The sequence below is a fragment of the Dasypus novemcinctus genome, chromosome 21, assembly GCF_030445035.2.
Source record: "Dasypus novemcinctus isolate mDasNov1 chromosome 21, mDasNov1.1.hap2, whole genome shotgun sequence".
In the NCBI taxonomy this organism is placed as follows: domain Eukaryota; kingdom Metazoa; phylum Chordata; class Mammalia; order Cingulata; family Dasypodidae; genus Dasypus; species Dasypus novemcinctus.
In genome coordinates, this window is record NC_080693.1 from 20,811,387 (window position 1) to 21,055,179 (window position 243,793).

Below are 243,793 nucleotides of genomic sequence, written 5' to 3' on the forward strand. Positions count from 1 at the left end.
TGAATCTGGACTCAGATGGGATCTCCCTTCATAAGACTTTCATGCTAATGTGCTGGAGGTGCAGTTAATGTTGGGGTTTAAGATATATTTAGGGGATTTGAATCTCTGGACTGACAATGTGATAGCCAGGTCCTGAGCCTCAACAGACTCCAGCACCTACAATCTGATCTATTGGACTTACCACACTCAGCTAAGATGGAGTTGAAGAAGGACAACCACCACACCATGGAGCCTAGAGTGATTACAACTGAAAATGGGAGGATTGCATCCAGCATCCATGTGGAATCTGAGCCTCCTCTTGACATAGAGGTGCAATGGACACAACCAATCCAATGTCCACATAGAAGAGGTGGCATTGGATTGGGAAAAGTGGACATGGTGGACGATGGGTATGGGGAAAGGCAGGAAGAGATGAGAGGTGGAGGCGTCTTTGGGACATGGAGCTGCCCTGGATGGTGCTTCAGAGGTAATCACTGGACATTGTAAATCCTCACAGGGCCCACTGGATGGAATGGAGGAGAGTATGGGCCATGATGTGAACCATTGTCTATAAGGTGCAGAGGTGCCCAAAGATGTACTTACCAAATCCAATGGATGTGTCATGATGATGGGAACGAGTGTTGTTGGGGGGGGGAGGGGGGGGGCGGGGGGGTGGGGTTGAATGGGACCTCACATATATATTTTTAATGTAATATTATTACAAAGTCAATAAAAAAAAAGAAAAAAAAAAGAATATTTGAAGAAATAATAGTTGAAAACTTTCCAAAATTGATGAAAGACAGGAATAAACACATTCCAGAAGCTCAATGAACTATAATCAGTGTAAACCCAAATAGACCTACTATGAAACATAATCAAAATGTCAAATGTCAAAGATAAAGACAGAATTCTGAAAGCAGGAAGAGAAAAGCAAATTGTCATGTACAAGAGAGCCTCAATAAGCTTAAGTGCTGATTTCTCATCAGAAACTATAGAATTTAGAAGGTAATAGGACAACAAATTTAAAGTAGTGAAAAAGAAAAATTGCAAGCCAAAAATTCTATATCCAGCAAAATTATCCTTCAAAAATGAAAGTTTAAGACATCCCCAGATAAACAAAATATGACAGAAATGGTTCACAAACCACCATTTCCACCCTATAAGTAATGCTAAAATGGAGTTCCTCAGGTTGAAAGGAAAAAACAGTAGGTTATAGCTCAGAGTCATATGAAGAAAGAGAGATCTCTGGTAAAGTTAGCTACCTGGGTAAATACAAATGCCAGAATTATTTTATTCTTGGTATGTAACTCCACTAAGGGAGACCGCCAGCTCAGTCTGGGTTACCCCACCCATGCATGACAACCCTCTCCAAGCAGTGAGCCGGGGCAATCGCAGGGTTTCTCATTGGTCCCCCTCTCTCACAATCCCTGTCCTCTGCCACCTGGTGTTCAATGTCTGAAAACCATTGTTTCTTATATTTTGTCCCAGTTTTAGCTGTTGCTAATGGAAGGGTAAAATCTGGTCCCTATTACTCTATCTTGGCCAGAAGAAGGCATCCCTAGACTTAATTTTAACCATGAGGAATGCCCAGAAAATCATAGTATCTTCTCAAGATTCATTAAGAAAGACAAAAGTGAGACTGGACAAAGAAGGATCAAAGGCATCATGTAAGGCAAAAACAATAAACCTGTTTCTCTGTAACACTCATATTTTACCAATAAATTTACTAATGCTAATTCATGCTTAACATTTCTAAAAAGTTGCCTGTTTGCTCCTTATAGAGGTATGCCCATGTGGACAAATCTGTCTTAGATTGTAAACAAAGAGTAAAAATGAGGAGAAGTTCTCCAAGTTATTCCAAATTTGCTTCCTCTACTAAAAAGGAACTGACATGCTTTTTTGGGGGCTATAATAGACAAATACAGTAAGCATCTATTTTTCCAAATGGACATTTCATTAAGTAGGAAGGATTTAGGAGAGAATAGCTTTACAAATCAGTATAAAAAGTATGATCCTAAGAGGTTTCACCAATAATCATTCTCAAAGATGTTACCTTTTCTGTATCGGCAGACACTGCAAAAGAATGTGAATATCCATTAAAGTACAGTTCATGGCAGATGCATGCAGCAGCCCTGATAATTATCTGTCCTTAGCAACTCAGAGCAACTCATTAAAGCCTTCTCTACTCTCCCACACATTCAGATGTAAGCAATACTTACCAAGAACCTACTGTGTGCCAGGTACTGTCTAGTACTTATATAGATATTATCTAACTGAATCTTTGACATGGATATATGCCCATTTTACAAATGAGAAAACTAAGCCTTACAGAGCCTGTACTGACCATTGACTTTCTACTCAGAAGTTGGGAATAAATGACATATAGACATAAATCCTCTGATCTGATGCATCAAGACTAATAATTGGTCAGGAGATCAATGACAGGAAAATTATTTTTTTAAAAAACACACGTGCCTTAAACATTTTATTTAACCTTAAAATATACAAATATATCATTCCATCACCAACCTTTTGATATAAGGCCATGTCTTCCAGCTGGGAGTTCTACCTCTCCTTTTCTCATGAGCAATACCCACAATGCATCATCAATAATCCCTGGTTTCAATTTCTTTACAATAGAGGGAGAACCTACAGATACTGTAGAAATCTGAATTCAAAGTTCTCAGGTGTTTTTCCAGAGGTTTGCTGTGGTAGTTTGAGGCTTCTATGGACCTCAGAAAAATCTTGTCCCAATGTTAATCCATTCCTGCGGATATGAACCCTATTGTAGGTGAGACCTTTGGATTAGGGCAGGACCCAGAGTGGGTTTTAATCCTCTTACTAGGGTCCTCTGTAAACAGAATGAATACAGAAAGATACAGAATCTGAGAGAGAAAGCTGGAAGCAAGAAGCTGAAGCGACAAAACCCAAAGAGAAGGGAGAAACCAGCAGACGCCACCATGCGCCTTGCCATATGACAGAGGAGTCTAGGATCTGCAGAAGCTGGTGCTCAAGGAGAAAGCATTGCCTGGCAAAGCCTTGATGTGGACACTTTCACAGCCTCAGAACTGTAAGCTTGCAAGTTAATAAACCCCCACTGTAAAAGCCAACCCATTTCTGGTATATTGCATTTCAACAGCCTAGCAAACTAAAACATTTTCCTTTTTAAAAAATACCTAAATCTTTTATAAAACCCACCTCTAAATCAGTAACATGTTTTAAGTGAATGGACTTTATCAGATTCTTTACAAAGCTTCCAGCATGGTTTTCAGAGAACTAGGAATTCTTCCCATTCAAATTTCTTTATTTTATGTGACATGTATCCCCAGCATAGCCAAGGGTGGGAATGAGCACACAGGGGTGGGAGCAGAAGGGTGCAGGGAGTGCCAGCTAGCCCCAGTGTTGTGCTAGCATTGTCGGTGTGACTTACAGAGAGTGCAGGGGCCACTGGTTCATCCTAGGAGATGGTGATTGAGGGTGGGGGAGGGTCCATCCTCCAGTGATAAAGTCATGTTCTGCATGTTCTGTTTGAATCACCTGAAAAACATCCTATGGAAAAGCCCAGTTTTAAATTCAAGAGAGAAGTCTGGGATGGAGATGGATTTGATAGTCCTCAGTACACAGGAGGGAGTTGAAACTGAAGGTGAGGGCAATATAGACTATGGAGAGTGTGGGAAATGAGAAGGAAAATAAGAAAAGAGCACTAAACGAGAGCCCATGGGGTCTTGTTAAGAAACAGACAAAAATGGCCACTTTGGAAGGGATGAACCAGCACTCAGGTCCCCTAGTTCAGAGGCACAGCAGCTAAAAGAGTGGACAAGGCATGGAACAGTTCAGGGAAAATCAGTATTAATCAGTTTCTCGAAACTACCAAGAGGTGGAAACATGCCAACCCCACAGCTTACAGGCTCTAGGCATGCTAATGAAAGTTGGTTCCCAATGCCGAAGGCAGTGTTTGAACAAACACCCATGCTATGCCTGGCAAAGGTCACCATCTCTCTTCATTTTAAACACAGTAATTAAAAAAAAAAAACAAAAAAAAACCAAAGTAAAATCACTAAATATATGAACAATCTAGCAGTTCAACAGGAGGGATCTGATATATTAAAATTGTTACTACTTGAAATAAAAGAAAAATGTGGGAAATATCTTTATTTTATAGTTTCAATAAGATTGCAGAATATATTGCATCTATAAAACTGGAAGAGAAACAGAAATAGAATCTGAAATCAGAGAAAAATATTTGAAGATAAAAAATAAAAACATCAAATTTTAAAACACAATGGAGGTAATGAGCAACAGATTGCATACTGAAGAAAACTAATCAGGGAATTAAAACCAGCTCAAGAAATTCCCGTAGGACTTAACGAAAAGGACAATGAGAATTTCTATCTAATGTATGAAGAAAAATAAAGCATAAACATTGGAAAGGAGTAGTAAAAATTATCATAATTTGAAGGCTACACAATTTGCTGAGAAAATGTAAAAGAAACAACTAAAAATGATTCCAGTAGTAAGATGATTCAGTAAGTTGACTATTTACAAAGTCGCTTTTTAAAAATTAAAATTACTGAGCTCCTTGGCACTGAGGGATTACTACCAATCACTAGCTGGTGATGCAACTAGAAAGAGACTTTGAATAAAAGAGTCACCTCAGAGCAGCGGAATATCTCAGCCTACATGTAAGATCATGTGTTAAAACTGCTTTTGGACCTTGAATAAAAGGGGGAAATGGCAAAGACAAAAGAGTTTATATGGCTAACAGTCTTCAAAAAAGAGTCGGGAGGTCATCAGAGGGGTCGTGCTTATGCACGCCTCAGCAGGATCCCAGAAAAATCCAAAGTAGATACAACCCCAGGTGCTGGTTCTCCTGAGGGCTATGAAGACCCACAAGGTATATGGTCATGACAGATGGATTTGGAGTTCTGTGCCATGGCAGAGGTCCCTACTTCGGAATTTGTGCTCCTGAGTGTGATGGAGCTGGACTCAGATGTGACTTTCCACACATGCCTCTTCTGTCACTTTTACTGAACCTGTGGTTGGCACTAGGGATGGTGTATGCTCAGGGGACTTGAATCTCTGGACTGCCCATGTGCCAGCTGGGCTCTGAGTCTCAGCAGAATTGCAACTCCTACTCTTTGGTTCATTGGACTTACCCAGGTCAGCTAATGGAGGTGAAGATGGTCAAACACCACACAAGGGAATCAAGAGTGCCTACAACTGTAAGCAGAAGAATTGCATCCATCATCCATGTGGAATCTAAGCCCCCTCTTGATCTAGAGGTGGAGAGGGCATCACCGTCCCAGGGTCCACAGAATGGAGGAATAAAATATGGATTAGAGTAGACTTACTGATATTCTACTATAAAAATATTGTGACTAGTAATAAAAGAAATTGTAGCACTGAGGTGGAGAAAGTGACCACAGTAGTTGCTGAGGGGAGGGAGAGGGAAGAAGAGATGTGATGTGGGGGCATTTTTAGGACTTCCTTTTAGTTGTCCTAAATAATATTGCAGGGTCAGATGCATAACCCACTGAATGTACTAGGGGAGAGTGTGAACTACAGGGTAAACTATTATCCATGTGGGGCAGCAGTGCTCCAAAATGTGTTCACTGAGGGCAATGAGTGTGCCACAATGATGGGGGAGGTTGTTAGTGCAGGAGGAGTGGGGGCGGGAGTGGGGTATATGGGAACCTCATGTTTTTTAAAGTAACATTTTGTGTGATCTATGTATCTTTTTTTAAAAAAGACCAAAAAAATGCTAAAAAAGACATTGAAATGTAGTTTAAAAACAAAAAGTTAAATTAACAGTAAATATAAGAAAAAAAGATTTATTATCATTATTTACCAAATAGATGCTTATTAAACCAATGCTGCAGGACTTATTACTTATCAAATGAGCAAAAAAGTAAATAATATTATCAATTTCTATCAAGATAGAGGGAAATCTGCCCTCTCACAGACTGGTGTTAAGAAGGTAAATTTGGGAAGCAGATGTGGCTCAACAGATAGAGCTTCCACCTACCATATGGAGGGTCCACAGTTCAATCCCCAGGGCCTCCTGACCCATGTGGTAAGCTGGCCCATGCGCAGTGCTGCCAGGTGCAAGGACTGCTGTGCCTTACAGCGGTGCTCCCATGTAGGGGAGCCCCGTGTGCAAGGAGTGCGCCCCACAAGGAGAGCTGTCCCATGTGAAAAAAGCACAGCCTGCCCAGGAGTGGCACCATACACACAGAGAGCTGACGCAGCAAGATGACACAACAAAAAAGAGACGCAGTTTCCCAGTGCCACCAGATAATGCAAGCGGAAGCAGAAGAACACACAGAGAATGGACACAGAGAGCAGACAATGGATAGGGGTGGGGAAGGGGAGAGATATAAATAAAATAAAAAGAAAATTTATGCAATTTCAGGTTGACAATTTGGCAATACATTTATGTTTTTAAATGTTTGCATACATTTTACGATAGGAGCCCTCCTTCTAGGAGTTTATCTTATGGAAATCGGTATGATTGCTTACAGAAATATAGCTACAATGGTGATCTCATAAAACCAGTAAGATAGTAAATTATTGGAAAAAAAATTAATTTCCAACAATAGGAAATTAATTAATTTATGGCAAATGTAAATGATGAGATAATATTTATCCATTAAAACAATATGGTATTCAAAAATAACTAGTGTTGGTGAGGATGTGGAACAACTGGAATCCTTGTGCAGCCACTGCAGAAAATTTTGGTGGCTCCTGAAACAGTAAAACAGAACTACCATAAGACCCAGAAATGCAGGTGTATACACCAACGAATTGAAAGCAGGGACTTGAACAGATACTTGTACACCCATGGTCATAGTGGGCATTTCACAAGAGCCAAAAGGTGGAAGCAACAACACAAGTGTCCATCAGCAGATGAATGGATAAACAAATTGTGATATATACATACAATGGAATATTATTCCACCACAAAAAAGGAACGAAGTCCTGATGTTTGCTTTAACATGGATGAACTCTGGAAACATGATTGACTTTTAATTTCTTAATTTCTCTCTTTTGCACTTCCTAAAACTTGTAAAATTGCTATTAAATAACTTTTGTAAAAATAAATAAATAAAAACTATTTTAATGATCTCCCCTGAAGTCTCTCTCACAGTTGCATTTTTTTCCTACATTGAGATTGCAGATATGAAAGAATTCTTGGACACAGGAAAGAACCTGGCTTGTCATCGCTAATTTGAAACATTTTGCACCCCTTTGTATATTATATATGCACAATCACTAAAGATAAAGGAATCTCAAAAATGATAACATGAAAAGATTTGCCCCTAGGTAGATCTGAACTTCTGTGCTTTTAAAAAAGTATACAAAATGACTACAGATAAGAGTTTATTAGAGTCAAGGGGAAAAAACTTATAAACCTTGTTGATTTTTTTCTGTTTAAATATTGTTTGAATACATAAGCTGCTAGATAAAGTCCCTGAGCAGGAGACATTTCCAGGACTGTTTCTGGAGGTTGAAAATATTAGCAGAGCTAGGCTGAATCTAGGCTTGGGAAAGACCCTAACTTCTCTACATTCTCTCTACATTCCCTTCCTACTCTGTCCCAGCCTCATGCCTATTTCTCCTGGACACCATAAAGCTTTGAATAGTCACTTGTCATGAACATATAACTCCTGGGCATTGGAGCCAAATGGTTTGGTACAGCCAGTCCTGAATTATACTGAATGCAATGGGAACATCTGTTTAACCACGTGCCTGCCTTTCCCTTCCCCCATCCTACCTGCCCACAAGATCTGTCTCTGTGTGGGATCTGAGGGTCTCCCAATCTCTGCATCTACTTTGCTAAAGGAGTGGATGTAGCCATTGCAAATCATTTGCACTTCTGGGGCCCAGCAGCACACCTCATCAGTGTTAGACAGGTCTGAAGGAGGCAATGGGGCATCATTTCAGAAAGTCACCCATCAAGTGATGACCAGGAATAGCTTCTGCAAAGCGCAGGACATGTTTTCATGGAACTGTACCTTTATTTATTTTTGTTTCTTCAGGGTTTACATCCATATTAACTAGATGATACCACTCAAAGACAGTTGACTTACCACGAGAAGAGAAATTTAAGGTAACTCTAAAATTGCCATCAGAAATCAGTAGAGCAGTAGGTGCTAGAAGGAAACTCAGGCCAAGTTTGGTCTTAATGAAAGGAGTTCAGAGTTTGAGTTCAAGAACCTGCTGCATTATAATGTGATCCCATGGACAGAGAGAAGGTTTAAAATAAAATGAGTATGCCAATAAGAAACTTGCCCTTCAAGAAATACTAAAGGGAGTTCTGCAGGTTGCAAGGAAAAAACAGGACAGAAAGAGCTGGAAGAGAGTGGAAGAACAACTAAAACAACAAAAAGAGAAATAAAAACAATATGTGACATACATAAACCGAAAGAAAACATGACTAATATAACTAATTCCTTGAAAGTAATAACACTGAACGTTAATGGATTAAACTCATCAGTCAAGAGATACAGATTGGCAGAATGGATAAGGAAATATGACATTGTCTACAAGGGACCCACCTTAGACTCAGGGATTCAAGGAGGCTGAAAGGGAATGGCTGGAAAACAATCTTACAGGCAAAAAATAACCAAAAAAGGGCAGGAATAGTTATATTAATATTGGACAAAATAGATTTTAAATGCAAAACTATTGTGAGATACAAAGATGAAAACTAAATATTAGTGAAAGGGGTACACTTCAAAGAAGAAAGAACAATCATAAACATTTATGCACCTAACCAGGGAGGCTCAAAATACTTGAGACCAACACTGGAAAAACTAAGTGGAGAAATAGATGCCTCTACAATTATAGTGGGGGACTTGAATAAACCATTATCACCATTAGACAGAACATCTTGACAGAGAATCAATAAAGAAACAGACTCTGAATAGTACATTAAAGGATTAGGACCTAATAGACATATATAGAACACCACACCCAAATACAGCAGGATATACATTCTTCTCAAGTGCACATGGGTCATTCTCCAGGAGACACCACATGCTAGGCCACAGAAACATTCTCAATGAACTCAGAAAGATTGAAATTATTCACAGTAATTTCTCTGACCACAATGGAATGAAACTGGATATCAGTAAGGGCCAAAGAACCAGATTAGGCACCAAGATATGGAAGTTAAACAACATACTCTTAGACAAACAGTGGGTCAAGGAGGAAATTGCAAATCAGTAACTACCTTGAAATAAATGAAAATGACAACACAACATACCAAAACCTATGTGATGCAGCAAAAGCTGTACTGAGAGGGAAATTCATAGCCATAAATGCATATATCAAAAAAGAAGAAAGAGCTAAAACTGAAGACCTAACCGCACACCTGGAGGAATTAGAAAAAGAAAAACAAACTAATCCTGAAGGAAATCACAAAGATTAGATGAAAACTAAATGATATGGAAAATAAGAAAGCACTAGAAAAAATAAACAAAACCAAAAGCTTGTTCTTTGAGAAGATCAATAAAATTGACAAACCCTTAGCTAGACTAACAAAAAAAAAAAAAGAAAGAAAATGCAAATACACAAAATAAGAAATGAGGAAGGGGATATCACCCCCACAGAAATAAAGAGTATCATAAGAGGATACTTTGAAAAATTATATGCCAACAAGAAGGACAATTTAGAGAAAATGGCCAAATCTCTAGAAACACACAAGCAACCTACAATGACAAAAGAAGAAATTGATGAACTCAATAAACTAATCACAAGAAAAGAGATAGAATCAGTCATCAAAAACCTCCCAACTAAGAAGAACCCAGGATCAGATGGCTTCACAGGTGAATTCTACCAAACATTCTGGAAAGAACTAACACCAATTCTGCTTAAACTCTTCCAAGAAATAGAATTAGAAGGAACATTGCCTCATTCTATAATGCCAACATTACCCTAATACCAAAGCCAAACAAAGACAACACAAGAAAGGAAAATTACAGACCAATCTCTCTAATGAACCTAGATGCTAAAATCCTCAACAAAGTACTTGCTAATTGTATTCAATAACACATCAAATGAATTATACACTATGACCAAGGGGGTTTCATCCCAGATATGCAAGGATGGTTCAACATAAGAAAATCAATCAATGTAATACACCACATAAACAGATCGAAAGAAAAAAATCACATGATCATCTCTATAGATGGAGAAAAAGCACTTGACAAAATACAGCATCCTTTCCTGATAAAAACACTGCAAAAGATAGGAAAAGAAGGAAACTTTCTATACATGATAAAGGGTATATATGAAAAACCCACAGCTAACATCATATACAATGGTGAAATCCTAAAAGCTTTCCCTCTGAGATCAGGGAAAAGACAAAGATGGCTACTATCACTGCTTCTCTTTAACATTGTGTTAGAAGTACTTGTTCAAGCACTGATGCAAGAAAAAGATATCAAAGGCATCCAAATTGGAAAGGAAGAAGTCAAAATTTCACTATTTGCAGATGACATGATCCTATACATTGAAAACCCTGAAAAATCTACAAAACTTCTAGAACTTATAAACAAGTTCAGTAAAGTTGCAGGTTATAAGATCAATACACAAAAATCAGTGGCATTTCTATACACCAATAATGAGCAATCTGAGAAGAAAAGTAAGAAAAAAATACCATTTACAATAGTAATTTAAAAAATCAAACACATAGGAATAAATTTAACTAAAGACATAAATGACTTATACACAGAAAACTACACAACACTCTTAAATGAAATCAAGGAAGACTTAAATAAATGGAAGAATATTCCCTGTTCATGGATAGAAAGACTAAATATCATCAAGACGTCTATCCTACCCAAACTAATCTACAGATTAAAGCAATCCCAATAAAAATCAACACATTTTTTACTGAATTGGAAAAACTATGAAATTTGTTTGAAAGGGCAAGAGGCCCCAAATAGCCAAAGATATATTGAAAAAGAAAATTGAAATCAGAGGAATCATGCTACCTGACTTTAGAACATAATACAAAGCTACAGTAGTAAAAACTGCATGGTATTGGCACAAGGATAGACATACTAACCAATGGAACGAATTGAGAATTCTAATAGAGATCCTCACATATGCAGTCATCTGATATTTGACTAGGTCATCAATCCCAGTCAACTGGGAGAGAATGGTGTCTTCAGCAAATGGTGCTTGGAAAATTGGATATCCTTATCAAAAAGAGTGAGAGAGGAACACCATCTCACACCTTAAACAAAAGTCAGCTCAAGATGAATCAAAGATATAAATATAAGAGCCAAGACCATAAAGATCTTGGAAAATAATGTAGAGAAGCATTTACAGGAATAGGAAATGAGTTCATAAACTTCACACCCAAAGCACAAGCAGCAAAAGAATAAAATAGATAAATGGGACCTCCTCAAAATGAAAACATTTTGAACCTCAAAGGAGTTTTTCAAAAAAGTAAAGAGAGCCTACCCAATGGGAAAAAACATTTGGTAACCATATATCTGATAGGAGCCTAATATCCAGCATATATAAAGAAATCCTATATCTCACAATTAAAAACACAAAACAAAGCATTTAAAAATGGGCAAGTGATTTGGACACTTCTCCAAAGAAGAAATACAAATGGCTAAAACACACATGAAAAGATGTTCAATATCACCAGCTATTAAGGAAATGCAATTCAAAACTACAGTGAGATACCATCTTACACCCATTACACTGGAGGCCATTAAAAAATCAGAGGACTACAAGTTTTGGAGAGGATGTGGAGGAATGGGAGCCCTCACCCACTGCTGGTGGAAATGCAAAATGGTCTAGCCATTGTGGAGGACAGTTTGGCAGTTCCTCAAAAAGCCTAACTATAGACCTGCCATATGACCCAGCAATTCCACTGCTGGGTATATAACCAGAAGAATTCAAAGCAAAAACACAAACAGATATATGCACACCAATATTCATAGCAGCATTATTCACTATTGCCAAAAGTTGAAATCAACCCAAATGCCCATCAACCAATGAATGGATAAACAAAATGTGGTATATACATACAATGGAATATTACTCAGCTGTAAGAAGGAATACAGTACTAAAACACAAGGTAACATAAATAAATCTTGAGGACCTTATGTTGAGTGAATTAATATGAATTAAGCAAATCAAGCCAACCCAGAAAGCTAAAGTCTGAAAGATAGTTTACAGGAAATAGAAAGGGAGGAAGATAGTTGTGAGCCAACGCCCACACAGGAAAAATCTATAAGGTAGAAATTAGTTGTGCAGTGAAGGGATATGACAAGGGTGTAGTGATACATTGGGTTGGACAGCGCAAGCTTGATGGGGGTAGGGTTAGTAGGGTGGGTTAGAAGATCCATGGAACTGGGGTGAGGGCTGGGGGAGAGAGCAGATGAACACTGGGGATTGGTGGGTACGTGGTTGAAACTACAATGTTGGGAAAGCTCTCTTGGCAATATAACAGGGAAGGGTTACTGGTTTGGGGTGTTGGATAGGGGCACATTTGGAATGAGACATCCCTGAGGCAGTCTTCTAGAGAATGTGCAAGTGATTATTTTGTCATAGTATGTTGTATCAGTGGGTGGAGACCCACATGGTGAGCGGGGATCGGGGGAGTGGGACTCCCATCCCGGGAGGCTTGAAATGTTCTCAAACAGTGGGGCGGTGTCTCTTGAGAGCATGGGTAGTTCCTAATGTGGGAGGACAGACTAATGTGTCGAGCCCTCAGTATTGTTGCAGGTATCTATGAATCTTGTTCAAGGAGTAAAACTTGGTGGTCACCATGGGCCCCAGGAAAAGACAGAGGCAGAAATGGAATAGATGGAAGAGGGGGTATATAGAGGGCAATGTAGGTGTTCTGCATGATCCTGCAATGATGGATACAGGACATGTTAAATTTTATCAAAAATTTTATAAAAGTGTATGGTCTAAAGTATAAACCATAATGTGAACCATTGACCATGGTTGGTAGCTATGTATCAATATTTGTGCACCAATTGTGGCAAGTGTACCATCCACATATGAAAAGGTCATTGATTCAAGAGCAGGGAAAAGGGAGAGGATGTTGGGTATATGGGAGTCTCCTATATTCTGTATGTGACTTTACTGTGACCTAAAACTTCTTTGAAGACAAAATGAAAAAAAAAAAAAAGTAGGACACTGGGGAAGAAATGGAAGAAAACCCCATTGTACATACAGGACAACAGATATTATAGTGATGAAAAGCAAAATGTCAAAAAAAGTTTTTAATATTTTTTGTTATTATTTTAATATCCCAATTTTTTTACTGTATTTTATTTTCAGTTTTTCTAAATTATTACATATTTTGTTTCTTATGTTTGGTCTTGGCATTGTTGTTTCATTTTCCTAATAAATGTATTTGGCCATATTCTGAGATTCATTTTTTAGGAGATTTTGGATCACAGAGGAGTTGCAGCTGTGGCAGGGGAGGATCACTGGTGTGGGGTGTTGGTGATGGAGATGCATGGGAGGAGGTTCACCTGGGCAAACTTAAAGGATATATGAATGTGTTCAGGTGTTGGTGGGGCATTGCCACAGTGGGTAGAGATTCACACAACAATTGAAATAATATTGAATTTCCATCCTGGGGAGCTCTACCACATCCTCTAATGGAACATAACAATCACTCAAATACAGGGGTAATGACTAGTGTCCATTGATGGGCCTTTGATACTCACAACTATCCTTATGAGCCTTTGACCTTGCAGTTGTAACATAGTCTAGTATTATAGGGTGCCTAAGCATTGCCTCTTGGGAGCCTCCCTTTTGTTCAAATGTGGCCTCTCTCTGAGCCAAACTCAATATATAAATGCATTACCTTCCCCCCAGCATGGGACATGACTCCCAGGGATGAGCCTCCCTGGCACTGAGGGATTACCACCAAACACCAATGAGCAATGCAACCGGAAAATGACCTTGAATAAAAGGGGGAAAGACAAATGAGTTTATAGGGCTAGGAGAATTCAAAATGAGTCAGGTGGTCTTCCCAGAGGTAAGGCTTTTACACATTTTAGCAGGATCTCAGAGAGCCAAAGCAGATACTACCCCCAAATAGTGGGGCTCCTAAGAGCTCTAGAGTCACCCAGGTTCTATGGTCATGGCAGATAGCTCTGGTGGTTGATGCCTCACCAGTGGGCTCTACTTTGGAGTTTATGCTCCCTTGTGTGACAGAGTTGGACTCAGGTATGACTTCTCTACATGCATCACTTTTGTCCCCCTTATTTGAACCTATAGTTGGTGTTGGAGTTGGTAGGTGTATATCCAAGAGACTTGACTCTCTGAGCAGTCCAAGTGCCAGCTGGGCCCTGAGCCTCAGCAGAGTTGCAAAAACCTACTCTACAGTTCATTGGACTACCCAGGACAACTAACAAGGAGATGAGAATGGACAACCACCACATCAAGAACCAACAGAGTCTACAACTGCAAGCAGGAGAGTCCCATCCATCAGTTGTATGGGACTGAAACCCCCTCAATTGGAGGTGGAGTGGGCATCACCATCCCAGAATCCTCAGGATTGGGGGACAAAATATGGACTAAAGTGGACTTACTGGTATTCTACTGTAATACTGACTTATTGTGTTTCTAGCAATGAAGAAATTATATCATTGATGTGGAGACAGTGGCCACTGGAGATGCTGCAGTCAAGGAGAAGGACAAAGAGGTGTAATACAGGGGCAATTTCAGGACTCAGAATTGTCCTGCGTGACATTGCAATGGCAGATACGGGTCATGATATACATGGTCATAACCTACAGAATTGATTGGGAGAGAGTGTAAACTATAGTTCATGATTGGTGGCATTGTTCTAAAATGTGCTCATCAATTGCAATGAATGTACCACACTAATAAAGTTGTTGTTGAGGTAGGGAAGGGCGGGAGGTGTGGGGAATGGGGCATATGGGAATCCCTTATTTTTTTATGTAACATTTTATGTTACATAAGTATCATTTTAAAATAAATAAAAAACATTTTTAAAAAAGAGCAAAAAAGAAAATAGAAGACAGAGAGATGATAGATGATGGATGATGACAGAAGATAGATAGATAGATAGATAGATAGATAGATAGATAGATAGATAGATAGATAGATAGACAGATAGATAGATAGAGAGATAGATAGATAGAGGATAGAAAGGTGAAAGAGAATGATGTAACTAAAGTGGCAAAATGCTAAAATTTGGTAAATCTGAGTATTTGGGTAGAGGGTTTATTGGTGTTTACTGTATTGGTTTTATATTACTTTTTGCAACTGTCCTGTAAGTTTGAAACCATCTGAAAATAAGTTTAAAAAAATAATAAACAAGCCCTTGGTTCACAGAGGTAGAGAAGAGAACAAATAATTTTCCCATCATTAAATTCTTGTCATTCCACAACATCACAACATAACCTTAATTTGCTAATCAGCTTCCCCTAAGAACTCTGCTTGTGAACAGGGAATCGGAATGGGCATTCAGCATACCCATTTTACCCCATCGGTAGATTTTAACATGATCTACACAAAGTAGAGGAAAGGGACCTTCCTGAACCCAGGGTCAGCCTACCCTGTTCCATCACTGTCAAAAACAGAGCCAAAGAGACCTCAAGGAATTGGCATCTGCAAAAGGCATGTGCTCAAGCCTGCTCCTGATGAGTACAGACAGACACAAGCAGCAAGTCTCCTGCATCCCGGCACGGGCCTTTTCCACCAACGTCAAACATGTTGTAGAGCTGACCTGCCAAGAATGTGGATCCTGCTTTAAGATACACAGTCTGGGACAGCACGTGGCGGCCAAAAGAGGGAATCTCCATTTAGCATGCATTCTAGTGTATCCCTACAAATGGACACTGTGTATATGGACTGGCAACACTCCCAGCCCTTGCACATGCACTAGAAGTTCAGATTACTTCAGAAGTAGATTGAAGAGATAAGGCATCTCCTCCAAACACGCCTTTCGTTTCCCTGAGCTTAGTAAAGTGCAATTTAAGGAGATCTGCAGGTCAATCCCTTTATGAGCAACTTAGCCAGGGCAGGTCCCATGGCAACAACATTTCCAGGACAGACAGTACAGAGGCACCCAGGCTGTGAAAATTCCCATGGGTTTAGTGTGTTTACACCCCATCCCATAGCTCACTGCCCTTTCCCTGACTGTCTGAACAGCCTCTAGTTCTGCTCGTGTGAAAAGTAAGGCGGCATGGCGTATTGAAAGAGCATTACATTAGCCGTAAGGAAAGGTGGGTACAAGTCACTGTTTGACCATGGATTTTTCTCTGTGGCCTTGGAAAACTCATTTCACCTTGCATAGCCTGTTTTCATACCCTTAAAATGAGGAGAAAGGGGAACCAGAGGTCCCACAGGCTTGATGTTCTATGGTTTTTTTTCCTCATCCAAAGCTCCCCCACTCCCATCAGTACAGCACTACAAGCTGGTTGTAATTCTCAAGCTTGACGGAAGACCCTTGTGGCAGGCATAACCAAATCTTGTGCAGTCATTAGCAGAAAATAGGTTTGGGGGGAAGAGGGAGGGAAGCAGATTCTGTCACTTCTACTAGGCTTCCCCCCTTCTAACCTCAGTTTAGAATCCCGCCATGAAGAGCTCCTAAGAGAAGCAAGGACAAGCTTAGTCTGAAATGTTAATGGAACAGATAAATGGGTAAACAAAATGTGGTATATCCATTCAATGGAATATTATTCAGCCATAATAAGGAATTAAATTGTGATACATACAACAACATGGATAAACCCTGGAGACAGTGCATCAAATGGCAGAAGCCAGGTACAAAAAGGCAAACACTGTATGAGTTCCCTGATATCAAATAACTAGAACATGAAAATTCATAGAAACCAAAAAATAGAGTACAAGTTACAGGGTGGGGGCAACTCTACAGCATGGAGAGTTAATGCTTATTGGGTGCAGAGTTTCTGTTTGGGTGATGGAGAAATTTTTGTAATTGGTGACAGTGATGGTAGCACAAAATTGTGAATGTAATTAACACCACTGAGTTGTATACGTGGAAGTGGTTAAAGTGGGAAACATTGTATTGTATGTATGTTACCACAATAAAAAATTTTTTTGAAAATGTTAATGGCCTGCCATCATCTAGACCTACTGTTTAATCTGCCCATAGGCTCCAGTGTCCTATGCTGCAGAAAGGCACCTGGCTTACTCTTTTAAGATATATACCTTACTAATTCCTATCTTTGAGCTTTCATGCATTACTGATTTATACAACCAGAGTGCTCTCGCATTTCAACACAAAAGAAACAAAACAGTGTGCCTTCTCATGAAAAGTAAAATACACACCCATATTAGAAATTAGGAGGATAAAAAAGATAGCAAATATACAAGAAAATAAAATGCTGGAAAAACATTTTGTGATAAATTTCAAAATCACATTGAAGTGGATCATTTTTTTAATTACCAAAAAAATTGACATTAGAAGATATAAATGACCTTAATAAAGAAGTAAATGGGGGGGAAATTTTTTTAAGAAGTTCAAAAAGAGAAATTAGCTCCAAAAAGACAAGGCAGACTGAAAACCAGAGGGGCGTGGTCAATACTCCACTCTGTGTAAGGCCTCTGGAACCTTTAGAAGGCCTTGGGGTAGTGGCAGGGGAGATGAGGGAGTCTCTAGTCTGTCTGAGATGGAATTGCTTGCCACTCAGATGGGAGGAGGCTTGGTGTTGGGTTCTATTTTAATTGGTGGAATAGTATTCACATTTGCTACATTGACTGACCTTGGGAAGTGGGAAAGATCCATGATGATGGTCAATTTACAGCATTGGAACATGCTCCTGGTTAAAGGTTGGGGTCTTTTGAGCCTGTCTCTGTGTTGGCAGCCCCAATACCACCTTGCACCAAGCAAGGTGCTCTGGACCTTCTCATCATCTGATTTTTTGTTCTTGAGAGTTAATGATAGAATCTGCACACAGTTTAGCAGATTGGATTTCAGGTGAAGCTGTTTGTTTCATTAATAACCTTTCACAACCTTTTGCCAACTCTTTGCCCTCAATAACTGTGGACTACCAGCTCGGGCTTGATAAACAATGACTTCGAGGCCCTTTAACTGAAGTCTAACTTGAAGCACAGTGCCCTTCATTGTAGGCATACAATTTGATATTTCACTCTAAAGAAATTACAAATTGGATGCTCTCTACAATTGTTTATTCTTATTTTGTTTGTACTTCTTTTCCTAAAAAAGATTAGTTCTATATCACAATGTAATCCTGTGGGTTTCCTCTTATAGGTGGTATAGCATGATGCTACAGAAGGCCTGTCTTGGCACCATGCCCCAAAGTTCCTTACAATGACTACAATGAGCCATTCCCTTATCTCTCAGAAAACAAGCCTATGTTGACTCTAAAAACTTCAAAGATTATTTGAATGTCAAGTTAGATATTTATAACTTTAACTCTTTTGAAGATGATTTACATCCACAGGCAAAAAGCTTAAGCGTTGATTAGATTTCACTGTGCCTTTTTATAGTTTTAGAAGACCCTAACCAGTGTCACATGATATCCTTTTGGGTTTTGCTTTTCCCCCAGTTGTTGGGCTCTTTAAGGGTGGAGAGCTGGTTCTTCAGTACAGGCCCCATCAGCATCTTAGGGCAGAAGTCACTTTCGCAGGGCTCTAACTACCCCGCAAGGATCCACAGGCCACTTCCCGCTAACCGGGCACCTGCTGTCCTTAAACTGGACGTGAGTAATAGTGGGATGGGCTGCGTGCACATTTTTCCATTAGTGGTCCACTGAGTCCCTGGGCAGCATCCAGACTTTGAAGTGAGTACCCTGTGCTCCAGGGACTGAGTCATACCCTTTGGCTACTTGACTTAAGAAAAAAAAAATGAGAGGTCACATAACGTGGAGGCTTAGGTCACAGACTCTGGCATGGATTCAAATGCTTTCTCTGGCATGGATCTGCCTAACCTCTCTGAGCCTTAGTTTCCTCAGCTTCAAAATGGAATAATAACAACGCCTACTGCATAGAGTTTCGCAGAGGATATTATGAGTTAACATACATAAGGTTTTTAAATCAGTGAGTGACACATAGTTTACTTTTTAGGTGCTTACTACATAAAAGATTTTTTAAATTCTCACATGTACTACTGTACAATCTAACACCTCTAACTTTTTCATTTGACATCATGTTTTCCTAGTCAAGAGAGGCCATTATAACAAGGGGAAATCTTATCATAGGCTATGTCTCTAAGATACAGAAACCACTTCTCAAATGAGGGCAAAACATTAAGTGTGTGGCAAAAACATTACCTGATTTTACTTTTCAATTAGTTGTTTTCAGCAATCCACAGTACCTTAAAGCAAAAGCTTAGCAATGAGTTCTGTTAGCAAGGCTTACGTTGAAGAGGGCAAATGAAGCCCCAGCCTCAAAACCCATAGCGTCCATCTCCAACATAAAGTGGCCGATGATGCCCCTGAAATTTTTTAAGATTCTTTTTTAAGACTACACATATTTGAACTGATTTTCTTCAGTCTGTATTATTTCAAAGTAGCCTATCCACAGCTGCCAAAAGACTCTTCTCAATCATTATATTCCTCTTTTAGAAACTCAGTGGTGCCCTGCTGCCAGTCCCACTACTCCTGACATCTCTGCTAACTTTCAGAGCCCTTGCTCCTGTAGCTGAGCTTTCTATAGCTCACCCAATGCATCTCTCATTCCCCCTCTTTTCAGCTTATCCTCATTGACCAACTTCTCTGCTCATTCCTGCTGCTAGGGTGCTTGTAGCACCCAAACTGCCCCTCTCCTCTCTAATGCTTTTGCCCTTCACCTTTGACCCAAACCAAACTCAGACCATTTCCCGACAAGGGCAGGGGGTTGGAGGAACAGAGGATCAGTGGGTCAGGATGTAGAGTGAGGAGTCCAAGTTAAAGCAGCCAGAGCCCGGCCACGTGGAGAGGGTCAGCATTCCAAGCCCTGAGGCAAGAGGGAGAGTCTGGTTGAGAATCAGATGATGGGTGACTGCACTATCCATCAGGATCTGGAGTTATAGTTTAGAGGGGAAGAGCAGTGTCTTTATAACCCACTAAGATACTCCCATCATCCTTTTTTTTTTTTCTGTGCACACAAATATGTTTACTTTGCTAGTTGATTTTATTCTGTGATACGTTATATTTTTTTCTCCATTTGGTTATGATTTCTGTGACAAAAGCACCCACCTTTATGTTTATATGACTATTATCAACGGAAAATCCATTTAGTTGCCAGTAATAGAAAATATGATTACAGTAGCTTGAAAAATAGACGTTAGTTTTTCAAGCTACTGTAAGTGACTATTAATTTTTCTCACTTAAATAAGAAGACAGGAGGTAGACAAGCCAGATCCAATGGAGTTACTTGACCTGGTTCCTTACTATCTTTCTTTATCACCAATCGTAGATTTAACTCTTTGTACCCACGCATGTTGCCTCAGTATTACAAAATGGTTGCTGTGTCACAAACCATTGTAACTGTGTTCTAGTCTGGACAGTCTTTTTTTAATCAGGAAAGTGAAAAGTTTTCAAGAAATACCAGCCAAAGGTAAGCCCTTGTATCTCATTAGCCAGAACTAGGAAACAGGGTCATGCCTAGACCAGTTGTCAGCCAAGGGGAATCAGGATCATAACTCCTTTTGTGATCCATGACAAGGCTCCTCAGTTGTAACTCTGAACTAGTCCTGCCAAATCATCTTCACTCTGAATATTACTTTTTGGGACAGAAGACTGTCCTTTCCAAAAACCAAAGGATGTCCACAGCCGTGTGTCCACCCCCAAAACAAACACAGTTTAAGTACTTACCAAATGCCACTTGTCTTAGGCAGTTATATGAATTTTCATTTAATCTTCACAACAACCTACAAGGGAGGTATTGTCATTAATTCTATTTTACAGATGAGGAAACAGAGATATAGAGATATGAATTACTTGCCAAGGTCATATAACCAATTAATGGGCAACAGAACCAAGAAAAAAACTCAGGCTATCTGCCTCCAGGGTTGTACCTTTAACTCCTGCACTCTCCTGCCTCTTTTCTGTACCACAGACAGGTCAATAAATTTGGGGGAATGAATAACTGAATCAACGAATGTGCCATATATTTGGGACTTGAGAATCATCCTGAATGACATTACAACAACTGATACAGGCCATTATATATCTTGCCATAACCTACAGAACTGAGAGTAAACTACAATGTAAACTATAACCCATGCTTAGTGGCAATGATCCAAAATGTGTTTATCAATTGCAATGAACATACCACACTAATGAAAGATTTTGCAAATGTGGGAGGTATGGGGAGAAGGACATATAGGAATCCCCTATATATTCTCTGTAATATTTATGTAATCTAAGTATCTTTTAAAATATGAAAAAATGAGAAGGGAAAAAAAAAAAGATTGTACCATCCTCCAGAAAAAGCCCTGAGCTGCTGTGATGTGGCAGTGCTGTTTGAAATCACTATTCTCCATCCATTTTCTTAATGGGGCTAGGGTGTTACGTGAACAAGGATTTATTTCAGTTCATTGTGCTCTGAGAGGGAAAAAAAAAGTCTGGTTTTCTTGCTGGGTTTCCTGTACAGCAGAAACTAAGAAAAAGAAGTCTGCAGAAATCTAAACTTTATCAGCAGACTGAAGTAAAACAATGTACATACATGTGAGTCTTCAGCCAAAAAATGAGAACAATGCAAAGCATGCCCGGACTTTGCCTGAATCCTTGAAAATTCCAGTAGCTTGTCCTGGGCCCCATTGGAAAAACAGGGGAGAGGGGACACGGGTGTTGTCAAAGATCAGAGAACTGAGCTGTACGTCCTGTCCCAGCATGGGACAAACGACAAGCCTGTGGCTGCCGGATGCCAGACATCCTGAGGCCCATTGACCGATTCTGCCAAATATCTCGGAGTTTTGTCTACCTGCTGCAAACATCTAGACTGTGAAGAAGTGAAGGGATTGTTCTGTTTTCATATCGAGATTTGGCAGATGTAGCCACAGCTCTCCTAAGAACTCACAGAAAAGGACTTGGGCTCTGCCTCTAAGTGAAGACCCAGGACAAGTCTCCTCAGCTATATTCTGATTTGCTAAATAGTTTTACTATAAATTTCACCTTCTGGAGGGTTGGCAATTAGCAAAAAAAAAAAATACAGGAAGCCCAGTTAACTCTGAGTTTCAGATAAACAAACAATTTGTCAGCATAAGTATGTCCCAACAGTCTATTTGGGATATACTTACACTAAGCATGTATTCATTGTTTATCAGAAATTCAAATGTATCTGGCAGCCCTAATCTTTTGGGCACATAAGCCCAGTGATTTGTGTCACTGTTCTCTGTCCCTAGCAGTGAAGGTGGGAAAGCGACTCTCTTTTCCTTGTGTTCTAGGGCAATGACAAATGAGAAGAGCACAGAGTGGCTACCAGGGGACCAGAACCTTCATCTCAGCCCTGCCACTAGCCAGCTGGATGTTCTTGGGCAAATCCCTTCCTCCACTGGGCCACCATTGCCTCATCTGTAAAAGAGAGGCAGAACGAAGTATTGCTAAAACTCTGACAGCACTGGATTCTACTATCTCCTCTCTCTGAATCACCTAATTCATATCTAATCCTCACAACAGCCCTGACACAGCTGCCACCTTTAACAGGTGAGGAGCCTAAAAAGTCAGTGAGAGAGCCAGAATCCAGGGCCACTGTCAACTGCAATGCAGTAATTTGCCCTTATTTTTCAAGCACAAAGAAATCCAGATACGCGAAGCTAACATGGTCTAAATTCCACTAGAGGGTGACTGATTTCCTAAATGGGGATCAAAACCTCAAGGCAATTAGGGGAGAGGGCTGGCTCCCTTCTCCGAGAAACCTCAGGGCCTAACAGGGCGCCTGGCCCTGGGCCGTGGAGAAGCAGCTCTTCCTGAAGCTAGCAAAAACGGGGGCAAGGCTGGTGCCAAGCTGGCGATGGGGCCAGACCACACAGCAGGCGCCTTTGGCCAGGAAACGTTGCAAGGGCCTGTTAGCTTCTCCTCACTGTCCTCACAGCCTCGTGAGCTGTTGCCTTCTGCCCAGCCCCTTCCGCCAGCACCCCTTCACGGTCCCCTTTTCTCTCCCCGGCTCCAAGGAGCTGCCAGAGCCAAGCGTTACAAACACCGTCTCCCTGTAGATGCCCATGGGGCTCAGCCACCCTGCTGGCAGCCAGGCACACCCTGAGTTCTATGAAGTTGCCTGGGAACCCCTGGTACTCTCCGGGCACTTAGGGATTGCAAAACTGAATTTCAATCCTTACAGCTGTCCAGTTGGTTCACTTATGCCAGTAGTTGGTTCCTTTCCTCATTTCAAAGATAGAGAAAGGGACATAGAAAGTGGCCAAGCCAGTACCCCAAGTCAGGAGCGCAGGTTCTGTGTTCAGGCCTCTATCCACAACACATTACTTCTGTTAAATTGTCTGTGTGACTCAAGTGCATGGCCACACTCAGTGGCTGACATCTATGTAAGCAAATAACCCCGTAACATCAGAGCAGAGGAGTAAACACAAAGCCGTTACCTGGATTCCACCTTAGCAGCAGACCTATTGAGAAGCTGTCGAATGCAGGATTTTTACAAGGACTCCGGCTGGGAGCAGAGCCGACTGTGGTTTGGCTCACTTTCATGTTCAAACATAGTGAGAAACAGCTGAAACGGACGGTGGGCAAAGTCAGTGCTGTTAGGATTACAACTGCTTCACTAAAAAATAATGTTAACATTTTGCGGTCCAACTGGAGGCGGGAAAACACCCAATTATTCAAGTCGCACAATGTTTGTTGGGAAAGGAGGGTGCATAAGAAGACTTATTAACTCCAGGAAGCAGAATGCAAAATGCAGCACAGAACCCAGTTATCTGTTAAATAAAAACCACACGAGTCACCTCCTCAGATCTTCCAGTTAAAACTGCAGCCCAATCCCTCATTTAGGGTGACAGCCTCAGAGGTTGGCCAACAGGGCTGAGAAATGCTTTGTCCTCTGATAAGGAAGAGCTCTGATGTGGGAGGCCGACCTCTAGGGGGTTCTGAGATTAACTGTAAGAGTTAAGCCAGGGAGGAGCTGGCTATTCTGGGAGCCAGATAACGACAGCATTTTCCACTTTTTTTTCCTGTCTGAGCAGCAGCCGTTCCTCCAGTTTGAAATGCACCATAGTTACTTGTTATTTCTCAGTTAGAATCCATTGAGACTTTGAGTTCTGTTTCTTTAGTTCAAAACCATCAGAGATGGGAAAGTCTCTTTTCTGTCCTTCCCTCACACCATTGCACGGGGAGTGTCTTAAGTTTGCCAGGGATGCTATGACAAATACAATTCAATGTGTTAGCTTAACAACAGGAATTTATTGGCTTACAGGTTCGGAGGCTAGAAGTCCAAAATCAAAGTATCAGTAAGGCAATGCTTTCTCGCCAAAGTCTGTAGCATTCTGGCTTGCCACAATCCTGGGGTTCCTTGGCTTGCATCTCTGCCTCTGTCATATGGCGAAGTCCCTGATCTTCCCTGTGGCTTCTGCTGACTTCTGGCCTCTCTGGCTGCAACCACATTTCTTCTCTCTATAAGGCCTTTGATCATAAGGATTAAGACCCACCCTGATATATTTTGACCACAACTTAACTAATAATACCTTCTTCAAAAACACTATTTACAAATGGATTCATACAGATGCTGATTAAGATTAAGAACATGCCTTTTTCATGGCAGATAGCTTCAGTTGTTGGTGCCTCACCAGTAGGGCCTACTTTGGAGTTTGTGCTCGCTGGTGTAACAGAGTTGGACTCAGATATAACTTCTCTACACGTGCCTCTTCTGTACCTTTATTTGAACCTATAGTTGGTCCTGGAGTTGGTAGATGTACTTTCAAGAAACTTGAATCCCTGGGCTGTCCATGTGCCAGCTGGGCCCTGAGCCTTAGCAGAGTTGCAAGACCTACTCTCCAGTTCATTTGACTCACCCAGGACAACTAACAAGGAGGTGAGGATAGACAACCACCACACCAAGGAAGTGAGAGTCTACAACTGCAAGCAGGAGAGTCTCATCCATCAGCCATATAGGACTGACTCCCCCTCCCAATTAGAGGTGGAATGGGCATCACCATCCCAGTATCCTCAGGATTGGGGAATAAAATATGGACTAGAATGAGCTTACTGGCATTCTACTACAGACTTATTATGATTCTAGCAATGGAAGAAATTGTATCATTGATGTGGAGACAGTGGCCACTGCAGGTGCTGCAGTCAGGGAGAGGGACAAAGAGGTATAATATGGGGGCAATTTCAGGACTTGGAATTGTCCTGAGTGACATTGCAACAACAGATATGGGTCATTATATATACAGCCATAACCTACAGAATTGAGCAAGAGAGAGTGTAAACTATAATGTAAACTATAATGCCCACTTAGTGGCAATGTTCTAAAATGTGTTCATCAATTGCAATGAATGTACCACACTAATGAAAGAAGTTGTTCAGGTGGGGAAGGATGGGAGATGTGGGGAGTGGGGCATATGGGAATCCCTTATTTTTTTTATGTAACTTGTTATGTAATCTAAGTATCTTTTAAAAGTAAATTAAAAATATATTCAAAAACAAAAACAAAAAAAGTGCCTTTTGTGGGATGCATGATTCGATCCCCAAGAGGGAGGAATGGAAACTAACACTGAGCATGTTCCAGCACCACTATCAATTTGTGATGCAATAATTTGCCCTTATTTTCTATGAACAAGAAAATCCAGATACACCCAGCTAAGATAAGGCTCTGAAATGAGCTCAGGGAGGCTTGGGGCAGCAGCTGCACATACATACAATATTTCTTCCTTACAACATTCTCATAGAGAGCCTGAGGCCTAGAAAGTGTAAGTAGCTTGCTGAGAACACACAGCTAGCAAGTGCTGGACCAGGATACAGTCAGACTTGAAGGTCCACGTTTGTGCCAAAGGAAGAGAAGACATCAGCCTCTTGAGGCCACAGGTACAGCAGGTTGGAGGGCACTGCTAAAGCAACATGCCCCCCACCCAGATGTGACCCCAGTAGGCCCCAAAAACAGAAGGAAAGTGTGATAGGACACGAGAGGACCGAGCTTGCAGTCCTGGCTGCCTTAGGATGTACTGTTAGGTGAATATTGCACACAGGACGCCTGTTTTAACCTTGAGCAAATTACTGCTATGAAAAGTCATTTTCCACCTGCAAGCCTGAAGCATAAGGCTCATAATCTACTTCTGTCTGTACTTCTATAACTATGGCTTGGTTTTCCGCAGTCAGTTTATTATTCCAGGCAAAAGAGCCTTTCTATTACTGTTGTTGCTGAAATACATGAAGCCAGTTACTGCTCTGGGGCAAATGAATTCACAGTTTTTCAGACTTGAACACTCTGCTCCCAGATATTTCATGATGGGTCAGCTCTAGTCCTTCAAATATCAGCTCATTGTCACTTCCCTGACCAACCATATTAAATTAGCAACACACCCCCGACTTTTGGTCATAGCATATTTCCCTCTCTAAAATTAATCTATTTATTTTATTGCATATTTACTGTCTGACCCTGACCCTACAATGAGAATGCAGCCTCCCCTGAAATGGGGAACTAGCTTTTTTTTTTTACAGCACTATGTCCATAGGCCCTAGAACAGTATAGGGTAAAAAGATGGTGCTCAATAGATAACTCTTGGTTAAATGTTGATTAATGAATGATTGAATGCATCCCAGTACCCACTTCCAAAAACAACAACAAATTGGCCTACTCATACTGAGATGGGAGCCTGCACATTAGCAATTTTTCAAATTCTCTCAGGTGATTCTTCTCCACAGCCTGCCCTGAGCACTCCTGCTCTGAGGCATGGAGCACTCACTTAAATATCTAGCTCTTTGGGGCAAGTGCTGTGGCATATGCCTACCTGCTCTGGCAAGAAGAAATGAAGCTGTTCCTATGAAATCAGCCATCAACATAAGCACCCACAATGCTAGAATGAATTAAACAGATGCCCTAGTTGTCATTTTGGTAGGCAAAGGGCATCCTTTCACCATCAAAGCATTAAGAGAAGGCAGGCAAATTGTTCTTAGGGTTATAAGGTGAGAAACATTAATAGCTGGGGCAGGGAGTATATCTTAGTTTGCCAGAGATGCTATGACCAACACCGCACATGCTGGTTGGCTTACGCAAAAAGAGTTTATTGCCTCAAAGTTTTAGAGGCTGGAAGGCCAACACCAAGGTCTCGACGGGCCACACTTTCCCCTGGCACCTGTAGCGTGCTGGAGCCGGCTTGCAGCAACCCTTGGGGTTCGTTAGCATGCATCTCTGCCTCCATCACATGAACATCTCCTTCGTTCTCTGGCTTCCTCTCATTTCTGACTTCTACTGTGTGCGTCTGCGTTTCCCTTTGCTTACAAGAACTGCAGTCCTTTGGATTAAGGCCTTCCCTCGTTCAATTTGGCCTCATATAATAGGATTTTCAAAGGTCCTATTCACAAATGAGTCCGCACCTTAATTAATAATGGCATCTTCAAGGGTACTGTTTACAAATGGGCTCACATCCACATCCACGGGACCGGGAATTAGGACTTGAACATGTATTTATGGGTGACAGGATTCACCCCCTATTAGCATGCCATCCTGGAAGGCAGGGTCCCAGAGAGGAACTGAAGTAAAGGGCAGCCAGCGAGAGCCAGCCCAACCCACCATAACAACCACAGGCCCAGGAGAGAAAACTGATCCCCTGAGCACAAGTCCAAGTAAAAGGTAAAAGCAAGCACTCGGGGTGCAGTCTGCATGGGAAAATTGGGTTTGCCCTCACACGACTGCTTGAAAATATGTCAAAATCCAAAATCTGTCACATCCCTGCCAATGTATTCTTCCTCTGCTATTCTCTCCAGTCCTGGCCAAAATGACCTGTTGCTCTGTGCTCTGATGCCACAGGCTAATTGTGAGTGCTCTTTTCTGTTTTACACACTGTAGGAACATAGATGCTATTAAAAGGAAAGAGGGCCACTGTGACCAGGAATGCCATTTTTGCAGCATAAAAGCATCCTGCCCCACATGTTCCTCTCTATAGCTCTATCTGACAAAATCTGCATCCTTCTCCATTTACTCCATCATCAGATTTATATCCCCGTAGGCAATCAAAATGGGAAAAAAAGTCGTTAAAACACTATCCCATTGGGCTTTTTCAGGGATTGTCTCTCTACTCCTATTACTATTCTTGGCATAGAGTAAGCACTTAAGTGCACTTAAAAAGAAAAGAAAATGTGGGAAATTTCAATTCAGAACCTCAAAACTACCACATGAGCTATACTTGGCCTAAGTCTAAATAAGTGAGGTTATGCTGTGGTAACAAATTAATCTCAAACTCTGAGTGGTTTTAGAGTCAGAAACTAGAATGCAAGTTACCAGGGGCTGGGGTAAGAGTGAGGAATGAGGAATGAATGCTTAATTGGTACAGAATTTCTGCTTGGGGTGATGGGAGGTTATTTGGGCATGATGGTAGGATAACATTGTGAATCTGATTGACACCAATGAGTTATAAATTTGAATGTGGTTAAAGGGAAGTTTCAGGTTTTAAATGTGTTACTAGAATTAAAAATGTTTTTAAATTAGGACTGCATAACATAAACCCTAATGTAAACCATGGGCTATAGTTAATAGTATAATTATAATAATATTGTTTCCTCAACTGTAGCAAAGGTATCATGCTAATGCAAAGTGTATACAATAGGGGGTACAAAAACAGAGTATCTACAACTGCAGGCAAGACAGTTTCATCCATCTCCTCATGGGATCTAGGTTCCCTCTCAATCAGAAGCAGAGTGGACATCACTACCCCAAAATCCTTAAGACTGAGGAACAAACAAAAGGGGGGAATGAACTATGGGTCAAAGTATACATTATTGTTCTAGTAATGGAAGAATTTTAACATTGATATAAAAACAGTGGTCACCAGAGGTTCTGAGGGGAGAGAGAAGGAAGAATAGGTGTAACTTGGGGCATTTGAGGGACACTGGAATTGTTCTGCATGATATTGCAATGACAGATACAGGCCATTATACATTTTGCCAAAACCTATAAAACTGTGTGGTGCAAAGTATAAACCATAACATAAACTATAGACCACAGATAGTAGTAATGCTTCAATATGTGTTCATCAGTTGTAACAAATATACTACTACACTAATGAAAGATATTGTTAATAGGGAAAGGGCAGGAGGGGAAAGGGATGGGGTATATGGGAATCCCCCTATATTTTCAATATAACATTTATATAATGTAAAGCTTCTTTAAAAATAAAGAAAAAATAATAAATGGGGGGGGGGTATATTGGAACTCTATTTTCTGCTTGATTTTTGTGTTTACCTACAACTTCTAGGGGCACTAGAACAAGGGAAGAGAAAGTCTGGAGACCTCATATCCACTTCCCTGGAAGTGACACACATCACTTTGTCTTCAGTCCATTGGCCAGAATGAATCACATGATGCCAAGCCAACTGCAAAGAAGGCTGGGAGTACAGTCTTCCCATGTGCCCAGTGAAAGGAAAATACAAAGCAATTGAATAGATGGCACTGTCTCAGCCACAATAGGATAAAAGATCAGGGAGCCATGAAATGTCAGCAACTTGAGTCTAGAACAGCTTTAAATGGAAACTGTGAGGGGAACTACTTTCTGAGAACCCTGATTCACCTCCTTTAGGGGGCTTTAAAATGATGACCACCTGGTGTTGGTTTCTTGAGGTGGGGCACATTCTAGATTTACTTATGTGTGGATAGAATGAGGCTGCATGGAGATACCTGTAGTCCCTTTCATCTCAGAACATTTGTCTCTTCCCCTACCCTTTTCTCTAACTGGTCACCAGAATGTATGAAACACAGCATTTCCTCAGGCTACTGATGTTAGCTCTAACCTGGTAACAAGAGAAAATCACAGAGGAGTCTGGGCAAGATCCTTATGGCTGAGTAGTTGGAAGTGTGCACACACCCATCTAGGGGCTTTCCTAGTACACACATTAATAAAAAATAAATTTTAAAAAAAGCCAAGAGTCCACAAAGACAAGAGTCATAGCTCAACAAGAGCCACCGCTGTCACTCAAGTCCCCCATCGCTCCAGTGAGTTCCTAGCACTGATCTTGGGTGTTGTCTGCTAAGTGGATAGAAGTCAGCAGGACATGGCCTGGAATGAAAGTATAAAAATTACCACGATGGTGAGAAGGGGCAGGGAGTAAAACCCAGGCCTGGATTTGGAATATTCTTAGGGTTGTTCCAATAATGCCAGTGAGCACAATGAGGTCTACAGAATTCCCTGATGGTCTGTAGATTGGTTCCTGTTCTTCCCGAAACAAGCAACCCAGGAAGGGTATGTATAGGAGGAGGTGTAGGAGAGCAGGTGAGGATTCGGATGGTGGTGACACTGAACAGTAGAGCCCCCAGCACAGCAGCTGCCACCAAAGCTCCCAGGCAAAACAAAACTTCAGACAAGTCTACACAGGTTGCCCTCCTCCTCGCAGGACCCTCTCTATTTCTTAAATTTTTTTCCTGCTTTCTCGTCTCCCCATGCACCACGATCAGCCCAGGTCAGAGTTTTCCCCTTTGCTCTTGCCCTCAACACTCAGATAATCAGAGTGGATGGCAATGTGCATATTCAATGGAAATAACTGTCATAAAACTGTGAGCTACATAGTGAAAGAGCAGCATGTTGGCACAAATGAGTCCAGTGAGTGGAGAATATATGTACGCTGTGCCTGAGCCAACAGTCAGTCACCTGGATCACATAGCCTCATGCTGGCTCCCCTCTTTCCCTGTCTCATCCCCCTTTCTCCCACTCCTCATCCCTCACCCCAAACCACTCACACGTGAGCCTTTGTCTCGGGCTCTTCTTTGGGGAATGCAGGTTGAGACAACTAGGAAGGAGGCCTTGTTTGTGCAGCACACACTCGGGATCCCTTCTGGCTCTCCTTGGGGGTCACCATCCTCTTTGGGGACTCTTGGCCCCTGTGAATGCAGAGCAGCATCCCAGTCACAAAGTACCCACCAACATCCCTTCCCTGCACAAGCCCAGCTCAGTTCTTCCTAATTCCTCCTTATCATGAACCCCTTGTTATATTTCTTAAGTTTGGCTTTTATTTCCAGATCAGTTCCTTCTGCATTCTCTCTGTATTCATTTCCTACTGCTGCTGAAACCAATTACCATGAATTCAGTGACTTAAAACAATATGAATGTATTAGTTTATAGTTCTGGAGGCCAGAAATCTGACACAGTGTCACTAGGCTAAAATCAAGGGCTGCATTCCCTTTGTGGGCTTCTCTGCCTTTTCTAGTCTCCAGAGGCCACCTGGATTCTTGGTTTTGTGGCCCCTTCCAGCATTGCTTTGCTCCAAACTCAGTTTCTGTCTCAGGTCTCCTTCTCTGACTCTCCTGCCTCTCTCGTCCATCTCATCCAGCTGTGATTACCTTGGGCCCACAGATAATCCAGGAGCATCTCCCCATCTCAAGGTCCTCAATTTAATCACATCTGCAAAATCCCTTTACCTATGTAAAGTAACATATTCATGGGTTTCTGGGATTAAGACCTGGACATCTTTGGGAGGGGGCATTATTCTACTTACCAGACTCTAGAAATTTAGAGCACTTTGTAGTAAGAAACCAACCAGTTCTCTCACATTTTCTCTTTGCCTATCTCAGCATCATAAACCCCACTTGCTCAGCTTTGAAAGTATCTCCTCATTACCCAGAGTCTTCATATTGCTAGGCTGCTATCACAAATACCACAAGCTGGTTTGGGCTTAAACCACAGAATTTGTCAGCTTAAGTCTTGCTTCCTCCTGGGGTCACCAGCATTTGGACAAGCTGGCACTCCTTGGGGTTCCTTGGCTTGTATTCCTGCCTCACATCACCTGGGATGCCCTCCCATATCTCTTCCAGGGTCCACTGACTTCTGGCTTCTCCCTGGGACTTCCTCTGTCCCTTTTAGTCCAAGCTGGCAGTACTTCTGTTCACACAACTTTGCAAAAACTGTGACAGCTTTATGCACAGTTCAAGGGGGACCAAACTGTCAAGCAAAAGAACTTTCCAGATTCTCCCAGATATTTGCATTGCCAACCCTGCCTTCCTCTGACATGGCTGCTTGGACTCCTGTTCAGCCACACACTCTTTAGCAAAGGGTTCTCCACTGAAACCCCTGCTGTCTGGATACCACCTTCCTGGAGCTCAGGGGAGTCCCTGATAGAGCTGCTTCTGGCTCTCTTGGCATACCCTACCTGGGGTTAGGCAGAGAATTTTCCAAATCATTAATTCTGTCCCCTTCATGCTTCAGAGTTTAATTCTCAGCTTATTCCTTTCCTCTGGTATTTTACCTTAAGCTGCAAGGAAAAATCAGTCTGCGACTTCCACACGTAGCTTGGAAATCTCTTCAGCTAAATATCCAAGGCCATTGCTTACAAGTTCTGCCTCCCATCTGACATTAAAACAATTTCTTCAAGTTCCTTGCCACTCTAGAACAAACATTATCTTTCTTGCACTTCCTGTTCATCACTTCCTTCTAAGGCCTCACCAGAAGCACCTTTAACAGCCCTATCTCTTCAAAGGCTTTTTCTGTTGAGTGTCTCAAAATTTTTCCAACCTGTACCCATCCCCCAATTCCAAAGCCATTTCCACATTTTTAGGTATTTGAAATAGCAGAGCCCCACGTTCTAGTACCTGAATCTGTGTTAGAATTCTCCAGAGAAAAAGAACTAACAAGATAGATAGGTAGACAGATACATAAATATTAAAAGATTTATTATAAGAATTGGCTCTCATGATGGTGGGGACGGGCGAGTTCAAATCCCATAGGGATTCCGGTAGAAGTTTCTGCCCCACCTGTCAGGGGTGAGCTTTGACGGGTGCCAAGAGAGGCCCCTGCCTGGGCTCCCATTGTCCAGGGCTCCTCCTCTGCCTGCCCACCTGTCCTGGGGACAGCAATTCCATCTTCATCAGTTGCCAGCTTGGGGCCTGCCCTACAGAGCTTGTGAAGGTGCCAGGTTTCAGAATATCTTTTTTGAAGTTTCCAGCTTCAGGCCTGCCCTACGGAATTCAGACTTGCCAATTCGCCAGTCACTTGAGCCAATTTTATTTTACGTATATATGTGCCAGTCAGTTCTGTTTTTCTGGAAAATCCTGACCAATACACCAGGGATATGTAGCTGAAAATAGATAGCCAACATGTTAAAGGAAGTCGCCTTGGGTCTCTTGTCAGTGTGCAAGAATTTAAAAAAAAAAAAGAAAGAAAGAAACTTAGATCTTTGTATTCACATTTTAACTTCTTAACCTTCATGGACTTCAAAATCACATTTTTAAATAGTAGATTCTTTTGCCTATTCCACTCCAGAAACATAACACTGGATTATTTCCTTATAAATTTCAAGAAACCAGGACTTTATAACCTCCGTTATTTTCTCCTTGGGTAGAAACAGTTCTCAAGGTCAAGAAATTGTCACTTGGATCTAATATTTTCTTCTTTTGATGCAGTGGAGTTGGAAAACAGCTGCCACCTTATGCAGAAAAAATCTTTCACACCCATAAAATTTCTCTTAGAAACACAAGGTTTAGGGCTGAAAGTAACCGTAGGGACCATAGGATTCCTCTGCTTTATCTTCCAGATGAGCAAAATGAGGCCTAGAAGAGGAACGGTCTTGCTCAAAATCGAACTACTATGTGAACTGTACCTTTTTAGACTCCTCTTTTCAAGGAGAAATAGTCCCAATTCTTTACATATTTCTCGCACCATTCTTGCCTTCATCCCTTTCACCATGTTTTTCTAGATTCCCTTGACCTTCTTGCAAGGGCCAGATCTTCCACATGGCTGAAAACACCGCCATCCCTGCATCTGTGGACATTCTTCCGCCCAAGAGCACATTCCTTGGCAAGCCCGTGAGGAAGGAAAGCTTCAAGGTGAATGTCTCCTTCCCTCTCTTCCAGCAGACAAGAGTCTCAAGAGTGAGTCGGGGAGACATTTAATTCTTTTTATTCCTATGTCCCTTTGCAGTAAACTGCAAAAGCCAAACTTTGGGCTCCTTAAGTGAGCAAGACGCTGCCCTGGGTCTGTAATACCTGAGCCCAGAGAGGAGCAAAGGGCCCTGACCCACAGGTACACCGAGAGGCGCGCAGTACACGCAACCGGAAGTCTACTGCAAAGTGCATGGACATTGCCATCCGGTGTGAAACGGATCCTGCTCAGTTCCCGGGCTTCCGTTCCGCGTGGGGTTTTGCACCGGCTTTCCCCGCCATCCCATCGGAAAGGGGCTCCCGTTCTCTCTTCGCCGCACATCATATGGCCGTATTGAATTTCCTTGCGTGTTTACTTCGTTTGTTTGTTTATATGCTTAATATCTGTCTCTTCCTAGCTTCCACTCCTCCCCAAATCCACCCCCAGACCCCCATGTTTCTCTGCAATTAGGTACTTTTTTTGCCTTCGTTTTTTTCCCTGTATCAGCTTCATCCTCATTATTGTTTCCCTCACGATAGTAAAATAGCTACCGGCGGCAACAGGGGCTTTCTGCTTCTTCATTCACATCCACAGAGAGGCCGTTCCTACAAAAGTAGTGATTTCCATCTAGATGGGCACCCGAACCAATTCCTGCGGCCAGAGGAAAGGCACGGGCTGCTGGATGGCGACTAGGGAGGTAGAGTTTCTCAGACTTGTTATTCCTACCAGGGCTCACTCCCGGAGCTGGGAGAGGGGTCAACTCCCAACAAAATGTGGGGCAGCTACACAATGCAGACAGGATGGTCCCCACAGGAGAAAAATGGTTGCTCACAGCTACAGCGGACCCCATGTGCTTCAACCCCTGCTCCCTGAGTCCCAGAATGGCCTTACAGTTTCCTGGCCAAATTGTTTTATTTATATATATTTAGCATCTGAAATAATGTAACTTTTTTCAAAAGTAAAGAACTGATTTTATGAGGCCTCTGTGATGTACTGAAAATACTGATAAAAATTTTTAGTTTGAATGGTACCATCTTTACATACCTAATGTTGTACAGGATCTCAAAAGGACTTTTACCATACTTTGAACCCCCCTCATTAGGGCAATTGAGAGGCTCAATCTCATGTTTGAACGGCTTTTTGCAGCATCCAAAATGTTTGAATCATTAAAAAGTTGGTTTTGATTTAGAGAATTGCTTTACAAGGAGGAAAAAACTTTTGGCTGTATTCCTTCACAAGAGGAATGGATCAAGATGTATCTGGACAATGTGTTCAGATGAAAAGAAATTTTTAGACTGGCTTGTGAGTTTAGGAAAAAAACAATATGTGAATTTTATAAAGCTTAATCGAGGTTTTTAAGTTTTTGTGGTTTATACAGTTTCTTAATTTTCTTAACTAATATGTAGGTTTGTTTCTTCCCTAAATTTTGATAGAGTGTTTTTACAGAACTAAGAATAAATGTATAAATGTATTGAATCAGGATAAAGATATTTAACAGATTTAATGTATTTAATAACTTTGCCATTTTTTTACCTATTTTTTAAAATATATAATTGAGATGTTAAGGCTGAAAGAAATTTGTTCACTAGCTCAGCCTTTCTTTAAGGACACTGAAATGCAGGAAGATTTAAATGGCTTGCCTGGATTTCCTTTCAGTCCAAAGCTCACTCCATCAGACCTTACTGTATGGCCTCACTCTTCTATGAGATATTTTCTCAGGAAAATACCATCTTGAATAAATTAATTGGCGATCCTGGGTTTACCTGAGTTAAAGGCTTAACATACTGTTTTCTAATACACTGGGCTCACATTTCACTAGTGACTTTGTAGAACACAAAGGATTCATCAGGGGAGGAAGTTTGAGTGCTGGTCCTGAATTTAATTTCGTACACTTCACACAAAAATTTTCTAATATTAAATGTTCTCCAATAGCTATGTCTTTGCCCCTTCCAAGCCCTGACCCCCATGCTTTGACAAATGTAAATAATTGTCATACTAGTCCTGGAGGAAAAATATTGAAGATCCCAAGGTCCAAAGTGAGAATTTTCCTCCCCAGTAGTCTACTCTGGGGTTGCCATCTCTGGGACCCAGAGGCAGCCCTCAAGCAGCTGGTCAGAGCTTGGGTGTCCAGCAGATAGCCTGATGGGGGAGGTCAGAAAGGAAGGGGATTCTAAGGCAAGCCTTCTCTGAGGCTCATTGTGTGCTGGGCAGGAAGTCAAAGAGGCAAGAAATGTATCCTGTTGGCAGATGAAAAAAAGATCAGAGCTGTGACCTGCTCTTCTGTCAACTGGTGCACTGACCTCGTCTTACGCCAAGTCGAAGTATACGGGCCCAAGAGGAAGGGTGAGCAGGAATGGTTATAGGGGACAAGGGCTTAAAGAGGGTGTGTGGCAGGGGATGAGCACAGAATCAGGTAGCAGGGTTTGGGCATCAAGGATCTTTGAAGGAGAAAGTTTAAAATAAAAATTTCTCGATAGAATCTAGAAAAGAGAAGCAGAGCCTGAGAAGACAGACTTATTCTTTTTGTGATGTCCTTTGTGACTCTCCCTCCCCTTCTTTCTCTCTCAACTTTTTTTGAATTTTAAATCTCAGACAATTAAAGGCAAGAAAAACAAATTAAAGATAGTTAAACTAGTCTTTAATTAATTGGCCAAAGTCTACCCAGAGAGTCACTGCCCCCATGGGTAGGTTCTGCTTTTTTTTGCCCCACACCAACTTTGACGCAGGACCTTCTTTGGAGTGAGAAGAAGTTGCCATATCAAGTTGCCTAAAGAGATCCTTCTTACAAAAATATTTTCTCATCCTCTCTCAATTCTTTTATGTTTTCAAAGTGGTTGAGGAGACTAAGTGTTGCAGAAAAAAATGTCAGAAATGTCTCATGGTGAATATCTGCATATGGTGATTTGTCACTTCATTATGAACGTTCATATCTGTTGCATTTTGGTGCTTAAACAAGACTTTATTTTAGCAAATTATGTAAGATTAAAAAACAGCAAGCAAACATGATCAAGGAACAAGAATCTATTTTTTAAAAAACAACAACCAAAGAGACTTGAAAAAGAATCAAATTCAATTCTAGAAGTGTATATGAGTTAGAATTAAAAAGGTGATGACTCTGTAACTGACATTATACCTATTTTCATTCAGTTGTGAGAGAACCCAGAGGATCAGAATCCTATTTATATTTTTGTTCCACTGCCTCTCCAGGGACTTTATATGGCCCAGGAGGTATTTCAAGAGACACCTTGAAACATCTTGTCTTTTCTCCTCATCCATTTCTATCATTTCTTCCTACACAAACCAGATTACTTTTATAGCTCAGATATTCAAGACTACTTTTCCTATTACTACATCCCAGACAGATAAAAACATAGTACCATCTTCCCAGGTCCCACTTTATCTCTGCTTCCCACTGTGGTTCCTCTCTATATGCATGACCGTAGCCTAACCGGAAGAGGACAGGTCTTCTAGAACTACCTCCCTTACTAGGATGCTGTGTGCCCTTGAGCAACTCATTCTACCTCACTGAGCTTCAGTCTCCTCATTAGTAAGCTTGATTTATATCAGAAGGCTTTGGGCCTTTTCCAGGCTCTAATCTTTTTTCTTTAAAGCCCACAATGAAAATCATTTCTGCAAAACCAAAAAGAAAATTAAGCTGCTATAGCAGAATCAGAGAAGGGAAGGTGAGAGCCCTGCCCACAAGACCTTCTCAGTCCATCGGCTTGTATTCCTCGGATTCCTCAGCACAGCTGGAAAACTACAGGTTTCCAGGATTTCTGACGTCTTTTCCAGGTCGAACAGCTGATGGGTCTGTCTTGAGCCAGACAACTAAATACGGGACTCTATCCTATTCATCGGAAAAGAAGTGTTCACAGAAGAAGGGGGGAGAGGAGAGGAAGCGGACAGAAGAGAAGGAGGGGAGAGGAAGGGATGGAGGAGGAAGAGGAGGAAGAAGAGGGGGAAAGAGAGGAGGAAGAAGAGAACTAAGCATTCAAGCAAGTTCTTTTCAGGCTTGAGCCCAAACAAAATCTGACAACTGTCTTTGCCTAGTGATTAATTAACATGAGGTAACTAAACAAGACATTTATTAACAAGAATTATGTAGCCAGTTCCCTTTTATGCCCCATCCTATTAAAATGTCTTGCTAGGAAAGAGCCATTTGTGGTCCACAGATCTCACCTGGGGAGCAGGCCCCGGTGAAGCCAAGAGCCCCATCTCTCCAAACTCTGCAGGTTGGTGGTGACAGCTCTGGCTTAAGCCAAATAAACATGTCAGCATCTAGTTTCTTCCACCTGAAAATTTATATCAGCGCTCTATGTAAGCAAATCTGAAAAGTACCAGCAAACTGAAAACATGGAACAAGAACAAAAAGCCTCTTTTGCCTTGAGAGCAACAAAATTAAAAGGGTTTCTTTTTAAGACCATAAGAAAAGAATTACTCACTTTAAGCTCTCAGGCTGACATTTTCATGAGAAAACAAATTTGGACAATTTCATTTACTGCTTGCAAATACTGAATGACCTGGAGAGCTAAACAGTGTTTCCACAGACATCTCCCATCCTTTCCCCAGTCCACAGATCTTAGCTCACCCGTGCCTTTTTCTCTTCCCTATATATCCCTAGGAGAGCCTATACCATTCTGCTATTTATTTATTTGGGGTAATTTAGAGAGTGAATATTGTATCTATCTGCCATGTGTTTTTTCTCAGTGTCAGTAGCAAAGTAATTCTTACACTTAAACTATACTGAAGGCTATTAAGATGACATTGCGTTGATGTTGCAGAAAACAACCAATTATTTCAATCTCGAAGAAGTTATCCCTTCCCAGAGTGCACCATGCTATAGGTCTGCTCAGTCTCGCCCTCTGCTGAAAGTCCCTCTCCACTCCCGGTGCCCTGTCCACTGGCCCATGGCACCTAATACTGCCCCTGCCAAAGCATTTGTCGCACTGTATTTTAACTGCTCAGTGCTTATGTGACTATTCCACTAGAGCATAAACTCCTGGAAGACAGGAGCTGCAACGTATTCATTGTTGTATTCCCAAAAACTGTTAGTCTATAGGAAACACTTAACACATGTATTCTGAATAAGTGAATAGATCAACAGCATCAGAATTTGAAACCAGCATGGTATAAGGGAAGCCCAATTCAAGTTAGAGACCATACATTTGAAGCGGTATCTATTTTCCCCGGTTATCTTTCTCCTGTAGTCCCCAGCAGCCCAGAGTCAAGATTAGAGGAAGTGGATGTTGGAGCTGGTGACTCTCACAAGTTTTTACTAAGTGGGTTCAATGTACGTAGACGGTGCACGGAAGTTGAAAGTTCTAGCAGAAGCCGCCTGGAAGTTCTGGCCCACCGTGAACTCTGGGTGGTGTAGATCTGGTGGACATGATGATGTCGAGGGATGAGGAGGAAATGCAAAGATCCAAGGGATGGGAAGTAAGCACAAGGAGAGCAACTGAGTGAGTCAACTGAATGTATAGGGAGTTGATGAGACGTGTGTGACTGATGAGCTCTGTGGTGGGGCGATTCCTTGCTGAAGGAGTGAAGGGCCAAAAAGGAGTGGATAGGAAGCACAAATTTGAATGTGTCACCCTCCTGCCTTCTACAAAATCCTTCAACTACTTCCCATTACACTCAGGATCAACATGGAAACGCCAAACCTCGCCTACCTCTACACAGCCTTATTCCTCGCATAGTCCTCCCAGCCCTGGGTCCCGCAGCCCCTGCTCCCCGCTCCCCGCCACACACACTGCTCTCCTCTCCGATCTTCAAACTCACTTTACTTCATCAAATCCAAGATCTCACTGAATTTCCAATGTACCATTCTTGTATATAACTCTAAGCAAGTAAAATCACACCAATTAAATTTTGACATCATGCTTTCTTAACATTCAGAATTACTGCTTTATACTTATTGAAAGAATTGTTTGACTTATTTAGACACAGAACTGAATCATTTATTGCTCATGTGCATAAATGAAAAGGAAAAAATATGCTAAAATGTCTTCACTTCGAGAGTCTGGTGCTTCTGCAACACTTTTCAGTGGAGTCCTCTGTGCCCATGGTCTTTCACATATCATCATCTCAAGAATATCAGGACTGCTAGATTTTCCTTCAAGCTACAGATAGGCATTTTGCAATTTTTTATGTGGGCACTTCCTTGATGCCAATGAAAGATTTTCAGATGACAGCCAAGGCTTATGTTCCTTTCTCAGATGGTTCCTAAATTGTCCAGCCATGCCATCCTAAATAACAGGACAATTCTCATTTACACAGGCAAGGAAATATGTCATGACTGCCACTGGGCCAAAAGTCATCATGACATGCTATTGACTCTAAGACATATCACAACCCAAGAAATGTTAAAATGTGAAGGAAAAAAATATGTTGCACAATGTGTGGAACTATGGTATATATACTGTTTCTTCTGAAGTGTTCTCCCCCTACCCTTCACCCAGTCAACTCATCTTACTCTTTAGTTACCATGTCATAAATTCCTTTTCCTGGGATGCGTTCTTCTCATGGGTCTCTACTGCTTTCCTGCAAAGCTTGTATCTGAGCCATAATTACACATTCAAAAGGTGTAGTTACAACACAACAGAAGAAATAATGTATTTAATGAACCACTGTGTGAATTCCAGATGGAGTTTGCATACAAATGTACAGCCATCATTACAGTCAAGGGAGGACAGTGGGGTCACCTCTTTTTTTCTCCATGCATCTGCATCCCTCCCTCACCACCTGATGCAGCTGTGACTTCAGCAGGCTCAGAGAAGAGGAAAGAAGAAGAATAAGGAGGGAAGGAATTGCTGACCCCAATCTGGCCTTGGTTCTCTGGTGGTGACATATTTCAAGAAGCCTCTTGTTACAGATTGTATTGGGTCCCCAAAAAGATATATTCACATCCTAATCCCTGATCTCATGAATGTGGTCCCATTTGCAAATAGGGTCTTTGAAGACAGATTAGTTAAAATGAGATCAAGCTGGATTAGGGTAGGCTCTAATGCAACAAAACAGGTGTCCTGGTGAGGAGGGGGAATTGGACACAGAGAAAGAGAGAGAAGAAAGCCATGTGATAGAGGCAGAGATTGAGTTATGCCACAAAACGCCATGGATTGCTGGCAAGCCACCACCAGGACCCTATAGACTTCAGAGGAAGCATGGCCCTGTTGACACCTTTACGTTGGACTTCTAGCCTCCAGAACTGTAAGACAATAAATCTGTTTTTTAAGCCACCCAGTTTGTTACAGCAACACCAGGAAAGTAAGTTATTTCTGATGTGCCGTCTCCATGATGTGAGGGAATGAAAATCATCTGTCTGGTCGCATATGTTTCCTCCCTTGACCCACAGACCAGCCAGTCTCTTTGTGCTAGAATCTTCTCCTTCCTTCAAACCAACCCTCTTGAGCAGGATCCAAGACAAGCATACGTTAGCTCTCCCGTGTGGTCCAGCAGAAGTTCACGGGAAACACACCATTGGCCTACCTTAGTGGAAGTGTGGTAACTTCCCAAGTGCTGCCCCTTACTCTGCATTACAAGCTGCTTCTCACCCGTCCTCAATCCATTGGACTTCTCTGACATACAACGGTGTCTGCCAAATCTTTCTAGCTAAGTTCTTAGCAATTTGCTTATATAGCCTAGAGGTGCCTGATAAGCCAGGGCTAAAAAAGAAAAGAATGGCTTTTTAAAAAAACATTTTTATTATCTTTTTTAAAAAGATATATAGATCACACAAAATGTTACATGAAAAATACGAGTTTCCCATATACCCCGTGCCCCACATCCCCCACTCCTCCCACATCGACAACTTCTTTCTTAGTGTGGTGCATTCATTTTGGAGCATTGCTACACAGCATGGATTATAGTTTACATTGTAGTTTACCCTCTCTCCCAGTCCATTCAATGGTTTATGGCAGGATAAATAATGTCCTGCACCTGTCCCTGCAAAATCATTGAGGACAAATCCATATCCCCCAAATGCCCCGATATCATACCTCTCCTGCCTTCAGTGACTCCCATGGCCACTGTCTCCACATCAATGATATAATTTCTTCCATTGCTAAAGTCACAATAATTCTATAGTAGAGAACCAGTAAGTCCACTCTAATCCATATTTTATTCCTCCATCCTGAGAACCAGGGTTCTCAACACGCAAAGATTCAAATGTTCAAATGTTCCATCTGCAAATGTCACATCTACATATTTAGTACAATTCCTCTTAGTATGAGGATCTTGAAAACATGGCTACCTCTCTCACATCCTCCTACCCATTACTCCCTTGTAATTACTGCAATGATTTCAGATTAAGATGTTAAAGTCCAAAATGTCTGTGAAAAAAATTGGCAGGCTGTCACCTCTGAATACCCAACTGAATTGCTGAGAACCAGGGTTCTCAGGATGGAAAAGAATAGCTTTTGAACCTATCTTTCACAAGGCTTGCACCTAACATTGACAATGGGCACCTATGTTTTTATGGCCTCTGCTGAAAGTGGGCAGGAAGAATTCCATTTTAATATCCCATTACCCCCCAATCAACCAATATGTTTTGACATCTGATAGGTACAAACCTAATATTAGGAAATATAGAGAAGAGTAGCTGACAAGGAGAAAGAGGCTATATTAACAATATCACCCCAAAAGTTAGTGGCTTAAAACAAGACTGCTTTATTCTTTCTTATGATTCTGTGGGCTGGCTGGGCTCTGCTAGGTGGTTCTTCTGCTCCGCATGGTGTTGGCTAGGCTAGAGTCAGTCATGTGGTAGATTCAGCTGGGAGCTTGGATGGGACTGGAACATCCAGAAGGCCTTCCTCATTTGACCGGCAACTGGTGCTGACTGTGAACCGAGGTGCCTTGTTTCTCCTACATGTGACTGCTCATCCTCCGGGACCTCCCTCCACATGGCCTCTCCATCAGGAGAGCCCAGACTTCTTTACTGGTGGCTGGCTCCCAAAAAGGTAAACATGGAAGCTACAAGGCTTTCTAAGGCCCGAGTGCAGAAGTCACATTGTATTACTTACACTGCCTTCTATTGATAAAGCAAGTCACACGGCCTGCCAAGAGTCAAGAAGAGTGGAAAGAGACTCCACATTTTAATGGGAGGACTGGGAAACGACATGTTGTAAAAGAACATCAGGGACAGGAGGGACTTCTGTGGCCATTTTTGAAAGCAATCTGCCGTAGTATCAGTCATGATTCTACAGAGAAACAGAAGCAGCAAATGTGTGTGTGTATATATACACACATATATATTTATTTATATTATATATATACATATATATATGGAATTTGGACTTGTTACCATGGGGATTGGCAAGTCCAGTTTCAATAGGGCACATCACAAACTGGAAACTCCAATGAAGATAAAATTGAATTCCCCAGAAGAAGCTGACTGGCTGAAGTAGAAGAAGAAATTCTTCTTTCTGACATCTTAACTCCTTGGTTCTGGCTGTTAAGACCTCCATCTGATAGAATGACCAGACTCCCCACAATGCTAAAGGCCATCTCCTTTGTTGGTTGTAGATGCAATCAGGCATAGACGCAATCTACTGACTACAGATGGAAATCCATCTATGAAATACCCTCATAGTAACAAGCAGGCCAGTGTTTGCTTGACCAAACAACTGTGCACCACAACCTAGTCAAGTTGACACACAAACATGACCATCACAGTGGTCTTATAGTAAACCTCTGGGGAAAGCAAGAGGAATCTGTTTCCAGCCCAGACTACTCTGAAAGGCTGCTCTGACTTTCACACATGGAGACCTGTCCAAATTTCCATGGAGAATCTGGAAGCAGAGTTGGAGGTATAGGACAGACCCAAGTACAAGGTGATCAGGGAGGCCACAGGGCTATGCCTTTGGAATATACTACCCCGTCTGCATCCTGGCTTATGTGCTCTTTCAGCTTCCAAATCGTTCTAAACAAACCCAAATTTATGTTTCTATATTTAGCAGTCTCTAGTTTGATTCTGATCCTGTCTGGAGACTGCATGGCCTTCTGCCAATGATTAAATTCATCTGTGGGATATCTATTGCCCTGAGCTAACCAATGCTCATGTGATATTTGTAGCAATGGTAATATAACATTGGAATAATTGTGCATTTCTATGACTTTTTAAAGTAATCTCTAAGATAGTTTAAAAGTTGTGTCCCTTCTTAACCCCATAGGGGCCACAGAGCTCTGAATAGGAATGAAACAGACTGGATCACTCGTGAGACCAGGGTGCATCTGCATAGCATGTCTCTCTGATAAACACCACACTCAGGCAGGGTTGGGCAGTGTCTCTTCTCTCCCTGATAAACCACTTGCTTGGTCATGCCAGAAAAAGAGATGAGGAAGAAGTCAGGAAAGTGGAGGGGAGCGAGCCCTTTCTAAAATAGCCCTGCCTGCGTACCCTGAGGCGCCCTCACTACCCCTAACTCTTCGCTCCTACTGGACTAATGGTCATTTCCTGACCACACCCAGCACCTTCACTGCTTGATGGCTTGGGCCACGCAATCTCTTCTGTCTAGAGGAATTTTGCACCCCTTCACAGCCTACCAAGCCCTTCACGAGGGCTCAGCTCTAACACTATGTTCCCCAAGAAGCCTTCTCATGACTCCCCAGGCAGAATTCATCTAAGTCTGTCTCAGTATGGTTTATTGAAAAAAAAGAAATATTCTCTCTTAAAATGTTGTAGGAGAGTCTGAGAAATGGTCACAGTCAAGAGGAGCCTAAGGAGACAGGACCCTAAAAGCAATACGGGGGAAGCAGATTTGGCTCAATGGATAGAGCGTCCGCCTACCATATGGGAGATCCAGGGTTCAAACCCAGTGCCTCCTTGACCCATGTGGAGCACAGTGCTGACGCACGCAAGGAGTGCCCTGCCATGCAGGGGTGTCCCCCGCATAGGGGAGCGCTAGGCGCAAGAAGTGCGCCCCATGCAAAAAAAGTGCAGCCTGCCCAGGAGTGGTGCCACACACACAGGAGAGCTGATGCAGCAAGATGACGCAACAAAAGGAAACACAGATTCCAGGTGCCGCTGATAAGGATAGAAGCAGTCACAGAAGAACACACAGTGAGTGGACACAGAGAGCAGACAACCAGGGGGCGTGGGTGGAAGGGGAGAGAGAGAAATAAAAAACATATCTTAAAAAAAAATAAAAAATAAAAATAAATAAAAGTAATATGGGATCCTGGAACAGAAGAAAGGTCATTAGGTAAAAACTAAGGGAATCTGAATAAATCATGGACTTCAGTTAATAGCAATGAATCAATATTGATTCATTACTTGCAATAAATTGAATTAGTCTCCTGGGGCTGCTTTAACAAATTACCACAAGCTGGGTGACTTCAAACAACAGACATTATTTTCTCACTGTTGTGCAGGCCAGAAGTCTGAAATCACAGAGCAGGGTCATGCTCCCTCTGCAACCTCGAGGAGAGGCTCCTTCCTTGCCACTTCCAGCTTTTGGTAGCCTCTGGGTGTACCTTGGTATTTTAATTTGCAAAGGTTTCCAATGCAATATACCAGAAGGGTTGACTTTTATAATGGGAATTCATTAGCATAGAAGTTTACAGTGCTGAGGCTGGGAAAATGTCAAAACAAGGCGTCCTCAGAGATGCCGTCTCACCGAAGGGCAGCTGCTGGTGATCCTGGACTCCTGCTGCACAGTGAGGCATAATGGTAGCTCTGTTGAGGTCCCTGCCTTCCCCTCCAGGCTCACTTTCTCCCCACGCTCAGCTGTGGGTGACCAAGCACATGGCTCTCCTCTCCCCTCTCCTCCTCTCTCTCAGCCTCTCAGTAGCCTTTCCCAAGCCTCTGTGCTCCACTGATTCCAGCCTCCGGCTCCTCTCTCTCAGCCTCCTGGAGTTTCTCGGTCCCTGACATTTTTTCTCTGTGTGCCTCTGCTTCCATTCCTCCATTTATAAAGGACTCCAGCAAGAGGATCACAACCCACCCTGGGCCACACCTCAGTGAGGCAACCAATCAGAGGCCTCCAGTGGAATCCAAGCCAAGCAAAGGGTCCCACCCCCACAGGAATGGATCAGCTCCAAGAACGTGACCTTTTCTGGGATCCACAAACAGCTTCAGTCACCCCTGGCTTGCAGACACATGCCACCAATCTCTGCCTCTATCGTCACAAGGCCATCTCCCTGTGTGTCTATGTCTCTGTATCCAATTTCCCTCTTCTTATCAGGATACCAGTCACGTTGGATTAAGGGCATGCCCTCTTCCAGTAGAACCTCATCTCAACTAATTCCCCCTGCCAAGTCTGTTTCCAAATAAGGTCACATTCACAGGTCCTGAGGGTTAGGACTTTAACCCATCTTCTGGCAGACACGATTCAACCCACAACACAAAGGTATTATACTAGTGTAAGGTGCTGGGGAGAGGAGACATGGCGCAGGGTGCGTGGGAAATCTCTGTGCTGTCTTCCCAAGTTTTCTGTAAAATTTAAAAATTATTTTAAAAAATAAAACCTACCAGCCTGCTGTTTCATGTGCTACTGAAGAACAGAAAGGACCTCCACAAGGTCCTGATAAAGATGAGATGCCCAGGAAATGGTCCCCAATGCCAACCGCATCTGCCTCCGGAGAGTATGGAGAAAGGCACAGAGCACAGCCGACAGGCCACCCTCCCTGTCCATCCTGATCCCAAGTGGTTCAGGGCCCAGAGCTACTCAAACGTGAAAATGACGATCGCATCTGAGACGGAGACCCAACGGGTGTGACACTAGATACACAGTGCGCAATATCCTTACAAACAGATATTAAAATCATGGATTTTAGTTAAGAGTAACGTATCAATATTGATTCATTACTTACAACCAGTTGAATTAGCCTCCTAGGGCTACTCTAACACATTATCAAAATGCCAAAAGAAAATACTATGAAGCTTTTTTGCCAATGTCTGTTAAGCTAAAGAACACATGTATCCTCTGACAAAGAAGTTTCACTTCAGGACTTGGCCCTTTAAAAATCACAGCAGCAGTACATGAAAATATGTGAACAAGGATCCCATCGGCACTCTTTGAAGGGACACAAACAACTGAATGTCCATCAGTAGGGAAATGGTTAATAAGTGCAATCCAGGCATATTAAGAAATAATATTGTAGCTATTTTTAAAAATGAAGACTTTGAACCAGAGGATGACCCTGATGTCTGGTTAAATATTCAGAATATATAAAGAGCTCCCACAACTCAGTTAAGACAACTTGTTTACAACATGGGCAAAAGATTTTAAAAGACACTTTACAAAAGAAATTGCTCAGCCTCATTGTTCGTTGGGGAAATGCAAATGATAACCGCAGCCCATTAGGACTAAAATTTAAAAGACTGACAATGCAAGGCATTAATGAGAAGGTGGAGCAAGCAGACTCATAGATTGCTGGTGGGAAAACAAAATTGTACAACCACTTTGGGTAACAGTTTGGCAGTTTCTTATAAAGTTAAACATTCATCTACTCTATGAGCAGGTACTCACCCCAATGAAGAGAAAATATATGTCCACCCAAGGACCATCCTTAAATGTTCATAGCAGCTTTACTGATAATTGTCAAAAACTATAAATCTAAGTGTTCATCCACACATGAATGAATAAAGAAATTATAGTATATCCATGCCATGAAGTACTACTCAGCAATAAAAAAAAGAGCAAACCTGTTAAACATGAAAAAATTTGGGTGACTCTCAAAATAGCATTTCTAAAGAAAAGAAGTCAGACTAAATAGACAAAACACTAAATGTTATGTGATTCAGTTTTATATGGCATTCAAAATAGAGCATAACTATGGTGACAAAAAAAAATCATATCAGTACCATTTTTTTTAAGATTTATTTTTTATTTGTTTCTCCCCCCCACACCCCAGTTGTCTGTTCTCTGTGTCCATTTGCTGCATGTTCTTCTTTTGTCCACTTCTGTTTTTGTCAGCGGCACAGGAATCTGTGTTTCTTTTTTTGTTGCGTCATCTTGCTGCATCAGCTCTCCGTGTGTGCGGCACCATTCTTGGGCAGGCTGTACTTTCTTTTGTGCTGGGCGGCTTTCCTTACAGGGCACACATGTGGGGCTCCCCTACGCGGGGGCACCCCTGCATGGCAGGGCACTCCTTGCATGTATCAGCACCACAAATGGGCCAGCTCCACATGAGTCAAGGATGCCCAGAGCTTGAACTGCGGACCTCCCATGTGGTAGGCAGATGCCCTGTCCACTGGGCCAAGTCTGCTTCCCTCAGTACCATTTTTTGATGAAAGTAATTGTTCCATATTTTGATCATGCTGGTGATAACATTACCATATACAAATCTACGAAAAACTCACCTGATATTGGCAAATTTCACTGTATAGAAATTATACCTCAATAAAGGTAGTTGAAGAAAAAATAATTCTAAGTGAGAAAAGTGCTATGATGAAGAATTGCCAAATGCGATAATGTAAAACAGAGGCCATAGCAAAAGTATGGGAGTAAAAAGAGAAGGCTTCTCTTAGAAAGGCCTGGATTTAAAAGGAGAACCAAAGGAAGAGTAGGAGTTTTGAGAGCCCTGACATGGGACAATCAGGACACAAAGGCTAAAGTGAAAGGAGTCTCGGTGGGCTGACCTGATGAGAGAGGGAGCACGAGATGGAACAAGAGGGTTGGGCAGAACTCATCCCATGCAGAGATCTTTCTAGGATTAGGTCATTGCCTTAGAGTACAGACTGTTAAGACAAAACCACAGAGTGGGTGTAGCTCAGTGGTCGAGTGACTGCTTCACATGAACCAGCTCCTGGGTTCAATTCGTAGTACATCCTCGAAAAACAAAAAAGACAAAACCATACAATGGGTTGGCTTAAACAATAGGAATTTATTAGTTCATGGTTTTGAGGCTAGGAGAGGTCCAAAATTGAGGTGTCAGCAAGGCAATGCTTTCTCCCCGAAGACTGAGTTGTTGTGGTACTGGCTACCAGTGGTCCTTGGCCCCTTGGCTTTCCCTGTCCTGTGGCAATGCCTTTCTTTCTCTTCTGGGTACCACTGACCTCTGTCTTCTGGCTCCTCTCCCTGGCTTTCCCTCCATAAGACCTCCAAATAACAGGATTAAGGCTCATCCTACCCTAACTAAAAAAAAAATCCTCAAAAGGCCCTATTTACAAATGCGTTCACACCCCCCAGGATGGGATTTAGATTAAGCGCATGATTTTTCTGGGGTACATAACTCAATCTATCACAGCCATGGTAAGCTCTGGGACTTTAAGAGTAAGTGGAAGCCACTACACAGTTTTAAGCACACCTATGAGTTTCTTGATATTTGTATTTTTTAATATCACTGTGGTTACAAAGTGAAAAATGGATTAAAAGGGCTGAGAATTGATAAGTGAAAAAGAGAGTTGATAGAGATACCAACAGAGAGGCCATGGGCACAGTAAAGATGGAAGATCTTGACATAAAGGAATTTAGGTAGTAAAAGTAGGACAACTTCAACAGATATTTAAGAATGGAATTGATAAGACTTATGAGATTTGAGGAAGGGTGGGATGGTGAGAAGAAGTAGTATGCTGTGGCCTCCAGGTTTCTGAATGGAGTCACTACATGGTTTCATTTCCAAGAGAGGGGACAACTATGGCTGAGCAGAATCAGTCCGTAACAGACAGGACAAAATTGCAATGCTTGTGAATTTTTCAAGTGGGAGTGAATGGTAGGCAGTGGAAGATGTGGATCTGGAGCTCAAGAGAAAGATGTTTACTAGAAGGCAAATTTAAGAAACCTCAGCTCCCTGACGGTAATTGGGTTATGAGAATATGTAGGAGGAGGTGACTGAGGACTGAGCCCTAAGAACTCCAACATAAAGAAGGCAGGGACAGCCCAGAGATTGAAAAGGAGTATTCAAGTTGTAGGAAAGAGAGTGTGGCCCTACTGGGAGCAGTGGAAGCATGCTTTAGGAAGGAGGAAATACCCAACTGTTTTGAATTGCTGAGAAATCTAGTACAATAAGGACCACAAATATTCCTTGGAAATAGAGATATGGACTAAGCAAGAGAAATTTCAGGGGAACAATTGCGGCTAAGCCAGAAGCGTGGCTGTTGGGTGAAGCAGAGTCAGGGACCCTGAACAACTTTTTCAAGAAGTATCATTGCAGAAAGCAGGAAAGAGGTCAAAGGCTAGAGGAGCACTTTGAGCTGAAGGCAGCATTTTGTTTTGCTTGTTTTGTAGGAGGAGGGGTAAGAATCTTTTAAAGAGACTTGATTTAGCCATGTTTAAAAGCTGATGAGGCTCAAACAATTAGGCTCCCATCTACCATATAGGAGGTCCAGGGTTCGATACCCAGAGCCTCCTAGTGAAGACAACCTGGCCTGTGTAGTGAGCTAGCCATGCTGAGTGCTGGCCCATGCTGAGTGCTGGCCCATGCTGAGTGCTGCCCCACGCAGGAGTGCTGCCCCACGCAGGAGTGCTGCCCCACGTAGGAGTGCTGCCCCATGCAGGAGTGCTGCCCCACGCAGGAGTGCTGCCCCACGCAGGAGTGCTGCCCCACGCAGGAGTGTTGGGCCACAGAAAGCTGGTGCAGCAATATGATGCAACAAAAAGAGACACAGAGGAGAGATAATAAGAGACACAGCAGACCAGAGAGCCAAGGTGGCACAAGAGAATGATCACCTCTCTCCCACTCTGGAAGATCCCAGGATCGGTTCCTGGAGCCACCTAATGAGATTACAAGCAGACACAGAAGAATGGACATAGAGAACAGACAATGGAGGGAGGGGGGAGAAATAAATAAAATCTTTAAATAAATAAACAAATAAATAAATAAAAGCTGATGAGAAGGATCCAGGAGAGGAGGAAAGTGGTAGATACAGAAGGGATGAATAGAAAACAGAATAAGGTACCCACAGGTAATGGAACCTAAACCAGAGTTAAAGAGAGTAACTTAAAGGGGAAGGGCATTCCTCCATGTAACAGGAAAAGAATGGGCGGGGATGTAGGAGGCTTAGCGATCCAATGGCTAGAGTGTAAGGGCACTCATGTTTTATGTTTCCTAGGGAGGTGAGGTCAGCAACTGAGAGCGAGGTAGATGGAGTGGGGTAAGAGGTTTAGGAGAGTCAAGGACAAAAATAATTATTGCAATATGTAGAGACAGAAAGTATATTGGAAGTTTCCAGAGATTGGAAAGAGAGGGCTCTGGGGGGAGTTGTCACTTAGTGGACATAGTGTTTGTGAATTTTGAAAATTTATAAATCCAAAAATAATTATTATTGCAAGGGATGAAAGAAGCTGTCCAGCAGAGACAAATTCTATAGTCAGTGGGGGGTGCTGAAACCCTTCTATCATGACCACATTATGACCTTCTCCAGCAGCCCTCTGGAGGCAAGGAGAAGGAAGCACAGAGAGGAGTGGTAGCCCCATTCATCCAGCTTGGAGATTCTTCCAAAATGAGGAGAACATCGGGATTGTTCAGGCAGTGGGGCTTGGTAGCACAGAGATGGAAGTGATGGACCACTGTCTCTAAACCTAACTGGGAGGAAAGTGAGCACAAGAGCGACCTCAGAGCTGGCCTCAGGACTTCTGAGCAAAAGAACCATCTTTCCTCCTAAGACAGGACCTTCAGAAGACAGAGGCAAGATTGAAATTCAGAGCTAACCTAGTATCCACCGTCCTAGACCAAACCGGAGGCAGAGCGTCGTGTTGGCATAATCTCAAAACATCTTAAAGGCAAGAGAAGACTATTTTCTTACTCTCCGAGCTCACATTCTTCACTCATGTGTTCACCCGCTGGCATACAGAGATGCAAATATTTAGGAAACGAGAGGATGGGGAACTATTCTATATACAGACCAAGGGCCCTTCTCCTGAATTGTTTCCATTTTATGTGAGTAGTTGATTCATATTTGCCCCATTTGTTTAAATGCATCAGATGGGCACTGCAGTCACAATGAAATCTAATCGTTCTTTTAAAATACTAGAAGAACATAACTCAGGTGGAGCAGAGAGATTCATTCTGTAGAACTGCCGGCCAGTAATTCTTCCCTAGCTACATCAGCCATGAGTCCACACAGAACCAGGCATGAGGGGTTCGTGAAAAACAGTAAGTCTGACGGTCTGGTTTGCTGCTTCTCATGGTTCTAGACTTTCGGGCCACTGTTAGCAGGCATCTGCCCGGCCAGAGTTTAGAAGAAGCTCCCAAAGGCTGGGGCAGAGGTATTCAAACTACATGCTGCAGAGCCTCAAAGCTCCCCAGAGTGGACAAGAGGGGTTTTGGGGGGCTCCAGGCGACCCCTCCCCTCCTTCTACCACATCAGCGCTGCTTCTAAGTGTTTTATATATTCAGAGTTGGCATAAATTTTTGTTTAAAAAAAAAAACATTTTCTTGCTGAAAACACTTTGAAAATGACTAGTTCAGAGCCAAAATCAAATCTCTACAGGGGCAGGCAGGCGACAGAAACAAGTGAAGCAAGATGAGGGGTGTGTAAATGGGAGCCATGGAGACTGTGGCAAACTGGGGAGAACAGGCACTTTCTGAGAGGCAGCTACCACTCACCTCCAGCAGGTTGTTGCTCTGGGGCAATGAGGACTCAGTATTACAAGATCTGCTGATTTTCAAGAGAAACCAGAAAAACAGATTTTCACGTAGAATTTCTCAGTGATTAAAGTTTGTCAAAATATTGGATGGCACAAAATGCATATCCGTGACCTGGATTTGGCCTCTAGGCCACCAATTAGCTCTGGTCTAAAAAAACATACTAGAAATGATAGCAGGTTTCTACTATTTGGGGGGAGAGGGGTTCACACCTTCCATGAAGCTAGGAGCTTTGTCTGTCTTTTTTTTTCTTTTCTTTTCTTTTAAATCTTTGTCCCCAGTATTTAGCCCATGGTCTGGCACATTTGGCTTGGTGCCCAAATATTTCTCAAATGATTAACCAGATCGCTTTAATCTGGCTATCTCTGCTTGTACCAAGATAAACCTTGAATCCCAAACAAATCTCCAGCTTCACTCTGATATTCCAGGGCTGTAACGCTATCCGTCAGAGATGCCAGGGGCTTGGAAGCCCAAATGGTGGAAGGCAGGAGCCCGCCCTGGCGCGGCATGTTTGACACATCTGCATTTTTCTGGGCATTTGGTGAATACTTCTGAAAAGGCAGGTGCAGCTCAGTAGGTCAGAGGTACCACTCTGCAGTTCCCAGGCCCTTCCAAGGAGCAAGTAACTTCTGGTTCCCGCCAGGACACCCCTCCACCACCACTACACTATCATTTCCACTTGAGGATGGGAAGGATCCTAAAGGGGACACTTTAGCAAACTCTTGAATGAGAATGTAAATGGATATCGAAACAACCGTCTCCATCTCAGCAGATGCCCCAAGTGAACACGGAGCAAGGATGCCCAATCTCCAACATGAGGCATTCGATGAACTCCGCAGAACCCGTAAAGGAGCTACATGAAGGATGCTGTGATCCGTAGCCCACCCTGACCCACCTAAAAGCTAAAAAGAGTTCAAGCTGGCAATCAGAGAGTACTCGATGGGCTGTGAGGCCCCTTCTAAGCCCCGTGTTGGAAGGGGCATGTCCTCATCTCAAGCCTAGTGAGCAAAGCATTGAGGAGACCACCTGGAGTGCTTCCTCTGCACCCTTTGGCATTTGCATGGCACAGTGGATGGTCCTCAGGGCACTTCACCCTATCCAAATAAGAGAGGCTGTGACTGCCAGCCCGAAAAGGGAGACATGCCACCAATGTCAAGGCAAAGATGCACGAGTGTTTCTCAGGGATTAGCTGTGGGCCATGGGAGAGAGGACTGTCCTAGAGCCTGGAGAGACCCGGTGACACCATGGCGGTGGGAGAGATAGATCTGGATTCCTAGAAGCACGTGGAGGAAAACTAAGTGGCCACTGGAGGTAAAGGAGTTGAAGAGTCCTAGGGCAGATCCCAAAGAACTCACAAATGCATGCCCAAAATGGAGTCAGCTTTGCTCATCTACTGTTTTCCCAAAATCAGAGTAGCCAACACTGACTCGGTCAAGCCAACCTTTCCTATTCTTCACCTGTCCTCCCTCTCCCACTCCGCTAGCAACCTGGGGCTAGGCAGGAAGGAGAGCAGGGTGGGAAGGAGAAAAGGGGCTTCCCGTCACTCTCCACTCTCTCCTCACCCCCGGCCCCCCCCCCCTAGCACTTGTGCACACACGCACCCCATAACTTCCAGAGGAAGCACAGGTGGGATGAGAGACGGTGCAGGAAATTTTACCTGAATCAAGTTGGAGTTTTTTCCCTTAAACATCTCACTGGGCTGGATATACTAACTACTAAAATGAGAATATTCTTGGGGCTAAAACTAACCAAAGGAAGGAAGCAGATGTGGCTCAACTGATAGAGCATCCGCCTACCATATTGGAGGCCCACAGTTCAAACCCAGGGCCTCCTGACCCGTGTGGTGAGCTGGCCCACGCACAGTGCTGCTGCCATGTGCAAGAAGTGCCGTGCCATGCAGGGGGTGTCCCTATGTAGGGGTCACCCACGTACAAGGAGTGTGCCCCACAAGGAGAGCCACCCCACGTGAAAGAAGCACAGCCTGCCCAGGAGTGGCGCAACACATATGGAGAGCTGGTGCAGCAAGATGACACAACAAAACAAAAAGAGACGCAGTTTCCCAGTGCTGTCAGATAATGCAAGTGGACGCAGAAGAACACACAGCAAATGGACACAGCAGACAACGGGGGGATGGGAGAGGAATAAATAAAATAAATCTTTGAAAAAATATAAGTAACCAAAGGACTTTTCGATATGTCAGAATGAGCTGACAGGCTCTGTTGCCTGCCCAAGATTTTACCCAGGGCCAGAGAAGACACTATCCCCACAGAGCTGAAGCAGGAAAGGAGAAAACTGTTCAAGTTGCAGGGTTTTTGATATGCAAGGAAGGCTGAAGGCATTCTGGACCTTCGGAATAGGATGCTTGTTAGATTTAATTGTGTCTCCCAAAAAGACATGTTCAAGTCCAGACCCCTGGTCCTGTGAATGCCAAATATTTGAAAATAGGATCTTTGAAGCTGCTATTAGTCAAGGCGAGGCCGTAGTGGATTAAGATAGGCTCTAATCCAACAAGACGGCTGTCCTTATAAGGCGGGGAAATGTGGACACATCGAGACAGAGAGAGACGGCCATGTGACAGAGGCCAAGATTAAGTTATGCTACAAATATGTCCAAGGAACATCACGGATTTCCAGCAAGCCCGCGTCAGAACCCTACCGACTTCAAAGGAAGCATGGCCCAGCCCACGCCTCCAGATTTTGAGCCTCCAGAACTGTCAGACGTAACCCTCTGCTGTATAAGTCAATGGTCTGTGGTACTTTGCTACTAAAGCCCTGGCAAACCATGAGCATATTAAAGGTATAAGTGTGGGTGACGCAGAGAGTATGTGGAGGCACGGTGGTGGGGAAGAGGAGAAGGTAGCCCAAGGCAGTTCCACCACTGGGAAACGTGTCCTTCATTTTGCCTGGAGAGACTCTGTTGGACCCTTAAAGAAAAACCTGTTGACAACGTGGCAGTGGATTCAAGAGGACAAAGACTGGAGGCCACTTGGAGGTCGTTACCATCACCCAAATGCACTTGGATTTAGGACACTGCACTTGGAATGGAAAGAGAATGGATCCGAGATACTCTCTGGAAGCAGGAGGGACAGGAACCGTCACTCTTTGCATGGGAGGATTGGAGGAATGGGAGAAGTCAGGGATGGCAGTGCTTCTTGGAGCCAGAGCAACAGTGAACTGAGTGGTGCTACTACCCTAGATATGAAATAGAGCAGGGGGGGAGCAGACTTGGCCCAGTGGTTAGGGCGTCCGTCTACCACAAGGGAGGTCTGCGGTTCAAACCCCGGGCCTCCTTGACCCGTGTGGAACTGGCCCATGTGCAGTGCGGATGCCCGCGAGGAGTGCCGTGCCATGCAGGGGTGACCCCGCATAGGGGAGCCCCACGCGCAAGGAGTGCACCCTGGAAGGAGAGCCACCCAGCATGAAAGAAAGTGCAGCCTGCCCGGGAATGGTGCCGCACACATGGAGAGCTGACGCAACAAAAAGAAGCACAGATTTCCGTGCCGCTGACAACGGAAGCGGACAAAGAAGAAAAGATGCAGCAAAATGGACACATAGAACAGACAACTGGTGGGGGGGAGGGAGAGAAATAAATAAAAATAAATCTTAAAAAAAAGAGCAGGGGGAGGAATTCAGAAGGAAAACAATGAGTTCAGTTTTAGACATGCTACGTGTGATGTGCTATTGGGAAGATGTGCTATTGGGAAGACCTCTGAGAAGCAGCTGGAAATTCTGGCCTTGGAACTCTAGAAAAGTTAGGGCTGATGAGATGAAGGTCATTTCTCCAAGCTCAGCATCCTCCTCAAAGGGACAATTCCAGCATAAGACATTCATCCACACTTGGAAAATTCTCCCAATTATTTTTAGCACAACCTAGAGGTAGAGGGGGAAAATGGATCTCCTTTAACATTCTCATTAGGTTCATTCTAAAATTATACTCTCCTGATCTCCAAGGACTTCCAGTGCCTGGTGTTGATATATAACCACATAACTTCGTCCTCTGTATATAACGCTGAATTACTTACACCTCTTCCAGGACTCACTCCTGACACGAGATGTCAAACAGAAACAGAACATGCATCTCCTGCATCTGAGGGTGAAACCTTACAGAGAATTCTACGGGCTACAATAAATAATTCCTGATGTTCCTGGAAAGGAGCTCTGTGCTCAGACAAGGTAGGGTCACTGCAGATTTATGACCATATCTTTGAGGCAGCAGGCTGCACCCAGCCCAGGGCAGGGGTGTACCAATAAGTGGGAGGTCCAAGGGAGTGATACTCCAGAAGGACAGCTGGTCCTAGGGCTGTGACACCTGGGCATGCAACAGCCACATAACAGATGTTTCTGCTTTCTAGCCTTTGTTACTGCTACTCTTACTGCCAGAAAAAGAACTTGAGTTTATGGAAATCTGCGTGTTTCCTAGCAGCCATTCAAGTCTGATCCTAAGGATACTGGTGCAAAACTCTGTTGTGAATAAAATGCCTTTTAGCTAATCCAGCCTAGAGATTGACCTTGGATGAGCTGCCCTGCCTCCCCAGCGCCCTTCTCCCTGGTCATTCTCCCCACAGCTTCCCACTGCCTTCATCCATTTGCTGGGCCTCCCACTCACTCTCAAACTATTTTCCCTATGAAAACCTCCTTCTTGTACATAGCCTTGGGTAAATTATTTTACCTCTCAGACCCATAGTTTTCTCACCTGCAAAATGAAGGTCCTAGACTTTTTCAAACTTTAATGTCTAAATGAATCACCTGAGGATGCTGATAAGATGCAGATCCTTATTCAATAGGTCTGGGGTGAGGCCCAAGGGTCTGCATTTCTAACAAGCTCCCAGGTGATTTTCCTGCTGTTGGTCGGTGAGCCACACTTTACATAGGAAAAAGAATCTTCATCTGCAGGGCTGCCTCCAGTTATTCTAACCCTGCATTGTTAAAGGCTGCTAAGAGAACTGTATTGAGGGGATGCATCCTGACTCAGTGATGGAAAAATGTATGTGGAAAATTGGTTCAAAATAAGCATGTCAAATATTTCCTTTCACTGGAATAGATAACCTTTAAGTACTCTTACAGTTTCGGTGTTCTAAAGCCTCTGTAGTTCTCTTTAACAGGAAGGATATCTCAAAAGCTGTTGTGCATGAAAGTGTCTAATGAACTAATTGCCTGGAGGGCAGATGATAAATTATGGGTGGGAAACATAAAGAAACAAGGAGGAGAAAACAATAAAGATAAGGGTAGAGCAGGTGCTACAACATGGATGAGGCTTGAAAGCATCATGCTTAGTGAAATAAACTAGACACAAAAGGACAAATGTTGTATGAGTCTACTTACATAAAATAGCTCATGTAAGCAAATCAACAGAGACAGAAAGTAGATTCAAGGTTACCACGGGCCATGGGAAGGGGAGAATGGAGATTCACTGCTTAGTAGTTACAGAGTCTCTGTTTGGAGTCATGATAAAGTGTTGGCAATGGATGATAGCAATGGTAACACAACATTGTGATTATAGTTGATTCCACTGAAATGTACACTTAAGAGTGGTTACAATGGGAAATTTTGCATTATATACATAACCATAATTTTTTAAAAGAGTGGATATAAAGGACCATTGACCATGAGGTGGAGCGGTGCTCAGAGATGTATTCACCAAATGCAATAAATGTCTCATGATGATGGAGGAGGTTGTTGTTATGGGCGGAGGAGTGGGGTGAGGGGGGTGGGGGGTATATGGGGACCTCATGTTTTTTTAATGTAACATTAAAAAAATAAAAAGAGGGGAAAAAAAAGAAAGCATAGTTTCAAAAATAATAAAGATAATTATATAAAACAAAAAGTTGGTTCATAGAAAAACTTAAGATAGAAACTTGAAAGAATGGCCAAGGGAAGAAAACAGGAGAGAAGATATAGAGAATGGAAAAGGGGAAATAATTACAGAATGGCAGTTATTTTAATAATTATAATGGAATATTATGAACAACTAAATGCCAGTACAATTCAAAACCCAGAAGAAATGAATTAATTGTGGAAAATGCAAAACACTTGAATAAAAAATAATGGAAAACTTATTTAGAACAATAATGCTTAAGAAATCAAGAAAATAACAAATAGCTTTTACCCCCAATTATCACAACCAAACACAAAAGTCAGGCCAACATGATTTTATAGGTGAATGCTACAAAATTTTCAAGTAACAAATGAACTTTGAGGTATACAAGTTGTTCTAAAACAGTATAAAAATAGGGGAAACAGTCTTAATTCATATGAAAAAGAATAACCTTGATAACAAAATTAAAGAGATAACACAAGGAAATAATATATAGACCAGTTTTACTTATGAACATAAATGAAAATCCTAAATAAGATATTGACTAATAAAATCCAATATGTATAAAAACAACTCACCAAAAAAGAAATGAAAATAAAATAATTCACCATAATCAAATAGAATTTGTCCCAGATATTAGAGTTTAAAGACTCAACATTAAAAACCTGGAAATCTAATTCACAACATAAACTGACACAGAAAACTCAGATGATTATTTTAATAGAAAATGGAAAAGCATTTTATATAAGTTAATACATTCCTAACAAAAACTCTCAGAAAGCTGGGATATGAAGCAGGTTCTTTTTTTTTTTTTAAAGATTTATTTTTATTTATTTAATTCCCCTCCCCTCCCCCGGTTGTGTGTTTTCTGTGTCTTTTTGCTGCGTCTTGTTTCTTTTTTCTTTTTTTTTTTATTTTATTTACTTTGTAATAATATTACATTAAAAATATATATATATGAGGTCCCATTGAACCCTACCTCCCCCACCCCACCTCTCCCCTCCCTCAGCAACACTCCCTCCCATCATCATGACACAGCCATTGCATTTGGCAAGTATATCTCTGGGCACCCCCACACCCCATGGTCAACGGTTCACACCATGGCCACACTCTCCCCCATTCCATCCAGTGGGCCCTGTGAGGATTTACAATGTCCGGTGATTGCCCCTGAAGCACCATCCAGGGCAGCTCCATGTCCCAAAGACGCCTCCACCTCTCATCTCATCCTGCCTTTCCCCATACCCATCAGCCATCATGTCCACTTTTCTCAATCCAATGCCACCTTTTCTATGTGGACATTGGATTGGTTGTGTCCATTGCACCTCTATGTCAAGAGGAGGCTCAGATTCCACCTGGATGCTGGATACAATCCTCCCACTTTCAGTTGTAATCACTCTAGGCTCCATGGTGTGGTGGTTGTCCTTCTTCAACTCCATCTTAGCTGAGTGTGGTGAGCCCAATAAGTCAGATTGTAGGTGCTGGAGTCTGTTGAGGCTCAGGACCTGGCTATCACATTGTCAGTCCAGAGATTCAAATCCTCTAAATATATCTTAAACCCCGACACTAACTGCACCTCCAGCACATTAGCATGAAAGTCTTATGAAGAGAGATCCCATCTGAGTCCAGATTTGTCACACATAAACACCAGTTCCAAAGAGGGGTCATCTGACCTGGTAGTTAACCCCATCGGCCATGACCATAACTCCCATGGGTCTCTTTAGCCCTCGAAGGAACCGATATCTGGGGGTTGTATCTGCTTTATCTGTCTCTCTGACTCTGCTCAGTTGTGCATAAGGGCAATCCTTCTGACAGCCTCCAGACTCTTTTTTAGAGACTCGTAGCCATATAAACTCATTTCTCCTTTCGATTTCCCCCTTACATTAGGTCAAACAGCATTTTAAAGTCATGTTATTTTATGTAGACAGGGATATTCCGCTGATCCGCGTTGAACCTTCCGTATGAGGTCATTTTCCAGTTGCATCATCAGTTGGTAGTTGATAGTGGTCCCTCGGTGCCAGGGAGACTCGTCCCCGGGTGTCATGTCCCACGCTGGGGGGAAGGCATTGCATTTACATGCTGAGTTTGGCTTCGAGACTGGCCACATTTGAGTAACATGAAGGCTGACGGGAGGAAATTCCCAGGCACAATGTTGCTCTAGGCCTTGTTCTTATTTTAGGCTTATCAGCTCCCAAGCATAGTCATTAGCGTTATGGGCTCACTGTTGAACCCTCACTCCCTCCCGGTCCCCGCCGCTGCACCAGGGAGACTGTCGCTGCTCCCCTAGGGACCACGACAGAGCACCACTGGCCAGGAACCCAGTACCCCCCCTGCTGTGGTTTTTAATTGTTGCCACTATGAGTATATCCAAACATTGCCATGCACCCTGGACATATGTTCTGTACAGCTCCCTGTCAGCCATATATCCCCTGTCAATGGTATACCATACCAGTATTCCTCCATTGCCTTTGTTGAACCACTCTGTGGTCCAGAACTCCCTGAAATTTGAAGCCCAATATAATGTCAGGGTCCCTTACTAGGAAATGGCATATAGCTATGGGTTTAAAGGTTATATAAAGAATACGTGTTGACTTGGAAAAAATTCTACATCCTATCTTTCCCCCCCCCTAATTATTGAGCTTCTCTTCACAGGAGCCCTAGACCACATCAATGCATATATATAGTATACAGCACTCCCATACATCCACCACAAAACCTTTCCCTTCCACAGCGATACTCTTACACCCTATTCACATCATATTTACTTAACGTAATGTACAGAGTCTGAGACAATAGCTTTCAAACAAGGTGACATTTGTGCTTACATTGTGGTGCATACTTTAGGATACACAGTTTTTTACATTCTTAGTTATCCTATGTTTTACATTATGGTTTACATTATCAGTCTGTCATCTCCTATATGTTATGGTGTAATATTACATGTTTTATACCCATCCTTGTGTACTCTCACGAAACTCCTCTCTTATCCCCCATTTACCTTGGTTACACACATTTAACGTCCATTTTCCCTTCCACCTTGGTGCCCACAGTGACAGCCAGCCTCCGTTTCCCGAGGAGCCACTTCCAGATATAGATGGAATAGTGTTCAGGGTCTAACTTGCTCAACTGCCCCAATGCCCTGGGAGCCACCCTTTCTCTCGAGGGATACAGTTCCCTCTATTTGATGGCATTAGTCCTCCCCAGGATGTGGGTCCACCCCCACTCTCACTACTTGGGTTTCTACCCCATGGTGTCACCCACTCTGGCAGAATGAGCATTTAGACATTCCCCAGGAGCCCGTCCTGCATCAGACCCTCCCCTCCGAGCATTCTAAACAGGTAACCCTCTTTATTATATTTTGATATGATTTTCTCGGCATTTTACTCTCCACCAACACCTGACCCTCTCCTGTGTTCGTATGCTACCCCTCCCTCCCCCCACTTTTGGGCAATGTTACCCATCCGTCCCTCCCCAGCCACCCTCAAACCCGCAAAGCCCCAAGCAAAGGCAACCCCTTGCCCCCCTTTTATCTCTTCTTTGTGTTCATACTTACCACCATCTCATCTTAAGTTCCACCCCTGTAGACATCGGCTCACATCCTTCCTCCACCCTCCGATTTCCTGTAAGCCTATCGTTCAGTCTCTTGCTATCTAGGGCAGCTTGGTTATTTCAAATCATTGAAGTCATGTAGTATTTGTCCTTTAATGTCTGGGTTGCTTCACTCAACATAAGGTTCTCAAGATTCATCCATGTTATCACATGTGTTTGTAGTGTGTTTGTTCTTACAGCCGAGTAGTATTCCATTGTGTGTATATACCACATTTTATTGATCCACTCATCTGTTGATGGACATTTGGGTTGATTCCAACTTTTGGCAATAGTGAACAATGCTGCTATGAACATTGGTGTACATATATCGGTTTGCGTCCTTGTTTTCAGTTCTGCTGGGTATATACCCAGCAGTGGTATTGCTGGGTCATATGGCAAATCTACGGCTAGTTTTTTGAGAAACCGCCATACTGTCCTCCAGAATGGTTGGATCCTTCTGCATTCCCACCAGCAGTGGATGAGTGTTCCCCTTTCTTCACATCCTTTCCAGCACTTGTATTCTGTTTTTTTCATAGCTGCCAATCTTATGGGTGTAAGATGGTATCTCATTGTGGTTTTGATTTGCATTTCCCTGATAGCTAGAGATTTGGAACATTTTTTCATGTGCTTTTTTGCCATTTGTATTTCTTCTTTGGAGAAGTGTCTATTTAAGTCTTTTTCCCATTTTTTAAATGGGTTGTTTATCTTTTTATTTTCAAGATATAGGAGTTCTTTATATATGCAAGTTATAAGTTTCTTATCAGATATATGGTTGCCAAATATTTTCTCCCACTGTGTGGGCTCCCTTTTTACTTTCTTGACAAATTCCTTTGAGGTGCAAAAGGCTTTAATTTTGAGGAAGTCCCATTTATCTATCAGTTCTTTTGCTGCTGGTGCTTTTGGTGAGATATTCATAAATCCATTTCCTTGCTATTACAAGGTCCTGTAGATGTTTCCCTACACTGCTTTCTAAGGTTTTTATGGTCTTGGCTCTTTTTTTTTTTTTTTTTTTTTAAAGATTTATTTATTTATTTAATTTCCCCCCCCCCCTCCCCTGGTTGTCTGTTCTTGGTGTCTATTTGCTGCGTCTTGTTTCTTTGTCTGCTTTTGTTTCTTTGTCCGCTTCCGTTGTCGTCAGCGGCACGGGAAGTGTGGGCGGCGCCATTCCTGGGCAGGCTGCTCTTTCTTTTCACGCTGGGCGGCTTTCCTCACAGGCGCACTCTTTGCGCGTGGGGCTCCCCCACGCGGGGGACACCCTTGCGTGGCACGGCACTCCTTGCGCGCATCAGCACTGCGCATCGGCCAGCTCCACACGGGTCAAGGAGGTCCGGGGTTTGAACCGCGGGCCTCCCATGTGGTAGACGGACGCCCTAACCACTGGGCCAAAGTCCGTTTCCCAGTCTTGGCTCTTATATTTAGGTCTTTGATCCATCTTGAGTTGATCTTTGTATAAGGTGTGAGATGGTAATCCTCTTTCATTCTTCTACATATGGCTATCCAGTTCTCCAGACACCATTTGTTGAATAGGCCACTCTCTCCCAGTTGAGAGGGTTTTGTGTCTTTTTGCTGCGTCTTGTTTCTTTGTCCTCTTCTGTTGTCGTCAGCGGCACAGGAAGTGTGGGCGGTGCCATTCCTCGGCAGGCTGCTTCCTCCTTCTCGCTGGGCGGCTCTCCTTATGGATGCACTCCTTGCGCGTGGGGCTCCCCTATGCGGGGGACACCCTTGCGTGGCACGGCACTCCTTGCGTGCATCAGCACTGCGCATGGGCCAGCTCCACATGGGTCAAGGAGGCCTGGGGCTTGAACCGCGGACCTCCCATGTGGTAGACGGACGCCCTAACCACTGGGCCAAAGTCCGTTTCCCATGAAGCAGGTTCTTTTAACCTGATAATGTTCACCTACCTAAAGCTTACAGCAAATAAAATAAGTAATGGAGACTCTTTAGAACAGAGGGTCTGAATTTCTTTGTTCCATGGACCCCTTTGCCAGTCAGGTGAAAACCATGGACCCCTTCTCAGATTGTAGCAGATAGTTTTATGACACTCAACATTGGAGTTCAGAGAAAAGAAAGATAATAAGTTGATTTTTTCAATTCAAGCTCATGGACCCCCTGAAATCTTCCCACAGTCTGTGGACCTTTGGTTAAGAACCGCTGCTTCAGAAAGTAGAAAACAAAGCAAAGAAACCTGCTTGAATCGTTACTGTTTGCCATAGTATGGGAGATCCTGTCTAATTCACTAAGGTAAAAAAGGAGTGAAAGGATTGAAAAGTGGCAAAATTGCAATTGAAAAGGTTGTGCTCATTTATATAGAAAGCTCAAAATAGTGCTCACTTTGGCAGCAAATATCCAGAGAAGATTAGCATGGCCTCTGCACAGCGGTGACACACAAATTCGTGAAGCATTCCATATTTCTCTTCAAAAAAAAAAGGAAAGCTCAAAATAATCAAACTAATAAATATTTATTGAATTGGTGCGTGCATAAATTAATGCGTGAATGAGATAGCTCAGCAAGATTCCCAGACACAAGACGAAAACATGAAAGCAACAGCATTCAAAAAGAACTTCTGGAATGATAATTTGAGGAATTCTGCACACTCTCTCCCTAGAAAATCAACTGTAACTGTGAAAGTTACTTTAAAAAAATTTTATCCAAATTCTCTTTAAATTGTCCTAAAGGCACTCATCAAACAGAGAAAGATTTATTCAAGGACACCTACTAAATCTAGGTAAGAGCAGGAAAGTCTGAGGCATTTGAACCCCAACTCACTCCTTACCCCCCTGCACCCACAAGTTCAGTGTGACAGAGGCTCTGCTCTGGGCCAAAGTAATGATGTTGCAGGATGTCCTCTAGGTTCTTGGCTGTGTTACATAAAATAATTTATGAACATGCCGGTTTAGTTCGGCCAGTAGTGTTTTAAGGAACTGAGAGAAGAGAGCAGAAATGAGAGAAAGTAACAGATTACGGGGCCCAGGTATATTTGTGGGCCGGTCCAGGAAGAGAGAGTGCATGTGATTGCTTTTTAAACAATTAACTGCCCCTCCCCTTGTTAATATGCAAGGAAGGAGTCCCAGCTCTTTGTGGTTTTGATTGATTACCCCCACCCATCAATTTCCCCAGGGGAGGAGGGGGGCCCAATCATAAGGCCTCTTGAGAATATCGAGGGCTTTTCCTTGATCCCAGATGAAATCCCATTCCAAATGGGGAATTCTCATGAGGTTCTTCTAGCCACCTTTAGGTGGGGTTCTTTCCTTCAGGGGGCTTCTAGGTGGGTTCCACCGCCACATGTTTCACAGCCATGGTTTTCTGCCAGGTCCCAGATTCGTCTCCTCATTCCTTAAATTACCCTGCCTCAATGGAGCTCCCTCTCTGTCTCCCATTCCCAATCTAGGTTACACTTCCCCTCTGGGAGAGGCAGTCTACCAGCAATTCTTATTCCTTCTGTTACTGGATTTTGTCCAGGTTCTTGACTATGCTGCAGAAATGAATTTCAAGAACACGTTGGGTTAGTTAGGCCAGTAATTTATTCTGGTAGAGAGGGAAGCGAAATTGGAAAAAATAACAGACCATGTGTCCCAGGTAGAGAGGAAGGGGCTGAAAAGTGATAAAGAGGGCTGATTTACACACTACAATTCCCCATTACAGATTATAAATCCCCAGGTTTACTTGCTTAGTGATCCAAGTGGGGGAGAAGGCAGCCAGAATCAGGGTCCAAAGGCGAGAGAGAAAATTTAGCCTTTGTGCCTGCTTTTTGAACCATTAATTATTCCACCCCTTTGCTAATGGCATTAGAGGAGTCTCAGCTGTTTGCTGTTTTGATTGATTACCCCACTCATCAATCTTCCAGGAGGGTCCAGTGATAAAGTCCTTGGGGAATATTGGGCTCTCCTGGCTCTGGGAGGACATCTTGTTCTGAATGGCAGAATCTTATGTGTGTGTGTGGGGGGGGGGGGAGATATCTTCTATTAGCCATCTTTGGGGTATCAATATCCACATGGACTTCTTGCCAGGTTCCAGATACATCTATTGATTCCCTATCTTACTAGCTTGCTTCACTTCAGATCCATGCTCTATGCCAGAGAGGTACAACCCAGAGGTCTGGGCTCTCTTCCTCTGCCCAGCCCACACTCAGGGGCCATATCACCCTCATCCCAGCTGACTCATTAAGTATAGGATCTGTGGGGGGAGAGGCAAGGCACAAAAACAAGGGTTTACAATCCATGCCCAGAGCAGAGATATCACTCCAAGAGAAGCAGATCACTGTCCCCACCCTCAGCTCCAGAAGAGTGGTGCAGAGGTTCTGCCAAGGGAAAAAGGCATACTGCAAGAACAGAAGACTGAGTGCTGCATCATTCCCTAAAGAGACTGACTTTATTTGCAACATAGAGTGTGGAATTTCAGGCCTAAGGTACTGTTTTAAATAATAGATATTTTGAGCAATTAGAGAAAGCTAGGAGCTCTAGGTATACCAGTTAGAAATTTAATAGAAAGACCCAGGGAAGGAGACAGCTAAGAAGAACCATCATGGGGCTGGATGAAGCCACAAAGACTACCCCTGCAAAGAGCTCAACTTTAACTGGATCAGACTGTGGTATGATATATACTCAAGGGAATTTGACAATAGAGCAATCAGCTTGCAATTAGGGCTGAAAAAATGTCAATCAAGTATATTACATCCTGAATGGGTTCAGCTCAGTGGTTGGGTGCCTGCTTTGCAAGTACAAGGTCATAGGTTCAATCCCCCAGTACCTCCTAAAAAAAAAAATTACATCCTGAAAAATTGTTTCAAAAATAAAGGAGAGTGATGTCACAGAGGCTGACAGATAAAGAAGCTTAAGAAATCAGTCCTTCCACAGAAACAACTATTGAGTTGGCAAGAATCATTACATTCAATTATTTTGGAACTCTGGAGTCTAGCTGAACACTTGCAGCATCCAGAGGATGGTGAAGAAAGCAGCGAGGAAATTCCAGTGATTTTCAGCATTTTGTATGGAAACTACCACCTGCCATCCACTACTTGTGCCACGGCAGCTGTGGGGATGGTGAACAGTGTTCCTGGTACAGCTTGCTGATGCCAGGTTGGGCAATAAACCTTGTCCACCAAAGATCAGGGTTGTGTGTTTTGATCTGCCTAGATATTCACTGAGGGACTAGAACTGGGCTAGCAACCATGGACAAAGAAGTAAAAGAAAAAAAGAAGTAAAGGAAATCAGATTAAGTATGAACAAGTGATGGATATCAATAAAAAGAGGGAAAGTATAAAAAGGAACCAAAGAGAAAGTCTAGAGCATAAAAGTACAATAACTGGAATGAAAGATACACTGGACATATTCAACAGCAGATTGGAGCTGGCAGAAGAAAGAAGCAGTAAACTTGAAGATAGGACAATTGAAATTATCCAGTCTGAGGAGCAGAAAGAAAAAATAATGAAGAAAAGTGAACATAGCCTAAAGGATTGGTGTAACACCATCAACCAGACCAACATAGATATCAAGGGAGTCACAGAAGGAGGAGAGAGATAGAGAAGGGGACAGAAAGAATATGTGAAGAAATATTGACCAAAAACTTCCCAAAAATGATGAAAGACATGAATATACCCATCCAAGATTGCAATGAAATCCAAGCAAGATTAACTCAAAGAGATCCACAATTATAGGCACATTATAATCAAACAGTCAAAGCTACACCAATCAAGACAGCATACTCCTGGCTGTCTATTGGTAGACATATAGATCTATGGAATAGAAATGAAAGTCTAAAGATAAGACCTTACATTAATGGTTCATTAATTTTTTACAATAATATGGGGGAAAGACTAATTGTTTCAATAAATGGTGCTGGGACTAGATAATATGCAAAAGAACGAAATTGGACCCCTCCCTCACACCATGCACAAAAAATAAGATAGATCATAGACCTAAATGTACAACTATAAAACTCTTGGAAGAAAACATCAGAGTAAATCATCATGCCCTTAGGTTTTAGGCAATAGTTTCTTAAATATGGCACCAAAAGCATGAACAAGAAACAAAAGAAAATAAATGAATAAATTAAAACTTTTGTGCTTTAAATGATGCCATCAGAAAGTGAAAAGACAACCAACAGAATGGGGAAATTTTGCAAATTGTATCCTTAATAAGGACCTTGTATCAAGATGATATTTATATAAATTATTTTAAAATGGCAAAGGATCAGAATGACATTTTTCCAAGAAAGATATAAAAGTGGCCAATAAGTCACATGAGAAGATGCTTAACATCATTCAGGGAAATGTAAATCAAAACCACAATATCTACCACTTCACATGCACTGGAGTGGCTAGAATCAAAAAGTCAGATATTAAAAGCATTGACAAGGATGTGGAGAACTTGAAACTTTCATACACTGTTGACAGGAATGTAAAATGGTGCAGCCACTTTAGAAAACAGTTTGGTAGTTCTCAAAATATTAAACATGTGATCCAAAGGTTCTATTCTTGGGGTATATACCCAAGTATAATGAAAACATATGTACACACAAAAACTTGTACATAAATGTTCATAGCAGCATATTCACCATAGGCAAAAAAAAAAAAAAGGAAAAAATCCAAATGCTCAAAAAGTGGTGAGTGGATACACAAAACATGATATAAACATGAATTAGAATGTTATTTGAAAATCAAAAAGAATTAAGTTCTGAAACACGCTACAACACAGAAGACCCTTGGAAATATCATGCTAAGTAAAAGAAATCAGTCACAAAAGACCACATATTTTATGATTCTGTTTCTATTCATGACATGACAAGAATAAGCCAATCCATAGAGACAGAAAGTAGATTAGTGATTTCTTAGGGTTTAGAGGATGGAAGAAAGGGGAATAATAGGGAGAGAGAGCTAAGTGGTATAGGATTTCTTTGGGGGGTAATAAAAATGTTCTAAAATCAGATTGTGGAGATGTGTGCACAACTTTATGACTATGCTAGAAATCATTGAATTGTGTACTTGTATGGTATATGAATTATATCTCAAAGTAGTTTTTAAAGAACAATAGTATTCTTCCACATCAGCAATAACAAATTAGAAAATGCAGTAGACATAAAAAGACCTCAAATAGTCCTATTTCCATGTTAATGGATATGATGACAATATTTTAAAGGTTTAATTAGTCCACAAATTGATGTATAAATTAAACGCAATTCTTATGAAATTCCCAACAGGATGGGGTGGGAAACAGAACTTAACAAACTGATTCTAAAGGGTTAGGAAAATTTTTCTCCTCTCTTTTCTTCTAGAGGTTCTATAGTTTTATATCTTTTAGATTTATACCTGTGATCCATTAATTTTTGTATGTGGCATGTCAGAGTTCATTTTTTTTTCCACATAGGCAGGCAGTTATTTAACAACTTTTGTAGAAAAGACTATTTTTCCTCATTTTGAATTGCACTAGCACCTTTGTCAAAAATCATTTGTCATTAAGAGTAGATTTGTTTCTGAACTTCCTATTCCATTGTAGTTTATATATCTACCCCAATACATTTTCTTGATTACTATAACTTTACAATGATCTTGCTGTCAGGTCATGTAACTTTGGTCTTCTTTTTCAACATTGTTTTGTCTTTGGTGATCATTTTCCTTTCAATATAAATTTTAAAATCAACTCATCAATTGCCACAAAATATGCCTCCCAGGATTTTATTTGATCTATAGATCAATTGGGAGAATTGACATTTTAACGATATCAAACCTTCCAATTTAGCTCTCCTTTAATTTATCTCAACAGTATTTTATTGTTTTTATTGTACAGGTCATGCATGAATTTGATTAAATTTAGCCTTAAATATGTTATGCTATTGTTTTGTATGTTATTGTAAATGTCTTTAATGTTATTTTTAATTTTTTAATTTCCAATTATTTGTTGCTACTACTATAAATATGATGGATTTTTATATGTTGACCTTGTAACTGTGATCTTGCTAAACTCACATTAGTTCTAATAGCTTTTTTCAAATTTCTAATAATTTTCTACATACATGACCATGTTTTCTGCTGTTGAAAACAGTTTTGTTTGATCATTTCCAATCTGTAGGCATTTTGTTTTCTTTACTTACATTATTGCATTGGTCAGGCCTTCCAGTAAAATGTTGACATTGTTGCCTTATTCCTATTCTAGAAGGGAACCATTCAGTCTTTTATCAAGTATGATGTTGGCTGTAATATGACATTCATGTCTTTTATCAAGTTGAGGAAGTTCTGTTCCAAGTTTGCTAAGAGTTTTAGTCATGCGTGACTATTGAATTTTATCAGTTTTTTTCTGTATTTATTGAGATGATCATATGACTTCTTTTCTTGTGTTAATATACTTAACTGTATTGATGAAATTCAAAACTTAACCTTGCATTAGTGATAAACCCCAATGCTCATGGCATATTACCATTTTAAAATATTGCTATATTTAATTTACCAACATTTTACCCACAAATTTTATCTATGTTCATGAGTGGTATTGATCTATAATTTCCTCTTTTTATAATGCCTTTGTCTAATTTGGGTATTAGGGCAATGTTGTCCTCATAATTGGGAAGTATTAACACTTTTTAAATTTTTTGGAACAAAATGTGTAAACTGGGTATTAGTTCTTCATTAAATGCTTTATAAATACAGCTACAAAGCCATCTGGGACTGGAGTTTTCTTTGTAGAAATTTTTTAAATGATTAATTCAATTTCCTTAACACATAAAAGACTATTCAGATTTCTAGTTCTCCTTGAAACAGTTTTGGTGATTTGTGCCTTCCAAGGAACTTTCCATTTCCTCTAAGTTTTCAGAATTATTGGCACAAAGTTGTTCATACTACTCGTATATTATCCTAACTTTTAATATCTATAGGATCTGTAATGATGTCCCCTCTTTAATTCCTGATATTAGAAATTTGTATCTTCATTCTTAATTAGTGCAGTTAGAGATATATCAATATAGTTTTTTTCCCTAAGAGTCAAATTTAGTTTCATTAATTTTCTATATACTTTTCTATTTCACTAACATATCTTATTATGATTTTCTACTCTGTACATTGTTTTGGTTTAATTTGTACTTTTCTGGCTTTTTAAGGGGGAATTTAGATTATTGTTATAAACCTTCTTTTCTAACATCAACATTTAAAGCTATAAATTTCCTTCTAAACACTGCTTAACTGCATATTGCAAATTTTGATGTGTTGATATTGATATTCAGTCCAAAATATTTTCTAATTTCCCTTGTGATTGCTTCTTTGACCCTGGAGTTATTTTGAAGTTATTGCTTCATTTCCAAATATTTAAGAATTCTCCAACTAAAATATAGGTTATTAGAGGCTGGAATGGGAGTAGGGAATGGGGAGTTAATGCTTAAATTACACAGTTTCTGTCTGGGATAATGGAAAAGTTTGGTAATGGATGGTGGTGGTGGTAGCACAACATTGGGAACATAATTAACAGCACTGAATTATATATTTAACTGTGGTTAACAGGAGAAAATTTAGGTAATATATATGTGACTAGAACAATTTTTTATAAACATAGGACTGTACAAAACAAAAAGTGAATCCTAATGTAAACCATGTACTATCATTAATAGTACAACTGAATAATATTCTATTATAAATTATAGCAAAAATACCACACTTATGCAAGGTGTTAATAATAAGGGGGGGTACATGAGAACTCTATATTTTCTGCCTGATTTTCCTGTAATCTTGAAACATCTCTAATAAAAAAGAATAAGAAGAGTTTTCTGGGCATCTTCTGTTATTTATTTCTAATTTAATCTATTGTGATATGGTCAAGGGACATATTATACATTGTTACAATATTTTTAAAGTTATTGAACCTTGTATTATAGGCCCAACATATGGTCTTTCTTGGTGAATCTTCCATGTTCACTCAGAAAGAATGTGTATCCTGCTGTTGCTGGGTGAAATATTCTACAAACAAAGTAGGTCCAGTCTTTTGTGGATTTGTCAATTTGCACTTCATTTCTATCACATTTTCTACATGTATTTTGAATCTCTCTTATTAGGTGGATGACATTTAGAATTATTATATCTCTTAGATTAATTTACCCCTTCTGTCATTTATAAAATATCCCATTTAGGTAATATTCCTAATTTTGAAGTGTACTTTGATAGTAATGTACCCACTCCAGCTTGTGCATTCCTGTGGGGTTTTTTTTATTCTATAACATATAAAACTAAATTTTCTTCCCTCTAGCCACATTCATATATATATATTTCAGTTGTATTAATTACAATCAAAATTATGTGCTACCATCACCACTACCCATTACCAAAACTTTCCCGTAACCGCAAACAGAAACTCTATACCAATTAAGCATTAATTGCCCATTCCCTACCCCCAATCCAGCCCCTGGTCATGTATATTCTAGTTTTTAACCCTATGAGTTTGCTTACTTTAATAACTTCATGTCAGTAACTATTTGTCCTTTTGTGTTTGGTTTGTATCACTCAACAGGATATTGTCAAGGTTCATTCATGATATCACAGGTATCAGAACTTCATTCCATTGTACGGCTAAATAATACTCATTAAATGTATACACATTTTCTTCATCCATTCATATATATGTTGATGAATACTTGGGTTACTTTTGGTTACTATTTGCACAGTATATTTTTCTACCCTTTCACTTTCAATGTGTTTGTGTCTTTGAAATTTACAGTGAGTCTCTTGTATATAGTGTATATTTAGGTTATGCTTTTTAATCCATTCTGTCAGTCTCTGACTTTTGACTAGAGTTTAATCCATTTACATTTGTGGTAACTACTGATAATGCAGTACTTTCTTCTGCCATCTCACCATTTTGTGTTAAGTCATTTCTCTTGTGCAGCAATTCTTCCATTAACACCTACTTTCATATTTACTTGAATTTTTGGAGTGTCCTGCTTTGAGTCCCTTCTCATTCCCTTATTTTTGTTCAGATATTTTCTTTGTGATTACCATGAGGCTTAAATTTAACATCCTAAATCTATAACAATCATGTTCATTTGATATCAGTTTAACTTCAGCAGCACACACATACATTTTTCCTATATCCCTTTGACCCACCTTTTCATTGTAATTGGTACAGATTATATCTTTATACATTGTATTTCCCAAACCATAAATTTATCATTGGTTTTTATGCATTTTTCATTTAGAATCTGTAGGAAGTAAAAAGTTGGGATACATACCAAAAAAATACAGTACAATGGTACTGGCATTTATAATTACTCATATGTTTAACTTTACTGGCGATCTTTATGTCTTTATGCCACTCTGATCCACTGTCTAGTGTTCTTTTCTTTCAAGTCTGAAAAATCCCCTTTAGTATTGCTTGTGGGATAGATCTAGTGGTGACAAACTCCTTCAGCATTTGTTTATCTGAGATTATCTTAATCTCTTCCTCATCTTTGAAAAGACATTCTCACTGGTATAAAATACTTGATTGGCAATTATTTTCTTTCAGCATTGTAAATATTTCTACCACTGCCTTCTAGTCTCCATGATTTCTGATAAGAAATCAGCACTTAATCTTATTGAGACTCCTTTGTATATAATATGTTGCTTTTCTCTTTCAACTTTCAGAACACTCTCCTTGCCCTTGGCATTCGACAGTTTGACTACTCTGTCTGGTTGTGGTTCTCTTTGAGTTTATCCTTTTTTGTAGTTCATTGGGCATCTTGAATGCATATATATAGTCATGTCTTTCATTAAAACTGAGAAGTTTTCTGCCATTATTTCTTTGAATATTACTTTTGTTCCTTTCTCTTTCTCTTCTCCTTCTGGGACTCCCATAATGTGTATATTAGTATGCTTGATGGTGTCCCACAGGTCTCTTAGGCTCTGTTTGCTTTTCTTTTTGAGGTACCAGGGTAGGGAATTGAACCTGGGACCTCATATGTGGGAAGCCGATGCTCAACCACTGAGCTACACAGGCTTCCTGAGATATTGTTGTCGTTGTTTAATTTATTTGTTTGGTTTTTGTTTTTAGGAGGTACTGGGGTTCAAACCCAGGTCTTTGTCCAGTATGTCCAAAATCTGGTATTCTTCATTGATGGCCTCTGAATTTTTATCTTGTCGCTTTGGATGCGCCATCATTTCCTGTTTTTTTGCTTGTCTTTTAATCTTTTGTTGCACACTGTATATTTTAATGTAATATTGTAATGTGTTGACTCTGGTGTTTAGTGTCTGAACTGTCTGTTCCATAAATTTGTACCCACCTAATGATATGACAGAGAGTTCCTTGAATGCCAAGCGCCCACAAAAACAAACTAACAAAAAACCTCCTTTGATAGTCTCTGCAAATTGACTCTGCTTTGGCTAGTGCTCTCCTTCAGAGTTTAGCCTTCATATCAAGAAGATAAGCCTGAGGCAAACATGAAGCACAGGGTCCTCTCCATCTCTTCTGAGTTTGCCTCTTGTCCTGGGCAGGTGCTTGCTTGTGGCCTAAGGAATTCCACGGTTTACCGGAATCCAAATGTGCTCCCCCTGCCTCCTTCCCAGCCTTGCCAGCATGTATCTTAAAGTCAGTAATCCTTCGCCCCAGGCCACTTGAATTTAATTATTTCTAATACTGCTTTAGCAAATCTGCAAGGTGCTTCTGCATGCAGGACAGGTTCTAGGTGGTGAGCCAGAGATGCACATCCTGCTTCAGTCTTTCACACTGTTGTGCTGGTACTGACATACAGGCAACAGGCTCCAAAGGGCGTGCGTAGGCATTCCTCTGCTCCCTCTGGAACAGGGCCAGGGACCCATAATGGGAGCACAGGCTGGCTTCACCACTGCACAGGGGTGGGGGAGGAGGGACTAACGGTGCTACAAGCTTCTCCAACCTTTTTTTTTTTTAGGTACCAGGGCCAGGGATTGAACCCCACACCTCCCATGTGGGAAGCAAGTGCTCAACCACTGACCCACATCAGCTCCCCTGAGTTGTTTTTTTCGTTTGCTTGTCGTTTGTTTTTTTGTTTTTAGGAGGTACCAGGAACCAAACCCAGGACCTCCCATGTGCGAAGCCGGAGCTCAACTGCTTGAGCCACATCCACTCCCTCCAACCGTTTTTTAAAGCTGCTTTTTCTTGATTCAGCACTCACCCAGTTACTGCAAACCTTCAACTGTTTTCCTGAGTTTTGAGGAAGATGGCTTTGTCAGATTTTCTAGGTGTTCAAAGATTCTGTGGAGCTACGGCACCCTGAGGAATCGTATGCTGCCATCTTGGTTGACTAAATGTCATCAGTCAGCTTTTGAACTTTCTTTCATTCCTACAATGTACCAGCCTTTTTTCTATACATTGGTGATATAGCAATGAACAAAAAATATTGGTGATATAACAAGAACAAAACAGAAATCCCTGTCCTCTTGGAGCTAACACTTTAGAAGAGCAAGATAAACATATAAAAACTAATAAAATACATAGAATGTTAGGTGATAAGTGCTATGGAGAAAAATTAAACCATGGAAGGGGGGCAGAAGTATAGTTGGAAGAGGGTTGCAATTTTAAAAGAAGGGTGAGGGAAAAACCTCACTGGATAAGTGACAAGTGGGTAAAGACTAGAAGGAAGGAGGAGAAGGAGGAAACTGCAGGTGTCTGGGATGAGAATTGCAGGTAGAAGGCAAAGGCACTGTGTGAAAGCCTTCCTGGAATGTTCAGGCAACAGTGAGGAAGTCAGTGTGGCTGAAGCTAAGGGACCAAGTGAGGAAGGAGAAAGGTCACACACATTTGGAGACAAGATTGGGAAGGACTTGGTAGAGGGCTTTTATAAGGGCCTGGGTTTAGCTTGGACAAGACGGGAAGTCTTTGGAGGTTTTTGAGCAGAAGACTGACTGATATTCCTGAGATTGTTAACAGAGAGCAGGCCACAGAAGACAAGACTGAACCAGGAAGACAAATTAATAGCCAAGTAGGAGAGGATGATGACTTGAACATTGGTGGTAAGAAGTGGTTAGAATCTGTATTTACTTTGAAGATAAGGTCAATGTGTTTGCTGATTATTTCAAGGTGGAGTATAAGAGTAAAAGTGGTTAAGGGCAACTCAAGGGTTTTGACTGAGCAAATAGAAAGATGGAACTGCTAGTCACAGAAATTAGAAAGTCTGTTGGAAGAACAAGTATGGGAGATAAGGAGCTCAGTTTTAAATAATGGTAATAATGAGATGTCTAATAGGTTTCCAAGTGGGAATGTTGTAAAAAACTAGATACACATGCCGGAAGTTCAGGGGAAGGTCTGGGATGGAGATATAAATTTGAGACTTATCTGCTTATAGGTGGTACTTAAAGGTTTGAAGTTGAAAGAGATCAAGGGAGGGTATGTGTGCGCAGGTGGGTAAGTGCATGCGTGTTTTCTGCATGTATGACCTTATTCCTGTGTATAAGTAAGTTTCCTGATATGTCTTAATCTCTGTTAAATTGCCACGTGTTAAGCACAAACTCAACAAAACATAAAGTACAACACAAATTCATGAGAAAGAATTTGAGAAAGATAGTGATATTTTAAACTCCACACAGACACACAGTGAGGAGGAATAAATTTAGCAGTGCCTGGAACATAGTAGGATCTTAACTAAAGTTGATTTTTTATCAATTATTTGTTAAAGAATTGGGAAATAAAGACAAATGCTAGTCTTCACACTACCACTTACTTTCATGACTATGAAGAAAATCATTTCTCCTCTCTGAGTCTGTTTTCTCGTATGCAAACTGACGGAGTGCAACTAGATGACTCTCAAATCTTAACAGTAGAGACTAAATAACAAATCTTCCTTAAACTTGTTTTATAAATATATGGCTCCCCCAAGTGGCCAGAACTATAAATGCAAGTGGAAAATCAGCCTTGTGGTTTTATGTTGATTATTAATAGTTCCATTACTGATCATTCACCATGTGTCAGATGAAATTCCTCATGAAGAACTCACCAAAACACTACTAGGATATTATCACTTTTATACCTGTCTTACAGATGAGAAAATTGAGACACCAGAAAGTGATGAACCAGGTCTCAAATCCAGGCCACCTGGACTTCAAGAGTCTGAACTCTTAACCGCTTTGCTCGTCAGTGTGAGTCACTGTACGTAAGAATGGATAAAGAGCCAAAGCTGGAAAAGCTCTCAAGGCGTGGGCACTTAACTTGGAAAGGTGATGAATGACACCTGCATGTGGAAGAAGAGACGTGGGAGTTGGCTGCAGAGTGAAAAACCTCCCCTGTCACCTCCTCAGGTCAGAAACAGTGTTTCAGGAGCCATCGAGGCCCCTGAGACCAGGGTCTCTCCCCAGACCTCAGACTCCTGATGCTATAGACAGTGGAGGCCAGAAAGGAGGAGGATAACATACTCGAAGTCCTGAAGATGGAGTAAAAAAAGCTGTCAACCAAGAAACCTATTTCAGGAAAGTTAGCTTTCAAAAACAAGGTCTAACAGTTAGTGGTAATAGTCTGATGATATTCTCTCATAATCTGTAGCGAATGTCCCACAACAATGTAAGGTGGTGCTGGAGGGGTAGCGTATGGGAATTCCACACATTGTGCATGATTGTTTTGTGAGTTCACAACTTCTCTAATAATATTTATAGATATATATTTATGTAAAACAAAGGTTAATTAATACCATCCCAGATTTTTTTTTTAAAGAGACAGAGGGAAACGGATGTGGCTCAACCATTTGTGCTCCTGCCTACCATATAGGAGGGCCAGGGGTCGATGCCCAGGGCCTCCTGGTGAGGGCGAGCTGGCTCACACAGCGAGCTGGCCCATGTGGTGTGCCGGCCCATGTAGGAATGCGGCCCTGTGCAGGAGTGCCACTCTGAGTGGGAATGCCGCCTCGCACAGGAAAAGCCGCCCCGCGCAGGAGTGCTGGCCGACACAGAGAGCTGGTGCAGCAAGATGACACAACAAGAGACACAGGGGAGAGAAAATAAGAAGACATAGCAAAGCAGGGGAGCTGAGGTGGTGCGAGAGAGTAATCGCCTCTCGCCCACTCTGGAAGTTCCCAGGACTGGTTCCTGGTGCCGCCTAAAGAGAAGACAAGCAGACACAGAAGAACACACAGCAAATGGGCACAGAGAGCAGACAATGGGGGAATATGGGGGGCAGGGAGAGAAATAAATAAAATAAACCTTTAAGGAAAAAAAAAGAGACAGAGACAGAGAGAACTGATTACTAGCATATCTGCCTTACAAGAAATACAAGGCATTTCTTCAGGCTACAAGCCCCCAGGGTAGATTGTAGGAAGATGGCAGAGCAGGAAGGTTGAAGAATCAGTCCCTTTACCAAAACAACCATTGAACTGGCAGGAACTGTCTGAATCAACTACTTTGAAACTTCCAAGTCTCGTAGAACACTGTGCAGCATCCAACAAAGAGCTGGAGGAAAAGGCTGTCAAATTGCAGTAAACACATTTGAACTTCACCGTCTTGCAGCAGCTTCTTCCCCACCCACCCGCCTCGTGGCAGGTAGCAGCATGGTACACAGCCTCAGCTTCCACTGCCAAGGTGGGATATAATGACCTAGTTCTCCAAAATCCAGGGTATGTGGACTCACCACAGATCACTGCTTTTGATCAGCTACTTCAGATCTCTGGAGGCCAGCTCTGAGAGTGGCTATTGTTCCAAACCCCGCTCTGGCAAGTGACAGGAGTCTAAAGTCAGTCCCTTTCCTCAAAACTAAGGCAAACAACTGAAAGGCTGCACTAACTGTGGAAGTGCCAAATCAAGAACACACAGACGTGGCTCAATCAGTTGGGTGCCCACCGACCACATGGGAGGTCCCAGTGTAGTTCCCAGTGCCTCCTAAAAAGACGAGCAAGACAGGAGGTGACACAATGGGCTGGTGCCATGAGCTGATGCAACAAAGAGACACAATGAGGAAACACAAGGAGATACGCAACAAGCAGGAAGTGGGGTGGCTCAAGCCAATGGGCACCTCCCTCCCATGAGAGGTCCTGGGTTTGGTTCTCGGTGCCTCCTGAAAAAAGAAGACGAGCACACAACGAATGGACACAGAGAGCAGATGGCGGGCACAAACAACAATGCGGGCGGGAGTTAAAATTTTTTTAAATCTCAAAAAAAAAAAAAAAAAGCACACACACAGCTTCAACACTTGTAGGAGAAGCTCCCCGCACCCTTACTGGCCCCTCGTCAGCATGGTGTGGTGCCAGCCTCTGCTGCCATCGTGGGCCCAGGCCGGGTTCCTGCAGGAGTAGAACGACCCCTGGGGGCACTCTGGGGACCTGGATGTCACTGTTCATCAATCCTGGAGGACTGACCAAGGACACTCCTCTCAAGCTCGTCCCCCCATAATATGCCCTACAGGCAAAAGCAGCTCGGACCCCTGAGCAGTGTAGGAAACAAGTTGAAGCAGCCTGGGGCGAAGGCTTGCCTGCTTTAAATTAGACAACAGAGCACCCAGCAGAGGGAGGAAGGCTTTGTTTTTTCCCCTCATCTGTGGGTTCTTCTTTATTAGAAAAGAAATTAACCATTCACAGTAGATCCCTCAAATGGAAAGGAACATAATCTTTGTAATATTAGAACATGAAATTAAACTTTATGGTAAGGGAGGAAAAGAAAAAACCATCGAGACTCATTTAGGACAGTGTCTCTCAAATGTAGCTCCTTCCACAGACATATTCTTGGGTGAAAGAACTGCAAGATTTCTGAGTTTTTTATTTAATTTTGCATTTCAACTTGGGTCCTCAGGTGTTTCATGGAATTGTTGGACATTTCCCATGAGAACTTTAAGTATACAGATGGCGAACACTGGCTTTGACAAACCACGTGTATTAAGATAGAGTAACAAGTACAAAAACATGGGAGAAGGAGTAGTATGGGAACAGCTCATGTGTATGCTATTAAGTTGGTATCAAACCAAATGTGATTGTGATAGATTTCGGTTGTTAGATTGTAGCCCCATGGCAACCAAAAAGAAAATATGTAAACGTGTACACAGAAGGAAATGGGAAGGATAATGTTTGCGTTTTCTTGGTGGCTAGAGCAAATACAATGCAATGGGTTGGCTTAAACGATGGGAATTTACTGGCTCATGGCTTTAAGACTAGGAGAAGTCTAAGTCAAGTCGTCACCAAGGCAATGCTTTCTTCCCAAGGACTGGCGTTCTGGGGCCGCAGCTGGTGATCCTTGGTCCTGGGCTCCTCTGCCACCTGGCAGTGCACGTGGCGGCCTCTCCTGACCTGTCCCTTCTCTTCCAGGTTCCAGTGACCTTCAGCTCCTGGCTGCTCCCTCTGTGGCTTTCTGTCCGTCTGAATTTCACTGTTTATGAAGGACACCAGCAGTAGGAGTAAGTCCCATCCTGGCTGAGGCGGGCCACACCCTAACTAAGGAAACCCCATGGAAAGGTCCTCATCACGATGGGTTCACACCCATAGGAATGGATTAAGTTAAGAACATGTTTTTCAGGGGTACAGAGCTCCAAACCGCCACAGGTACAATACCAAAAAAATCAAATAAATATGAAAGCACGTATTAACAGAAGAATTGGGGAAGAAAAAAGGTATAAAACTTACAAAAGCTAGGTAGCAAAAGGAAAGAATAAACGACTGTGTTTCAGTAGTTAACTTTAAATGTAAATGGATTGAACTATCCAGTCAAAGGGCAGAAATTGGCAGAATGGATAAAAAAGCCTGACCCAACTACAGGCTGCTTAAAACTTCTACATTGATGTGGAGGCAGTGGCCACTGGAGGTTCTGAGGAGAGGGGAGGGGAAAACAGGGGTAATATGGGGCCGTTTTCAGAACTTGGGAATTGTCCTAAATGGCGTTGCAATGACAGGTAGAAGCCATTATATATCTTTTCATAACTTTCAAAATTGTGCTGGACTGTAAACTATAATACACACTTAGTAGCAATGCTCCAAAATGTGTTCATGAATTGTAACAAATGTACCACACTAATAAAGGATATTGTCAATGTGGGAAAGTGTGGGAGGGGTTGGGAACAGGGCATATGGGAATCTCCTGTGTTTTTTACGTAGCATTTATGTAATCTAAGTCTAACCAGACTTTGTCTAGATTCTTGGCCTTGCTGCAGAAATGAATTTCAAGAGCACAGTCTGGTGAGGCCAGTAATTTATTCAGGTAGGGAGGGAAGGCAAATGGAAGAAAATAACAGATCATGGGTCCCAGGTAGAGAGGAAGGGGCTGAAAAGTGATAAAGAGGGCTGATTTACAGACTACAATTCCCCGTTATAGATTATCAATGCCCAGGTTTTACTTGCGTGTTGATCCACGCAGGGGGACATGGAGAGAGCAGGGCACAGAAGGCAGGAACAGGGCAGGCCCAGCACTGGGACTGGCACTGGGACAGGGTGAAAGCAAGAGAGCAAGATGTTGTCATGCCTGCTTTTGAAACCATTAATTATCCCGCCCCTTTGCCAATGGCAGGAGTCCCAGCTGTTGGCTGTTTTGATTGACTACCCCACCCACCAATCCCCCAGGAGAGCCCAATGATAAAGTCCTTGGGGAATGTCTGGGGGTTCTCCTGGCTTCCAGAGGAAGTCTTGTTCTGAGTGGCAGAATCTTGGGGAGGGTCTTCCAGCCGCCATCTTGGAAGTTGCTGATGTCCACGTGGACTTCCTGCCAGGTTCCAGATCCATCTATTGCTTCTGTACCTTACTAGCCAGCTTCATAAGTATCTTTTTAGAAAGTTAAAAAAAAACATATTAAAAATAAAAGAGAGACTCACCTTAAATTCAAAGACACAAGTAAGCTGAAAGAGAAAGGATGGGAAAAAAATATATATGATGCAAAGAGTAACCAAAAGAGCACCAGGAGCAGCTGGTTCAGGATGGAGTAGGTTCTCCGTTGACCCCTCACCTCTCCTTCCTCCCTCCCTTTCCCTCCCTCGGCTGCTGTCCCAATTCCCTGACCCTTCCCCTAACCCCTCCTGACTTTGGTGCCACAGGATGGCCTCCTTTTCCTGTTTCCTGGCCCAGCCTCAGTGTCAGGGTAGGGGGCTTTGAGGAGGGAAGACGACGCTCGGCTCTGCAGCCATATGGCGGGTTCCCCACGACCGTGGCCACGAGGCAGGCGTGGCTCACCCACTGCAGCCACCAGGCCTGCAGCTGACTTGGCCTTCAGCAGCGTGAAACCTTATGGCTACTTCTCAGTCAGCGTTTGCAAAGACGGTAAACCAATCCTTCGCCAGGGAGATACAGGACGCTGGACTGGAACATTTTTGGGTCATAAGGGTGCTGTTTGGGGTACAACATTGAATAAGCAGCTACGGCAGCTGCAGATTTCACAGCCGAAGTGGATGCTGTCTCAGGAGACGAACTGATGACCCTGCCTCAAAAACACATTGTCAAATCTGTGGATTTCACGCAGGAGAGTAATTATTTGTTAACTGGGGAACAGGATAAACTCTTATGCATATATGACTTGAAACGAACCTGACACAGACCCTAAGGCAGTGAGTGGTCACACCTCTGGTATTAAAAAGGCTCAATGGTGTAGTGGTTATAAACAGGTTCTATCAGCTGATGATAAAACTGTCCACCTTTGTGATCGGGCTACTACGACAGAAGTGAAATCCTACATTTTAACATGTCGGTTAGTAGTATGGAATATATTCCTGAGGGAGAGATTTTAGTAATAACTTATGGACTATCTATTGCCTTTCATAGTGCAGTAAGTTTGGAGCCCGTTAAATCCTTTGAAGCTCTTGCAACCATCAGTTCTGCATCTCTTCATCCTGAGAAAGAATTTCTTGTTGCAGGTGGTGAAGATTTTAAACTTCATAAATATGCTTATAATAGTGGAGAAGAATTAGAGTCCTACAAAGGACACTTTGGTCCTATCTACTGTGAGATTTAGTCCCAATGGAGAACTCTAGGCTAGTGGTTCTCCAGATGGAACAATGAGACTACGGCAAATTGTGGTAGGAACACATATGGACTTTGGAAATGTGTGCTTCCTGAAGAAGAGAGTGGTGAACTGGCAAAGCCAAAGATCAGTTTTCCAGAGACAACAGGAGCTAGAAGAAACTGCTTCAGAGAATTCAGATTCCATCCATAACTCAACTCCTGAAGTTAAGGCCTGAGTATCAGGCATATACCACAGATAGCATAAACTTACACACTGAAATAAGCAAGCAGTGAAAAGCATCATCCTTCCAGAATCACTCCCCGCTTAAGGCAAACATGGGCAGTAAATAATGGGGAGTGTGAATTAGCTCCAGTGTTGGAATGAACTAGCTTGTTGTTATCTATAAGCGAAAACTCAAGAGTGTCAGAAGGCAGGTGAAGTAATACTCTTGTACTAATGACCAGACTACCGTTTTTTTTTTGAGTATATGGAAACCAACACCCAATTCCTCTTATTACAGTTAGATATCTTGTAGCTGTTATATTACTATGGAGAAAAAAATATAATGGCTCTTTTTCTGACATTTCCCTTAAAGCAGTCCTGTTTTGCTTTAGTCATAAAGAGGGAATATATGGTAAAGTAACTGGCTTGATTTCTCTTTCATTGTATACTGCTTCTGAACATATAATTGTTTTTAATTATCTAAATAAAATGCCTCTAAAACAAGAATGTTTTGTTTTTTTTAAAAAAATTGAGATTTGAATTTTATGAATGGAAATTGCCAGAAAGTTTTTTCTACATCATAACTATATCAAACTGAATGAACATTAACATACACACTTCTGTGTCTATATATAGACATTTTTATAAAAGTGGGATAAATGCCGCGGTGGACTTGGCCCAGTGGTTAGGGCGTCCGTCTACCACATGGGAGGTCTGCGGTTCAAACCCCGGGCCTCCTTGACTCCGTGTGGAGCTGGCCCATGCACAGTGCTGATGAGTGCAAGGAATGCCGTGCCATGCAGGGGTGTCCCCCGCGTAGGGAAGCCCCACGTGCAAGGAGTGCACCCCGTAAGGAGAGCTGCCCAGGAACGGCGCTGCACACACAGAGAGCTGACACAACAAGATGACGCAACAACAAGAAACACAGATTCCCGTGCCATTGACAACAACAGAAGCAGACAAAGAAGATGCAGCAAATAGACACAGAGAACAGACAACCAGGGTGAGGGGGGCAAGGGGAGAGAAATAAATAAATAAATAAATCTTTTTTTTAAAAAAGATCTGAATTTTTTTTAAAAAGTGGGATAAATGTAAACCTGCATCGTCTCAAGTATTGAATTTTATTTTCCTTTATCCTTTTAAGTTGAAGTAGTTTTAAGAAATCTGTTTTGCCAGACATTTAATAAATTGGATCAACTCTAAAAAAAAAAAAAAAGAGCGAACTAGGGTAGCATAGCAGTTTGATATAATTGATGAATTCCAAAAAGAAATATTGGATTATGCTTGTAATCTGATCTATACCTGGGAATGATTGAGTTATGATTAGGGCTTTGATTGGGCCATGTCATTAGTGCCAGCTATGCCTATCCCTAAAACTAACCCTATCTCTAGGAATAAATTTAACTAAGGATGTAAAAGACTTATACAAGGAAAAGTACAAAACATTGCTAAAAGAAATCAAAGAAGACCTAAATAAATGGACGGACATCCTATGTTCATGAATTGGAAGACTAATTATTGTCAAGATGTCAATTCTACCTAAATTGATTTACAGATTCAACACAATCCCAATCAAAATTCCAAGAGCCTTCTTTGTAGAAATGAGAAAGCCAATCATCAAATTCATATGGAGATAAGCTGGAGGTGTTTGTACAGGGAAGGGATAAAATAAGGGCACAGGAATACCTTTGGGTAGGGCTTTGCAGGCTTGAGGGGGGCTAGGGATGGGAGGATGGGCCAGATGGCCCAAGAAATTGGGGGAGGATGGGGAAAACATTTGAACATAGGAGATTGTCAGGTATGTGGTTGAAACTATAATGTTGAGAAAACTCTTTAGAAAATACAAGAAAGGTAACCTGTTTAAGATGCTTAAGGGGAGGGCATCTGACACAGGGCAGGCTTCTAGGAAGTGTGTGAGGGCTCATTTTGTCATAGTGGATTATATCATTGGGTGGAGACCCATACAATGAGAGTGAAGGTATATGCACATCCTGGGGAGGACTGATGTTCTCAAACAGAGAGAATTGTATCTCTCGAGAGAATTGGTGGCTCCCAATAGTTAGGGCAGTCAAGTATGTCAAACCCTCAACATTTTTGCAACTATTTCTGAATATGGTCCTTCTAGTAATGAAGATTGATTGTCTCTGTGGGCCCTGAGGGGAGGAGGAAAGAGGTATTGAATAGATGGAATCATTGTAAGTGCGGGGCAATGGAAGTGTTCCACAAGATCAAGCAGTGATGGATATAGGACATGTTAAATTACACCAAAAATGTATAAAAGTCTATAGGATAAAAGTAAACCATAATGTAAAACATAAGGTAACTAAAAATTTAGAAAATTGTATAGTTTAAAATATAAACCATAATGTAAACCAAAATTGAACCATGTTTGAAAGCTATTGTTTCAATATCTGTACATCAGCTGCGGCAAATACAATATGAACATGTAAAAAGATCATTGCTGGAGAAGGGACAAAGGGTTTGATGTTGGGTATGTGTGAGTGCCATATATTGTATATGTGAATTACTGTGATCTAAAACTTTTGTGAAGAAAAACTTAATAATTAGAAAAAAAAAAAGAAAAGAAAGGATGTAGTAGACAATGAGGAGGAAATGGTAGAAATTGCCTTGCCATTATACATACAGGGCAACACCTATTGCAGTGATGAAAGGCAAGTCAACAAAACCTTTTTCATTTTTTCATTTTTTGATACCCCAATTTATTTTTACTTTATTTAATTTTTGTAAATTAGTATGTATTCTATATCTAACCTTTATTCCATTTTACTATTAATGGAACCTGGCAATATATTAAGCTTCATTTTTTAAGAAGTTTTGGGCCACAGAGAGGTTTAACTATGGCAGGGGAGGAACACTAGTGTGGAGTGTTGATAGGGGGCTCATGGTTGGGAGGGAGTTCTCCAGGGCATGTATATAGGGTACATAAAAATGTTTGGATATTTTCATAGTGGTTACAGTTAAAAACAACAACTGAGGGAGTGCTGAGTTTCTAGCCAGGGGAGCTCTATCATAATCCTCAATGGAACAGCAACAATCCCCCAAGTGCAATGGCAAAGCCCAATAAAGAAGGATGGTCCAAAATGAGCCCTTGATACTGATGATTATGCTTATGAGCCTGTGTGTCTGAAATATGAACTAGGCCTAGAGCTGCAAGGTGCCTAAGTTACCTTTTGAGAGCCTCCATGTTGCTCAAATGTGGCCACTCTCTAAACCAAACCCAGCATGTAAATGCATTACCTTCCCCCCAGCATGGGACATGACTCACGGGGATGAGCCTTACTGGTGCCAAGGGATTACTACCAAGCACAAGCTGATGATGTAACTAGATTACTACCAAGCACCAGCTGATGATGTAACTAGAAAAAGACGTTGAATAAAAGGGTCAACTCAGACCAGCAGAATGTCACAGCCTACATGTAATATCAGGTGTTAAAAACTGCTTTTTGACCTTGAATAAAAGGGGGAAATGGAAAGGACAAATGAGTTTATATAGCTATGAGTCTCCAAAAAAGAGTCAGGAGGTCATCAGAGGGGTCATGCTTACACATGCCTCAGCAGGGTCCCAGAGACAGCCAAAGTAGATACAAGCCCAGATACTGGTTCTCCTGAGGGCTGCATAGACCCACATGTTCTATGGTCATGGCAGATGGCTCTGGAGTTCAGTGCCATGTCAGTTGGCCCTACTTTGGAGTTTGTGTTCCTGAGTGTGATGGAGTTGGACTCAAATGTGACCTTTCTCCACCTGCCTCTTCTGTTACTTTTACCAGACCTGTAGTTGGCGCTGGGGTTGGTATACACTCAGGAAACCTGAATCTCTGGACTGTCCATGTGACAGCCAGGTCCTGACCCTCAGCAGACTTGCAATTCCTAACCTCTGATTTATTGGACTTACCCTGGCCAGCTAGCAGGGAGGTGAATAAAGTCAATCACCACACCAGGGAGCCAAGAGTGCCTGCGACTGCAAGCAGGAGAGTTGCATCCATCATCCATGTGGAATCTAAGCTCCCTCTTGATATAGAGGTGGAGTGGACATAACCATCCCAGGGTCCATAGGATGAAGGAATAGAGTATGGATTACAGTGGACTTACTGATATTCTACTATGGAACTATTGTGATTAGTAATGGAAGATATTGTAGCATTTGTGTGGAGTAAGTAGCCATGGTAGTTGCTGAGGGTAGGGAGAAGGAAGAAGAGATATGATGTGGGGGCATTTTCAGGACTTGGAGTTGTCCTGGGTGGTACTGTAGGGACAGATGCTGGACATTGTATGTCCTGCCATGGCCCACTGGATGATCTGGGGAAAGTATAAACTACAAAGTAAACCACTATCCATTTGGAGCAGCAGTGCTCCAAAATGTATTCATCAAATGCAATGAATGTCCCACAATAATGAAAAAGGTTGTTGATGTGGGAGGAGTGGGGTGAGGGGGGTGGGGGGATATATGGGGACCTCATATTTTTTTAATGTAACATTTTAGGCAAAAACATCTTTAAAAAGAATGAAACTGGAGGATTCACACTTCCTGATTTTAAAACATTATAAAGCCTCAGAGTTCAAAACAACATGGCACTAGCACACGGACAGACGTAGAGACTAAATCAAATTGAGATTTCAAAAATAGCACATCTACGGCCAATTGATTTTTGACAAGGGTGCCAAGCCCACTCGATTAGGACAGAATTGTCTCTTCAACAAATGTGCTGGGAAAACTGGATATTCTTATGCAAAAAATGAAGGAGGACCCTATTCTCACACCATATACAAAAAGTAATTTCAAGTGGTTCAACAACCTAAATGTAATAATAACCAAGACTATAAAAATCCTAGAAGAAAATGTAGAGAGTCATCTTCAGGGCCTTGTGTTAGCCAATAGATTTTTATACTTTATATCCAAAGCACAATCAAAAGAAAAAAAAACAACAGATAAATGGCACTTCACTTTTGTGCATCAGAGGATTTCATCATGCAAATAAAAAGAAACCTACAGAATGGGGAAAAATATTTGGAAGACTATGTATCTGATAAAGGATTAATACCTAGAATTTACAAAGAAATCTTACAACTCAAAACAAAAAGATAACCCGATTTAAAAATAGGCAAAAGACTTGAAGTGACTTCTCCAAAAAAAAGTACATGAGAATATACTCAACATTATTAGTGTTTAGGGAAATGCAAATCAAAACCAAAAAGAAAATACACACTAAGATACAATTTCACACTGACAAGAATGGCTACTATTTTGAAAAATGAAAAGCAACAAGTGTTGGAGAGGTTTTGGAGAAATAGGAAGAGTTTTTCATTGTTGGTGGGAATGTAAAATGGTGCAGCTGCTTGGAAAACAGTTTAGAAGTTCCTCAAATGATCAAGCATAGTTATCATATTACCCAGCAATTCCAGTCATAAATAACAGCCTAGAGAAATGAAAATGTATGTCCACACAGAAACTTGCACGAATATTTATCAGCCCCATTAATCATAATAGCCAAAAGGTGGAAACTATCCAAACATACGTCAACAGATGAATGGATAAACATCTGGTATATCCACATGAGATATTATTCAGTAATAAAAAGAAATGACATACTGATACATACAGCAACTGGATGAAATTTTTTTAACTTCTTCAATTGGAAAGAAATTTAAAGTATGAAATATCAAATGATGAGGAAAATGTGGAGAGTAAATTAACAAGATCACTTGGGAAATAGTTTGGTATTATTTTTTTTTTAACTTATTTTTTGGTATTAAAAAGTATGTGACATAAGGGCAGCTCAGTAATATTAATTGCTGATTTCTCCTCTGAAACCATGGAGGCAAGAAGGCAGTAGTATGGCATAGTCAAGGTACTAAAAGAAAGAATTTCCAACCAAGAACACACTATCCAGCAAAGTAGCATTCAAAAATGTTGGAGACTTCAAAATAATCACAAACTGAGAGAGTATGCCAACAGGAAACCTGCCCTTTAAGAAATACTAAAGGGAGTTCTGTGGGAGAAAAGGAAAAAACAGGAGAGAGAGAGTTGAAGGAGAATTTAAGAAGAACTAAAAAGACAAAAAGAGAAAAAAAAAAACCATGACAATCTCAAATCCAAGAAAATATGGCTAATATAAGTAATTCCTTGAAAGTAATAATACAGAATGTCAATGGATTAAACTCACCTGTTAAGAGACACAGATTGGAAGAATGGATAAGGAAATATGACCCTTCTACATGCTGTCTACAAGAAACACATCTTAGACCCAGGGATTCAAGGAGGTTGAAAGTGAACAGCTAGGGCGGTGGACTTGGCCCAGTGGTTAGGGCGTCCATCTACCACATGGGAGGTCCACGGTTCAAATCCCGGGCCTCCTTGACCCATGTGGAGCTGGCCCATGCGCAGTGGTGATGTGCGCGGGGAGTGCCCTGCCACGCAGGGGTGTCCCCTACGTAGGGAAGCCCCATGCACACGGAGTGTGCCCCATAAGGAGAGCTGCCCAGTACGAAAGAAAGTGCAGCCTGCCCAGGAATAGCACCGCACACACGGAGAGCTGACACAACAAGATGATGCAACAAAAGAAACCCAGATTCCCATGCTGCTGACAACAACAGAAGCGGACAAAGAAGACGCAGCAAATAGACACAGAGAACAAACAACAGGGGTGGGGGGGGAGGGGAGAGAAATAAATAAACAAATAAATCTTTAAAAAAAAAAAAAGAAAGTGAACAGCTAGAAAACAATAACCAAAAAAGGGCAGGAGTAGCTATATTAATATCAGACAAAATAGACTTTAAATGCAAAACTATTGTGAGAGACAATGATAGACACTACATATATTTTCTTTTTTTATATTATTTATTTCTCTCCCCTTTCCCCCCCACCCCGGTTGTCTGTTCTTTGTGTCTATTTGCTGCATCTTCTTTGTCCGTTTCTGTTGTTGTCAGTGACACAGGAATCTGTATTTCTTTTTGTTGTGTCATCTTGTCGTGTCAGCTCTCCATGTGTGTGGCACCATTCCTGGGCAGGCTGCACTTTCTTTTTTTTTTCTTTTTTTTTTTTAAATATTTATTTATTATTATTATTTTTTAATTACATTAAAAAAAAATATATGAGGTCCCATTCAACCCCACCGCCCCCGCCCCCCACTCCCCCCACAGCAACACTCTCTCCCATCATCGTGATACATCCATTGCACCTGGTAAGTTCATCTCTGAGCATCACTGCACCCATAGTCAATGGTCCACATCATAGCCCAGACTCTCTCACGTTCCATCCAGTGGGCCCTGGGGGGATCTACAGTGTCCCGTAATTGTCCGTGAAGCACTATCCAGGACAACTCCACGTCCCGAAAACGCCTCCACATCTCATCTCTTCCTCCCGTTCCCCACACCCAGCAGCCCCCATGGCTACCGTTCCCACACCCATTTCACATTTCCTCTGTGGACATTGGATTGGTTGTGTCCATTGCACACCTATGTCAAGTGAGGGCTTAGATTCCACATGGGTACTGGATGCACTCTTCCCGCTTCTAGTTGTAGACACTCTAGGCTCCATGTTGTGGTGGTTGACCTTCTTCAACTCCATGTTAGCTGAGTGGAGTAAGTCCAATAAGTCAAAGTGTAGGAGCTGAAGTCTGTTGAGGCTCTGGGCCTGGGTGTCATATTATCAGTCCAGAGATTCAAATCCCCTACATATATCTTAAACTCAGCACCGACTACAGTTCCAATAAAGTAGCATGCAAGTCTTGTGAAAAGAGATCCCCTCTGAGTCCATTTCCATCACGCAGAAACACCAGCTCCAAAGAAGGGCCATCTGTCATGGCAGTGAACCCCTTCTGCCATGACCATAGAACCCGTGGGTGTCTTTATCCCTCAAAAGAACCAATACCTGGGGTTGTATCTACCTTATCTGTCTCTTAGACTCTGTTCAGTTGTACATAGGGGTATTCCTTCTGACAACCTCCAGACTCTTTTTTAGAGACTCACAGCCTTATAATCTCATTTCTCCTTTCCATTTCCCCCTTACATTAGGTCAAACCGCTTCCCAAAGTCATGTTATTATATGTAGACAGGTATATTCTGCTGTTCCGCATTGAATCTTTAATTCAAGGTCATTTTCTAGTTGCTTCTTCAGCTGGTATGTGGTAGTGATCCCTCGGTGCCAGGGAGGCTCATCCCCGGGTGTCGTGTCCCACGCTGGGGGGAATGCATCACATCTACACGCTGAGTTTGGCTGTGAGAGTGGCCACATTTGAGTAACATGAAGGCTGTCAGGAGGAAACCCCCAGGCACAATGCTACTCTAGGCCTTGTTCTTATTGCAGGTGCATAGGCTCAAAAGTGTAGCCATTAGTATCAAGAGCCCACTGTTGGGCCCTCCTTCCTTCCTGGTTCTTGCCGTTGCACCTGGAGGATTGCCGCTGCTCTCCCAGGGCCCACAACAGTAACCCCCCGGCCAGGAGCCCAGTACCCCCCAGCTGTTGTTTTTAATTGTTTCCACTATGAGTATATATAGACATTACCATATACCCTGGGCATATGCCCTGTATAACTCCCTGTCAACCATATATATCCTGTCAATAACATCCCATATCAGTATTCCTCCGCTGCCATTGTTGAACCACTCTGTGATCCAAAACTTCCCGTTAAGTGAATCCCAACTTAATGTCAGCTTCAGAAGAGTCTTAGATCACCAAAATTCATATATACAATATACAGTATTTCCCCAGATCCACCATAAAACCTTTTCCCTTCCACAGCAATAATCTTTTAACTTATTCATATCATATTTCCTGAAACTGATGTACAGATTCTGAAACTATAGTTTTCAAACAAGGTAACATTTGTGCTTACTATGTGGTCCATACTTTAGGTTGTACAGTTTTCTAAATTTTTTAGTTATCCTATGTTTTGTCTTATGGTTTTCATTATTAGTCTGTCGTCCCCTATATGTTTTTGGTGTAATATTAGCTGTTTTATATTCATCCTCGTGTACTCTCACATAACTCCTCTTTTGCCCCCTTATTTACCTTTGTTCTATCCATTGCACGTCCATTTTCCCCTCCCCTTAGGGCCCACAACGCCTGCCAATCTAATGCCCTGGGAGCCGTCCTTTCTCACGAGAGATACAGTTCTCTCTATTCGACGGCATTCAGGCTGCACTTTCTTTCACGCTGGGCAGCTCTCTTTGTGGGGTGCACTCCTTGCGCGTGGGGCTCCCCTACGTAGGGGACACCCCTGCATGGCACGGCACTATTTGCGTGCATCAGCACTGCACATGGGCCAGCTCCACACGGGTCAAGGAGGCCCGGGGTTTGAACCGCGGACCTCCCATGTGGTAGACGGATGCCCTATCCACTGGGCCAAGTCCGCTTCCCTGAATTTCTTTTTAATTGACTTAATAGTCCTCATATTTTGGCTCCTGATTTAAAGCTTCTTTTGTGTTTCTTTTAACATATTAAACATTTATTTTGTATATCTGATAATTCAGATAACTGTTAACTGCTGTTATATCTGCTGGTTCTCTCTCAAAGTATCTTTTTTCTTTGTGATTGTTTTATTGTAAACTGTTCGTTTTGCTTTAAACTTTATCCGTGGTAATTCTCTGAGACCTGAGTTAAAAGAGAGTTCCTCCAAAGCCGATTTTCACTTGATTCTGTCAGTTGCTGGGGACACTAACAACCTGTGATCATTGAAACTCTCTGCTCAAGGATTTTAGACCACAGAGGTACGTGAATCTGGACCTGAACCCGGACCTGAACCCACGTGAAAGCTTCTGCATCCCTGAACTCTGCATACTTTTAAATATAAAAGTACAAAGTTTCCAGTGGTCAGCAGAAACTGAGCACAAAAGACATATTTGTTGGCACTTGGTTAGGCAAGTTTCAAAAAAAGAGCCTGACATCTTCAAGTGCAAAAGTTGATCCCCGGAAGTTCTTAATGCTTTTTTGTTTGTTTGTTTGCCCTCAACTGAAGCAACTCCCTTCATGCTTTGAAAATTGATTTAATTTCCAGAAACAGTCAGGCTGGGATCAAGAGTTCCTGCTTTTAATTATTTGGGGACTTGGAAGATTCCCTATTTTATGCCAGCCCAGAAAAGCATTTAAAAAGAAATATTTTTATATTGTGATTACCAATGTAGCTATTCCAATTAGGAGTGCCATTAATGGTATCTAACATTTGTCAGAAACAGAAATCCCTATTCTTAATGGCTATTAACAGACTTGACTGTTTTGTTTACACAGTACCTATAATTTTTGTTGCTAACTATCAACTGTGTGATGGGGCAGCCCCAACTATAAGCCACATTTACTTCCTTTGTTTTTAACAGTAATACACCATGGGTATATAATTCCAATTTACTTTGCATTCTTTTAGGGGGAAATCATCCAAGCTCAATAAAATGAAATGCTATCTTTAACAATTGTGAAAAAAATCAGGCTGATATCATTATATGACATTATGAGAGCCTAAGCTGACTCGAGCACTGTGTCATACAGATGACTGACTTCAAAGAACTCACCACCAAGTAAGGAAAGACATGATCTTAATGCAGCATGTTTAAATGCTGCATAGAGATATACAGAAAGTGTGACTACAGCTCAGAGAACAGAATTGGGAAAGGTTTCCCAGAGGTGTGACATTTCACTTAGGTCCTATAGGAATTTCAGTTAAAAAAAAGAATTTTAGGGAAACAGATGTGGCTCAAGTGATTGGGCTCCCATCTACCATATAGAAGGTTCAGGGTTCAATTCCTGGGGCCTCCTGGTGAAGGCAAGCTGGCCTGTGCAGGAGAGCCGGCCCACGTGGAGTGCTGGCCCACATGGAGTGCTGGCCCATGCAGATAGCTGGCACAGCAAGATGACACAACAAAAAGAGACACAGAAGATAGACAATAGGAGATGCAGCAGACCAGGGGACTGAGGTGACACAAGAGATTAGCACATATCTCCCACTCCAGAAGGTCCAAGGATCAGTTCCCAGTGTCACCTAAAGAGAAGACAAGCAGACACAGAAGAACACAGAGAGAGCAGACAGTAAGTGCAAAAACAAGGTGGGCAGGGTTGGGGGGATAAGTAATAAAATAAATCTTAAAAAAAAAAAAAAGGAATTCCAAACAAAGGAACTAGTAGGCAACAAGAAGGCATAAAGAACACAGCAGGTTTGATAAACCATGAAAGGTTGCGAATGGCACAACTAATTGTGTGAAACAACTTAAAATCACCCGAGCCAGAAAACACTACAGATGTCTTCTCTGCTCTTCTTTACTCCACACATTCAATGTGAAACCAATGTAGTTAATTTCATTCCAAAGTCTCTCGAGTCTTCTCTCCATCCTTGTCTCTATTTTGACTCTCCCAAAACACCTCAACTATTGCCTAGAAGATTGCAAGTTTCCCGATGGTTCTTCAAATCTCCCCTTATCCATTTTGGCATACATAGTCTCCGAAATGGTTTTTCCAAAGTACAAATAAGATCAAGCCATTTCTTTGCCTAAAATCCTGTATGGTTTTCTAGCACATAGGAGATAAAGGTCAACATCCTTGGCATGACATGTAATTCCCCACAGGATGATGACCCTGTCTACCTTTGCAGACTCGTTCTACTCCTTACCCTTCCAAATTCCTCGTCAACTAGCCATGTAATAAGCAAATTACTAACCTCAGTAAGCCATTTCTTCATCTTAAAAATGGAGATGATAGTTCTTACCCATGTGTTAAGGATTAAATAAAACTATACATCTAAAAGCATAAGAGTTTTACCTTTATTATGCAGATCTCAGGGACTCATGAAATAATTTTAAACAGAAAAATCACATGATTTGAAAGATTAAGAAGAGTAGTGGGGATGGAAAGGAGAGGAACAAAATCAGAAAAAGGAATTTCTAGAAATAGGCAAAAGTAGCTGGGATCAAGTCTTCAGAACAAAGTAAGAAATTAAGCTGTGAAATACCATTTGGGATTGAAGGTGCTAAAGGCAAGTTTACAAATGAATCAAAAAGTGTCCTCATCAATGGTTCCATGGACTGGAAATAATATAGTCTATGAAACAAGTAGGAATCACGTATATGTAACAAGATTTTGCTTTAAAAAACAAAACAAACTAGCCTTTTTATAATCAAACCTTGCAATTCATTGCATTGTCAAACAGGATGTGTAAGGTTTCATGAGAAGAATCCCAACAAAGCATCAAGAGAAATGAGGTCTATTTGCCCTATTCATGTATTTATTACCTTATGCAAATTACCTATTTGGAACTGTTATACTTTGTGTAGAAACAAGATCATCCCTATCTACCTCAAAGAGCTGAGCTCACATTAAATCTGTAAGTGCTACGAAAAATTTAAAATATTTTGTGCTACCAAAAAAAAACAGTATTTCTACAAAATACGTATGTAGATAGAAATTCGATTCATTAAACAATTACTCAGTTGTGATTATACCCTATGCTATATGTATTTACAATTTTAAATAGCAGGGTATTTTATATTTTAGTAGTATAAATGCATATTGGCCTATCATTTGAAAAACAGAAAACGTCATCACAAAAAGAAATTGAACCAGACAACCAGCAAGATGGTAGCAGATTAAGGAGCTCCTAGAGTCAGTGCATCCTACAGGGCAGTTAGTAATGACCCAGGGCTATCTAAAGCACCTGTTTTGGAGCTCCAGGAGATCAGAAGAGCATCCTGAAACATCCTTGAAAGAATGGAAGGAGGAGACTGCCCATCTGCAGAGAACACTCATAAGTAGAGCTCTCCATGCTGTGGAGGCCAGTGCCATTCTCCACTGGAGGCACAAGATACCTCGGGAGCTGTTCCACAGCTAGAATTGGAAGCTCCACTTCTCAAAAACAGAGGAGGAAGAGACAGTTAGGCAGCAACCTCAGCTACTGATTAGTAAATATGACGGGCTAAAGTATAATCCTAAGAACAGCTAAAGTTTGAGCCTGTCTGAGTAAGAAAGAGGCTGGTAGCCACCATTTTACCACCAACAACAACAACCCCGCCCCCGCCTGGCATGAGAGGAAGTGGGATGGATTGAAAATCACAGTGCTGATAGGGACCAGCTTCTTTCCACCCACATAGGATTGCAGCTCTAGCCTAAGCCACAGCTCCACCTCTGGCAGGGAGCGAGCTGGGCGGACCTGTGCCAGTCTCTCCAGGAAAATACAAGCCGTATCACGGAGACCGGTGATCATCCTACTTTGGCAGCACAAGCCGTCTCAGGAATTATTCTTTGGAGTTGGAAGCTCTATTTCCCAAAAACAGGGGAGTAAGAGATGGTTGGCCACTGACTTCAGCTACTGATTAATAAATTCGGCTGGCTAAAGAAAGCCCTAAAAACAGCTAAAGATTGAACCTGCCCAAGTTGGAAAGAGCCACCATTTTGACTCCGCCCCCAGCATGAGTGGAAGCTGGGGTGCATGAAAATCACAGTAACAGTGTGGACCCGCTTCTTTCCACCCAGACAGTGCTGCAGCCTTAGGCTAGCCTTCAGCCCTACCTCTGGCAGGGAGGAGGCTGTCGGGACCTGCATCAGCCTCTCTAGGTAACTGCAGATACATTCCACTAGCACAGACTGACTAGTCGGAAGCCTACCGGGGCAACTGCAGTCATTTTGGACCTGCATGGCAAGATTGCTGCCCACACCTGCAGCTCCATCCCCACCCCAGGCAGGGAAGGAAGAGGCATGAAGTTTCATCAGTCTCTCAGGGCAACTAAAGACTAATCCTGCACAACTTGGATTATTACACATGGTTGTGGCTCTTTCCCTACTCCTAGAAAAGGAGAAAGGTGGGAGAAGCTTTATCAGTCCCTGGGGCAATGCGGGCAGCTTGAGCTTCCACAGCTTCAGCACCAACTACATCCTCAGCTCCTATTACACAGTCAGCAAGGAGAAAGGGCAAGAAAGCCCTAAACTAAAGAAACTGCACTCAGAATAAATACATCTAGTAAGCCAGATGCCGCGTCACCAACAAAAAATTACAATCCACACCAAGAAACAGGAAGATATGGCCCAGTTAAAGAAACAAGATAAGCCTCCAGATAACATAAAGGAGCTGAGACAACTAAACATAGATGTTCAAACAAATCTCCTTAGTAAATTCAGTGAGATGGCTAAAGAACTTAAGGATATTAAGACATTGGATGAGCACAAAGGAGAATTTGAAAGCATAAATAGAAAAACAGATCTTATAGGAATGAAAGACACAATAAATGATATTTAAAATTCACTGGAAGCAGATAACAGCAGCTTTGAGAAGGCAGAAGCAAGGAGTGGTGAGCTTGAAGAAATGGTCTCTGAAAGTGAACATACAAAAGAACATGAAGAACAGAAAAAATTGAACAAGGTCTCAGGGAACTAAACAACAGCAAGAGATGTGCAAGGTGTCAAGGGGTCCCAGAAGGAGAAGAGATAAGGGGCAGAAGGAATATTTGAAGAAATAATGGTAGAAAATCCCCAATCCTGTTGAAGGACATAGATATCCATGTCTAAGAAGTACAACATACTCCCATCTGAATAAATCTGAATAGACCAACTCTGATACACATACTAATCAGAATGTCAAATACCAAAGACAAAGAGAGAGATCTGAGAGCAGCAAGAGAAAAGCGATGCATAACGTAAGGGATACGCAATAAGATTAAGTGCCGATTTCTCATCAGAAACCATGTAGGCAAGAAGGCAGTGGAATGATAACTTTAAGATACTGCAAGGGAAAAAACTCCCAGTCAGGAATCTTAAATCTGTCAAGACTATCTTTCAAAAATGAGGGTAAGTTTAGAATAGTCACAGATAAAAAGAAACTAAGAGAGTTTGTAACCAAGATAACCTTTGCAGGAAATACTAAAGGGTGTGCTACAGTCTGAAAAGAAAAGACAGGAGAGAAAGGCTTGGAAGAGAGTTTAGAAATGAAGATTATATTAGTAAAAGTAACTAAAAGTGTCAAAGGGTGATGAAAATAAAATATGACAGATAAAACCTAAAGGTCAAAATGGGTGTAATAAGACCTGCCTTTACAATAACAACGTTAATGGATTAAACTCCCCAATCAAAAGATACAGACTAGTAGAATGGATAAGAAAATATGAGCACCTATATGCTGTCTGCAAGAGACTCACGTAAGACCCAAGGGTACCAAGAGACTTAAAGCAAAAGGTCAAAAAAAGATATTCTAGGCATGCAGTAAAAAACAAACAAACCCAAGATAGCTACACTTCTATCAGATGAAATAGAATATAGAAGACACTAGTAATGCATAATCTGAGGAGGAAGTAAAAAATATTCCATTTACAAAAGCAACTAAAAGAATCAAATATTTTGGAGTAAACTTAACAAATGATATAAAGTCCTTTATTCAGAAAACCACAAAGCATTGTTAAAAGAAAGCCAAAAAGACCTAAATAATTGAAAGACCATTCCATGCTCACAGGTTAAAAATCATTAAGATGTAAATTCTACCTAAATTGATATACAGATTCAATGCAATCCCAATAAAAATTCTACCAGCATTTTAAAAAACTAAATGGGAACACAATTATCAAATTTATTTGGAAGGGTAAGTGGTCCCAAATGGCCAGAAATATCTTAAACCTAAATATAAAAGAACCATAAAACTTTCAGAAGAAAATGTAAGAAAACATCTTCAAGACCTGTTGTTAAGTGGTGGGTTCTTAAAGGAAATGAGGACTGAGAGGACTCTGATGTTTAATGTATGTAGAAGTTTTAATTAACTTTACTGTGAAAGTGTGGAAATGTTTAGAGTTGATGGTAACATATTATAATGAACAACAGTTGGTTTATAAATGGGAATGTGGCTGGAAAGGTTAGTTTAGGGGTGTAAATTTCAATAGAAAGCTAGAGAATAATCTAGGAACTCAATAACACAGTAAACCCAGAGGTGGATGAGAATTGTGGTTGATGGTACAGATCGAGTGTCCTTTGTGAGTGAGAGGAGATGTACATCACTATTGCACGGTGGTGGGAACATGGAGAAGCATGGGACAAATACAACTGGAGTGACCTATGGACTGTAGTTAACAGCAATACTATAATAGTCATGCATCTATCCCAAAGATATACTGTGTTGATAATTGGGGAGTATGGAAATAGTGTGCCAGTGTTTGCTGTGGACTATGGTTAGTGGTAATAGTCTGATGATATTATCTCATAATGTTACAAATGTTCCACCACAGTGTGATGTGCTGATGGAGGGTTGTTGTATGGGAATTCTGCATATGTGCATGATTGTTTTTTAAGTTCACAACTTCTGTAATAAAAATATTTTTTAAAAAATAATAGGATGGGTTGGGGAAGAAATACACCAAATATAAGATACTTAGGTTAGTAAAATTATTTTGAGGATGCTCTTTCATCATTAAAAATGTTTCACAACAATGCAAGGTATTGGTAGTAAGGTGAGGCTATGAGAGCCCTGTATGATGTTTTGTATGTTTAAGTTCACAACTATTACTATACACTCATTGTTTATGTATGTTTATATATGAGTGATATACTTCAATAAATTTTAAAAACACATACATAAAAAAAAACAGAATCAATGACCTCTAATGATTTTAAGGTTTGAGATGAGAATTCCTCAATATTCATTTTTATCTACCCTAAAGACGTGTAGGACCAAGAAATGTATCACTTCAGTCTGTAGTAAATTCCCAGAGTCGGACAGAAGCCGGTATTTCACATAGTAAGTCTTCCTTATACAACATATTTTCAACTTTTCATCACACATCGTTCTTACAGTACATCCTTAAGACAGTTAACTATTTCTGACTAGATTTTTCCTTAGCCATATGAGGATTTTTAGGGAGCCAGCAAGTTCAAGGACAACTGTTTTTAGGTTCTCTGTGCCTTATATCCTAAGTAATAAGCAGAGTTTGTGGATATGACTGGAGCACACAGCCCTGGCTAAGAGGTGAAGATCAAAACATCCCCAGACCTCAGATACAGGGCAGCCAGTATGCCAGGACAGCTTTCAAGACCTTGGATGCACTTTCTTTATCCTCCTGCAGGGAAGATAAATGGACGAAATCAACGGCAACACGGAGTGCTTTATGGTAAGAACCCAGAAATTCCCTACCTGCTAAAATTCCCATTTACAGTGATAGACCGTAATGTTTTCAAGGTCTCTATACTGAATTCATGTTTCCCTAAGAATTAGGACCTGGAGCTTCTCTATTAGTTCCAAGGTAACCACTTTCTACACAGCTGTCTTAGATGGCCCACGAGGCCACATTGTAGACTCTAGAACCTCTGCCCTCATTTCCTAGACAACCAGTAAGGCTTATGAACAGAATGTCCCCAACCTCTCAAGTGCACACATCTTTAATGGTAGTTTTAATTAATGTTATTTTATATGGAGGTGAATCTCAGCTCTGCCCACTACTATAGGAGTTATCTGAGCTAGTACTGCACTTCTCTATGCCTTGTTTTTTTCTAACTACATTTTCTTTGGTAGGTTGTACTTGGGATCATGAGATGAAGAAATATAAGGTACTACAAAGCACTTGGCAGTCTACCTGTCTCTTACCACCTGCCTTGCATCCGGATGGTGCTTAGCTGGGATCTGGAAACTGTGGGAGATCATTTCCTTAGTAGAAAAAGGCTTAGCAAGAGAGGCCAGGATTCCTATTGCTACATACTTCTTTGGAGAATGCAGATACTTACCACCTCTGGTTCTGTAATGGCATCTCCTGCATCTCAGACCAGGTGAGGAGTAGCGACAGGAAAATGGTCAGGGGCTGAATTAGCATTTGAACTATGAGTGAGAATTTGATCAATGAGGAGGTGATAGAATAACCATCAAGGTAATCCCCAATCGCTCTCAAGTTTCCATGACTTTTTGTTCACCTCCATTGTCTTTCCATCCACAAACAGACCAGCTCTGAAACCTACAGGACTTTTACCGAAAACCTCCCCCCTATCCCTCTATCAGGTGGCAGTGAGTGATCACAACCTGAGCTGACATCTAATGCTTACTTGGCAGCCTTGGGACACAGCATCAGGAGGAGAAAGCATGGGTGGCAGCCGTACATGAGGTCTACGGTAGCCTGCGTTCCTAAAAGCGGTCTCCCGCCGCGACTGAGGTTGAAGAAGAGGACCCTCCTCCTTTTCCACTAAGTAAGCCAGGCAGGTCCAGGCAACCAACTAGGAAACAAACATGAAGGAACTCTGCATCTCACCTGACCAAACAGAAAGCAAAGCTGACACTTCACAGATAGGTCTGCTGTTTCAAGAGGAATAAGTAGAGAAATATGGCAACCACAAGAAGGAAAGAGAAAAAGAAGCCATAAACACTTGTGAAAGGATATAATTTTCCCAATGTGAAATGCACAGATAATTTAATGGAATTTACTTGATTTCACCTTCATAGGGTCTGACCTCAGAAAATCAAATTACAAAGTCATCATCACATCCTAGATTTATTACAACTGACCTGCAGGCAAAAGGATAGAACTATTACATAAACACTTCGATTCCATGTATATATCTTAAATAGAGGAGGAATTCAAACAAGAATACAGGATAAAATATTCCAAAGCTCCAAGAAGCAGTTATGTTACTGAGCTCCATTTTTACAGACAAATAAGGCAATATCCCTGCACATTAGCTTTTTGATAATTTTTATACATTTTTTATGGTACAAGAGAAAAATAACCAGAGCTCACAATGTACAGTTCTTACACTATTTTCACAGTTTGTGAACACTATACACCCTTTTGTATAATAAAGATACATTGTAATAAACTCCTTGCCCTTAAATTTATAGTTTATAATAATCTATGATTAATACACTAAAATTGCCTTTTTATGTGGTCGTCCACACAACAGAACGATCAGAGTAGCTCCTGGACAGTCAGAATTGCTTTTATCTCCATTTGCATAATGGCAAAGTGACCCTGTGCTGAGCCAGACGGGGAGCTAACAACAGAGAAACAAACTCCTCTTGAGTCCTCGGGAGCAACGGAGGATGGCGGCTTGGTGTGGCCGAAGGAAGACATAGAATAACGCCTCCTTTCAGAACACTGGGAAGTCTAAGGTTTAGGATGCCATGGGGGAGGAGACAGGAAAACTAGGCAAGTGGACCAAAGAGAAAAATCACTTTTGAATTCTGAAATTTACAGGGGTGTAACTTTAAACAGCACCATTCTCTCTGTATTGATTTATAGTATTTATGACTGTCTCTCTGGGAGAAGACACAGCAATACACGCCACAATTTGGTTCTGTAATGGCATCACCTGCACCTCAGACCAGGGCTGTTTTATATTCCAGTGTGCTTGAACCCTTCACAGTGCTGCTGAACCATTAAACAAAGCCTAATGTTCAGGGCCGGGGAGCCAGAGCGAAGCCTAAGGAGAACCTGGCTATGAGGCGAGTGAAGAAGTGGAGGAAAGATGACAGATTTAAATGGGCTCTTACAACTGTTATGGGTTTTATTTGTGTAGCTGTAAGAAGTCCAATTCCAAGAAAAGGTGACCTTGCTAGAGATTCTAGAAGGTAATGGGCTTATCTAAAAGAAAATGTCATTTCAGATGCTCATCCGATCAAGTGTGTCTCTAGAAAAAACAACTCTTCATCACCCATGCATCAGTTGGGCCCCACTTTTCTCAGCCTTTTCAACATTAGAGCATAGGAGATAGCTGGGGCTAAAAATCCTTGGTAAGGAATATCCCTGGTAATTATAAAGGCTTTTTATATAGTTTGAAAAAGGGGGAAATATTGGATTAAGCAAAAGCCACATAGCAGCAACAGACCACATGGGAAGGAAAAGAGATTCAAAAACTAAAGACCTGGACCAGTGATGACAAGAAGCAAACAACTGAGATTTGGTCTTTTGCTGCCTATAAGAATCTTTACCTATCAATCAAGGCACATTGCTACTAGCTACTTCTCCCTGTTAGTGAGTAATGATGGCTAAAGTATCACGCTTAGGATCAAGGGGAAATATATAGCTGCTACAAGTTGTTCAGGATAAGATATTAGAATTAAAAACATCTGTAAACTTTGCCCTCTGCACTTTTTCTTCTTTCAGTCCTGGTAGTCTGTGGCAGGTGGAACATCAAGTTGGCAGCACACTGAATTCTGAGAATGAGAAATTCTTAGGATCAGCACCTTCTTTGACAAGTGGCAGACTCCTGAGTCTTCCCAATGAAGAGTAGAAGGACTGGTAAAGGAGAAAACACATTCTGTCCTGTCTCAACATTTTAATGTTCACCTCTTCGAATGCAACATGGTTTTTGGTAAAGATAAATTCATTCTAATTTAACATGATATTTCAAACAGGAAATTTGGCTGAGCACATCGATCCCCAAACATCGACTGTGACTGTAAAGCAACAGAATATCAAATCAGTAAATCTATTGCACTTGGTGAAGAAAGTAAATTCCTCCTTTGTCTCCCAGCTCCAAAAGGCAACGTGTCTCACTGGCTGCGAAAGCTCTTCTCGCTCAAGCCCGGGTCTCTATGTTCAGACACAGTACCTACATCAACCGCGTTCTTCTAGTATTCGCAAGTCTTACAGAACACCATTCTGGTAGCTGCGTCTCCAGGTTTGGAGTCTAGAAGTGAATTTAAGATGTGATCTAATCACAGTCAACAAATTGATCGTACTGACTTCCACATTTCATGAACTTGTTCATCACGAAAGAGTAGGATGAGGTCTCTCTGACCAGCACTAACACTGTGTGATCAATCAGGTATTACAAAGGGATGCACATTCTATGTGACAGGAGTATACAGACATGATGGAAACGAACACCAATCTTATTGCACATGGTGTCTGGGCGAGCAATAAAAACACTGTGATACAGGATGAAAATTCTTGATGTCTTGCTTCCTCTCAGCCCTTTTTTCTAGAGTCTGATGTAGCAGCGCTATCAATCGACATACATGGGAGAGCTGGGAGTCGCTGGCATTTGATCCAGGATTTTACAAACATAGTATGCGACCTCTACGGTACGTTCTTCATACATCAAAATAAAGGGATGTTTCTGCAAGAAAAAGGAAATATATATATATATATATATCATTTTTAGTATCAGAACCCACCCTGAGCTTCTCCCAATTTTTATACAATATAAACGGAAAGCTCCCAACAACACGTGGTTGTAAAAAAAAAAAAAAAATGGTACCACCACAAGTACAGATCAAATAGACAGCCTTTATTTCATTCAGATACATTGGGAGAGGTGTGTGTATGTGCTTAGATAGGATACACAGGGTTATGGTTTGAAGGTGCTGCCCTGGCAGTAAGGTCTGGAAACTTATCTGTTTAATCAGGAAGGATTTGTGAAGGCAAATGACACAGTTGTTTCTCAGCACAAAACCTAACTGGAGCCTCTACCACCATCTAGGAGCCAAGAACTATCTGAATACCAGTTGCTACTCTTCTCAGGACTCCCTCATCTGCAGTAGGAGAAAGTTCTTACAAAATGGTTTTCAGTTCTAACCCTTCTGTCTCCTACCCTAAAAGGCATCTGATAGAAACTTACGCTAGGAACTTACTGTACAAATACCCTGTACTCTCCAGAACTGTAGCCATATATCTGCTTTGCAAACCATCCTTTTCATATGCCAACTCTAATGACAGTTTTCTTTCAAAGCTTCTCTAGTTTTGCTGACTGACTAGCTTTAGTCATTGCTAGGGTTGACCATAAGTTTGGCTTAATACCCTTAGAGCGCGAGAAGCTAGGCATCGCAAGCGGTTTTTCTTAAAATATTCCCATGTTACTGATTATAGTACTTTCTTCACTGCCTGGATCAATGCCACATCCAATGAATGCTTAAAACATTCAAGTTCCATGGAATGGGTGAGAACTTTTGAAGAAATGGAAATTGTCCATATGATACATGAATTTGGGTAAAAGCTTTTATAAAGACAATGGGTGCAATAAACAAGCTTTTCACTAACTTTCTTTTATGGATGTATTACATGTATATGAACTGTGCAGTGGAAAATAGGCTTTGTAAAGTTAATTTTTGTAACATATCAAGGCCAAATTTTCCCATAAGAATTTAGCTGGTTACTTAGAAAATTACTACTACAAATTTTCACTTTCTAAATACCTTTGTTTAAAACATTTAAAAATATATATCAATTAAGTCAAGGTATTTGTCTCTGACAGAGAGGTGTGCTGCTTGCTCAGTGACCCAGCATGCTAAGAGGATTAGGGGGCAAGGAACTATCCAAATTTCCCAAAGTCCTATACTCACCAGAAGTTCTTTATACTTTGGCCTTTTGGATTCATCCTTCGTAAGGCTAAAATATCATAAAAATAAGATTATTAAAATGGAGACATATTTACCCAAGTATTTTTCTTTTCTCAGATGAAATATTACAAAGAATCAAGTAGTTGTTTCTTTCAGTTACAAAATAACCAAAGAAAATCTGTCAAACATAGAAATGCATGGCAAAAAATTAATGCATAACCTTAGGATATTCATTGTAGAATCATTAGTGAAAAATTAGAAATAAGGTTATTGTTTAGCACTATGGTAGTAAATTATAGTAAAGCTACATGGTAGAATACTATGTAAATATATGAATGTATATGTACATACTTAAATATATTATATATAAAATATATGTGTAATCAAATACCATTGATTGTACTCTTTGGATGGAGTTATGCTTTTTTAATATGCATCAATAAAACTGAAATATATATATACATGTGTGTTTATGTTTTTCTAAATATATACACATATATTTATATAGAGACTCCCTCTAAAAGAAACCAGGAACCCTAGAAAGTAAATTTTAAATGAATCTTATCAATTTATCTTTACATCTGTAAAACTTTTGCACTCTGTATTTCAATTCTGTGTAATTTGATTCAAAAGCTTACCAATAGTACAGTTTCACTAAGGACTGCATTTTATCATTATATCAAAAATCTTTGCCCTACTGATATTTTCCCCTTGAATTCTACCTTGTCTAATAAAAGGTGCTAGATATTTTCATTTTGTTTGCATGCACCTGATCTATCCTGGCCCAAATCTTAATCACCATTCACTTCCAACCTTAAATATTTCACTATCAAAAGTTAATTAATATTGGCAACATATTTCATCTGTTTCTGAACTCAGTGCTGTTTTGATATCCCTTGCCTTTTGTAGTAGACGCTGCCATAGTCTACACAGGTCAACCCTTTGGAATTGCCTCTTCAGCCTGATACTCAGGGCAGCCTGTACCCAACGACTGAAAAACAAAGGGATATGAAGATCCAGGACACTCATTCCCAGAAAGTCAACCCTCATGGCCCATTCTAGATTCTGAATACTAAGTGGTGAACCCAATTCCTGCTGGCCCCCTGGTCCAGAAAAGATCCCACAGGAAGTAATGTCTCAACGGCCACTGACTGCTTGTGGACTGGGACCATGGTTTGCTCTACATACCATTTTATAAGTATTTCTACTGCATTTTTGTTGCACAAAGATGTTTCTTTACTTTGTAAATCTGCTATGCCCTTCTGGTTTTATGTTTTTCTATTTCATTAACCTTCACCACGTAGAGCAGAAAACTATGTTCATATATAAATTCACTATGCCATTTGAGCCAAAAATCTCAAACCAATATCATTATTAATGTCGACCAGCTTCTGTTTCAGAATTATTGCTGGCTGTTATCACTAATTATATCAATCCCAATTAGACCTGTGCTGTCCAATAAGGTAGCACCAGCCAAATTTATTACAATTAAAACAAAAAATTTATTTCCTTAGTCACACTAGCTATACTGCAAATGATCAATAGACCACATAGCTAATGGCTACCACAATGGACAAAAAAAGAGTATAGAACATTTTCATTATTTCTCAAAGTTCTATTAGCACTTTAGATCACTGGTCTCTTTTCAGTTGTATCTAACCTGCTGTTTTATCCAGCTATTGAGTACTTAACGTTTGTGTCTTATTTCTAGAAGTTCTACTGTGTTCTTTATAAATCCCTGTTCCCTACTTATACTTCTAAGCATCTTCTTTAATTCAAACTTATAATAAATTATTTGTTTCTGATGATGCTAATATGTGAATTCCTGCTGTCAGTTGCTTCTGCTAATTCTCACTGCCTATGTGAGTATTGCAATTTTTTAAGTATGATCTATTCATATTCTTTTTAACTTTTTTCTAGGAATTCTTTGAATCCTAAGGAATGAAGTTTATCTTCCAGAAAGGATTTGTGTTTGTTTCTGCCAGTCATCTCTAGGATCTTGCCAGCCTGCTTTAGGTATTTTGGACCACACATTTACAAGTTTATCATATCTACAAATCCACATTAGGATGGGTTTATAATTTTGGATTTGTGTCACACTCAGTGCCAGGATCAAGACAGGTATGTTTCTTTTATATTCTTTTTCATACACCAAGCATTCTCATTAACCTTTACAATGTGGCTATAATCCTTAAGGATCTCAACTTTATGCAAGATTGTTAGATTCTCCATGTTAGGTGGGGTCTGGGTTTTATTTGTTATCCCCTATATCCCTTATAGTCATTAAAGCAGAAGTCTAAGGTCTCCAGGGCCATAGAAACTCTCAAGGAAAGAAACAGCTCTGACACTGCCCTACTTCTCATAATTTCTGATTTCACTTCATTTTAGAGCTGTGTGGATTCCTTAGTTTTATGGTAACTTGTGATACCTTTAAAAAGACATGTTGAGGGAGTGGATGTAGCTCAAGCAGTTGAGCACCTCTTTCCCATGTACAACGTTCCAGATTCAATCCCCAGTACTTCCTAACAACTAAACAAACAAAAAATCAACTCTCATTGGGGAGTGGATGTAGCTCAGTGGTTGAATGCCTGCTTGCCATACTCGAGGTCCTGGGTTCAATCCCCAGCACCTCCTAAAAAAAAGAAAAAGACATGTTGAAATAGTTTATCCAGTAATTTAGGTGTTCCAATGCAAGTATCATCCAAGCTATCTCATCTACTAAACTAATGGGAAGTAGTAGGCTGTTTCTCTGCTCTCCAGTTATTGCTCTGATTTTGTATCATCCTACATTGTGTGTACATTTGTGTGCAGGTGTTTTAATTAAAAGTTTCTCAAGTTTCATCTTTGAAATGTGTAACAAACAAAAACAAATAAACACCAAAATAAAAACCATGCCAAAAAAAACTAACAATATACCTGCACATTGACTTTTGGTCAATTTAGTGTGGTATATTTTAGTCTTCAGGTAAAAGGAATTTTTGCTTTAATATCTTGTTTACCCACTATCGGTTAAATGGAATCTCCTGGATTTTTCCTTTATGTATCATTATTTGCCTCATTTTCATCTCTTTATCCCTTTCTTCTGGAAGATTAATCCAAAATGTTACCTACTTTTCAGGTTTAGTTAACCTGCAATACCCAATCTGATATGTACCAGCATTTTCCCCCATTCAATTCAGAAATCATTTGTCCTATTTGAAAACAACCTTCGCTGAATTCAAATTATTCCCTTTTCACATTTTCCCCCTGATTTTTTCAGTGACAATTTCACAAGGGAATATATGTTCAGATTTCTCAGATTGGTACAATCTCTGAACAGCACCAGGTGTTTTCATTTGCTAGTGATTTTTTCTTAATTCTTCATCCCTAAAAGGGCATCAGTATTTATTAACTATCACAAGTTAATCACAAAGGTCTTGGTGACTAAAAGAAATAGGTAGAGAACTATCACTAGGTAGTCACCACCAGAGATCAAGGATGTATTGTTTATATACTGTGACCCTTTGGGGGGCAACGAACCACTGTAACATCCAAGAATATTTTGGCCCCTAAACAACCAATATACACCTCCCTGGAAGCAATATCATTCTTCTGTTAAGAATGAATGTTCTAGACAGTTTTTTTTTAGGCAGCACCAGGAATTGAACTCAGGAACTCGTACATGGGAAGCAGGCACTCAACCACTTCAGCTATTTCTGTTCCATTTTGCAGTTTTAAATATGGAAACAACCTGATCAATTCCTTCAAAAGGAAGGAGAATCGTGTGGAACTGGGCAACACTGCATGCGAGGAAACCAATTAGCAATCTGAATGATGCAGGTTAGACTTGGATAGTGGCAAGAAGAATAGACAAACTGGAGAGTTGATGAGTATGTCCTAAAAACAGATGCACTTCAACTGTAGACCCTAATGATTTGGAATGAGATGGACTTGATGTCCATAACTTTTATCTATGGAAGAGACCTGGCACCAGAGGAAACAGACAAAAAGTACACAAGCACTACATTATATAAAACAAAATCAATAAAGAGATGAAGGAATAAGGAAAAAGCAAGCATGCTGGGAGGTTCACAGATGATCATTACAGATATTATGGTCTATGACATATATATTCTTTTAATCACATATTTCATAAAAATAGAATATATGAAATGATCACATGTAGGCAATTATGTAAACTCTATGCATGTGTGCAAATATGGTAGAAATACATTGTTGATAAAAAGGAAAAACAGGTCAGTTTGAGTCACCCTTAAGATTTTCTAACCAGAAAAGTCTGAGGCATTACTCTCCCTTGTAAAAAAACAACAAAACATAGAATTTAGCTAAAACAAATGAAACGGACTTGAAAACTAGAGCCAAGTCAATGTTTTCTAGTTACTCAAAAAACAGGAAAATACTAGACCCTGAAATAATATAAGAGAGTCTAAAAAAGAACAGAGGGAAACAGCATTTCTGGCAGGAAAAAAATATAAGAAAAAGAAAAGTATTTTTAAGAATCATTAAGGAGATATTCTCTATGCTTTTTTGCTTATAAACATTTCTTATTCTTAAATCATGTGGATAAAGAGAATAATTTTCAAAAAAAGTTTAGTATAAACTAAAACAGTATAAACCATGACTGTCATTGCCACATCTGCATATATTCATTGTTATGTGCTATACACATATACACACTCCTTAAAAGTTGGACAAACATCATCAATAGGTGGGAATCCATGTTCTCTGGGATAAGGTTTCAGAGAGCCATCACATGCCTCTACCTATTGCGCTTTAGGCCTGACTCTACTACATATACCCAGCTTTGTTATATGTTAAGTTAGAGCACTGATCAATCCACCCAGGAGAGTCAGATGTGGTAAGGTCTTGGCTTGGTAAAAGTTTCCAGGTGATTCTGGTACAATCTCAATGTGAGAACCACATCAGAGTAAGATGAATAGTCTCACCTATAGGTTTAACCTGGTATTTCTTGTACAAGGTACTGGAAGTCTGGAGGCAGCAGCTTCTCCACCACCCAATTCTGTTTTTCACCAATACCTGAATAGTAGAATAAGAAGGTGATGCCTTGCAAGGCAACCTGGAACCTTCCATATAGCAAGAGTGTTCCAGAGCCCCAACTTAGACGGCCAGGTGACGTGACAAAGGCTCCCCATCCCCAGTGCGGACTACCAGTGCTGCTAGGATTAAGTAAACCTCACTGTTCTCACCATGTGTGACTGAGTGTAAATTAAGTACTCACCACAAGTTGACAAAGTTGATGAAACTTGGGGAGAATTCCCTTTCCTCTGAATTACTCAGCTGTGGAGGATCTCCTTTCACGACTTGTGTTAGTTGATCAAATACACTATTCCACTTTGGATAAGGAAATCGGCCTGTGGCCAACTCATACTAAAGAGAACATACAAGAAAAAAGCAAAATACTCGAGAAATTATTTACTATTTGCATTGTAGTGGCCACATTGAAAATCTGAACTCCTAACCAAAATTAGAAGTCTTAAAACCAGATCAAGCTAGAGCAGAGTCTCCAGAATTATTAAGGCTAAAGAGAGGGTATGTTTAGAAACCAAGATAATAAAAAGAACTCTGCATCAACCAAATCCAAGGACTTGGACGAAAGAGAAACACAAACCATAAGCCTAGACAAGGTCCCTACAATGCATGCTCCAGAGCTTCTGGTTCTGACAACTTTGTGTTGGTTTTAGAACATTTTAGGACAAATTCTTCTTCAGCTTAGATTATGCAGATATAGTTAAATATTAAATTACTAGTTTATACAGTGAAAAGGAGGTTATCGTAAAGCAATCCTCAAATAGAAGGCTGGCAAGGGAAGGCCTTCCTGCCTAAAAAGATGCCTCCTCTAGCTCACTGCCATCTCCAATTATGCACACATGTGTGCAGGTAACCAGATGGGCAGATTGTATGCATGTATACACACATGCAGAAATTCATTCTTTGGCTGAAGTTTCTTTTTGATAAATCTGCAAAATACTTTGGAAGAGGTAAACCTTATTAATGAAGAGAAGGAAAAAGTGGGGTGCACATCATAAGGACAGGGACTGAGGCATCACTGTGTTAATTACAGCTAGGCAATTCTGGGAAGTATCCCTTAAAATGCAGTGGGCTGCCTCAACTGGAGCTACAAGTCTTGCAGCAACCTTGGAACCAGTCATCAGACTTAAAAGATGATGCCCAAGATCCATGCTCCCTCCCCTCTCACTACCTTAGACTGGTCCTATTCTTGACTATCTTTTGCCACCAGAATCTCAAGAATCTCTGCTCAGGTTACTTGAGGCTTCAATAATGGGAGGTGTGATCTCACAGAAATGAGGTGGAATTTGAGATATTCCAGAAAAAAATTTAACAACTGATGAGTCAATTCTACATTATCAGTGATACTATGTAATTCACGGTGACATGATGGTTTACAGGATTTCCTAAACCATCAGCAATTTCTCTTTTCTTTTAGTAAAAAACTGATTTTTAAGTTTCAAATAACTAACTAAAATCAAGCATTTGTGGAAAAGATCATTTGTGAATTAGGGGAAGCCTGTATGCAGAAAGAGTCCTACGGTCAAGTAGGAAACAAGGCATACATCATCACCCACTTGGAAATTCATAATACAGATAAGCATGTTAAAGCCTCAAAGAAAGTCTGTAGTACATCAGTTTTACTTCAACTTGTTGTTGCCTAGTTGACCATGCATACTTCTATTAATGACTTACCAGCATTATAAATAAGTCTGAAAAACACCTGAAGAATAAAGATGTGTAAAGAAAATAGGAAAATTTTTAAAAGTACTCAGAATTTGAGCATAAAAGAGAGTGTTCTGATGTCATTACTAACTTAATTCAGGCTTTTAAAGAAAATAATATAATAAGCCAATTTAGAAGAAATCTCTCTCACATTCACATGCAATCATGATTTTAAAAATGAGTACACAAGAAAAGCAAAGCAAAGGATAGTACCAATATCAATTTTAGAATATGTTTATACAACAAGTGATTAAATTTTATGGTTTTAATTAGAAAGTGTTTCTTTTCAACATTCTATAAAACTATGTCAGGTTGAAATACATTTTTATGATTGCATCTCAGAATCCAACATTTTTCTTTGTAAAGCCATGTATATTTTTACCTATTGAGCTAGAGTAGAAGTTAAATTTTTCTGAAATGTTAATATAAAATACTAAAGGGCTCAATTATCTGGAACAGGATTCTTAATTTCAGGGAGATGGTAATCCTTAATGCTTCTTGTTAAAGTTATTTCCCTATTATGAGTGATACAGGAAGCAGTGAGCCAACAGGTATTAAATGTTAGAATCACACAGCATTATATCACTATAGCTCTTTAAAGTAATCAAGGTCTTCTGGCTCTAAATGATTCCCCAAACAGTATCCTAGAGTTACACTTTCCTCATTTGCTACCTGACTGCAAATCAGGGCTCAAGATGAATGAGATTAAGGTTAAGAATTCCTTCTTCTTTAGGGTCAGTTGGCTTAACAATGAAATACGTCTCTAGGGGGCATCTCCCACATTTGGTGACAAGGGAAACTAGACAGAGTCCAATACAGAAGTAAACTACTAGATTTCAACTCTATACAGGGAAGAACTCATTAGGAACCTGGCAATTGACTTATCAAGGATAACTACAGATTAAAAAAAAATAAAAGCAAGGGGGTGTGGTTCTGATCTGTAAGAATAGGAACCTAGAACCATGTAATGCCAATGAAGAAACAGAGGTTATTTAATAAGCTACAAAAAAGTCACTGAACTTGTACACCTCCAGGCTGTGGGATCTAACACAAAGTGAAAACAGGAAGAAAATGGAGGAAAGAGTTTTAGGCTGCCTACCTAATGGGATAGCCCAGTCTAGGGATGGAAAATTCACATCCCTATGTAGAAGAAGCTGTAAAAGCTGTCCATAATCAGGAAAGCCTCACTGAGTCCTGGTAGAACAGCAAGCAAAAGAAAATATATCTAAAATTTAAAAACAAAATTTGATAAAAAGGAAATAAGCATGTAGATAATTTTTAATGGAATCAAAATTTCATTGGAATCCATAAGTATAAAGAAGAGTTCATTTAATTTTAAGTTACAAAGAGGGAACAACTTTACTAACTTTCTTAGTTGTGTTGTTCCAAGGTAGAATTTTCATTTAGAATTATCCTCTAGGTATTACTTTGTCCCTTGATACTTGAATTATTTTTAGGGCATTCATTTGCGACTTTTCTATTGAGTGAAAGACAACTTCAAGTAGAAAACACCATATATTATATAAAGGTTTTCATAATATGCACACTAGATGCTGTACTACTAGGCATACTCTCTTGCTTGAGATGGAAACAGCCTATCTGCCCTCACAGCTGCATTTCTTGTGGGTGGGCTGCTCCTCCTTTCCCCATTCTTTGTGTAGTTGCTGACTCCTATTACCTGAAGTTAAGAGACCCAGAGCTGCAGCACTAAAGAGCCCGCGGCACTTCACAAACCTTGAGGGAAATACCAAACTCTAATCTGGTCTTTAAGGTAGAAAATGTACATTATTTTTCAATAGTTAGAAAAATATAAACTACGTGACTATAGCCAGGGGAATGGGGGAACAGGTAATTAAAATCAAAGGCTAGAGGAGAAAATAAACAACTTTTACATGGGATGGAATTCTGATCAAGTTTTCTTTTCAGTTCTACATCTCTCACTCTTGCATTACGATGACAAAGTTGAGTCAACATAACATACCAATGTGATCCCCAAACTCCAGACATCAGAGCGGACATCATACCCTTGTCGTGATGCACTTGGGTCTATTCTTTCAGGCTGGAATACAAAAAGAAGTAACAGCCATTAATTATGCTTACCCTCCAGGAGCAGGCAAATGGAAGCAAGAGTTAAGGCACCAAAATAATCACACATTCTTAGAGGAATCCATGTCAAGGGTCAAACTGAGAGTTTTCCAAAGTCATCATCACATTAGAAACAAAATCAATAGCTCAATGGCTATTTCCATTAAGGGGAAACAAAGCGCCTCTTCTAATTTTTTCTCCTAAGGCCCCACAAACATTTATAAAGCTGAAGATGAGCACAGAGGAAGAGAAGAGGGAGAACTAGAAAAATGGAAAAAAGGAAATAATCACAGATCAGATTAGTAGCAAACGTGAAAAAATATGATTATGTCCCCTGATTTTACTGGAGTTTTATTTCAGTGCATAAGGTCATACTGCAATATAGTTGAGATAAAAACAGAAAATATAATCTAAATTTGTTACAATCATTTTTCCCATTCTTCACTGTAAAGCAAAATTTCTTACTACGCCTATTTTTAAAGATATTTACCTATTTACAAATTTAGCCAAATTGAAGCAAAGCCAATAGAGTAACATATTAAATCATATAAAGAGCAAAATGATTTTTAGTACTTTCTACAAAGAAAGCATCTTTACATTTCCGTGAAATTGGGAATCATTGTTTCCATATGGTATGCCTGGGTTATGGATAAGGAAAGGAGGGCAAAGGGATATCTGAGGCAGAGTTGACGATGGACTCTTTTTTTTTTTAAGATTTTTATTTATTTATTTCTCTCCCCTTCCCTCCTCTCTTCTCCTTTCCCCCCCAGTTGTCTGCTCTCTGTGTCCATTAACAACAGTTCTTCTGTGTCCGCTTATATTCTTGTCAGCAGCACCAAGAATCTGTGCCTCTTTTTGTTGCATCATCTTGCTGCATCAGCTCTGTGTGTGTGCAGCGCCATTCCTGGGCAGGCTGTACTTTTTCCGCGCTGGGCAGCTGTCCTTGAGGGGCACACTCCTTGCGCGTGGGGCTCACCTACGCGGGGGATGCCCCTGCATGGCACAGCACTCCTTGCACACATCAGCACTGTATGTGGGCCAGCTCACCACACAGGTCAGAAGGCCCTGGGTTTGAACCCTGGACCTCCCATGTGGTAGGCAGATGCTCTACAGTTGAGCCAAATCCGCTTCCCGACAATAGACTCTTAACTGAGGCTGACAGTAACTTCTGTAGTTAGAAATGTCCAGAAGAATATAACAATTGACTATATTCCAATCCTTGCCTGTCAGCAGCACCTGGTTTTGGGGTTTAAGTATTTTATTTTGAACATGAGTAGTGTGTTACATGACTCTTCATTGGAAATTATTTACTTTGTTTCTAATGGTAGAAAATATAAGGTAATGTAAATATTCTAATGTGAGTAGATACACATTACATGAATATCACAGATTTTCAACCAAGAGAGAAAAACCATTATTCTTTTCAAGTAATTTCCTATTGACTATTGGGTTAAGTACACATGGATGTCCTGAAGGTACATAAAGACAAAAGCTGCCAAAAAGAAATTATCTTCTCCTACAATTTGGTCTTCGTAACATCCTGTTTGTTCATATTTAGTCTTAGAATCACCTTATCTCACATTTCTCTCACATCTCTGATCAAGCAGTTATAAAAGATTACTAAGCCTACTTTTACAAAGTCACCATACCCACTCATTTCCAGTTCTGTGATTCAAAACTGCAAAAATTTAACAGATCTCTCTGCTTTACATTAATTCCGGTGTTGAGTGACGTTTTTAAAATACCTATCATGCCCCATATTCAAGAAGGAATAAGATGGTACCTATCCTAGTGGCACTCACAGTCTAGTGAGTTCAACTCAGAGTTTTAAAGAGATTAATGAATAAAGAGCTACAGGAGCACAAAGGAGAACCAACCTCCTAGGGAAGACAGAAGTAAATTTGAACATTCTAAGCAAGGAAAGTAGCACATATAAATAAGGTCTGAACCACCGGGGCACCTGGAGAGAAGTTTATAATACCAAAACAAACAATAATGTAGAGAAATAAAGATTGGTAGGCGTGATTTAAAAGGTGTGATGGGGTTAAGTCACAAAGAAGTCTGTGATGGCGAGGCTCATATGTCAATTGGCCAGGTAATGGTGCACAGTTGTCTGGTCAAGCAAGCACTGGACTAAATGCACCGTGGGGACATTTCATGGACTTAAAATCAGTGAGTTGACCACATCCATGGCTGATTACATTGACAATCAACTAAGACTGCCTTCAGCAATAGGAGATGTCTCATCCGATCAGTTAAAGGCCTTAAAAAAGAAGTGATTTCAGCAGTCAGAAGGGAGAATTCCCATCTCTACTTCAGAAAGACAGCATCTCCTGAGGAACTCATCAAGGTTCTTTATCAGAGTTCAGTAAGAAAAGACTTTCATTGAAAACAAACAAACAAAAAATTTGAAGACCAACACATTGTTTAAGCATCTAATAAGCCAAAGACAATTAGGTTTATGGTAGATGGCAGGAAGAAAAAATGATGTGAGCTCACTGGATAAATAATGGCTCTAGGAAGAAGGAGGTCATGAACCTCCTCAAATGTGTCCTCATCGGTTGCTGCCATAAATTGGAGTAGGACATAAATTTGGAGTAAGACAAACAACTTTAAACAGGGAAGACAAAGCACTCCTAGAAAGGATATATTTTAACACAACAGGCTTAATACAGTGTCCATCAAAATTAATCCCAGAGATTGTTGTTGATGTGGGAAAGTGCGTGGGGGAGGGGGGGAGGGAAGGGAGTAGGGCATACAGGAATCCCTTATATTTTTTATGTAACATTTATGTAATCTAAAGCTTCTTTAAAAATAGAATTAATTAAAAGAGAATTAATCCCCGAGAAAAAAGGGAGAAATGCTCTGACTCTATGATTCTTACCCACCACCTTCCCCACATATACTAAGAAAGAAGGTGATGCTTCCTGGTTTTCAACAAAGTCATTTAAAATGTAAGCAGTTCAGAACTTTCACACAGTACATAACCAGGGCTAAGTGGGGTAGACTGGCTAGAGGCAAAGGGCCCAGGCCAAAATGGAAGAAACAGCTGATATAAAAGCTGGGACAGAGAAAGCATAAGACAAGTATGGAATGCCTTGTGCAAGAAAGTAAGGGAAGTTTAAAGAGCTCAGTAGAGATTTCTTACTGCTGTCCATAACACGGGAAATAAAGTTTGGAATTTAAATTTTGCAGAGTTAAAGGAGCATTTCACCCAACCAAAAAAACAAAATTGGTAATCAAAACTATGTCAAAGGATTGGGGATTCTCCAATAAATAATAAAAACTGAAAATTCCAATCCTAAAAAAAGCATTCAACCAAGCCTTCACAAACTCAAGGTAATCAGCCAGTAACTGAATTTCCTCTCACAGAACAAAAAGCAGCACTCAAAGGAAGATAAGAAAATCCAAAGTCTCTAGAAGAGGTGATCCACAATGTCCAATATGCATTCAAAACCATCTGGGAAAACGTCACTAACAGTCAAGAGAAAAAGTCTTCCATGGAAATAGACCCTAAAAAGACTAAGATGTTAGAATTTAGTGTAAGAACTTACCAATGACTAAAAATCAATTCCAGGACTTAAAAGAAATAGAAAGTCATAAGTGACATAAGAGAAAGCTCAGCAACAACAGAGAAGCAAGCCAAAAAGAAAAAGTAAAAAAAAATGACCCAAATGGAAATTTTAGGAATGAAAATTCTAATAAATGAAATAAAAAGTTAGGAGGATGGGCTTAAGAGCAGACTGTGAATGGGAAAGGAAAGAATTAGAAGAGGAGAAGGGAAGCAGATTTGGCCCAACGGTTAGGGCATCTGCTTACCACATGGGAGGTCCAAGGTTCAAACCCAGGGCCTTCCGACCCATGTATGAGCTGGCCCTCACGCAGTGCTGATGTGCGCAAGGAATGCTGTGACACGCAGGGGTGTCCTCTGTGTAGGGAAGCCCCACAAGCAAGGAGTGCACCCCACAAGGAGAGCCACCCAGCACAAAAAAAGCACAGCCCACCCAGGAGTGGTGCCCCACACACAGAGAGCTGACATAGCAAGATTATGCAACAAAATGAAACACAGATTCCAGGTGCCGCTGACACAAGCAGACACAGAAGAACACACAGCGAATGAACACAAAAAGCAGACAACTGGGGGGAGGGGGGGAAAGGGGAGGAAAAGAAAAGAGAAGGAAAAGAGGAAGTAAAATGAATACAGAACGAGTGAACTGTCAGAATCAAATGCTTTACCACATATGAAATTGCAGTTCTGGAAAAAGAAAGGAGATTGATCCAGAATAAATATTTGAAGACATAATGGCCAAAAAATAAAAACACATTTGGTGAAATACATCAACTTAGACATTAAAAAACTTAGCAAAACCCAAGACAGAGAAATAAAAATAAAACTATACCTAAACACATCACAGTCAAACTGGTTAAAACTGAAGATAAAAAAAGCAGCCAGAGGAAAAAAGCACATAGACACACAGAGGTAAGATAATACTAAAAATGGCTGATTTCATCATAAACAATGGATGGCAGAAAACAATGAAATGACACATTCAAAATGTTGAAAAACTAAAACTGTCAATCCACAAGTCTATATTCAGAAAATCATAATTCAGATAAGGAAAGTGGAATAAAGACATTTTAGCAATTGGAAGTTGACAGACTTGTAACCAGTAAGCTTGCACTATAAAAAATGCAAAAAATGTCTCAGGCTCAAGAAAAATGAGACCAAATCAACAGAAGGAAAAGTACAGCAATGGAACTGAAAAACATGAGTAAACATTAAATCATTTTTTAAAATCTTAAAATTGTTTAAAGGAAATATTATAACACTATATTAAGAAGTTTCTATGCATATAGATGTATAATATATTCCAAAAGTAACCCAGACAAGTGCAAATATGTTAATAATCATAATGTTGTAAAGTGTTTATATTTTACATGAAGTGATACAGTATCAATATGTGCAGGCTATGATAAATTAAGAGCACATATCTCAATCCTGGCCATCACTGAAAAATATGAACCTAGAAAACAGAGGATTTAAAATGAAATAATAAAAGCTACTATTCTAGAACTCAAAAAGAGGCAAGAAAGGAAAAATAGAGAATAAGAACTGATGGGAAAAATAGACTATTAATAATTATTAATTATAAATAGACTATAAACTTCAATTTAAAGAGTAGATGAAAGGGCAAGACTCAAATAAATATATTCTATCTACCAAAGATTCAACATAAACATGAAAATACAAATAGACTGAAAATAAAAGGAAAGAAGATACATAATGCAAAGAGCAAATAAAAGAAAGTTGGTTTGGCTATATTATTACCAGACAGAATAATCCTGAACAGAAAGAATATTACTGAAGATAAAGAGAGACATATTGAAATGATATTAGGGTCAATTCATCAGAAAGACATAACAATCCATGTGTACGCAACTAATAAGTGATGTATAGAATACATGCAGCAAAAACTAAGAGAACAAAAGGGAAAAACAGATAAACCTGCAATTATAGCTGGAGATTTTAACAGAACTCTTGCTGAGTAATTGACTAAATGGACCAAAAAAAAAAAAAAAAGGCAAGAATAAATAAGATTTGAATGAATGAAGTACGAGTAGTCAGGAAACTAGGGAACCAAATATTTGGAAATTAACAACACATTTCTAAATAAAACATGGCTCAAAGAAAAATAATCACAAGAGAAATTACAAAATATTTCAATATAAAAGATAATGAAAACATAACATAAAAAATGTAGGCTGCTGCTAAAAAAAAATGCTTTAAACTTAAACCAGAAAAGAACAAAGTCCAAAACAATGATCTAAGTTTTTACCTTAAGGAGGTAGAAAGTAAAGAGCAAACTAAGACCAAAGCAAGTTTAAAAAAAAAAGAATATAAGAATAAAAACAGAAATCAATGAAAAAGGACAGAGACATGCAAAAAGAGAGAAAATTAACAAGCACAAAAACTGTTTACTTAAAAAGATTTTTAAGTTAAGTTCCAAGCAAAACCAGCCAAGAAAAAAAAATTAAACAAAATTTACTAACATTAAAAATAGAACGGAATTACAAGTCCTGTACACATTAAAGGAATAAGGGGATACTGTGGTAACTGTATGCCCCAACACACACACAGGCCCTAGGTAAAGACAGTGATCCTTTTTAGTACCACGTGCTTATAGAGCAATCATGGTCCAATCATTACCTGACAGCTAAGTAAACTGAGTAAAGACTTCAATAGCCACACACAACAAAGAACAGTTTTAAAGGTCTTTAAGACCTTAAAGAATTCGTTCAGAAACTCACTAAACAAATAATATCTACAACAAGCAGCAACAATAACAAGCCCTGGGGAGGGGAAAAATCTGATTTCCAGAGTTGCCACATTATATTATTTAAAATATGCAGTTTTCAACAAAAAATTACAAGACATGCAAAAAAATAAGAAAATATGGCCCCCACCCAAGAACAAAAGAAATACATATAAACTGAAGAATATACATACAATGCACACAATAAATACACACCAAGGAAGCCCAGATGTTATATATATTATTAGACAACGGCTTTAACTCAGCTTTTTTAAATATGTTCAAAGAGCTAGAGCCATGCCTAAAGAGAACTAAAGCAAGGTAAGAGAAAGGATGCCTCATACAATAGAAAATATCAACAGAAGATAGATTTTTAAAAAGAACCAAATGAAAATTCTGGCATTGAACAATAACTGAATGAAACATTCACCAGAAGGCTCAACAGCAGAGTTGAACAGGTGGAAGAAAGAATCAGTACTTGAAGTTAGATCAATTTAGATTATCCAATCTGAGGAACAAAACAGAATCCTGCTTCCTAAGGATTTAGTTTTCAGTGTGATGGTTCAGTCACCTTGCCCCCTGCCATGCCTACATAATCTTTCAAAATTCTATTTTCAAACATTAAATAAATTGTGATGATTATCTTTCTTCAAATATCCTATTCTATAGGGAGGCTGGAGACACGACCATTTTTTAGGCAAGTGGGGAGAGAAGGGAATGGGGTGAAGTCACCAAGTTGAAAATGAACTGGTCATTTTTAAAAATGGCTATCATAGCATCAGTTCACAGATAGTGACAGCTTCCTTGCTAAGAATAATTTGACCTACAAAAGGAAGAGTTGTGAATCAAGAGAAAAGTTGAGAGTAGGAGTTGAACTGGAATTTTGCAAGCCTGAATTTAAGAAGAAACATAGAGCTCTCGTTCTTTTTTCTTTATGCTGTTTTATTTGTTATTATTTAGTATAAATAAAATACTCAGATGTAGCTGTTGTTTAGGCATGTATTTTATCCAGTCACTTTTATTTATTTACATTTTTGATGGCTATTATCAGGCATTATTTTATATTTAATATAGGCACAATACATAATCTAAAGACACAAAAGCATATGAGCAAAAATTTAATCATCTTCCCACCATGATCCCCTAGCCACCCAGAGACAACTACCATTTCCTACCCTGTGTGTGTCCTTATGTAAGTATGTGTGTGTGTAATAGCACTATGCAATATACACAGTTCTGCACCTTGTTCTAAAAGGTATACCTCTGGCTGCTCTGTTGAAAATAAGACTGCAGTGGAAAAAAAGGCATACACAGGAAGACCAGTAGTCTGAACCCTTGAGCACTGGAAATTTTAAGAAACGATGAGTTCTGGGTATATCTTAAAAGTTAAGCTGATAGTACTTGTTAATGGGCCAGAAGTGGTACACAGAAAATAGAAAGGACTGAAAGATGACTCCAAGGTTTTTGTTCTGAGCAACTGGAAGGCAGGAATTGCTTTTTACTGAAATATACTGGTATTTACTGAACTAAGAGGAGGCAGCTCACAGATTTTGTAGAGAGCAGAGAGATGGCAGGAGATCACCTGTCTGTATTAGACTTGTTAATCTGCAATTTCTAATTGAATCTTGAAGGTGAAATAAAAGAGGAAGCTAGATATATGATTTTGGAATTCACAGATGTGCAAAAGATAAAATACATTACAGAGCATCTACTAAGTGCAAGGCACAGCACATAACTGATCAAAATAAAAGATGGTCTTTACATTCTTAAGACTAGATGAACTCACCAAGGGAATTTGGGTCATTAAGAGAAGGAAAGATATTGAATATTCAAGTCATGGGGCTCACTACCATATAGAGATGAGAAATCTGAGGATCCAGCTAACCAAGGTAGAAGAACAAGCCAGTGAGGGAGCCAAGAAAAGGTAATATTTTGGACACCAAATGATGAAAGTGTTTCAAGAATACAGTATTTTAAACATTGCAGGGAAGGTCAAGGAATATTATGACTATGAATTGACCATTACAGATATGGCAACATAGATAGGGTAGGATGAATTATGTACCCCAGAAAAATATATATTCTTAATCTTAACCCCATTCCTGTGTGTGTGAATCCATTGTAAATAGAACCTTTGAAGATGCTATCTTTAGGTAAAGTATGGCCAACCAAATCAGGATGGATGTTCATCCTATTACTGGAAGCCTAATAAAAACAGAGCCTCCTCGGAAGTGGACTTGGCCCAGTGGTTAGGGCATCCGTCTACCACATGGGAGGTCCACAGTTCAAACCCCGGGCCTCCTTGACCCATGTGGAGCTGGCCCATGCGCACTGCTGATGCGCACAAGGAGGGACCTGCCACGCAGGGGTGTCCCCGCGTAGGGGAGCCCCACGCACAAGGAGTGCGCCTCGTAAGGAGAGCCGCCCAGCACGAAAGAAAGTGCAGCCTGCCCAAGAATGGTGCCGTACACACGGAGAGCTGACACAACAAGATGACGCAACAACAAAAAAAGAAACACAGATTCTCATGCCGCTGACAACAACAGAAGCAGACAAAGAAGACGACGCAGCAAATAGACACAGAGAACAGACAACCGGGGCGGGGTGGGGGGAAGGGGAGAGAAATAAATAAATAAATAAATCTTAAAAAAAAACAAACAAAACAGAGCCTCCAGGAGGAGCCAGAAGTCAAAGGAACCCAAAAGAGAAAGTAGCCATCACATGTGATGGAAAGGCCAAAAAATCCCAAGGGTTATGAGCCAGCCAGAATGAAACTGACCTGGGAGGAAGCAAGCCTTCTAGCCTCTGAAACAATAAGCCAATAAATTCCTGTTGTTAAGAAAAGCCATTGCAAGGCATTTGTCTTAGCAGCCAGGAAACTAAGACAATAGAAAATATTCTTCACTCTGACAACAGCAGTTTAAGTAGAGTGATAGGCATAAAAGAACCCACTGAATGAGATCAAGAGAAAATGAAAGAAGAGAAAACACTAGAGTTTATAGTCGACAATAAACTTCATGGAAAGAAGAATATATATGGCCGATCTGAAAGAAAAATATTAGGAAGGAGTATTAAGACATCTTGAATAAATGGAGATTAGGGAGGAGGAGTTGCCAAAGGTGGCAAAGTGCTAATAACAGGTTTATGGAAAAATTTATGTTTTTATTGTATATTAACTATTTGTTAAATGGCCTAATAAGTATTCATAATTCCTGTAGACTGAAGAAAAAGTATAAATCTCAACAAAGACAATATACATTTCTATCTCTCAAAAATGGTACCACAGGGAGAATTTCCTGGGAAGATGGTGGAGTAGGGAGCTCCATGACTCACTCCTCCCACAAAAACAGCTAGTAGACAGGTAGACACTGTCAAAAACAACTGTTCTGGGGCTCTAGAAGCCAATGGAGCACTGTGCAGCATCTGGTGAAGAGCTCAATGAAGAAACTGAGAAACTGGATTTTCAAAAATGTGAGTAACTCACTCGGCCGAGGTGGCCAGTGCCCAGCCCCAACTCTCAAGAAGAGGAGCCTTGGGTCCAGTCCCTGGCTGGTGGCTGTGGATGGAGAGGGATGTGGAAACCCTCCTCCCCAAGAACTGAGTGGGACACAGCCAAGCACTTATCACAGCTTTTGATTGGCAGATTTAGATCTCTGTGTCCCAGCTCTGATCTCCCATTGTTTCCCCACTACTCCCAACAGAGATGGCGCCAGTGGAGGTTTAAAGACACACTGCCTCCTTGGGGAGCTGCAGGGAACAGTCTGCTGAAGACTGCCATCTGCTGAGCAGGACAGGAAAGTACACCTTCGGGGACCCAACAAAAAAAGCTTTATTATGGCATCTTTCCTGACAGATCCTCTCCCCAAGGCCCTTTGGAACTGACCTGAACCCTTTTTGTGGGTCTCTGTCTCTATTTTATTTGGGAAATACTGACTTGAGAAAGTACTCTCTGGGTGACTCCAGGAAAAAGCAGCTAGAGGCAGTGAAAGGAGAGGTAAAAAACAAAAACAAAAACCAAACAAAAACGAAAAACTACAGAGATAAAATAAAAACAAACAAAACAGATCAAGATTCCCAAAGAAGAAATACTCTTCTGGCCATGGAACAACTGTACAGAGTAATTTTAAAAGTTGTACCACAGGGAAGCAGAATGTGGCTCCACTGACAGAGGGTCCACCTATCACATGGGAGGTCCAAGGTTCAAACCCAGGGCCTCCTGACCCATGTGGTGAGCTGGCCCATGCACAGTGCTAATGTGCACAAGGAGTGCCATACCACCCAGGGGTGTCCCCTGCGTAGGGGAGCCCCACACGCAAGGACTACGCCCCTCAAGGAGAGCCACCCTGCGCAAAAAAAGCATAGCCTGCCCAGGAGTGGCGTTGCACACATGGAGAGCTGATGCGGCAAGATGATGCAACAAAAAAGAGACACAGATTCCCGTTGCTGCTGACAAGATTACAAACGGACACAGAAGAACACACAGTGAATGGACACAGAAGCAGACAATACAGGAGGAAGGGGAAATAAACAAAATAAATAAATAAAATCTTTAAAAAAAAAATTTATACCACATACCCAGGGCAAAAATCAGATAAAGTAGAGCTGAATAAATCTGATCAACTAAGTGGGCTTAGACTTATTCTAGACTTCTAAAAGTCTAGAATAAGTTGGATAAAAATGTCAAAGAGTCTGTTATTCAACACTGTGCTAGAAAACTAGGAGTTCTAGCTAGAACAATTAGGCAAGGAAAAGGCATCCAAATTGGAAAGGAAGAAGTAAAACTTTCACTATTTGCAGATGACATGATTTTTACATTAAGTCCTGAAAAAAAACTACTGGAACTAATGAGTTCAGCAGAGGCAAAATACAAGATGAACTTGCGAAAATTAGGAGTGTTTCTATATACTAGTAATGAGCAATTTGAGGAGGAAATCAAGAAAAAAACTTCCAAGTACAATAGAAACTAAAAGAATCAAATATCTAGGAATAAATTTAAGCAAGGATGTAAAGGATCTGTACACAGACAACCCCAAAACGTTGCTTAACAAAACCAAAGAAGACCTAAATGAATGGAAAGATATTCAGTGTTCATGGATTTTAAGACTAAAAAGCACTAAGATGTCAATTCTACACGAATTGGTTTATAGGTTCAATGCAAATCTCTATCAAAATTCGAACTACCTACTTTGCAGAAATGGAAAAGCCAATTATTAAATTTATTTGAAAGGGTAAGGAGCTCCAAATAGCCAAAAATATCTTGAAAAAGAAGAATGATGTTGGAAGACTCACACTTTCTGACTTCAAAGCTACAATCATCAAAATAGCATGGTACTAGCATAAAGAAAGATATAGTGACCAAAGGAATTGAACTCTGAGTTCAGAAGCAGACTCTCACATCTATGGCCAATTAATATATATACTGGGGATAAAACCCAAGACCTCATACATGGGACGCAGGCACACAACTACTGAGCTACATCCACTCCCCACTGACAATTGCTTTTTGTTTTTTTTTCCATTTCTTTGGGAAGCAGGCACTCAACCAGTGAGCTACACTCTCTCCCCAATGAGAGTGGGTTTTCTCATTTGTTTTCTTTTGTTTGTTTGTTTGTTTTTAGGAGGTACCAGGGATCAAACCAGGAACCTTGTACACAGGAAGAAGGCACTCAACCACTTGAGCTACATCTGCTCCCCCCAACAGATATTTGACAAGGCTGCTAAGTTCACTCAGGGATAGAACAGTTTCTTCAAAAAACAGTACTGGAAGAACTGGATATCCTTCTATAAAAATAAACTCAAAGTGGATCAAAGACCTAAATATAAGGGCAAGGACCTTAAAACCCCTAGAAGAAAATACAAGAAAGCATCTTCAAGATTTTGTGATAGACAACAGTTTCTTAGATATTACACCCAAAGCACAATGAGGGAAGTGGATGTGGCTCAAGAGATAGAGCATCCGCCTACCATATAGGAGGTCCAAAGTTCAATACCCAGGGCCTCCTGACCTGTACGATGAGTTGGCCAATGCACAGTGCTGATGTGCGCAAGGAGTGCCGGCCCACACAGGGATGCCCCCACGTAAGGGTGTCCCTCACGCAAGGAGTGGCCCCTGTGCAAGGAGAGCTGCCCTGCGTGAAACCACAGCCTGCCCAGAAGTGGTGCCACACACACGGAAAGCTGATGCAGCAAGATGACTCAACAAAAAGAGACAGATCCCCAGTGCCACCTGATGAGAATACAAGTGGACACAGAAGAACACACAGTGAATGGACACAGAGAGCAAACAATGGGGGGGGGGGCGGGGAGAAATAAAAATAAATAAATAAATCTTTAAAAAAAGAAGCACAAGTAATGACATAAAAATTAGATGGATGGAACTTTCTCAAAATTAAAAAATTTGGGGCCTCAAAGGACTTTGTCAAGAAAAAGGCCACCTACTAATCGGAGAAAATACTTGGAAACCACATATCCTATAAGGGTTTAATATCCAGAATATATAAAGAAATCCTACAAATCAATAATACAAAGACAAACAACCCAATTACAAAGTGGGGGAAAGACTTAAATAGTCATTTTTCCGAAGAGGAAATACAAATGGCTAAAAAACACATGAAAAGATGCTTAACATCACTAGCTGTTAGGGAAATGCAAATCAAAACCACAATGAGATATCATTTCATACCTACTAAAATGGCCGCTTTAAAAAAAAAGCAACAGAAAACTAAAAGTGTTAGGATGTGGAGATACAGGAACACTTATTCACTGTTGGTGGGAAGACTGTTTGGTGGTTCCTCAGGAGGCTAAGTGCAGAATTACCATATGATCTGGCAATCCTGCTGCTAAGTATATACCCAGAAGAACTGAAAGCAGGGATGCAAACAGACATTTGCACACTGATGTTGCATTATACATAATTGCCAAAGATGGAAACAACGGAAATGTCCATCAACCGATAGAATACCTATGATAGAATATTATTCAGCTGAAAGAAGGAATGAAGTCCTGAGATATGGATGAACCTTGAGGACATTATGTTGGCTGAAACAAGCCTGACACAAAAGAACAAATGTATGATCTTCCTAATATGAACTAATTATAATAAGCAAACAGAATTTAGAATATAGCTCACTAGAGGTAGAATGGGAAGAGAGAATGGGGAGCTGATGCTTAATTTGTGCAGAATTTCTAATGAGCTTGATTTTTAAGTGTTTGGAAATAGAGGTGTTGGTAGTACATTATTGTGAGTGTAATTACATCACTGAATTATGTGTGTGAATGTGGTTGAGGGACAATTTCGTATATTACTAAAAAGAAAGCTAGAGGATAAAACATGGGACTGTACAACACAGTGAACCCTACTGTGGACAATGAGTGTGGTTAATACAAATATATTAATAAAAACGTTCTTTCATTAACTATAATAAAAGTACATCATTATTACAAGGTGTTAATAATAGGGCAGTATATGAGAAAAAATATACCTCATGCAAACTAGAGACCATAGTTAACAGTAATACTTTAATATTCTTTCATCAATTTTAACAAAGGTACCACATCAATGCAAAGTGTCAATAACAGGGGTATATGGAAGTGTAATTTTTACATGACTTTTACGTAAACCTACAACTTTTCTAACTAAAAAAAAATGCTGCCATATTCACAGATCATAAAAGACCTCAAGGGAAGCAGATGTGGCTCAACCAGTTGGGTGCTTGCCCACCACATGGGAGGTCCCAGGTTCGAGTTCCAGTGCCTTCTAAAGATGAGCAGACACCACTCCAGCTGCCATGAGCTAGACGTCGCACCCACCACAATGACCAGATGCCTGAAAACAAGCAGATGCTACAAACCAGCAGACACCACAGCCTGCAGGGAGCAGATGTGGCTCAGGCCACTGGGCACTTGTCTCCTATGTGGGAAATCCTGGGTTTAGTTCCTGATGCCTCCTTTAGAAGACGAGCAAACAATGAGCAGGCAGAAAAGAGAACCATCTGGGGGAGAGGGAGGAATTTAAAAAAATAAAGTAAATAAATAAATCTTAAAAAAAAAAGACCTCAAGCCACTTGGAGGCTTTTGAAAATCAGTGCTGATTACATTCTTGTTCATCTACATAGTCCTTGAAAGGGAATATTTCATTTAGTACAATAAAGATTAGAGGCAGAGAGTTTATTATCAGCTTGCTTACTCCAAAGCTGAAAAAAGGTTAGCAGGGGAAAATCCCTACATCTCCTGGACCTGTAAACCTATTTCTACACTAAAACTGAAAGCCTGCTTCTTCCTTTAACACTTACCCAAATTCAAAACATTTTACTCTATTTGGGCTGCAATTCCTTTTTTTTTTTTAAAGATTCATTTTTTTTTATTTATTTCTCTCCCCTTCCCCTCGTTGCCTGCTTTCTGTGTCGATTCGCTGTGTTTTTCTGTGTCCACTTGCATTCTTGTCAGCGGCACCGGGAATCTGTGCTTCTTTTTGTTGTGTCATCTTGTTGCATCAGTTCTCCACGTGTGCAGTGCCACTCCTGGGAATAGCTGAGCTTTTCTTGCACAGGGAGGCTCTTATGGGGTATGTGGGGCTCCCGTAAGTGGGGGACACCCCTGCATGGCATAGCACTCCTTACGCGCATTAGCGCTATACATGGGCCAGCTCATTACACGGGTCAGGAGGCCCTGGGTTTGAACCCTGGAACTCCCATGTGGTAGGTGGATGCTCTATCAGTTGAGCCAAATCCACTTCCCTGCAATTCCATTTTTTGAGGCATTTTAAAATTTTATTTCTTTCTAATTTTAGCCAATCATTCGCAGCAGAATCACTTTCCTAACCTTGGTATGCAGACAAGCCCTAGGACAAAAGTTTATGTTTAATTCTCAGGGCATTATTATTAAATATGTAAATTATATGATTTCCCACACGTTCCTTGTCTAAATTTTTTGTAAATTTCTTGGTGTTTGACTTCGTAATAAATGCAAGAGCTTCTGAATTCCTACAAGAATCTGCCTGGTTGGCCAAAATCCACAAATTCCTTAAATGAAAACACTCACACACATATACCTCTTAGGTTTTAATTTGTAGAAAAGATGACATGTAAAAATAGAAAACAGAACAATAAAGGCTAATGAAAAATTCAATAATTCTAATATATTGTCAATAAAGGAAAATTTGCAAATATAAATGACCAAAATATAAACAGGCAACGGAACATATACAAATAATATATGTAATACTGTTTCTTGTTTTATTTACAGATGGACAGATAAATAAATGAAGAACTGTTGATGTAAAATTTACTTTCAAATGATCTCAAAAATAAAATTTATTCGATGAACAGATAAATGGATTAAGAACTGTTGATGTAAAATTTACTTTCAAATGATCTCAAAAATAAAATTTATTCAAGTCTTTAAAATAACTGAGAAGTTTGGGGTAGCACTACACCTAATTATCTTTAAACAAGTCACAGAAACTGTAATAGATAGCCTATAATTTTTCTAACTTTTCTATTTGTTTATAGCACTGGTTTCACACACGAGAGAAAAACTGTATTCAATTCTAAGCTAAATTTTTTTTAAGAGTTGTTTTAAAGGAGGCTATGAAGACTGAAGAGACTGCTGACAGGAATGAGAAATCTTATCTATTACCATTTATAGTAGTGTGCTAGTCCTTCAAGAACCATGAACACATTAAAGAAAGACACCAAACCTAGGAAAATGCTTAAAAATAGATAATAAACTTCAAATTCAAATATACATAAAATCCAGACTGTAGTATAAAAAAAAATGGTGTAAGATGAGTTTATGTGTGTGAGGCCAGTGTAGTTTTTCTCCCTGGCTGGAACAAGGCTTCAGGTTAGGAAATGTTGGGGATTTCTATCCTTGTAATTGTTAGTGTCGTTCATCCAGAAGGAACTAACAAGAGTCAAACACTACTTCGGATTCTATAAGATATAATGAGTTCTGCTAGGAACTGAAGCCTTCTCCCATTTTCTTAACTGGAAATAACATCATTTAGTGGTTTAGGACACACTATCAACATGTACTGATTATCTGCTTCAGTCAAGGCATACTAGATGCTAGATATACACAGAAAACTTCTGAGAACTTATGATTGGGTTACTTAGATGAATTGAAGATAATACAAAAATATCACCAGAGAAGACCACAAATGCTAAGTGCCAAAAAAGAGGAATAGGGTAAAACAATTAATGCCATAGAGTTTTCACTAGGATAATTTTGTGAAGCTTTATGGAGAAGATGGAACTTGCTCTTGGTCTTTAGGGGAGAGTAAAATAATCCAGGACATGAAACTGCATAACCAATGACAGGTTCCTCAGAAGTATAACAACAAAGGTCACAGGTTCTCTATGCAATGACTACTAAGCAAGAAAACTTGGACTTTTCACTTACTGCCATGTATGGCCTACACCCAGCATCTCTTGTCTTGGCAATGGAATCCACAAGCTGTCCACTGATGCCAAAGTCACAGAGTTTAATATTTCCACTTCTGTCCAGAAGAATATTGGAAGGTTTGATATCTGCAAGAGAGACAAGTCATTCAGTATAAGAGTAATCAATCAAATGAACTAGATTCTAAAACAATGAAAAACCAGACTACAATAAGTCCTTCAACTTGGATATCTAAGAAGCAGCAAAACGTCTTCGTTTATCACATGCAATCATTACTCCTGTTTTAACAGGTAACTTTAACGACTAGAATCATCAAAGCAAAGTCATTTTTACCAGCAACAACTTAACAATCCATAAGGTATAGATGGAGGTTTTCTCTTAATATCGTCATGTTTATAAAACAGATTTGTTATGTTTTTCTCTACTGAAAATGAGAAATTGTGTTTCATCAAGATGCTTGTATTCATTTACTTGTTTCAAATTCAGTAGAGTTAATACAAAAGACTTAATTTAAGAAATATGAAATTATCAGTTTGCTGAGCTATTTTAAAATACGTGACAAAGGCTACAATATTAAGGTATACAAATGATAAACTCACAATTTAGTTAAAGACTTATCTAGCTTAAAAATATCCAGTACAAAACAACAAATAAAAAACAAAAACAAAAAAACAGAAAAAAGCATCCAGTACAGGGCCTTTGAGCAACAGCTACGGTCAGGCGGCAGTCAGCACAGGTTACAGACTTAAAATAGAATGTGGGGGAACAGATGTGGTTAAGCACTTGAGCGCCTGCTTCCCACATGAGAGGCCCTGGGTTCAATTCCCCAGTGCCTCCTAAAAACAAACAATAAGCAAACAAATGAAAAAACACAACTCAGTGGCTCAAAGGTTACGTGTCAGCTTCCTGTATACAAGGTCCAGGGTTCAATCCCTGGTTCCAGTACCTCAAAAAAATAAATAATAAACAAACAAACAAATAATAGAATGTGGACCTAAAGATCCAGAAACACCCCCTTCCTTTGAAGATTTTTAACAAATTAATAAGAGTGAAATTAATAGTTCTAATGGAGTGGACTGAAGAATCATATTAGTGCTAACAAAATGGCAGAACTCCTAAAGCATCCAAGTTGTCCCGTTAGTTAGGCTTTGGCATTTGATGATGTCTAAAGAAAATATGCAACTCCCTCAGCTGCCTGACGGACAGTGTTACAGCAACTAATCAAGAAGAAAAACCACACGCCCTCCCCCCACCCATTCAATTTAAGCAGTTTTCATTTTTCACAGTAGTAAATTTTTTAGATACATCTTGTGGACCTCAAAGTACTGGAAAGGAAGTTCCCATTCAAAGGTATTTTATCTTAAGAAAATGTAAATGGTACTAAATTTTTGTTCATTTGAAATATATAAGTTGTGCTATAACAAGAAAACTTGGAATCAGAAAAGCAAAGGTTCAAAATCTGGGCTTGAAAATTACAATATGACCTTGGTAAGCTACTTGACTTCTTTTAGCAACCACAGTTTTCTCACTACTAAATGGAAATAATAATTCCTACTTTATAGGGTTGTAAAGATTAAAACACTTAATGCAGTACATGAACATTATTTATAATAAATGCAGCCATATAATTATCTCACACTGAGAGATTTTGCTGGTCTTAGATGGCTTCATTCAGTTTTTCCCAACCAAACCATTCCTCAATTCCTTGAGAAGTCAGATTAAGCTGGTGTACTTTCCCTCTAAATTGAAAAAGTCAAATGCCTTAATTTGGTTCTCCAGGTCTTATACTCACACTGCAACCAAGCTGCCCCCTAGGTTATCACTCCTAACAGCTCTTCCTTACTAATAATCAACCAAATACCAGAACATGCCAACCCACTATCTGGTCAATTCTTCCCCTTTGCCCACTAATTCTCTATTAATCCTTCTAATCATTTCATTGTCACTCTCATGGCTCAAAGAATAAAAAGATATATAAGCATAAGATACAGAAAACATCTGTAGGTAACTCAAAAGATGACCTACAAAAAACCCAGAAAAAAAGCCCTAACCATTGCTGGCAGAGCTGATTGCTTATCAAACATCCATTCCTAACCACCTCTCCTTTCGAAAGTAACCAGGATTTTGTTGAGGTACCACTCTCCTTTCTGTAGCTCTATCCACACCTCGAAAAAATGGTTCCTATTGGTATAGGCTGATCAGGGTGGTCTCATACTCCCTGCCAGTGACTATTTTAGGTAAGGGCATACAGGCAATTCTAGTGAATGAGACAAGAGAAAATATTAGAGACATATCAGGGAAGTTTCCCTGATCCTAAGACAGCCACACAGGAAAAGACAGCCTCTTCTTTAGGAGGCTGACATGTCTAGATGTAATATTCAAAACTGCTATAGTTGTTACTACCCTGAAAATGAAGCCAATATATTAATGAAGGCAAAGCCAAGAGATGAGCACTTGAGTTCTAATCATATTGTGCTTGAAGTAGCCCTGTCTTTGGACTTAAGATTATGACAGATAACGAATTTCCTTAATGTTCAAGCCAGTCAGGATTTTCTGTTACTTATTATCAAAAGAACTCTTAATTGCAGCAAAAAAAAGAAAAGGGGGGTGGAGGTAGGGCAAAAAAAAAACCCTAACAAATCCTAATTATAAATTTATCATTTTCTGTAGTAACAAAAAACCAAAGTTACTCTTTAGGCCTTTTTCTTATATACAACTACTCCCTGGGAAGTATCTTAGTGCTTTACTATGATTAGTGGGTATCCCTAAGCTAATTCTCAAATGCTCTAAAGGTGACACTTGCATAATGTCAAAATACAGCTGAAGAGGAGGGGGAAAAAACAAGACAAAAACAAGATGATTCAAGAAAAACAAAAGAATTTTGGTGAGGGACCTAATCTTATATGATTTTAGGCAAAAAGAGAAAAACAATCAAGCTTACTAAGGTTATTTTTAACAACCATTAAGTCAGGCTTCCATACAAAAAGAAAAGAGCAAAAGTAAATGAAATATTTCAATAACATTTAAGTTAATTTCAGTGGACCAATCTCAACCATAAACTAAAATTACTTAGGTAAATGCTCCACTTGCTAATTTTTTCAACCACTAGAGACCATGTTTCTTAGAATTTAAGTGTTCTCAATTCTCTGAATTTGAGTTTTTACTTTCCATCCCATTTACTGTCAGGATGAATCATTCACACACTGTCACAAATTATCTTCAGTTTGTCCATTACAAATATACAAGGGTAGTGAAACTGTGCACTTCAAAGCCATTCCCTCACTACTCCGAGTCTAACAATGATAAAGCATTTGCCAAATTAAATTCAAGATTCCCAAGGTGTTTAACAACAAAAACACAACCCAATTTAAAGGAACAAAGCAGTTGAAGAGACATTTCTCCAAAGATGATACACAAATGGCCAATAAACCATTAAAAGGTATCAGTGCTATTAGACATGAGGAAAATGTAAATCAGATCACAATGAGCTATCACTTCGCGTCCACTATAATGCCTATTATTAAAAAGAAAAAACAGGGAGTGGGTGTAGCTCAGTTAGTTGAGCACCTGTTTCCCATGTACAAGATCCCAGGTTCAATCCCCAGTACCTCACTAAAAAAAAAAAAAAAAAAAAAGAGAAAAAGAAATTAACAAGTTCTGGTGAGAATGCAGAGAAACAGAAAACCTCATACACTGTTGGTAGGAATGTAAAATTATGTGGCCACTGTGGAAGGAGTCCAGCAATTACTCAAAAGGCTAAGCACAGAACTACCACATGATCCAACAATCTCACTATTAGGTTTATACCCCAAAGAACTGAAAGCAATTGAAATTCATAGAAGCATTATGATGTTCATAATGCATTATTCATAATAGCCAATAGATAGAAGCCAACCAAGTGTCTAGCAGAAGAAGACTGGATAAGCAAAATGAGGTATATCCATAAAATGGAATATTAGGGAAGTGGACTTGGCCCAGTGGTTAGGGCGTCCGTCTACCACATGGGAGGTCTGCGGTTCAAACCCCGGGCCTCCTTGACCCGTGTGCAGCTGGCCCATGTGCACTGCTGATGCGCACAGGAGTGCCGTGCCACACAGGGATGTCCCCCACGTAGGGAAGCCCCATGCACAAGGAGTGCACCCCATAAGGAGAGCTGCCCAGCACAAAAGAAAGTGCAGCCTGCCCAAGAATGGTGCCACACACATGGAGAGCTGACACAAGATGACGCAACAAAAAGAAACACAGATTCCTGGTGCCGCAGATATGGATAGAAGCAGTCACAGAAGAACACGCAGTGAATGGACACAGAGAGCAGACAACTGGGGGGGTGGGAAGGGGTGGAGAGAAATAAATAAAATAAAATTTTTAAAAAAGAGCTAGTTTTTAAAAAAAAGGAATATTAGCATTCAAAAGTACTGACGTTCTGGCCCTACCCTGAATAAGATGGTAGAGTGAGACACTTGGGCTCTGTCCCCCACACAGAAACTTTGAACAATCAGGAAGAACTAGCAGAATCATCTTCTTCAGGGCTCCAGAAAACCATTAAAGTACTACTGTAACAAGATGAGCAAGGAATCAAGAACAAGACAACTTAAAAGTGGTAGGATCTCATGGTGCACTGTCTGGCCCCTCTCTGTTTCTGGACACAGAGCCAGCGCACACACCCAGTGTGGATCCCGGATCTCATTTCAGAGGGAGCAGAAAAATGCTCCTGTACATACTAGGAGCATATATGTCTGCCCAATCCGTCTGGTGATGGCCTGAGGGACTCACCATCCCAGAAATTGGCCTACATTCAGAAGGCAGCTCAGAGAGCTCCCGTACAGAATGCTGTGGGAAAGCAGTCAGGTCATGCTGCTTGAAACAAGGAATTGCTGGCTGTAGAACATACAGTGCAGTGCACAGACGGTAGGGAAACTGACTCTAAGAGAAGAGGAGACATTTGCAAGTGCATAAATGGGGGAGTTTCTAGGCCATAAACACATGCCCAGACAACACTCTGCACAGGAAGGATCAAGGAGGTTCCAAGGCTTTGGCCTAGAGTTACCCCATGCAACCCGATATATGGAAGAACTCTGCAAGAGAGCAGTCGCACAGGTCAATCTCCAAATACTGGGAAAGGTGTCTTCTTTTTAGGTTTGATAAAGGATTACAAAAAATACAATGAAAGAGGACGTGATGGCCCTCGCAAAGGAGAAAATTAAAGCATTAGAAAGCATCAATGAGTGAGACAAGACCAGGGACATTCTAAAAAAGGGCTTTTAAGAAATGGTCCTAATATGCACAAAGAGAAACTAAAGGAAACATGGACAAGAGCTAAAGGTAATTAAGAGAATGGCAGATGAACACAAAAAGAATATTTAAATATAGAGATGGATATTATGAAAAGGAACCAAACAGGGCTGAAAACCACAATAACAGAAATTTTAAATTCCCTAGAGGGAGAGGTATTCGATAGCATATTAGAGCTGACAAAAGAATAAATCAGTGAACTTGAAGATAAGACCATTGAAAGTATCCACTCTGAGGAACAGAAAGAGGAAAGAATGAAGAAACGTGAACAGAGCCTGCGTAACCTGTGAGACACCATCAAAGCATACTAATATACACATTGTGGTAGTCCTAGAAAGAGAAGAAAGAGAAGGGGGAGAGAGTACTCAAGGAAATAATGGCTGAAAACATCACAAATTTAACACAACATGAATGCACACATTCAAGATGCTCAACAAACTCCAGAAAGGATAAACTCAAGTAGACCTATGCCATGGCATATTATAATCAGACTACTAAATGCCAAATACAAAAAGAGAATTCTGAAAGCTGCAAGAAAGAAGCAACAGACCATGTATGAAAGAGGCTCAATAAGATTAACTGTTGATTTCTCCCTGGAACCACAGAAGCAAGAAGGTAGTGGGATGATATATTTAAAGTGCTGGAAACAAAAAGGTACCACCCAAGAATTCTATAGCCAGCAAAACTGTCTTTCAAAAAAGAGGAAAAGATTGAGACACTCCCAGGTAAGCAGAAGCTGGCCCTACAAGAGATGTTAAAGAGAGTTCTGCAGGTTCAAAAGAAAAGGTAATAGATAATAAATCGAAACTGCAAGAAAAAATAAAGATCTCCAGTGACAGTCTGACACAGGTAAATATAAATGTCAATATTATTTGTATTTTGAGTTCATTTTTGCTTCCTATATTATCTAAAAGGCAAATACACAAAATGTAATGAAAAATTAGTGGTTTTGAACCCATGAGGTATAATAATGTAAGCTGTAACAAGACCTACATAAAGGTGGGGCAATGGAGGTATTAGGAGCGTAATTTGTATATCCTATTGAAATTAAGTTATATATATAAAAGCAAATGAGACCATACAGAATTAGGATATTGAATTTAAGTTACAACAAAGGAAATACTGGAGAATACAAAAGCTTAGAGACAGAAAATAGAGTACAAAAGTTGCTGGAGGGATGGAGTGGGGGTCATACATAATGGGTGTAGGGTTTCTATCCAGGGACATGGGAAAGTTTCAGCAATATTTTGAGAGTACCACAATATTGCAAATGTAATTAAATCCCACTGAAGGGTATCACTTGGGAATAAGTGAGATGAGAAAGTGTATATGTATACATGTTCACACATTTAAAAGAAGAAAAGAAAGAACTAAATAGACAATGAAGATTAAATGCAATATGTGATCCTGGATGGGATATAGCAAAGGAAGAGAAAAGGCTCAAAGGGACATTATGGGGACATATGAAAAAACTGGAAACTGGAAAGTAGACTATAATCTTCCCATCAATGTTAATGTTAATTTTTTTAAGTTGATTCCTGTACTTAAAGTGTTTATATAAGCGAATATCCTTGTTATTAGGAAAATGTTCGGGAATATACTATGTTCTCAAGGAGCAAGATGTATACAACCTACTCTCAAATGTTCAGTATATAGACAGACAAGATGGAATGATGTGACAAATGTCAAAACTGGAAGATCTGGACACAGGGATGAGGATAGGCTGAGCTCTCTGTGTGGATTCTATATTATTTTTACAACTGTCCTATAAATTTGAAATTATTTTAAAATTAAAACTTTAAGGGGGAAAAATGACTAATTAGTGCCTTCCTAAATTTGGTGGTCAATAGATCTACATCAAATGTTTGAATCTGGAACTGTGTATAAGAAGGTCAAGATCCCTATTTTCATAACTGGAGGATGCTTTAAAGGAATTTCAATGTACAACACGAAAGGATCTCCTTCAATTTACAGAAAATATCCGCTTAAAAATAAATGCCTTTAAAATGCTCATGGAAACTATGGCTTAGATTCTTTTTTGAATATCCATAGGAACATTTCAGTGCCTTATTTATATACACAGAGAACACTAATTATCAGGCAAATGAATAATTATTTTTTCATCTAAGAGTAACAAAATTTGCAGCAAACTAAAGTTTTGGGGTACACAAAGTATTTTTTAAATGGTAATATGATTTTCGGAAAGCATATACTCTGACATTGTGATTTTTAATCAGTTTTTTTCCTATTGGGGAAAAAAAGTTAATTTCCTTTCCACAAAAAATAATTCATACCCACCTCTGTGAATGATTTTCAAGTTTTCTTTTAAGTGGTTTAGTGCTTTCACAGTCTAGCGAGAATAAAGAGAAATGGGATAAACAATCAGTTTCTTTTTAATCAAATAGCACACACAACCGTTTATCATAAATCTATTCCACTTAGCCTTTGGTGGTATTTTAAGGCTACTATTGCATATTTTGTCCATCTTTTTTTATGTTAACTAAAGGTGCTGACTAATGATTTTAGATCAAAAAAACTTAGTTTCCTTTACCTGCTGCTTCTTGACAGCTAAAAAATGTGATTTATAATTTGTTTAATATCATTAAGTAGAACAATGTTTCTTATACCTCTAACTTTTTCAAATAAAAATATTTAGTACAAGGTAGAATAAATGGGCAGGCTACATGATCAACAATAATCTAGTATACTTTCCAAAGACTGAGCTCCTCATAATCATTCACCCTCATTGGGTGCTGGGACTTTAAAGTAATTTTTGCAGAGCCAGAGTATCTGCTAAGCCACTGTGACAATATGAGGGGTCAATCCAGAATTTATCCTATTGCTTTGATCATATTCATGATGAGAAAACTGGAGCTTTCTTCAGAAAGGTAGGGAATAGAGGCTTGAATTAAATTTTCACAGCCTCAAACTAAACAAAAACTAAACAGGCCAACCATTTGCTATAAAAGAATCTCTGCTGTCTTCAAGCTGTTGGGTATCAGGAATGTGAAACACACAAAATTATAACAGCAAATGACTCATAGAAATCCAGCTATACTCATGTCTATGCTTGTGCCTTCACTGGGTTATTAAATTGCAGAAATGAGAAGGTGGTAGAGAGAGAGAAAAGAGATTATTAGATGTAACACTAAGAAATTTTGAATTCTCTGGTTAATATACAGGGTCATCACCAAGACTGGAAACACAGACAAATATGTACTAAATAACTTATTGATAAATATATTGTTCAATATAAATAGATTCTTAGGAGTTTCTGAGAACCTTGCTAATTTTGTGCTTTTAAAAAGAAATGTGAAGCGAATGAGGCTCAAGCAGTTGAGCGCCTGCCTCCCACATGGGAGGTCCCAGGTTTGGTTCCCAGCACCTCCTAAAGAAACAAAGACAAACAAGCAAAATGAAAGAAAGCCAATTTGGGGGAGCTGATGTGGCTCAGTGGTTGAGTGCCTGCTTCCCACACACGAGGTCCTGGGTTCAATACCCGGCCCCAGTACCTAAGAAAAAGAAAAGAAATGGCCTTTTATTCTTTATGGAAAAAAAAAGTTTATAAGCAATCTTTGTCAAATGAAAGATTTATAGCAAGCAAGAAAGTGATCATGGATTCACTTTTAAATAGCAAACACACATGCAAGCAGAATGGCTCTTTTCTTTTTGGTACTGTGGTGAAAGTAATTTGACCAAATTAGTAGCAACCCTGATTCCTGAAATTGCTAGTCAATAATTTAAATAATTTAGACTGAATAGCCCAACTCTTAAGCCACAGGAAATATACTTTGTCTAAAAGCCTCAGTTAAGGTGAATTAAAGGACTGCTTTTTTAAAAAATTAACATAGGGATAATGGATTAATGTAACCTAGTAAAAAATAGTTAAAGCAGCAGGGAAAAATAAACAAAAAGTTGCTTTTTCAAGTCTATTTATAGGATAGTCTGTTAAGATTCATTGTGATTTAAAATGAAAAGAACAGTTAAGTGTCAGTATTTATCTAGACTATATTTCAAAAAGTACTGTTCTAACTTATGTTAACTACCCCAGAGAAGTGACTATCTCTCTTTACCTACTACAAATGATTTTCCTATAAGTTCAATAACATTCTGTGAAGGAGATTCAGATATGTGAATTTAAAATCCTAGCTGTATCTATCTATACATAATTATATACAGAATGAACAAGTTAGCATAATTTTGAAACACAAATAAGAAAAAAAACAGGTACTTACTGCTAAAGTGATTTTGCCTAAAATTTCTTCTGGAATAACATCATCTAATACACTATATACATATTTGTAAAACTTATCAAACGAGGTAGACATGAGTTCCATACAGATCCAACAGTCACCCTACAAAATAACAAACATCTGTTATACATCTTCATTAATCACTACTTGCCTTTACATAAAATCAAAATAAATTAGAGGGGACGCAATCTTACTCTTCCCCCCCCCCCCCGAAACTGGTGATAATCTTTCATCCTTCCTTCATTAAAACAGAAAATTCTCCCATATTTACCAAAATATTTATGTGACTAAAGCCAATCTTCCCCACTCTTAATCGTAAGGAAAGGGACTTATGTATTACTTTTTTAAAACAAATTTCAAATGTTGACACAACTGAGCAAACAATATGAAATATGTGGAAAACTGTTCATTCTCACTAACACAGAAAACTGACTATAGTAATCTTGAGATACAACACAATCTTCTTAAATTAGCAAAAAAGAAAAAATATATACATAGCAAGCCCAATACCACAAGTCCTTGCTCCACTGCCACCTTCTCAATAAGGTCCACTCTAACCTGAGTTCAACTCACCACATGCATCCCACTCTTACCACTCCCTTTCCCTGCTCCGCAGTCTTCTAATATAAAATATAATTTACTTATTCATTATGTTTGTCATCTCTCTTCTCTATGTAAGTGTCACAAGATCAGGGCCTCAATAAATATTTCTTAAATGAATAAATGCTGGCTGTAATCAAACTGAATCAAACACTGCTAGCTGTGTTATAGATTCTTGAAAGCCTATTTGAAGGCAATCTGACAATAAAATTACAGAAATAAATGCATTTATACCCTTTGATAGTCATCCATGAGTGAAAATCTAATAAATATTCCATAAATTACAAAAAGAAAAACAAAACAGTTTATGTGTGATGAATCTGGACTCAGATGGGATCTCCCTTCATAAGACTTTCATGCTAATGTGCTGGAGGTGCAGTTAATGTTGGGGTTTAAGATATATTTAGGGGATTTGAATCTCTGGACTGACAATGTGATAACCAGATCCTGAGCCTCAACAGACTCCAGCACCTACAATCTGATTTATTGGACTTACCACACTCAGCTAAGATGGAGGTGAAGAAGGACAACCACCACACCATGGAGCCTAGAGTGATTACAACTGAAAATGGGAGGATTGCATCCAGCATCCAGGTGGAATCTGAGCCTCCTCTTGACATAAAGGTGCAATGGACACAACCAATCCAGTGTCCACATAGAAGAGGTGGCATTGGATTGGGAAAAGTGGACATAATGGACAAAGGGTATGGGGAAAGGCAGGAAGAGATGAGAGGTGGAGGCGTCTTCGGGACATGGAGCTGCCCTGGATGGTGCTTCAGAGGTAATCACCGGACATTGTAAATCCTCACAGGGCCTACATGATGGAATAGAGGAGAGTATGGGCCATGATGTGAACCAATGTATATGAGGTGCAGAGGTGCCCAAAGATGTACTTACCAAATCCAATGGATGTGTCATGATGATGGGAACGAGTGTTGTTGGGGGGGGGGGAGAGGGGGGGTGGGGGGGTGGGGTTGAATGGGACCTCACATATATATTTTTAATGTAATATTATTACAAAGTCAATAAAAAATAAAAAAAATTAATAAAAAAAAAAAAAAAAAGAAAAACAAAACAAGCAACGACAACAACAAAACTAGAAACCACTGAAATATCTCACAAAAGGGAATGATACATTATTGAATGGATTATCTAAAATTAAATTATTAGGAAAACTATGCAGTTCATGGGAGGTATTCATATATTAAGTGGAAAAGCTAAATATAAGCAGATACCAGGGCTATAATTCTGTAAAGTATGTACAAACATGAACAAATACTACAAGGTACTTTACAAAAGTAAAATAGCTAAGCTATGCTTTTTTATGGTGATCAAAATTAGCTTAAAAGATATGTTGTTACTAATTTATGGATCTGAAGATTTTCTCTTCACTAATCTCCTGCCCCTCATTCCTGATCTAGAGCATTTATATAATCTTATAAATGATATATAATATATATAATCTTATAAATGTTAAGGTAAAATGGCTTGCCGGGAAAAACACAGCTTATCGGTTACAGAGCAAATAATACAATGCAATTTCCCTAATTCTTTTTTCCTATCAAATCCAACAATGCAAGCATATTTAAATTATAGAGAGAAAACATTGTGATGAATATTGAGATGAGAAAAAGGACTCATAAAATAGGACTATCTGCTGGAACATTCAAAAGTTTCACGTAGCTACATGGATTCAGACTGCTTATTTAGAAAGCACATTTAACAGTGAAATTTTACTTATATTTTCTTTAGGTCTTTCTTTTATCTTAATGTCTCTCTTTTTTTCCTTAGAGAACTGTTAAAGAATGGTCCTTACAAAAGACTGAAGTTAACACCCATCCCCATCCAAAACACACACAGGAAATTTTTTTAAAAATCTAAAGACACCACCTTAATAGATTTACTAGAAGTTTCTCTTAGAAAACAATACAACACGTTTAACTCATCTTTTTAGAAAAACAGTAAGGAAGGAACTTAATCGGTGTTATATGAAAGTAGAAATATCACTGACTTTAGAATCTGAAAGGCCTCACTTGTTATATGCTTTCCTACTTACTATTTATGCAAGCTTGAGCTTCTCGATTCCTCATCTGTGAAATGAGAATGGCCCACCATTCTCAATGAACCAAGACAAAGATCAATAGAGTTAAGATATGAAAAGTACAAAATAAAAGGCATGGCACAAGCTAAAATTATAGTTAAAAACTAAGAGGACAACTAATGGAAAAACAGGAAGGCAACCAAAAATGAAAAGCATACACGGGAACAAGGAGAATAAAGGTAAGACTAGAACTGAGAACTGAGGATAGGGAGGTAGAAAGGAGCAATTAGCTCTCAAGAGGGAAGTCTTTGTAGTTTCTAAGGCAAATAATCTGATATGAAGTTTATATCACCTCTGGCAGTTCTTTTTGGCCATAACTGATGACAATGGCGATGAGCTGCATAAACAATGGAATGGTTTGAACTGCCTCAAAGGACAGGAGGACCACACATCTAAAATATGAAAAAAGAAATTACTGAATATGGATATACTGGGGGTAAAAAAAGGTAGGAGATGAAAAGATGAACTATGAAGCTCAACATAAAGGGGAGGTTCCTAGATACAAAATTCAGATTTTGTATCAATAACATTTTTGCATACTGATTAGAAAACGAATGTTTAAAAGGAAATCATTCCCAATAAAAATAAAAACTATAAAGTACCTAGGAATATTTTTAGCAAAATGTGCAAAATCTTTATGAAACAAGTATAAAATGTAACTAAAGAACTAACAACAACCTGACCAAATGGAGAGGCAGGCCATGTTTATGAATATGAAGACTCAACATCATCAAGGTGAATAATTCCCCCAAATTAACCTATGAAGTCAATTAAATGCTAATCAAAATTTTCATGGACCAGGACAAAGTGATACTGAGAATTATATAGAAAAGGAAAGCCAAAACTAACCAAGACAATTGTAAAGAAGAGGGGCTGACCTACTACATAAAGACTTTTATAAAGCTGTTCCAATTAAAACGGTGGTAATGATACAGACAAAAATAAATACATGAATGGAACAGCTTCAAGAGGCAATGCACATTTGAAAAGCTGATATATGATACCTGTAGCAAAGCAAATTAGGAGGAAAAAGGGTGGAATACTCAATGAATGCTGCTGGGACCACTGGCCTTCCACATAGAAAAAAGTTAAATTAGATCCTTACCTCAAATCATTTACAAATAAAAATAAATAAATAAATTCCAAATGGGTTAAAGCTTTAACTATGAAAAGCAAAAGTTTAAAACTTGCACAAGAGTTCTTTATAACTTAAGGGAAAGAAAAAAATTTCTTCACCCAAAAAAGACATGAAAACAACAAAAAACAAAAAAATTTTTAACTGAATTATAATGAAAACTTGTGAATGGTAAAGGACATCATACCAAAAATTTAAAAATAAGACAAAATATATTCTCGAATGTAGAAAAACAAAGGATGAATACCTTGAATTATAAAGTATATGCTGAATTAACTAGGAAAAGCCAAAACTGAATGTAATAGGGGGAAAGGGACAGGAATAGGCAAATCACAGTAAACCTGAACACCTGAGTAAAAAATTTTGTATCTCACCAGGAATTTGGGAAATGCAGTTTTAAAAGTGAGATATCACTTCAAACCCATCTGACAGCCAAAAACGAAAAGTTTAGTCAAACCAAATGTTAGTGACAACAAGAAAAATGAGATATGTGGTATAAATCCTTACAGTCTATACAATAAACACCCCTTTTTCATATGTACAACATGACAGGCTAAAAACTACATTTTCCCATCTTCTAAGTAGAGAAGGAGAGCCAACAACATGTCAGCACAATTTCAGGAAAGCCCTTTTAGTTCTTCCCTCTTCCTTCCTATGGACAGAGGAAGTTGAGCTCTAGGAGCCATATTGGACCATGAGACAATCTTAAAAACAGAAGCTACAAGCTAAGCAATCCACTAACAGTCTCCATAACGGGCATCTGAATAAAATTCCCAATACAGGAAATCTCATGTTACCGGCAGGAATTTAAGTTAGTACCACCACTATGGAGAGAAATATGAAAATACCCACTAAAGTTTAAGACATTCATATTGTATAATCTAGCATTTATATTTCTAGGTCTATACTCTAAAGACTGCCTCACCTAGGTAGTCAAGGAAACATACAAAAGGTATTTCATTATTACACTGTTTATAACTACAAAAAATTAGAAACTATGTGATTATTGAAGAAACATAAAAAACTAAAGTATATTTAATCACTATTATAAAATATATTTAAAATAAATTAACCAAATCTATACTGCATTAGAGCTATATTTATTTGGACAAATCTTGCAAATGATATTGAATAAAAAATGCTGTAGGAAGAGTCACATAGGATTTGAAAACAACAAAGCAATATTATGTGTTGTGTATGGAGAAACACATATATGGAAAGCCTAAATAAATAATCTGAAGGAAACATTAACTTCAAGGTACTGTTTAGATCTGGAGAACAGAAAGCAGAAAGGGATAGGGCCCCATCTGTAATTCTAGTATTTAAAGATAAAGAGTAAATATGCTGAAACGTGAATATATTAAATCTGTGGTGTGGATACACTGTTATTCCTCTGTAATTTTCTGTATGTTTGAAATATTTCATTGTCTTAAAAAAGTAGAAGGAACCAACTTATTAAACTAGAAAAAGATCAAATTAAACCTATAGTAAACAGAAGAAAGGAAATAAGAGCAACTGGAATTAAAATCAAAGAAACAGAAATAATGATAAGGTAGAAGGGTATAGTTGTGCAGTGGATGGGCATGACAGTGGTGCAGTGATACTACTGGGGTGGGCGGTGCTGGTTTGTGAGGGGGGTTGGAAGGGTGGGTTGGGCTGTCCATTGAACTGGGAAGAGAGTTGGGAGAGGGAACAGGTGAACACTGGGGATTTGCAGGTATGTGGGTGAAACTACAACACTGGGAATGTTCTTTTGGCAATATGGCAGGGGAGGGTTACTGATTTAGGGTGTTGGATGTGGGGGGCATTTGGGACACGGCACACCTGGGGCAAGCTTCTAGGGAGTAAGTGTTCATCTTGTCATAGTATGCTGTATCAGTGGGTAGAGATCCACATAATGAGCAGGAAGGTGTTGGACACCCATCCTGGGGAGTCCTGCTATTTTCTCAAATAAAGGGGTGGGAGTCTCTCCAGAGCATAGGCAGTGCCTAATAAGGGAGGACAGGCCAGTATGTCAAGACCTCAATGTTGTTGCAAGTAACTATGAATCTTGTTGTTCAAGGAGTGAAGCTTGGTGACTGTCATGGGTCCTGAGGGAAGGGAGAGGGAGGAATAGAATAGACGCAACATGGGACATTTTGGGGACAATGGAGGTGTTCTACATAATCTTGCATTGATGGATTCTGGCTGTAGCAGTTTGATATAACTGAAGAATTCCAAAAAGAAATATTGCATTATGTTTGTAATCTGATCTGTACCTGGGCACGACTGAGTTATGATTAGGATGTTGAATCCCCACCCAGTCACCACCCCTTGGTGGGTGGGGATCCAGACAAAAGGCATGACAAAGAACAGAGTTGGGGGTTTCTGATGTTGAAGTTTTGATGTTGGAGTTTGATGCTGAAGACTTAAGCTGGAACTCCAGGAAGTAAACTCCCAGAGGAAAGAGAAGCCAGCCCCTGGAAGGAAGGAACCTTGAACCCAGAGAAAAGCAAGCCCCAAGAACGTAGGAACCCAGGAAGCCTGAACCCTCGCAGACGTCAGCAGCCATCCTGCTCCAAAAAGACTTTGGTGAGGGAAGTATCTTATGCTTTAGGGCCTGGTATCTATAAACTCCTACCCCAAATAAATACTCTTTGTAAAAACCAACCAATTTCTGGTATTTTACATCAGCACCCCTTTGGCTGACTAATATAATGGCCATGTCAAAATTTCATGACAATTTATAAAAGTGGTCCAAAATGTAAACCATAATGTAAATCATTGGCCATGGTTAGTAGCAATGGTTCAATATTTGTACATAAACTGTAACCTTTACTTTGGAACCTTATGAATCATTACTTTTGAAACTGAAACTTAGCCTAGTATTACAGGGTGCCTAAGAATTATCTCCTGAGAGCCTCCTTGTTGCTCAAATGTGGCCTCTCTCTAAGTCAAACTCAAGCATATAAATGTATTACCTTCCTCCCAGTGTGGGACATGACTCCTGGGGATGAGCATCCCTGGCACTGAGGGATTACTACCAAGCACCAACTAGCAATGCAACTGGAAAAAGACCTTGACCAAAAAGGAGAAAAGGTGAAGACAAAGGAGTTTATATGGCTAAGAGACTTCAAAGTGAATCAGGAGTCATTCCAGAGGTTATATTAATGCACATTTCAGCAGGATCTCATTGACTGCCACAGTAAATATTGCCTCAAATAGTGGAGACATTCAGACACTATAGGCAGGGCTGACAGCTCAGGAGTTTGGTGCTTTGCAGTGGGCCCTACTTTGGAATTTATGTTCCTTGGTGTGACAGAGTTGGACTCTTTTGTTTTCCCTACACGTGGCTCTTCTGCCCGTTCTATCTGAACCTATAGTTAGTGCTAAAGTTGATAGGTGTATGTCCAAGAGACTTAAATCTTTGGGCTGCCCATGTGCCAGTTGGGCCCTGAATCTCATCAGATTGCAACATCTACTCTCCAGTTCACTGGACTCACCCAGGACAACTAACAAAGAGATGATGATGGACAAAAACCATCCCAAGGAACAGAGAGTCTGCAACTACAAGCAAGATAGTCCCATCCATCTGCCTCATGAGATCTAAGCCCCCTCTCACTTAAGAGGTGGAGTGGGCATCACCATCCCAGAATCCTCAGGATTAGAGAATGAATGATGGACTAGAATAGGCTTACTGGTATTCTAGTATAGACTTATTGTGATTCTAGCAATGGAAGAACTGTTTATATTGATGTGGAGGCAGTGGGCCCTGGAGGTTCTGAGTGGGCAAGAGGGAAAAACAGGTATAATACGGGGACATTTTCGGGACTTGTGAATTGTCCTGAATGATGTTGCAATGACAGATACAAGCTATTATATATCATAACTTACAAAATTGTGCGGAAGAGAGTGTAAACTGCAATGTAAACTACAGGCCACACTTAGTGGCAATGCTCCAAAATATGTCATCAATTATAACCAACTTATCACACTAATGAAGGATGTCATTAATGTGGGAAAATGTGGGAGGGGTTGGGAGCAGGGCATATAGAAATCCCCCTATATTTTTTATTTAACATTTATGTAATCTAAGTATCTTTTTTAAAAAATTATAAACATACTTTTAAAAAAACACAAATAATACAAACAATGAAACAAAAAGTTGGTTCACTGAGACGATCCATAAATAGATAAACCTCTAGGCAGACCTATCAAGAAAAATAGGGAGAAGACACAATCATCACTATCAGGAATGAGAGAGGTGACATCAACACAGAATCTACAGACATTAACATAATAAGAGAAATACTATCAATAATTCTATGCCCAAAAAATTGACAATTTAAATGAAAGGGAGAAATTCCTTCAAAGAAGCGAACTACCAAAGATCACTAAAGAATACTCTGGGGAAGCCGACTTGGCCCAATGGATAGGGCGTCCGTCTACCACATGGGAGGTCCGCGGTCCAAACCCCAGGTCTCCTTGACCCATGTGGAGCTGGCCCTTGCACAGTGCTGGTGCACGCAAGGAGTGTCCTGCCACGTAGGGGTGTCCCCTGCTTAGGGGAGCCCCACACGCAAGGAGTGAGCCCAGAAGGAGAGTCGCCCAGCGTGAAATAAAGTGCAGCCTGCCCAAGAATGGCACTGCACACATGGAGAGCTGACACACCAAGATGATGCAACAAAAAGAAACACAGACTCCCAGTGCCGCTGATAAGGATAGAAGCGGTCACAGACGAACACACAGCAAATGGACAAAGAGAGCAGACAACTGTGTGTGGGGGGGAGGGGGGAGAAATAAATAAAAACAAAAAACAAAAAAATAACACTCAAGGGAAATTTTCTACCCGAAAAATAATACTCGGGACTGGGTGAAAACTGTTTCCACAGAGAGACACATGTGTCTGTATAAACAGGAGAATTTCTAGGCCCACACGTGCATGCACAAGACAAGAGGCATGCATAAAAAGGAATAGAGAGGGCCCTACACTTTGTCTTAGAGCTATTCTCTAAACTCATTACATGGATAAGCCTTGAAGGAGAGTACTTGAAGAAATCAATCTGCAAAGACTGGGGAAGGTTTCTCCTCCTCTTCCTCCTCCTTACTGTTAGCTCCTGGCATTAAAGGAAAGCTTTGTCATAACACTAGCTGGATACAAGCCTAAGGAACAGATGCCTCAGAGCATAAATTGCAGCAATAGCACACTACAATTCAAAATGCCAGGTGTCAACAAAAGATTACAAAACATGGGGAGCAGATGTAATTCAATGGTTGAGTACCTGCCTCCCATGTATGAGGTCCCAGGTTCAATCCCCAATACCTCCTGGGAAAAAAAAAATTACAAAACATGCAAAGACACAAGAAGTGATGGCCTAGGCAAAGAAGAAAATTAACACATTAGAAACCATCAGTGAGGACCATACCTGGGAAAAGCCAAAGATCCCCTCCCCCACCAAAAAATGGTCTTTAACATTCTCAAAATGATAAAGGAAAACACAGACCAAAAAAAAAAGAAATCAGGAAAGCAGTAGATGAACAAAAAGAGTATCATTAAGGAGATGGAAATTATGCAAAGGAACCAAACAGAGCTGAAGGCCACAGTAACAAGTTTAAAATTCCCTATATGGGTAGAGGTTCAACAGCACATTGGAGCTGACAGAAGAAAAAAAAAAAATCAGTGAAGGGAAATGGATGTGGCTCAATTAATATTGGGCTCTCATCTACCATATAGGAGGTCCAGGGTTCAATACCCAGGCTTCCTGGTAAAGGCAAGCTGGCTCATGTAGCTAGCCGATGTGGAGAGCTGGCACAGCAAGATGATGTAACAAAAAGAGACACAGAGGAGAGACAATAAGAGATGCAGCAGTCCAGAGAGCTGAGGTGGCGCAAGAGAATGATCGCCTCTCCCCCACTCCGGAAGATCCCAGGATCAGTTCCCAGAGTTGCCTAATGAGAATACAAACCAGACAAAGGAGAACACACAGAGCATGGACACAGAGAGCAGACAATGGAAGGAGGGGAGAGAAATAAATAAACAAATCTTTGGAAAAAGAGATCAGTGAACTTGAAGGCAAGACAATTAAAATCATTCAGTCTGAAGAGGAGAAGGAAGAAAAAATAAACAAAAGCAAACAGAGCCTAAGGAATCTGTGGAACAACATCAATATACACAATGTAGGAATCCTACAAGGAGAAGAAAGAAAGGGGTAGAGAGAATATCCAAAGAAATAATGCCTTGTTTCAATAAAATTGATTTTTAAAAAACCCGAATAGACCCATACCACAGCATTATATAATCAAATTGTCAAATGCCAAAGAATTTCAAAAGTTGCAAGAGGATCTTAAAAAAAAAAAAAAAAAAAAGTTGCAAGAGGGAAGTGGATTTGGTTCAATGGATAGAGTGGCCGCCTACCACATGGGAGGTCCAGGGTTCAAACCCAGGGCCTCCTGACCCTTGTGATGAGCTGGCCCATGCACAGAGCTGATGTGCGCAAGAAGTGCCATGCCATGCAGGGGTGTCCCCTGTGTAGGGGAGCCCCACGCACAAGAAATGTGCCCTGTAAGAAGAGCTGCACCATGTGACAAAAGCACACAGCCTGCCTGGGAGTGGCACTGCACACACAGAGAGCTGACACAACAAGAAGAGACACATATTCCCTGTGCTGCTGACACAAATACATGCGGACACAGAAAAACACACAGCAAATGGACAAGGAGAGCAGACAACTGGGGTGGTGGGGAAGGGGAGGGGGAGTGAGGGGGAGGAAGAGGGTCAGGGGATGAGGGAGGCAGGAGGGAGGGAGGGAGGGATGGAGGGAGGGAGGGAGGAATGAAGGAAGGAAGGAAGGGTCACGAGAGATATGCAATGTGTCACATACAAGGAAGCCTCAGTAAGATAAAGTGCTTATTTCTCAAAGAAAACAAGAAAGCGAGAAGGCAATGAGATGATGCCAGAAGCAAAACGCTGCCCACTAAGAGTTTTATATTCAGCAAAACTTACCTTTCAAAAACAAAGGAGATATTAAAACATTACCAGATAATCAAAATATGAGGGAGCTCATCACCAATAGACTGACCCTACAGAAGATGCTAAAAAAGTTCTGTAGAATGAAAGGAAAAGACAGTAGACAATAGATCACAAAGCCACATGGAGAATAAAAATCTCTGGTAAGGGTAATGACAGAGGTAAACATAAATGTCAGTGCGATTGTATTTTTGGTTCGTAACCCCTTTTTTTATTTCCTACAGGATCTAAAAGGCAAATGAATAAAATGTAAAGAGAAATCAGTGGTTTTGGATTCATAATATATACACATGCCATTTGTGACAACGAAGACAAAGGTGAGGATAGGGGCATAGGGACATCATTTGTATATACTACTGAAGTTAAACTGTTGTCAAAGTGAAACAAGATTGTTACAAATTTAGGATATTAAATTGAAGGCCAGGGGTGGGGAGCAGGTTGAAGGAGAGTTAACATAAAATGGATGAAGGGTTTCTGTTTGGATGAATGGGAAAGTTTTAGTAATGGAAAGTGGTGAAAGTACCATGACATTGTGAATGCAATTAATCCCAATGAATGGTACGCTTGGGAGTAGCTGATATGGGAAATCTTATGTTTTACAAATGTACCCAGAATTTAAAAATAAAGAACTAAAGAGACAATGACAATTCAGTGCAAATAATGATCCTGGATGAGCTCTCTAACAAGGGAGGAGAGAATGCTTAAAAGGACATTTTAAAACATATGAAAAAAACTGGAATATAGTCTATAAACTTTAATGTTATATTTCTTGAACTTGATATATTAAATGAATTTTACATTTTACATAGATATATAAATGAATATCCTTGTTCTTAGGAAATTTACATGGCAATATTCAGTGTCCAAGGAGAGCGATGTATAGAACCTACTACATTCAGGTGTTCAGAAAATGGACTGATAAATAGATAGGCAGATAGAGGAATGGATAGATGGATTTACAGATTGATGGAGAGAGAGACTGAATTTGTGAAAAAATTAGAATTGGTGGATCTGGGTATCTGGCGAGGCTGGTAGTGGTGGTGGAGTTCTCTATTTAGGGTTTGTATTATTTCTTGAACTATCCTGCAAGTTTTGAAAGTATTTCAAAATAAAAAGTTTAAGATTTAAAAAATAATCCACACCTTTCATCATATACAAAGCTAACTTAAAATGGATTATATACACAAAGTCCAATCTAAAACTGTAAAACTGCTAGAAAAAATCATAATAGAAAATGTCAGTGACCCAGGGTTAGGCAAAGATTTCTTTGATAAAACACCATAAGTATTATCCATAAAAGGAAAAGCTGATAAACTGTCCTATATCAAAATTAAAACCTTTTTTCTTTATTTAAAAAAAAAAAAAGACACTTTCAAGGGTATAAAAAGACATTCCAGGAGCAAATGTGGCTCCAAGTGGTTGAGCACCTGCTTCCCACATGGTTCGGTTCCTGGTGCCTCTTAAAAAAAGATATAAAAAACAAGCAAACAAACAAAAAACCCAATTCGGGAACAAATGTGGCTCAGTGGCTGAGCATCAGCTTCTCACATGAGGTCCCAGGTTCAATTCCCAGCCCTAGTACCTCAAAAAAATAAATGCATAAATAAAATAAATAAATAAAAAGACATTCCACAGGCTGAGAGAAAACAGTTGAAAATCAAATATCTGATAATCTAGACTATGTCTTAAAAATTTCTAAAACTCAAAAAGAAAATAAAGGAAAAAAAAAACAATTTCTATAAAATACACATAAATGAACAGAAACTTCATCAAAGATGATAAAGGGGAGTGACTGAAGCTCAGTGGTTGAGTGCCTGCTTCCCATTCACAAGGTTCTGGGTCCAATGCTTGGTACCTCCTTAAAAAAAAAAAAAAAAAAAAAAAGACACATGGCTGACAAATAAGCACATAAAAAGTGCTCAACATCATTAGTGATTACAGAAAGTCAAATTAAAACCACAACGAGATCTCAGTAATCACCATTTAGATTGGCTAAAATAATAGACCATACCAAGTGTTGACGAAGGTGTGGAAGAAATAGAATTCTTGCATACTGCTAGGGGGAGTCTAAAGTGGTAAAACCATTTGGCAATATTTCTTATGTGTTTTCTTAAAAAGTTAAGCATACAACTACCACATGATGCAGTCATTCCATTCCTAAGTATTTACCCAAAAGAAACGAAAGTGTATGTCCATACAAAGACTTGTACACAAATATTCATAGCACCTTTATTTGTAACAGCCAAAAACTGGAAACAACACAAATGGTCATCAACAGGTGAATGAGTAAATGAACTGTGGTTTATCTACACAATGTAACACCACTCAGCAACAAAAAGGAATAAATTATGATACATGCTACAACATGGATGAATCACAAAATAGGCTGAGTCAAAGAAGACAGGCCAAACTTGAAGTTTAGGATTAAACTTTGACTCAGTGTTTCCCAACAGCAAGATTAATTTCTACATAGTAGCTGCAAGAATAGGAAAAAGAACACTTCCCTAAGGTCCCTGACTGATAGCTGACCAACCTAAATCTGCAGTCTTGGGTCAGTCTACAGGTTTGAAGGCCTGTGGTCTTCTTCGATTATGTGAAATGCAATATCTAGGAGTGTCATTCACAATGACAGGAATTAAAGACACTGTTTCCCTCACAGTGATGATAAGGTAAAATGCCCTAACCGTGTATATCCACATTCGTAAGTGCAGAATTTTGCATCTATTATTGGTATTGAAGATCATGCCACCAAAAGCCATGCTTTTATGTTACCAATTTCAAAAGAAAAATGTTTCTCTAATCCCTTATTAAATCTGTTGCACATGTTTAACCTATATATCTTCAGGAAATATACCTTATTCGTGAAAGTGAATGTTCTGCTCTTCCATAACTTCATGTTTTATTATTCAAAATCTACCTATTATGTCTTCCCTTCTAAGGTTTTGGAGGTAAATCCATGTTTGTCTACCCATGCACTTAATGACTTTACATATAACTTAACTGTGTAGCTTTTTTTTTTTAGATTTTTTTTTTGAATTATTTCTTTCCCCTGCCCCCCGCCCCCCCCCCCCCCCCCCAGTTGTCTGCTGTGTGTTCTTCTGCTTGTATTCTTGTCAGCAGCACCAGCAATCTGTTTCTTTTTGTTGTGTCATCTTGCTGCATCAGCTCTCCGTGTGTGTGGCGCCACTCCTGGGCAGGCTGGACTTTCTTTTGCACTCGGTGGCTCTCCTTACGGGGTGAAATCCTTGCATGTGGGGCTCCCCTACGCAGGGGATACTCCTACGTGGCAGGGCACTCCCTGCACACATCAGCATTGCGCATGGGCCAGCTCCACACGGGTCAAGGAGGCCCTGGGTTTGAACCGCAGACCTCCCATGTGGTAGGCGGACGCCCTATCCATTGGGCCAAGTCCACTTCCCAACTGTGTAGCTCTTAAGCCTAATTTTATCATACCCAAAATTCCTACTGTTTAAAAAGTAGATTTTTTTTAACGAAGCTGAAAGCTCTTTATCCCTGGACCACTTGTGGTATAACAGAAAGTACAGTGGGATTTTTGTCTTTAGAGTCCTGTCTCCAAACCAATAACAACAAAACCACTAGGTCCACTCTCTGTGATCTAGTGCCAAAAAGAAGCAAGGGGTGAGAGTTTGGTTTTGTGTTTTGTTTTCCTAACAATTCCTAACAACCTGCTCATTTGAACATTTCAAAATGAGAATGGTATTTTTAAACAGTAATTAAAATGTTTAACAGTTCAAAGTCCTAACATCTAACTAAATACCACAAGTGTTTGATGATAGTCCAATATACTATACAAGTATCTGATCCACTTACAGCTCCAGCTTTACTCCCTGGCCCTAACTCACTACCCCGGCTGTAGGTAGTTGGATGACTGAAAATGATCAAGTGGGCTGTCAGATGGGAGCAGAAGTGATAACACAAGTAAGGACAGAGAATAACCAGAAGCCAAAAGAAGAAAGAGGATGATGATACAAGAAACTAGACTTACAGTCTCTACATAAAATACTCTGGATAATAGAATTAGATCAAAGAATTTCTATTGTAGTTGATAATTTCCATGCCTGGTGGGTTTTATTGTGGACTGTGGGTAGGTAAGTACCAATAAATGCTTATATTAAATGCAGATAGATGTGATGAAAACACATGCAAATGAAGAAAGGAATTAGACAAATGACAACCACAAATATTTTTTAAAAAGGAAAAAAAAGTATGAGATTGTCCCCTTAAACAAAGGAAAAGGAAAATAGCTATATATTAAAATATTGAGACATAAACTTACTCCTAATGTGTGGCATTTAACTGAAGATTAGACTCTAATCCTGCCATCTACACAGACTTCAGCTGAAACCAAGTAGTTTATTCCTACCTCTCTGAAGAGTGCACCATAAAACTGAACAATGTATGGGCAATCACTACTCCGCATTACTACATCCAAATCCATAAGAAGTTGTTTTTGCTCTTTTTCATCCACTGTTGACCGAATTCTCTGGAAAAGAATGACAAAAGACGTCATAAAAACATAAAAAAGCTTTACAGACCTGAGTAAAACATCTAACTACAAGACTGAAAATTACCAAGCAAACTTCATAAGCACTAACCAGACAGGAAAATTATCATCGTTACACAGACCTTACAGGACAATTTTTGTCACAGAAAATTTAACAAATTTGCACTTAGGAATTCTTCAAATGGCATAGGGCTTTTTTAACAAGCACCCACTATGGTGTTGAGAGTTACAACAAAGTTCTTGGGCAGTGATAATTAACCCCACATACAAATATAAAACCAAGTTTAAAAAAAAACATAATGAATTATACTTTGAACAGTTTTTATGCAAACCATTATGCATAGCTTCTTATATACTTTCAGTCACCATTTCAGAATTTTATGGAATCTCAGCATTCACTGCTAGAATCACCCTCTTCACCTTGGCATCCTCATTCATTAGAAATGGAAAGCAGTCCAGAGCAGATGAAAATGATAACCAGTGTAGGAGCAGCACACAGACTAGAATCCAGGTCTCCCAAATGCTACACTGGGACTCTCTCCCTTCACTGCACTTTCTATACACTAAAAACAAAAAGTTCTACCTGACTTTCTAACCCAGAGGTCAGAATGCAGGGCAGCATAATCCTGTGGAAGAAACTTAAAATAATGAAGTAGAGGGCTGTTTGTCCACTCCTAGGCTGCTGAGGCCCTCCTCTGTGCACTGAAGACCTGGGGTACATCCCTACACACCCTGCGCAATTTCTGTACATTTCTAAGAGACTGGCAGAAAACATTAGTATCCCTGCCTCCCACCCAGAAACTGTGATGAACATGGGGGAGAGGGTTCAGAGGGAAAGTTCCCACTCAGAGGGACAGGAAGGACTGAAGCAGACATTGTAAAACATTAACAAGGGAATTACAGGGCAACATCAAAGCATGCAAGCAACTTTTGTTCTCATAAAAAGTCCACAATCTCACACCAAGCCACTGTGTATAATACATAGCATACTTACAAGGCAAGTTAGTATCAAAAAATATATAAGGTGGCATTTTTGTCTTCCAAAGACTTCAAGGTATCTGTCCTCAATGTTCTTGAAAGGGATGAAGGCAGTCAATTAAATTCTTGAGCCCGTTTTACAGAGGAGAAACCAGAGGCACAGAGAGATACAAAAGATGTATTCCATGTAACATGAGAATAAGCAGTTGTTTAAGGAATAGAAGTATCCTCTGTTTTTTTACACTAAACGAATTCTGTATGTTCTAAATTAACAAATTAAATTTGCTACTTAAAATTTAAAATCACTAATGATTGAAGTGATAAATGTACAACTATGTGATAATACCAAATACCACTGATTGTGAACTTTGGATGAACTGTATGTTTTATTAATATGTATCAATAAAATTGATTTGTTAAAAAAACAATGTGTATCCTGCTACTACAGTATTTCACACCAAATGAAAAGTATTAACTGACATTTATTTTGTACACAGATTTATTTTAAACTTTTACATTGACTATTACTACCCAGAAAAACAAGGAGAAATAAAGGATAAGAAAAAAATAGAAAAATAAGACTAGTACTTTTAAAGTGAAGGAATTGCCCTTCTTTTTCTCATTTCTATAGTTTCATAGTTTAGAGATTAATAGTCTTGCTTTTAAATCAACATCAGCATGAAATCTTTTGGTCAAAAAGAATATTTTTTAAAAGTCAAAACAGCCCAGGAATGTAATCTGCATTTTTTCAAAACATGACATTGATAGTTTTTGTAAATATTTCAATTACACTTATTCCTGATTTTAAAATATACCTTTAAAATTGTGGCAGTCACAATTCTAATACAAGAGGGTGACTATTTTAAAAGGATCTTAATAATCCCATTTAAAACTAAATTGGTAATTAGAGACAACCAGAATAAAACTTAAATGGCCCTACCGTTGGAGAATATTTCCACCTACTATTTATGGAACTCTCACCATTAAAAGGTTAAAAAAAAAAGTACTCTTTTTTTTTCTATTTTTACTTGTATATTGGCAAGTATGCACATACTAGTACACAGACATAAAACACTATTCTCAAAGATGTCCTCTGTGCTAATTTATTTTGTTTCCTAAAGTGGTTATGTGGTTTTCTAAATTTACATTTGTATAAAGGCTCATAGTTCAACTACTAGAAGGCATGTTACAGTCAAAACCTCAGGCAACATCATCAACAGCTGACTCTAAGGGTCAATTTCCAAAAACACTCAATCTACTGAGAGGATACATGATGCTATGCCAACTAGATGATTAATTAAAACCCAGTATTTGATTGACATCTAATACCAAAACAATCCCTGACAGGACTGTGATTAGTCAGAATGTTGAGATGGTTCCTGACACAGCTCTAACCTTTGAGGTCATCAGCATGGAAGGAAAGTCTCTTCATTTGCAAAATACTCTTTAACGCCACTTCTAGTACAAATTAGAACATGGGGTTGCTGGATAGTCTACTGGTCTAACATGAAATTGGCTCCTGGATGTGTGTCAACAGATTAATACCTCCTCACACTCTCTAAATATCTTGTCCAAGCATCAGGCTGTGGGTAGAACACTAGTTCCTGGTATTGCATTTGAATTGTTTGGGTATGAGCCAAGGCCAGATATAGCTAACTCTTAATTATACTAAACTTTCAGGGTTGGAGTGTTACATGTATCCTATGTGAGCACTTAATAAACTAAACATATTTAAAAACCCTAAATGACCCCCCAAAAAAAGGATTAACTACAAGCACACACCTACAAAACAGTGGCTTCTATTTTTAAATTACTGCATTAATAAGTTAGAGAAGACTAATGATAAAGCTTCAAATTAGAGAATACTTAGTAAGAGAAATTACTACTATGAACATTTTTCTAAAGGAACATCAAAACGACGGTCTCTCAAAAGATTTCTACCATTTGAAATAAGTGAGGTCATAGTTCTAATATTAAGGGAACATAATCACCTAAAATTGAACACATCAACGAGAACAAATTCTCCTTCCTCTTATAGAGTTGGTCCTTAATCTAGGGCACTAGAAAGCGGAAGTACAAGGACAAAGCTAATTAGACTATCAAAAATTCTCTTGTAACTTTAATATTAGGAAATCAAATCGGATTGGTAAACACCTTGAATAACAGGAAAATCTCATTTAAACTATAGGGAAATCTCATTTATTTATATTATAAATTTAAAAGTTTGGCAATATCAAATAGGCTGATGTTTATTTAGGCTCAGCAAAACTTTTTTTTTTTTTTTTTAATAAAGAGTCAGGATGAAAAGCCCACATAAAACCTCAAAATGCTTGAGATAGTCATTTTAAGAACTTTAAGTTTTAAAAACATTTCACATTTATCAGAAGTCATCAAACTCATACTTGTTTCTTCTTTATGGGGATGTTGAGCTCTTTTACTTTTTACTTTAGGGAGCAAATGACACTGTATTTCTTCAAAATTAATCCATGTCTTTCTTCCAATAAGTATATTCAAATTATTACAAGTTTTACTTTATTTGGAACATACATAGAAAGTCAACACAGGTGTTACTACTCTACACATATAAGTAGTTTTTCACAATAAAGAAATTTATTTGCTCAAAGTTAAAAAAATTAAAAAAGATGCTGTCCAGACCTGGTTCATGGTTGTTGATAGACTCCTTCCTAATAAAGCTTGTAAACACCAATAAAAATAGCTTGTAATAGCTACCGGTTGGCAACACCAAAATGACTACAATTAAGAGTCACTTACGGGGTGGGAGGGTAAGGAGTGGGGTATATGGGAACCTCTTATGTTTTTTTAACATAACATTTTGTGTGATCTATTTATCTTTTTAAAAAAGACAATAATTTAAAAAAAGAAATAATTTTAAAAAATATATTACAAATTCTAAAAAAAAAAAAAAAGAGCCGCTTGGAGACACAGGGAAAAAAAGGGCAAATTAAATTCCCAGTTCTCTGGTTTTAGGACAATTTGTGTTATACATGTTCCTTGTCCAAATCAAGGAGGAAAAAAAATCCAAATAGTTTCACTTTTCTTAAACAGCTAATCCAGCTCATGCCATTGACCAGAGAAGCCACAAGTTCAGTTAACTGGGAGTTCTTGTATGGATTAAGGGGTAGTGATACAAAATTAGGAGGAACCACAGGACAAGCTAAAATAAACTAAGAAATTACCTTCTTGTCCTCTTCTACCTCATACTTAAGACAGGAATATTTCCTTTAAGAAAAATGGCAATCATATAGAAATGAGCCAAATCCCAAGAAGTTTTTGAAAGATTGCTTTCCTTCTTTCATGCAATGCAGCATCTAGAAACCATTGGTTAATTTAAATATTGACAGCTTATACTTGGCCTCACCTGGAGTTTCTCAAATTTTACAACACATAAATATTCCTTTACTGATACTGAACAAGTACATAAATGTGGTATAGTTCTAGACGTTCTCTAAGTTTACACTGGAATCCACAGAGCAGCTCAGTCTCTGTACCCACACCCTTCTCTAGCTTTACCTCCAAACCCCATCATCCCAACTTTGCAGTTGCAATTTGTAGCTAGTCATCAAGGATGAATAGCTAGTGATAAAACTAGGACAGTAAGTATGAAGACTTTCAAGTTAACTAAGACATACTGTTATTTTGAAAAGGGATTGGGGAAACTAGTAAAACTAAATTTACTGAAGATTTAGGGGAGCACAGAATAGAGAGAAAGATGTGAATAGGAGGATGGATAGAAATAGGCAGTACATACTTCCAAGGAAAAGTGATTTGACCCCTTCATACTGAGACATTATGGCTGGATTATATATGGACCTTTTGTTGTTTCCCCTCCTTTTCTAATTGATTTTCAGAGTGAGGAAGGACTGGGAGAGTTAAGAGGGCAAGAGAATGATGATCAATCACTATTATGGGATAAGGTTAAGATTGGCTTCAATGTGGCCAAAAGAAAAGCAAGAAAAGCTGATAAAATGGCTAAGAGACAAATCTGGAATTACAGAGGAAATAAAATAAGTAGGGCTCACAGGGTATGTCCTGAGAAGTAGGTCATCAGGTGCCTTTTGCCTAGGTGCTAAATTTATACAGGATTCTGATAGTAGTCTTTGCCACTTACCCTGATTCACCCTTACATCTCCACATCAGGGTTCTCAAAGATATGTCACTTGCTAAAGAGGTCAGGCACTTGCCAAATACTGAACCATCAGGGCCTGCCTTGAAATGGTCCTAATCTATGACTGCCTGTGTCCTGATGTGATAACTCCTAACCCTCACCAGAACAACCCAGAACTTTTCTTCCTACCAACTCAAGCTGTAAAAGGTTGACAGATGACAAGTTCTACCTCCTGGACAATGTGTGTGTGCAAAGATGTGGCACCCTGGATTAAACGATCCCATCTCTGCTTGGAGAAGAGGAAAGAAAGCAGGTCATCATATACTCAAAAGACTCAGAATAAAGAAACATCACAAGTCCTATGTGTTCTTGACTAAAAACAGTAGATCCTCAGAGTGATGACAGATGTCAGTTCCTAGGATCTGAGCATTCCAGGCAAAAAGGATATGAGCTTCCAGCAAACACACTAGGAAACAAAACCTGAAGAGAGTCCAGGAACTGACTTTAGAAAGGAGAGATACAGACAGGCTGGAAAGTAGCAATACACACAAATGAACTTAAACTATGGAAATCAATTCTAATACTCTTCAAGATTTTGTCTTAAGATGGGAGAGATGTATGAGGGTATGAAATGTGGGGAGCTGAAGAAGTGGGAAAACTGATGTAGAAGGGTATGACCATCAAACCCAGCAGATAAGATCTCCAAATTCTCACATGACAAATTCTTGTCAGGTTTCTATGTGGCTCAGTGCAAGGTCCAGATGGCAATGTGCCAAGGAATAAGGTAGCAGTGGCATTCAAAAGTGAAAGAGGGATGAGCATAACAGAATGGATTAAAGGCCACTGGATTTTTCACATTAAAATCATTAATTTCATGCTCTGTGAATTTCACCTCAATAAAAATAAAAACCATTTTTAAAAAATAAAGAAATTAGGGCATGGGCAAGGTGAAACTCAACAAAGCAATGGATTCAGTAACTACAAAGAAAATCTGTGTAGGACTGAAGTTCAGACACAAAACAATCTGAAACAGGATAAAACGATGCAAAAGCTATTCATATTTTGGCCAGTAGCAAGGCAAAGTGAAATTTTCAATTTATCACCAACCACAATCAGAACACCAGAAGGTATTTTCTCTTCAGCAAAGCTGTATAGGAGCTGTCATCACTCCCAGTTAGCTGAAGCTCCTATCTCAGTGCATGTGGCTCATTCCCCTGCACAGCACTTAAACTGCCATCTGAGGTTTCCAAGAGTATAGTTATCTCTTCTACACCATGAGGGCTAGGGGTTGGGCACCCCGACAATTTAAAGAATCTGTGCAAAATTTTTTGGCCCACCCTTAAAACCAGAAGTAGTCTGAATTTTTTCTTTTTTCTTTTATGGGGTGTTTACATACCATATTGTAAAATTTGGTTAAGTATTTGGCCACAGATGATACCATACAATACTATACATATATTTTATTCATTTCTGAGTTTCTAAACTTTTTCTGTTCACATGCCGTCTGCAGCTTCCACAAAACTCCCCAAAATCCCATTTAATTTCTTATGCCGCCCATGATATATTGAAACCGTGATGGAGAACGTCACAATATAGAAGGGATAACTACTTGTATTCCATATCTCAACTAAGACTCAAATGTCTTACCAAAATGGTATCGCTGGGAGAACTCACGGGACAAGAACAAAACCAAAAACTCCCTGTGATGACAGCTGTCTATTTTTTGTACTAAGGGGACACTGGCAAGTATCTTATCACTCACATGGAAATCCGAGAACTGGTACGTGAGCAAACATATCACATGGAGCCTTAGGTGGAACTTCTCCACAGGAGAAAGTGTGATATAGTGAAGGACAGACAATATTAAATTTAAAATTAAAAAATGGAAAGGATTCTCTTTATTGTTATAATTGTGATAATGACATTTTGAAAATGTATACAGTTTATGTGATCTATAAACACTAATATGGCAATGCCATAAACATCTTTGTTCATTATATGTACCTTGCTAAAGATTCCGTCTAAAGTTAGTGTCTCTGAATAAAACATCAAGGGAGACCACTGCAAATTAGTGGTTGTGATATAGGGGACAGGAGAGCAAAAATCACAACAGATCCTCAAAGACTCCCCCTGTTTCAACCTTTACAGACAAATATGCTGCTTAGGCAGCAGAACCATCCAGAATCTAGTTTGAATACAAAGGTGGAAAATCCCAGACACCGCTGCAGCACAAGATATGGTATTACCTTCCTCTGGGCCACAGGAAATCTAAGGCATTCTTACTTTCCTAATTTGCAAAACTAATATACTATATCCCACAAAAGACTCATATGCCTCCTGCACAGGTTCATCTTTAGCCGCTAAAGAGTCTTCTAACTCACTCACACCAGAAGAAAAGTCCACGATATCTCAAAATGCCATCATTAATAAGGTCATAACAGATGACAACATCAAATGGAACAGGTGTAGCTCAGTGATTAAGTGTGTGCTTCATATGTACAAAGTCCCAGGTTCAACAAGGGTCTTGAAATCAGACAGATCTGAGTTAAAATCCCAGCTCCTGCATTGCACCCCTGAGTTTATACTTAACGTACCACGTAGGTGACAACTACAGCATTTACTTGTTAAGATTGTTGAGAGAATTAAATGAAGTAACTCACATAATGCTTAACACAGTTCATAGAATATGGTAAAAAACAAAAAGGAGCTATTACCACAGATGTTTTTAAGCAACACAGAATGAAAGAAAGGGTGATGGTTCTAATTCCATGAAAGAAACAATCTCCCATTTCTCATAATTGCACAACACCATGGCATCCTGTACATTTCTTTTGTACATTGCAGTATAATTTATATTTACATTTTTCATGATTTCTTGATATGTTTACGCCACTGGGCTGTAATCCTATGAGGAATGGACCATGTCTGTCCACAATTATATTCACTGTGTCTGGTATGATGTAGGTGCTCAGCAAATAATTTTGAGTAAATGAATGGGCCTAGAATGAGAAAGCATGGGTTAAAATTAAAATTCTATCATGTATGGCTGCCTGACTATGGGGGAAAAAAAAGTCCCAGGTTCAATCCCTGGTACCTCCTTTAAAAAAATTTTTTTTAAAGGTAACAGCCAAAACAAATAATAAAAAATAGCAAGGTATTTGGAATGCTAACCATGGATGCAAAAACTTATATGTCAAAGAGTAACAACAGTAAATGTCTGATAAACAAATTGTTTTAAATTATGAAAGCACATGCTTTTACTAAGGTCAGGAGAACGTATACCATTTCCTAACAACAAAATCATCCAAGTCTTCGAAGTCAATTTAATGAACTCTCCTAAGGAGAGGGGGGAAAAAAAACCCACAGTGCCTCCCATTCTTCTCACTGGGGATACTAAGGTCCAGTTAATTCCCTTTGCAAGTCTTTTGCGCTGATGAGAGAACTTGAAAGACTGGCTTCAAAAGTATATGCTGTAGCACAGCTGTGGCTCGAGCGGTTGAGCACCTGCTTCCCACATAGGAGGTCCTGGGTTTGGTTCCCAGTACATCCTAAAAACAAACAAACAAACCAAAAAAAAAACAAGTCAGGGGAGCTGATGTGGCTCAGTGATTGAGCACCGGCTTCCCACATACAAGGTCCCAGGTTCAATCCCTGGCCCCCCTACCTCAAAAAAAAAAACAAAGGATACATTATATGACTGAGATGATGACAGCACAACTCTGTGATGAAAATAGAGCCACCAAGTGGACACTTTGAATGGACTGTACATGTTGTGGGCCTAATATAACACAATGAATCCTGTGGTGGAAGTTAGACTGTGGTTAACAGAACAAATATAAGAACATATATATACTACTATATATATATGTGTGTGTGTGTGTGAACTATAACAAATATATAATACTAATAGAGAGTGTTAATAATTGGGTGAGTTTGGGTAAAAATATACCAAATGTAAGATATGAGCTGTAGTTAGTAGTAATATTTTGACACTGCTCTGTCACAGTTTATAACAAATATTTCACAACAATGCAAAATATCTATATTAATATGTCGGTGGTGGGGTGATGTATGTGAACCCCGTATGGTGATAAGCTTGTTTGTTTTATAAGCACGACTTTTACTATACACTTATTGTTTATGTATGTTCGTGTATGAATGATACACTTCAATAAAAATTTTAATGAGAATAAAAAAGGATATATCACATCACAGGAAAAGATACCCTCAGGACAAAGTTAATGGGACAAGCTTGTTAATGCCTTGAAAAGGATGTTATCAACTGCATTCATTTTACTAATAATTATGTCACCCACATTAAAATAGCATAATGCTAATCATAAATGACTATTCATCACTTTGATACCCATGACAATAAGTGGGATAAGAATAGTAACCTGATGTATAATCAAATTCAGAGTCATGGCTATAAAATAACAAAGAATGACAGCAAATGTGCAGGCAGTATTATCAAATACTGGTTCAGATGATCCCCATTTAGAGTGAGGTGCAGAAAGACAGTTTTCCTACAAAAATATTAAAAGCTGGGATATAGCCATATGTCACATTTCAGTCAGGTCAAACAAGTGATGGTAGGTTTCAGAAACAAGACATCCAGAATGTCCAGAAATACATAATGGCTGATTAAAAGTTCACCAAGAGCAGCGATTTCCAAATTCACCTAGTTGGACCTTCAAAGCTGGTGGGCTTCTAATTGAGTGGGCAGGGCTCCCATTCCCTACATCAATCCAGAAAAACACTGATTTTGCCTATTTTATTTATTGGGGTCCACATACAATTTTGGCCAAAGAAAAGAACTCCACAGTCTGAAAATCATGAACTTGGAGCAACATCAAAGGAAGCACATGTATATACGGGGTGTTCCAGCTGCCTCAAAGTAACTCTGGAGTTCTGTGGGTTCACCTCAAGGTGATCTTTCCTGACAAATCCCTGTAAGCCCTGCCACTTGGACCAACCCTGCTACACAAAGGGCTGGAGTTCAACACCTGAGGGCATGACTGCCACACCCTGGAATCCACTCCACTCCTGGAAGCACTCCATCCACCCTTTTCATGGCACCCCCACATTTATGCAATAAAAGCATAAAACAACTGTGAGTCAATCATAAGACCTGGCCAATCAAATGAGAGCAAAAGATAATTCCTGCCTTAATTCAAACCATAGTCTGGCAGGTGATCTGAGTAATTTAGTAACTATCAGTGTTGCCTTTTGAAATTCAACAAAATTGTCTAACAAAGCCCTCTAAACGATCAGAAAACGGGCTCTTCCAAATTAAGGCCACTCCCGACAAATATCCTAGTGCTTTCAGAACAATGTGCAAGACCAAGTCTTAAAGTCTAAAATGAACCTCCTTCAATAATGCTCAGAGTCCTCACCAAAATTATTTTCAAAAGGAACTTTTGACAGAAGTGGCAAAATCTCTGTGGCAGCAGGAAAAACACGTCAAGCCGTTCCTTCTGATCCATGGGTTCACATACTTGTACTACCAGCTGTACCAAGGGGGCCTACCTGGTCAGCAGACGAAAGCTCCATGCTGCTCAGGGAAGGGCTGAGCTATGAGCTGCTGCTACTATCAGAAGGACTGTGATACTTCCCACCAAGCCTCAAGTGTAACCAGCCTCTTAGTTCCACATCAGGGACACTGAAGTCAAGATCCAAATACCAAGGAGAAGCAATGCAGCTATCAAGATCAGGTTACCAGGCCAGGATCAGAAACATTTCCATCAACCTAAAACCTTACTGGCAGCTTAGGGAGGCTGTCCTCAACCCAACAGTCAAGAAACTGCTGTTAAGTGTAACTCTGAACTATACTGTATGTTCCTTCAAGGAATGTGATTTACTGTATCTTAACTGATTAAGTCTAGGAGATAATTATTTCTGGTATCTAAGAATTCATCTTTTCAAACACTTCTTATATGTGGCAAAATAAATGTGGGGAAGTATGCCTCTAAAACTAAAAATGAGGACATAAATAAATAAAATAATACCACAATTCAGTAAAGATACTGAATCTTAAGATATCGTAAGGATAATTTCTGGGGTAGGCTTACCATTTAACAAAGTAATTCCTCTGTATTTCCAAAGTGGCACAGAGCTACTCCAAACATGTTTCTCATTTCACCAACAGTAGTGCTAAGTACTCAGGAGTCCAAGCCACTTCTCTTATTTCCTTTAAATCCCTACACTGCTCTCAAAACTACACACAGTGGGCACTCAGTAAGCACACCCTGATGGAGTTGTCTGCATTTAAAATGTCAACTCTAACTCCTCAGTTATACATTGCCTCTGCACATTTATGCTTGTCAGTTCTATGTGTCTAAGTGATGATGGAATAGACTCTCGGGTGTACTGAAAGACTTTTTCAAAGAGACCAACTCCGAATAAGTTTTAAAATTTGCGTTTGATGGCATATTTCAGTAATCAAATTAGTATCAATTTTTAATATATATTAATACAAAACTACTTTTTCTCCCAGTATTAATGATGTCATGGATTCCAACAAGACTCCCCATCCATATGTTTATTTACATAGGTCAGACTGCTAGTGGCTCATATCCCATTTAAGCTTGCTCAAGAATTCAAGGTGTTAAAGGCAGACTGTACCACCTGATGCACCCAGATTTAAGTCACCACCAATCTGTAGGTCCCAGGGCCATTTTGGTAGCACTTCTTAAGACCTGGAAGTTTTAACAATACTTTAGCCAAGGCTTTTGCAGTTTACATTTATAAAGGCAGTGTTTGTAATTTTACAAACACTGGACAATTTCCTATTTGCATTATTAAATTCCTTCAAAACTTGAGTAGATATTAAAAGGTTCCATATGTTGTAACATCAAATTAATCAAGAAAAATTTTTTACACCAAAATGAACTTTATTTACCTTCAAGACCTATTAACAGTGTACATGTTATTAAAACAGATTAGATGGAAATCAACATAATGAAGCATACATAGCACAGTCTAAAAAAAAGCAGGAAATAATTTTTTAAATTTCCCTAGCACCTGGAAGAAAAGTTTAGAACTCTAGCTATATATGAAAGTTGTCCCTTAAGAATCAGCCAGCTAAAACTGGATGGATGTAAGGCATGCATAGTACATAAGGGCAAGGCAGCAGTAATCCAGAAGATTCTAAATGACTTCCCTTGTGCAATGGCACAAAATAAAAAAGAAATAATTCAATCCATATTTAAAGGAAAACCCTTTGTTCTCTCCAGAATAGAGTTCCTTAGCCTGTTCATCTTCAGAGACCTAAGGATTATATGCAAAATTTTGTGTGTGTAAGCATTTTCCTAAGAAAAATTCAGTCCACAGTTCTCATCACATTGAAAAAGAAATGACCAAAAACAAGGCTAAGAACCCATAGAGAAAATCATAAAATTCTTCACCACTAATTTATTAATTTTATATGACCTAGCATATAGGAAAGCTCAACAATTAAGGAAGCTAAAAAATTAGTTAGATTTTGCTCATGACAGACTTCTACACAGTATTTTATATTAGGATGACACAAATTTACTCCCCAAAGTCAAGCAAGAAACTGAAGCCTTTTTCCCATTGACGCAAATGAACAAACTCTCAAAACGGAGGTTTAACAGGAAGATGATGAACTTAGGACTGTCTTTGCAAACCCACTCTCAATTCCTGCAAACTGGGACATTATCTGTTCCCAAAGGAATTCTGCATTCACTGAGGACATGGCCATATCTAGCGTTTTTTACCCCTTTGTTTTGTTTTTTTTGTTTTGCCTTTTTCTTTTTAAATTGCCACCCCCTACTTCCCAGTTTTCCAAGAAAATCTTACAGAGCAAACAAATCAAATGTCTGCACAAGCAAATGAACAGTTTACAACTCCATGGGCCCGTCATGGGTGGAAATTACCAGTTCATTACAGGTACCACTTAAGCCTGCCAGTTACAGTCTATAGGCCAATCTCCATTGTTGGCCATTCTTGATTTTTTTTTAAAGGAACATCTTAAGTGGCACAATACTCACAAGAAGGACAGATGTGACAAGATTATCACAAGGTATACATTTCAATACAACTTTAAAACCAGGGAACAGGGCAGTACTGAGTTGAGATGAAATAAACAAACAGAAGCCGAGCCGGTCAGGACCGAGTAAGGTTGAGGTTAGTGGCAACAGCATGTGTGTGGTTTCCAGGAAACCTTCAGTAAGACTGCTGTTAGCCCTAGCCCCGCACCTTGCCCAACCCAGTGTGCTGCCTCCTCTTCCAGCTCCCCGCCTGGCTCAGGGCAGCACTGCCCTGCTCCCAGGACTGCAGCCACCTGGCCTGAACTCACCTTGGCAGTGGAAAAGCCTGAAGTGTAAAACACGTTAATGCATCATGCCAAAAGTGCAATGGGCAAGCACACTTCACACACTCATGTCTCTAGAGAGAGAGAAAACGTGCCACCAACAAGACAACCTCCACATAAAACACCCTAAAAAAATCCTGGGAAGCAATTTTTTAAGCACCCATATTTACCACAAAAGTTAAGAACAGAACAATATAGTGGTATTTATCTCACCACCAAATTTCACCTAATGGTTTAAAGTACCAAAAATAATTAGGGGCATCACCTACTTTAACTGCCATTATTTGCCCACTTGGTTTGTGGACCATTTTGTTGACAGAACCATAAGCTCCTCGTCCAATTTCTCCAAGGTCTTTCAAGTCCTCTGCAGTGAAATCCCAGTGTTGCTCAGGGGAGATCTTCAGCTTTCCTGATGATTCAATGCTGTGTGTTCTCAGTCTCTCTCTGTCAAAATATTGGGAAGCAATTTTTCCACATTTTAAATACGTTTTAACTTTTTTTACTTAGCACTGAGTAATGTGTGGGGAAATTTGTTTTCTCTTATGTGACTAAAACAATCTGAATTCCAGGTTTTGGAAGTTTTTCAGATTCTTTCTTTCAGTTTGATTTTTGCATATTTAACCACAAAAGACTGAAATTTACTTATACGCTACTTATAGGCCAGCAGACAGCACTTTAATGGTACATAAAGCTAAATTTCCATTTATTGATTAAACCAATTCTGCAGGCCCATTTTCATTTCGAAATGTAAGATTTTTTCAAACTTTATAAAACTCCACTATCAAATGCAGAATCCCAGGAGTTGAAAACCTCATTTCCAAAAAGTCCTTATCCTACCTTACCCAACATTAATTACTGTAGGACTTCAGCCCGTTAGGTCAGTGATTCCCAAATGCTGCTATATATCTAGGGAGATTTTTAAAATACAGATACCAAGGTATTACCCCATAGCAACTAAGTCAGAATATTCGGGGATGGGAGCCAGGATTCAGTATTTTGAAAGATTTCCAGGTGATTCCATTGTGCAGCAAAGTTCGGTAACTATTGCCCTAAAAGCCCTAGTATAATGCCAGGTTGAAGTGGGGAGACAGTTGAATGAACAGCCAGCTGGCTCTAGGAGAGCCATGTTAGTTAAACTTGAACCTTTTAGACCTTGTTCAACAGAGAAAGCAATGGGATGAAAAATTAGTGATTTGTGGGCAAAAGAGCTCACTCATTACAATTTTCCATTAAATAAAAAAAATCACCCCCCAAATCCCAACCTGGATATCAAAGTATTAACTTCTAACCATGTTTTGTATAAAAGAAAATCCAATGAAAAATATAGAATCAATCTCTCCCTCCCTCTCACACATACACCCTCCGATGTGAGGGAATAAACTGTATCAAACAAGAGTGCAGCATACATGAAGAGAAAAGAATCCACTGAATATCAACTACATTTTTCGATTTTATATTCAAATGATAAGACTCTCTTAAAATCTGATCTGTGATACAAACAAGAAAACTTTAAGTGCCCGGTTATTTTTATTCCTCCAAATTTGGGAATGTTTGCTTAGATTAAAAGAATTGGAGTTTGTAGCTATTTTTAAAGGTGTCAAAATATTTAGAATTACAAAATCTCTACCCCAGAATATGTACAAATATTAATATTAATTATAACCAAGATTCAGAGATTTCTATAATTTATCTAAATAACAATTTAGTGAAACAGCATTCCAAAAGCCTGATTCTCAAATCATAACATTAATAAATCTAAAAACTAGCTTTCATTCATAGAAGTGCTTTTCAGTTTACAAAAGTTTCACCCATGTTATTTTTAACTCTAATATCCAGAATCACAAGGATCTCAGAAAACAGTGGCATAAGTAATGACTCATAAAAGCGCATCTGGGTACACAGGTAAAGCCTGAACTGATCTTTTAAGATGGAAATTCTACCTAGACAAGTCGATCAACTCCAGTGACTAATTTTCTCAGTAATCTTTTCCCCAAAGTAGACAGATAAAGCTAAGAAAGATCCTACCATAAAGAAGTTCCATATATAATGAAATTGTTCTATGATCAGTGGCAATTAAATATTTTTGCTATGGTTCAGTTTATTCACTGGTGAAACATACTCCAGTTTACCACTGAGGCCACCTGAAAAAAGTTCATGAAAATTATTTGGAAAGGCTGTGGCAGACTAGCACTAAGGTGGTCCCCACCATCCCACCTTCCTGGGATTCACTCCTTTGTGTAATCTCCTCTCACAAAGTATGGGTGGCACCTGTGACTTACTTCTAACCAACAGAATATGGCAAAAGTAATGAGTTATCACTCCAGGATTATGTTGTATTATATTATATGTTAGCACTCTTGAGAAATAAAATCAAAGAAATGATCAAACAGCTGCAATATTCTATCACTTTAAAGCTGGGTTTTAGCATTATAGAACGTCTCTACTAATAGCTAGCCTAGTTTAGCCTATTGGGTTGTTTCTCAATAAGGTCCTGCTGTTCCTTTTGTACATGAAAAGATATGGAGGCTAAGAGATGTGAGGTATCTGTTTGTGCTAATGGAAAGTTCTAAAATTTTGTTTTAATGTACAACTCTGAATATACTATAAGCCACTGAATTGTATATTTTAAATGGGTGAATTGGATGGCTTATGAATTATATCATAATGAAGCTGTTTAAAAGCAAAAGTGAACAGGAGAATGAGATTACCACCCAGAATTCCTCATTTAGCTAGAAAAAGAGTTAGAAAAACATAGGAAGATGTGCTAATATTATGACATCACCAAGGCATGCTCATACAGTCTTCGTTCACACTGAGTTGGCAATTTTTCAGTAAAAATGAATCAATTCAGCTATAGCTTTAACAGTCCAACCAAGTTGGCTTCTAAAAATGGACCGTCCATAGCTACAGCACTATACTGTACTGAAAGCCTGACCTGAACCTTTCTTTACCACTCAACTCCAGCAATCAGTCACTGAGGCAACTGTCCCAGTGGCCAGCACCTTAATTATAGCTTCTGTCTTGAGGCAAATTTGTTAACCAAGATATGTTTTACTTCTGCTATACATTTTATTATTAATCTATTACCTGAAAATTAGTTCAACTTGACTAATGTAACAGTTATTCCAATGCCCCTGCCCTGTTGGTAAATAAGTTCAGCCTACGAACTATACTGTACTCTTATAATCCTTCCAAACTTTATGTTAAGTGCTCTATATTATGGGCAATACTTAACCAAGCTACCCCACCATTTTCTTCTTTGTGTCCACCTAAGAAACAAATATTGAGTCTCCAAAATATTAACTCAAGTTCCCAGACAGGAAACAATTCTGGCAGCATACCTAACTACGTTTACATAGAGAAGTCCCATTAGTAGCATTTTCCATTAATAGGATCCATTAAAAATTTAAAGAGGGATCCCATTCCAATAAATTTTAAAGGACTGCACAAGTCATTTTGTTTAACCAGCAAGTCAATTCAGATATTGTTTGTAAATCTATTTATAGCTTTGGATTTCAAGATCTTTATTATGAAGTTAAGTTTTAGCAGTTTTTATTGTAATAGGACTTGTAATTAAACTCTCAAGTAATACACAGATCAAAAAATCAGCTACAAGCTTAATTATTAAACCTCTACAGTTCACAAATCTGAATTCAACAGTGTATCTCTTTAAAAATTTTTCTTTTCTTTATTAGAGAAGTTGTGGATTTACAGAAAAATCATAGATAAAATATAGGATTCCCATATACCACCTTATTATTAGAACCTTTCTTTGGTGTGGAATATTTGTTATAATTGAGGGTGGTGAGGGTACTGTAACACTGAAAATGATTAATTCCAATGACTGGTATCCTTGGGAAAGATTGGGATGGGAAGATTTATGTTGTATATATGTTTCCACATTTAAAAAAGAGAGAGAAACTAAAGAGATATGGACAACTAAATGCAATACATGATACTGGATGGGATCTAAGAACGGAGAAGAAAAAGCTCAAAAAGATAATATTGGGACATAAGAAAAAATTGGAATACGGAATGTAAACTTTATAGCAACGTAAATTTCTTGTACTTGATAATGCATTTACGGTGATTACATAAGTGAATTATCTTATTTTATTATGTGTTCAAGGAATATGGTTCTCTCAACTGTCCAAAAGTAGAATATATGGCAAAGGTGGAAAAATGTTGAAATTGGTAGATCTGGGTGTTTGGGAGGATGGAGATATGTTGGCGTTCTCTATATAGGATTTGTATTATTTTTGAAACTGTCCTGTCAATTTGAAAATCATTTCAAAATAAAAGTTACAAAAGAGGGGTAGATGGGGGGCTGGAATCTCATTCAGCCAAAAAGGACGTCCTTTTTTTTTTCCTCCCTCCCTCCCTGCTACCTGGAATGCTGGCAACCACTAGAGGTCCACCTTAAGGACCTTGAGTTGGAAACCTAGTACTGAGACTAATGGAACAGAAAATAAAAGAATTCTGGACCCTGATAATAAAGAAGCCACCTCCATCAACCTTAGGCTGCCTACTTCCAGATTTAATCTAAGGAAAAAAGAAAGACACTATCTTGGTTAAACTGCTATTTGTTGTTGTTTATATGCAAACAAACTTACTTTTATTTAATATAGCCTCTAACCCAATTTTATTTCCCAGTGATTCTCAAGGGAAGAGGAACTGTCCTACACCCACAACATCTGGAAAATGTAGGAGGGGAGACAAGGATGTCTACTGGCACTTAATGACTGGAGACAAGGACGCCCCCAGGGCAGTTCAAGTAACGTGCCAAAAGGACTGCCTGGAAAAACCTGCTGTAACTATAAAAACCCTTAACTCATTTTTTACAGATTAATTTCCATTAGTAATACTACTTGGTTCCCAGAGATTCAACAATTCTATATTCTATATTCTACATTCTATATTCTATATTCTAGGGAAAACTACACATACACACACACACACACAGAAAAACTGACCCAAAAGTTATAGGTTTCCAATACAAGTGAAATGTATGCTCACAAATGTGCTAACTAGGAACTTTTGGAGTTCAAACAGGAATGAACTCCATACAATACAGACCCTATTAATGTATAATTCAATAGAAAGAAATTTGAAATCAAGGAATTAGTATGTAAATGAACATCTGGGGAAGCAGGTTTGGCTCAACTGATAGAGTGTCCGCCTACCACATAGGAGGTCCAGGGTTCACACCCAGGGCAGGCCTCCTGGTCCGTGTGGTGAGATGACCCACGCGCAGTGCTGATGCACTCAAGGAGTGCCGTGCCACACAGGGATGTCCCCGGAGTAGGGGAGCCCCATGCGCAAGGAGTGCACCCCATAAAGAGAGCCGCCCCGTGCAAAAAAAGCGCAACCTGACCAGGAGTGGCACTGCACACACAGACAGCTGACGCGGCAAGATGATGCAACAAAGAGAGACACAGATTCCCAGTGCTGGTGACAAGAATGTAGGCAGACACAGAAGAACACACAGTGAATGGATACAGAGAGAAGACCGGGGCGGGGGGGATAAATTATGAAAAAAGAAAAGAAAATCTGGGAAACAGATATTTTGAGCCCATGTTTGCTTTCTCTGAATAACATCTTCTGGATAAAAGTAGCTAATTTATTCCTTCACTATTTAATATTTAGTCACTTCAATTGTTGTCTTTTCATTGACCAAGACTAATCTATAAATTTCTGAAATCCCACAGATTCCCAAAACAAAAAAAAAAGATGTGGCCCAAAGAACTGTGATGTAATATTGCAGCTCATTACTTAGATGGGACACTGAGAAAGGCTGTGTTTCATTCCAATATGTCTTATAGACCTGCCTGGGGCTTTGTGTATAGATGGGTCAACCTGGTTTTTTTTCCCTTCCTCTTTACAAAAGCAAAATAGTGGCATAGCTTGGGGTATCTCCAGGTATCCCCTACTCCCATTCCCACAGCCTATTAACCACAACTGATAATTTAATATATATCCTCTACACTTTTTCTATACTATATGTATAGGTTACAACAATGGAAAATCATACATACTGCTTTATAGGTTTCACTCAATATAGTTGTTAGCATATCAGGCATTAAATAATATCATTTTAATGGCTAAATGGTGAATCTGGACTGATAATATCAGCATTAGCAGGGAAAGAGTGCCCACTGTGCTTGGTCAACAGCATCCTTTTTCCTCATGCCAACTTAGAAGGTGATTAGAATCAAAAAACATTTTTTGAATTGTGTTTTGTTTTCTTACTCTTCAAGTAGAACGCTCTAATGTGATTAGATGAACAAGTATTTCTTCTTTGGTTAACCAACCAAGATAACACCCCCAGCCACTCTTCCCCAGGGTATTTCTTTGTTTTGTTGTTGCTTCTGCTAAAAGTTCTTTTCTATTAATACCATCAACCCTGTGGTCACACTGGCCTTTTTTTGCCCAGCTTGTTTTTGTTTTGTTTTGTTTTTAAGATTTATTTTTTATTTATTTCTCTCCCCTTCCCCCCATGTCTGCTCTGTGTCCATTTGCTGTGTGTTCGTCAACATCCGCTTGCACTATCCGACAGCACTAGGAAATTGTGTCTCTTTTTTCTTGCATCATCTTGCTGAGTCAGGTCTCCATTGCTGCATCAGCTCTCTGTGTGTGTGGTGCCACTCCTGGGTGGCTGCACTTTTTTCACACAAGACGGCTCTCCTTGAAGGGTGCACTCCTTGCGCGTGGGACTCCCCTACGTGGGGACGCCCCTGTGTGGCAGGGCACTCCTTGTGTGCCGCAGCACTGCACATGGGCCAGCTCACCACATGGTTCAGGAGGCCCTGGGGATCGAACCCTGGACCTCCTATATGGTAGACGGACACTCCATCAGTTGAGCCACATCCACTTTCCCCCAGTTTGTTTTTTACCTTTCCATTATATTTATGAACTTGGATGCAAAGCATTCAGTAATCTGCCTGCTTCCAAAACAACCATTCCCTTACATTCTATGTAGAATCATTTCTGCTCACTACTGCAGGCAACATGGATTTCATTCTGCCGTTGCATTTTTAGTGCCTTAGTCGTGTCTCTCTCTCTCATCGATCTCCCTTGTCAGTAATACTGCTGGTCTACTCATGCCAATCATTTTTGTAAAAACTATTTTGAATCCTGGAAACATCTTATTGAGAGAAATGCTCTTTCTTAAAGTCATCAAGACATTGTTCCTTAGTTCCAAAACTCCTTCCATTTCCACCCTATGGAATAACAAAAGCAGATTTACTACCCTCACAATGGAAACAACTAAAGGGAAAAAAAGGACAAATTAAATGCAATGATGGTTTTGAAGACACTGAACATCAGGCAACAAAAGGTGGTAATCCCTGAGACAGGAAACATACAAGGTGAGCCCTACAATTGGCCCAGTTTAGCCCTACAATTGGCCCAGCTTACTGCCTGGAAGGAGCCCACAAGCTGCAATGCAGGGACAGGTCCTGGCACTACCCCTATATTGAAGAGATAGATCGGGGAGTCTGGAAAGATCAGGGCCGCTAGATTCCCAAGGCAGAGTATAAGATAAGAGAAAGCTGCAGAAAAGTCCACACATAGGCCCTACTTAATCGGTGCATGCCTGTAAGGATCCTACTCAAGTCCAAGAGAAGAACCACCCAAAAGGAAGAGCAGGAACAAGGCCAGGCTCACATAAGGCAGATTTCTATTCCTACTGGCTAGGGTGGAAAACTTTTTAATTCATGGGGAATCCAGGAGAACACTCAGAAGGAATTTCCTTTTCTAATAGGACAAAATTAGCTTTCAACTAAAGCTGTTCTGGTCCCACCTACCAAAGCTAAAAAAGCAAGATCAAAAAGGATAAAATAAACCTACTTCCAAGTAACTTAACCCAAGAACAAGGCTCTTTTATACGAGTATAAAAACATCCAATATACCCTATAATATTTGGCATGCAATCTAAAATTACCCAATATGCAAAGAGGGAAAATATGATCCATAATAAGAAAAACCAATCAATTAAAACTGACCCAGAAAATGACAAGAAATGCTAGAACTAGTAGACAAGAACATAAAACAGCATTTACAACCGTCCTCAGGATGTTCAAGAAACTAAAGGAAGGACAGAATATGCTAAACAGAGACAGGAAAGATACTTTAAAAAGAACAAATTCCATATCTAGATATAAAAACTACAAATGGGCAAAAGGGAATGACTGGGGATGGTGGGTATGTTCACTACCCTGACTGATGATAATTTCATGTTTATATGTCAAAATTTATCACCAAATTGTACACTTTAAATATGTGCAGCTTGTAGATCAATTAGACCTCAATAAAATTTTTGAAAGGAACAGTGAGAGAGTGTGAAGTCTGTCCTTGGGCCCCTCTCACCTACGTGGCAGGAATTTGCCTATCACATGTCCATAGTTTAAAAGCAGATGTGAGATGTATTATTAGCACTCCGTGTATTACCAATCACTGCTCCAATGGCTAGTTCTCCTAGCCTAGGTTTCCTTGTCCTCTAACACTGTACTCTGACAGCAGCAAATATGCAAACACAGTTCTCAGTCTGTATTGCCCCATGGTCCTTCCCTACTCCCTCCTATGGCACATCACTCCCAATGGCCACACTTTCCAGATACAATGGGTAAGCATCCATTTCTCCTCCTTCTCTATAGCTATTTTGTGCTGGTTGTACTTTCTAACTGGATGAAGTGAAGGGTGATGGGACAGGAAAGGGGTTGTAGCTATTCAGGTCTTTGAGTCTGGTGGCTCAGAGGCAGCCGCTTTTCCTCAGGATAAGTTATTTTCTTTATTCTGGCTTCCTTATTATTAGTAGAGACCTATACAGTTTTGTATTAACTTGTCTTAATTTTTGTGTTGTGCATTTTCGTCTGTGTTTCTCAGTACATATTTTAGCAGGACATGCTACCCATACTACATTTAGCATTACAAATCTGAAATTGCTTTTACAAAGTCAAAAGTTTAGTGTCTGAAGCAAGTAAAAGGCAATAGTTTTAACTACTTTTCATTTATAACCTGCAGCTAATTTTTAATACTATTACTATGTGAAACTTTTAAACACATAACTATGAAACATTTCCAAGATTTTGTTTTTCCTTTGGGACATTTATTAAAATTTAGAAATCAACGAGAAAAGGATTAAAAAGAAACGAATTTTATCTACAGTGTATCTTTTATGATACACATACTTGAAATCCAGGATATTTTTTAACTCTGTAGGCTGCTTAAATTTTAGCTCATAAGTATAAACTATGATCAACCAGTTTAATTCCTTACTAATCCTTACCACACTCTACTTCCTTATGTATACTCTAGATATCAATGGAAAAATAAAAAGGTAAAGTCTAAAATAATTACAAGGTGTTAATAATAGGGTGGTATATGGGAAAACACACCTAAAGCAAGTGATGGACTACTGTTAGCAGTGATATTTTAATATTCTTTCATCAATTGTAACAAAGGTACCGTACTAATGCAAAGTATCAACAAAAAGAGAGTATATAAGAATGCTATATTTTTTGCATGACTTTTCTTTAAACCTACACCTTTTCTAATTAAAAAAAAATAGTCAAATAGTAGTCAGATTTTAGAGAGTTTGAATCTTTCTTTGAAGTTATTTAGGGTTCAGCATATAATGCAACATAAGTGCAAAACTGTATCTCAAGTACATGTAATTTTGTTAAAGAAAGGAAAGAAGAAAACTACCATTCCCACAGGTTCCTAACGCCTCAATTTGGTATTCTGGATATACATAATCACAAACTAACAGAATTCAATTAGAAGGGAAACACAGACTTCATTTAGTCTTATTCTTCTGGGAAACCTTCCCTGAAAATCCTGGATTAGGTTTACTGTTCCTCCTCTGAGCCCATGTACATTGAAATCAAGATAAACCCAGTCCACACCATATTCCTAATCTACAACCCTGGTAGCATTTTCCAAAAAAGTACATTAGGCAAGTTTTGGAACTGCTTATTCTTAGTGATACCTAATTTGGATGCAAAGGTCCAGCCCATTCTTTCCTTAATGTTAACAAACCATTTAAAAATAGATTCTACCAAAAAAAAAAGTAGATTCTACAATATTCTGGGGCGTCAACTGTTACTATTCTAAAACTCTTAAGATGCAGCTCCACCACCTCCCCCTACGCAATTCTCTTAGCTATTAGTGCCACCGTACTGCTTAATTTCTTCAAGATCTTCAATTCAGTCCAAATCTCAAAATATACTTCATGAAGGGCAAGTGACCAAAACTTAAGATTCTAGTGACATTACTGTCTCTTCATCCAAACGCAATTTCCCTTAATACTATTTCTAAGCCTTCCTTGAGAAATGAGACTTTTCAATGGAAAAACATCTAAAATGGGAACCTTTCTATCTTGTGTAATCAACATTCTACTATCTCTGTTCCACCAACCCATATAGTGGATATAGCCCTTCAAAGTGGCTTTCTTACTCTATGTACAATAAGATCATTTCATTTTTAACATTTGGGGAAATGCATGAGCCCTTTAAAATCTCTGATACTAATCCAGAGGCTTTTGCTATGGTCCAAAATTCATCCTTTGTTATAAATCACATTTTATATAGTTTCTTCTGAACTCTAATTCTCAATGCCAAGAGATGGGTGCCAGATGAATTCCAATGTATGTTAATAAGAAGTAGGTTTCATAACCAGATCAGCCCTTTCCTATGTGATGAAGCTTGCTGGATATAAAAGGTTTCTTATAAGCACTGGGCAATGTCTAAATGATGAATCAAGTCTCTATTTAAAATTAACTCCAAAAAACTCTTTCCCTTACTTCTAATTTCTAAGACAAATTATAAGCAACTGAATTTCCAGGCTTCAGGAACACCTCCTCAACGCCTCAAGCCTAACCTTGGTACTCTCCCTAGCTCTTCTGCCTAAAAGGCTAAGATGCATGCAGTTAAGTGGAAATTTTAAATGTTTGTATAATGTTTCTAGCTAAAGACAAAATTCTGAGCACTCTAGTTTACCTGTTAAACAAATTTTTGAATGACAGGTGGCAAAAAGGAACTGAAAAGTGAGATTCCAGATTTGGAGTCAACAGGTATAGAGGCAGGTGTGAAACACAGGACTAAAAATGGGGATTAACTGAAAGTCCACCTAGGTAACAACAGCCCCCCCCCCCCCACCTCAGTATGGAAAATGCTGGCACTGTTTATTCAAACATAAAATGCCGGCAGGATTTTCTCTAAGGAAAATCTGAGGAAATGGAGTGATTCTATTTGTGGATGATGGAGCTGCAGAGAAAACACTCCTCATTCTGTAATTTGGAGACCCTGGTCTAATGTCTGTAAATTGAGAGACCATGGTCTAATGCCTCAATCTGTAATTTGAGAGACCCTGGTCTAATACTTGTTCATATTAAACTGAAACCCCTTATATAGACTTTATGGAGATAATCATCAGAATTAAACAGAAGTGGTAAGAAGTGTTTACCTCAAAGGAATGGGACTGGGGAGAAGCAGAAGCCTTTGCTTTTTATATCAGCCTTTCTCTTTATTGATTTTTCACCAGGTATATGTATTACTTTTTAAACATTTAAGAATATACCCAAATATGCTAAACAAGACTCTCAGGAAATAAGGACTGATAATACCTACTCTAATTACTATGGCTTAAAGAACAGATAATATCTCTCCTACCTAGCCCAACAGTTTGTATACTCCCACAATACTATCACTGATCCTCACCCAACCACTTTCCAACAGGAATCAAGTCTCATACTCACAGACACATACACTAATGTGTACAATCTTCATTGCCCTTGCATTAAATCTACTTTTTGAACCATATTTTCCCACTGTCATAGTCTAGCCATAAGCCACATCCCTCAAAATTCTTATTCTTGTTACAACTATCTTTCATTAAAATTCCAAAATCACTTTGTTCTCAGTGCCCTGTGAATTTTTAGTGCTTTATCTACTGTGAATATGTTAGTACTACCTTTACTCTGCTGCTTATGCTTGTGTCACAGAGGCTGTCTTCTATGGTTTTAACTAGACCTGTATCACCCTGCCTTGAAAACAGAGCCTTACTATCAACGTCAACTTCTCTCCAAAAGAGTACATTCTTCACAGATTTCAAAAGGATACTTGCCAAGTACAAGAGTTGGCTATTCTTAACAGAATATTGTATGAGAAACCAAACTCAGTTCTTCAATAACATCTATAATAGGCTGAACTATAGTCCCCAAGAAAAGGTATGTCCACATGGAAGCTCAGACTATGACCTTATTTGGAATAAGGGTCTTTGTAGATGTAATTAAGGTAAGGATCTCAAGGAAGAGATCATCCTGAATTAATCCAATGGCAAGTGTCTTTATAAAAGGTAAAAAAAAAAGGAGCAGACAGAAACACAGGGAAAAGGCAGGGCTTGGAATGATGCAGCCACAAGCAAAGGCGTGCAGAAGCTGGAAGAAGAAAGGAAGGAAGGAATCTTCCCTAGAGCCTTCAAAGGCAGCAGGGACCTGACAAGACCTTGATTTTAGATCTTGGTCTCTAGAACTGAGAAAGAATTATTAAAAATTTCTGTTGTTTTAAGCCAGGAAGTTTGTGGTATTTGTTACAGCAGCTCTAGGAATCTAATATGCCGCCTAAACCAGGAATCACCAAATTTTTAGAAAAGGGGCAGATATTTTATGCTCTCCAGGCCATACAGTCTTTGTGATAATTAGTCAATCCTGCCATTGGGGAATGAAAGCAACCCAGACAATATGCAATCAAATGAGCGTGGCTATGTTCCAATAAAACTTTATTTACAAAAACAAGCAGCGGGCCAGATTTAGGCCATGGACTGTATTTCACAGGCTACATGATTTAAATGATATCCATGCATCTAAATGATATCTACCATTTAAATAATCTAAATGACATCTATTCATTTTCATAACCTTTTCTCTTTCAAATCTACAATTTATATTCAGGAAGATAAGAAACTTTACCCATGTCTTACAGTTTAATTTCCAGAATTTAATCTTGAGATACATTTCTGACTTCTTCCTTAAAATACTCCACAAATCAACAGGGAGTGCGATTGGGGTCTGATGATCCTTTCCTGGTTCTTTTATCCTTTAAGTAAGGACACTAAGAAGGCAACAAACCCCATCCTCTAACAGCTTGGGCATCTCCCATGGTTGACGTATCTTTCGGCAAGTAATAACTAATTACCTTAACATTTTTTTCTCCCTCGACATAGGAACTTGATTCCTCAAACTTGCTAATGCCAACTAATTTCTCCCTTGGTTAAATACTCTCTTGTGCCAAGAACTACCATCCATAAGACCCTTCTATTTTCTGATTTTTTGAAGCATTTTCTCCTCATTTCATTATCACATTCTACCTCACTTATTTTGATCTTGATTTCCTCCCAATGCCATCAAACACATCTTCCTTTCCAGATTCTTTCTTCCTTCTTTTTCCCTAAACCTAAGCCTTGATTTTATAAAGACAGCATAGACTAAAATGTCTCACGTTTTAGTCTCTCCTCAGCATTCATCCATCCATTTACCAAATAACTCGAAATCCTCCTTAAACAGGAAAATAAACATAACACATACCCTGCACACCACTGCAACTGTTCTTCTGAGTCCACACTGTTAGGATCTCTAGATGAATACTGCTTTATGCATCATTCTGCAATGCAGCTCTGTTAATTCCGGAAATTTCCACAGTAAACTGGGTCTGTCAGTTGCCAGGGAAACCGCCTGCTTCCTGGCACTACCAACAAAATGAGTATTTTTGCTTAGCTCTAAAATGAGGCAAAAGAGGAAACTGAAAAAAGAAAGACGTCCACAAGAATTGTTCAAACACACCAAATATAAAATCTTCAAATTCTGATATTCATTTTCAGTGAACAGAAGGTATTAGAAAAATCTGCAGAATTTTGAAGCAGTATTTCTGAGGTAGAAAGAAATGTTTTATCACCAGGAAAGGAAGACTATGGTGAACAAGACAAACATTCATGTTTGCATCTTACTGCTACAGACTGCCTACTTCTTCAGGGCTAACCTGTGTCAGCTGTACACAAACCTAACCACAGAACAGTTTTTCTGGGTTCTACTTCCTATGGAAAAGATTAGGAAAGCTGCCTTAAACCAACAGGTGTTTTCTTAAGATCCTTTCCCGATGGACTCCAATCTCCGATGGTAGCTAAAACCATTGGAGAAGGAAGGAAGGAATTTTTTGGATTGGAATTAGAGGTATCAGTATGTATTTATATTTTTTCGGTAAAAAATATAGTTTTCCTAGTTCTAAAAAGATCTTGAAATAATAGCATCTCATAGGGCTCAGATCATAGTTTCAAATATCATAAAGTGAACTTAGAGAAATGGCTGATTCAAGGACTGGAGAGAAGTATGTCTTCTGCCATAAAGTAAAAATGTTCTCAAAAACTGATGTAGCACAACATTGTGAATGCAATTAACATCACTGAATTATATATCTGAATGTGGCAAAGGGGGAAATTTTAGGTTGTATATATGCTGATAGATCCATCAATCGATAGATAAATCTGACAGGGACATAGAGGAGTCAGGAGAGGCTTCACTGACCAATTATGGGACAATCTGAACATTAAAATGAATAATTACAAGAATGGATTATAATAGCACATTGCATAAAATAAAAACCCATGAGACCACAGTGATACTTAAATTTTTTTAAAGGAGAAAAAGGAAGTTTTTCTTTAGAGATAAAATCTAATTAGCAACTGTAAAAGGAAGGATAGAAACAGAAAATTTACCAATTTACAATGTCACAGCAATAATTGGTACAGATAAGAATCACCATTGGATGTTAAAGCCATTGAGTAAAAAGCCTTTGCGAAAACACATTATTTTTCACAGTCTCCAAGTAATACAATCACACCCTGCTTATAAATTTGAAAGGGAAAGTTTACCTTTACAACTGAGAAATCTGACAAATCAATCAAGTGATTAAATTTAACAGCACTAATGATAAGACAAAAGACAGGTAGAGAAAGTAAAAATGGACTACATGTTAGAAAAAAGTATAGTATCACTGTTAAATTTTCTGTGAGTGACGTTTGTACTGTGGTTATGCAGGAGAATGTTCTTGTTCTATGGCAGGGGTTTTTAAAAAGGGGTCCAGGAGCTTGAAGTGAAATCCAAAATAACACATTATTCTTGTGGGGATGGATCGGTGCGAGTGTGACGTATTTTATTAAATAATACACAGTACAGTGTGGCCTTAGTAAGGGGTCTGTGGTTTTCACCTGACTGGCAAAGGGGTCCATGGAAGGTTAAAGAACCCCTGTTTTAAGGAAATACATGGGGAAGTCTTTAGAGCAAAAGCACCCCAACACCAGCAACTAGTTCTCAAATGATTAAATGGAAAAAATACATACATACTACAAATATACAAGAAAAAAAAGGAAGCAAATATGGCAAAACATTAGCACTTGGTGAATCTAGGTAGTATACAGATGTTCACTGTACTATTTATGAACTTTTCTTTGAGTTTGAAATTTTTCAAGTTAAAAGAGTTGGGGGGAACAAAAAAGAAAAGTAGGATATGCAAAAAGTTAAGTGATCATGAATGGGAAAATGATTGGTGAATGTTACTTTTTAATTTTTTCCCTGTGATTTTATAAATGTTCAATAACATATATGTACGAGATCTGTAATACAGAAAAAAGATGGCTTAAAAAACAAAAGTTGCTGTAGCCAAAATAACTCATTTAAAAGGGACAACAATGGAAGAAAAGGGGAAAAAAAACACCCTTTCACCTCAAGCATATAAGAAATCACAGTAGTTAAAACTCTACCTCAGGAGTTTTTACCAACAAATAAAATAAGCCTTCCTACCAGCCTTAGACCATTAGTCATAGCAGACCACAATCCCCACCTTCACCTGCTCTTTGAAACAATGCTTATTTTCTTTTCTCAACTTAACATATCCAAGGCTGCAATCGTCATTTATGTAAGATCTATACAATGTATGGTAAATATACAATACAATTGGTTAAGAAAAATAGGGCATGTGTTAATTTTGAAGTATCTGCAAGAACTACTAAGTGGGAAAAAAAAATCAAGGTACAGAGCCTTACCCCAAATAAGATGACATAGTGAGATGCTTCTGGACTGTGTCCTCCTACAGAAGCTTTGAACAACCAGTAAGTAGTGGCAAAAACATCTTTCTCAAAAGCTCCAGAAAACAGTTAAAAGAACTACGGTATTAGGGAGAGCACCAAATCAAGAAAAAGGCACATAAAATGGGAAGAAAGATCTCACAGTGCCCTGTGTGGCCCCTCCCCACCCCTCACCAGCTCAGGGCACAGCCACGGAGCACTCCGGTGCACATGCCTGGTCCTGGTTCCAGGAGCATATATGTCTTGCCCAATCTGTCTGGTGATGGCCTGAGGGGCACACCATCCCTTAAGTGTAGAGGACAGCTCACCAAGCTCTTCTACAGAACTCTGGGGGCCAGAAGTCAAGTCGTGCAGCCTGGGGCAAAGGATTGTTGAGTGTAGGACATAAAATGCAGCAGCCAGGGATTGTGAGGAAATTCTTTACTAGGGAAGAGGAGGTATTTGAAACCAAGCAAATAGAGGAATTTCTAGGATCTTTACAAGACATGCCCGGAGAGGATCAAGGAGGCACATTCATTTTGTCCTAGAGCTATTCTCTAAACTCATGCTAGAGATAAGCCCTAATGCAGAGCACTCACATAGGTCAGTTTGGGGAATGTGTTTCCTTTTTGTCCCTTCTTTATTTGTTGTTGCTAGCTCCTGGCATTCGAGAAAAGCTCTGTCAAAACACTAGGTGAAACGGCTTAAGGAACAGCTGCTGCAGAGTTCAAATTCATGTGATACACTAAAATATTAAAATGTCCAGATTTCAACAAGATTACAAAACATACAAAGACACAGGAAGTGAAAATTAAAGCATTAGAAATCATCAATGAGGAATATTAAACCCGGGACATTGCAGAAAAAGATTTTAAGAAAATGGTCCTAAATATGCTCAAAGAGCTAAAGGAAATCAGGATAATGATAGATAAACACAAAGAGGATGTCAATAGAGAGATGGACATTATGGAATGGAAGCAAACAGAGCTAAATACCACAGTAACCAAGTTAAAAATTCCCTTGAAGTGTTCAACAGCAGACTGGAGCTGGCAGAAGAAAGAATAAGTCAATCTGAAAACAGGTGAAATCATTCAGTCTGGGGAGCAGAAAGAAGAATGAAGAAAAGACACAGTCTGAAGAACCTCTGGGATACCATCAAGCAAACCAATCATGCATAGTGGGAGTCCCAGAAATAGAAGAAAGATATAAATGGGTAGAGAGAACATTCAAAGAAATAATGGCTGAAAACTTTTCACATTTAATGAAGGAGAAGAATATACACATTGAGCAAAGTTCATTTGCTCAATCAACTGCAAACTGGTTAAACCCAGAGAGACCCACAGCACATCATGTTATAACCAAATGCCAAAGAAAAAGAGAGAAATCTGCAAGTGGCAAGAGAAAAGCAACGTGTCATGCATAAAGGAGTCTCAATAAGAGTAAGTGCTGATTTCTTATTGGAGAAACCAAGGGAGGCAAAAAGGCAATAAGAAGACATATTTAAAGTACTGAAAGTTGAAAACTGCCAAATGAGAATTCTGTATCTAGCAAGCGTGTCCTTCAAAAATAATGAAAGATTAAGACATTCCTAGATAAACAAAAGCTGAAGGAATTTGTCGCCACTAAACTGGCCCTACAAAAAATCTAAAGAGAGTTCTGCATGTTGAAAGGACACTAAGCAACTGACTGAAATGACATGAAAAAATAAATATATTGGAAAATATGAATACCAGTATTATTATATTTTTAGACTATAATTTCACTTCTTACTTCCTACAGGATCTAAAAGGCAAATGCATAAAGTATAATGATAAATCAATGGTTTTGACTCATAATGTGTAATTAAGTACTAATAATTCATGACAAGAACTAAAGAAGGGGGGATGGAGAGTTATACGAATAGTTTATGTATGCTATTGAAGTTGTTAAATTGGTTATCAACACAAACAAAAGTGTTATAAATTTAGGTTAAGTATAAGCTCCATGATAATCACAAAGAAAATATCAGAGAATATGTAAACTCATGGGAGACAGAAAGTAGAGTACAGGTAACCAGGGGTGGATAGCAGGGGTACTGGAGGAATTCATACAAAATAGGTGTAGCAATTCTGTTCTGGATGAAGGGGAAGTTATAGTAATGGCCAGTGGTCAGGGTACTGCAACATTATAAATCTGATTAATCCCACTGAATGGAATGCTTGGGAGAGGTTGGAATGGAAAGATTTATGTTGTATATATGTTTCCACAATTAAACAAAAAAAAAGTAAACTAAAGAGGTGATAATTAAATGCAATACATGATCCTGGAAGGGATTTAAGAATGGAGAACAGGCTCAAAATAACATTATTGGGATATAAGAAAAAACTGGAATATAGAATGTAAGCTATTAACATTAAGCTTCCTGAATTTGATAACCACACTAACATAAGAATCACAGGAAATGTACATGAAGTCTGTGTTCATGGAGTATGGTGTGTGCAACCAGCTCTCAAATGTTCAATAGATAAAAGGACAGATACACAGCAAGAGTAGCAGTATGTTGAAACTTGTGGCTCTGGGTATCTGAGAAGGTAGGGTTATGTTCAAGTGCTCTGTATAAAGTTTTGTATTATTTGTATTGTCCTGTAAGTTTAAAATTAATTCAAAATAATTCAAAATAAACGTTTTTTAAAAACCCAGGTACAAAGCAGTGTACAATAAGACTGATTTTGTGTAGATTATCATATTTTCTGATACATGAAAAACTTCTGCAGGAACATATCTTCCCTTAATAGGGTTATTTCTGGAGGAAATATGAAGACATGAAGGCTACTTTTGATATTACAATTTTCTACATCAATTGAACTATATAACCAGAAGCATGTATTACTTATTTTTTAAAGACAGTATGAACTATCTGAATGGTAAGATTATGGGCCATATTTGTTTTCCTCTTTTTTTTTTTTTGAAAGAAAGAAAAAACACTAGTATGTGTTTTACTTTTTAAAAAGCACAGTAAAGACTATCCTCACACTTTTTTAGAGGAATCTAAGTACTTAGGGGTTACACTCTACCTGATGTGACTCAATCAATGTTCTAGAGCAATCCTCAAAAGATAACTGATATAGGGAAAAGGATGTGGCTCAAGTGACTGAGCTCCCGCCTACCACACTGAGGTCAATGGTTCAGTTCCCAATGCCTCCTAAAGAAGACAGCAAGCTGGCACAACAGACAGGCATGGCAAACTGACACAACAAGATGATACAACAAGAGACACAAGATGAAAAACATGATAAGAGACACAATAAAGCAGGGAACAGAGGTTCCCAGTGCCTTCTAAAGAATACGGGCAAGACAGTGAGCTGGGCGACAGGGAAGCGCAGCAAGCTGGCACAGTAAGATAACTTAACAAGAGTCACAGGAGGAATAACATAATAAGAAACACAACAAAGCAGGGGACGGAGGTGGCTTAAGCAATTAGGCGCCTCCCTCCCACATGGGAGGTGCTAGGTTCAGTTCCCAGTGCCTCCTAAAAGAAACGAAAAAGATGAACAGACACAGCAAAAGGAAACAACAAGGGGGTGGGGAGAAATAAATACAATAAATCTTTTTAAAAAAAGATAATTGATAGTTTTTAAAAATTTCACTCTAGTTGTCTTTCAAACATCATGACAAGGGAAACCAAACAGACAAAAACATAATGCCACAATATTGTTCCACAGGCATAAGAGTTAAAGTCAATAAAAAACTATTCATATCCTTAACATCAGAGACTGTTTAAAACAAGCACAGGAAACCAGGAATACTGCTCAACCATATTTTTATTGTTATTTTTCTGGCTTTTTTTTTAACTGGATTATCATTTACACATAGTGAAATGCAGTTTGATGGATTTTGACAAATGCATACACCTTTCTATCGCACAACCCTAAAAAGATACAGAACATTCCATTACCCTAGTAGGTTTCCTTGTGCGATCCCTATCAATCCAAGCCCATTCCCAGCCCCTACTAGAGGACAAGTATTGCTCTGATTTCTATCACTACAGATTAGTTTTGCCTATTTTAGAATCTCAGAGAGATGGAATCGGTGTTTTCTCTTTTGTATATGACTTCCTCCGCTCAGCATAAGGTTTTGAAGAGTTAATGTGGTTGTGGATCAATAGTATGCTATTTTTTATTGTTGAGGAGTGTCCCATTGAAAAATACACCATAATTTGGACATCTATTCTCACTTTATTGGGCATCTGAGGTGTTTCTACTTTGGGAGCTATTAGAATAGTTTCTATGAAATATGTATATACAAGTTTTTCAGGACAGGCATTTATCATGGGCAAATAACAAGGGATAGAATTACTACATCATGGGATAGGTGTATGTTTAACTTTAAAGGAAACAATTCAAAAGTTTTCTAAAGTGGTGATATCATTTTATTTTCCCCCAAGAATGTATGAGAATTCTGGTACCACCATCTCCTTGTCAATACACAGTGTGGTCACTCTTAAATCTCACTCATTTTGGTGGGTGTACAGTGGTATCTCCTTGTGGTTTTAATGTGCATTTCATTGAATACTAATGTTGTTAAGTACTTTTTCATGTACTTATTATTCATTCCCATATCTCCTTTATGAAGAATCTGCTCAAGTCTGTTTACCTAGGTTCTTTGTGTGTTGAGTTGTAAGAGTTCATTACATATACTAGATAAAATCTTTTGTCAGATATACACTATGAATATTTTTCTCCTAGCCAATGGCTTGCCTCTTTATTTTCTTAAGTATCTCCTAATGAGCAAAAAAATTTATTTTAATGAAATCTAATTTGTCATGTTTAGTGGTTCTTAGTCCTGTTAAAAATATCTTTGCCTACACCAGGTTACAAATATATTAAGAGTCTTTTAGAGTTTTTGCTTTTATATTTAGGTCTATGATCCACCTAAAACAAATTTTTGCATATAGTATGAAGTAGATGTCAAGATTTGTTCTTTTCCATATCTTCCTCCAATTGTTCCTTCACCATGAAATCTATCCCATCCCCCTTCCCCCCGCCCACTAACTGTACAGGCATCTCCGTCAAAAATCCATTAACTGTAAAAAAATAAAGACAAAAAAAATTCATTAACTGTATGAGGCAGTCTTTTTCTAGATTTTTTAATTCTATTCCACTGATCTTTGTCTATTTCTCCACAAATCCTTAATTACTGTAGCTTTATAACAAACCTTTGAATCAGGAGTTTAAGCTCTCCAAACTTCGTTATTCTTTCACAAAGCTTTTTTTTTTTGGCTATCCTATCTCCTTTACATTTTCACACAAAATTATAGATTGAAAATCTCAATTTATATTAAAAAAAAAGTTTGCTGAGATTTCATTCGGATTACAGAAATCAATAGATCACAGTAGAAAGAAGAGACATACTGATAATAACGTACCTTCTAATTCATGGACATGGCATCTTCCCATACATTCGGTTCTTTAATTTCACTCAGCAATGTTTTGCAATTTTCAGTATAGAAATCATATACATTTTCTTCTGATTTTCCTTATATATTTTATGCTTTTTGATACTACTAGTCATTTCATCAATTTCATTTTCCAAGGTTTTGTTGCCAGCAAATAAAAAAACCACCGATTTTGGTATAATGATCATGTATCCTGTGACCTCAATAAAGTCACTTAATTCTAACAACTACATAAATTAGGATTTTCTACATGTACAATTATATCATCTGCAAAAGATAAAAACGACTGGATTGCTTCTTTCTTTACAAACTTTAGAACTTTTATTTATATTTCTTTTTCTTGCCTTAGGTGCACTGGCTAGGACCTCCAGTACCATGTAAAATTTAAATAAAACTGGTGAATACAAACATCTTGTGCTGTTGACAGTCTTACGGAGAAAGCATTAAATCTTTTATTATTAAGTATAATATTAGCTGTAGTTTTTCATAGATGTCCTTTAATAGGCTGAGGAAGTTCCCCTCTATTACTAACTGATAAGAATTTTTGTCATAAATATTAAATTTTGTCAAATGCTTTACTGGCATCTACTGAAATGATTACACATTTTTCTCCCTTGTTTTATTATATTAATGCAGCAAATAACACTGGTGATTTTCAAATGTCCAACTAAGATAAATTCCATTTGGTTTCACTGCTGATGTATTATCCTTTTTATATATTACTAGATATAATTTACTGATATTTTGCTGAGGATTTCTGGGTGCTTCTGAGTGCACGTCCATGAGGTATAGTGGTCTGTAGTGTGTGTATGTGTGTGTGTGTATTCAGGGTTTTGCTGACCTCAGAAAATGAGCTGGGAAGTTCCTTCCTCCTCTACTTTCTGGAAGAGTTTATGTTAGTTTAGTCTTATTTCTTCCTTTAATGTTTGATAAAATACACAAGGAAAACCATCTGGGCTCCACATTTCCTTTGTGAAAAGTTTTTAAAGATAAATTCAATATTTTAACAAATAATGGGTATTAAGATCTTCTATTTCTTTTTTAGTCAGTTTTGATTTTCTTTTTTTTCTTTTTTAAGATTTACTTTTTATTTATTCCACCCCCCTGCCCCCGTTGTCTGCTCTCTGTGTCCATTTGCTGTGTGTTCTTCTGTGTCCGCCTACATTCTTGTCAGCAGCACCGGGAAATCTGTGTCTCTTTTTGTTGCATCATCTTGCTGCGTCAGCTCTCTGCGTGTGCAGCATCAGTCCTGGGTAGACTGCACTTCTATCGCACGGGGCAGCTCTCCTTATGGGGCACACTCCTTGTGCATGGGACTCCCCTATGTGGAGGACACCCCTGCATGGCATGGCACTCATTGCACGCATCAGCACTGTGCATGGGCCAGCTCACCACATGGGTCAAGAAGCCCTAGGTTTGAACCCTGGACCTCCCATGTGGTAGGCGGACGCTCTATCCGTTGAGCCAAATCTGCTTCCCTGTTTTGATTATCTTTCAAGAAATTCTGACTATATCATTCAAATTGATGAATTTATTGGATGAAGTTAGTCACTATATTCCCTCATTATGCTTTTAATGCCCATAAAATAGTGCTGATTTAGGCTTCCACTTTTCTTTGCTCTTCCTGATAGGTGTTTTATCATTTTTAAACTGATCTTTCCAAAACCCAACTTTTGAATTCACTAAGTTTCTCTATTATATGCCCATTTTCCATTTCATCAACTTCTGCTTTTATGTTTATCATTTCTTTTCTTCAATTTAATTTGGATTTACTCTGTCCTTTCCCCAGCTTTTTAGGGTTATCCGTGACTCTTTCTAATAACTGTGTTAGTGCTTTGCCTACACATTTAAATATTCAAGAACAAGACCATACTTTCTATTTCTTTCTGAATCATTCAGAATTCATCATTATTCCCTCAGTTGAGTTTAACTAGTTATACCTGTTTCTTAAAAAAAAAAAAAAATCTCTGAATTGAAAAGCACAGATTCATATAATCAGTTATAAAGGAATCATAATTGTTTTAGCCAAGAAGCTTAATTTTAAAAGCCCACTTAAAGAAACTTCCAGATAAACATGCATTCAGCTAACCTCCCTCTCAAAATTCTAATGAAACAAACTTTTGCTATGGTATGAAAATAGTCACAAAGTCAAAGAGACTAGGTAAAAAGACCACACTAGATAAGAAATGAATTAATTATCAGAAGCTCAAAAATAAATGAACAAGTATTAACAGATTCAGCAAGAAAGAGTTCAAACTAAAAATTGCTGGCAACAGGGGATACCAAAAAAAAGGTAAACTGATTTGCACTACAAAAACCGAGAAAAGCTCAAGCATTGGAAGTATCTATAGAGGATGAGGGGTGAGATCAAAATTAAGGACAATACTGAAATTCTAGATAAGGAGCAATTAGATCCCAGATCCCAGCAACCCCTTTCTCTGCCTCAGCAGAGACCCAAGATTGTAAATTCTGGAAAAACTACACTAGAGAGACACCAGGCACAGAGAAGAAATGGAGAAAGGCAGACTAAACAAAGTATCTACAATGTATAATGAAAACATCCATAGCTTCCTTTGACTAGATTGACATATATTCCTTTCCCTAGTAATGCAATCTAACCCCCTGTCAACCCTTAATGGTGAAGTTTTTTCGTCCTTTGGGGGAGGGAAAAAAAAAGATTAGTTCAAGAGAAAAGACCTCCAGATACTGATATTTGGGAATCATTCAAAAGAAAACTTCAGATGTCTCTCCTTCACCTCACTGTAAGTCACATCAGTCAAAGCCTCATATATATCAAACAACCAAGGTTCAACCAAAAACAAGAAAAAATAGATTGCATGGAAAGTTAAAGGGGAAAAAAGATAAGAAAATAAGAAAAATGGGGATTCCAAATAAGCAGTCCAAAAAAGAGTTCCAGTAAGAGAGCTAATAGACAGGAGAAAATCTAAAGAATGAAAGAATAATACTTCTTTCTCTAGAATGAAAGACAAGATTAAAAGGGCTCATCAAAAGGAAGGGAGGAGGAGGGAAAGGACTGTAGGGAGGAAGGAAGGATAGGAGGAGAATGAGGAGAAAAGGAAAAAACCAGTGTAGATCACAGTGAGATTTCAGATACTGGGGAGAAAGAAAATACCCTACAATCATCCACAAACACAGAGAGGTCACATTCCAAGAACCAGGAATCAGAATTGCATCCGACTTTTTGACCATAACCCTGTATGACAGGAAACAATGAAGCAATGCTTTCAGAATTCTGACGAAAAAAATTCTACCCCAGAATTCGTTACCTATTAAAATCTATTATGAGAGCTACATAAAGACATCTTCAGACATACGAAGATTCAAAAAGCTAACTTATTAAGAAAGAACTCTCTTCTCAGGAAGCTATTAGAAGATATATTCCAACAAAATGAGGGTGGAAACAGAAAAAAGAAACCACAAAAATCCCCAAAATAGGGACTCAAAATCAGGAAGAGTGTAAGCAATTTTTAAAAAATGATAAAGGCAAGCCCCAAGGAACTGCTATGAACAGGCCTAGAATGCAACCACTCCAAAGCAAGAGTACGGATCAATAGATGACTGTCAGAAAAGGAAAAATGAATGATTACCTGATATATTTAATCACATTGAGAGCAGATCCATGGTGAACCATTAACTCCACAGAAAAAAAAAATTTAATTTCCTTAATACTCCAAAATTAACACTCAACACATCTCAGTTATAAAGGGCCAGTTTGAAAAGAACTACACTACTGAGTTTCAAGGAGAGAGAGGCATAGGGAATCAGTTCAAGGGCTCCTATTACCACTCCCACCTGGCTAGAGATTCACTTCCACAGTGGAGCACTATGACTTAAGGAATGCACAAAAACCATTAAATGCACTAAGGTAGGACAGAATTGGGGGGGCTGAGATTGAATACCCCTGAACTATAACTTTAAGACCTACAAGAATCTAAGCTTTAAGACATTATCTTGCAGGATTCAACACATGTGGGGTTTTAAATTATCAACTACTAATTTTTATCTATAAATATTTCTATTTTCCCTGCCATTTTTGTGAAAGTGCTCTACCATAGAAAATGCAGAGATTACTACCACCACTTCAAAAAATTTCAGAGACAAGAAAAAGCCTTCGAGTTCATGTAGACTTCTGTTTTTCACAATGCTGGTTTGTCTTTTGTGGACAAAATAATTTATGGAAGAAAATTATCTTCTTGAGCTAACCCACTCTTGTGCCTAGAAACGCAGTGCAGATGGGGCTTTTTGATTAGATACAGTTAGGGACCTTGGCTAGAGCACTTGATTAGATGGCTTTTGATTGGACAATGTCAGTGAGGCATGACACAGGTCTCCACCATCTTGCTGGGTCTCATATAAACCGAGAAAACAGAGACACCATTTTGACCCCGCCACATAAGAGAGGACTCCAGGATCACTAGCAGCAAAAGCTGAAGCACAAAGTCCCCAAGGGACTGGGCCCATGGAGCAGCTCGAGGATGAAGAGATCAGCCATATGTCTAACGGCTCCCTGCTGGGCTCGGGAAGAAGGCAGAACAGCCAGGTGGAGAGAGAAGGTCCAGAAAGAGACAAGCCATAAGCCTGATCACCCACAGCTGAGCTCTGGGAGACAGTGAGCCTTGAGGGGAATTCTGTGGCTATCTTGCCACATGGCAGGATGCCAGGATCACCAGTAGCTGACTTTGGTGAAAAAGCATCTCTGATGATGCCTTGATTTGGACATTTTCACAACCTCAGAACTATAAGCTAATAAATTTCCCATTAAAAATGTGGTTCAGCCAGCAACCAAGGTAAGAGAAATGGACTAAGTTCAATATAGAATTCATTTTGTACAAGCTGTCACAAAAAATTCTAAGAAATGAAAAAGGAATTCTTAAAAAATATTTCCACACTGCTAGAGTTTGTACTAGTTAAGAAGTACTGAGAGTTTTCTTCCTCAGTGTCAGTCCCACTATCTTCACAGAAAGTAAAAAGAGGCTGGGATTCCAGGCTGAGATCTGACAAGAACTCTAACTATAAATCCCAATCTAATACAAATTGACAGAGAGCACTCCTAGAAAGTAAACTGTTACTCCAGAGTTCCTTTAAAATATCTCTCAATCTTTCTAAGGTTATAGGTCAAAGTACAAGAGTATATACTCACACATACACATCTTCTAGACACTGCTGTTTTAAAAATTATAAAATATTCCGTATTGTAAGACATTCTGCCTTCTACCAGTTTGTTACTGTTTGCAATCCAACATTAAAAGAAAGGAAAATAGCCTCTTCTTGAAGAATATATCCCTACTCTACAAGATTTGAAGGCAAAATTGTTGAGGAATTATTAAATACCAGAACTAACTAAAAATTATTTCTACCGGCATTAATATAAATATAAACCCACTTGCTTTGATCCTTCAAGTTCATGACAGTTTGGGGGGGGGGGAGAAGGAATTATTATTTAATGTATCACTTCATTTCAATTTAATCAAATATTTCTATAAACTATATTCTTAAGGTATTTTAAATTAACTGACATGTTTCTAATATTTTCAGTGGCATGCTGTAACATCTTTACTTAATAAAAAATAATCAATGAATAAATTTTTAAAGTAGTCACTAACACTTATACATTGACATGTACCCAAATCCTTCCATTAACAGTGACATGGAAACCATATAGGAAATAAGTTTATTAAGAATGGGAATCACCAAGTGGTGGTGATTTCTGCAGATCTATCAGGGACAGTTAAATTTCCTAAATTCAACTTGCAATTTAAGTGGAAATCCTTTCTTCTGGTAAGAAGAGGTAAACAATCTTCTCAGAGAGTTCAAGAAGAGAGAAAGTGAAAGAATAAAAATGTATCTGGATCTCTGGCAATTATTTCCCTTCAAGTTGTTTCTCTACTTCAGACTACAGAACCAAAAGCTTTCTATTGCAATTCAAATGATCACACTTCAAATGATCCATACAATAATGAAAATTGACTTTTAGGTTTGAAAAACTTATAAAATACAGTATCTTTAAAACTTTTGCTTGAGTTGAATCTTGAATTTGGTTACCAAGAATACTCACATGTGTGGGTTTTGAACTCCTGTAGGATTGGGATTCAGAGTAAACCTTGCTGTAGATTTGAAAGGTGGATTTGCAAAGTTCAACTTCAGTGCTTTGCGTTTACCTGAGAAATAACAAATAAAAAGTAAAAGTTTCAAGTACTATAAAATAGGTACTATTCTGAGGGCATAAGAAACTCATACCAAAAGGGAGAACAGCAACTTGTTTTAATGTATAGCTAAGATAAGATATTTTAAGAGGCAACAAAGAATTTCTCAGAATTAAGAACAAGTAAATAAAATTACCTAAAGTTGTCACTAACCACAAGTTACAGTGCTGCGATACAAGTAACAATGCTCAGTGCTTCAAGAAGTTTCTGGTATTCAGAGGTTTAATACTCTTATAAATGAAAATACCAATATAAAAATCATTTATCTTAGCAATATATTAAGATATACTAAAATAGTACTACCTTTCCAGTTGGTTGTACTTTGATGCTTTCAAGTTAATAAAAATTATTTTCCCTCATATTTAATATAAACAACTAAGTGAAGACTCTGAAGCACTCTACAACCAGAATGGACTTAGAATGTCATGGCATAGTCAACTTCCACTTAATAACATTGGTAATTAAAAATCATTTATCTGAAGTAGTTTCTTTGGGGGAGGAGGGGAGGCAGACAGGCCATATCTACATTTTTATTGCACAGGTAAAGCACATTCATTATGGAAAAGTCAGAAAATTCAGCAAAGATAAGGAAAACAACAATCACCTATAAAACTGACTACCCCAAAATAATGTGTACTTTCTCCTGCAGAAGTCTTTCTATAGATAGATAGACATGTATTTTTTTCCTCCTTAAAAATAAAATTGAACCATTGACACTGTTCTGTAAAATGCTTAATTCACTAAACATATTTCTTTCAATATCATAAATCTTCTCACAAGATCATCTCTTTAGGATTCTAATATATGGATACTCTATAACAGAATTTAATCTTTAAACATTTGCAACAAAACTTGGTTTCACTGTTCATATTAAGGATACTTTTAGCAACACTACTCCTTACAGTTTATTATACATATATCTACCTACTCCAAGAACACCTGTGCAATCCAAACACTTACCCACTGCAGTGGATTCAGGACACTTATTAGGGGGCTCAAGCTATTCAGGCTGGTGTTTTCCATGAGTTTCAAAGGTTTGAGTGAGGAACACCAGGAAAAGAGGACTGCAAAGGCACAGAGTCCAGAGCTCCTTGCCAGGGCTCCTAGAGCAGGCTTCTGGGATGGGCCTTTCTCCCATATAATATGAACTCCCAAGAAAACCAGACATGTGCATTTTCAGAAATGAAGATGGTACAAGAATTTGTAACAGAATTGATGTTTGCCCTTTCACATTTATCTAACAGTAAGGAGAGGTAGAACATTTAAACTATACATACAAAAGATACTCCATGAAAAAAAGATTTAACTATATAAAAATACAATTTCTCTAAATTACCAAAAAAAAACTTAAAAATTTAAATGAAAACCTGAAAAAAACCCTTACTGAGAAATACAGAGAAATGGGCAAAGATATGAACAGAAAAGCAAAAGTAAGGGGAAAAAATATGAAAAAGTATTTACTAACACCAAAAATACATAAAACAGGGAAGCAGCTGTGGCTCAATTGATTGGGCTCCCATCTACCATTTGGGAGGCCCTGGGTTTGCATACCAGGGCCTCCTTGTGAAGGCAAAACTGGCCTGCACCCACGGAGAGCTGACAGCCCACGTCCACAGAGAGCTGGCGCAGCAAGATGATGCAACAAAGGGAGATAAGCAGACATAAAAGAACGCACAGCGAATGGACACAGAGAGCAGACAGCAAGTAAGTCGCGGGGGGGGGGGGGCGGGAATAAATATTTAATATGTATATATTAAAAAAACATTTGTTTGTATGACATTGGCAAATTCAGTTTTTACTTATTTAATGATAGCATGTTGATGTAAGGCAGGAAAAGAACCACTAACACATTCTGGTGTAAAAACAAATGAACATTTCCGGTGTGAGGGCCATGGATACATATGAAAAAAAAATTTTTTTAAGGAGGTACCAGGAATTTTAACTGGGACCTCATATATGGGAGGCAGGTACTCAACCACTGAGCTACACCTGCTCCCTGAGCATGTCCTTTTATTGTTTGGAAATTTGTCTTTAGGAAATATTTAAAGATCGAGGATTGTGTCCTATCCTTGAAACCTAAAGGAATTTGCCTTGCTGGATTTTGAAATTGTTTGGTGACTTCTTCCTTCCATTCATTTTTCCCTTTTGGAATAGGAATATCTGTAACTCTTATCCTATGCCTGTCTAACCACAGTATTTTGGAAGCTGATAACCAGTTTTCCAGGGCCACAGATGGTAAGGAATTTTGTCCCAGGACAGATCATACCAGAGTCTTACCCATACCTGATCTAGATGATTTTGATAATGAGGTTTGGGACTTTTGAGATGACTCTACTTAAATGAAATTTTGGATTTGAGTTGATGCTGTCATAGGTTAAGAGCTTGGGAGATGTTGGGATAGGCTACATGTATTTTTCATGGCACAGATGTGACTCTGGGGACCAGGGGGCAGAATGTACTGGGCTGAATGGTGGCCCCCAAAGATAGCAGGTCCTAATCCCTGGAACGTGAATCACCTTATATGGTAAAGTTTTTGCACACATGATAATGTGAAAGATCATGATTAGGAGATGGTCCTGCATTTTCTGGGTAGGCTGTAAATGCCATCACAAATGTACTCAAAAGGCAGAGGGAGATAAGTCACACAGAGGAGAAGATAATGTGAAGACAGGAGACTGGAGTGATGCAGCTACAACCAAGGACTGCTCACAGCCACCAGAGGCTAGAAAAGGCAGCAAGGAACAGATTCTCCCAAGAACGGCCCAGTGAGGCTAGACCTCTAGCCTCCAGAACTGTGACAGAATATATTTCTGTTGTTTTAAGCCATCAAGTTTGTGCTACTTTGTTCCAGCAGCCATAGAAAACTAACACACTGCATAAAGATTTGTTTACAAGGATGCCTAATGCCACTGTAGTTGTAATAGTGGGCAAAAAACTAACCACCAAACTCAGACAATATATAGGTGTAATTGGATAGACAGAATAGCCATACAGTGGAGAAAACTGCAGCCATGTTCAAAATGATGGTATAAGAGTAGTGGGTCCAAAACTGTAACACGAAATACATGGGTGTGGTATGCAAGGGTGAGGGTTCAGTACCTATACTGATTTAGTTTAGCATAGCATGGCAGTTCTCCCAGTGTGATCCAGGGATCCCTGAGAACCTTTCAGAGAGTCCATAAGGTCAAAATTATTTTCCTATAAAAACATTATTTGTCTTTTCCACTCTCTGAGTGTACAGTGAATTTCCAGGTACTTTATGATGAGTGATATCCCAGTCATCAAATGCAGAAGCAAATATGAAAATCTAGCGTCCTACTATTAAGCCAGACATTAAAGAGACTATTTTGTTTTGAAAGTTATTTTTCAATCAGAAAAAAACAAAAACAAACACATTACTGGCGATCAGATGTAGCTCAAGTGGTTGAGTACCTGCCTGCTATGTATGAGGTCCTGGGTTCGATCCCAGATACAAACAAACAAAATGAAAAACCCAACTCTCATTAGTGAGCAGATATAGCTTAGCAGTTGAGGGTCTGCTTCCCATTTACAAGGTCCTGGATTCAATCCCTGGTACCTCCTTTAAAAAAAAAATTAAGTAATCAAATTTGTGAAGATAAAAAGTTTTTAATCAGCTCATCCCACATAATAGCTAATTGCACTGCTCTGTCTTGTAGATTTTACTCTTTTATTTTTTCCCTTTCCTTGGGAGCTTTGAGAGTGTTTACAGTAGGATAATGAAATGAGATACTGAACTGGTAATAGGTAGGCAGACAGGGAGGCAGGCAGGCTCACTCCAGATGAGAGCCTTAAGAGATTCTGAATGCATGAAATATAATTAAGAAAAAAACTCTTAAGCTCTTCTGGCTGTTCTAAGTATTTTCTTTTAAAATTTTTCATAATAATTTATTTGCTCTGTTCCTGTCCTGTATTTAATCTTAGTCTTTAACCTGTTTTTCACCATATGGGGATCATGGGTAAGTTACCAAGTGGTTTCACACACACATCACATGACAGGCTGTGTTAAGCTTTTGATTTGGGGCATTTGTCAAAATTGTGCTCATTCATATTTATGATTGCAAAGTTCTTTGGAATTACTGATACAGAACTCTTTGGCTAAAAGGAAGAGTACTGTTATTATTCTGAACCAGAAAAAATCTTGGAACTAGTCACTTCTAAATTTCAATTTATGTTCCTACTATTTTTAAAAAGTTATTAACCCTTAGAATTTAATTTTCTCAAACCATCACTTCCTCTAAAATTAGTCCCAGTTTTCAAGATTGGATCCCAATCCAAGTTTTCATTGGCAAATACTTCTGAACTTTTCATAGGCCTTTTCTATTATCATATAACTGATCTAATAAAAGGAATACTGTATTGTCTGTGGTCAAATGCTACTTTAAGATCAGCATGTGCCTGTGTAAAATGTGCTCCAAAAGATGATTACTATATAAGGTTTGATTCTTAACAGGTGATGAATTGCCTAAGCAACTGAGTTATAAATACATTTAGGCATAAATTTCCATTCACTGTTTGCCTTTCTTAGTTTAGCATAGGTTGTTGAGAGTTCCGTTTGTGTGCCTTTTACACATTTAGGCTATTTAGGTTACTTATGTGATTTATTTCTTCAGAAGAATTTTTAAGTCTTCTCAATAATTCCCAAATCAACCACAGGGAATGTTGGTGCCATAGAAATGAGGAAACAATACTGAATCATGGCAACAATAAGAATATTTGTAATTAATAAAGGTCTTCAGTGTAGTTTAAAGATTACTTCTGATTTCTGTACTATTGTGAGGGACCAGATCTCTGACAGCCTAACACTGCTGATAATTTTTTAAATTATTCTTGTTGGAACACTATGTGGTATGGCAACAGAAGGGAAGCAATGCAAAGAAAGATGCCATACTATACATGGCTTGTAGAGATTTTTAAAGCTAATAGGGATTAAAATATTTGTACAACAGGGTTTAAAAATAAAAAATAAAAATAAAAAAATAGATGAAAAACAGAGATTATAAATGTGTGAGTCCCTTGTGATGGGACTGTGATACTGTAAACAAGAGTTAAGAATTAACAATTATGATTATTGAATTACTACAGATTCTTTTTTCTTACTTTTCCAGTATATTATAGAATAGTCAAAAGTTAACGAAATTATTGAAACTCACTGGTCTCACCCTTGTTTATACTTGATATTATAATGGTAACCACCCCACCCTCCCTTATTTTAATCTATAAAAACCCTAAATTCCTCAAACTCTGGGAGACAAGATTTTAGGCCCTTAGGGCATCTGAGCTCCTTGCTATGCCTTGGGAATAAATTATTTTCTCTCTTCGAAATCCAGATGTCTCAGGAATTAGTTGTTTGAAGCCCATCAGGCAAAGAATACTGCCTTTGCTCAATAACAATACAACCAAATCCTAACCAGTCAACAGAGATAAATAGAGCCTCCCCTTTATCTACTGCAGGACAGAAACCAAGCATAATCAAATATTTAGTACCTTATATAGAAAAGGATTTCAAATGCTTTTTGATCTGGGAAAATATTTGACATGGACAGCCCCAGGCAAGTCTAGTGGATTCATTACCATAGCTGAGCATCCTATCTGTACTTACTGTGACCAAAATGGCAGGCGGGCAGTTTCTGCAGACTGCCAACACCACCCAACCACAAGCACACCACTGCCACTCCCCCTCCATCTTCCCAACCCCTACCCCCTTTGTCTTTATGCCAAAGACAGAATGCTCACTACATCCCACTCTCAGCTGTAATCAACATTTTGGTCACCCAGCTTCGCAACTGCCTTTCTTACTTGAGGAGGGAGAACAAGAAACGGACTTTGGCCCAGTGGTTAGGGCGTCCGTCTACCATATGGGAGGTCCGCGGTTCAAACCCCGGGCCTCCCTGACCGGTGTGGAGCTGGCCATGCGCAGTGCTGATGCGCGCAAGGAGTGCCGTGCCACGCAAGGGTGTCCCCCCACGTAGGGGAGCCCCACGCGCAAGGAGTGCGCCCCGTAAGGAGAGCCGCCCAGCGTGAAAAGAAAGAGCAGCCTGCCCAGGAATGGCGCCGCCCACACTTCCCGTGCCGCTGACATCAACAGAAGTGGACAAAGAAACAAGACGCAGCAAATAGACACCAAGAACAGACAACCAGGGGAGGGGGGGAAATTAAATAAATAAATAAACCTTTAAAAAAAAAAAAAAAGAGGCAACTCCTTTGTAATGTGTATTACCAGGGTGAGACATAGTGTACCACCACCCCTCTCCAATTTGAAAGACAAGGGAGTTCTTCTACCTCTTCCCTTCTGCTTAACCAGGAAGTGGTCATGTGAGCCAGGCTCAGCCAATCAGCTGCTCCCAACAACCACTCAGAGGGAAGGCCAAAAGTTATTCCCAGTGGCAACAGCAGTGGAGTGACATATGGTGCCACCCTGGCCACAATTGCTACTGCCCCATTTTGCTAGGTTCATGTGCATTTCAGAGTTCAATTCTTTAGTCTGCCACTGATTCTGTAAACTGCCAAACTATGTTCCAATTGCTATTAAATCAGCTGGAGTCAGTTTCTGTTGTTTGCAACCAAGAACCAGCCATCCCAGCTTGAGCTTAGCCCCCAAAAGAATGCAGCCACTTGAGTGAACCCAGCAGAACTACCAATCAATTTGCAAACAGAATCATGGAAATTAGAGAGCTGCTCTTTTAAGTACTAGGAAAAGTCAAAATGTGATCAGAATCACTCTTAAGGAACTCCCATTGCCACCATAGGGGGATTCCCTAAAACTAAGTATAGGAAAAAGTGAGAACTGGAACTACAAAACACAAGCTCTCATTGAATATCTCTAAGAATATTTGTGATTGACCTATGAGTATTCAGAGCACCAAACCAGGGGGGAGGGGGGAGACTGCCTTAAATTCTCATTTCTCCCTTGCCTCTAATTCTTAGTACCTCATTTTCAAAACAGGAAGATTACCCAGAATAACTACTTTTTTAGTTATCTGTAATCACTGGTTATGAAATGAGTAACACAATTCCAATTATGCAATTTTACATTCAACACAATTTCAGAAATGAGGCTATTTTTCTGTTTCAGATTGTGTACACTAAGTATTTACTGTTTCCAGCATTAGAGGGAAAAAAAACAGTATGTTTTTCATTACAACTTCCTTGCCACTTCATACAAGAGGTTCAAAAAGAAAACCATCTGTTCTCTAAACCCAGTCTTGCTGAGGCCTACAGCCTAGTAAAAGAATAGCCTTGATGATACACTTTCAAGAACCTGCTAATACAATTTGGACATTTCTATACCCCTATCATCTTTAAACACGTAACAGAAAACATCTTGAGATTTTTGAAGATATATCCATCCCCTCACAGCTCAATGCTCCAATGATTTTGTAAGCATAGAACGTGTAAATCAAAAACTCCAGTTACTCGACCACCCTAAGGACTCCAAATGGATACCCAAAAGGCAAAAGGTGGTAGTCATTACTGTTAGTAAACTGCCACCCTAGTTTAAGGGAGAAGAGAGGCAATGTGCTAATCACTGGCCAAGTTCTTAAGTGGAGTTCTAGTTGAAAGAGAGTTATCTTTTATACCAGCACCTCCTAATTCAAATTTAAAAAGGCTTAACATACTACATAGGGTCAGTAATTCCAGCCACAGAAGCACCATCACTATACAGGATGATTTGAGTTTTTATCCATGAAGGGGGAGCATAGCAAGACTCCATACATACTCAACACTTTGTCCAGGTGCTCAGAGCACTTTAAATCAGGTAATGCCTAAAATGCTGCCAAATCCACCAGACATTTATGTTAACACTCAAATTTGTGAACATATCAACAGAGGCTCCATAGATACAAGTAAGACGCAACCCCCACGTTGATCAGCCCCAACGAAACTTTCTACACAAAAGGTAATCTTTTCCTCTGCAATGTGCAGCCATGGTGGTGACCTCTGTCTTCCAATACAACCACTCCATGATCACACTAAATACCTCATCACTTTTCCAAAGTTTTATTTTTTCATCATATACCAATAGCAAGATTTCTAGAAATCCATCCACATAATTTTCTTCTAGTGAGACAAGGAAAAGAACACGCAAACTTATGAAAGCAAACTTGTGAAAGCCACAAAGCTTGTTCCAATTTCCATCAATACCCCAGAGTCCATGGAGTAACATCGAGCTTGCCCCCCAGCCTAGAGGCACACATTACACAGCAGACATTCTCAGAAGAACAGCTTACCTGAACTCCAGCAAAGAACCAAAAGTGCCCTCTGTCTTAGATTACATTTATTTTTCCTACTTTATAAGCCCCACAACATTGTATCACCATCATGTTTTACGCTCCACAATCCATGAACAAAACAAGCACGAACCATACTTTTTAACTAAACTATCAGTATTTCTTCAATCAGGGCTTCCAACCCTTTTTAATAGATAACATAACATGAAGAAAAGAACACTTACACAACAAGTGAAGGAAAAACAAAGCTATTCTTTGCTGAAGGCCCCTGATCTGGAGCTCTAGTGAGTGGGCTAAAGGATTTGTATTTCAGCAAATGGGTCATGCATTTGCAGCAGCACACAAAACAACCAGATCTGACTTCTCTTCCTTGAAGAATGTACTTAGAATAACATTATTAGCCAAACAGCAAAGTCAGATCTTTGTTAAACTTGAATTTGATTCATTCTTGTCTACCAAAAATACCGATAAGGATCTCCACCAGTCATAAGTAATTAACTCGTCTGGGCTCAATCCTATATGAATTTCAGTAGCAAGCGGACTAGGATAAAGAATGGACCACTGTACATGTGGTGCAGCAGTGCTCCAAAATGTATTCACCAGGTGCAGTGGATGTGCTGTAATGATGGAAGAGGTTGTTGATGTGGGAGGGATGGGGTGGAGGGGGTGGGGGGGTATATGGGGACCTCATATTTTTTAATGTAACATTTAAAAGAAAATAAAGAAGAAAACAAACAAAAACAAACAAAAAAGATACAATTCAGCAAGATAGCAACGGGTCGGTCGCCTTTGGGCCACAGACAAAGAATGTTGATCTTTTTTTTTGTAACAGAAAATCAGTCACCAACCAGCTAAAATGATATTGGGCTCCCAGTCCTGGTAACTGTGGGGTAGTATTCCTGGAGAACTCATGATTCAAAGTTCTGAGTTTGAACTTTGAGGGCTTACTATGTACAAGGTGGTTCTGCTAGACTGTGAAAATCTGATACATCAAAAAGTGAGGAGGGGCGGTGGACTTGGCCCAGTGGTTAGGGTGTCCATCTACCACATGGGAGGTCCACGGTTCAAACCCCGGGCCTCCTTGACCCGTGTGGAGCTGGCCCATGCGCAGTGCTGATGTGTGCAAGGAGTGCCGTGCCACGCAGGGTGTCCCCATATAGGGGAGCCCCACGCGCAAGGAGCTCACCCCATAAGGAGAGCCGCCCAGCGCGAAAGAAAGTGCAGCCTGCCCAGGAAAGGCGCCGCACACACGGAGAACTGACACAACAAGATGACGCAACAAAAAGAAACACTGATTCCCATGCCGCTTAGAACAACAGAAGCAGACAAAGACGACGACAACGACGACAACACAGCAAATAGACACAGAGAACAGACAACCGGGGTGGGGGGGGAAGGGGAGAGAAATAAAATCTTAAAAAAAAAAAAAATAAGGAGAACTTAGATTTCCTAAAGACAAGTCAGTTACAAGAAATAAATACCTGTCCTTTTCTCATTAACATTTGTAATTAATTTTTTTTATGCTATCCACATCTCTAAGCCTAAACAGAACTGAAAAATTTTTCAACAGAATTAGAAATAAAGTAGGAAGACAGGGTTTTTAAATATATTTTTCTCTATCATATATCAATAGCTAATTTATAAACTGATATAGCATATTATCAAGTATTATTAAGCCGAATGTCCTTCAAATATCAGGGAGTTTCATGAAGATCGTCTCAAAGTAAAGAATAAACATACTTGTCCACATTATATTAGCTCAGGAAAATCAAGAGGACCTTATTTCCTTCCTTTCCTTTCTTCTTGGCTTCCTAATGGATCACAGTTTTTCGTTCCAAGCTGACTTCTCTCCATTCTCCAGAGCACATTTGACTCCCTTACGCAATTGCCCAATTAGCTTATCCCCAAAGCAAAAATGAACATCACCATATAAAATTTTACCTGTAATAACCCTGCTTTTCACCATTATATTTCCTTAGGAATCCAGAGACAAAAGAATTGTATTCATATACATAATTTTGTATACATTTTAATTCAAGTAAGATAATTAGGAAAACCTTCAGGTAACCTTTGACAACTAGATGGCACTCAAAATGACAGTTTTAATTTTACCATTCATATTGACAGTTGGAGACACGTTTAAATTAAGCATGTAAAATATTGAGAGCTTTGAAGCAGTGAAATGTAAATATTTTTCAGGTAGCCTGCACTAACCAAAGCAGAAAAGGTATCAATACTGTTTAAACCATTCCCACAATATTGGATACTCAAGTTCTCAAAATTTAGTTATTTTATGCAATGCTATATTGGGGGTGCTTCCACACACAACTTCTACTTCTGCTGAATTATTTCCTAAAAATAATTCTTAAAGAGTACAATTAGTCAAAGCATATCGTTCTAATTAGCATTTATATTCCTTTTTGAAAAGATTTGTAAAGATAATTTATTTGAAAAACATGTGTAATATAAAAAGACAAGACTGTTATAAACATTCTTGTACAGTCTTTTGGTGGATTCTTTTTTAAAAAGTCTCTTGGGTGACAGGACTTAATAAGAAACTGCCAGTTTTCCAGACTGGCTCGACCATTTTGCTCTCCTACCAGCAATGTATGAGGACTTTCAGTTGGTCCACATCCTCAGCCAGCCACTCTTGGTATTGTCAGCCTTTTTAGCTTAACCTACTCCAGTTAGTGTGAATTAGTACTGTGTTGTGTTTTAATTTCCATTTCCTTTATGACTAATGATGTCAGGCATCTTCTCATGTGCCTATTAGATGTAGGCTTGTCTTCTTTGGTTAAGTGTCTGTTGCTGATTTCTAATTGATTTATCTTGTTGATTTATATAAGTTCTTAATATATTCCAGACACAAGTGCCTCACCACTATGTTTTGTTTCTTAATTATACATAACTTAAAATTTACCATTTTAACCATTCTAAAGTATACTACTCAGTAGCATTTCATGCACTCACAATGTTATGTATTGCCATTATTTCCAAAACCTTTTCATCATCCCAAAAAGAAACTTGTACCCATTCAGTAATATATTATAATAACGCCCCAGTCTCCTCCACCCCTTAGTAACCTCTATTCTACTTGTTTCTATGAATTTTCTTATTCTAGTTACTTCATATGTGGTTTCTTACAATATTTGTCCTTTTGTGTCCACCTTATTTAATTTAGCATTATGTTTTCAAAGTTCACCCATGTTGTAGCATGCATCATTTATTTCTGGACTCCCAATTCTATTTCATTGATCTGTGTCTATCCTAGGACCAGTACCATACTCTCTTGATTACAATTACTTCATAGTAAGTTTTGAAATCAGGACGTGTGAATCCCCCAACTTTGTTCTTCTCTTTCAGGATTGTTTTGGCTATTCTGGGTCCCTTTCAATTCCATATGAATTTTATAATCGCCATGTCAATCCTACAAAGAAGTCTACTGGGATTCTGACAGTGATTGCACTGACCCTGCAGATTAATATGGGGGATGTTTTCTTTTTTTTTTTAATTAGAAAAATTATTAGCAGATGTGGCTCAAGTGATAAGGCCCCCTACCATATAGAAGGACCCGGGTTCAATCCCTGGGGCCTCCTGGTGAAAAAGAACAAGAGAAAGCATGCCTGCATGGTGAGCTGAAAGCCCGCGCAGTGAGCTGAGTGCCCGTATGAACGCCCGCGTGGTGAGCCAGTGCCTGCACAGCAAGCCGAGTGTCCGCACGGTGAGCCAGTGCCCATGCAAGTGAGTCACACGGCATGATGATGACACAGCAAAAGAGAGACGAAGGGGAGAGTCAAGGTGCAGCACAGCAGAGACCAGGAAACTGAGGTGGCACAATTTACAGAGAACCTCTCTCTACATCAGAGGTCCCCAGGATCGAATCCCAGTGAATCCTAGAGGAGAAAGATGAGAAAAGACGACAAATAGAGAAATAAAGGGAGGGTGGGGGAACCTATGAACATAGGAGATTGAGCTTTTAATGAATAAAGAATTAAAAAAAAGAGAGAGAAACAGATATAGAAGACCACACAGCAAATGGACACAGGCAGCAAAAACAGCAGTGGGGGGGAGGGGAGAAAAATAAATTAAAAATTCATCAAAAAAAAAAAAGAAAGAAAAGTTGTAGGTCTACAGAACAATCATGCATAAAATATAGGGTTCCCATAAACCACCCTATTATTAACACCTTGGTGTGGTACATTTGTTACAATTGATGAAAGCACATTTAATAACTACTATTAACTATAGTCCATGGTTTAACTTAGGAGCGCTGTGCAGTTCCATGGATTTTTTTTTTCTTCATTTTTATTCTGGTAACATATATACAACCTAAAATTTCCCATTTTAACCACTTTCAAATATATATTTCAGTGCTATTAATTACATTCACAATGATGTGCTACCATCACTACCTCCCACCAACACTGGTTTTAAAGTAAAGGTTTGTTTCAAACACTATTTTAAAATACCATCAAGTGTTCAGTAAAAATTTAATAACTGGGGGATGAGGGGATGGAAGGGAGGGGGCAAAAACATTACACTAACTGTACATAATTTTTAACCAGTAATCAACAGCACACTATATCTATATAATAATAATCACTTTCTTCTTCAGGAACACAATCAACAGTTGAGCATAAACAGAAACTCATTTGTCGGGATGACCTCTGACAACTGGATATTAAGTGTCACACCACAGGAACTCAGTACTTTTCATGACAACACCTGCCACATCATAGAAATGCAAATATTTCTTGAAAAATGAATAATCTCATACTTCTGACTTAACACTTTTAGGACAAATAGTTTCATTGGGACATCTCAATGGGGAGTTTCATCTGTATTTCCTGATGGGTCCAGTTTGTTTCATTTTTTTCCCCCCAATAATCAAGATATATATGTAACTAGAAGTTAAGTAGTTTCTCTGAAAAAGTTAACCAGAAGTTTTTACTAAAGAAATTGTCATTAATGAAAGAATGAACTTCATGACTCATGAAGTAGCCAACTTCTGGCTTCAAAGTGTCTTTGTTCCAAGATTTCTGGCGTTTTTAACTACCTTGAGTTGCATGGCCTGTGGCAATCTTTTGTATATTCAATTGACTTTCCATTTAAATACTTCACAACGCTATAAAATCTCTAAAGAAATTTTAAATTACAAGTCACAATCCAAATTTAAACTCAACTGTGTTATTACCAAAGCAAATAAAAGAGGTGGAAAATAGCTGAATAGAAATCTTCTACACAAAGATAATACTGTATATTATATAAGCAATCTTTAGCACATTTATACTCCTCTCATCAGCATCCTAAATAACACTGTGTTGGTTTTTTTTTACCTCAATTTAATGATACCTCCCAATTTCAAAAACATTAAGATGTGAATAAGGCATTCATTTCTTAGTGGATACAATTAAGAACTATTTGCTGCCCATATATTCTGTAGATTGAGGTTTTTTAAAAGGTTAGCATCAATTCATTCTTAACGCAGTTTGCCCAGTTTGTCCTTACACAGCTCATGGCTTTGTCACAGTCTCCTGAATTAAATCTTGTTCAGCTGTCCCAAGGTACACAAGTCATTTGAGAATCCTACATCTGTCTAGGCTGGAAGAGTTTTGTATTTTACAATCAATTATTTGTCCCCTAGTAGTAGACTCCCTATGTTCCCAGCTTCAGAGTCACAAGAAGGAATCTCTCCACTTAATGTTTAGTAAGGTTTAGTAGGCAGTGTATTAGCCAGCCAAATGGGTGTTGATATAAAATACCAGAAATCTGTTGGCTTTTATAAAGCGTATTTATTTGGAATAGAAGCTTACAGTTACTAGGCCCTAAAGAGTCCAACTCAAGGTACCATAGGAGGTACTTTCTCACCCAAAAAGTCTGCTGCCACGTGCTGATGCAAGATGGTGGGTGATGGCTGGGAAGGTTCAGCCTTCCTCCCTCTTCTTAAGGATCTGTGGTTCCAGCTTGTTCCGATCTTAGCTGTAGGCTAGCATAAGGCTCATCTCTCTTTTCCCGGGCTCATCTCTTTCTGGGCTCAGCTGCTTTGCTCTCTCCACAAGGCCAGCTGGCAAACGGCTTGGCTCTCTCCCAGGGGCTCCAGCGTCAAAAACTTAACTCTCTGTGTTGTTCTCCGTGCGTTTACTTCCATGTGAGAGTCTGTTTTATCCCCACCAAGGGGGTGGGGACTAAACTCTGCATACCCTAATGACATGGTCAAATAAAAGCCCCAATCTTGATTTAATAAAGTAAAAGTAAAACCTCGGAATCTAATACAATCTAATACACCCAGAGGAACAGAAAAGTTTACAAACATAATCCATTATCTATTTTTGGAATTCATATGAACAGTATCATCAAATGGTATAGGCAGTATTAAAAACTTCTCCAGGACCAGAACCAGAAATAATAGGTAGGTCCAGAACTCATGACTATTTGTAAGACCTCTCAAAAGCCATTTGATTTAGAAAATCATTCCTATGAGTACCCAATGCTCTCTTTTAAGAATCAGTAAAACATTACGTTCTATAGCACATAATCTATATTCAGACCAAGGTCACCAGCTCTGCCTCTCATCAGTTGCACGGCTTTGGGAAATTTACTTAACCTCTCTGGGGAGCAGGTTCCTCATCTATAAAATGATAATAATCACACCTACTTTATAGGGTTATGAGGATTAATGGAGTTAGTATAATGTGCTTAACAACAGGGTTGGGCACACAAAACCTAAGAGTTATCCTACCACACAACACAAACTTCTTCAGAATAGGCTCCATGTTTGATTCACCTTTAAAGTTCCCAATGCCTCCGGATACAGTGTATATTTCCTAAAGGGAAGTAAATATGCTTGTACACATGTGCTTTTCATTTCCGATTAATGTTCACCCTGCAGTCCTACCCAGTGAGAAAATGTACACCAAGATGGGACTCATCCTTTTCTCCTAGTACATATTCTCATGTAGACACCTGTGCCTAGATTTGGAAAGCACTAATAAAACGATGTAGTGAGAACTCAAGTATTTTCTCCCTCTCTTTGAAAACCATCCTAAATTTACAACTCAAATTCAAAATCACTTTGACTAACTGGGGATTCGACTGGGAATACTCTCTGGAAACGTCACATCATTTCTGTTCTGCATTTGTTCAACTATGAAAGTTTTGTCAAACATCTCTTCTTTGCTGATAGTAAAGCTCAACTGGTATGTAAAGGAAAACTTTCAGCAATGTGAAACAATCACTATTTTCATTTTTTAATTTATTTTAAGTTACATACCTATTAGAAATATTCCTTCAAGCAACAAAAATCACTTTTCAGGAAAGAGTGATGTTCCTACCACTTCTCAGGTCAAAGATGATTACATAACATTCCCCTTGGAATTGTATAAGGGGAGTATAAGATCTAAAGGAAACAGATTAACCATCAACTCTGCCTATACACAACTATCACTTTGGGTTTTGATTTGCATAAGAAACGTTTCTTGAAGCAGATGGAATTTCCATTTGCCAGTTTATTATGGTCCACACAGGTAGTGATGATATACTCATCGCTAGTCTGGTATAGGGTTAATCCTACAAGACTCTCATTTTTCAACTAACTTCAGCATCTGCAGAAATTTAAATAAACCTTGTTAACCTCTAAAAGCAGCAACTATGGTCTTTTCTTTTTCCCCTTAGAATTGTTGGAAAACTCAGCTGAGTTTAATAATTTCTAAATAAGAAAATTTTAGTCATTGCAGACTTTTTGCTACATAAAGTAAGAAATTAGAAATTTAATCCACCGAATTTTCTAAATTCTCAGTTTTAAATGTAAGAGAGGTTGACCCATCTTCCTCTTCACCATTCTACCTGGGTTTCTACATTCCACATTCAATACAACCTTATACTCTCTTGAGCAAAATATTATCATTTACATTTGCTTATCAGTTCAGTAAACTTATTAATATCTTCCCCAAATCTCTGGGAAGATTCACAAAGCATCCATCCTCTTCCTCTTCACTTTTTTCTTTTTTCTTTTTTTAATAGCAAATTCTGGAAAACGGACTTTGGCCCAGTGGTTAGGGCGTCCTACCATATGGGAGGTCCTCGGTTCAAACCCCGGGCCTCCTTGACTCCGTGTGAAGCTGGCCATGCGCAGTGCTGATGCGCGCAAGGAGTGCCGTGCCACGCAAGGGTGTCCCCCGCGTGGCGCAAGGAGTGCGCCCGTGAGGAAAGCCGCCCAGCGTGAAAAGCAGCCTGCCCAGGAATGGCGCCGCCCACACTTCCCGTGCCGCTGATGACAACAGAAGCGGACAAAGAAACAAGACGCAGCAAAATAGACACCGAGAACAGACAACCAGGGGAGGAGGGGAAATTAAATAAATAAATAAATCTTTAAAAAAAAAAAAATAGCAAATTCTGTTTTCTTTTTATTATTACCAATTAAAAGAAAAAATAGGGGAAATTTTTAAAAGAATAGCTTCATAAAGAAATGAGAATCTGTAATTAGGATTCCTTCATTTTTTTCTCCAAATACACTGTGTCACCAAACACAAGCACTCCCTATAGACCAGTTTCTATAAGTAATGTCAAAGATGTCAGCTCTGGAGAATATTATTTTACAAATAAAAAGCCTGTTGAAATGCAAACTTTCCCCAGTAAAACAATTTTTAAAAGTCACAAATTTTTAATGCAACTGGAAGTATAAAAGGTAAAGTTACAGAAACTCAACACTACCCAAACCTTTCTTTACTATCTGAGAACTCTTCAACCATGAGCTGATAATACACTGCAGAACAGAAAATAGAAAACAAAAAGTCTAAAAGTACCCTGTAGAGAAACATGTCACAGGCAAGAGAACCTCAATAAGATTAAGTGCCAATTTCTCACTGCATCCATGGAAGCAAGAAAGCAGAGGGGTGACATTTAAAGTGCTGAAAGCAAAAAACTTCCAACCAATAATTCTACATCTAGTAAAAATGTCTTTCAAAAACAAAGAGAGAAAAGCTGACGTAGTTCAATCACCACCAGACTGGCCCTATAGTCCTCAGGTTGAAGATAACAGACAACAGACCAAAGCCACATAAAGAAATAAAGATCTTCAGTGAGGGTAACAACATGGGGAAGTGTATTTTTGGTTTTTAACTCCATTTTTTTACTTCCTACAGGATCTAAGAGGCAAATGCATAAAATGTAATGATAAATCAGTGGTTTTGGACTCAATGTGTATGTATATATATATATACACATATATATAATGTCTTTTGTGATAAGAACTACATAAAGGTGGGGGGATGCAGGGTATAGGAGCACAGGCTGTAAATACTATTGAACTTAAGTTGGTATCAAAACAAATGAGATTGTTATAGATTTAGGATGTTAAGTTTAAGCCCCATGGTTACTACAAAACAAATATTGAGGACTATTCAAGCTCATAGTGACAGAAAGTTGAGTATAGGCTGCCAGAAGCAAGGGGAATAGGGAATTAATGCATAATTAACATAATTAATAAGGTTTCTGTTTGAGAAGATGGGAAAGTTTTAGGTGGTTGTGAGGATACTGGAACATTGTTAATGTGATTAAGCCCACCAAATGGAATGCTTGGGAATGGATGGGATGGGAGAGTTTATGTTGTATTTATGCTTGTACAGAAAAAGAGAGAGAGAGAGAGAGAGAGAAGGAAGGAAAACAACTAAAAAGGACAATTACAATTAAATGCAATATGTGATCCTGGACAAGGTCTAATAAGGGCTGAGAAAAGGCTCAAAAGGACATTTGTGAGACATGAAAAAAATGGAACATTGACTATAAGCTTTTTATCAATGTTAAATTTCTTGAACCTGGTAACTGCATTTAAGGTGATTACATAAGTAAATGTTTTTGTTCTTAGGAACTGTACATGGCTATATTAAGTGGTCAAGGAACCATGATTTCTACAACCTACAAATATTCAGAAAATAGACAAATAGATACACAGAAGGATAGATAATTGGACTGATAGAATAATGGGTAGGTAGGTAGCTAGAATGATACAGCAAATGTGGCAAAATGCTAAAATTCATGGATCTGGGTATACAGGGGATGGAGGAAATGTTGAGGAAATGTTGGAGTTCTCTGTAATGGGGTTCATATTATTTTTGTGACTGCCCCGTAAGCTTGAGATTATTGCAAAATAAACTTTTTTTTAAAATGCCCTTATGAAAAGGGTATTTGCCAAACTTAAAGCCACTGTCACTGAAATTAGCAGAGGATTCTGTTAGACATTTTTGGAGGAAAATTCCTAAGCCCAGGGATCTTTAATGGGTCATAATTCTCATCCAGATAAAAATTAGAATGCTGATACACCAAGGTAAACTTATAAGTTATGCTTCTAGGTAAATGGCCCCCCACCACCAAAAAAAAATTGTGATGTTATAAAGCAAAGCAAATCATATTGTAAAGAATTGTGTTTATAAGTTAGCTCATTAAAGCCATTGAAATATGATAATTCAAGCATGGTCACAAATCACATAAACATCTTTATATCTACAAAAAGCATTATCTCCAAATGATAACTGACAAATGAAATAATCAACTTTTTAAGTACAGGAGTGCTATAAGAGAAAGACTTCTTTCTCTAAAGTATGCTTGCATTTTTACAGTGAGATGACAAAAAAACTCAACAACCTAATAGTGTTAAAAGGAATGTAACACTATAGTCTAAATGAATATAACTTTATTAACTTAAATATAAATTATCCTAAATAAACATATATATTTATAAAACCAAAGACCAAATATATATACAAACTATATTTAAAAAAAAAAAAACAATAAGGAGCAAAGTGGATTTTTATTGAACATCTACAGAAATCTAGTTCCCAAATTAAATATCATCTCATACTATTTGTGTGTGTATATACATACATACACACACATCTCCAATAAAACTCCACTAACTTATAAGAGGCAATTGTAGTAAACTGATTGGAGTAGAGTGATGTAGCAATATAAAGAACAAAAACAATGTGAAAGTCAAACAATGGAAAAAATTAATTCTTCAGAGCTTCCATTAGTCATCAGAATCATCTTACAATAAATCGTTTTGATTTGCAATAGACAATTGAGTACATGAAGCAGCAGTGCTCAATTTAATTGGGCAGTTTACAATATCTAATTCTGTGGAACTATTCTATCCCCTCCTACAACTACTGTAAGACTTTTTTTTTTTTTTAAGGAGGTACCAGGGATTGAACCCAGGACCACATACATGGGAAGCAGGCACACAACCACTGAGCTACACTGGCTCCCCTATAAGAGTTGGCTTTTTTGTTTATTTTTGTTTTTAGGAGGTACCAGAGATCAAGCGCAGGACCTCATATGCAGGAAGCAGGCACTCAACCACTTGGGCTACATCCGCTCCCTGACATAGAAATATTTTTAATGAATTAAGTGTATTTTAAGTTTCTTTGATAAATACCCAAAGAATAAAACTGGGCATTCTGGCACTAGAGTGTGGCCCAATAGGGGTGAAATCACTGCTTTGGTGATTTCAAGTCCTGTATTTTTGTGACCACTTTTAACATAATCATGAAGCTAATGTCTGTATTCTCCATCAAGCCACAAATTGACTGCAACATGACAGAAAACTGCACTTTTTAATTTTTAAGTCATCCAAGTCACAGGACCAGATCTTGAAAAAAGTGTTACTGTGTGCAAGCAACTGAAAATTTATCCTTTTTTAAATGTAGGTACTAGTAGTAGAAAGATAAACACCGTAACTTACAGCTAGCCATCGTTCCAACTCCCCAGCTCTCCTCCTTCATCCTCTTCTTCTGCCCTCAAGCTACAGGGATGGATGACAAGTGTGCTCCCTTCCCCCACGTCTTGTGCTGAGGCCAGAGCCAACACAGGCAGCTCTGCTTAACTAAGAGTAGGGCGGGCCCATTGCTGGATCCCTGAGCCATGGGTTCTAAGCAGGAAAGCAGCAATCATGAGGCCAGAGCACCCTGTCTAAGGTTTGTCCTCTTGTGACAGCACAGCAGGTGCAAAGGTGCAAGGTCACAGGGTCTCACACACCACCCTCAGGGGTTCAGTGCCTACTCAACCTGCAGCATCAAGAGCTGAACACTTAAAATCAATACAGGCTCAATCTAGTGCCTGCTGTGAGCTTGCTGTGGGCCAGGACCTACTCTATTCATTCCTGTGTCAAGACTCTTGCTTACTGCATGGTACTTGGGTGCCCAATGTGTACTGTATGAACGAATGCCTAAAAACGTGTTGAATCCCCAAAGCTGCAACTAAAAAGTAGGCACCTCCCAAAGGGGAGAGAGACTTGGGAAAGGTGGGGGGGGGCGGGGGGAGAAGAAGGGGTAGAGGGAGAGGGACAGAGAGGTGAGAAGCCAACTGTGAGGACTGAGGCCAACCAAAAGGTGGAAGGGCATACGTCCTGCCCACCACACAATGCAGCTCCAGTAGGTTCTGCCTTCCCAAGCCTCCCTGGTTAGGATCTTTCAAGTAAATTAAAGGAGGCAGCATTGCCAACTGCCATTTCCATAGCAAAAGGAAAGTGATAGGGACCGTTTAAAAGCTTTAAAGGCACTTTTCATCTACCTATAGATACTTCATATATAATTTTCAACCTAATATAATCAGTACATTTCTCTTGTTTTATGTCCACAATAGGAGTAAGTTAGAGAAAAGAGTCACAATGTGAGTAGAGTTTTAAATTTTAAAAATCAGTCTTTTTTCTCAGATTTTATGCCAGAATACAAATAAAAGTTTAAAATTGTTATATTAACTATTAAAAAGGAACAGTTTATGTTAAAATAGAAAAGAGAGCTAAAAATGATCACATTCAATGTGGTAAAATTTTTAAATGGTATAAAACAGAAGTTATAACTTCATTACATAGAGATATATATCATATATTTAGATTCATTATGGGCAGGAAATCCTATACTATTTTCAGTTTATTATTTAAGGCAAGGGAAGGGGTAATAATAACAGGCCAATTTTAGAAATTCTTATCCTAGGGTCTAGCTATTTTATTTCTATTACTTCTTACATATTTAAATCATGTGTGAACTATTCAAGAAATAAATTTTTGCTAACTACATTTCAAACAAAGTCACCATGGTCAACTAATGGAAATCAAGTATTCTGATTCCATCAAATTTTAAAAAATAATAACAGGAATGTATTCTCCGGGTTAATTTTTTTTCCTTTGAACTAATTTATTTAAGAATAATATGTATCAAAAGGTGGTCATCAATCATCCCAGTCTAAGAATAAATGAGAAGCACAAGATGAAACCAGTCACATTATATTTGGGGAAGTTTATGTAAACTGAAAAGGAGTATCCTTAAGTTTGTTGCTGTTCTTTTTTTAACTGCATTTTATACAAATGATTTTTAAGTTTAATATTCATGTATTTTAATTTTATAAACTTTGCTTTCTGTAGAAAATATTTTCTGTATTGTAATGAAGACTAGTGTCCTAATGCAGAATGGTTGGAGGAGGAGAAACAGTTTTGTTTTTAAAGAAAAAAATTGCTTTAAAATGAATCAATTTTAAAGCACGAGATCTTTAAGTACAATTACATACTTTTTTTTGGAGGTACCAGGGCCAGGGATTGAACCCGGGACCTGTTATGTGGGAAGCCGGCGCACAACCACTTGAGTCACATGGGCTCCCAAGTTGGCTGTTTCATTTATTTGCTTTGCTTTTATTCTTAGGAGGCACAGGGATAGAATCCCAGATCTCCCATGTACGAAGCAAGTGCTCAATTGCTTGAGCCACATCCACTCCCTACAAATATATACTTTTACACTAAAATTTTAAAAATGAACTTTCTTCCATTTGTGATTTAAATGATGATTAAGTCTGAATACCTATATACATGTTTTTCCTATTTCAATTGTTGGTTTTTAAGGGAAAACGAGAAAAATTTACAATCAAGAATATAATAGTAATGTTTTTTGTATTTAGAAAAAGAATGAAAAATGGAAGCTCTTTTAATGTAAAATTGCCATGGCTGGTTAGTTGAAACAATAGTGGACACATTCCCAATACCAAGATGAATATGAAAAAAATAAATAAGTAGCATAATATCATAAAATTTGTAGCTTACTTTGTGCCTTTTCACAGAAGTTTATCTGAAAGCCTAAAGTAAAAGAGATAAGTTCCAGTTCATTTACTGTAAATCAAGCAAACCAAAATTAGAACAAGACATTGTGTTTTTTTAATATTACATTTTGAATAAAACTAACTCAAGAACAGTTCAAATCAAATTATTCGCACCATATTACGGACACGACTATAACACACAGGGTTTTATTTTTTTTTAAAAACTCTTTAAGATGCATATATACTTTACTGTATGGAACTGAAATCCAGTTAAAGTATAAGTTCTATTTTCTTAAACTTTATTTTTCACATCTATTCAATAAAAGGAATATTTATTAGGAGGAATAATTTTGGAAGAGTAACTTTTAACATGGTTCTGCCGATATTTTCAATGTTTTCAACCTACACATTCAGAACATAATATAATCTATTTTAGCAGCTCAAATTACTGACTACCCATGATTCAAAAGTTCAGTAGTTCATTAACTGTGAAACTTAAACACACACAAAGTAACATTCTCTAGTCAACTAGTAACTTTAAGAACTTTCCAAATCCAGTTCAATATGCTTACACCTTATGTATTCATCACTGCATATAGGTATCAATTTTTTGTCAAATGCACCCAGTAAAATAGCTGCTTAAACCAAAGCCTTATCAAAATATTCTTTCATCTCTTAGTTCACTACATGAATACCTGATTTCCTTAGTCCACTATGTATGCTTGTGTTTATTACCACTTTGGGAATGACAATGGGGAAAGTAAATCTAGAATGAGTAACACCCAAGGCTGTGCTTGCACAAAACCAATCAAAACTTATAAGGGGCCAGAAATGAAGGAAGGGTATAGTCAAGTAATTTTTCTTCTGTCCAGTTATTAAAATTCTTAGAGTTTTAAGAGAATAAAGATATCTCCTGGGAAGCGGACTTGGTCCAGTGGTTAGGGCATCCGTCTACCACGGTTCAAACCCCGGGCCTCCTTGACCGTGTGGAGCTGGCCCATGCACAGCGCTGATGCGCACAGGAGTGCCGTGCCACACAGGGGTGTCCCCCACGTAGAGGAGCCCCACGCGCAAGGAGTGCACCCCATAAGGAGAGCCGCCCAGTGCGAAAGAAAGTGCAGCCTGCCCAGGAATGGCGCCGCCCACACGGAGAGCTGACACAACAAGATGACGCAAAAAGAGAAACACAGATTTCCGTGCCGCTGACAACAACAGAAGCGGACAAAGAAGATGCAGCAAATAGACAAAAAGAACAGACAACTGGGGTGGGGGGGAAGGGGAGAGAAATAAATAAATAAATCTTTTTTTAAAAAAAAGATTTCACCTATGATGTACTAAAACTGAAAAATGCTTGTACCTACTTTGACACAAAGGCATCTTTTCCCTTCATGCTTTCAGCACTAGCCCACTGATAACTGTAACACAAAGAAGACGATACTGGGGGGGAAGTGGGAATGGAGAGACTTCACAGGAAAGAAGTATCTAAAGGAGATATAAAAGACTGGAGGTAGAGAGCATTGGCACTAGTCCCTCTACCACTGTAGCTCAATATGTTGTCCCACCAAATACCCAGAGGGAACAGAATTCAGAAAGAAAAATAAAAAATCCATGGGTCTCAAAAGCCTAAGCTCCTAAAAGCCAGTAGCCTTCTACAAGGCAAAATGAACCAAACACAAGTCAGGAGAAAAGGAAAAAGAACTGTAGCACTGGGAGGAGGGAGGGTAAAATTCACCTAGTACCAGAGTTGTAAAGAAAGGTGTTGAAAAACTGAAACAATTTTAAGACAATAGTTAATCTTCTCTTTTTAGCTCTAACTGACCTGACTGCTGCTAGGTAGCAGAATGAAAAGGTGGGAAAAGAGGTGAACAAAATAACAATACAAAAGAGGAAAGGAGTGAGAAAAATAAATTTAGAAGGTATACACTGAGTATGGTAGAATGCCACCAGTTATTGCTCTAACACATTAAAAGCGGAGCCTAGTTTAAATGTTAAAAATTTCTCAAAACCTGAAGTTCTGCAATCAGTGTAGAATCAATGCAACCGTGGCTAAAAAGCAGAGTGCTGGTGGGGGCAATGAAATTCTCAAAATTCTCGAATAAGTGATGAAGTGATGACGTGAATGGATTCGGACTCCCTCACACAAAATCCCTTTCTCTGTATTTATTTCTCATTCAGAAAAGACCTGGTAACTGGTCCAGAATCCAACGGTAAGCAGGGTTAAATGAATGGGAACATAAATGGCTCACTTTTTCTTTGGCAATTTCATGACTTTTTAATATTATCAACGATATCAGGTAAAAAGCTATTTTAGCTAAGTAGTTCTATACCCCCAAAAGACAAAAAAAAAAAAGTAAAAAGAGATCTGCGGGGGAAAAAACTAATAAAACAACAAAAATTTAAAAGTCTGGAAAGCTGAGAAATTCGTGCAAACACTTGAGATTTTGTTTTCTTTTAAACAACAGATTCGAGAAAGTACCAAACAGCTCCACTAGCTCATTGAACTTGTACGGCAGGGAGTGGACCTGGACAGGAAGAGCAAGGTGGTGGGAAAGCAATAGTGAAGAAACTTAAAATACCCTCAGTTTTTCGAAAAGCAAGTTTGTGACTATGCTTTAGTGCCCAGTGATATTCACTTACGTATTTTCAATGTTTGAGGTCTCCCTTCCTTCTCTCTTAAATTCTGTCTTGGCATTCCCTTATATTAAGTCCTGCTTCTCTGGGAGTACCAGATCTAATAGTTGAATCTGTTCATCATAACTAGTGAATTTAAGTCTTAGATGTCTCACTCTTTTTGATCCTGGTCAGTTAGCCATACATTTGGACTTAATTTTACTTGGTGGGGAGAAGTTCTGGACTTTTTAATTTTACCTGGCCTTTAAAGAGTTTACTTTTAATTGAATCTTAGACCTAAGAATAAATATTGAGATATTCAGGGAGAGTATTAATAAGCTTCAGAAGAAATAAAAATAAAGCTATGTAGTTTTAATCCCCTCCTTTTTCTCTTTGGTCTCTCCCACCCTCCTTCTCCTGGCCCTCCTACTCACATTTTCTCCTCAGTTTGTCCCACTTAGCTCAGTCTTAATTTGAGATCCCTTAAATGGCCATAACTCAAAACCTAATTTTATTGTATTTAAAAATATAGTCCACATTAGTTTAAAAGGTGGTTTAGGATATATGTAAATGTTAATGATACAGTATAAAACAAAAAACAGTGTCAGAATCCAGGGTTCTAGTTCCAACTGTGAAATTTAAGCCATTTCACTTGAGCCACAGTTTCCCCATTTATATATAAAATAGAAATAACATCAGGTAATCTTATTTCAGAGCATGAAAACAGTGTGTCTAAACCTAAGTTTGCCAGTTAATAATGGCCTTTGCAGGACTTTGTAGCCACCATTTCTCCCGTTCTTCTGGGTTGATGGTCGTAACCCAGGGACGGTGGATGGAAAACCCACCTCCTCAGTAGTTCCATATGGTTCCCTGGATACTCTGGATTTTTGCACTGCTGAAAATGAATTATAAAGCCACAATAATATTAAAAAAAAAAATCAGAGTTGCTTTATGGTTCAAGCCTAGACCATGCTATCAAATATTCCTCCTGCCATGAGCATGTAGAGCCTAGTAGTTTGACTTCACCATCAAAATTGTGGCATCTGCTTTAAACTGTAGTTATCCACAGTGTATCATTACAGCTCTAATATCTAAGGATTTATCTAAACTTGCCCTAAATGTGTATTTTCAATGCACTTAGAATGAGTTCCACAATCTTTATTTCCTCCGGTGTTTAGCTGTATTTCCTTTTATTTTCCTTACTTCACCCTCTCACACTTAAAAGGGACCTACCCTAATTTAAAACTTCCCCAATGGGATCATCCAGACCATTCGTGACTTTAATAAATACTAATCAAATCCTTTTCATATCTTTTTAAATCCAGGCTCTTGTTAGTCCTCACACCCCAACTCTTTTTCTTCCCAGTAGCCACTGACTACTTTATTCTTTAGTTATGTAACTAAATGCCATGTTATCATCTCAAGGCTGTTCAGTGAGACGTAATATACATAATTCTTAGCATTAACGATGAGACCTTGAGCAAGTACCTAACCTCTATGAGTCTGTTTCCTCATCAGTAAAATAGAGTAATAATACCCAAAAGTGTTTTGTGAAGGTTGAATGAGATAACACATCTGAAATGCCCATCACAGAGCGTAGAGTGGAGCAGGTGCACAACGTGGACATTTTACCATCACAGTCACAATTATCTCCGCACTCTGCCTCAGGTGAGCAGTGACTGGGGCACCTCCCTGACCTCTCCGGGTGGTCACCAGACAAGCTAACCCACCCAAAGCCAGTCTCTCTCCTTTTACCTTCCATCACCTGCAGGAGTTCAAAGGGAAAGAGTCCAGGTGGCAGTGGGGATCCCATCCCAATCTACAATTCTACTGCAGCCCTGCCTGATATAACCTGGTATTCAGAGGACTCCAGTAATGACAAAAAAGCAGGTACCTCCCCCCTGGCAGGCATCTAGCCCAGATCCCAGGGGTATCAGCAAACACATCAGGGGACCACTAACGCCAGCCTTTTTTTTTTAAGTCAGGTAATTAACAGGCATAGCTATGTCAGCTATATATCAGACATACATCTGGCAACACTTTTCATTTCCTTTTTTTTGTTGTTTTTTTGTTTTAAGTGTTTGGGGTAAGATGAGCTAAAATACAGCTTGAAAAGGCTGCTGTGGTGTCCACATCAATCATCTTCCCTGTGGTGGGGAATGAATCAAGTTGTGTATGATGTCATTGTTTTCTTCTTTCAACAGGCCCATCTTGAGTCTTAAATGCTGGTCAAGTGCTTCCTTCCACTGTGTTTAACCATCAGGCCAATCTTACTAGCTCCTGCACCTGCATCCTTTCTATATGCATATACTAACCCCTAGCCATGCCTAGAGTATGAAGAGAAACAAGAAGACTTTCTAGAATTGGGCGGGTAGGGGTTAGGGGGTGATGATAGAAGCCAATCCATGCCCATTAGAATGGACAGAAATTGCTTAAATAGTCCAGATGCCATATTTAGCCAGAAAAGCAAAATAACCTACACAGTTAACTCAGGCTAAATGAGTTCTAATTCTAAATTCAGTATACTGCTGAAAAGATTCTACTGACTTTAAAATCTTCATGGCCTTTTTGGCCAATGCCTCGCTGGGGTCTTCTATTTACTTGCAGAATCCTGATCTAAATGCCTCCTGATGCAAAATGCCAGTGAAAACCCTTCTAGCAAGTTTAGACATCCAGAATACAAAGGAGCATCAGGAAGCACCAATGCTCCAAAATCAACCCAAAGATGGCTGGATGCTGAGAGCTTCCACCCTCTGATTAAAACCTAAAATAAGACCTCTCTCTATTCCTGAATCTGCACCACTTCTGGCAAAGAGTCCCCTCTCAGACCTGAATGGCTGAAATAACTTCAAGAGAGTTCTGATGAGAACCCGTGTGAACCCGTGCAGTAGACTGGTAAAGAAAGCAAAGCTGCCAGTCACACAGGCTGCATTAAAGCTTACCAGTAAGGCAAATTATTAAATGCCAATTGCCTGAACTATGAAAAGGGACTACACCCACCTACACTTAAAGGGTGGTTGTCAGTATCAAATAAGGACAGTGAAAAGAACTTAGCTTTGTTTTGTTAGTTTTCCTTTCTTTTCTAAGCCTCAGTGAAAGTTTCTCAAGTGGTATAATTTGGGTCATTCTCTACCTCTAGTGGAGATTACAAAAAAGATTGGTCTGGATAACGTATGATGGAGACAATCATAATATCCAGACCCAAATCAATCCAGCTTCCAATAGGTAAAAGAAATGGAGTGAAAGAATAGAAATCTACTAAAAAAGAAAACATTACTCGAAATTCAGGATTAACTAATAACCCTCAAATCTTAAGCAAGTTTCAGCATGCATTTATTCTAACGTAGCAGAAAATGTGAGAAACTAAGTATCCGACTGGGGAGATGTTTTGTGCTCTCATTTTTAGGGGAATATATAATACATATAAATGCAATGTGTGCTTTCAGAAGAAAATTAATTTGTTGAGCTGGACTTCTATCATGTTATATCAAACAAATGATAAAAGAAATAGCATGCTTCCCATTGTAAAACACAGGGAAAAGCAAGCAATTCTAGGGTTGGAACCCTCCACTCTTCTTACAATTCAGTTCTTTAAAATCAAGATAAAGGCATTCTCCTATGGTAAAATCAAATAAATAAAAAAATAAATACTCCAATATAATCAAAAGTAGGGCATTTCATATATATTCCATATATTCCACTATATTGGAAGAAAAAAGCGATCATATTGATTTTAAATCTTTCTTCACTTTTTCTTATCAGATATACTTTGTTACATTTTAAAGTTCTGTGAGTTTTGCTAAAAGTAGAAACAAGCCATCATCTTTTAACTAAAGTTGATATTTATAAATGCTCAGCTGCAGATAAACTGGTGAAGATTGGACTAATGCAGAAGTCTTCTGTTAAATATGTATATTAAGACCTCAGAAGAAAGAAAAACTCTTCCCTGCTTAAAATCCTCTATAATACATTTAACTTTGTGTTTTTTATAAGATCTTTTAAACCATATTACATTTTAAGTGACTAGTAACTAAAGAAGGAAAAATAACCATGTTTGGTAACAATGCTTATTTATATATACAGATATTTTACAATTTTCAAAGCATGTTCACATGCTGTAATTGAATGGGAGTCCCATGACAATGCTGTAAGGAAGGTATTATCCTTATTCTAACCGATGAGAAAGTCAGAGTTCAGAAAGTTATGTAACTTCCCCAAAATCAGATAGCTTGTATATGGCAGGAACAACTATTTGAACATGGTTCTTCTGGGTCCAAATCCAATGCTCCCTCCACTTCCACACCATTTGTTTTCTAAACACTCACTACAAGCAGAGAAGAAGTCTTCATCCTGTCGATGCAGTTTCATTAGAGAAGCTGTTGAACTCTTTAATTAATTGGCAAGGTCTATTAACCAGAATATTCTATTCTCCAACATGCCAGCAGTAACACCACCTAAACCCTCTGCTAAGATAAACCCTGCGTGCCTGAGATGAAGCTACTCAGTAAAGCAGGAACTGCTTCTCTTCACACTGTTCACACTAACCTGGCTAAATTCAACCGGTTTTTGATTTGGCAAATTAGAAAACTCAAGCCACGGCTATGAAAGTTCTCAAATGTAAACAAGTCAACCCCATGCTTTAAATTTACTAAAATCTGTTGGACAACAGAATCATACAATTACACAGAACTGTACCTTAATGTGCAAGCACTCTCCCTGTTAAGTTCACCTGCGCTGACAAATTACTGATGAAACATAAGAATAAAAACACAGTTCAAGTCAGGATTTTTTTAAACTCCCAAAAGAGAACTCATCCTGATGTCAAAACACATCTTATAAAACCATTTACCTGACTTGGCAGAAAGAGCTACACTTTGCTAATTTTCAGTCACCCAAAAATCAAAGCACAAAAACCACCAATTTGTAAACGATGGGTGTGTTTGTGAAAGTGTGTGGGAAAAAATGAGTCGGAATGAGGGAAATATTCAAATGTCTGAGCAATAATGAAATCACCAGCTATTCCCCAATTAACTCAGGGCACTGGGAAGAATGTTAAAAGAAAAAAAATGGCCCAATTAGAAGCCACACCTGTTGGTACAAAAATGTAACTGAAGCTAGGACTACTGATGACTGTCAGAGAACATACTTACTTTAACAATTCCCATTCCATCGCCCCTCCCCACCCAAAGAAAAATGGGTATAGCAAACTTATAGCAAGATTTCTCTTTCATATCATTCAAACTATTAATTCATTTGAAAATCCTCAGATTGAGAAAAGGGAGAAGATCTGGAGTTCAAAGTAGAATAAATTCTCACCTATGATATTTACAAACGGAATGCTCAATAATGAAAAGATGGTGAAACCAACAGGTTAGAGAAGGCGTAGGACCCAATAATAATGAAGCTAAAGAAACTGGGTGGTAGATAATGAGGGGTTAGGGACTCATCTACTAATAGTGAAAGAGATCATTAATGAGACCATTACAAATAATAGTATTGTTGCCATTAACAATGATGACAGCTAACATTTATTGTCTTCTTATACTAACACTTATTGTCTCCTTACAATAAGCCATGGCCTATGCTTTACAGGCATTCTCAAAGGATCTATGAGGCAAGTATTATTCCCACTTTGCAAATGAGAAATTGAGGCCTGCAGAGGCTAAATAACTTGCTCAAGGTCACAAAAGCCCTAAGTCATGGTGAGGAGATTCAAACCCAGGACTCCAGAGCTCTGGCTCTTAAGCACTACATTATGAACCATGCAACGTTCCCCACCTTGAACCACTCTTGCTGTACAAACTTCAAGCCATGAAAAAATGTGCAGCACTACCCATCCTAGCACAGTGGTCATCACGTGTGGGGGCTCCCAGTGTCTAAATGAAATGTATCCCATGCACCCACAACTGAATCCTGCTGTTTGAAAGACTACGGTCATTAACAACTCCCAGGAAGGCAGTTTTTTGAGGTGGCAAGTAGAAGGCTGGGAGGAAGAGGGTGGCAGTACACCAACACCTTCTAAGGACCATCCTCTTTGAAGCTGGATCTAAAGACAAGAAAGGTCTTTTGGTAGATGAAGCAGGGGAGGTCCTGCTATTTAAAATGGGCTCTGCTTACGAGAAAGTTCAATTTACTGGGTATCAAAACACAGGAGTGGGGGAGAAGAATGGAGAACATTGAAAGAATTTCCAACTACGACCTCCTTTACTGAGTTCCTAGAACAGTCCAAGATCTCTCCAGCTTTGGAACCTTAACGCACTCTGTTCCCTCAGCCTAGATCCTTCTTCTGGTAGTAGAGGACGGTCAGCTTTCCAGACAGGCCTTCTCTATTCCCCATTACAAAATCCAGTTTTTTACCATCATAACACTCTTCTCAATTTATAATTTTTTCACTGTGTACTGTGTCCCTCCCAGATCCCCAAGATCCCTTAGGGATGAGATTGTCTGATTCACTGTCTTATGAATACCCACCCACCAACAGGGTACTACGCTTGGCACTTAGCAGATACCCAATCATTTTTTTTTTAAACAAAATAAATTTATAGGTTTTTGTTCCCCAAACTGTCAGGCCCTCTTTCCCCCCTTCACCCTCCCTTACCCCACCCCCCCAAAAAAAAACTTGCATTATTTTTATAAGCTTTTTAAGTCATCCATTTTGGACAAGCAAAACAACCCTAAATTGTCATTTTGCTGTTTCACTTCCACCACCACCAATTAGACTGCGATTGTAAAGCTGTGGGGTGAGGAAACCCATCTCGTACTTCATCCGTCTGTGTACTAGGCTGTACAACAACATAGTGGGCATCCAATAACTAATCCAATTGGAATTAACTGTCTTACGGCCTGCACGAAGCGTGTCCTCTGAGCGCTGACATCATCCTGTCTCTATATCTATCACTGCTCTTTATGATTGTTAAAATTACCTCATAGGGAGGACAGACAGCAAGGCTACAAGGATGAGTAAAATCCTGTCTCTGCTTCCTGAATCACATACACACTCATAAACACAAATTATTCAATAAATATCTCTTGAACCAAACTAGACACCGGGTAGACTGACCAAGGAGCCCTATAGCCAGAAGAGCTTCATCAAATTGTAACCACAGTCACATGACCACCAAGGGTACCCTGATGGATTCTGCTAATAAATGAACATAAGCAGTTTGCTAAAGTTATCAAGAGCTTTCGGAGACTGTTTTAAAAATAGCATTTCTAATCCAAATTCCCCAGGAAGCTTGAGGAAATGGCCCCTAACATGCTGGGGCCTGGGAAGTGTATTTTCAAATCACCCCCTGTCAAGGGCCATCCAGAACTAATAGGCCTTCCCAGAGGGGAAAGCCATTAATTAGAAGAGCCGCCTCACATGTCCAGAGACGACACAGGACCACTCTGACCCCTGCCTTTCTATTTCCTGTACGTCTCCGTTTGAACCAAATTCACTTTTTTTTTTTTTTCCTGCATGCAATAATAACAAAAATCCCTGGCCCGGAACAAACTGCCTCTCCCAGACCAACGTCGGGATCGGTCCCTCACAGGTGGCACAGGCCCGGGCAGCCCCCAGCCCCTCCCAGCGCACAGACCCCCTGCAAAAGTTTGGGTGCGTTCGTTCCCGCCGGCCGCCGCGGAGCGCCGGGGTCACGGCGGTGGTCAGGCTCCGGCTGCGCCCGGGGAGGACCAAGATGGCCCTGCGCGGGGCCGCGCCGCGGCGGCGGGGGCCGGGCCGGGGCCCAGGGCCGCAGGGCCGCCGCCTACCTGCCGGGGAGGGAGGCCCGGCTGCGCGTCCCGGAAACCGGGCCTGGCGGGGCCAGGTGGGCGCCGGGCGCCGCGGGGGCGGTCCCGGGCCAGGTGGGCCCCGCGGGCCGGCGGGGAGCCGGACGGGCCGGCGCGGGCGGAGGCCTCGGCCGGGGCCTGCTGGGCCCGAGCCCGGATCCAGGCCGGCCCGGAGGCAGCCGGGAGCGGGGCGGGAAGCCGGCAGCGAGGGCGGGAGCGCGGGAAGGACGCGGGCGGGAGGCTCCGCGGCTTCCTCAGCCCGGTCCCGGGGCGGACGCCGGGGCAGGCCGCGACGGCGCCGACGGCCGCGCGCGGGGGCCGGGGGGCTCCGCGCCGCCGCGTTCCTTACCCTGCATGCTGCTGACGGCCGGGTGGCCCGGGGCAGGGGGCCCCCACGGGGCCCGGGGTGCCGCTGCCGCTGCCGCCCCCGGAGCCGCCGCCGCCGCTCGGGCTCGGAGCCGCCATTGTTGGGAGTGAGGAGCCGAGCGGCGCCGCGGCGGCTGCAATGCAGCAAGCTCGGCCTCTTGGCGGCCAGGGGCGCGGCCGGCGCCCGCCAGGCCCCGCCCCCGGGGCGCCAGGCCCCGCCCCCGGGCCCGCCCCCGGGCCCGCCCCGGCCGGCCGCGGACGCCCAGCCCCGAGCAGCTCGCGGGCTGCAGACCCCGCACGTCTGGAGTGCAGGACCCGAGGCGCAGGCGGGGCTCCCGCACTGAGGCTGCGGGCCCCCAGGGCCGGAAGTGTCTTGAAGAATTAGGCGTTTGCAATTTGGGGGGAGGAGGGAGAGAGGGTCCGGAGCTTCCAGGATTCCCACAGAGATCTGTGTCTCCAAAAGTTTAAGCGCCCTTCTTGGAATTTCAGAAACCCGAGTCAGAATGATAAGGCTGAAAGGGATCCCAGAACCCGTGCCCAATTAAGGTGAGAGCAGGTAGGTGTCCTTAAGTGGAGAGCCTGCTGCCTTCCAAACTGTCAGAACCCTCCCTCGAGGGCCAGCTGACTGCACAGTATCTCCAACTCTGGGGCTGTGTCACCGAATCCTCATCGGAGAATGAGCAGCCCGCCTGCTCTTGTTGGTCCTACGACACCCTGCATGTGGGGTCTTCCAAAGGGAGTCTTACCTTAGACCAAAAGGAAAGGTGGCCGTCCAGACTGCTCAGCCCAGGGTACATGCTAAATATTCCATCTTCGTGTACTGCAGAGTGCCGACAGGAAGAGAAACACCACCACACCGGGGAGCCAAGACTGCCTGCAACTGAAAGCAGGAGGATTGCATCCAGCATCCATCTGGAATCTAAGCCTCCTCTTGATATAGATGTAGAGTGGACACAACCATTCCGAGGTCCACAGGATGGAGGAATAGAGTATGGATTAGAGTGGACTTACTGATATTCTATTCATGAACTATTGTGATTAGTAATCGAAGAAAATGTGGCATTGGTGTGGAGAAAGTGGCCATGGTGGCAGCTGGGGGTAGGGAGTGGGAGGAAGAGATGAGATGTGGGGGACTTGGAGTTGTCCTGGGTGGTGCTGCAGGGACAATTACCAGACATTGTATGTCCTCCCATGGCCCACTGGGTGGAACTCGGGAGAGTGTGGGCTATGATGTGGACCATTGACCATGAGGAGCAGCGGTGCTCAGAGATGTATTCACCAAATGCAATGAATGTCTCGTGATGATGGAGGAGATTGTTGCTATGCGGGAAGGAGTGGGATGAGGAGGGTGGGGGGTATATGGGGACCTCATATTTTTCGAATGTAGTATTTAAAAAATTAATAATAAATTAAAAAAAAAAGAGAGGCCGTGGCTCACGTAACAGGCTTTCCTTTTAAGGTGCAGATTGGAAGGTGGTTTTCTTTTTCTTTGGGATTTATATTTTAATGCCTGGAGGGAGTTAGTGTCAGCAAACCACTGAAAGTAGATTCGAAGTTACCAGGTGTGGGATTGGGGTAGGGAATGGGGAATTAGTGTTTAATGGGTACAGAGTTTCTGTTTGGGGGTGATAAAAAATTTTGGAAATAGAAAATGGAGAGGGTTGCACAACATTGTGAATCTAAATAATGCCACCGAGTCAAAGACTTAAGAGTGATTAAACTTTATCACACACATTCTCCATAGAGAAAAAGAAAACAACCCAACCTGCCAGTGATTATAAAATATGGATTCAGAAAAATGGGCAACAGTCTCCCCAATACAACGGCTTTGAATTTTCCTTTGCTTGTCCACTTTTGCATAACGGGAAAGGTATCAGCAGACCCACAGTTTGCTGCAAATGCCCCAGATGTAGTGTCCTGTAATCCCTAAGTTCCAGATGCAGGATGACCAGGTGCCAACCATTTCTTTTGGAGCAGTTGCTGACACTTTATTCCAGTACCTGCCAGTAGGGCTCCCAACTAGTTCCTATTACATAAATATCACTCCTGGGTATGTACGTGTCTTCTCATTTCTTGCTTCCAGTTCCTTAGGGATTGGAGTGATGCCAAGAAATGGTTTGAAGGAAATTTAGTCTCCCCACCCCCAAAAGCATCATTAGCATCCCACCCCCGTCCTTTCATGTGGACCATTGATATAGTCCCAGTCCCATGTAAAGTGCTACATGCCCCCTTTTCCAATTTTACACACACACAGGTACACACATTTCTTTATCAGAAATTCTAGATGCAATATTAGAGATTAGGCAACTACTAGAAGATAAAATTTAATAATATTTTTTTTCTACTTTTGTTTTAGGTTATGTATATGTTACATTTAAGATTATTCAAGAGTAGTTTATTCAGGGAAGCTCAATCAATTGGGCTCCCATCTACCATATGGGAGACCCTGGGTTCGCTTCCCAGGGCCTCCTTGTGAAGGCAAGATGGCCAGCGCCTACAGAGAGCTGGCGTAACAAGATGACACAACAGAGAGACATACAGACACAGAAGGATGCACAGCGAATGGACACAGAGAGCAGACAGCAAGCAAGTGGCAAGGAGGAGGGATAAATAAAGTAAATCTTAAAAAACAAACAAACAGTAGTTTATTCATAAGAAAACCATGTAAGTGACAATAAACCCAAGGAAAAACCTTCAACCTAGCAAATTCATTAAGGAAGATTGAGTTAAAATAGCAATATGTAACTTCAGGTTTTGTTTTATAATACCTAACACCAATGGGTTTGTGGTAAAACTGATGTATATTTGCATTGTTGTTGGCATTATAAACTGATGGAGCACTCTTGTAAATCTATTTGACAACAAATTTCAAGAGGCATAAAAATGTCCACATCCTTTAAGCCAATAGTTCCATTCTTGAGCATATTAAAAAATAATGATTGTTTTACTTTGCTAAAGGCTGCCAGTGTGATATATCAGAAATGGGTTGGATTTTGCAATGGGAATTTATTAGGTTAAAAGCTTATAGTTTTGAGGTTGTGAAAATGCCCAAATTGAGGCATCATCAAGGATGCCATCACACCAAAGGGCTGCTGCTGGTGATCCTGGACTCCTGCCACATGGCCAGGCACAATGGTGACTCCACTGGTCTCCGCCTTCTCCTGCAGGCTCGCTGTGGGTGATTAGGCACATGGCAAGTAAGTCTGCTTCTCTCTCGTCTCTCCTCTCTCTGCCGGGACTTGGTGCTAACTCTGCTTCAGACTGCTCTTTCTGTGTTTTTTCTCTCGCATGGGTTTGTTGATTTCTGGCAGCTTTTATTCCCCTGTGTCAGTGGCCTGTTTATAGAGGACTCTAGTAAAAGGATTAAGACCCACGCTGGGTCATACCCTACTAAAATGATCTGATCGAAAGGAAGGTCACTTAACTGAATCTAATCAAAAGATCCCATCTGTAATAGGTTTTCATGTACAGGGATGGATTAGCTCTGAGGACATGATCTTCTGGGATCCACTCAGCTTCAAACTGTCACAGTGATATGAAAAATGAAAATGTATTTGTACGATAATCTCAAACCTTCTCTATTCACAGTCTTGTCCATTTTGAACAGTAGTAAAGTATTACAGGATTAAGAACACCAACTAGTCTTCCTGGATTCGAATACTACCTATGTGGCCCAGGTATCTCTCTGTGCCTCAGTTTCCTGTTCTGTAAAATGGGGATAATAACAGTGCCAACCTAAAAAAGATTGTTGTATTAATGGATTAAAGTGCTCATGAGAGTATCTGGCACACAGTAAGCACTATATAAATGTTACATATTATTGTTATCATCACCATCATGATCATCATCACTGCAATTAATGTCAAATCCTTTCTTCCAGTTGCTCAGGCCAAAATCAGAGAGATCATTCTTTACTCCTCTTTTGGTTATACCTTCTATTAATTCATGATTAAGTCCACCTGACTTTAGGTTTAAAATATATTGTGAATAAAATACATCGTGACTATGACTACTGCTACCCTAGTCCGAGCTACCCTCATCCCTCCTCTGGATGTTGCCATAGTCTCCTAATTGGCTCTGCCACTTCCTTTTGACCACCATGGTATGTTCCCAACACAGCTCCCAGTGGTCCTCAGACTAGAAACCAGAACATCACTCCTCTACGCAAAGCGTTCCAGTGGCTCCCTGTCTCACTCACGGAGTAAGCCAACATCTAACACGGTCCCTTTCACCTTCTGCCTCCACCTCCCACTGTTCTCATCCTTGCTCACTCCTTTCCAGCAGTGCTATTCTCATAACTGTTCCTCCAGCACGTCAGGTGGGCTCCCACTCAGCCTTTCCGCTGTTAGACCACACGCTCCCACCCCTACCCCTGGATCCGTACAACTCTGGGGATTTTTACCTGTGTTAGTTGTTTTAGGGAGCAAAATAGTTAAAAATGGTCTAAGTATCTGACAATAAGAAATGTTTAAGTAAATCATGATTTCATCTTTAAAATTCTATGTGTTACAAAAAGAAGAAAACATCCTAAACAAAATTAACATAAAATTGCTAATAAATTCCCAAATAGGAAATACAGTAAATCCTCCCGATCACTCCAAAAATGCCAGGAAAATTTAAAATTAGCAGGCTTGGTGACTTGAAACCTGCATATCACAATGACTTTTAGTGATTTGGGTGACTATTGTACTATTATTTTAGCAATAACTCTTGTTAAAAGTTTAAATACTTTTCATCTCCTGTAACAGTATCATCTACGTATTTATTTAGTGGATATATTAGTAATGAAAAATGAGGCTAAAAGAGCAGTAACTTTGGATTTCAGCGTGCTATGATGAAACTCCTTGTGATCATTTATCTGGAAAAATAAATAATAGGAAAATTTTATCTTCATAATATAAAAAAACATGAGTTACAAGTATTATATTAGGAAAAAACACTTATATAATTCAAAGTAAAAAGAGAATTTAAAAATAAGTAAATGTAAGCTGTGATTATACCTTTGTAAACTAGTGGTTCTCAACCCATTTGAATCACCAATGGAGGTATTCACTTAATTTTTTAATTTTGAAGGGCAGGCTTTACTCCAGGGAATCTACCTCTGTGGTTCTGAATGGAGTGAGGCTCCTGTGTTGAGCTTGGTGGTGATTTTTAAGCACAATCAGGGATAAGAACCACTGAGGCCAACACATTGCGTCTGCACATGAGCAAAATAAATGAGAAAGGACCACAATCTTTTTTAAAAGTGATGAAGCTATGAGCTTTTAACTTTGTTTTTTTCAACTGTCCATATTTTCCCTATTTAATTTTGTTTGTGGTTTAAAATGAACTGTGTAATAATGGGTACAGAGTTCCTGTATGGGGTGATAGAAGAGTTTTGGTAATGGATAATGGTGGTGGTAGCAGAGGATTGCGAATGTATACATCATTGAATTGTATGTTGTAAGTGGCTAAAATGGGAACCATTATGTTGTATATATGCTACCACAAACTTTTTAAAATTAAACTTCAATTTAAAAAGATGAATTGTGTAAACCAAGTTTAGTTTTTCAGTGACAATACTAGTAGCTTGGGGGAGGCATAATCTTGGGAGACATGGAAAAGCAATTAGGCAATATGTATCAAGAGCCAGCAATTTGCATCAGTGAGAGATCTTTGACAAAATCCCCAATGGGCCAGAAATTCTTGGCCCGAACCTGTAATAATTTGCCGTTCCACTAGAGTGCATGGGATTAACAGATTAAGACCATTGTTATGGACATGATATGCCTTGTCCTGAGAGATACCTGCAGAGCTGAAATTGAAGGAGAAACAGTAACATCTGCACATGTCCTGCTTAGGGAAACTTCTTGCTCTTTGATACATGTAATCCAATGTTGGAGTAAGAGGATTTTTTTTCCAGTTTATAGCCAAAAGAAAGCAAAAGCAAATTACAACTGGCTTTCGTGTGAGGACCCCAATTTATGTCCCTGGGAAAGTAATAAGAAGGGTCAGACACCCCTATTGCCTGGAACAGTCACCAGATATTCCATTCAAGAGCTCAACATTTGGCACTGAACAAAACTCTTCTGTCGTCCACCCCCAAACTGGTGAGAGTTCAGGACCAGGACATCCATCAGCCAAGTTGTCTCTTCAGGCAAAAGGCTGCAAGCTGTGCAGGTCTCTGGATATTGTCCGGGCATTGCATTTAATTGGAGATGAAGGATACGAGGAAAGCTTTGACCACTTCAAGTCATAAAAGAATCAAAGTTCAGTTTAATTCAGATAAAAAGAGATATTACTAATTTTGGTAGGACCCATAACTTTTAGGAGTCATGCATGTGTATCAAGGTTTTTAGGCAAAGGTTTATCACAGATTCATAAGTGTAAAACAATGAAAGCAATGTAAATATCAAAGGATAGAGAAAAAGTTAAATAAAAGATGGTACGGTCCCTGTGATCGAAAATAATGCACACCTTTTAAAAGTCTTGGTTTTGAGAAAGCATTTTAATGTGATATTTTTATAAAGAATAGCATTTCCAAGGGGAAATACTTTGTTCTAAGTCACTGCCACCAAGGTAATGTTGATATTATTAGCTAAAGTCTAACCACTTACAAGTATATTCTAGAAGAAAATGAGTCTATTCTGTCAGAACTACATCCACATCCTGTCCTCATTTATGTACTGAATTCTGCTGATTTGTCTTCACTCGTTTTCTTAAATACAAAATTGAACCAAAATGGGAAAAAAAGGACAATAGTTACTTCTGAAGGGGTAGGGGCAAGGATTGACTGGGAATGAACAAGGGGGAACTTTCTGGGGGTAACTCTCATGTTCTATACCTTGGTAAGGATTTGGATTATGCAAAGTGTATGCATGTGTCAAAACTCTGTACATGTAAGGTATAGGTTTTATTATATGTAAATTATACAACAATAGAAAAGAACTGTAAACAAAGAATTCTAGCTAATGATATAAATGCTGAAGTGTTTAAGGGAAATGTACTGATATCTGCAATTTGCTTGAAATGTGTTTTAAAAAACCATATAGGGGAAACAGATGTGGCTCAACCACTGGGCTCCCATCTACCATGTAGGAGGTCCAGGGTTCGATGCCCAGGGCCTCCTGGTAAAGGCAAGCTGGCCCATGCAGAGTGCCAGCACACAATGGAATGCTGTCACGTGCAGGGGTGCCCCCAGTGTGGGAATGCCACCCACTGTGCAGGAGTGCTGGCTGATGCTGAAAGCTGGTGCAGCAAGATAATGCAGAAAGAGACACAGAGAAAAGAAATAAGACATAGTAGAATGGGAAGTTGAGGTGGCACAAGAGAGTAATTGCCTCTCTCCCACTCCAGAAGGTCCCAGAATTGGTTCCCAGAGCCACCTAATGAGAATACAAGCAGACACAGAAGAACACACAGTAAATGGGCACCAAGAGCAGACAATGGGGGTGGACGGGGCAGGAGGAGAAATAAATAAAATAAATCTTAAAAAAAAACCAAAGCGATATAGGTGGGTCACAAGCCCTGGTCAAAATGGCAGAGTGAGATGTCTCAGGGATCTGTGCCACCATAGAAGCTTTGAACAACCAGCAAGAGCTTGCAGCAACATCTTTCTTAAAGCTCCGGAAAAGAGATCAAGGACAGCAGTAACAGGACAAATGCTGGATCAAGAAAAAGGCATCCTAAAAGCCATAATAGAACCTTGACACTCCCTGGCTGTCCCCTCCCACACTCCCCAGCAGCTTGGCAGGGAGCCAGCTCACCCTCCCAGGATGGATTTCTGGTCCAAATTCAAGATGCTGGGAGAGCTTATATGTCTGTCCCAATCTTTCTGATAGTGACCTGAGAGACTTGCTGTCCCAGTACTTGTCCTATGTATAGATGGCAGCTCAATGAGCTCTCCTACAGAATGCTGTGGGAGAGCAGTCAGGTGGCTGCCTGGGACAAAGGATTGCTGGCTGTAGGACATGCAATGCCTGGGACCATGAGAAAAGTGCTTTCTGTGGAAGAGGGGGCATTTATTTCCATGTGAATGGAGAAGTTCCCACGGCCACATTCCTAGGTCCTGGACAAGAGTCATGTGCAGAAAAGATGAGGGAGGTCTCCACCCCTTGGCCTGGGACTATTCTCTAAACTCATCATATGGAAAAGCCCTGAAGGAGAGCATTTACACTGGCCAATGTGCAAAACTGCAAAAACGGAAAGGTGTTGTCTTTTCCTCCTCCTCCTCCCCTCCTTCTCCTTATCAGTTCCTGGCATTCAAGGAAAGCATTATCATAACACTAGTTAGATATAAGCTTAAGGAACAGATGCCTCAGAGTCTAAGTTCCATGAATAATACACCAAAAGTTCCATGAATAATACACCAAAATATCAAAATGTCCAGGTTTCAACAAAATATTACAAAAGAAACAGGAAGCAAAGGTCTAAACAGAGGAGAAGATTGAAACTTTTGAAATAATCGATGAGAAGGATCAGACCTGGAATATTCCAGGGAAGGACATTTACAAAGTGGTCCTAAATATGTTCAAAGACCTAAAGGAAAACATAGTGTTTTAGTCTGAAAGCAATATATGAGAAATGGGTTGGCTTTTACAATGGGATTGTATTAGCTTACAAGCTTCATTTCTGAGGCCATGAAAATGTCCAATTAAAGGCATCATCAAGATGGCACCTTCATCCTGAAGACTGGCTGCCAGCAATCCTGGACTCCCCTGTCACATGGCAAGGTACTTGGAGGCATCTGCTGGTCTCTCCTTTCTCTTTCAGGTTTCATTGCTTCCAGCTTCTCTCTCCCACAGCTTTCTATCTCTGTCTTAATTTCATTCTCTTATAAAGAACTTCAGTAAAAGGATTGAGACCCAACCTGAAAGGGTATCACACAAAATGAATACAATAGTTTATAAACATAATCATTCTCTTTTTTGGATTCACAAAAATAATCTCAAATTGTCACAGAGACGGAAATTATGAATAGGAACCAAACAAATTAAAAATTCCCTAGAGGGGTTCAACAGGATTGGAGCTGGCAGAAGAAAGAATCAATGAACCTGAAGATACAATTAAAATGTTCCAGTCTGAGTAATAAAAACAAGAAAGAATGAAGAAATAGTGAACTGAGAAACTTACGGGACACCATCAAGTATAACAATATGTGCATTGCCAAAGTCCCAGAAGGAGAAGAAAGAAAGAGGAAAGGGGGCAGAAAAAAATATTCAAAGATATAATGGCTGAAAACTTCTCAAATTTAATAAAAGACATGAATATACATATACAAGATGCTTAATGAACACCAAACATGATAAATTCAAATGGACCCACATTGCAATATATTATAATCGAACTGTCACATGCCAAACATGAAGAGAGAATTCTGAAAGGCACAAGAGCAAAGAAAAGCAACATGGCACATACAAGGGACCCTCAATAAGATTAGGTGCCTATTTCTCATCAGAAACCATGAAGTCAAGAAGACAGTGGGATGATATATTTAAAGTACTGACAGCCAAAAAACTGCTGACCAAACCCAATCAGTGAGCCTTATCTTGGAATATAAGATAACCCATCTCGCCAGGGTATCACAGTTATACTCGTTCATAATTTCTCTATACATGATTCTTCTGGCACATTTATTTGAACCTATAGTTAGCACTGTTCATTAACTATAAGTACCAGAGATTTAAATCTTCAGTCTGTTCATATGCAGTTAAGCCCTGAATCTCAGCAGTATTGCAACACCATCCTAAAATCCTCAAGACTGAGGAATGAACAAACATAAGGAAGAAAAGCAACTATGACTAAAGTAGACTTATTATTATTCAATAGAAGATCTTGTAATATTGATATAAAGGCAGTGGTCACCGGAGGTTCTGAGGGGAGGGGAAGGAAAGAACAGGTGTAACATGGGACACTGGAATTGTTCTGGATGACATTGCAATGACGGATACAGGCCATTATAGGTTTTGTCAAAACCTATAAAAATGTGCCGTGCAAAGTGTAAACTATAATGTAAACTATTGACCGTGGTTAGTAGCGATGCTTCAATATGTGTTGGTTAATTGTAACAAACACACCATACTAAAGAAAGATGCTAATGGAAGAAAGTGGGGGAGGGGAAGGGGTTTGAGTATATGGGAATCTCCCTATATTTTCGGTGTATGGAATCTAACACTTATTTAAAAATAAAATAAGATTCCCGTGCTGATGACAACAGAAGCAGACAAAGAAGACGCAGCAAATAGACACAGAGAACAGACAACCGGGGTGGGGGTGGGGAAGGGGAGAGAAATAAATAAATAAATAAATCTTTAAAAATAAATAAATAAAATAAAATTTAAAAACAAAACAAACAAACAAAAGCTACTGACCAAGAATGCTGTATCTGGCAAAACTGTCTTACAAAAATAAGGGACAGAAAGAGTCATTCTCAGACAAACAAAAGTTGAGGGTGTTCATTACCACTATCAGGTCCTACAAGAGATACTAAAGAGGCTTCTGCAGGTTGAAAGAAAAGGCAATAGACAATAGATCAAATTTGCATGAAGAACTACAATAATGATTGTGGTAGTTTGATATTATTTTTGAATTCCAAAAAAAGATATTGATTATATTTATAAAAAGGTCTGTTCCTTTGGACCTGATAACCCTTGAATTGTATTAGATTCAACTGAGATGGCTTTGATTACATTATGTTATGATTAGGGCTTTGATTTGACCTCATCATTAGGGCATTCAGGGTTGAGTGCCCACCCCTCCTTGGTAGACTCTATACACAGATACTGTATTGGTCAGGGTCCTCTAGGGAAACAGAATCAACAGGAGCTATCTGTTAATAGTGTGAGATTTTATAAAATTCTCTCACATGACAATGGGGATGCACAAGTCCAGATTCCACAAGCAGGCTGCAAGCCAGGAGCTCCGATGAAGCCTCCTGGAGAACATTGCCCCAGCCCTGCCAGGTATTGCCACCTAGTTGGCACTGTAATTGAGTCTGCAAAAGGCCATTGCACTGTTCTATCAATCCAGCTGCTTCAGGATGATGGGGAGCATGGTAAGACCAGTGAATTCCATGGACCTGTACCCATTCCTGCTCATCATTTGCTGTGAAATGGGTCCCTTGATCAGAAGCAATGCTGCGTGGCTTCTCATGGCAGTATATAAGACATTCGGTAAGTCCACGGATGGTAGTTTTGGAAGAAGCATTGCATCCAGGGAATGCAAACCCACATGAGAGTATGTGTCTATTCTGGTTAAAACAAATCTCTGCCCCTTCCATGATGGAAGTGGTCCAAGGGGAATGGCACCATAACTGGGGGCTGAGTGTGGGTCTCTGCTGCTGGCAGATTGGGCACTCAGCAGTGGCTATAGCCAAGTCAGCCTTGGTAAGGGGAAGTCTGTGTTGCTGAGCCCATGCATAACCTCCATCCCTACCTCCATGGCCACTTTGTTCATGAGCCCACTGGGCAATGTGGCAAAAGTGCCTGGGGAGAGAGGCTGCATGTTAACCACAGAGTGGGTCATCTTATCCAATGGATTATTAAAAATCCTCCTCTGCTGAAGTCACCCTCTTGTAAACATTCATGTGGGACACTAATATTTTCATGTTTTTCGCCCACTCAGAAAGGTCTATCCACATAACTCTTCCCCAGACCTCTTTGCCACCAATTTTCCAATCATGTTACTTCCAAGTCGCTGACTATACGGTGAAACTCTTGGCAATAGCCCATGAATCAGTGTATAAATGCACCTCTGGCCATTTCTTCTTCCAAGTAAAATGAACAACCAGGTTCACTGCTTGAAGTTATGCCCACTGGGAAGATTTGCCCTCAGGGATGTTCCAGAAAAGTGCTGCAGTGCTGCAGCTTGTCCGCTTTCGGGTAGTACCAGTATATCATGCAGAAACATTTGTAAACCAGGCCCGAGTCTTCTCTTTCTCAGTCAACTGATTGTAAGGCACTCCCCAAGAGGCCAAAGCTGTGGGCTGGGAAGAGACGGTAACATGGCAGGGGTGGTGACCACGGGCATTTGGGCTACTGCCTCTGTAACTTACTTGTGGGTTCAGGACCCACTCGAGCCCTATCTCATATATACCACTTCCACTTTATTATGAAGTGCTGCTGTGCATGCCCAATTTTAGGGTTTGGTGGGTCAGACAATACCCAGTTCATGATAGCCAGCTCAGGTCTCATGGTAACTTGTTGGCCCGTGGTTAAACATTCAGTCTCTGCTAAGGCCCAGTAGCAGTCCCAAAACTATTTCTCAAAAGGGGAGTAGTGGGAAACGGACTTGGCCCAGTGGTTAGGGTGTCCGTCTACCACATGGGAGGTCCGCGGTTCAAACCCTGGGCCTCCTTGACCCATGTGGAGCTGGCCCATGCGCAGTGCTGATGCGCGCAAGGAGTGCCCTGCCACGGCAGGGGTGTCCCCCGCGTAGGGGAGCCCCACAGGCAGGGGTGTCCCCCGCGTAGGGGAGCCCCACAGGCAGGGGTGTCCCCCGTGTAGGGGAGCCCCACGCGCAAGGAGTGCGCCCCGTACCGAGAGCCGCCCAGCGCGAAAGAAAAGTGCAGCCTGCCCAGGAATGGCGCCGCCCACACTTCCCGTGCCGCTGACGACAACAGAAGTGGACAAAGAAAGAAGAGGCAACAAACAGACACAGAGAACAGACAACCGGGGTGGTGGGGGGGATTAAATAAATAAATAAATCTTTAAAAAAAAAAAAAAGGGGAGTAGTTATCTGCAGAGGATGACAGGGCTTTGCTCCAAAATCCTATGGGTCTGTATTGTGATTTTCCTATAGGGGCCTCCAAAGGCTCCAGACAACATCTCTATTTCCTACTGAAACTTCCAGCAGCATTGGATCTCCTGGATCATATGGCCCAAGTGGTAGTGCAGTTTGCACAGCAGCCTGGACCTGATGCAGAGCCTCATCTTGTTCCAAAGTAACACAACTAAATGAAGACTGTATTGTCTCCAAAATCCAAAGAGACCAACTAAACATTGTGTCTCTCTTTTGGTCATAGGAGGGGCCAGATGCAACAGCTTACCTTTTACTTTAGAAGGGATATCTCAACATGATCCACACCACTGGACACCTAGAAATTTCACTGAGATGGAATGTCCTGTATTTTTGTTGAATTTATCTCCTATTCTCTCTCACACAAATGCTTTACCAATATGTCTAGAGTCTTTGTCCTTCTTGCTTGCTAGGTCCTATCAATATATCATTGATAGGATATCAGTGTGATGTCTTACGGGACCAGTGTGATGTCTCATGGGAGGGAGCAACGATCAAAGACCCTGCAGACAATATTATGACATAAGGGCTGGAGAGTTGATATACACATGAGGCAGGACAGTGAAGATATATTGGTTTCCTTGCCAGCTGAAAGCAAACTGTTTCTGGTGGTCTTTACTAATGGCAATTGAGAAAAAAGCATTTGCCAGATCAGTAGCTGCATACCAAATACCAGGGGATGTGTTGATTCTATCAATGATACCACACCTGGGACAGCAGCTGCAATGGGAATCACCACCTGGTTAAAGTTTACGATAATCTACTGTCATCCTCTGAGATTCATCTGTTCTCTGCGTAGGTCAAACAGGAGAGTTGAACTGGGATATGGTGGGAATCACCACCCCTACATCCTTCAGATCCTTGATGGTGGCAATAATCTCTGCAATCACTCCAGGAATCTAGTATTGCTTTTAATTTACTATTTTGCTAGGGTAGGGGCACTTACAGTAGTTTCCACTTGGCTTTTCCTACCGTAATAGCCTCCATAAGCCAGGGATCCAATGTGGAGATTCTGCCAGTTACTGAGAACGTCTATTCTATTATGCATTCTGAAACTGGGAAAATAACCACAGAATGGGTCCAGGCACCCACTGGACCCATTGTGAGAAGGACCTGAGCTAAAACACCATCAATCACCTGACCTCCATAAGCCCCCACTCTGACTGGTG

General features: G+C 39.6%; 1 protein-coding gene and 2 pseudogenes across 1 annotated transcript; 2 read left to right on the forward strand and 1 right to left on the reverse strand.

Moving 5' to 3' along the window:
• Positions 1–64,149: 64,149 nt before the first annotated feature.
• On the forward strand, positions 64,150–64,250 carry LOC131275151 (U6 spliceosomal RNA; annotated as a pseudogene).
• Positions 64,251–81,838: 17,588 nt separating this feature from the next.
• On the forward strand, positions 81,839–82,885 carry LOC101415464 (serine-threonine kinase receptor-associated protein pseudogene; annotated as a pseudogene).
• Positions 82,886–101,185: 18,300 nt separating this feature from the next.
• On the reverse strand, positions 101,186–229,964 carry MAP2K4 (mitogen-activated protein kinase kinase 4). Its single transcript, XM_058283463.2, is given in 12 exon segments — positions 101,186–103,882; positions 105,105–105,150; positions 110,341–110,489; positions 113,836–113,913; positions 130,655–130,782; positions 138,245–138,296; positions 140,182–140,301; positions 155,426–155,545; positions 169,275–169,449; positions 196,629–196,731; positions 229,834–229,870; positions 229,872–229,964. Coding segments are annotated over 12 exon segments (1,200 nt in total). The 5' UTR covers positions 229,950–229,964; the 3' UTR covers positions 101,186–103,768.
• Positions 229,965–243,793: the final 13,829 nt, after the last annotated feature.